Source organism: Elephas maximus, chromosome 2 (genome assembly GCF_024166365.1).
Source record: "Elephas maximus indicus isolate mEleMax1 chromosome 2, mEleMax1 primary haplotype, whole genome shotgun sequence".
In the NCBI taxonomy this organism is placed as follows: Eukaryota; Metazoa; Chordata; class Mammalia; order Proboscidea; family Elephantidae; genus Elephas; species Elephas maximus.
Genome location: NC_064820.1, coordinates 22531106 through 22819463, shown reverse-complemented (window position 1 = coordinate 22819463; position 288358 = coordinate 22531106).

Here is a 288358-nt window from a genome sequence, read left to right as displayed (position 1 = left end):
TATAGGATTTTTTTTAAATAATTACATGATTATTTACTCATCATTGAATTACAATTAACTTGTCCAAAATGGTGCATTGTACTAGAACACTTATGTCAGAATCTAATATAAAATCAAATAAATAAATAAATAATCTTTTTTTCTTATATGTTTATAATGTGACCTCTTAATTATCTCATGTACTGCCATGGTTTTAAATACATGTACTTGGTGATGATTCCTAAATTAAACATAAACCTGCAGAAATCTCTCACCTGCCACTTGACCTATGGATTTGGGACCTACCAACCCCCACAACTGGTGTGAGGCATATTCGTGAAGGAAAATCTCTCTATGTATATCATAAATAAATAAATATATGTGTATATATATGTATCTCACTGGTTTTGCCCCTCTAGAAAACCCAGACTAAGCCATTCTCTTTCACAGGAAGCCAGTCTTTTTCACATGAGTTTTTAAACCAATGTTATGTTAGATAATCCGTATTTACCCTTCCAGGGATTCTTTCTGTTTTTGTTTATCCTACTACATGTCCAATGCCCTAGTAGACTGACATGGGTAGATTGCATCACACAGGCAGCAGTGCCTTCTTGCTTCTTGTGGGCAAATCTGCTGCAAAAGGCCTCTTTAAAGTGTTGAAAGGCAATTATATTGCTTTGAGGGCTAAAGTGCACCTCATCCAAGCCATGATGTTTTCAATTGTGTCGTATGCATGAGAAAGCAGGACAATGTCTAAGGAAGACTGAAGAAAAATTTATGCATATGAATTATTATGCTGGTGAAGAGTATTGTATGTATCCTGTACTGCCAAAAGAACGAACAAGTCTGCCTTGGAAGAAGTATAGCCAGAGTGCTCCTTGGAAGTGAGAATAGCAAAACTTTGTCTCACATACTTTGGACACATTATCAGGAGCGACTAGGCCTTGCAGAGGGATATTATTTTTTGTAAGGTAGAAGGGTTAGTGAAAAAGGAGACCCTTGTCAAGTTGGATTGACACAGTGGCTGCAACAATGGGCTCAAACATAGCAAGAATTGTGAGGCTGGCCCACTACCAGGCAGTATTTCATTTTATTGTACATAAGGTCGTGATGAGTCACAACAGACTTGAAGGTACCCAACAACAACAACATAGCCATTTTTAATGACAATGTAATAAAAAAAAGTTTCTTATTTTTTTTTTTTTTTACACATAAATAAAGGTACATATAGTGGAAACCCTGGTGACGTAGTGGTTAAGTGCTACAGCTCTGAACCAAAGGGTTGGCAGTTCGAATCTGCCAGATGCTCCTTCGAAACTCTATGGGATATTTCTACTCTGTCCTATAGGGTTGCTATGAGTCAGAATCAACTCGACAGCACTGGTTTTTTTTTTTTTTCATAATATTGCTACATGCTTTGATGACTAAAAAATTTTTTGTTAACTCAAATCTGTAGTTTTTAAAAATACATATGCTAAGGAAATTTCCTACAAAAATACAGTCTATATGGATGTAATAAATGAAAAAAAAAGAAAACTAACATCTTTAAGAAAACTGAAGGACAAAAAAAGAAACATAGAAATAATGACAATAAAATTAAAAATATATATATATTTTTAACCTACCCCAAGACAAAAGATAGTTGAGTTGTTTATCTTCACATCACATGCACTTCACAGCTGCAACAGAAGCAAGAGAATGAGATCCCTCAGTAATTTTGCCTCATTACTTGTTCAAATTCATGTGACTTTTAAAACCAGGCTCATGCTTCTAATTGGTATGGGATCAAGTTCTCTGCAACAATTGCTAATTTATTTTCATTCTAAGGCTCACTGTGGGATTTTGTGCTCTTATAATTTTAGTAGAAATAAGAAAAATGAAATTCATAGAGCTTGCTTTATTAACCAAGGTGGCACATGGAAATTGATGTTATCTTCTTCACAGTTGTTTCATCCAAAAATTTTTTTCTCAGTTCTACCATAAATCAATTTTATACATTCAATAATGTGATACAAATGATTAGAAATATTAGACTGTTAAAAATAAGCAGAGAATGCATGTATTAATCCAAACATATCAGTCACTGTTATGGATTGAATTGTGTCCCCCAACAAGATATACTGATGTCCTAACCCGATCCTCCAGGTACCTGTGAATGTGACCTTACTTGGAATTAGGGTTTTTGAAGATGGTATCAATTAAGTTAACATGAGGTCATCCTAGAGTAGATAAGTCCAAATTAAATCTGAGTGGTACCCATGTAAAAGAGAAGGGACACAGAGACACGGACAGAGGAAAGACAGCCATGTGAAGCTGTGTCTACAAGACAAAAAATTCCTGAGGCTACTAGATGCTGAGAAAGACAAGAATATTCCACAGAGAGTTCAGAGAGAGCAAGGCTTGGTCAACACAGATTTGGACGTTAGTCTTCAGAACGCTGAGACAATTTCTGTTTTTATAAGCCACCCACTTTATGGTATTTTGTTACGGTTGACCTAGGAAACTAATGTATTCACTTTCTTTCATCACATCTGTAAAACATGACAGAAAAACTGAGAAAGAGAGAAAGAGACAGGAGAGAGAGATTACTTGGAGAACATTTTATTAAACCAACCTCTACAATGGACTTAAATTGATTTAAATCATAGTTAAACTGAGCACTATGTCATTGTATAACATGTAAAATGTGGATTCATTCTAGTACCCCCTAGAGTGTCTTTCAAATAAGATTTTCTCAAAAATTTGAAAAAACGAATGATACATATATTCTATATTCCATTTTCATTTTCTTGAACTGTCAGGCATGGGCACATAACTCTGTTTGATAGCTCATTAACTAGATGACCACAACCTTGTTTGCACAATATGAAGTAGGGGAAGAAGACTGGCGAGGGGGGAATACCTGAAAATATTTACCTTGCAATTGAATCTTAAGACAACTGCATAAAGAAAAATATACTCTCTTTCCTATGTGAACTGAATACCGGTGACTCTGTAGCAATAGTATAGCAAGTAGTAGTGTAGGAGTCTAAATGAATATTAAATACAAACGTTTAGAATTTGGATCCAGAGTAAAGAGATTGACTGTGGAATGACATATTTGCTATCTAGAGATATTTAGGAGCCCTGGTAGCAAAGTGGTTAAGAGCTTGGCTGCTGCACAAAAATGTCAACAGTTCTAAGCCACCAGCTGCCCTGATTGTTATAAATAGTTATGAAAACTTGAACTACAGTTTAAGTGACAATATGCTTTAACATTTTGTAAAAACATGGCACATAATCGCATTTACTGAAGCCATTGTATACTTTATAATTTGCAGTTGCTCAAGATTTTGGCATGGGAAAGCCCACTTTCTAGAAAATTACCTTTATGTTTGTAATAATAACCATTTGTGCTCTTAATTTTTCTATAGTTTACAAATAGGTTTAATACTGAAATATTCCAAGTAATTAACTTTCTCATACTCCAGGAATAAGCAATCTAGGAGTTGATTTATTCTAAACAGCATGCTGGGCTTTTTCAGTGGAAATTGCTACTGATATAATTTGCTGAGTATAATTACTTAATTCATATGGAATAGTGGGGAGAAAAAGTGGCAACCTTTGTTTGTAACCATTTAAACAATACAGGTTTCTCTCTTCAGTCTAGGGATTGAAAGAGATGGCTTTTTTACATATATTAAAACATCAGCAATACATAAAGCTACCACCACTCTTCTGTCAGTTTGTGGTGCTCTGGTAGATTGCATGCTGCTGTGTTGCTGGAAGTTGTTCCCCTGCTATTTTAAATACCAGTAGGTTCACTCATGGTGGATGTTTAAGAGGAACTTCCAGATTAAGACAGATTAGGAAAAAGAATCAGATGATCTACTTTTAAAAGAATTGCCCAGTGCAAACCTGATGAATAGCTGTAGAACATTGTCTGATATAGTGCCAGAAGATGAGCTCCTCAGTTTGGAAGGCACTCAAAATATGACTTTGAAAGAGCTGACCCCTCAAAGCCCAATTGACCTTAACAATGTAGATGGAGTAAAGCTTTCAGGACCTTCATTTGCTGATTGGGCAAGACTCAATATGAAATAAACAGCTGAAAACATCCATTAATAATTGGAATATGGAGTGTATGAAGTATGAAACAAGAAAAATTTGAACTTCTCAAAAATGAAACGGAACGCTTAAAGATAGATATCCTAGGCATTAGTGAATTGACATGGACTGGTATTGGCCATTTTGTTTGGACAATCATATGGTCTACTAAACAGGTAAAGACAAATTGAAAAGGAATGGTGTGACATTCATCATCAAAAAGAGTACTTCAATATCTATTCTGAAATGCCATACTGTCAGTGATAGGATAATATCCATACCCTTACAAGGAAGGCCAGTTTATATAACTATTATTCATATCTATGCACCACTCATTAATGCCAAAGATGAAGAAATTAAAGATATTTACCAACTTCTACAATCTGAAATTGATATGCAATCGAGAAACATTAATTATACTGGTGATTGGAATGAGAAATTTCAAAAAAAAACAAAGAATTGGTAGTTGGAAAATATAGCATTAGTGATAGAAAGGACACTGGAGATCACATGATAGAATTTTGCAAAACCAGTGAATTATTCATCAGAAGTACCTGTTTTTCAAAATATAAACAGTGACTATATAAGCTGTCCTACTCAGATATAAAACAGAGGAATCAAATCAACTACATCTGTTGAAAGGGACAAGGGAGAAGTTCAATATTATCAGTCAGAACAAGGCCAGGAGCAAAGTGTGGAACAGACCATCAACTGCTCATATGAAAGCTTAAGTTAAAGAGGAAGAAAATTAAACAAGTCCACCAGAGCCAATGTACAACCTTGAGTATAACACACCTGAATTTAGAGACCATCTCAAGAATAGATTTGACTCATTGAACACTAACGGCCAAAGACGAGACCAGTTGTGAAGTAACATCAAGGACATCATACAAGAAGAAAGCAAAAATTATTAAAAAGATAGGGAAGAAAGAAAAGACAAAAATGGATATAGCAGAGCCTCTGAAACTTGCTCTTGAACATACAGTAGCTAAAGTGAAAGTAAGAAATGACAAAGTAAAAGAGCTGAACAGAAGATTTAAAGAAGACCAAGTAAAATAGTATAATGAAATATGCAAACACCTAGAGTTAAATAACAAAAAGGTAGGAATACATCTGGCATTTTCAAACTATAAGAAATGAAGAAAAAAGTAAAGCTTCCATTTTCAATATTGAAGAATTCTATAGGTAAAACATTGAATGATGCACGAAGCATCAAATGAAGCTGGAAGGAATACATAAAGTCACTGTACAAAAAATAATTTGTTGATATTTTGACATTTCAGCAGGTAGCATATAATCAAGAACCCATGGTACTGAAGGAAGAAATCCAAGCTGCACTAAAGGTATTGGTGAAAAACAAGGCTCCAGAAATTGATGGAATACCAAATGAGATGTTTCAGCAAGTGGCTGCAACACTGGAAGCACTTACTTCACTACAGCAAGAAATTTGAAAGACAACTACCTGGCCAATCAACCAAAAGAGATCCATATTCATGCTTATTCCAAAGAAAGATGATCTAACTGAATGTGGAAATTATCGAAGAATATCATTAATATCATGTGCAAGTAAAATTATGTTGAAGATAATTCAAAAATGGTTGCAGCAGCATATCTACAGGGAACTGCCAGAGATTAAAGCCAAATTCAGAAGATGGCATGGAATGAGGGAAATCATTGCTGATGTCAGATAGATCTTGGCTGAAAACACTAGAAAGTTGTCTACCTGTGTTTTATTGACTATGCAAAGACATTCCACTGTGTGGATCATAAGAATTATGGATAACATTTTGAAGAATGGCAATTCCAGAACACTTAATAGCTCATGGGGACCTTGTAGATAGAGAAAGAGGCTGTCCTTTGAACAGTACAAGGGGATACTGTGTGGTTTTAAATCAGTAAATGTGTGCATCAATGTTGTATGATTTCACCATAATTATTCAATTTTTATGCTAAGCAAATAATCCGAGAAACTGGACTATATGAGGAGAAATGCGACATCAGGATTTCATTTTACTTGGATTCACAATCAAGGTCCATGTAAGCAGCTATCAAGAAATCAAACTATGTATTGCATTGCACAAATCTGGTACAAAATACCTATTTGAAGTGTTAAAAAGCATAATGTCACATTGAAGACTAAGGCTTGCCTGACGCAAGCCAAGGTATTTTCAATCATCACTTATGCACATGAAAGCTGGCCAATGAATAAGAAAGACCGAAGAGGAATTGATGACATTGAATGATGGTGTTGATGAAGAAAATCGAATGGACTTCCAGAAGAACTAACAAATATGTCTTGGAAGAAGTGCAACCAAGAGTGCCTCTTGGAAGGCAGGATGGTGAGACTTAGTCTCAGGTACTTCTGAAATGTTTTCAGGAGGGACCAATCCCTGGAGAAGGACATCATGTTTAGCAAAGTAATAGGTCAGTGATAAAGATGAAGACCCTCAAGGAGATGGATTTCACAGCAGCTGCAACAGTGGGCTCAAACATAGTGATGATTATGAGGAGTGGGAAGGACCAGGCAGTATTAGCTCTGTTGTTCTTAGTGTCATTATGAGTGGGAACCGACTTGACAGCACATAACAAAAACAAACAAAAAAAGCTATTACCACAAAGTGGATTTCCAACTTTAACTACGGCAGGTGAACTCAGAATAACACTCCAAACCAAGACAATAATGACAAAAAAAATAAAACAAAACAATGTTGATCTCGACTCGTGGTGAATGCATGTGTTTCAGAGTAGAACTGTGTTCCATGGGTATGTCGAAGTCTGATATTTTAGAAATAGATATTCAGATATTTCTTCCAAGGTGTCCCTAGGTAGATGCAAACCACCTATCTTTTGGTTAGCAGTGGAATACTTAACCATTTATGCCATCCAGGGAGTCCTGGGTGACATGATAATCATGATGAATTGTTATCAAAATATATGGAATATTTTGACTTACTAGTGATCACAGCAATCTTAAACTCTATGTTTCTCCACATTTGTTCAGTTTTGAGCCTTTCCAGAATTCTCAAGTGTTTACATTACTTCCTGTACAATATTTCTCTTCACATATTTTATATCGTGACCTTCATATTGTTCATTCACATTTCAATTATCTTTCAGCTTGATTAATCTTTGTATTAACATTTAAATCTTCTAAGCTGCTGTGTCCTCTCCTTCATCTTTGTTTTAGTATGTATTTTCTGTGGATTATATGCTTTATTAACTCAACAAATTTTAAAGGAAAGTCTTTAAATGAAATTCTCATAAATTTCCAGTTTTTTTTCCAGCACCCTTGACTATTTCTTTTATTTTTCTTCTATTTTTTTTAGTATGTCTTTTTTAAATTACTATTATTTTAGTAGGTGATCCAGTATTATTATAAGCATTTGTATCGAGACTTGTCCTTTTAACACAAAAGTCAGAAATATAAATTAAATTCTAGTTACAGAAAACATCGAATTAAAATGATCAAAAACATTTTAATGATAATTTGCTATTCAAAAAAATGTTCCTCTTCAATTCTTCCAAAAACTTCAGAGTACATATGTGAACTGAACAATAACATATTCATATAATTGTCCTTTCTTTATGAACCAAAAAACCCCAAACCCATTGCAGTCAAGCTGATTCCAACTCATAGCAACCCCATAAGACAGAGTAGAACTGCCCCATAGGGTTTCCAACACAGACTGCCACATCTTTCTCCTGTGAAGCAAGTGGTGGTTTTTTGAACCAAAAGTCTTTTGATTAGCAGCCGAGTGCTTAATCACTGTGTTATCAGAGCTCCTTTCCTTTTTTATAGGTCTTCCCAAATGCTACATCTGACTTAATCACGAAGTTAAGGTAGTGATCAATAAGAAGACCCTGAAACAAAATCATTTATTCTTTTTTAATATAAAAATATCATTTCACTTTTACAAAAGCTACCCAAAAAAAGCCAGAATCCTCTTATACAGCATGTACCATCTAGATAGCACTAGAATCAAACACTATAGATAGCTTTCATCATAGACATAACTTTAGTAAAATAGATCGACACCATAAATTAGACTAAAATCCACAAATGCTTTTGAAAAGACTTAAAAAAATACAAAACCCAACACATCTCTATCTCTTACGATTTCAAGAAAAAACAAAAGAGCTTATCTAGCATTTCTATCCTAGAAATCAGTTTCTTCTACGCAAAAAAAGTTAAAAATGGTTTTTCTTATGTTAGAACTATTAAACTACAACAAAAATAATTTAAAGGCTATATTTGCCCAAATACTTGACTTTTGTTAGTCAAGGAGGCCTATGCAAATAAGAGTTATTACTAGATCATACATGTATCAGATTAAATCCAGAAGTTGAATTTTCTGAACAGTAGTTCAGAAGGGTAGTGCTTTTCATATTTAAATTACAAAGGAAGAAAGAAGGAAGCTCCATTAATTTGGAGTAAATCAAAGATAAATTGGTTAAAGCATCAGGACTTTGAAAATTCTCACTGCCACAATTTCATTCTTTCAGTGAGACCTTTGATCCAATCCACCCTAGATAATTCTTTTTCTTTTACTGTAATAAAGAACTTCTATTATAATATTTAAATGTGCTTTTATGTCCCTGGGTATTAGTCTTAAGTATGTTATCAAGAGTTTTTCATTTCTCTCCATGAAATCTGTTAAGTATGTTGTATTCCTCTGGTAAGAAAATACTTGGTTAATCCAAGTTTCCAAGTACTAAAAATTCTAATCTCCAAAGCTCTTTGGATCAGTTTGTCCTTTTCTATTTGTAAGCTTGGGTCTTATATTAGTCAATAAATAATCAATTGATTAGTTGATCAGCTGTTGATGTGAAGTTAAACAATTTATGCATATTAAATATTTTAATTTAAATATTAAATAATTATGCATATTATGCTCCCTGGTAGCAAGAGGAGAAAAACACGAAATTTAGAACAACTCACTAACGGTAATCTTGAAAAGGTTTTGTTTGTTTGGTCCAGTCTTTATTGGCAGATACATAGTCTGTTAAACATTCTCTTCATTCACATTGTTTCTTCACTTTATCCTGTACATAAATGAGATATAAATGAGGTTTATATGAACTTCTGGTGGCAGGGGAAAGACAGGGTCCCCAGAAGCAAGGGGCATGCTCTTGATTTTCTTGGTCACTGATGATGACTAGACAACAATTCAACATTCAGAACCGTCACAGTACTTGTGATCTTGTAATCCTCTGTGCTTGGTGGACTTCTGTTCCTTCTTGGTCTGTGACTTTAGCTCTTCAGCTCAGGTATTTAAGTCTTTTCCCATGGAGGTTTCTTTCTGACCTCAAATTATTTCACAAGACACCAAAACTCTCAGCATTTGCCCATCTCATTGCAGTTATCTATTATAATCGTTCATTCTCCTCTACATTGAACTCCAGCCAGGTGAGGAAGAAACTCACTATCTGGCCAAAAGCCAACCATGCTGACACACTCTCACCCAAAGCTGATGGATGCGGCTGCCTCCCCAAGGAATCTACGGAACTGTATCCCTAACAATGGTATTCTCATTCTCTCTCATTCAGAACTGATGCTTCCAAAGTGTCTCCTGTCCCTGCACACATCTTTCCTCTGAATAGAAGCAACAAAAAGCTGATGTCGTTTATGTCTTTTCTCCTTTTCATGTTTATTTCTATGGAGCAGAGTCTACTCAGATACCCATGGGGTTGCCTTGAATAGGAATGGACTGAATGGCAATTTTTTTTTTTAATAATATACATATAATTCACCTGGCGTAGATGGAGTTTTTTTTTTTTTTTCTCTCTTTTTATTCATGCTTAGTAGGGAACTTTCATACACAACAGTAAATACCAGACCATGAGTTTACACTGCTTCTCTATATACTAAAAGGGTGATGGAAGCAAGAATTAAAAGAAAGAAACAGAACCATCCTATTCACTCTCAAGAATGCCTAGATATTATGTCTGTTTTATCACTAAAAAGTTCAGGGATGTGAGTTTCACTCTTGGTGCTAGAACGTGGGCAAGGCAAGAAAACATGATTTAAGTGGAAAATTAAATGTGAGTATTTAGTATTTGTAAAACGATTGTCTCATTGCATTTGATCCTTTATGATAGTTAATGATTATGTTCTTCCCTCCAATCCACAGTTTTTTTGTCACATGTCTGTTTTTGTCAGAGAACTGTGTGGACCTTTGTGGAAGAGGTGCTGTTAAATAAGCACAGTTCCTCTTCCCAATGAGCTCATCATTTTAAAATAAACATACCATCTAGAAAACGCATGTTTATTATCAGAAGGAAAAATGAAATACAAAAAAAAATTGTTTTTCATTAACTATTGTTTATGTGCTGTATGTTCTCACTTATATTTACAAAAAAATTTGTGATGGATTGGATTTGTGAATTCTCACTGCCATAATTATCACTTTCATAACTTCTCAATGATAAGAGATAGGCTAATAAGTAGCACTTTGCACATATTCTTGTACAAATAAAAAATTCATTTTAGAGCAGTTAATCAGAAGAGTGATTTGTTTTAGATCTGTACTTACAGTTCTTTTCAACAGTCTCTTTCACAAAATAAATAAACTTCCAAATGTGGCAGTGAGGTTCGAACACCCCCTTTGGAGTCAATCAGCACTTAGGACATTTATCTATGTATTTTTCCAGTTTTTTACTCCACTAAGTTTTAGTTACATTTAAATGAGGGCCAGTAAAGAGCCCCATGGGCAGGAATTCTTTGTACTATTTGGAGGGACAGTTTCTTTTTACACACCACAGTGAAAAGCTTGGATAAATTAGTACAAGAATGTGCTAATGAATTAAACTGCGTTGAGTCCTGTCTGAAAACCCTTCTACATTCAGTTCTTTCATATACCTGAAGCAATAACACAGTTGGGCCTTTTAAAGATTCTAGTGTCCTAATTTGAAGGCATTAACAAGTACATTAACTACATGTTTTTAATTAATTTTAAATGATCGTATAGATTGTCCATTTGAAAACAAAATTAAGGTAGTTTAGAAGTTTTAAAAATTCTCTATTTTGACTATAAATGTACTTTTTATATTCAGTATACTCTATAGTATTTAAAAGATGTCTGCCTTGTGCATTTATTTTCTTAAGAAACTAATAAAATCATTAATAAAACCATTAGCTATAGAAAAGCTATCTTTGATTAGGAATGTCTTCAGAAATAAATCTACTTTTGTGTAAAATCAAATTAAAAAATATGGCAAAAGTGTAAATTCAAACACCAGCAGTGAAACCTGTGAATATATTGTCCGTAATTAAATAATAAAGCCAAAAAATAAAAGGACAAATTATTTTTCTTGAATATGAAAAATAAAGCAATTTTTATGACTAAATTGCTTGGGAATTAAAATACAAATTTAACAAATATCTAGAAATAATGTCATTGCCATAAAAAACAAAAAAATTCCACATCCACAGTGTTTTTAACCTATTCTTTTGATCAGTATGAAACCTATGTAATAAAGAGATGAAATGTACTTACTTGGAGAAAATAGTTTTATTATTTTAATTTATTTAATATTCATTTTACTTATTCTCTAGAAATTGTTTCACTTGACGCTCATAGTATTCATATAGTATTGTTGCTTAGCAATTTTCTTTTCCTGAATTATCCCCTTAACTATTAAGGTTAGTCTAGTTTCCATGTTGCTCTCCAGCTTCTTCTCATTGATTGTCTTCTCCTGTTTCCTTATTACACAAACACATTCTTTACCCAGAAACGAACAATAATCTACATATAGAACACAACAAATACTGTTTAGAAAATGGAATTGGTTTTATTAAACCAATATTACAATTGCACATGCAGAAGGATGTGCCGGTTTCAATTTTGGCTGAATATCTTTGAAATGAAATAAAAGTTTGCTCTAAGCATGAGGGAGGTGTTTAAACAGACAGTCCTAGCGCCTTTCCTGCTAGGGATTTGAGTCGTAGTGGGAAAGAGGCAGACGTTTACTATTCTAATCCCTGTTGACCGTGAGTAATAATCTGGAGGAGAAAAGGGAAGATTGTGTTTCAGGCTACTTCAATCATATATGAAACCATTCAAAGCATACAATACGTTGACACCCTTGATTATTTTGTCACAGGATTGTTTTTATCTTCCATAACTGAACTACTTTGGACACCTAAATACTTTACCTTCTGACAAATACATAGCTCATAGGTATATGTGTATATAGTATGACTCAGTCAGTATTTATTGAATGCCATAATGTGTATGAGGCAATAAGAGCTCAAATGGAAGTTATTATTACCACCTCCCTACTGGAGTCAATTCCCATCACCAACATGTAGGATAATTTGTATAGACGTATATCATGTTTTGCAAATAGAAAGTGTTGAGTGATCATAAGGCCAGTTAGGATACCCATATTTAGATTTACTTGGAAGAATTTTTCTATTTCCTCTTGAAAATTGCTAATCTAAATAGTTTTTTTTTTTCTTTTCTTTCCAACTCATAATATAGTATTAAGAGGGCTATTGTTATTTTTTTAAAAAGGCATACATGCAACTCATCTCTCTTTAAGGAGCTGCTGTTTTTCTAATTGAGTCTAAAATAAGGTAATTAAAAAAAGAAAATGCGTGTCGAGTAAAGTAAGAATAAAACCATGTAGTTCAATGTTCAATAGAAAAAGTTAAATTCAAACCCAGGCACCTCAGCTCCAGAGTCCATCCTTGCAACCACCGAGCAGACTAAATTTGCTAAGGCTTATAAATCATCCATGGTTACCCATTATCTGAGGTTATTTATCACCTTAGGCTGGGCTCTCTAGAGAAGCAAAACCAATAAAGTGTATAAATACATAGAGAGAGATTTATTTGAGGGAAATAGCTCATGTGATTATAGGGGTTGGAACATCCCAAGTCCTTGCATCAGGATAGAGGCCTTTCCAAATTCATGGAGCTGCAGAAGCTGGAGAACATGATGAGCAGATCAGTGAGCAGGGCTCTGGCTCACAGGCTGTAAGAGTCGAGGAATCCCCAAGGTTGGCAGGCATGGGCACAAGGCTTCTCCTGAGTCACTTAGCTGCAGGGGCTGGTGAGCCCCAGATAGGCAGGTCAGGGAGCAGGATTCTTGCTCTCAGGGTGTGAAGATCGGCGAATCCCAAGATGAACAGGTAAGCTGCTAGCTCAAGTCCCAAGAACCAGAGGTCAGACAAGAGACAGCTGCTGGATCCAGAACAAGCCAACAACCTTTGCAACGCAAGCAGGAAGGAAGTAGGAGGCGGAAGGTGGAGGGATGAAGGCTGAGGGGGCAGTGAGCCACCACAGGCCCCAGTCCTGCTGGTACCACTCAGCAGATTTCTTCATGGGGGTGATCACATATCACATTTCAACAGGAAAGTGATCACAACATTATACAACTGCGAAAACACTGAGAATCATGGCACAGCCAAGCTGACACACAGTCTTAACCATCACATCTATCATGGTTTTAGTAGCAAAAGATTAGAAAAAAACATAAATATTACTTACAAGAGATTCATTAAATAAACCATAACACAGGTATTAGATGGAAAATTATGTAGAATGAAATAGCTCTACATATACTGATGATGACTAAGCTCTAAGATATACATGCAAAAAGAAAAAAAAAAAGGTTCACAACATTATGGATAACATTTTTTGGCAAAAATATGCATCTGCATATACTCCAGAATGGTTTGAAAGAGACTGCCACCCATGATTGTCTCTGAAGTGGGAAACTAGGAGTCTAGAGACTCCTAGAGAGACTCTAGAGAGACTGAGGATCATTTTTATAATTTTTCAATGGTAGACATGGGCAGTAGTGCCAATTTTTAAAAAGTAAAATCAACAAAACAGTTAAATTTATTTATAGTTCTTCTTTTCTGTTCATAATTTCTATGTTTACTGAACATTTGCATTTTTTTCTTCTTTTGTGAATTATGTTTTTTTTTTTTTTTTAATAACTTATTTGTTTTGCCTGTTATTTTTTCCCTGAAGGGAGCACTCCTGTTTTTACATGCCTACCCTCCCCCTGGTTGGGTGGACCCGCCCCATGGAAAAGTATTTGTTTTTCTGATACTATATGACACATGTAAGAAAAAATAAACTCAAAGACTCATTGTTTCAAGTAAAATTAATTGAGCATCAATTATATACCAGACACTGATATTCTGTTTTACATAAGCTCACTATGAGTTGGAACCGACTCGACAGCACCTAACAACAACCACAACTATTCTAAATGCTGTAAATATAGCAGTAAATAAAACTCCCACCCTCATGGAGCTTACATTCTATCAGGTAAACTGTCAATTAAAATAATAAATAAATGAGAGAGAAACAGAGAGAGAGGGAGGGAGGTAATGAGGGAGGAAGGGAAGGAGGGAAGAAAGAAGGAAGGGAGGGAGAAAGGGAGGGAGGGAGGGAGGAAGGAAGGAAGAAAGGCAGGCAGGCGGGAAGGAAGATTGTGTAAGAGGGGAAAAATACCTGGGGAAAATTAAATAGTTTAAGAGGAGTGGGAAGAAAACACAGGACAATCTTAGACTGAATAATTATAAGAGGCCTAACTGAGAAGGTAACATTTGAGCAAGAACTTGCAAGGAGAGAGAAAATGAACTATAGTAGCTTCTGGCAACCTATAGATTATAGGTGAAGCACGGTAAGAAAGAGTTTACTTGTGTTTACTTACTAATCTGTAGTAAACAATTTCACATGGGTGCTTATCTTGCTTACTGAGTTATACACCCCTGTCAGGGATTGTGAATTTGAATAGAGGCTTTAATTCTGTAGAAAGGTGCTGTGGGGCTGGGAGAGAGACAGATGCTGCCCATACCTAGAAGCAGAATCTTTGATGCGGAGTTGTTTTTAACTGCCAACAAGTCATCTCTGATTCATAGCCACTCTACGTACAACAGAATGAAACATCGTCTGGTCCTGTGTTCTGGTCACCATCTTGGCTATGTTTGAGACCATTGTTGAAACCACTGTGTCAATCCATCTCACTGATGATCTCCTTTTTTGTTGACTGTATACTTCACCAAGCATGATGTCCTTCTCCAGGGACTGATCCTTCTTGATAATATGCCCAAAGTATGTAAGATGAAGTTTTGCCATACTTGCTTCTAAGAAGCATTCTGATTATACTTCTTACTTCTTCCAAGACAGATTTGTTTGTTCTTCTGGCAGTCCATGGTATAATTAATATTTTTTGCCTAGACCATAATTTAAATGATACGGTGAAAAAAATGTGAAATTGTTCACTACAGATTAGTAAGCACAAGTAAGCCTGTGCTTACCCTCGCTTATTGGATAATTTGCCCATGATTACAGGCAGAAGGAAAATGGAATACTCACACATCACTGGCAGGAGTGTAAAAAGAAACTTTGGCAACTTATTGAAAAACTAAACATGCAATTATCATATCACCCAGCAATTGCACTTTGGGGCATGTATTCCAGAGGGTTGAGCACTTTTGTTAGCAGCAAAACTCACAAGATTGTTCATGGCAGCTATGCTTGTAGTAGCCAAAAACTGTAATCAGCCCAAATGTCCTCCAACAGTTGAGTGTTTAAACGCTGGTGCACAGATACAATGGGATAAAAATAAATAATAAAAAACAAAGCTATAGAAAGGAACAAACTATTGATACATGCAACAACTTGGATTAATCTCCTAGGAATTGAGATTAGTGGAAAATTATATATATAAAAATATCCCAAAGGTTACATAATGTATCAATGTACTTACATAATAATTTTGAATTAAAAGTTTTTTTTTTTTTTTTTTTTTTTTTTGAGAAGGAGGCCAGATGCATGGTTGCCAGGGTTTAGGGAAGAGAGGTGCAAAGGGAAGATGGGAGAGGTGGGAGTGTGGTTATAAAAGGCAACATGAGGGGTCCCTGTGGTGATGAAAATATTGAGTATCTTGACTTTAGCCAAGGCACAGAACCTACACATGTGATAAAATGATATCAAACCTAATATGCACAAAAACACAAAGAAGTATAAATCAAACTAGGAAAGCATGAATAAGGTGGGTGAATTGTATCAACCTCAGTATTTTGGTTGTAATATTCCACTGTAGCTTTTCAAAATGCTATCATTTGTGTAAACTGTGTAAAGTGTACATGGAATCTCTCTGTTTTACTTCTTATCACTTCATGTGAATCTTCAATTATCTCCATAAAATTTTAAATTAGAAACCAAGATGGAATATTACTTTATATTTATTTGGCAAAGTCTGAAAGCTGGTAATTCTAATGTTGGTAGGAAAATAAGGTAAGAGAACCCTCGTGTATTGCTGGTGAAAGTGTGAACGTTTCTCAGCAATAACGGAAAAACCCTTCCCCCCCCCCCCGAAAAACCTAACTGTTGCCGTGGAGTTGATTCTGACTCATAGCAACCCTATATGACAGAGTAGAACTGCCTCATAGGGTTTCCAAGGAGCGGCTGGTGGATTCGAACTGCCTACCTTTTGGTTAACCAGAAAAAAAAAAAAAAAAATCGTGATGTTGGGGAGGAATACTGAATACACCACGGACTGCCAAAAGAATGAGCAAATCTGTCTTAGAAGAAGTACAGCCAGAATGCTCCTTGGAGGCAAGGATGGAGAGACTGTGTCTTACATACTTTGCACATGTTGTCAGGAGGGATCGGTCTCTGGAGAAGGACATCATGCTTGGCAGAGTGCAAGGTCAGCGGAAAAGAGGAAGACCCTCGGCAAGGTGGATTGACACAGTGGCTGCAACAATGAGCTCAAGCATGGCAACAATTGTGAGGATGGCGCAGGACCGGGCAGTGTTTCGTTCTGTTGTGCATAGGGTCGCTATGAGTCGGAACTGACTCGACACACCTAACAACAACAACAACCTTTTGGTTAGCAGCTGAGCTCTTAGCTACCTGTTAATATTTAGGTTAAATTCACAAAAACCTATGTCATAGTCACCTTGCTCCTTGTTTTGTACACTACAGATATTTTCACATATGAACGTAAGGGGACGTGGGTGAGAATATTTATACTTATGTTGCTGAAGAGTTGGATGTAATGATGTTGTTCCCAGCAGGATTTGATCAATAAAAAGTGATTAATGTACAAAAATATTACTATTGATTTAAAATTAACTGATTGTGTATAGACACAGCACTGTGGATAGGTAATAAAAGTGCTTTAAAAAATAAAAATTAGGATGAATTCTGTGCTACAAATTCACATTACTTTATATTTACTTTATTTTAAAATGCCTGCACATAAAATGTTTTATATCTGCTTTTTTTTTTTTTTCAAAAGCATACATAAACAAGGTTTTCACTGGCTAATTCTTTTCAGAAGTAAATCACCAGGTCCTTCTTCAGAAGGGATCAATCCATGGAGAAGGACACCACCCTTGGTAAAGTAGAAGCTCAGCGAAAAAGAGGAAGACACTCAAAGAGATGGATTGATACAGTGGCTGCAACAATGGGCTCAAGCATAACAATGATTGTGAGGATGGCACAAGACCAGACAGTGTTTTGTTCTGTTGTACAGAGGGTGGCTACTTGTCAGAACCCACTGGACGGCACCTGACAACACCACCATATAAACAAGAGAATACACATCAAATGTATAAGAATTACTGTATAAGGCAGAAGAGATGAATGGGAGGAAAGGGTTGCGATAAAAAAGGATGAATAAATAAATTTATTAAACAAAAATGTATCCCTGTGTGGACCAATGAATGATGCCATGAACTGAAGAATATAATAAATACTCAGCTCCCTTCACCTTAGATAAAAGAAACACACTCACACCTCTGGTGGGGGGGGGGAATAAATGAAAAAAAACCTGCTTTTAATTTCATCTTGCAGAAGAAAATGCTTGATGTTCAAAGGTATTTATAGAACACACAATGATCTTAACACCTAAAAAGCACATAAAAACCAAAACACCTTTACAACTTTATAATTCAAATTCACATTTTTTGCATTCCATTATAACTCTTTTATTATAGTGTGTCTAGTGTCATTACATTTTCAATTACTTTTATTGTGTTTGTTCTACCACCATAAAGCATATTTAGAGTAACCTCCAAGAAAGGAAAAAAAAAAATAGTGTGTGATAAAGCAGAGCAAGTATTCAATGCCATCAGCCTTTGGTCAAGACTAGAAAACAAATGTAAGTTTATACTTAAATCATACAACAAAAAAATCCATTGCTATCAAGTGGATTTCAACTCATAGTGACCTATTGGAGTAGAACTGCTCCATGGGGTTTCCAAAGCTATAATCTTATAGAAGCAGACTGCCACATCTTTCTCCTGCACTTAGATGATAGCGGACAAAATACTAAATATTTTTGTGTAATAAAAATTATACCTTTATTATCATGTCTTTAAAATTTCCTTTCAAACTGAATGCTTTTCTCATTTGTTTGGATTGTGTTGGACAGCTGTTGTGGGGGAAAAAATAACTTACAAGGAATTACACTAAAGGACATTTGTTATTGTTGTAGTTGTTGTTAGGCACTGTCAAGTCAGTTCCTACTCATAGTGACTCTAAGTACACCAGAACAAAACACTGCCTGGTCCTGGGCACAATCATTGTTATGCTTGAGCCCATTGTTGCAGCTACTATGCCAATCCATATTGTTGAGGGTCTTCGTCTTTTTTGCTGACTCTTTACCAAGCATAATGTCCTTCTTTTTGTTGGTGTTGCTTTTTTTGTTTGTTTTTCAATTTGACAACAACCAGAGCTTTTGGCATCTGAGAGTAGAAACTCAATACATATTGTAGTATTATGTTAATGTATTAATAACCAGTTGCCCTCAAGTCGGTTCCCACTCATGGGGACCCCATGTGCGTCAGAGTAGAACTGTACTTTACAAGGCTGTGATCGTTGGGGAGTAGATACCAGGCTTTCTTCTGAGGTACCTTTGGATGGATTTGAAGCCCCAATCTTTTGGTTAGTAGCCAAGCACTTAACCGTTAGCGGATAGGCAAGCAAATAGGTAGAAATGGGACTTTGATAAAAAAGCAGCTGTGGTATGGATAAAATATAAATTTAGTGTGGTACTAGACTAGAAATTTCGAGTTTAGAGTAACCTGGGGAAAAAGCAACCTGTAAATGAGGAAAAGGAGAATTGAAGAAAAAAAAAAGAGAGATCTCAGATCATAGGGAATAAACTGACAAAAAAGTAGAGGGGTAAAAATCTGGAAAGCCTCTGCATATTTGCCTTTGGCTACATTGTCACCAATCACTGCAAATGCCTCTGACAGGTGTTCACAGTGCAGGTCAGACACTCCTGGAGGGCAGTTATACACATCTACCTCCTCTTTCACAGGGCAGTCTGACACTCCGTTATTTAGTCGCTATGATTGTAATTACTCCTGGAACTATGTAGAGCTGCTGAATATTAATGAAAATTGGTAGTACCCACATGATATCATAGGAGCCATGTTGGCACAACGGGTAAGGGCTCAGCTGATAAACGAACGGTCAGAGGTTTGAAGCTACTCAATGGCTTCACAGAGAAAAGACCTGGGGATCTATTCCAGTACAGATTACAGCCTAGGGGTTAATATGAGTAGAAATTGACTCCATGGCACAGAACAGCAACAACAAATCATATCCAAACTCTTATAATAACTGCAAAGTTTAAAACAAAGATTTACAAAATCATCCTGTGTATTTATTAGTCCTAGTAAGTTAAAAGGAACTTCCCCGGAAATTAACTATAGATAACTGAACATTTCTTGAAACAAAGTTTTTATTGAATGTTTTCTCTATTAATGTTAAACTTGCTTCATGAAATCAATCACTGTGCTCTTGAAAAAACAGTAAATTCCTTCCTAGATAATATTTGCTATTTCTTTGATTTGGTCTCATTATCATAAAAAAAAAAGTGTCGGGTAGGTGTGATGGTGTTGAGTTTGTACACAATAACATCCCACAGAGCTAGCTGGTTAATAGAAACATTGCTAAAAGTTACAGTGGTGCAGGATTTTCCCCCAGGATATAAATAATACATTACTTCAGTGTTTAATCTAATGCTGACAAGAAGAGGAATGAGTTGGCATCCGTACGTTGAATATTAACTACATTTCTAGCTATTGTTACGTTTAAATATTTAAGGCCTTATTTATAGATTGCAATAAGATGAAATGAGAAATTAATAAACTGAATCTGAAATTGTAAACAAGATGGTGTACAGTAAACACATTATATAATATTTCTTCTCTACAATATCTGCCTTGTCTGATTCATAGATAACCTATGAAAGCAGGGCTTGATTAAAAGAGTAGATTTATCTCTGCAAATAACTGGGATCCTGATGGAAGTACGGTTTAGGTGAAACTGCACAGCATGTTGCCAAAAGTTATTGTGTCAAAACAATATGTTGGTGTTGTCAGCTCAGTCGCTATCTGGGCAATCATAAGTGGGACCCAGTGTGTAAGAGTTTCAGTTTCTTGTATGTACGCATGTACATGCACGTATGTATGTACACATGTTACACATGTAACTATTCTGTATGGATGGTTCCACTGTTACAATTGAAATGGGTCTTTTTTCCTAAAGGAAAGTGTCGTTTGCAAAACATTTTAATTTTACATAGTTTTGCATTTATTTTTGTTTATTTATTTTTCCTTGCTGAGTTTCTAAGGACTGCAGTTCTTTAGAGAAAACAAGATATAAAACTTCATCTTTACATACCTTTATAGTGTCTTATATATGGAAAATTCTTGTTCAATATTTATTTAATGAAGAGATGCAAGAACGAATAAATAAATAAATGCACAGTGTTGATTTTTGTGCCATGTTTGCCAGCTTCTATGGTGGAAAACTTTGTTATTGCCTGCAAAGCTCATTGAAAATATCATTCTCCATCATTAAAATCATAACAATAATTCTAGTTTCCAAAAGAAACCTCTGCTTTATCCATGGGTGGAGTTTTTTGGGCATTTTGATTTGTGAGAAAGGCAAAGGGGTCTTTATAGTTTTATGTAGTTTCTTGCAGATATTCCACCTCAGTTCTTGGGATAGGTAAATACACACAGTGAGGCCCAGTAGAAAGTGTACTTTACTCTGCTTTAGATGAACTTTTTGTTATACCTGGGTCTGCAACATACTGGCTGTGAGGTCTATGCAATTCATTCTTCATGCATTAAGTTAGAACCCAAACACCTTTGCCTCTATGTTATACTAGGTAGAGAACTGCTATATGGGTAGTGAGTGATTAATTAATCTACAACAGGAACACAATTCTGTTATTATTATTATTGTTGTTTTTGTTAGCTGCTGTCGAGTCGGTTTCAACTCATAGCAACCCCATGTACAGCTGAATAAAACAATACACGTTCCTACGCCATTCTCACAATTGTTGCTCTGTTTGAGCTTGTTGCTGCAGCCGTTGCGTCAATCCATCTCCTTGAGAGTATTCTCCTTTTTCACAAACTCTCTACTTCATCAATATGATGTCCTTCTTTAGGAACTGGTACACCTGTCCCAAGTACGTGAGAGGAAGGTTCATCATCCTCATTTCTAAGGAGCATTCTGGCTGTATTACTTCCAAGACAGGTTTGTTCATTTTTCTGGCAGCCCATGGTATATTTGCTATTCTTTGCCAACACAATAATAAAGTTTTATATTGACTTTTCTTAAGCCTCCCTGCTTTGATACAGTTATATCAGATTTTGATTAATGTCTATTACTAAATCCTAGTAGATTACTGCCTTCTCAAAATATAATTTATTTTTTGTATAATACACCTTTGCTTCAAGCAACTTCATTCATCATTTTCTCTTATTTCTCTCTGTCTCTCCCACTCTATACCCGATTTTCTTAGACTATCCTAATATCTCTACCTTTAAAAGATGTTCATGATGTCTAAAATAAATAAGAAAGCAACCAAATAAATATTGACAAATACTAAAAATAAATTTGTTACCTGTGTGGATTGGAAATTCAAATTAAACACTGGATTGGTTTAACTGCCATGCAAGAGAACACATGGAAAAAAAAAATCATTCAAAAGATCAATAAGTAAAAAGTCAGGGATTGCATGTGTAGGAAGGTGAGGCTTATATTAGGTTAACTCGAGATTGAAAAGATTGCAGTCTGGATGGGACGGAACAATCCCTTGTCAGTTTGTTGCACTGTGGGAGCTTGTGTGTTGCTGTGATGCTGGAAGCTATGCCACCGGTATTCAGATACCAACAGGGACACCCATGGAGGACAAATTTCAGCTAAGCTTCCAGACTAAGATAGACTAGGAAGAAGGACCTGGCAGTCTACTTCTGAAAAGCATTAGCCAGTGAAAACCTTATGAATAGCAGCAGAATATTGTCTGATGATAGTGCTGGAAGATGGGCACTCCAGGTTGGAAGGCACTCAAAAGATGACTGGGGAAGAGCTGCCTCCTCAAAGTAGAGTCAACCTTAATGACATGGATGGAGTAAAGCTTTCAGGACCTTCATTTGCTGATGTGGCATGACTCAAAATGAGAAGAAATAGCTGCCAACATCCATTAATAATCAGAACCTGGAATGTACAAAGTATGAATCTAGGAAAATTGGAAATCATCTAAAATGAAACGGAACACATAAACATGGATATCCTAGGCATCAGTGAGCTGAAATGGGCTGGTAGGGGCCATTTTGAATTGGACAATCATATAGTCTACTATGCTGCAGATGACAACTTGAAGAGGAATGGTGTTGCATTCATTGTCAAAAAGAACGTTTCAGGATCTTTCCTGAAGTACAACACTGTCAGTGATAGGATAATATCCATACACCTACAAGGAAGACCAGTTAATACGACTATTACTCAAATTTAAGCACCAACCACTAGGGCCAAAGATGAAGAAATAAAAGACTTTTATCAGCTTCTACAGTCTGAAATTGATCAAACATGCAATCAAGATACACTGATAATTACTGGTGATTGGAATGCAAAAGTTGGAAACAAAGAAGAAGGATCAGTAGTTGGAAAACATGGCCTTGGTGATAGAAACAATGCTGCAGATCAAATGATAGAATTTTGCAAAACCAACGACTTCATTGCAAATACCTTCTTTCTCCAACATAAACAGCGACTATACACATGGACCTCGACACACGGTACACACAGAAATCAAATTGACTACATCTGTGGAAAGAGACGATGGAAAAGCTCAATATCATCAGTTAGAACAAGGCCAGGGGCCGACTGTGGAACACACCATCAATTGCTCCCATGCAAGTTCAAGCTGAAACTGAAGAAAATCAGAGAAAGTCCACAAGAGCCAAAATATGACCTTGAGTATATCCCACCTGAATTTAGAGACCATCTGAAGAATAGATTTGACACATTGAACACTAGTGACCGAAGACCAGACGAGTTGTGGAATGACATCAAGGACACCATCTATGAAGAAAGCAAGAGGTCACTGAAAAGATAGGAAAGAAAGAAAAGGCCAAGGTGGATGTCAGAGGAGACTCTGAAACTTGCTCTTGAGCATTTAGCAGCTAAAGCAAAAGGAAGAGTTGATGAAGTAAAAGAACTGAACAGAAGATTTCAAAGAGCCTCTCAAGAAGACAAAATAAAGTATCATAATGACATGTGCAAAGAGCTGGAGATGGAAAACCAAAAGGGAAGAACACACGTGGCGTTTCCCAAGCTGAAAGAACTGAAGAAAAAATTCAAGCCTCGAGGTGCAATAGTGAAGGATTCTATGGGGAAAATATTAAATGATGCAGGAAGCATCAAAAGAAGATGGAAGGAATACACACAGTCATTATACCAAAAAGAATTACTCGATATTCAACCATTTCAAGAGGTGGCATATGATCAGGAACTGATGGTACTGAAGGAAGAAGTCCAAGCTGCTCTGAAGGCATTGGTGAAAAACAAGGCTCCAGGAATTGATGGAATATCAGTTGAGATGTTTCAACAAACAGATGCAGTGCTGGCAGTGCTCACTCATCTATGCCAAGAAATATGGAAGACAGCTTCCTGGCCAACTGATTGGGAGAGATCTATATTTATGCCTATTCCCAAGAAAGGTGATCCAACCGAATGTGGAAATTATAGAACAAAAAAAAAAAAATCATTAATATCACACGCAAGCAAAATTCTGCTGAAGATCATTCAAAAATGGCTGCAGCAGTATATCAACAGGGAACTGCCAGAAATTCAGGCCGGTTTCACAAGAGGATGTGGAACCAGGGATATTATTGCTGATATCAGATGGATCCTGGCTGAAAGCAGAGAATACCAGAAGGATGTTTATCTGCGTTTTATTGATTATGCAAAGGCATTTGACTGTGTGGATCATAACAAACTATGGATAACACTGCAAAGAATGAGAATTCCAGAACACTTAAATGTGCTCATGAGGAACCTTTACATAGATCAAGAGGCAGTTGTTCAGACAGAACAAGGGGATACTGATTGGTTTAAATTCAGGAAAGGTGTGCGGCAGGGTTGTATTCTTTCACCATACCTATTCAATCTGTATGCTGAGCAAATAATATGAGAAGCTGGACTATGTGAAGAAGAACGGGGCATCAGGATTGGAGGAAGACTCATTAACAACCTGCGTTATGCAGATGACACAACCTTGCTTGCTGAAAGTGAAGAGGACTTGAAGCACTTACTAATGAAGATCAAAGACCATAGCCTTCAGTGTGGATTGCACCTCATCATAAAGAAAACAAAGTCCTCACAACTGAACCAATGAGCAACATCATGATAAACGGAGAAAAGATTGAAGTTGTCAAGGATTTCATTTTACTTGGATCCACAATCAACACCCATGGAAGCAGCAGTCAAGAAATCAAAAGACGCACTGCATTGGGCAAATCTGCTGCAAAGGACCTCTTCAAAGTGTTGAAGAGCAAAGATGTCACCCTGAAGACTAAGGTGCGCCTGACTCAAGCCACGGTATTTTCAATCGCATCATATGTATGTGAAAGCTGGACAATGAATAAGGAAGACCGAAGAAGAGTTGTCGCCTTTGAATTGTGGTGTTGGCAAAGAATACTGAATATACCATGGACTGCCAAAAGAACGAAGAAATCTGTCTTAGAAGAAGTACAACCAGAATGCTCCTTAGAAGCAAGGATGGTGGGGACCGTGTCTTACATACTTTGGACATGTTGTCATGAGGGATGAGTCCCTGGAGAAGGACGTCATGCTTGGCAGAGTATAGGGTCAGCGGAAGAGAGGAAGACCCTCAACGAAGTGGATTGACACAGTGCCTGCAATGATGGGCTCAAGCATAATGATTGTGAGGATGGTGCAGGACCGGGCAGTGTTTCGTTCGGTTGTGCATAGGGTCGTTATGATTCAGAACCAACTCGACGGCACCTAACAACAACAACAAGGTTAAAACAAATCCCATTGTTCATTGGTCATGTTTTTTAAGGGCCTAGTAATGGGGGGGGGGGGTCACTAAAAGTTCTTAGTTACTGTGTAGCATCATCTTACAAGTTGCTTAAAGTTCGTAGACATTTAACAACAGCATCAGTAGATTCAAACAGCATTTAGTTTTGTTATCACCTAAACGTATGCTGCTATAAGTGGAAATCATGTCTATTATAGGGCTTACCACTTCTCACTAACCACACTGCTGCTACTCTAAGCAGGATACAAAGGGTAGCATTATTTCTCCTTCAGGTAATTACAATAGATCCCTGGCTGCTCTCCAGCTTCCATCCTTACTCCATTAGAAAAAAGATTATCTTGAAACCTAACAGAGCACATCCATTCTGTGTCGAAATCCATTCAAAATAAAAGCTAAATTTCTTAAAATGGCTTCTGCCCCAAATATTCTGTCCTACTTTCCCTAACCTCTGCATTATTTCCTGTTATCTCCCATCGCTTCCTTGCCTCCAATTAGCCCAGCTACCGTGTAACATTCCCTCTTTAGTGCTTCCACTCTAGCTTGTTCCACTGCCTGCAGCTAATCCTCTGGGTGTCTGCTTGCTTCACCTCTTCACATCCTTCAAGTCCTTGCTCAGGTATCATATTCTCAGAGGGTTCACTTGATCACCCTATTTAAAACTGCAAATTTCCGTGAAGCACCCAATCTGCTTTTGCAAATAAATCATAGTAGTTATCACCTAATCTACGATATACGTAACTTATTTCTATGTCTATATTTTATGTATTATACATTTTTGTCTCTCCACAAAGGAATTTTCACTGCACAAAAAGTATACACGTACTTTTTCTGTTTTGTTCACATACATATCTCATGCATACTCTAGGTGCTCAAATATATGTCATGCATATAATAGGTGCTCTATGTTTCAAACAACCATTGATCACTTAACAAAACACCATATATTAAGTTACAAAGTAGATAAAAAATAAATGTCGTAAAGTCGGTTCTCTGAATCACATAAATACCAAGGGAGGCTTCTCCACTTATAAATTTATTAAGTAAAACAAATCTTACGAATATGAAAACAGACATAAATTAACTTACTAATATCAACTTACTACTTTTAGTAACCTCTTTTGCTTTAGAAACATTTTTATTCTGGATCGAAATCATTCGTGCTTATTTATTTCCCTGTGTAAGCTTTAGCTATATCACCGGTGCCATTGTGGTTAAGAGCTATGGCTGCTAATCAAAAGGTTGGCAGTTCCAGTCCACCAGATACTCTTGGAAATTCTATGGGGCAGCTCTACTCTGTTCAATAGGGTCATGATGAGTTAGAATTGACTGCATGACAGTGGGTTTTTTTTAGAAGTTCATTGATTTTTTCTAGATAATCTGCTATTTTGGAATTGCTTTTTTTTTTTGACCGAAGTGTTCCTTAATCAATTTTTTAAACTGCATTTTCAGCCTGAATCTTTTTTAATATTATAAATTTCAAGAAGTAATGTACCATGGTCCAATTATATAATCTCTACTCTATTTTTGATAAATATTAAGTTATTTACATGGCTCCTTTGAAAATAAATATTCTTTGTTAACTTGAGAAGAAATAGTAACTTCTCTGTAGTAGAAATTGGGGATGAGATAGGAAGACACATAAAATGTGCTGGTTTATTTAACATATTCTTATTTGATGTATTTGAAAAGAACATGCTACTTTTGTAATAAAACCAGTGTTTTTTTAAAAGTCTTTAGCATTTTTAATTAAAATCCAAAATAAATTAAATTAAGGGCTACAATTCTCAATATTAATCATAAAAGTGCATATTGCTATTAAGAACAAAAGGTCAAGTGTAATAAGGGCTTTAAGAACCAATGAGTCTGATTTATGGTAATAAGACTGAGAGATATTAAGCTTAGCCTTTGAAACCTGGTAGCTTTATGCACACCAAACAAGGATGTCATAATCTTGTCGCATTTCATAAAACATTGCAAATATAGTACAAATACAGTTAATAAGCTGAATGCAAGGTTCTTAGAGCTTTGGATGAATTTTACAAACCTCTTCTTTAATTACCTCATACCATTGCTTTGCTCCCAAGCTATAACAAATTTAAAATTTCACAGCATCCAAATGATAAATAGTTAATAAGTGAAAGTATAACCAATAAGAGTTACCTAAAGAGATTCCAGAAATAAACCTCAAGGCACAATTCTTTAATACTAATTGTCAATGTAAATATAAAATTACAACTTAAAATGCAATTAGTATGTACGTGGTCTTGGATTACATTGTATGCATTACTCCCAACACAAATAGTTGATAACCAATAATGTGCTTTATATATAGTATTAAAATTAAATTATCACCATATATCGCATACTGATTTGCAATGACAACATTGAATAATATTTTGTTCATATTGCTTTCTTTGCTACTGCTATTACCTTTGTTGGACAATCAAAGAAAGCAAATATTATTCAGCAGTAGATGAACAAAGTACTTGACAAGAAAAGTCTTGAGTTACTGAACTGAATGAGATATACCATGTGAACTCTAGGCCTGAGAACTAATTGGAAAGATATATAAAATGATTATGCATAAATTATAACAGCAATGAGAATAAGAATAATAAGGGTTATGATTCTCTGAACATTTACTATGGGCTGACATTTTCCTTAACAATTTCCCTGCATCATTTCATAACTGTCCAGTGAAATTTAAGTTCCATACTGTCTAAAATTTAGCCCATTTGATTTTGAACTAAGATATTTGCCTTCCATTTCTATAAGTCACCAAATTGCTAAGTAGTTCACTATTCAAGTAAACACTGCCCTTCATTTCAGTTTCCATTTATAACTTGAATGGGCATTAAATATGACCAGATCAAGTTAATGAGAGAATACATAGAAGGGAATCTCTTCTTACTTGAAGTTTTATTTCTCAATTTGACTCAAAGGTAAAAATCACATATAAATTGTCCTAAAAATGTCATCATAACATTCTAAAATAAAGATAATCAAAATGCCCAATCTATTCAGCTTTTTTCTAGTGTTTAAATAAGCTGATGTGTGTATGTGCATTCACCTAAGCGTAAGATGAAGTAATTCTCTTGTATTGGGAAGCCATCCATACTGAATGGAAGAAAAACAAACTCAATGGAGTCACACTACCACTATCATGATCATTTATCAAGCAAATAATATCTCCAAGGCTAAGACGGCTAAGGGAACCATTCACTCCTGATTCTGATATCCTGCTTACTCTCACACAAACCACCGTTGGAGTAAGTGGAAAGTGGAGTTATTTGCATACTTTACATCATGGTGTGTTTGTCCATTTTATCTTCCATCCTTTCACTGTCATTCTAAGATGACATTTTCTTCAACTAAAAATACGTTGAGAACTACCTTTGGGATTTATAGAACATTGCAATATGTTAACTTTTGGCCTTTGAACATCTGTGATACCCCTAATTCTGTATTACTCACACTGTTAAATGTACAGAGACTTAATTCATTTAGTAGAAGTCGATCTGTGATTTGGGAAAATGGAAAAGGAAAGAAGAAGGTTAGTTCATCAGTGACAGAATCTAAAGGGGAATTATACCAAGGGTCCAAGTAATTAGTGCTGTTATTTTGTCAGAGCATCCCAGGACTATAACTCCACAGATGGGCAAGAATTCTGAATATGCTGATTTCTCATGGGAGAATTTTGGAAGTGACAGAGAAATATTTTGTCATTAATAATATCACTAGAAGAGGTGGCAGGTGGAGAATATTAGAATAAAATCATAGTTGATTAGATCTGTAATTTCAAAAAAAAAATGTCCAGATTATAAACATTTTTTAGCCTTGGAAAAAATATTCCTTGAGATGCTACTCACAGGTTATGCCATATTCCACTGGCCGATCAAATCACTAAATTTAGCCAAGATTCAAAGACATGCAATTGGTCTCCATTTTTCAATAAGAAGGGGGCCTGGTGGCTCAGTAGTTAAAACACTTGGCTGCTAACCAAATGATTGGCAGTTTGAATCTACTAGCAGCTTGGTGGGAAAATACGTGGCAATCTGCTTCCATAAAGATTTACAGCCTTTGAAACCCAGTGGGAAAGCTCATCACTGTACAATGGGGTTTCTATGAGTCAGAATCTACCCCACACAGTGGATTTTGTCCCAAAGAAACATTATCAGGAATTTTGTGGAGAACCTTGAGAATAACATATTTTGGTTGGCACACACAGTTGCTTCAGTTGTCAGGTCTGGGTGGACCCCACATTCCAAAGAGTCTAGCCAATGTTCCAGACAAGGGAGTAAGACCATCCTGGACATTTCAGATGAGGCCAAGTATCACCACTTGTCTGTCAGTGGTGTCCTGTGTGTTGCTATGGTGCTGGAAGCTAAGCCATGGATATTTCAAAATCACCAGGGTCACACATGGCAGACAGTGGAAGTTTCAGACTAAGACAGGTTAAGAGAAGGATCAGGAGATCTAGTTCTAAAAAAAAATTGGACGGTGGAAACCTTATGAATAGCAGCAGACCATTGTCTGATATACTGCTGAAAGATGAGACCCTCAGGCTAGAAGGCACTCAAAATATACCTGAGCAAGAGCTTCCTCCTCAAAGTAGAGTCGACATTAATGGCATGGTTGGGGAAAACTTTCAGGACCTTCATTTGTTGATGTGGCAAGACTCAAAATGAGAAGAAACAGCTGCAAACATCCACTAATAATCAGAAAATGGAATGTAAAAAGCATGAACCAAGGAAAATTGGAAGTTGTAAAATATGAAATAGGACACATAAAGATCAGTATCCTAGGCCTTAGTGAGCTGAAATGAACTGGTATTGTCCATTTTGAATCAGACAATCATATGGTCTACTATGCTTGTAATAACAAATTGAAGTGGAATGGTGTTGCATTCATCATAAATATCTATCCTGAAGTACAATACTGTAATAGGATTATATCCACACACCCACAAGGAAGACCATGTATTCTGACTATGACTATTATTGAATTTTACACACCAATGAACAATGCCAAAAATTAAAAAAGAAAACGTTTACCAACTTCCCCAGTCCGAAATTTATCAAACGAGCTATTAAGATGCATTGATAATTACTGGTGATTAGAATTTGAAAGTTGGAAACAGAGAAAGATCAGTAGTTGGAAAATATAGCCTTGGTAATAGAAATGGTGTCGGAGATCACAAGACAGAATTTTGCAAGACCAAGAACTTATTCATTGCAAATACTTCTTTTCAACAAGGTAAACTACAACTATACGCATGGACCTCACTGGATGAAATGCACAGAAATCAAATTGACTACATTATGGGAGATGATGGAGAAGTTCAATATCATCAGTCAGATAAAGTTCAAGGGCTGACTTAGGAACAGAACATCAACTGATCATATGCAAGGTAAAGTTGAAGCTGAAGACAGTGAAAACAATTCCAAACTACAACCTTGGGTACATCCCATCTGAATTTAGAGACCATCTCAATAATACAGTGACACATCGAACATGAAAGACTGAAGCCCTGGCATGTTGTGTGATGACATGAAGGACATCATAAATGAAGAAAGCTAAAAACCAAAAACCAAGCCCATTGCCATCAAGTCTATTCTAACTCATAACTTCCCTATAAGACACAGCAGAACTGCTCCACAGGGTTCCCAAGGAGCAGCTGGTGGATTTGAACTGATGAACTTTTGGTTAGCAGCTGAGCTCTTAACCATTGTGCCACCAGGGTTCTGAAGAAAGCAAAAGGTCATTTAAAAGACAGGCAAGAAAGGCAAAACCAAAATGTATGTCAGAAGAAACTCTGAAACTTTTCTTGTAGGTAAAGCAGCTAATGTGAACAGAAGAAATGATGAAGGAAAAGAGCTGAACAGAAGATTTTGAAGGGCAGTATGAGATGGCAAAGTATTATAATGACATTTGCAAAGACCTGGAGTTAGAAAACCAAAAAGGAAGAACACACTCAGCATTTCTCAAGCTGAAAGAACTGAAGAAAAAATTCAAGCCTCGAGTTGCAATGTTGAAATATTCTATGGGCAAAATATTCAATGACACAGGAAGCATGAAAAGAAAATGGAAGGGATTCACAGAGTCACTGTACCAAAAAGAATTGGTGGATGATCAGCCATTTTAGGAAGTATCATATAACCAAGAGCCAATGTTACTGAAGGAAGAAGTCCAAGCTGCACTGAAGGCATGGTGAAAAACAAACCTCGAGGATTGATAGGATACCAATCAATATGTTTCTACAAATGGATGTAACTGGAAGTACTCATCTATGCCCAGATATTTGAAAGACAGCTGCCTGGCCAAGCAACTGAAAGACATCCATATTTGTGTCGATTTCAAAAAAAGACTGCCCAACAGAATTTGGGAATTATCAAACAATATCATTAATATCACAAACAAGTAAAATTTTGCTGAACATAAATCAAAAAACAATTGCAACAATGCATCAATTGGGAACTGACAGAAATTCAAACTGGATTCTCAAGAGAATGTGGAATGATGCATATCATTGCTGATGTCAGAAGGATCTTGGCTTAAAGCAGAGAATACCAGAAAGATGTTTACCTGTAATTTACTGACTATGCAATGGCATTTGACTATGTGGATCATAAGAGATTGTTGACAACATTGTGAAGAATGGGAATGCCAGAACATTTTATTGTGCTCCTGAGGAATATGTACGTAGAACAAGGACAGTCGTTTGGACAGAACAAGTGGATACTGTGTAGTTTAAAATCAGGACATTTGGGCATCAGGGTTTTATCCTTTTTCTATACTTATTCAATTTGTATGTTGAGCAAATTATCCAAGAAGCTGGACTATATGAAGAAGAACGGGATATCAGGATTGGAAGAAGACTCATTAACAACCTGCAATATGAAGATGACACAACCTTGCTTGCCGAAATTGAGGAGAACTTGAAGCACTTACTGATGAAGGTCAAAGACAATAACCTTCAGTTTGGATTACACTTCAACATAAAGAAAACAAAAATCCTCATACCTGGACCAGTAAGCAATATCATGGTAAACAGGGAAAAACTTTGAAGTTGTCAAGGATTCCATTTTACATGGATTCACAATCAATACCCATGGAAGCAGCAGTCAAAATAAAGGATGCATTGCATTGGGCAAATCTGATACAAAAGTCCTCTTTAATGTGTTAAAAAGTAAAGACATCACTTTGAGAGCTAAGCTGCTCCTGATCCAAGCCAAGGTGTTTTCAATGGCCTCATATGGATGGGAAACTGGGCAATGAATATGGAAGACAGAAGAAGAATTAATGCCTTTGAATTGTGGTGTTGGAGAAGAATATTGAATATACCATGGACTGCCAGAAAAACAAACTTGGAAGAAATACAGCCAGAATGTTCCTTAGTAGTGAGAATGGAGAGACTGTCTTACATTCTTTGGACATGTTATCAGAAGGAACCAGTCCCTAGAGAAGGACTTCATGTTTGGTAAAGAAGTTGTTGTTGCTGCCTTTGCCATCAGTTCAATTCTGACTCAAAGTGACCTTAAAGGACAGAGTATAACTGCCTCATAGACTTTCTAAGGAGTGGCTGGTGGATTTGAACTGTCGACCTTTTGGTTAGCAGCCAAGCTCTTTAACACTGTGCCGCCAGGGATCCTGGCTAAGTTGAGGGTAAGTGAAAAAGAGGAAGCCCCTCAACAAGATGGGCTGACACAATGGCTGCAACAATGGGCTCAAACAGCAAAGATTGTGAGGATGGAGGATGACCAGGTAGTGTTTCTTTCTATCATATATAGGGTCACTTTGAATCGAAACACACTTGGTGGTAGCTAACGACACCACTACAATGATGATTTAGTGAGCTTAGAGACTGAAATTAAAATGATATTATCCCCCTGAGACTATGACCCCTGGACACCTTGCTAACTCAGAACTGAAGTCACTCCCAAAGTCCACCTTTCCACCAAATATAAGAGAGGCCTATAAAACAAACCATAGCACACACGAGAAACGTGCTTCTTAGTTCAATCAAGTCTACCAGACCAAATGGGCAACACCTCCCCAAAAGCAAAGAGGAGAAGGTAGGAAGGGACAGAAATATTGGAGGAATGGACACGGGGACCCCAGGATGGAAAGGGAAACAGAGAGAGTGCTGACACAATGTGGGGATTTCAACCAATGTCCCAAAGCAATTTATGTATAAATTTCTGAATGAGAAACTAATTTGCACTGTACATTTTCACCTAAATCACAATAAAATTAAAAAAGAAAAAAGAAATGACATTCTCTGCTTGTACTAGCCACCTGTGGAAATGGTCTGTTTGGAGGAGTACTGTTCTGGACAGTCTGCATTGCTCTTCACACAAAGTCAAGCACTCAAAAGGGATACTGTCATCTGGAAAGGTCACCATTCTGACATCTCTTAATTAAGAAAATATGTGTACAAAAATGCTAGAAGCTCAGGAAAACCATTAGTAACTTCTACATTTAAATTTACGTTTAATATAAGAAAAGGTATAAATCAACCCCTCTATACTTCCAATGCACTTAGCATGGTAAAATGCTATTTACTGTTTAACAACAACTCTCTCTGACTTGTTCCTATGCTTATTAATCTATGTATTCACACACTTCTTTAAATATGATATCTTCTATGCAAAATATGAGTAATTTTTCACAAAGGAAGTTTTACTCACCTCCTTAACGAAAATGTAATCACACTATTCATATTACTTAGCATCTTCCTCTATTTTCCCTCAAAGTTATCATTGATTACTTTAGGTCAGTAAACATCATGTGTCTTATTTTTTTTTTTCAATGAGCACTTAGCCATCGATTGTGTAGATAGGACATGATCTGGGTAATTATTCCTGTACTGAAGAGCACATGACTTTCTTTTTATTTTAAGCTATGCTGTATTCACTATACTTGTTTAGTATATTTCATACTCATACTCTATTCTATGTAAAACAAATATTTCTAAGATGATTTGCTAAACGTGAATGTACATACACAATATTTTTAAAGGATACTAGTAAAGTAAGTTCTAAAATTTTGACCAATTTAGACTCTGCTCAGCAATGAATGGCACTTCTAATTCTGTCCCTAAAGTGTATTTTAACTACTTTTTAAGACTTTGTCAGAATTTTCACTATAAAACTTTTTTTTTTTTTAATGTGCTGATTTGCATTTTAATGGTTAGGATGACTGAGAATAATTTCAAATATTTACTGATCATTTATATATTTTCTTTGACAGATGGTCTCCTATTTTCTTTTAGCTTGTTCCTGATAGTTCAGGTACGGTATGTAAGGAATTGTCATTAGGTATTAACTTGCTTCTGAATAAAGGGCAAGAACTCAAGAGTGAGTGAATCAATTCATACACTCAAGGGAGACACTGATTGTAACTCCAGGTCAGCAATCTACATCAATGTTGAAATCTCTAATGCTCTCATGTTATGCACAACTGTCAAAAAATTGCAAAAACTCTGCAAAGAACAACAAAGGTTAACTGGAAATTAAGCAAGGATCAGACCAAGCAGTATTTTGTAAGGCACATTAAGTCATATTAAGGACTCAGGTTATATAGTATGAACAATGGGAAGCCATCGAAATATATTTAAGAAGAGACAGGTCAAGACTAGATAGTCATTTAAAAGCTCCTCTATGCTAAAACAAAGCAAAAAAAAAAAAAAAGAGAGAATGGATTGGAAATTATCAGGATAATTGGCCAAGAAGAAATTTGTACCTGTCAGTACAAATTCTGATTGTGTTAGTAGAAATGGAGACTGAGAGAATTGGACTGAGTTTGGGCAGACTTCAAAGAAAATTGGTCAGCAGATATTGATTAGATTTGGGATGCTAGGAAGTAAAATAATTACAAATGGTACCTAACTTTCTGTTTACATAGGGTGTTAGTTACTGAGCAAGGAAAACATACAGAAGGGTATGTGGCACAGGTTAAACAGGTAGATGTTTGGACATACGGATGTAAGTCAGTGACTGAATACTACTTTTTTCTATGGATAAAAGTTTAAATATGTCAATACAGCCTATTTCTTATCTTTTATAGGGTTATTGATGGTTGATTTATTTTTAATCATATAAAATAATCTTATTAGATAGTTGAGTCATACATACAGATTAAATTACATGAAGTTGAGTCTAAAAATGGGATTTTCCATTAAATAGATGATATTATTATATATTTTTTAAAGTCCCAAATTGACTTAGATATTTGAATATAAAGAACCTAAAAGTAAAAACCCACAGAATACCAAGTAAATTGTTATTTTTACAGAATCAATCAAAAATGTTGCATTTTCTCTGTAGGTTTTTCTTTTCTTATATAGTTTTTCAATTCAAATGGCCAAACTTGACTTTGTTAAATCAATTATATTCCCACAAAGGTATTATAAATATAATCAAAATGATTTTATTCTATAATTTCACTGGCTATAAAGCATGCATTACCATTTAGCCACCAAGTAAATATTGCAAGAGATAAGGAAACACTTAACATGCTTTCATATCTGGAAGATAGTGATAGCTCTTACTAAAGTATTTCAAAGGTAAAGAAGAAAGGATGGGAGAAAGAAAGGGAGGAATGAAGAGAGGTAAAGAAAGAGAGAGAGGGAAAGAACAAACACAATTGTCCTTTGATATTTCTTGAATAGAATGTGCTTCATTCTGACTCCTCTTGAACATCAGTTTTATATCCTGAGGGAAGCGACATATTTCATAAAGAGGAATATTAAAAAGATCAAAAAGTTTCTTTCTGAAATTAAAATGGAATAGATCAATGGGAAGGCTGGCTTCTTGCAAATCCCTTTCTTTATAGTTCATCATTTGATTACGCTGTAAAATTACAGTAGCCTTTGAGAATGTGATGCCATTTATGCCCAGTCTCTCATTTACCCTTGATTTTTAAATACCATTAATCCTGTTTTGCACTGCATTCTATGCAGTACATTTTAATTTTTTTCATTCTTGGTGAATTTTCTCTGTGTAAAGTGATTTCATGTTTCTTTGCCAATATCATTCAGTTTCCTTTTCTTTCAAGTGTGCTTATAAGTTTTGGTTCATTTTTATTTAAATAGTGAATGCTTTTAGTCATTAAAAGAGGCATTGAAGGACCAGTTTACTTTTAATTATTTATGTTTTTTTTGTACTGATTCACCTTTGGAATAATCTCGAACTGAAGCAACTAAATCAGTTCACAGTAGATTTTAGTCTGAATTCATTGCCATTTAACAGTATAAACCTTTTTTATATATCATTTTTAATATGCCATGGCCTCACTTCACTATTGAGTGTGATGTGACAATCAAGTCTCCTTTCCAAAAATGACCACAGAAATTTATCTGGGTTGCTAGGCAATAACCCAGGTGGTCCGCAGGGCACTTCAGTCTTTCTAGCAAAAAAAGGGCTACATCCAATTTCAGTTTCCCACATGCCTAGTTGCTTCTTCTTCCCATCAGGACATACTGACCTCAATCCAACTCTCCATAGGCTCCTAGGTCCACAGTAACAGAACAGCTGTCTTCTAAGTCAGTACTGCAAGGTACTTCATTAGTGTATTTGTTCGCACAAAGTTACTCTTGGTTTTGAACTAGGAGAAGAGAAAGAATCAAGGAGGCAGGGATCTCTTCTCTGGAAACTAAACCCATGCTACAGTTTCCTCAGAGCACCCTGGCCCTGGACTATGTGTTTATGAGTGTAACGGAAGTGAAAGACTTGAGTATTTTCTTCTTTGTTGCTACCTAACTTATAAGTTTCTTCAATAAAACTTTTATATTCTGAATCAAATGGTATAAATCATTAATATCATTAATATCACATTCAAGCAAAATTTTTATGACGATAATACAAAAACAACTAAAACTGTATATTGACAGGGAACTGCTAGAAATTCAATCCAGATTCAGAAGAGGATGTGGAACAAGAGGTATCACTGCTGATGTCCACTGGGTCCTAGCTGAAAACAGTGAATACTAGAAAGCTGTTTATTTGTGCTTTGTCTACAACGTAAAGACTTTCGACTTGTTCGTAACAAATTACGGATAACGTTGTGAAGAATGTGAATTCCAGAACATTAACTGGGCTTACAGGAATCCTGTACTTAGACCAAGAAGAATTTGTTCAAACAGAACAAGAGATTACTGAGTGGTTTAAAAATCAGAAAAGGTGTAGGGTTATTTCCTTACACCATATTTATTTAATTTGCATGCTGAGCAAATAATATAATATGAGAAACTGGACAATATGAAGAAGAACACAGCATCAGGATTGGAGGAAGACTCTAAAATCTGTGACATGAAGATGACACAACCTTGCTTGCTGAAAGAGAAGATGATTTGAAATATTTACTAATGAAAATCAAAGAACACAGCCTTCAGTATAGATCACTTCTCAACATACGGAAAACAAAAATCCTCAAAACTGGACCAATAAGCAACATCATGATAAACGGAGAAAAGTTTGAAGTTTTCAGGGATTTCTTCTTACTTGGATCCACAATCATTGCCCATGGAAGGAGCAGTCAAGAAATCAAAAGATGCATTTCATTGGATAAATCTGCTGCAAAAGACCTCTTTAAAGTGTTGAAAAGCAAAAATGTCACCTTGAAGACTAAGGTACACCTGACCTAAGCCATGATATTTTTAGTCACCTAAAAAAAAAAAAAAAAAAGTTGGACAGTGAGAAAGGAAGACCAAAGAAGAATTCACATATTTGAACTGTAGTGCTGGTGAGCAATATTAAATAAGCCATGGACTGCCAGAAGAATGAACAAATATGTCTCAGAGGAAGTATAGCCAGAATGTTTCTTAGAAGCAAGGATGGAGAGAATTTGTCTCACTTATTTTGAATGTGTTGTCAGGAGGGACCCATCCCTGGAGAAGGACATCATGATTCGTAGAGAGTCAGCAAAAAAGTAGAAGACCCTCAATGAGATGGATTGACACAGTGGCTGCAACGATGGGCTCAAACATACCTACTATTGTGAGGATGGCACAGGACCAGGAGATGTTTCATTCTGTTGTGCATAGCGTAACAATGAGGCTGAACCATCTTGACAGCAGCTAACAATAACAACTAACTACAGTGGAATTGCTCAGAAACACCTATCGTCTACCAGTTGGCAATTGCAAAGGTACCCATTTTGCTGGATATTCCCAGCCTCATATCAATGATCAGTTTTTTAAGTAAACCTTCCTTGCATAAACTTTCATTTCACTTACTTCCTGCTCCTTTGGTTGGAATCGCCCCCAAAAAAAAAACAAAACAAAACAAAACCCACCGCTATCAAGTAGATTCTGACTCCTAGTGACCCTACAGTATAGAGTAGAACTGCCCCATAGGGTTTTGAAGGCTGTCAGTCTTTATGGAAGCAGACCAACACATCTTTCTCCCACTGAGCTGCTGGTGGGTTTGAAATGCCAACCTTTTGGTTAGCAGCCTAATGCTTTAAAAACTGTGCCACCAGGAACTCCTTGGAATCTCTAAGGAAAGGCAAATTGGCAAAATTCCAATTCAAGTCAAATACAGCTTTCAGTCTTCCCCCTCAGTATAACTGAGTATGGTTGGTGGAAAACACACAATGAAAGTAACTAGTGTCACTTTAAATTTAAGATGATTTATCTCAAGTGAGTCCTGAATCATACTACTAGTCTATCACCTCACCTTACATATATCAACTCTTTCTCTCCATACTTAAAAAAAAAAAAAACCCAACCCAGTGCCATGGAGTCGATTTAGACCCTATTTTTTCCCCTTTAGATTACTGAATAAAGTGAAGCATCAGAAGAGAACTTCAAAAACTTCCCCTCATCCACCCATTCACAGATCTGTAGCACTGCCTTTTCTCCTATCACTGTAGGTGAAGAGTGCATGCCCTCCCTGGGGCCAACTCCTCTATGTGTCCTTACTCCTTCTGTTGATGACACCATGCATTTTTGTGGCTTTAAATGCCTTCTCCAAGCTGAAAACTCCCTTCTGTGCATTTCTACCTGAGATCTTTCCATTGAACTGCTTCTTGATATCCTTACAGGAACACAGACCTGGTATTTCCATTTAATTTTCCAAATGAAATTTTTATCTCTCCAGTCCCCAAAATCTAGTTCTCCCAAATTGTTAGAAAAACAGTACCTACATCTTTTAAGTAGTTTAACTCAAATATTTCATAATCATTTTCAAATCCTTTCTTTTTCTTTCATTGTACATAGAATCTGTCAGCAAAACTCTGTTGACCGTTTCTCAAGATAACCAGAATACAAGAGATTTCCCCCATGTGTCTGTCAGTGTGTCATACTGTGGGGGCTTGCGTGTTGCTGCCATGCTGGAAGCTATGACATCTATATTCAAATACGAATGGGGTCACCCATGGTGGACAAGTTTCTGCTGAGCTTCCAGACTAAGACAGACTGGGAAGAAGGACCCAGTGGTCTGCTTCTGAAAATAATTAACCAGTGAAAACCTCATGAATGGAAGTGGATTGACACAGTGGCTGCAATGATGGACTCAAGCATTAACAAGGATTGTGAGGATGGGGCAGGGAGAGGTAATATTTTGTTGTGTCATACATAGGATCATTATGAGTGGAAACTGACTGCACATCACCTAACAACAACAAAGAGATTTCTCAACAAACATCCTGTTTGAAAATGCCATAGTATCTTTCCATGATAATTTTGATAGCTTTTAAAGTGGCCCCCAACCCTCCACAGTATGTTCTACACAGAGTGGCCACAATGCTTCTTTAAAAAGTTAGTCATATCAATTCATTACTCTGATGGAAACCATTTAATGATTTCCAATTCTGCATGGTAAAAACGCCTGTGCTCAATAGCCTATAAAGCATGGGATCTGACTCCTATTGTACCTCTAAGACTTTATTTTTCACCAGTCTCCACTTGACTCAACAGACTCTGCGTAACTGCACTTGTCATTTTGTTGTTGTTATTAGGTGCTGTCAAGTCGGTTCTGACTCACAGCGACCCTATGCACAACAGAACAAAGCACTACCCGGTCCTGCGCCGTCCTTACAGTCATTTTTATGCTTGAGCTTATTGTTGCAGCCACTGTGTCAATCCACCACATTGAGGGTCTTCCTGTTTTCCGCTAACCCTGTACTTTGCTGAGCATGATGTCCTTCTCCAGGGACTGATTCCCCCTGGCAACATGTCCAAAGTATGTAAGATGCAGTCTCACCATCCTTGCTTCTAAGGAGCATTCTGGTTGTTCTTCTTCCAAGACAGATTTGTTCATTCTTTGTCAGTTCAGGGTATATTCAATATTCTTCGCCAACACACAATTCAAAGGTGTCAGTTCTTCTTTGGTCTTCCTTATTTATTGTCCAGCTCTCACATGCATATGTTGTGACCATGGCTTGGGTCAGGGGCACCTTAGTCTTCAGGGTGACATCTTTGCTCTTCAACACTTTGAAGAGGTCCTTTGCAGCAGATTTACCCATTGCAATGTGTCCTTTGATTTCTCGACTGCTGCTTCCATGGCTGTTGATTGTGGATCCAAGTAAAATGAAATCCTTGACTTCAACCTTTTCTCTGTTTATGATGATGTTGCTCATTGGTCCAGTTGTGAGGATTTTTGTTTTCTTTCTGTTGAGGTGCAATCCATACTGAAGGCTGTGGTCTTTGATCTTCATTAGTAAGTGCTTCAAGTCCTCTTCACTTTCAGCAAGCAAGGTTGTGTCACCTGCATAACACAGGTTGTTAATGAGTCTTCCTCCAATCCTGATGCCCCGTTCTTCTTCATATAGTCCAGCTTCTCATATTATTTGCTCAGCATACAGATTGAATAGGTATGGTGAAAGCATACAACCCTGCCGCACACCTTTCCTGACTTTAAACCAATCAGTATCCCCATTAAACCAATCAGAATCCCCGTGTTCTGTCCGATCTATGTTAAGGTTACTCATGAGCACAATTAAGCGTTTTGGCATTCCCATTCCTTGCAATGTTATCCACAATTTGTTATGATCCAGACAGTCGAATGCCTTTGCATAGTCAATAAAACACAGGTAAACATCCTTCTGGTATTCTCTGCTTTCAGCCAGGATCCACCTGATATCAGCAATGATATCCCTGGTTCCACGTCCTCTTCTGAAACTGGCCTGAATTTCTGGCAGTTCCCTGTTGATATACTGCTGCAGCCATTTTTGAATGATCTTCAGCAAAATTTTGCTTGCCTGTGATATTAATGATATTGTTCGATAATTTCCACATTCAGTTGGATCACGTTTCTTGGGAATAGGCATAAATATGAATCTCTTCCAGGTAGCTGGCCAGGAAGCTGTCTTCCATATTTCTTGGCATAGACGAGTGAGCACCTCCTGCACTGCATCTGTTTGTTGAAACATCTCAACTGATATTCCATCAATTCCTGAAGCCTTATTTTTCACCAATGCCTTCAGAGCAGCTTGGACTCCTTCCCTCATTACCATTGGTTTCTGATCATACGCTATCCTTTGAAATGGTTGAATATCAGCTAATTCTTTTTGGTATAATGACTCTGTTTATTCCTTCCATCTTCTTTTGATGCTTCCTGCATTGTTTAATATTTTCCCCATTTTAGAATGCTTCACTGTTGCAACTCGAGGCTTGAGTTTTTCTTCAGTTCTTTCAGCTTGAGAAAGGCCGAGCGTGTTCTTCCCTTTTGGTTTTCCATCTCCAGCTCTTTGCACATGTCATTATAATACTTTGTCTTCTTGAGAGGCCCTTTGAAATCTTCTGTTCACTTCCTTTACTTCATCAATTCTTCCTTTTGCTTTAGCTGCTCAACGCTCGCCATCAAGTTTCAGAGTTTCCTCTGACATCCATCTTGGTCTTTTCTTTCCTCTCTTTTCAATGACCTCTTGCTTTCTCCAAGGATGATGCCTTTGATGTCATTCCACAACTTGTCTGGTCTTCAGTCACTAGTGTTCAATGCGCCAAATCTATTCTCAGATGGTCTCTAAATTCAGGTGGAATATACTCAAGGTCATATTTTGGCTCTTGTGGACCTGCTCTGGTTTTCTTTGGTTTCAGCTTGAGCAATAAGAGCAATCGATGGTGTGTTCCACAGTCAGCCCCTGGCCTTGTTCTAACTGATGATATTGAGCTTTTACATCGTTTCTTTCCACAGATGTAGTCAATTTGATTTCCGTGTGTTCCATCTGGCAAAGTCCCTGTGTACAGTTGCCATTTATGTTGGTGAAAGAAGGTATCTGCAATGAAGAAGTCATTGGTCTTGCAAAATTCTATCATTTAATCTCTGTCATTGTTTCTATCACCAAGGCCATACTTTCTAACTACTGATCGTTCTCCTTTGTTTCCAACGTTCGCATTCCAAACACCAGTAATTCTCAATGCATCTTGATTGCATGTTTGATCAACTTCAGACTCCAGCAGCTAAGAAAAATCTTCTACTTCTTCATCTTTGGCCCTAATGTTTAGTGCATAAATTTTTGTAATAGTCGTATTAACTGGTCTTCCTTGTAAGTGTATGGACATTATCCTATTACTGACACCGTTGTACTTCAGGATAGATCTTGAAATGTTCTTTTTGACAATGAATGCAACACCATTTCTCTTCAAGTTGTCATTCCCAGCATAGTAGACTATATGATTGTCCGATTCAAAATTGCCTGTACCAGTCCATTTCAGCTCACTAATGCCTAAGGTATCGATGTTTATGTGTTCCATTTCATTTTTGATGATTTTCAATTTTCCTAGATTCATACTTCATACATTCCAGGTCCCAATTATTAATGGATGTTTTCAGCTGTTTCTTCTCATTTTGAATTGTGCCACATCAGCAAATGAAGGTCCCGAAATCTTTACTCCATCCACGTCATTAAGGTTGACTCTACTTTGGGGATGCAGTTCTTCCCCAGTCATCTTTTGAGTGCCTTCCAACATGGGGGACTCATCTTCCAGCACTATATCAGACAATGTTCTGCTGCTATTCATAACGTTTTCACTGGCTAATGCTTTGCAGAAGTAGGCTGCCGGGTCCTTCTCCCTAGTTATTCCTTGTTATTTTAATTACCTGGAATTCTCTTCACCAATTATCCATATGGCACACTCCATCATTTCCTTCAGGCCTTACTCAAATTTCACCTTCTCCATTAGGCCTTTTCTTCTTTTTTCATTGTACTTTAGTTGAAGGTTTACAGAAGAAACTAGTTTCTTATTAAACAGTTAGTGCACATATTGTTTTATGATACTGGTTAACAACCCCACGACATTTCAACACTCTCCCTTCTCAAACTTTGGTTCTCCATTAACAGCTTTCCTGTCCCCTCCTGCCTTCTAGTCCTTACCCCTGGGCTGGTGTGCCCCTTCAGTCTCGTTTTGTTTTATGGGCTTGTCTAATCTTTGTCTAAAGGGTGAGCCTCAGAAGTGATTTTCAATGAGGCCTTTTCTGACCTATCTATTGTAAATGACAGCCCCTGAGCCTTCTCTCTCCACACTTCTAACAATTTCTCCATTGAATTCAACACCTTCTGCAAAAACCCAATGTTGACACAATACTGAATCAGATATAGATACTTTCCTCAGAAATCTCGAAACTCTTCAACTATTTGAAAGACATATATTTTTCAAGAAGGAAGTATCAGCTGATAAGAGTGGCCAACAAGAAGCCTCACAAGATATCATTAAGCTTGGTAAATTTGACACTGTGTAGGATCTAAACTTCTTCAAAAATTGAGTACATGTTTTTTTAATGTCCTAGGGTTGATTGAATATGAGAATTTGATTCACATCTAGTATCTCACAAGAGATAACCTATGTAGTCTGTATATCACACTTATTATCTAAATTGTATCAGTCCAATATAGTTGTGGGAAATATTAAATGGCTTGAACAATATAATATCTTCCTGAAAACAATTTATTTTGGTGAAAAAAAAAAAAAGACCTTAACTTGATTTCTGCGTAATTCTGTTAACTAAGAGAAAGAGAGAGAGAGAGAGACATGAGTGTCTATCTGTCCAATTCACTATATACTGGGAAAAAATATGATGACAATGAAAGGAAATAATTATGATTCCTTGTGAAGCAAAGAAACTATATTCCAATATGACAATAAGAATTTAGCTTTGTACTGACTTGTATAGCAATTGAATTATTATAATTAAAATGGTGGAAAAATTAAAATGAAAATTCTGTATTCATTTTTTTATTGCTATATAACTTTTTATAAATTCTGTGACTTAAAATAAAACCCCACAGTCTCATTAGGTCAGAAGTCTGGTCATGGCTTAGTTGGGTTCTCTGCCCTAGTCTTAACAAAACTGCAATCCAAATGTTAGCTGTGCTGCAAGTTTCATCTGAGACTTGGGGTCCTCTCCCAAGGTCATTTACGTTATTCTCGGATTCCATTCCCTGAGTCTTTAGGACTGAGATCCCCATTTTCTTGCCGTCTGTCAGTGACTGCACTTGACCCATAGAGGCTACCTGCAGTTCCTTGCCATTTGCCAAAAATACGTAGTTTGCATCATGGTAGGTTGCTTCTTCAAGGCCAACCAGAGAGCATCTGTCTGAAGTCTTTTTCCTCTTACAGCCTTACATAGCACAGTCTTAAATAAAATATTATGGGAATGACTATTCCATCATGATTTTCTATGTAATATAACTTTAAAAAGAGTGAGTATTCCATTATTTTTACATATTCTGCCACACTCAAAGGGAGGGGATTACAGAAGGGGTCAGGAATCTTGGAGGCGATACTAGAATTCTGACTAAGCCAGTAGTTGACAGAAAGATGTATCTCTAACACCACTTATGGTAGGAGTACCTAGAGTTCTTGTTGAAACATTAATATTCTTGTGACCTCCTCCTAAATTTTTAATAAAATTGGTATTTTTTGGAGTCCCAGGATCTAAAATTTTAACACACTACTGAGATAAATTTTATGGTGATAAAAATTGAAATATAATTCTTTTAAGTAGGATAAAATGCTCCCAATCACACCTATCAAAGTATCAAAGTATATCACATTATAAATGAGGAGAAACATATTAGGGAAAGTGTTCTTACGATCAAAGAAACAAGTGATTGAATGGGAAGAAGTGGATACTCCTTGATTTGTGACATTAAGTTACACTTTGATTTTCTGTAAAGTAAAAATGTTAATACTTCTTTTGAAATAGTAATCATTTTTGTTATGATCATTATCATTATCTCCATTATTGTTAGTATTAATGGTAGCATTATTGTTGTGAATCAAAATAATATAACAAAGGACAGAAACCTGGAAAAGTATCTGTTCCATGTTCTTGGTTCTAGAACGTTTATTCAAAAGCTACTCTAGAAAATTAATATCTATATAATGAATTATATGTGGTATCATATAATATTTATATGTGATTTTATATGCAAGTGCCTCAGTACACATAAGGCAAAAAAAGCTTGGCTAACCATATGAAGAATCCATCCATGAAGGATTTTTTTGTTTATTTATGAATTAAAGTTGCTTAGCTGGAATTTGTTTTTTAGCATATGTTCTTTCAGTAAGTAAATATTACTGTGGAACAAAGAACATGGTTGGGACCTTTAACACTGTTTTTTAAAAATAACCCAAATAGTCAGGATGCCTTTGTTTTCCAAAACAGCCAAGCAAGCAGGAACTCTACAAAACCACTTGGGGGGAACTAACTTTAGGAAGGGAGGAGAGGCATAATACATCTATGAGTATTCATTGATTGGATTGATCATAACTATGCATTAAGGCACAAGTCATGTATGTTCACTGAGGTCCCAATGTTTAGGGGACCAGGGACCTTGGAATGCTCTCTTTGGGGCCTCCAGGATTAGTGAGGACATCTTTGCAAGGGAGAGGGAGCAGCACATCCCTGGGGACAATGTAGACTCCTATGCTGGGAAATCTCCCAGAACTTGCTCGATGCATCTCTATACTTGTGTCCCCTCTGGTTGCAATAAATGGTAACTGTAAGTATAGGTAATAGTTTCCATGAGTTCTGTGAGTCATTATGGTGAATTATCAAACTTGCTGGGGGCAGTGAGAACCGAGAGGCTGGCATTTGTCTATTTTGGCAGAGGCTGGAAGCAACAGGGTCCTAACTTTTGGAGACCCAACTCTGGGTGGTTAGAGTCAGAGAAAGCAAGTGACACTTGGTGGCTGATGTCAGAATGATAAGTGGCAAAGCGGGGAAATAAGTTATCTTCACGTTTTGGAAATTAGCTTAATGTTGGCTGTTATTTCTATAATTACATATTAGGATTTGGTGTCTTATAGTACGTGAGACAGAAATGGTTCTTATTCTCATGAGACAATATGTCCCATGCCCAAATAAAATAACCATGATTATCATAAGTTCATAAAAGGAAGTGAACAAGAACTGTAATAGAGAGTATGAGAGGCGGTAGTGGGGGAAGATTGGATACCACTGTGAAGGACAGATTTTCTAAGTAGGTCAACATTTCAAGTGAGACCTGACAGACAAAAAGGAAGCAGATATTTGAAGACTCAAGAAAAATATTCCAGGGAGCAGGAAAAGGGATTCAAAATCCCTGAGGGAGAAAAGGGTTTAAGGTGTTAAAATGAGAGAGAAAACAGAAAGACAGAGACAGAAACAGGGAAGGACCAGTACCTAGAGTGAAGGACATATGAATCATCAATTAAAATATATTTAATGTAATTGCATACATTACACATTTTACGTTTTTTTTAATAAAATAGTTGGTGATAACAAAATCAAATGTAATATCTATACTATCCATGCAGAATTTTCTAAAGCTAAAAAGAAAAATCCAGTTTCTCAAATGATATACCCATAGGTTGAAACTGACCTAGTAGCCTAAAACTAAAATAAAAATAAATCAAAGAAAAGCTTTTGCATGTATTTTATCCATTGCCTTGTGGATTTTATCAACTAAGAAGTGGGTAAACAAACCACAAGTCATCAAATATTACACCGAAGGAAGTAGAGTCTTGATACCCCAATTAATTTTATTGGAAAAGCTAAATACTTTAAAGGAACAATTGCACAAAACTTTGTGTGCAAATGATGACTTTTCACAACTCATTCATAAATACCTGCTGAAGAAGAGTCCATGTATCATTTGAAAGTATACGTCAACGCACTTTCATCTAAGCCAAATGGCATTCTCAAGAACTTTTATATCTTTATTTAATGGTTTCTTCCAGCACTCTAAGTATTAATAGATTATCAAATTGAAAGATGTTTGTTCTGACCTTCACATAGCACCATTTCTCTGGCAGTTTAATGTCTCTTACAAAGTACTAGAAAAGCACAGGTAATTTTTCATTTCTTTGTGATTCCATGATTCTTTTGACACAAGACAAATGGTGAATCAGTCAATGGATGAAAATCCAAATGAAAGGATACAGTAGCATATTTTCTGTTTTCTTCTGACACCTAAATTCATAATTCTTCAACAGAAAAGCATCTATATATCTTGAATCTATTGTCTCTCTTTCTAGGCATTTTATGTTTGTTTGTTTAGTAGTTATACATTTGGCAGAGAAGAATAAGCTCTATATATTATTTACGTCTATTTTGGGGAAATGAAAACAAGACAAAAACGAAGAGCAGGAAACAGAGATTTGGAAAACATGAAACACTACGTAAGAGATCTTAGAAATACATTTAAGAAAGTCAAGTTTATAAACCAAATCAATGGGTCATCAGCTTAGAGGCATTTTTCATTAAGGAAATCATGGAGGGTGCACTCTCACAAAATGAGGAAGATACAATGAAAGAGGTGGACACGTTAAGAGGAAAAGAATTCCAGCCAGTAGAGAAACAATGGGGAGTATTATGAAGATAGATTTGCACTCCATCCAGGAAGCCAAGAGTTGAGATACAATCAAGGAGTTTATTTATAAGAAAAAAGTGCTGAGAAAAAAAAAAAAAAATGGTAGGAAGATTTTTTATGAGCTCTGTGGGAATACAAAGGAGCCCTGGTGGCCCGGTGGTTAAAGCTCTCGGCTGCTAACCAAAAGGTCGGCGATTTGAACTCACCAGAAGCTCCCTGGAAGAAAGATGTGGCTGTCTGTTTCCATAAAAATTATAGCCTTGGACCCTATGGAGCAGTTCTACTCTGTCCTATAGGGTCGCTGTGAGTTGGAATTTACTCCACGGCAACGGGATTTTTTTGTGTTGGAGCACAAGATGAAAATTAATATACATATAGGCCTATAGAAAACTAAGAAAATGGAAAAGGCGAGGCACGTAGTAACAAAATAAAGAAGTATAAGAGAAACGTTTACATAGTCAGAGACAGCATATCATAGTGCATATGAGCTCAAGCTATGGAACTAGATTGCTCGGGGTTAAATTTCAGCTCTGCAATTTGCAGGCTGCGTGAACTTTGTCTTATCCTTACCTGCTCTCTGCCTTGTTTTCTTATCTGCACAATAAGAATACTCTTATTATTAAATGAACTCAGAGATATAACATGATTAGAAGAATGGCTGGTGTGTGATAAAGTAGTTGTGTCATTTTGGTAATGGTACATACTGAACTAACTAAATCTATGACGTGACTTGTACAGAGAAGATGAAATAAGAAAAGGTATGTTTGTAGAAAGAACTAAAGAGCTAAATTTTTAATCGTGCTTATAGAGAGTCAAAGGGTGATTTCTTGGAGCCTTGATGGTGCAGTGCTTAAGTGATATGGCTGCCAACCAAAAGGTTGGCAGTTCAGATCCATCGATAGCTCTTTGGAAACCCTGTGGGGCAGTTCTACTCTATGACGTAACTCATACAGAGAAGAAGAGGTACATTTGTAGAAGGAACTTAAGAGCTAAATTTTTAATCATGCTTACAGAAACAAAGGGTTATTTCTTAGGAGTCTCAAGATGATAATCAAAGAAATGATCAATATTTAAGAAAGAATATAAGCATATATAGGAATACTAGAAAGTTTTTGAAAGAGAGTTTAAATTAGTTTTTGTTTGTTTTTTAAGAGCAGATCTAGATGGTATGAAGTGTATATATATATACACATATATATATTCTCTTACAGGCCTTTAACTTCTTTTAAAATTCATTTTTATACATTTTTATAAACAATTAAAATACCATATTTTCACCCCAATAATGCTTGCCTTCTACGTTTGTTTTCCAACTGCTCCCTCCCCCTGCAAGGTATTTTCATAAGCGAGTTATGAATTTTTTTTTACTGCAACAAGTAAAAAAATTAGCATAGCATGCTTAAAAAAATACCTCCTGGGGGAGGGAGCAGTTGGCAAACAAAGTAGAAGGTGCACACTATTTGGGTAAATATATGGTACACTTTTTAAAATACGGTTTAGAATTATTAATTACAAATAACTTTAATATTTCATTGATTCCAAAATAAAGAATAAGTCTAAAGAGAAAAAAAAAAAAAACAGATGAAGGGTAATACTGAATAGTTAGTGTTGGTAGAAAATTGGACAATTCTTTATGGGGTTTCTGCTAATCTTGTAACAATATTTGTCCTGGAGTATCTTTCTGAGGATGTTTGTATAGCAGACAGCCATGGAAAACAGAGGCAGGGCCCACCTTCAAGGGAAGAGGATAACTTTTTTCTCTGACCAGGATAAAAGTTGGGCAGGTTAGTTAGCAGTTCTCTTACAATATTGGGAGTTCTCTAAGCTTGGGACTTCCCAAATGGGATATATACTTATCCTGTGTGCAGTATTTCCCTGGGTTGTTTCTGCACAGCCCCCATGGGACTTGGGGAACAAAGGGAGCCCTATCCAAACATGGGTCTTCTGCTGCTTGCTATGTAGACAGCAAGGAAGTTAATTACCTCTGATCCAAACATCCTAGGTCTTCTGCCAGACTGTATGAAATTGTGTCTAGTGAACCAGTTAGCTTGCCAGTAGGGTAAAATCTCTTTCTCCTCACAGTTCTTGACATTTTTATACCTGTAGAAAAGGAAAGATTGAAAGATTAGTGACATGTAGTTAAAGCAAAAGCTTTTTTTTTTCAGTGGCTTGAAGTCATTACAAGTTAGGCATAAACTATTTTAATTGTGATATATTTCATACTGTTCATGGTACAGAACATGAAATTTAGAGTAGATAAACAGCATGGGAAAATTTGGATGATACTATTAAAAGAAAAAGGGGAGAGGGAGATGGAAATGGAAATAGATTATTGAAGGGAAGTTTAAACATTCTTTTTTTAATAGAAGTATTCCACCTATAGAGAATAGTGTACTAAAAAGTTGCACCCTAAATGCACATAACAAGAATATGAAAATAAAATAAAACTGTGTACTACACGTTCCTAACATTGCAGAACCCTTTCATTTCACTCCCAATCACTGTCTCCACTGTCTAAGCCAAAGATAACGATTATCACTTCGGACAGCAGAGATATTTTGTTCACATAAAAGTATTTTTTTAAGTTTAAAGTTTTTGAACTTTGAATAAATTGGAGAATAGTATGTTTTTTGCTTGATTAGCTTCTTTGTCTAAACATGATGAGATTTATTTTTCATTTGAGTATAGTATTTTGTTGTGTGAATAAACCACAATTTATTTATGTTTAATGGTGTCGATCAACATTTTTTAAGGTTATATCTAGTATAGCGCCAGCCAAACAATTATGATCATTTCTTTAGACACATGTTTGACATTTTTGTTGTGTGTATACATTCAAAGAAAATTGCTGGGTCACAGGCTATGTATAAGTTTAACATTAGTAGATAACAGATTTCCAAAATGCTTTTAACAATTTACAGTCCTATCAGCAACCTTTTCATCTGACATGTTTTAAGATTTTTCTCTTTGGTTTACTGAAGCTTTACTATGATGAGTCTGGGTGGAACTTGCTTGTTAATGTAGTATGCTCCGTACTTGTAATTATCCTTGAATCTATGGTACAATGCATTTAACTTGCTTTGGGAAAATTGCTATCAATTATCTCTTGTAATTTTACTTTTTCCCTTTTTTGTTCTCCAAATGTTATGATAATCCAAAAACATTTTACATTTTATCTGCTGTACCTTATGGCATATTCAACAATTTAAAACATAGTTTTCTTATACTTCCTAATGGATATTTAACCTGATCTAATATATTTTTTAATTTTTAGTTCATGAAATCACTCTTTAACAGAATTTGTTCAGATATTGAACATATCCTTTATGTTGTTCCATCACTCATCTGTCAGATTGTCATAGTGTAGTAGCTTACGTATTGCTATTCTGCTGGAGGTTATGCCACCATATTTCAAATACCAGTAGTGTCACCTATGGTAGACAGTTTTCAGCAAATCTTCCAAACTAAGACAAACTAGGAAGAAAAGCTTGGGATCTACTTCAACGCCAATGAAAACCCTATGGATCACAACAAATAATGTCTGATACGGTGCTAGAAGATGAGCCCCATAGGTGGGAAGGTACTCAAAATGCACAGTGGCTACAACAATGGGCTTGAGCATACCAATGATAATGAGAGTGGCACAGGACTGGGCAATGTTCTGTTCTTTTACACATTTAATCACCATGAGTTAGAGCTGACTAAATGACCGCTAATTACAATATTGTATTTTTAATTAGATCATTGTGTTTTTAAATTTTAGTTATATTTTGCTTATCCTTTTATCTGAAGATATCTATTTTTGAGCACACAAGGCATTTTTTTAACATCTCTCATTCGTTTCATTATTTGAATCTGATTTGAGATTGATTCTAGTCATTACCCTTATTTTGTTTACCTGTCCTGGTATTTTGTATTATCATATGTCTATTTTCAATTAGCTAATGGACATTTTATAGGGGGAAAAAAAGGAAAAATTGGCCTAAGATTGCATTACATTTTTCTCCAGAGAAATTTTATGATTGCTTCAGGCAGCATATTGAAAGCTTTGTTGTTGTTGTGTGCCTTCCAGTTGATTCCAATTTATAGTGACTCATAGGACAGAGTAGAACTGCCCCATAGCGTTCCTTAGGCTGTAATCTTTCCTGGATTAGATTGACAGGTCTTTTCTCCTGCGGAGCTGCTGGTAAGGCTCAAATTACTGACCTTTAGGTTGGCATCACAGCAATTAACCGTTGTGCCACCAGAGCCCCTTACTGGATGTTTTAGGAAAACTCTATCACTTAATTGCAGTTGTAAGGATTAAAATATTTGAAGCTGAGTTTTAGTTCCTTCAAGGATTGTGCTGTTTCCAGTTAACCTTTGTCCTATAGGCTATCATTTGGAGTTTCAGCTTGAAAATGTGTGGTATCTACCAGGGATCCACTTCCTTGGCAATATTTGAACTCCAATGTTTGTGTACCTAGATTAATGATGCGTTTAAAAGCTCTGTTATATTCTTGGCCCCTCAGACACCTCTTCCTCTTGACAGATGTCACTTGAGATAAGTCACTCAAATTCTAGGCTCACGTCCCTGAACTTCCTTGTCCCAAGAAATCTTGATCATGTAATTCATTCCCACTATTCTATGATCTCAGAGGATTAGTTCTTCCGCATTTCCTAGCCCACCACTACTCGTAGTAAATATTTGTGGTCGATTTTCAATGAAGGAGAAGGTTATGAGAGACAACCAGAATGAAGAACTTTGTTTTTAATACGCTGAAGTATGTATTATTTTGAAGCAATCTCAGGGTACAAAAATATTTTGAGGTATCTGGTGTTTTTGGATTTAAACTGAAAACATGAAACTTAACCATAATACTGATAAAAGAATTTTCATTACATTATCCAAATATACAGTTTTTTTTTTTTTTTAAGAAATCGAAACACACACAAAATAAAAACCCATTGCCGTCGACATTTTGGTTAGCAGCTGTAGCTCTTAACCACTACACCACCAGAGTTTCCTGGGGTGGATAAACACACACACATACACAATAAATAAATATAGCTTTTTTTCTTCCTTCCTTTGGTTATCAACCAGTATTTATCTTTATAAATACATAAAAAGCAAATTATTCTCATGAATATAAGTAAAAATTTTAGCTATAACCAGCCCATAGTGAATAATATGCATACTTATAACTTCTTTTTCCTTTGTTCTTAATACTTTATTCTTTACCCAAAGTTATTTTTCTAGTATTTTTTTGTTTTGTTTTAAAATTTCAAAAGGAAAGTGATATTGCCCTATCATGAAAAAGCATTGTCCTATCAGTGATTCCTAAAAAATGTCTCATCTATTCTGCTGTAGAAGAGTTCCTTAAGAAAAGTTAGCATCCTACTGGCTCACTCCAGGCTCGCTATTTACCCTTATTTGACACATGTTAAAAATGAGATCTTAATAGGTGGCAATTTTGCTCTAGCTGTGTCTGTAAGCAGAAGAGTGGCTTCTATAAAGTCACACAACTAGTAATTCTTAAGCATATGCAAAATAAGTCCTGTAAAATGAAATTTAACAACATGACTTTATAAAGGACATTCACAAAAGCATATCAGTTATCTGAAGAAAAATACCAAATAGTCAAATCAGTTTAAAGGAAATTCTCTTAAATTTACATATCCAAACTTTATGTATTTATTTAAAATGAGCACATACTGTTTTATCAAAAACAAAAACAAAGAAACAAAAACCCTCTTCGGTCAAATTTGCATCCATTTATTTGCTTAATAATCCATTCAACAAACGTATATAGTATTTCCTCTTCTTTAAACCTGCCACTCTGCATGTCAGAAGCAATTTGAACTGTTTAGCATATTTCAAAGGTGGTATTTTGCTTGTCAGATATTTTTGAAGTGTCCATTTTGGAAGAGTTCCTTGACTTTCTTAGTCCTTCTCATGCAACATGTCTCTTGAAGTTCTTATCCATTTCCCCAGTCTCATGATTACCTTTTATAATCCATATATCTTTAATGTGTTCCATAGTCTTTTCAACCTAGATGTTCTGTAGGATTCTCTGATACTTAAACGATAACCAATTGACTCACATTTCCTTTCTGGACTCCCATTTCTGATTAATCATATCTTCCATCCAGTAAGTAAGCACGGATGTACAACTTAACTTTGGCTCCTTATTTTCCCCAGCCACAGAACCTGAATCCATTGTCAAAGACATAAGGGGACTACTCCAGAGTTCTCTCTTTCCCTCCCCAACTTCCACTTCTCCAATATTCTGACCCACAAAATGTTATCTTCGCAACTCAGTAACACTGTCTTGTTCTGATTGAATTTCCATCTCTGCATTGCCTCCTGGAAACTCTCCAGGCAGTGAGTGACCTGGGTACTTCTAGAATCTTCTCTTGTGTTTCTCTCCTCCCAGGAATCACTATTCTTCACTCTATGTTACTTAGAACCCAAAAATGGTATGTGTGCGTGTGTGTGTGTGTTTCAAGTTGTCCGTGTAGTATATTAAATTCAGCCCCTATTATTCCATAGTTAACAGAAATGTTTGATGAGAATTTCTGCTTAGATTTGACCACATGGAATCATTTACTATTTCTTTTTAGAAAAGCGATAAACATTTTAATGCAAAAGTCTATATTCTATTATGACAACAACTTTCACTCATTTATTATTTGCAACTAGCTAAGTGGAAAATGTGAGAAAGTAAGAAGAAAAAGTTGTGAAAGTTAGCTATTTAGGATATCTAACCAGGAATTGAATAGTCTCACATCTATTCAGAACATTTAATGGTCTCTGCTCATAAATGTGTGTGCTCTGACCTTTGGGAGGGGTAGGAATCACTCTGTGGTCAGTATTCTGCAGTCCTTAAGAAGCCTGGCATACTTTGGAGAGATGGAGGAAGTCAGTGTTCATCATGGTCTGGTGTTCTACTCCCATATGCTAACTAGGGAGCCTGGTTCCCTTGACATGCCTTGATTTCTATTCTTTTGCAGTTTTATCAGACTTATTTTTGATTAGTTAAACCCAATGTTACATTTCACTGTATCAAGGGTTATATAAATTGTTGTTGTTAGGTGCCATTCAGTTGGTTCTAACTCATATTGACCCCGTGTACAATGGAACGAAACACTGCCAGGTCCTTCATCATCCTCACAATCATTGCTATGTTTGAGCCCATTGTTGCAGCCACTGTGGCAATTCATCTCATTGAGAGTCTTCCTCTTTTTCACTGACCCTCTGCTTCACTGAGCATGATGTCCTTCTCCAGGGACTGGCCCCTCCTGATAACATGTCCAAAGTACATAAGATGAAGTCTCACTGTCCTTGCTTCTAAGAAGCATTCTGGCAGTACTTCTTCCACAATAGATTTGTTTGTTCTTCTGACAACCTGTGGTATATTCAATATTCTTCTCCAACACCGTTATTCAAAGGCATAAATTCTCCTTCAGTATTCCTTATTCACTGTACAGCTTTCACATGCATATGAGGCAAAGGAAAATGTCATGGCTTGGGTCAGGTACACCTTAGTCCTCAAAGTGACATCTTTCCTGTTTTAACACTTTAAAAAGCGATTTTGCAGCAGTTATGTCCAATGCAATATGTCATTGGATTTCTTTACTGCTGCTTCCATGGGCGTTGATAGTGGATCCAAATAAAATGAAATCCCTGACTACACAGCACTTCATCAATACGTTTTAGAACTTTTAAAATGATTTCCAGATCTTGATAACAACTTTTGGGTATGCAAATATTTACTTACATTCAGAGAGGTAGCTGTGTGATTATCTGTAGTGGGGTAATTATATTTATAATATTAACTACATATAAGAAAAACAAGTTTAAAACCAGTAAAACTTCATTGGTAGAGAAGTTGTTTACTTCTTTTAAGTAACACAGGAACAAAACTACATACTCACTCACTCATATGCAAAGGTGGGATGAGTCATCCTTTAAAAAATTTCATTTCAAACATCAGAGTAGCTGAAGACAAGAGATAGAACTGAACGGGAAAATAAATGCACAACTGTCATTCTCAGTAATTGATAGTACAAACAGACAGAAAGTCAGCAAGTATACAGAAAACTTGAGCACGATCAACTATGTCAACTTTATTGACTTTTATTAAATACTTTGACTAAGAATAGCAGGACATGTATATTGTTATACATGTACCTAAAACGTTTCACAAGGTAGCTCATGTTCTGAACAATCAAGTCTCAATAAATTCAAAAAGACTAAAATTATAAAAAGTGCATTGGGAATCGCTGAATATTATGAATTTAAACAACACATTTCTAAGTAACATATGGGTCAAAAAAAGTTACAAGGAAAATTAGACATATTTTAAACTGAATTAAAAAAAATTCATCAAAATTTCTGAGATGCAAGTAAAGCAGTGCTTGAAGAGAAAAATAACATTAAATGCTTATGTTAGAAAAGAAGACTGGTCTGCAATAAATACTTTAAATTTTTATCTTAAAAAAAAACTACAAAAGGAAATAGCATTTAAAAAAAATTAATAAAGATAATAGCAGGCACAATAAATTTAAAACAAAAACAATGGAGAAAATCAAATAAACCAAAACCTGATCTTTGAAAAGTTCAATACAATTGGTATAATTCTAGCTAGACTGGTCATTGAAAAAAAAAAAAGGAAGATAAAAGTTATTAATATTAGGACGGAGATAGAGAATATTATTTGTGTCTCATGCATTACAAAATAAAAATAAGGATATATTATGAACAATCTTATGTCAATAAATTGAAGAATTTAGACAAATTGGACAAGTGCCTAGCAAGGCATGAACTAGCATAGCTCATTATAACATGATTTACTCTCTCTACATTAAATTGGACTCAATTAAAAATCAACAACAACACAAAGTGAAGGCCCACATAACTTCACCAGTGAATCCTATCAAACCTTTGTAATTATATTCTTAGGTACCGTTGAGCTGATGACTTATAGTGATCCTATGTACAACACCTATGCCATCCTTATAGTCTTTGCTATGCTTGAGACTATTGTTGCAACCATTCTGTCAGTTCATCTCCGTGAGGGCCTTATTCTTTTTCACTGGCCCTCTACCTTACCAAACATGATGTCCTTCCCCAGTGACTGGTCCCTTTTGATAACATGTCCACAGTACTTGAGAAAAAGTCTCACCATCCTCACTTCCAAGGAACACCAGCTGTAATTCTTTCAAGACAGACTTGTTGGTTCTTCTGGCAGTTCCTGGCATATTCAATATTCTTCGCCAACATAATTCAAATGCATCAATTCTTCTTATTATTCATTGCCCAGTTTTCAAATGAATATGACGCAATTGAAAACACCATGGCTTGGATCAGGTGCACCTTAGTCTTCAAGGTGATATTTTTGCTTTTTAACACTTAAAAAGGTCTTTTGCAGTAGATTTTCCCAATGCAATGTGTTGTTTGATTTCTTAACTGCTGCTTCCATGGGTATTAATTGTGGATCCAAGTACAATGAAAACCTTTAAAACTTCGATCTTTTCTCCATTTACCATGATGTTGCTTATTGGTCCAGTTGTGAGGTTTATTTTATGTTGAGGTGTGGGATGATTAAGGTTGTGTGTCAGCTTGGCTGGGCCATGATTCTCAGTGGTTTGATAGTCCTGTGATGGTGCGATCACCTCCATGATGGAATTTGCTGTGAGTAGCCAATCAGTTGAAAGCAAATTTCCTTGGGTGTGCAGCCTGCATTGAATATAAGTGGAAATTCTGGCAAGGCTTGGGGGATTTTGTTCTTTCTGGATGATGCAGCTGGTTCCTGTTCACCTCATCTCTGGTTCTTGGGACCTGAGCCAGCAGCTTACCTGCTGATCTTTGAGATTCATCAATCTTCACAGCCTGTGAAAAAGAGCCCTGCTCTCCGACCTGCCAATCTTGGGTTTGCTGGCCCTGGTGGTTACGTGCAGTAGAAGAAGCTTCTATTGTAACCCACGGACTTGGGACATTTCAGCCTCTACAACCACATAAGCCATTTCCTTGATATAAAACTGTGTCTAAATATATATATATGTATATACATCTATACACTTTACTGGTTTTGCTTCTCTAGAGAACCCAGCCTAAGACAAGGTATAATCTATATTGAAGGCTGTAGTCTTTGATATTCTTCAGTAAGTTGCTTTACTATCATGAAGCCTTGTTTTTCTCTTCAGGGTAGCTTGGACTTCTTCCTTCAGTACCATCGGTTCTTCATCATATGCTACCTCTTGAAATGACTCTTTGTACTCCTTACATCTTCTTTTGATGCTTCTTGGGTAATTCAATATTTTGCCCACAAAAAAATAATTTTTTTTTTTCCTTGGGTCATTCAATATTTTGCCCACAAGGTCCTTCAAAATTGTAAATTGAGCCTTGAATTTTTTCTTCAGTTCTTTCAGCTTGAGAAATGCTGAGCATGTTCTTCCTTTTGGTTTTCTCACTCCAGATCTTTGCGCATTTTGTTACAATATTTCTCTTTTGTCTTCTCTAGCTGCCCTTTGAAATCTTCTGTTCTGTTTTTACCTCATCAACTCTTCCGTTAGCTTTAGCTACTCTAGGTTCAAGAGAAAGTTTCAGAAAATCTGACACCCATTTTGGTCTTTTCTTTCTTTCCTGCATTTCAATGATCTTTTGAATTCTTCATGTATATGATGTCATTGATTTCATTTCACAACTCATCTGATGTCTGGCCATTAGTGTTCAATGTGTCAAATCTATTCTTGAGATGGCTTCTAAATTCATGTGGGATATACTCAAGGTCATACTTTGGCTCTTGTGGACTTGTTTTAATTTTCTTCAGTATCAACTTAAACTTTCATATGAGCAATTGATGGTTTATTTTGCCTTCAGTCCTGACCTTGTTCTGAGGAATAATATTGAACTTCTGTATCATTTCTTTCCACAGATGCAGTTATTTGATTCCTGTGTTTTCCATACTGTCAGGTCCACATGTAGTCACCGTTCATGTTGTTGGGGAGAAGTAATTGCAGTGAAAAAGTCATTAGTTTTGCAAAATTCTATCAAGTGGTCTCCAGTCTCATTTCTATCACCTAGGTCATATTTTCCAACTACCAGTTCTTCTTCTTCATTTCTAACTTTCAAATTATAGTCACCAATAATTATCAGTGCATTTTGATTGGATGTTTGATCAATTTCAGATTGCAGAAGTCGGTAAAAATCTACAAGTTGACCAGAAAATAGAAGATTAGGAAACACTATGATGTCAGGATTATACTAACAGTAAGATTAGCCTCTATAAGGAATGAAAACTACAGACCATTATCCATGATAAAAATAGATTAAAAAAAAAAGAAAAACAGTTTCCAATGAGTCGAATTTGACTCATAGTGACCCTATAGGATAGAGTAGAACTACCCTATAGTGTTTTCAAGAAGCGGCTGGTGGCTTTGAACTGCCAACCTTTTGGTTAGCAGCCAAACTCTAGGAAAAATTTCCTTAATAAATTTTAGAATACAAAATGCAGCACTATATAGAAATGACAAAGCATTCTAACAACGTGGAGATTATTCTAGTGATGCAAAGTTGATTTAATAATGGAAAACCAAGCAATTTATTTATCCATGTTAAAACACAGCATTAAACACATAAAAGAAAAAAAATTGTTATCGTAAAATATTCAAAATCCATTCATTAGGAAATTTCTTAGCAAACATTAATATAAGGAGACCTTTTCTACCTCGTAAAAGGCAGCTACAAAATTCAGTGGCTAATGCCAAATTTTATGGTGATTACCGAATGCTTTCTCACTAAGACTTAAAGGTAGCTAGGATACTCACTCCCATCACTTCAACATTGTAATGAACTACTTATCCAGTGCAACAAGGCAGTAAAAAGAAAACCTACCATGATTTGAAGGTAATAATAAAACTTCCTTTAGTCTATTTAGAAAATTCTAAAGAAAATAAACACTAAGGTGAATTTTACAAGGTGGGAAGATACAAAGTCAATATACAAAATAAATAAAAAAGAAAGAAGAGAAAAGACAAAGTTTGATTTTCAATACTAGAATTGGAAAATCTAAAAATAAAATTAAGAAAAAGATGCATTTTACAAAAGTATCAAAATAAGTGAAATACTTAGGAATAAATATGACAAAAATGTACAAGACTTATACAATGAAAAATGCAAATATTATTGAAAAACAATAAAGATCTAAATAAATCAAGACACTGATGTTGTTGTAAAGATAAAAAAAAAAATTTTTTATTTTTATTTTTTTTTAAGAAAAGAGAGTCCCCACCTCAGCCCTGGAATTATGTTTTTCTTCAAGGAGTCCTGCATTCTTCATTTCTTAGAGAACAGTAATTAGAAAATAAGAGCTGAGCACATTTGTTGTGACATTGCTTACAGTTAAGGGGACACAGATAGAAAAAATGGATAGATAGATAGATGATAGACAGATAGATTAGACAGATGATGGATAGATAGGTAGATATAGATAGGTAGATAGATAGATAAAAATATAGAGATGAAGATAACATTAATTCCAATCGAACGCATGGTTCCTTTCTCTCACATTTCCCCATTTAATGTTTTATTTCCCTTCCCACATTGAAAACTTGACTTCCTTCCACATTATACATATACTAACTAATTTAGCTGTGTACAAAAACCTAAGAAATAATATTCAAGAATGTTCTCAGTTTTTAATTTTTTAATTTTTAAATGCATAACACTAACTCAGCATACTGTATTCAAATACATGATATATATAGTATATGCATATATGTACAGATGTATGTATAAGTGTATATATATATATACATACAGATATATACATATCTGTGTGTGTACAAAATATTATAATTTTCATGTTAGATTATATACAGTTAGGTTAATTTATTTCTGTACAGTTGGAGAAGGATTTTCAAGGTGAATTTTTAGAATTGTGACTGCTGGGTCAAAGGGCACAGACTGAAATATGTAGTTTTGTTAGATAATTGCTACATTCTCATTAACAAGGGTTGTAGGAGTTTGTGATTCCAGAAGCAATGGTCAAAAAGTGACCTTTCCCTACAACACTGCCACAGAACGCTGTTGAGATTTTACCAATTAGTGAGGGATGCTGTACCAGTATACTGTAATATATATTTGTAAATTTGTAATTTACATGTAAAGTTATATACCTTTCTTTATATTTAAGGGCTAATGGTAAATTTTTCTTAACAATTTATGACTATTGCTCATTTTCTGATAAGATATTGGATATTTTTGGTTTTTAGAATTTTGTGTTTTAAAATAACGTTTGTGTGGCATTATTCAGCATTGTTATTGTTGTTAGTTGCTCTCATGTTGATTCCACGTCATGGAGGCCTCAGATATCACAGTAGAACTGTTCCATAAGGTTTTCAAGGCTATAACTTTTTGGGAGCAAATTGACAGCCCTATCTTCTGAGCCACCCATGGGTGGGTTCAAACAGTCAACCTGTTGGCTAGTAGTTGAGCACTTAACTATTTCTGCCACTCAGAGACTTTTGGTCTTGATTTCTAAGAGTTCTTCACTTATTACCCTTTCTCTGTTTGCAAATATTCTCATCTGTCATCTGTCTTGAAATTAGCTTATAGTGATCATTTCTTTGTTGCTCCCATTTTATTTTTAATATATGTAGTCAAAATTATTAATCTTCATCTTTATTATACCTGGGTTTTGATTCACAGATGCAAAACTTTTCGTACACTCAGGTTATGAACAGATGTACTTATATTTTATTCTAATTTGTATTGTCTCACTTTTTACATACTCAGAGTACAGATTTAGTTAGGGTTTATTTTTGTGTATGGCATGAGGCTTAGATCCAATGTTATTTTTTATGGGCCTTCATTATCCCTAGGGTCTCCATACTCCACTCACTTTCCCTATTCTTTTTACAGTTGTTTTCTTTTTTTTTTTTTACTTTCTGCATATAGAGTCTCCACAATTGCGCCTGCTTGATCGGGAAGCTATTTTCCTACACAAGTTGAAGTTTTCAGCATTCTCAAATGCCTGCTTATCATGAACACTAGGATTATGCATGGTTTTATTTGCTGTCCTTGTTGATCTTCATTTTCTTTTTTGGAGGATGTGAGGAGATATTCAAATGTATGCAGCCATCATTAAGTTTTGGTTTTCAATTCCCGTTTATTTTATTCAGAGTGAATCCAAACTTTGGATCTCATTATAAGGAAGAAAAGAATTATTCCTAGAATTTCAAATAGTTCTTTTCCCATCTCCTTGTAAAACAACTTAAATAGTCCCTTTAATTTTCAATTTATATCTTTATTCCAAGTTTATTTAGTACCATAAGGCTATTTTTTTTTTCTGAATTACTATTCCTATTTTATTTAAAAATAAATATAATACCCAGAACTTTTATTTTTCATGAATACAAAATAACCATGCTGCATTACATTTGAGGGAAATCATGGGGGAATTTTAAAAAATAAATGAGGACCTATTTGAGGTACAAGATCGGGGATTCATTTTCACAATTTCTAATTTACAGGAAAAGAGGTTTTCATGCAGCCACAAAGAAGTATAAAAAAGTCACATATCCATTTGTGCATAAAGTCAACAGTGTTCTACAGTGATTACAATAACATCAGCGCATAGAATAGCCTGCAAGAAGTGATTTGTCTTCCCTGTCTTCTCTAGAATTGTTTTGCACTCACTCCCTGTACCTTCTCATCAAGGACTTCTTTTACCCTCTTGAAAGTACACCAAACCTTCCCCAAACTGTAGCTCTGCCCAGGCACTTTCCTTTACTTGAAATGTTTTTACCCTGCACTCTTCTTGTTTTCCTCCCACGTCCCAGAAATCTTAGGTCAATTATCACTTACTCATTAAAAACTTTCCTGACTTGATTATATGCTTTCTTACACAAATCCACATCTTTATTACACTTCTCTTAATGTAATAGTAAAGGTTTGTCATTAACTTTGATCTCCCCTACTTTGCTGTAATCTCCGAAAAGAGTATGACTGAGTTTCCTTAAAATTACATCTGTAATGCCTAGTTTAGTGTCTCGGACATATTAGTTCTCTTTCTTGTTCCTTACAGTTCCCAACTTAAAGCTCTAAATATAGATCTCTCTAGTATAGTAATTTAAGTGACCGATTCAAGTAAATACAAACTTAAAATTTACTAAATAGATTATTTATAAATAGGACAACAGATGAATAATTGACCATATTTGAGTTCAGTATTCTCCTTCCCTATTATGTGCTGTTTTGATGGACTGATGCAGTGGCTGAAACAATGAGCTCAAACATAGCAAGGATTGTGAGGATGGTGCAGAACCCAGTTTTTCTTTTTGTTGTACACGGGTCGCTACTGAGTCAGAGCCGAATTGATGGCACCTAACAACAACAACAACAACATGTACTAATGCACAAAGCTAAAAAAAAAAAAATCATTTTACTTTTCATGATTGAATGTGATGAACATAATTAATATCACTGAATTGCACACGTGAAGATTGTCAAAATGGCAAATGTTTTTTTACCCACTTATATGTTGCAATTGAAAAAAAAAAAAGACTTTTGTTTTCTTCTTCTGGGTGTATCCTTTCACCATACCTACTCAATCTGTATGTGGAGCAGATAATCTGAAAAGCTGGACTATATGAAGAACAGGGCATCAGGATTGGAGGAAGACTCAACTAACAACCTGCTTTATGCAGACAACACAACCTTCCTTGCTGAAAATGAAGACGACTTAAAGCATTTACGGATGAAGATCAAAGGCTTAAGCCTTTGGTATGGATTGTACCTAAACATAAAGAAAACAAAAATCCTCACAACTAGACAGAAAGCAAACCCATGATAAGTGGAGAAAAGATTGAAGTTCTCAAGAATTTCATTTAACTTGGATCCACAATCAGCACCTATGGAAGCAGCAGTCAAGAAATCAAACTATGCATTACATTGGGAAAATCTGCTGCAAAAGGCCTCTTTAAAATGTTGAAAAGCAAAGATGTCACCTTAAGAACCAAGGTGTGCCAGACCCAAGCCATGGTATTTTCAGTCTCCTCGTATGGGTGTGAAAGCTAGGCAATGAGTAAGGAAGACTGAAGAAGAATTGACACCTTTGAATTGTGGTGTTGGTGAAAAAAATTGAATATACCACAGACTTTCAAAAGAACAAACAAATCTGTCCTAGAAAAAGTATAACCAGAATGCCCCTTAGAAGCAGAGATGACGAGACTACATCTCACATACTATGGGGAAGGACATCAAGCTTGATAAAGTGGAGGGTCAGCAAAAAAGAGGAAAACTCTCAGTGAGGTGGATTGACACAGTGGCTGTAACAATGGGCTCAAGCATAGCAACGATTGTGAAGATGGTGCATGTTATAGATGGAATTGTGTCCCTCAAAAATATGTGTATCAGTTTGGCTAGGCCATGACTCCCAGTACTGTGTGACTGTCCACCATTTTGACATCTGATGTGATTTTTCTATGTGTTGTAAATCCTACTTCTATGATGTCAATGATGTGAGATAGGCGGCAGTTATGTTACTGAGGCAGGACTCGTTCTGCAAGATCAGATTTTGTCTTGAGCCAGTCTCTTTTGAGATATAAAAGACAGAAGCTAGCAGAGAGATCAGGGGACCTCATACAACCAAGAAAGCAGTGCCAGGAGCAAAGCACACTTCCTTTGGATCTGGGTTCCTGCGAGAAGCTACTAGTCCAGGGGAAGACTGATGACAAGGACCTTTCTCTAGAGCCAACAGAGAAAGCCTTCCCCTAGAGCTGACACCCTGAATTTGGACTTCTAACCTACAAGACTATAGAAGAACAACCTTCCATTTGTTAAAGCTATCCAATTGTGGTATTTCTGTTATAGCACCACTAGAAGACTAAGACAGCACAGGACTGGGCACTGTTCCCTTTTACTGTACATAGGGTTGCTATGAGTGGGAACCACCTTTAGGGCACTTAACAATAACAACAACAGGTGAGAAGGGATCATCTTTGTCAATCAATAAAAACTCATCCCTGTAAAGACATGAGGGAAAATCTTATTCTAGAGAAAGCTGACACACAACCTTAACCATTACACTGTATCATCTTAGCAATTGCCAGTATCTTCAAATCCCAAATCCATCACTGTAGCCATTGTGATCATCCATCTCATCAAGAATCTCCCTCATGCTCACTGGACCTCTGTTTCACCAAACATGATGTCCTTCTCCAGTGATTCATCCCTCATTACGACATGTCCAAAGCAAACAAGTTAGAGACTGTTCTGTTGTGAGCCATACGTTTTCATTGGCTACTTTTTTGAGAAATAGATAGCCAAGCCTTTCTTCTTAGTCTATCTTGCCTGGGAGCTCCCCTGAAACGTTTTCATTGGTAACCCTACTGGTATTTGAAATAGCAGTGGCATAGCTTCCAGCATCAAAGCAACACACAAGCCACCACAGTATAATAAACTGACAGACATGTGTTGTTCTCAAGGAGAAACTGTTCATAGCCTATCTAATGCATTCGTTCAACATGTACAGAGAAACGAATCTTCTCTTTCCTTTAAGCAGTGATGCCCTCCCTGATCAGCTGATATAAATTAGCAAACTTAAAACACAACTTATATCATCTCCTTGCTTTTCATTTATTAGTAAAACATTAAACAAATATGTTGTTGTTGTTGTTAAGTGCCTTCCAGTTGGTTCTGACTTATAGTGATCCTATATACAACAGAACGAAACACTGCCCAGTCCTGCACCCTCCACACAGTCGTTGCTATGCTTGAGCCCAGTGCTGCAGCCACTGCGTCAATCCATCTTATTGAGGGTCTTCCTCTTTTCACTGAACTTCTACTTTACAAGCATGATTCCTATTCCAGGGACTAATCCCTCCTGATAACATGTCCAAGGTATGTGAGGTGTAGTCTCGCCATCTTTGCTTCCAAGGAGCAATCTGGTTGTACTTCTTCTAAGACAGATTTTTTCGTTCTTTTGGAAGTCCATGATATATTCAATATTCTTCTCCAGCACCACAATTCAAAGGTAACAATTCTTCTTTGGTCTTCCTTATTCATCATCCAGCTTTCTCACGCATAAGCGGCAGTTGAAAACACCATGGCTTTGGTCTGGCACACAGTCTTCAAGGTGCCATCTTTGACTTTCAACACTTTAAAGAGGTCTTTTGCAGCAGATTTTCCCAATGCAATGAATAGTTGATTTCTCGACTGCTGCTTCCATGGGTGTTGACTGTGGATCCAAGTAAAATGAAATCCTTGATAACTTCTATCTTTTTTCTGTTTATCACGATGTGGCTTGTTAGTCCAGTTGTGAGGATTTTTGTTTTCTTTATGTTGAGCGTAATCCATACTGAAGGCTGTGGCCTTTGATCTTCATCTGTAAGTGCTTCAAGTCCTCTTCACTTTAAGCAAGCAAGGTTGTGTCATCTGCATATCACAGATTGTTAATGAGTCTTCCTCCAATCCTGATGCCCAGTTCGTCTCCAAATAGTCCAGCTTCTCAGATTATTTGCTCAGCATACAGATTTAATAAAAAGAATAGAACCCTGATGAACATGTTTCCTGAATTCAAACCACATGGTATCCTCTTGTTCTGTTTGAACACATTCCTCTTGATCTATTTACAGAATCCTCATGAACACAATTAAGTGTTCTAGAATTCTCTTTCTTCAAAATATTACCCATAATTTATTATGATCCACACAGTCATATGCCCTTGCACAGTCGATAAAACGCAGTTAAACATACTTCTGGTATTCTTTGCTTCGGGCCAGGATTCACCTGACATCAGCTATGATATCCCTCATTCCACATCCTCTTCTAAATTCAGCTTGGATTTCTGGCAGTTCCCTGTCAATGTACTGCTGCAGCTGCATTTGAATGATCTTCAGCAAAATTTTACTTATGTGTGATATTAATGATATTTTTTGATAATTTCCCCATTCAGTTGGATCGACTTTCTTGGGAATAGGCATAAATATGGATCTCTTCCAGTTGGTTGGCCAGGTAGCTATCTTCCAAATTTCTTGGCACAAACGAGTGAGCACTTCCAGCACTACATCTGTTTGTTGACACTTCTCAATTGGTATTCCGTCACTTCCTGGAGGCTTGTTTTTAGCTAATACCTTCAGTGCGGCTTGGACTTCTTCCTTCAGTACCATTAATTCCTACTCATATGCTACCTCCTGAAATGGATGAACGTTGACAAATTCTTTTTGGTATAGTGACACTGTGTATTGTTTCCATCTTCTTTTGATGCTTCCTGTTTCGTTTAATATTTTCCCCATAGAATCCCTCAATATTCTTTGCCAACATCATAATTTAGAGGCCTCATTTCTTCTTCAGTCTTTCTTATTTATTGTCCAGCTTTCACACGCAGATAATGAGGTTGAAAATATGATGGCTTAGGTCAGGCACTCCTTAGTCCCCAAAGTGACATCTTTCAAAGTGACACTTTGAAGTGGTCTTTTGCAGCAGATTTGCCCAATGAAAACATTGTTTGATTTCCTGACTGCTGCCTCCACGGCCACAGATTGTGGATCCAAGAAAATGAAATACTTGAGAACTTCAATCTTTTCTCAGCTTATCATGATGTTGCTTATTGGTCCAGTTGTGAGGATTTTTGTTTTCTTTATGTTGAAGTGTTATCAATACTGAAGGCTGTAGTTTTTGATCTTTATCAGTAAGTGGTTCAGATGTATACTAGTTTAGTCCTAATGTCTATTTTGAAACTATTTTTCAAATAACTCAATAATCAATTGAGTCATTAAACTAGAAAATCTTTAAGAGCAGTTTCCAACTTGAAGTTATTTTATTTTCAACATTACAATGTGATACCGAACTTCAGGCCTGGGGCAGTCAGTAATTTGCCCTCATTCCCGGACTAACATATACTTCTCGCAGATCAGATTGTACAGGCTTCCCTTTGAGATAATGAAACAACTGGCTTCTTGAACTCTTACTTAACTAAGGTACATATAGCACAATTTAAAAACACATAGACTAAATGAATGCCATCAAATGGTGTATAATAAATGTATCCAGTAGCATATTAAGTGGAAATAAAATGCAGGCATTAATTATTCTAGCCTAAAATAAGCAATTATAGTTAATATTTTAAAGGTTTATAAATGTTTGCTAACATATTCCAACTGTAAGGAAAGTGTAGGTGGAGAATGACCAACCTTGTTTCATGTACATCGAGTAAAACCGAATTAAGGAACAAGTAAAAAGAAAGACATCATTATTTGCTGAATTCTCATTTTCTCTTTTTCATAATCATTATTAAATATAATTATTTCATACTCGTTCATGAATATATTACTTGAGAGAGGAAAGCTGTGTAAACTTCAAGTTATGCCAGTGGTAGTCTCACAATATTTAATCTTTCTTAAGTGCTAGAGTCCTAAAGGAGCTTATCAAACATGAGAAGATTATCTTTTTCTACAGCTAACAAATACTTGGGAAAATGAACTTCCTGTTCTCAGATAATTTTAGCAAGTGAATATTTTAGCATGCATAGTTTTGTTTAAATACTAATTTACACTTTAGTGACATTTTCAGCTGAAGTTCAGTATCTCTCTCTTTACTTCTCAAAGTCTCCTGCATAAAAAATAAATAAATAAATTATAATCATGCTCAATGATTTTTAATATTTAACATTCTTATTTTCTACAACATGCTATTGACAATCTGCTTTCAAATACTGACAAGTTTTACAGTTCCATTGCCTTGAGTAAATTTCCATAATCAAAGAGCCTAAGTATGCTCATCTGTGAAATGGAACAAAAATGGAAAATAAATGTCATATGTTGCTGAAAATTAAGTAAGAATACAGATTGAAAAAAAAAAAAAGAATATTGTCATATATGGTGTTGGCAAATGAGTCCCCTAGGTTGGAAGGCACACAAAATACACAGTGGCTGCAACACCAGACTCAAGCATAACAACAATTATGAAGATGGCACAAGACATGAGCTCACCATGAGTCATAGCCCACTTGAGGGCAACTAACAACAACAATGGCAACAATAACAAGGGATATAGAGACTAACAAATCTGTGACAGAAGAAGTGCAGCCGAAATGCTCCTTAGAAGCAAGGATGGTGGCACTATGTCTCACATACTTTGGACATGTTATCAGGAGAGAGCAGTTCCTAGAGAAGGACATCATGCTTGGTGAAGTAGAGGGTCAACAAAAACGAGGAAGATCTTCAAGGAGAGGGATTAACACAGTGGCTGCAACAATGGACTCAAGCATAACAAGGATTGTGAGAATGGCTCAGGACAGGGCAGTATTTTGTTCTGTCGTTTTGAGTCGGAACCAACATAAGAACACCTAACAGCAACACAGAGACTAACAAGGTACTTGAACGATTGTGGCCATTTTATATTTTGTAAATTATTTTTTCCATCAGCTCCTCTCCCCCTACAGACTTTGTACATGATATAGACTAAGGTTCAGCAAGCTATGCCCAGAAGCCTAATCCAGCACACTGCTGCCTGTTTTGTAAATAAAGTTTACTACAGCACTGTCATTCTCATCCTTTTGCGTTTTTTCTATTAATGCTTTTGTGCAAAGTTGAGCAGTTGGCTCACAAAGCCTAAAATATTTACTATCCAGCTCTTCAATGTAAACATTTTTGATCCCTAATCAGGACGCTATGAGTCAGAATCTACTCAACAGCCAAAGGTTTGTTTTTTTGGTTTTTAGAATCAAGACAACTAGGGAAACCTGTGAATATGCTTTTATGTTATCCAATTTTCTGATCAATTCAAGCAGAGCTACTTTTAACATAACTTTATTTACTCTGTTCTAATATACCGTTGGAGCCCTGGTTGCACAGTGGTTAAGACCTCGGCTGCTAACCAAAATGTCAGCAGTTCAAGATCCACCAGCCACTCCTTGGAAACCCTATGAGGCAGTTCTACTCTGTTCTATAGTGTCACTATGAGTCAGAATTGACTCGAAGGCACCAGGTTTGGTTTTGTTTTTTTGTAATATATCAATGGGCTTTGAAAATAATTGTATTTATGAATATCAATTTATTATGATTATTAGATTTTAAAAAGTTTTGTCATCAAATATTGATTGTAGTTATATAATACACATTCAGGATTTACAAGATTTAAAGTGTACAGATACATTAACATTTTCACAGATTTCTAAGTTTTAAAAATCCATGAATCCCAGCTGTCGGCCAGTTAGCTATTACCCTACCTTCTCTTCTTTCCGCGTTGTTTTACATCCATTCTATGGCAATTCATCTGTTTCAGTTTTGGATCTCTTCCAGAGCTAGAATGAAGGCAGTAGCTCATGCTCCATTCTTCAGCAAATACAGAAAAAAAAAAAAAAAAAAAAACTTCCTTCCTTTGGAGTGTGGAACCATCCCAAGGCAATGAAGAAAAGTATTCACTTATAATTCTTTTCTTTTCTGTTATGTGTTGTTGTTTGTTACCAACCATGTGGCTCTGACACATGGCAATCTATTATTATAACTCCATTCTACTTTTGGATTTTGAATATTTTAAAATTTATACCCCTCTAAACACTCTTTTTCAAAAATAGATTTTATTTTTTAGAGTAGCTTTAGGCTTGCAGAAAAAAAAAAAATGTACCCAGAATGTCCATATATTGCGCTCCCCTTCACACTGTTTCTACTCTTAGTAACATCTCAAATTCATGTGTTACATCTGTTACAAATGATTAACCAATCTTGATACATAATTATTAACAGAAGTCCATAGTCTACTTTTGGGATCACAATTTGTGTTTTAAGTTCTGTAGGTTTTGAAGAATATATAACATTATGTGGTCACCATTACAGTATCATACGGAATACTTTCACTAGCCTAAAAATGCCCTGTGCTCCACCTCTCCTTCCCACGCTTCTTTCCCTGAACCCTTGGCAAACACTAATCTTTTCTCTGTCTCTATAGTTTTGCCTTTTCCAGAATGTCATAAAGCTGGAATGGCTTCTTTTATTTAGCACTTGGCATTTAAGGTTACTCCACATCTTTTCATGGTTTGATAACTCATTAATTTTTATCACTGAATAATACTCCATTTTATGAATGTGCCACAGTTTATTTATCCATTCCCCTAATGAAGGGTATTGTGGCCCCTTACAATTTTTGGCAAGCATTAATAAAGCTGCTAGAAACATCTGTGTACAGATTTTGGCATGGATACACATCTTTATCTCATTTGGGGAATACCTAGGAGCAAGGTTGCTGGGTCCTACGGAAAGACTATGTTTAGTTTCCTAAGAAACTGCCAGATTATTTTCCAAAGTGTCCATACCATTTTGCATTCCTCCTTCGCTGCAATGAATGAGAGCTACTGTTGGCCTACATCCTTGCCAGCATGTAGTATGGTCAGTTTTTGGATTTTAGCCATTCTGTTAAGTGTGTAGTGGTACCTCATTGTTGTAGTTTGGTATTCACTAGTGACGTATGTTCCTATTATTAATGGATGTTTGCAGCTGTTTCTTCTCATTTTGAGTTACAACGCAGCAATAAATGAAGGTCCCAACAGCTTGACTCCATTCATGTCATAAAGGTCAAGTCTACTTTGAGGAGGCGGCTCTTTCTCAGTCATATTTGCAGTGCCTTCCAACCTGAGGGTCTCGTCTTCTAACACTAAATCAGACAATGTTCCACTGCTATTCATAAGGTTTTCACTGGCCAACTTTTTCAGAAGTAGACTGCTAAATCCTTCCTTCTAGTCTGTCTTACTCTGAAACCAGTCCACCAGGGGTGACTCTGCTGGTATTTGAAATACTGATGGCAAAGCTTCCAGTACCACAGCAATACACAAATCATCACAGTACAACAACCTGACAAACATCCATTAACAATAGGAACATGGAATGTACAAAATATGAACCCAGGAATATTGGAAGTCATCAAAACTGAAATGGAATGCATAAAGATCAATATCCTAGGCATTAGTGTGCTGAAATGGACTGGTATTGGCCATTTTGAATTATATAACATATGGTCAACTATGCTGGTAATTATAAATTGAAGAGGAATGTCATTACATTCACCATCAAAAAGAACATCTCAAGATGTATCCTGAAGTACAATGCTCTCAGTGATAGGGTAATATCCATATTCCTACAAGGAAGTCCAGTTAATACGACAATTACATAGTTTTACTCAATAATCACTGAGGACAAAGATGAAGAAATTGAAGATTTTTGCCAGCTTCTGCAGTCTGAAATTGATCAAACATGCAATCAAGACCCATTAATAATAACTGGCAATTGGGATGCAAATGTTGGAAATAAAGAAGAAGGATAGGTAGTTGGAAAATATGGCCTTGGTGATACAAATGACGCTGGAGATCACATGACAGAATTTTGTAAGACCAACCGCTTCCTCATTGCAAATACCTTTTTTCGACAACATAAATGGCAACTATACATGTGGACCTCCCCACATGAAATACACAGGAATCAAATCAACTACTTATGTGGAAAGAGAAGATGGAAAAGCTCAATATCATCAGTCAGATCAAGGCCAGGGCACGACTGTGGAACAGAACATCAATTGCTCAAATGCAAGTTTGAGTTGAAACTGAAGAAAATTAGAACAAATTCACAAGAACGAAAGTACAAGCTTAAGAATATTCCACCTGAATTTAGAAACTACCTCAAAAATAGATTTGATGCATTGAACACTAATGACCGAAGACCAGACAAGTTGCAGAATAACATCAAGCACATCATGCTCTTCTTGCTGTTAGGTGCCATCGAGTCAGTTCTGACTCATAGCAACCCTGTGCACAACAGAATAAAACACTGCCCAGTCCTGCACCATCCTTACAATCGTTGTTATGCTTGAGCTCATTGTTGCAGCTACTGTATCAATCCACCTCGTTGAGGGTCTTCCTCTTTTCCGCTGACCCTGTACTCTGCCAAGCATGATGTCCTTCTCCAGGGACTGATCCCTCCTGACAACATGTCCAAAGTATGTAAGACACAGTTTCGCCATCCTTGCCTCTAAGGAGCATTCTGGCTGCACTTCTTCCAAAACAGATTTGTTCGTTCTTTTGGCAGTCCATGGTATATCCAATATTCTTTGCCAATGCCACAATTCAAAGGCGTCAATTCTTCTTCGGCCTTCCTTATTCATTTTCCAGCTCTCACATGTATATGATGCGATTGAAAATACCATGGCTTGGGTCAGGTGCACCTTAGTCTTCAAGGTGACATCCTTGCCTTTCAACACTTTGAAGAGGTCCTTTGCAGCAGATTTAGCCAATGCAATGCACCTTTTGATTTCCTGACTGCTGCTTCCATGGCTGTTGATTGTAGATCCAAGTAAAATGAAATCCTTGACAACTTCAATCTTTTCTCCGTTTATCATGCTGTTGCTCATTGGTCCAGTTGTGAGGATTTTTGTTTTCTTTATGTTGAGGTGCAATCCATACTGAAGGCTGTGGTCTTTGATCTTCATTAGCAAGTGCTTCAAGTCCTCTTCACTTTCAGCAAGCAAGGTTGTGTCCTCTGTATAACTCAGATTGTTAATGAGTCTTCCTCCAATCCCGATGCCCCTTTCTTCTTCATATAGTCCAGCATCTTGTATTATTTTCTCAGCATACAGATTGAATAGGTACGGTGAAAAAATACAACCCTGACGCACACCTTTCCTGACTTTAAACCAAGCAGTATCCCCTCGTTCTGTCCAAACAACCACTTCTTGATCACTGTACAGTCGCTCATGAGTACAATTAAGTGTTCTGGAATTCCCATTCTTCGCAATGTTATTCATAGTTTGTTATGATCCACACAGTCAAATGCCTTTGCATAGTCAATAAAACACAGGTAAACATCCTGGCATTCTCTGCTTTCAGCCAAGATCCATCTGACATCAGCAATGATATCCCTGGTTCCACATCCTCTTCTGAAACCGGCCTGAATTTTTGGCAGTTCCCTGTTGATATACTGCCACAGCCGTTTTTGAATGATCTTCAGCAAAATTTTGCTTGGGTGTGATATTAATGATATTGTTCTATAATTTCCACATTCGGTTGGATCACCTTTCTTGGGAATAGGCATACATTTGGATCTCTTCCAGTCAGTTGGCCAGGAAGCTGTCTTCCATATTTCTTGGCATAGACAAGTGAGCACCCCCAGTGCTGCATCTGTTTATTGAAACATCTCAATTGATATTCCATCAATTCCTGAAGCCTTGTTTTTCACTAATGCCTTCAGAGCAGCTTGGACTTATTCCTTCAGTACCATCGGTTACTGATCATATGCCACCTCTTGAAATGGTTCTTTTTGGTATAATGACTCTGTGTATTCCTTCCATCTTCTTTTGATTCTTGCTACATCATTTAATATTTTTCCCATGGAATTCTTCGCTATTGCAACTCGAGGCTTGAATTTTTTCTTCAGTTCTTTCAGCTTGAGAAACCCCGAGCGTGTTCTTCCCTTTTGGTTTTCAATCTCCAGCCATTATAATACTTTACTTTGTCTTCTCAATACATCCGTTGAAATTCTCTTCAATTCTTTTACTTCATCAATTCTTCCTTTCGCTTAGCTGCTCGACATTCGAGAGCAAGTTTCAGAGTCTCCTCTGACATCCATCTTGGTCTTTTCTTTCTTTCCTCTCTGTTCAATGACCTCTTGCTTTCTTCGTGGATGATGTCCTTGATGTCATTCCACAACTTGTCTGGTCTTCGGTCACTAGTGTTCAATGCTTCAAACCTATTCTTCAGATGGTCTCTAAATTCAGGTGGGATATACTCAAGGTCTTATTTTGACTCTCGTGGACTTGCTCTGATTTTCTTCGGTTGCAGCTTGAACTAGCATATGAGCAATCAATGGTCTGTTCCACAGTCGGCCCCTGGCCTTGTTCTGACTGATGATATTGAGCTTTTCCATCATCTCCTTCCACAGATGTAGTCAATTTGATTTCTTTGTGTTCCATCTGGGGAGGTCCATGTGTATTGTCACCGTTGATGTTGGTGAAAGAAGGTATTTGCAATGAAGAAGTCGTTGGTCTTGCAAAATTCTATCATTCAATCTCTGGCACTGTTTCTATCACAAAGGCCATATTTTCCAACTACTGATACTTCTTCTTTGTTTCCAATGTTCGCATTCCAATCACCAGTAATTATCAATGCACCTTGATTGCATGTTCAATCAATTTCAGACTGCAGCAGCTGATAAAAATCTTCTATTTCTTCATCTTTGCGCTAGTGGTTGGTGTGTAAATTTGAATAATATTCGTATTAACTGGTCTTCCTTGTAGGCGTATGGATATTATCCTATTACTGACAGCATTGTACTTCAGGATAGATCTTGAAACGTTCTTTTAGACGATAAATGCAACACCATTTGTCTTCGAGTTGTCATTCCCAGCATAGTAGGCTACATGATTGTCTGATTCAAAATGGCCAATACCAGTCCATTTCAGCTCACTAAACCCTAGGGTATCGATGTTTATGGGCTCCATTTCATTTCTGACGATTTCCAATTTTCCTAGATTCATACTTAGTACATTCCAGGTTGCAATTATTAATGGATGTTTGCAGCTGCTTCTTCTCATTTTCAGTCATGCCACATCAGTGAATGAAGGTCCCTAAAGGTTTACTCCAACCACGTCATTAAGGTTGACTCTACTTTGAGGATGCAGTTCTTCCCCAGTCATCTTTTGAGTGCCTTCCAATCTGGGGGGCTCATCTTCCAGCCCTATATCAGACAATGTTCCGCTGCTATTCATAAGGTTTTCACTGGCTAATGCTTTTCAGAAGTAAGGGACTGCCAGGTCCGTCTTCCTAGTTTGTCTTAGTCTAGAAGCTCAGCTGAAATTTATCCTCCATGGGTGACCCTGCTGGTATCTGAATACCAGTAGCATAGCTTCCAGCATCACAGTGACACGCAAGCCCTCACAGTACGACAAACTGGCAGACATGTTGGGGAAGCACATCATATGTTAGAAAATTAAATGTCATTAAAAAAATAGAAAGCAGGAAAAGAATAAAATGGATGTCAGAAGAGACTCTGAAACTTGCTCTTGAACCTAAGAGTGGCTATTGCAAATGGAAGAAATGAAGTAAAACTGCTGAACAAAAGATTTCAAAGGGTGGCTCCTAGGAAATAGTAAAGTATTATAATGAAATGTGCAAAGACCTAGAGATAGAAAACCAAAAGGGACAACATACTCAGCATTTCTCAAGCTGAGAGAACTGAAGAAAATATTCTAGCTTCAATTGACAATATTGAAGTATTCTGTGGTGAAAATTTTAAACCATGCAGGAAGCATCAAAGGATGGGAAGACTACAAAGTCACTGTACAAAAAATAATTGGTTGACTTCAACTATTTCAGGAGGTAGCATATTATCAAGAACTAATGGTACTGAGAGAAGGAATCCAAGCTGCATTGAAGGCATTTTCAAAAAACAAGGCGCCAAGAACTGACAGAATATTAATTGCGATGTTCTAACAAATGCATGCAGTGATGGAAGCACTCTCATGTCTATGCCAGGAAATTTGGAAGACAGCTATCTGCACACCTGACTAGAAGAGATCCATATTTGTACCCATTTCATAGGAAGATGATGCAACAGAATGCAGAAATTATTGAACAATGTCATTAACATAATACACTAGTAAAAATTTCCTGAAGATCATTCAAAGGCAGTTGGGGCAATACATCCATAGGGGACGGCTAGAAATTCAAGCCAGATTCAGAAGAGGACATAGAAGAAGGCCTATCATTGCTGATGTCAGATGCAACATGGCTGAAAGCAGAGAATACCAGAAAGATACCTGTGTTTTATTGACTATGCAAAGGTATTCGACTGTGTGGATCATAACAAATTAAAGATAACATTACAAAGAATGGGAATTCCAGAACACTTAATTCTGACTACAAGGAACCTGTATATAGACAGAGACAGTTGTTCATACAGAACAAGAGGATACTGCATGGTTTGAAATCAGGAAAGGTGCATGTTAGTGTTGTATCGTTTCACCATAATTATTCAATCTGTATGGTGAACAAATAATGGGAAAACCTGGACTATATAAAGAAGATTAAGTCATCAGGATTGAAGGAAGACTCATTAACACCTGCAATATTCATAGGACACAACCCTGCTTGCTGAAAGTGAAGGGGACTTGAAGCACTTACTTATGACGATCAAAATCTACAGCCTTCCAAAGGATTATAGCTTAACATAAAGAAAACAAAAAATCCTCATAACTAGGTGGATAAACAACATTGTAATAAACAGGAAATACCAAGCATAACAATTTTGAGGATGGCACAGGACTGGGCAGTGTTTCATTCTGCTGTACCTAGGGCCACTATGAGTTGGCATTGACTAGGCAGCACCTAACAATAACTGCATCTATTCGACTGTGTGGATCGTAACAAAATATGAATAACACTGTGAAAAATGGGAATTCCAGAACACTTAATTGAGGTCATGAGGAACCTCACATAGATCAATAGTCAGTCATTAACACAGAATAAGAGGATACACCGTGGTTTAAAGTCAGGTAAGGTGTGTGTCAGGGATGTATTTTTCACCATACTTATTCAGTCTGTGTGCTGAACAAATAATCTGAGAAGCTGCACTATTAGAAGAACAGGGCATTAGTATTGGAGGAAGACTCACTGACAACCTGCCATATGCAAATGACACAACCTTGCTTGCTGAATGTGAAGAGGACTTGAAGTGTTTACTGATGAAAATCCAAGACTACGGTCCTCAGTATGGATTACACCTCAAGATAAAGAAAACAAAAATCTTCACAACTGAACCAATAATCAACATCATAATAAACAGAGAAAATATTTAAGTTATCAAGGATTTCATTTTACTTGGATTCACAGTCCATGGCCATGGAAACAACAGTGAAGAAATCAAACAACATATTGCACTTGACATATCTGCTATAAAAGACCTCTTTAAAGCAAAAATGCCACTTTGGGGACTAAGGTGCCCTGACTCAAACTATGGTATTGTTATTTGCCTCATATGCATGAGAGAGCTGGACAATGAATAAGGAAGACCAAAGAAGAATTGAAAACTTTGAATTATGGTGTTGGCAAAGAATATTGAATATACTATGGACTGCCAGAAGAACAAGCAAATCTGTCTTGGAATAAGTACAGCCAGACTGCTCCTTAGAAGCAAGGATGTCTAGACTTCATCCCACATACTTTGGACTTGTTATCAGAAGGGACTAGTCCCTGGAGAAGAACATCACGCTTGATAAAGCAAAGGTTCATCGAAAAAGAGATAGGCTATCAATGAGATGGATTGACACAGAGGCTGCAAAAAATGGGCTCAAGCATAACAATGATTTTAAGAATGGCGCAGGGCTGGACGACATTTCATTCTGTTGTACAAAGGGTTGCTATGAGTGGAAACAGACTCAACGTTGCCTAACAACAACAAAGTCTATTTTGCAGTAGATATAGACTGTATAGGGTCGCTATGAGTCGGAATCGACTTGACTGCAGTGGGTTTGGTTTTTTTTTGGATAGGCTGTGTGTTTTAACTATTTATTCCCATTTGGCCATTTGGTTTATTTTCATTCATATTTTTTAAATGAATATGACCAATTTCCTATTTGTTTCCTGTTTAGCCACATAACACCACCAGTTTTCTCATATATTTTAATGGACACTCAGACTTAGTTATGACTAGCCATTTTAATAGCAAATTTCCCCGGTTTTCTTGTGGTCTTTTTGTTGATTGATGTCTTCCCTTAGGTTAGCAAATTCTTATCTACTGTATTTTGGTCTATGCTTTTGTTCCACTTCTTCTGTTCTGCTTACAGGAATACAAATTATGTTTATATATATTTTGTCTAAATCTATATTTACCAGTCTTCTATTTTGCTTGAAGTTATTTGCCCTACTTTTATTTTATTTACTTATTTTTTCACAAAGTTTTCCTTATGTGTGTCTGACAGTTTTCAGCTGTTTTTTTTGTCTTCTAATGCAATTTGCTTCAGATATTTCAACTGACAACTGCCATCTTTTTCTGTCATTTTAATGTCTTATTAGCTAATCTTTTATATTTATATTGTCTCTTTGAGCCCTTGTTTCCAGATATTTTCATGACTATTTTGCTTCATTACTTATAGTATATATATCTTGCATATATTCTATGAATTTTGTAATCTCTCTTTTGTCTGTGAATTTTCTTTTTCTCTCCCTTTGGGACTTGTCATTGGTTCTGTGAAGTTTCTATTTATTGTACGTATTGCAATTCAGGCCAAACATTCAGTTCCACTAGTTATATAAATAGCGTGTAGTAAAAAGTGGTAGAATGAAAGCAAAACCTAAAATCACCCCTTCTGCTGATCCTCTCTCAGATCTCAGCCTCTGGATCAAGTATCCCAACAAGGCATGATTTGTTCACACACACACACAGACACACACGCACAAACCTGGATTGTTTAAATTATTCATTTTCTTCAGTCCTTTCTGATAGTTTCTTGTTAGTTCCTTAGATCAGTGCTTCACTCCCCGTGTTTGAAATAAGCACCTTGTGCTAGTTGCTATCTTGACAAAAAACTAGAAGCCAAGCTTTTAAAAAATTTTCGCCCATTTATACTCAGCCTTCAGTAAACATAATTCAGTTTGAAAACATCATTTCTGTGAAATGTATTTCTTTTTTTCTTTGATTATTTCTTCTTCAAGTATTGTTCTGTTCCTTTCCGGAATTCCATTAATTTCAATACTAAAATTCCTTACTCTTCATCCTGTCTCTTTTGTTTATTAACGATAACTTCATTTCTGGTATTTTTGCTTTGCTCTGAGACCTGAGATAGTTCTCAAAGTTTGTACTTAGGTTACTAAAAATATGTTTTTTTACCAACATTTGTTCTATTTTATCATTACTTGTCAGATAACATTTTTTCTGAATTATTTTAAATGCTTTAATCCCATGAGCCTTTTCTTATTCACACTTGTTTTTTTTTTCTCAGCAAAAACTTCATATTTTAGTTTTAAAAAGCACATTCTCTTTGGTATCTACCCTTGATTCCATGGAAGATGCACCTACAGGCTATGATTCTTTTGTCTTTTCTTTCCTTCAAGTCCTTGAATCATTTTAAAAGTCAGGCAATACTTCAATACCAATACACATGACTTAGAATATACCCATGTCAACCACCCCCTTTTCCCTGAGCAGCAGCTGAGTATATCAGATGCTGGTGAGCTGGCAGACAAGGACAGAGGTCTAAGGCAGGAACACCAAGCATCTAGACATGATTTCTCTCCCTCCTCCAGGGATGTGCACTATGGGTCTACTTCTGAAAGTACTTCTCTGTACCATCTCTATGGAAACCTTAGCTTGTCAGTGCAGAAGGAGGCTGGAGCTGTATGTAAAGTTCTACCTTTGTAAACTGACTATTAGAAAAGATAAATTATACTAGCAGAAATATTGCAGCTATAAAGAGACTTCTATGGATAAGCCTAAGCTGTTATCTTCCCCACATATGCCATTGTTATTGTCGTTGCTAGGTGCCAACGAATCAGCTCCAACCCACAGTGACCCTATGCACAACAAAATGAAATACTGCCCAGTCCTGTGCCATCCTCCCAATCATTGTTGTGCCTGAGCCCATTGTTGTAGTCACTCTGTAAATCCATCTCGATGAAGGTCTTCCTCTTTTTTGCTAACCCTGTTCTTTACCATACATGACGTCCTTCTCTAGGGATGGATCTCCCCTGATAATATGTCCAAAGTATATGAGAAGGATTCTTGCCATCCTTGCTTCTGAGGAGATTCTGGTTGTACTTCTTTCAAGACAGATTTGTTCATTATTTTGGCAGTCCATGGTATATTCAATATTTTCTGCCAAAACTGCAATTCAAAGGCATCAATTCTTCTTCAGTCTTCCTTTTTCATCATCCAGCTTTCGCATGCATATGAGCTGACTGAAAACACCATGGCTTGAGTCAGGTGCAGGTTAGTCCTTAAAGTGATATCTTTGCTTTCTAACACTTGAAAGAAGTCTTTTGCAGCAGATTTGCCCAATGCAAAGCATTTTTTTTTTTAATTTCTTGACTGCTGCTTCCATGCGTGTTGATAGCGCATTCAAGTAAAATGAAATCCTTGAATTCAATCTTTTCTCCATTTATCATGATGTAACTTATTGGTCCAGTCATGAGGATTTTTGTTTTCTTCATGTTGAGGAATAATCAATATTGAAGGCTATGATCTTTGATCTTTATCAGTAAGTGCTTCAAGTCCTCTTCACTTTCAGCAAGCAAGGTATTTGCAATAAAGAAGTCATTATTGGCTTGGTGCCATTAGTGCCATTAATGGCTTTTGTTCAATAGGTTGTTCACTGGAACAATGTCAACATAGAAATTTAATAGGAAAAAGACTGGATCTATTACATCAGTAGACATGTAAACTAGAATCATATTAGCTGATACTAATCTGTATATTGATCTATCACTTTCCGGAATTCTCTTTATTTCAATATTAAAATTCCTGACTCTTACAATTTTAGTTTATCTTTTTGCAATAACAATTCTACTCTAAGATGTAAAATGTGGCTTGAATAACTGAAGAGACACAGTATTTCCCTAAACGAAAATGTTCATTATTAAGATATCATCCTCCTCCAACTTTAAAATTATTTAAGAGAACACCAAGCAAAGTTCTAATTGCACTTTTGCTAAGTTGAAGTTAAACTATGATTTCAAAATCTATTTGGAAAAATCACCAGGTAAAAATGCCATTTTTTAAATGGCTATTTTCACACTCCACAATAATAATGCATCAGAAAATCTCTATCATCTATCTACCTATCATCTATCTATATATCTATCATCTATCTCTCCATCATCTATCTACCTACCTACCTACCTATCTATCTGTCTGTCTAATCTATCTGCCTATCTATCCATCACGTATCTATCTGACCACTTTATTGTGAATGTGTTACTATCAGAAATTTATTAGGCCACATGGACTATTTATAAAGAAAAAAAAAATTATGCCCCTTACTCTTTGCTTAGTCCTAAGTCCACATGTGTCAAATATTTAAAGGTAAAAATCTCAAAAGACAGAAATTTTCTAAGAGGGAAGAGCTGATTTTTTTTTTTTTTAGAATATCAAAGAAGATGTGAACTTTCTAAGTATGAATTCCAAAGACATTTCCTCAGAAAGACAACATAATTAATTTACTGTTCAAGTCAACTGCAGTATTAACAAAAAAAATCCAATATGTTAATAATAATTAAACAAAACCATAAAACAAATTATAAAGTAATTAACCAAAAGAGATATGGCAGATAAATACTCTTTATACATGAAGAGCTACTTAACATTGATATTAAAAAAAAAAAAAAAGTATTTGAATTTGGAGGCATTTACATGGTGCCCCTTAAGTTTCATTTCAGCATATAGGTACAAGTTAGAGTCCATATTTCTGCTTGTCTTACTGCTGGATGGGACAATATACCTAATATCTGACCTATAGAATGCAAGTAAAAATCATATTTTTAGTTGTTGGTCCTTGATTTTATAAGCTAGTTGTTTAGCTTTTGCACTTCCTCTTTTCTTCCCTCTGTTGGCTGAGAAATGTGAGGAAATGGATTAAGTGCCTTGAGCTCAAGAAGAAGGCTACATATTGGGAATGGTGTTGTTGGTGGTGCTGTAGAGTCAGTTCCAGCTCATACGATGCTACGTACAATAGAACGAAACACTGCCTGGTCCTCCGCCATCCTCACAATCGTCGCTATGCCTGAGCCCATTCTTGCAGCCATTGTGTCAATCCATCTCATGGAGGGTCTTCCTGTTTTTCGCTGACCCTCTACTCTACCAAGCATAAGACTACTCAATCGACCTTGGACTATTTGCTCACCTTTAATATGAAAGGAACAAAACAAATAAATAAACGTCTATCTTTTTATAAGCCATGGCATTTTGAAACCTCTTTACTACATCATGTTAGACTGCACTCTGACAAATACAGATAATAAAACTTGGTGGGGGGGGGGCACGGTGCTCATTTTTTCCATAATTTCTGAAAGGGTTTTTGATAATATATACTAAAAGCCTTAAAAATGTTTAACTTGTAAATTCAACATTTAGAAATCTATCATAAAAAAAAAGCAAAAAATCCTAAGATGATTGTGTACAATAGGAAAAAAAAGAAAAGAAAAAGTATTTGTTCATCAGTAGAGAATTAACTAAACCAGTAGTGACTAAACACATTTTCGGTATTCATTAAGGTGTAGTGGACAGCTGCTGTTGTTTTTATTAGGTGCTGTTGAGTCGGTTCTCCAGTCTCTGTTTCTGCCTTGAAAGTCCCATTTCTTTTTTTGGTAGAAATCCTTTCCCTTGGGGATCCATATTTCCCTTATTGTGTTCCAAACCTCCTGTTTCTAGGGTATTTTGGGAATGCAAACTGTTGACAAATTCCTCACAAGCAATGTTAGAGAATTACTGCTCTAATTGGACTACAGAACACACATACCCTATTTTAGCCTCCAAAATGTATCTATTCTCTTGTTTGGCTTTTAAAAAAATAACTATAAAGCTATCATTCCTGTTACATTTCAGCATTATTGGTTCAGACTTTCCTCTTTAAGTAATTAAATATTTCAGTACAAACTATATAATTGTGGTTGCTTTTGACATGCCATCTTTCCAATGTTATCTGAATTACCAGGTTCATTGTAGCCCTTTTCTACATAATTGTTTCTTTTTTCCTATTCCAAAATGTGGTAATGACAAAGTAAAAGAGAAGTTTAATAAGGCTTGGTATGGACTAAAAATAGATATAATATTTTCCTTTGTGGGTACTTTTGTCTGAACTAATTTTCTAACTACAGAGAACTTAAAAAAAATATTAATAATCTCGGTATTGGTTTGCGATAATCTCAGAAGACTGTTTTTCTTTTAAAACTAGGCTTTGATTAGCTTCCAGAAGTTTAGTTTTCACAGAACTTGAATTCTTGTAAGTTATATAAACTGATGGAGTTCCTGGGCAGAACAAATGGTTAACCCCTTGACTACTAACTGAAAGGTTGGCAGTTTGAATCCTCCCAAAGGCACCTTGGAAGAGAGACTTGGTGATTTGCTTCCAAAAGTTCATAGCCATGAAAACCCTAAGGAGCACAATTCTACTCTGAAGTACATGAGGTCTCCATGAGTCAAAATCAACTGGATGGCAACTGGTTAGGTTTGGTTTTTGATAAATTAAATGATAGGCAACTAAGACAAATTACATTATGTAACTAGATGGAATTCTTGTACTAAACTCTTTGAAAGATATTTTCAAGAGAAATGCACACACAAAAAAAATCCTTATGTTGTAAGATGCCATCAAGTGGGTCCTGAAAAGGGCTTGAATTTTGGGCAGTTCTCTGTCAATGTACTGCTGCAACCCCTTTTGAATGATCTTCAACAAAATTTTACCTGTGCGTATTAATGATATCGTTGAATAATTTCCACATTCTGTAGGATAACCTTTCTTTGGAATGGGTACAAATATTGATCTCCTCAAGTGAGCTGGCCAAGTAGCTGTCTTCCAAATTTCATGGTATAGATGAGTGAGCGCTTCCAGTGTTGAGTCATTTGTTGAAATATCTCAACTGGTGTTCCATCAATTCCTAGAGGCTTGTTTTTCACCAATGCCTTCAGTGCAGCTTGGACTTCTTCCCTCTGTACCGTCAGTGCTTTATCATATACTGTGTCCTGAAATGTTCAAAGGAAATGCAGGAAAAAAAAAAATTCTTATAGGTACTGTATTTACCAAAGCACCATAATTGAACAAGGCTTAAAATATTTTTTTTAAGTCTTATTTGCATTTTAACATCTCTGAAGTGTGTATGTACCTTAGAATTTATTTCAATTTGTCAATGCTGTCAGCCATGAGTCAGTCATGACAGAGATGTCATTCCCTAAGTATATACAGATTTGGTCTGTATATAACAACTGTAGATGTTATCTTTACTGTTACTTGCATTGTTGACATGATACCTGTGGAAATGCCTTAAAATATTGCATTATAATTTGAAAATAAAACTAAACGTGACTTTTATGTTTAACAGGAACTCAGAGAGGAGGGACACGGATTGGAAACAAAGATAGTGGCATAATTTTGGCATTAACGGAGGAAATATCTCTTGCTGTTGTTGTTAGGTGTCTTCAAGTCAGTTCCAACTCACAGTGACCCTATATACAAAAAAACGAAAGCTGCCTGGTCCTGCTGTGCTTGAGCCCATTGTTGCAGCCACTGTGTCAATCCATCTTGTTGAGGGTCTTCCTATTTTTCACTGACCCTTTATTTTACCAAGCATAACGTTCTTCGCCTGGGGACTGGTCCCTCCTGAAGACATGTCCAAAGTACATAAGACAAAGTCTCTCCATCCTCCCTTCTAAGGAGCATTCTGGCTGTACTTCTTCCTAGACAGATTTGTTCATTCTTCTGGCAATCCGTGGCATGTTCAATGTTCTTCACCAACAACATAATTCAAAAGCATCAATTCTTCTTTACTCTTCTTATTCGCTGTCCCTTTTTTTCTTTTTTGGAAGAACCAAAGCACATTCTTTATAGCATCAATCTTTAACAAAGATGCCATGGGGCTTCTAGAAGTGGTGCCAGTTATGGATTTAGTAGACACCACATCTCCCCTGACAGGTTTTGTAAACCCTCAACATAGCTGGACAATTCAAAGCTGGTAGCCTCAAGAAATACATAATGTTGTTGTTGTTGTTAGGTGCCATTGAGTCAGTTCCAATTCATAAAACCCACTGCGGTCGAGTCAATTCCAATGCATAGAGACCCTAAAGGACAGAGTAGAACTGCCCCATAGAGTTTCCAAGGAGTGCCTGGTAGATTTGAACTGCCAACCTTTTGAATAGCAGCTGTAGCACTTAACCACTATGACACCAGGTTTTCCTCTGACTCATAGCAACCCTATATACAACAGAACAAAACACTGTCCGGTCCCGTGCCATTCTCACAATCGTTTTTATGCTTAAGCCCATTGTTGCAGCCACTGTGTCAATTCATCTCATTGAGGGTCTTCCTCTTTTTTGCAGACCCTCCACTTTACCAAGCATTATGTCCTTCTCCAGGGACTGATCCCTCCTGACAACACGTCCAAAACATTTTAGACATGGTCTCACCTTGCTTCTAAGGAGCATTCTGATTGTACTTCTTCCAAGACAGATTTGTTCATCCTTTCGTTAATCCATGGTATATTCATGGTGGATTTTGTTTTAAAGTCTATCTTATCTGAGATTAATATTGCCACTCTTGCTCATTTTTGGTAGTTATTTGCTCGAAATATTTTTTTGCATCCTTTGATTTTTAATAAATTTACATCTTTGTTTCTAAGGTGTGTCTCTTGTAGACAGCATATTGATGGATCCTGTTTTTTCATCCATTCTGTCACTCTGTGTCTATTTACGGGTGCATTTAGGCCATTTACATTCAGTGAAATTTATTGATAGGTGTGAGTTTATTGCTGTCATTTTGTAGTGCTTTTTTTTTTGTGTGTGGGTGTGGTGCTAACATATTCTTTGTTCCTCTTACTCTCCTGTGCTGAGTTCCTTTTGTTTGTGGATTTCTTTTTCATTTGTTTTTGTAGATTTTGTTTTTGTTGAGTCTTTAGGTTTTTCTTCATTTTGATAAGTTGGTTTGTTAACCTTCTTTGTAGTTACCTTGAAATTTACTCCTATCTTCCTAGGTTTGAACCAGTCTATTATTACTACGTATCTCGTTGCCTTCCTCTGTTTTAGAAAGTTCTATACCTATACCATTTATCTCCTCTTTTATTGTTCTGACTTTGTTGTCATTTACAGATTAACCTTTCTGGTTCCCTGTAACAATTGTTTTGGTTTTAGATAGTCCTTGAGGATTCATTTCCTAGGTTGGTATCTGGCTGGTACAATCTTGCCTCCTAGATTCAGGCTGTGGTCTGATGTTTGTTCTCAGACTGAAGGACTCCCTTTAATAATTTCTTGTAAGTTTGGTTTGGTTTTTATATATTCCCTTAACTTCTGTTTATATAGAAACGTCCTAATTTCACCATCACATTTAAACGAAAGTTTTGCAGGATGTTATTCTCAGTTGGCAATTTTTTTCTTTCAAGGTTTTATATATGTCATCCCATTGTCTTCCTGCCTGCATGGTTTCTGCTGAATGATCAGAGCTTAGTCTTATTGTTTCTCCTCTGTATGTGACTTTTTGTTTTTTTTTTTCTCGAGCTGCCCACAGGATTTTTTCTTTGTCTTTGGTTTCAGTGAGTGTGATTATGGTGTTTTTCTTTTGGGGTCTATCCCATATGTGGTTTGCTGAGCTTCTTGGATGGTCAGCTTTTCATCATTCATGATATTAGGGAAGTTTTCTGTCAGAAATTCTTCAATGAGCTTCACTGTGTTTTCTGTTTTCTCTTACTGTTCTGGAACTCCTATCACTAGCAAATTTTTGCTTTTGATTGTATCCCACATCATTCTCAGGGTTTCTTCATTTTTCTTTGTTCTTTTTTTTTTCTGATTTTTCCCCAAACAGAGTTGTATCCAAGTGTTTGTCTTCAATTTCACTGATTCTGTCTTCCATCATTTCAAACCTGCTCCTCAGCCCTTCTGTGACACTGTCCATTTCTGAAATCTTGTTATCTTTTGGATTTTTAATTGTTGTTTTTGTATGATTTCTAGTTTGAGTTTATTTTGGCTTTTTGTTCCTGCATTACTTTCCTGAATTGTTCCATTTTTTTTTGTCTATTTTCCATGGATTTGTCTGCCTTTTCCAAAAATTTGTCTATCTTTTCCTCATTTTTCTCTGCTTTTGCTTCAACTCTTGGATTGCTCTGAATATTAGAGATTTGAATTCCCTGTCAGGTAGTTCTAGTGCCTTTTCTCCTAATGGCAAGTCATCTGGTGTTTTATTTTGGATGCCTACTGGAACCATCCTGTCCTGTTTTTTTTTTTAAATGTTTTGGTATTGTCTGCTGTCTTTGGGACATTCAGTAGTTATTTTCTTCATTTCTTGATCGTAGATTTGTTTGTTTCATCCTGCCTTTTTTTTTTTTTTTTTTTGGTTATGCCTGAGCAGGTGGGCTGTGAAATCTTTGTTGTTTGCTTATCTGTAGTAACAATACTTTTCACCTCCTTGTCCAATGAGCTGGACCAGTAAATCAGCTACGCTGCAGCAGGGCAGGTCCAGCTTAAGGGGAGGGGCTGGGATGGGTTGTTTGTGGCACCTACTAGGGCTGACAGAGCAGGCCAGGAATCAGTGCTAGGCAGGTTCCAGTAGGCCGTGCCTGTGCTGCTTGGGGGTTTGATGCTCAGCACACAGTGCAGGTGGGCAGGAAAGAGCGGGGAGGTTGTGATGTGTGGAGCTAATAGGGGTAGGGGAAAGAGGACAGACAAACAGGAGCTAAAAACAATCAAAAAAGAAAGGAAAAAAAAAAGAGCGCTAAGGGAACTTGCCATTGGAGTGAAGGGAAAAGAAACCAAGAAATAGAGAAAAAGAAAAAGGAAAAAAAGAAAGAAAGAAAATAACTAGATAAAAACCGGAAAAAAAAAAAAAGCCTCTAGGAGTCCCAGAGTCCCACCAGTGGGGCTGCTAAGACTGGGGAAGTAGCTCCCAGGCTGCACTGTACAGCCTGGCTAGAGCGAGTATGGATGTCACACAGCACAAGTTGTTCAGGAGACAGGAAAAGAAGGTAAGTGTAGAGAGACAGGAACTGAGAAATGAGGAAGACAGGGAAAAAGAGAGAGGAAAAAAAAAAAAAAGGAAATGCCCCAGGGATCCCACCTACCCAGCTGCGCAGATTGGGGGAGTGGCTCCTAAGCTGTGCAGTGCAGCCTGGCTGGAAGGTGCTACCAAAGGTGTGAAAAGAAAAAGAAAACAAAACAGAACAAAGCAAAACAAGGCACACACCCAACCCCCCCCCTCCGAATCCCACCAAAGTGGTATCATGGGCCAGAGGAGTGGTTCCCAGTCTGTGGTGGCTTCACAGCCTTTCAAGAAGAAGCAAAGATGGCACACGGAGCCCAGTGTTCCAGAGAAAGGAGGAGGAGGTGGTAGGAGGCACGGAAGAAACCAAAAGAGACAGAAAGAACCAACACCAGCTCAGAGGCCCGGCCAGTGTGGGCAGTGCGATTCCAAGCAGCCTGAGGCCAAAGCAGTTGCCTCCCGGCCAAGAGGCTGCAGCTGGTGGGAAGCAGAGGAAGCTGAAGGGGAGAGGAAGAAGGGGAGGTTAGGAAAGCATTTGTCCCTCATTACCGGCTGCTGTGTCTCCTGGCGGGAACCTCGTGCAGCTGCTTTCCGGTATCCAGTACTCCCTGTCCGCCGCTCTCCGACATGGGTGGGGCGAATCCAAGCGGCACAGACGCTTCAATTCCCGGCTGGCTGAGCCACTGCAGCCAGAGAGCAAGCTCGGAGGTAGAGCAGCAGGGATAGAACGGTAGGTGGGAAAGCCTGTATCTTTGGTTACTGGGTGCTCTGTCTCCTGCTGCGAGTTCTGCAAAGCTGCTTTCTTGTGCTCCCTGTCTGCTGATGCCTGACGGGAGTCCAAGATGGCGGATCCTCTGTAGGTCTCTCTCCTCGCTCTCTGTCCTCTGTCAGTTTCTGATTCCATTTGGTGCTTGGCTGAGTTCTTTATCTCTTCATTTGACACTTCAGGTTCCAGGAATGATGTTTGTCTCTGTTTTACTTAGTTTTTTGGGTCTTTGCTGTGGAGGGTCGGCGTGGTGCTTCTATGGCGCCATGTTGGCTGGAAGTCCTCGTTGTCCAGTTGCTGAATGCATATGAGGTGTTAGAAAATGCCATGGCTTGGGTCAGGCTCAATTTTGTCTGGGTTGGTGGAATGACCACAATTCCTAACTCCTTGCAAAGCACAAACTAAGCACTTTATGGAATCTAAGAAAGGAAAACACTAACATGCAAATGAAGTTGTGTTATAAACTGTTTGCTTCTTATGTGCTGTGCAGTGCAGGGGAGGGCATAGGCAACTGCCAGGTCTTTCATATGAATGCATATCACCAAGGATGGGCTGGGAAGACAATTGGTGAGCAATACTGTGTCATAAATTAATTGGTGGCACTTTTTTTATTCATGATATAAGAAAAAGTGGTGCAACTTATAATTGGTGATACCTTAAAACTGGGTACATTTTTAGTGTTTAGAATAAATCCGTTGCCATCCAGTTGGTTCAGACTCATAGCGACCCTATAGGACCGAGTAGAACTGCCCCATAGGGTTTCCAAGGAACAGCTGGTGGATTCGAAATGCCAACCTTTTTGGTTAACAGCTGACCTCTTAACCACAGCACCACCAGGGCTCTAGTGTATGTTAGAGTGTGTAAAATATGACATCCAAACTAACAACAGCAACAACAATCAAAAAAATGTTTTTTAAGTATAGAGAAGAAAAATAAATAACTTCAAAACTGTCCCTTAAGCTTCTGCAATTTCAAGACTCTAGGAGCTCCGTCAACATTTAAAAATTAGAATTTTAAGTATATATATATATAGTTTTTTTTTTTAATATATAGTTAGTCGACATCTAGTTGATTCTGACTCATGATGGCCCCATGTGTGTATAGTATCAGAGCAGAACTGTGCTCCGTTGGTTTTCAAGTTTGTGACCTTTTGAAATTAGATAACCAGGCCTGTTTGCTGGGGCACCTCTGGGTGAGTTTCAGTTGCCATCCTTTCAGTTAGTTGCCCAGCACTTAACCATTTATGTCACCCAAAAATTACCGTAAATATACTCCCTATAATACATATGGAAACCCTGGTGGTGTAGTGGTTAAGAGCTATAGCTACTAACCAAAAGGTCAGCAGTTCAAATCTACCAGGCACTCCTTGGAAATTCTACGGGGTGTTTCTACTCTGTCCTATAGGGTCACTATGAGTTGAAATCAACTTGATGGCAGTGGGTTTTTATAATATATATATACATATATATATTGTGTTTATGAATATGTTTGTGAGTAGTTGCCCAGGTGACCGTCTTCTTGGTTTATTTAAAAATAAATTTCTTACCACTCTTGTTAATTGGCAATTTTTGAAGTATAAAATAAATATACTAAAATTTCAAAAATAGAGGTCTATAAGGTAAACCATTTTATTAATGGAAATTCATCAAAAGATAGTACATTGCACTGTACAATAACCTAAGCCTTGCATTTCCACATTTATGAGAGGAAAATGGGTTAAATTTAAGTTTGCTAAGTACATAAAGTAAAACAGAGGGGAAATGAACTTATTTCCTGCACATCACAAATATGTACACTTGGTGCTTCCAAGCTGAGTAGGACTCAGCTTAACATATCGGAAGTGATAGGTTCGTGGCAGGGTTAGTGCTTTCATGAGCTGATGAATACTATGCTGATGTGAAATAGACAAAGCTCAGCATTGGATCTGTTTCATGAACATAGACCCACCTTTTAGAATGAATATGTTATGGTCAGTCCATATTTTCTTTCTGATTTTTTTTTTAATTTTAAATATTATACCTATTTTATCATATTAATTTGAAAATCCTTCAAAAATCTTAAAGATGTTATTTTAATAGTATATATAGGATATGTTGTCATTATTCTTTTTAGCATATTATTTTTAAAATGGTTTTATATAATGGAAATGCTTTGTTTTCTATACCCATTAGAACAGAGAAATAAATCAAACCTAGTCCTTTTGACTTACTTTTTTGGAACAATCCCAAAGATGTGATTATAGACCCTACATTGTATTTTCCTTGATTTTTTTGTTTTTGTTTCATTTGAGGCTCTTTATTTAGAGCCCACAGCCCTCTTTGGATGCCTGTAAATAGAACTCAAGATTCTTTCAAACTATATTTCCTTATTTTACTGACCTCTAACTGAATGTAGCATTTTCATTTAACTGAAAACATAGGCAAAATCTTTAGTAGTATTAGTTGTACCTGTGACTTTGTCACCAGTAGGGATCACAATATTTTCATCATGTTATATTATTTATGGACATTATACATGAGAATTATAGTAGTAAGAGCTGTCATATCACATTATTCCATATATTAAGAAAGAAGCACATATGTTACAAATATGCATATTTTAATAATTATATATCAATATTAATTTATTATATATATTTTATTTTATACTTTACAAAACATTATGAGAAGGAGTTCATAGACTTCACCATGGACTTCATTTAACTCTTTATATGTGTGTTTGTATATATATATATATAGTGGAAACAGAGAGAGAGATTAAACACTACAGTGGAGATAAAATAATGACAGTGAAATGAAATAGTTAATACATTAACCAGTGTTTATTGCATCATAGGCTAGCCATGATGATATAACAAATGATTGTGCAATTGCCTCAGTACCAAGCTGATAAAATAGCTTCTATCTGCAACTCAGTCAGTATGGAAACAAAGGAAAAAAAGAACACAGGTGCATGCTATACTATACTCTTCTCTTAAAACCTCTGTTATAGTATGACCAGTACAACGGTTAAGCAATGATCTGTTAACTCAAAGGCACCCAACAGTTCCACAGGAAAAAGACCTGGTGATGTGCTCCCCTAAAGATTACAGCCTAGAAAATCCTGTGGGAAGTTTTGCTCTGTCACATGTGGTCACTATGAGTTGGAAATCAACTTGACAACACCTAACAACCACATAGGCGGACCATGTCTCTCACGTTGAATTTTGCTGAAAGTTACATGGCCATGGTAACTTCCCCAGGAAGGGATAGTGGACAGAAAGGACCACATAAACCAGAGACTACATCAGCCTGAGACCAGAAGAACTAGATGGTGCCTGGCTACAACCGATGACTGGCCTGACAGGGAAAACAACAGAGAATCCCTGAAGGAGCAGGAGAGCAGTGGGATGCAGATCTCGAATTCTCATAAAAGACCAGGTTTAATGGTCTCACTGAGACTATAGGGACTCTGGAGGCCATGGTCCTTCGACCCTTTGTTAGCCTAAGATTGGAACCATTCCAAAGGCCAACTCTCCAGACAGGAATTGGACTGGACTATAAGATAGATAATGATACTGGTGAGGAGTGAGCTTCTAGGCTCAAGTAGACACATGAGACTATGTGGGCAACTCCTGTCTGGAGGCGAGATGAGAAGGAAGAGGGGGACAAGAGCTGGTTGAATGGACATGGGGAATACAAGGTGGAGAGGAGGAATGTTCTGTCCCATTAGGGGGAGGGCAGCTAGGAGTACATAGCAAGGTGTGTAACTTTTTGTATGAGACACTGACTTATTTGCAAACTTTCACTTAAAGCACAATAAATAAGTAAATTAACTAAAAAAAAAAAAGTGCTCAAATGTGCTTTGCTAACTAACAGTACTAAATATCTTTTCTTGGGTGAAAAATACCTGGTTCCATCTTAGTAGGCAGTGGTGTGGAGGAGAAAAACTGTGAAGCAGGAGCCCTAGGTTCTAGTACAACTACAGCTGTATAGGGAGTTCCTGGATAGTGCTAATGGTTTAACCATGCTCAACTGCTGACCATAAGGGTAGAGATTCGAGCCCACCAAATGACACCTCAGAAGAAAGACCTGGCAGTCTATTTCTGGTAAATCAGCAACTGAAAATGTATGTAACATGGTTCTACTCTGACTCACTTGGAGTCGCCATGAGCCCGAATCAACTCAAAGTCAACTGGTTAGATTAGTTAGATTAGCTCTGTGGTCTTGAGCAAAAGCATTGCTTGCTTAATCTCTCTGCATCTTGGTTTCTTTAGCTGTAAAATAAGGTGTTAAAAAGTTTTCTAATTCTAATATTTTGAGAAAAATTACAGTGTTGATTTTCATTATTGAATAATTTGGGAGCTTTCATGGATAACCCTGACAGAAAGGTTGTTGGGAAAACCATTAAAAAAAAAAAAAAGGTGCTGTTGAGTCAACCCTATAGGACAGAGTAGAACTGCCCCATATGGTTTCCAAGAAGCACCTGGTGGATTCGAGTTGCCAACCTTTTGGTTAGAAGCTGTAGCTCTTAACCACTATGCCACCAGGGTTTCCTGAAATCCATTAGGAAATAGAATATTCATAGTGTATAAGAGGCCAAAATCCATAGCTAAACTAAATAATATACTCATGGATGTTTGTCTTATAAAATGTTCATGAGAATAGAGGCTATTTATTCAGCCTTAAGTACAAAGCAAAATGTGTGAAGAAAGGGCAACAGCTCCTCAGGAGCATGCAGAATACATAACTTTTCATTGCACAAAGAGTATGTAGCTACACATTCACAAGGTGAGAGAAACTTAGCCTCGTTTAGTTAATGCACTGTTATAAATGCACGCTTCACGTAAAATAATGTAAATGCCTTTTAAAAGAAAACAAGTTGGAAGTTAAAGAGTGCATATGCAAAATAAATAAATTGTAACACAGGTTACTTTAGGTGACCCAGAAAGGATTAAAATAGCAAGACAAAAACTCCATATCCAACATGCTGCTTGCTTATTTTAAATCTGATTGTATTTAAAATCTCATTGATTCAACATAACTCATTTTATGTTAGAAAATCAGCATTAGTATGCCCTCTGAAAAGACCATGGCTTGACCTTGTAAAGTGCCTGCATTTAATTAATTTTGATGAAATATTTCTAGTGATAGCTGTAGCTAAAAATATATATGTATTTTTAATTAAGTTACTTTTATATAGAATCACATCGGTGAAAACAAGCTTTACCACAGAATTTAAAAACTGACTGTACTACCTTATATAATAAAGTCCATTAACTCATTCCTGTCAAGTTAATTTTGACTCACAGTGACACTATAAGACGAAGTAGAAAAGACCCATAAGGTTTCCAAGGTTGTAATCATTACAGAGGCCGACTGCCACGTATCTATCCTGTGGAGTTGCTAGTGGGTTTGAACCACTGCACCACCAGGGCTCTTTATAGAATTAGGTAGATAAATTCAAATAAGCGTCTGTTCAAAACATTTTCCCTTTCAACTTCCCTTGGCATTATATGTCACATGTAAACGTGTTCAATTTTAAACTACCTCTCCAATACAGAATAAGAACATAACAGATCCTTTGAGTTGTCTGGCCAAGAAGTTACTGGATACTTTCCTGAAAAAGAGCACAAAGGAAAACGTTCTATAATCTCTGTAGCTTAGTTCAATACTTTTCTCCAGTAGAAACTACTGGAGAGCAGTGGCTCTCACATGTGTTTGCTGGAACTGCGGCATGAGTATCACTTGGGAACAGCCATAAACCCACGTTCTCAAGCCCCACCTCAGAAATACTGAATCAGGAGCTATGGGGGTCTCTAAGAAGCCTTCCAAGTGATTCAGATGCATGACAAAGTTTGAAAAACATGATTGTAGAGAGAAGATGAGGAGACCTTTCAGGGCCCTGGTGGCACAGTGGTTAAGCACTCGGCCACTTGAACCCACCAGTAACTCCACAGAAGAAAAGACCTGGCAGTCCGCATCTGTTAAGATTACTGCCTAGGAAACCCTGTGGGGTAGTTCTGTACCGTCATATAGGGTCACTAGGAGTCAGAATTGACTCAAGGGCACATAACAATAACAACAGAAAGATAACAAGCTTCACTGTGTTAAAAGCTAAGTAACTGATAGACTCAATTTTCCTTATGGTTTTCAGAGGAAGGATGTGGTTTGTTTATATATAGAGAGAAAGTATATAGATCATCTGATATTAATTGAGTTCCTAAAATCTGCCCCCCCAGGGAACTGACCTTTAAACACACCTTAAATATAATTCATTTACTTTGAAAATTATAGCTGGATAACTAGAAAAATGTTTTCCTAGGAAATGTGTCAGAAGAGGGCCTATTAACATGTGGAAGCCATTAGATCAAGCCTTTATTAAAAATATTGCAGCATGACAATTGTTCATGATGAAAGTTCTCTGGGAACCAGAAAGCCTAAATTTAATTGATGAAGGTCAGTTAAAGTTTAGTTTTAAGTGTTCAGATTTCAGAACATATAGAAAACTTGAGTTTCCTTAGTTGTGCAGGGTCTGCAAAAACTGAGCTGAAGTTTTAGCAGTTCTTAGTTGGTCATTTGGTCAACTTGGAATTAAAAAGGTAAGGAGGAAAAATTGAGGGCCAAGAATCTTGCTAGGCTCTGAGGAAGTATTGCAGTCTTTCAGCATCTTTAACACATGCATGGTATTTACAGTCCCCTGATATGCATGCAAAAGGTGGACAATGAAAAAGGAAAACCAAAGAAGGATTGATGGATTTGAATTGTGGTATTGACAAAGAATATTGAATATACAATGGATTGCCAGAAAAACAAACAAATCTGTCTTGGAGGAAGCACAGCTAGAATGCTTTTTAGAAGTGGGAATTGTGAGACTTCAACTCACTTACTTCGGAAATGTCACTTGGACTGGAATCAATCACTGGAGAAAGACAGGGTCAGGAAAAAAGAGGAAGACAGCTCAAGGAGAGGGATTGACACAGTGGCTTCAACAATGGGCTCAAACACAGTAATGATTGTGAGGATGGAGCAGGCCTGGGCAACATTTTATTCTGTTATACTTAAGGTCACTATGAGTCATAGTCTACTCAATGGCACCTACCAACAATACCAACACATACATAAACCATGATGTGAAACACAGAGTTGTAAGTATAAACCCCCTATTATTTCCAACACAGAGGAGTTAATTTTCAGATATTTTATACAATAATTATCTATTTATTTAAATCAAAATTAGGCTGTCACCACTTTATCCTGAATGTATATTATGTCATTTAATCTTCAAAGGATTGCAGAATGCTTTACAAATATGGCGTGGTTAGCTCAGAGATCACAGTTTCTAAACCTAAGTCCGAAGCCAAAGCATTTTGTTTTAGTCATCTGGTGCCGCTATAACAGAAATACCACAGGTGGATGGCTTTAACAAAGACAAATTTATTTTCTCACAGTCAAGGAGGTTACAAGTCCAAATTCAGGGCATTGGCTCCAGGGGAAGGATTTTTCTCTCTGTCGGCTCTGGAGGAAGGTCCTTGTCCTCAATCTTCCCCTGGTCGAGGAGCTTCTCAGGTGCAGGGACCCCTTGTTTAAAGGACGCGCTCTGCTCCTGGTGCTCCTTTCTTGGTGGTAAGACGTCCCTTGTCTCTCTGCTTGCTTCTGTCTTTTATATCTCAAGAGATTGCCTCAAAACACAATCTAATTCCATAGGTTGAGTCCTGCCTCACTAACAAAACTGCCACTCATTCTCTGTCATTAACATCATAAAGGTAGGATTTATAACATATAGGAAAATAACACAATACTAGGAATCATGGCCCAGCCCAACTGATACACATGTTTTTGGAGGGACATAATTCAATCCATGACATATTTCCTCTTAACAATTCACCTAAACTGCTTCTGATTGTCTTAAAAAGAATAAGTTAAACATGCTTAGAATGTTTTATCACTGAAGACAATTTTATAAATTTAGTTTTTTTTTATTTATGTCTTTATTTCTACTAAAGATTCATAATAAATTTAAATAAAATCTGTAAAATTGGATTAAAAGACTACAGCTGATTAAAACTACTCTTGATTATTATGTAAGTGAGAAAAAATGTTCTCTGGTTTTCTAAATCTGTAGGTTATCCAATAATCATGGTTTGTCCCCAGCCTTTCCATTCACACAGAATGTATAATATAGAAAATGAGCTACTACTTTATCTTTCTTTTCTTTACAAACACACACATGCATCTGCATACTAATTAAAACATTTTTCTCAGAAGACTTCTTAAACTGGGATATTAAATTAGATTACAGATGACTGGCAACTAGAATCAGATGCTTTAATTGCTATACTTAGTGTATCTAGTAAGAAAAGCTGTTTGTATCTAAGTCAAGCAAAAAGGCAATATTTATCATCATCATCATTATCATCATCATTTTTTATACAGAATGTAATCAGTATAGTCCATTGCTTCTCTGCCAGGTCAGTGTGGCTAATATCATCTATGTCGCTGTGGTAGTTAGGTGCCCTGGAGTTGGTTCCGACTCACGAGGACCCTATGCACAACAAAACACTGCCCGATTCTGTACCATCCTCACAATTGTTGCTATACTTGAGCCCATTGTTGCAGCCACTGTGTCAATCCATCTCATTGAGGGTCTTCCTCTTTTTCCCTGACCCTCTATTTTACCAAGGATGATAACATGTACGTGAGACATAGTCTCCATATTCATTTTTCTAAGCAGCATTCTGGTTGTACTTCTTCCAAGACAGATTTATTCGTTCTTTTAGCTGTCCATGGTATCTTCAATATTCTTTGCCAACACCACAGTTCAAAGCTGTTAATTCTTTTTCAGTCTTCCTTATTCATTGTGCAGCTTTTACATGCATATGAGGCAATTAAAAACACCATGGCTTGTGTCAGGTGCGCCTTAGTCTTCAAGGTGACATCTTTGCTTTTTAACACTTTAAAGAGATCTTTTGCAACAGATTTGTCAAATGCACTGTGTCTTTTGATTTCTTGACCGCTCTTTCCATGGGTAATGCCATCAGTAGTGTGTTGCTAATTCAAAAATGTCTGTAAATCAAGAAGCTCGGAGTATAGGGTCTCTTTGTCATATATCCCCTGGGGCAGCTAGAAGGCAAGTTTCATTAAAGTGATTTAACTTTAAAGCTCTCTCAATTCTCCCAGACCTTCCCCAGATCTTCATTACGCTAAATCCTAAACTAGCAGGTTGCAAACAAACACCTGTTGGAGTGCTGAAGTGAAGCTGTTTGCTGTCACCATTTTAAGACCAAAGAAGAGCGTATGATAAATGATTCATCTACAGGAAACACCCATGTTTAAATCAGTTTTAAACACACAAGCAGAAGCTTGTGTACCCTCAGAAATTCATTTTAACGTTATCTCCTGTTATCAACCTGCCTGAGATAATGTTTCCAGATTTCTTAACTATTTTAAGTCTTGTCTTTGCTGCACACCAATCTCCTAATAGTTAATGAAATTATAGAAGACAGATTAAAACAACGTCCCTTTTTTATTACTGGCCAGCCTTTTTTTACTTTTATTCATTTATTCATGTCTATGTTTTTTTCTTTTTATGTTAGATGAATCAATTCCTTCTATTCCGTTCCCCCTTCCTCTGACTTAGTCAAGGCACTTATACCCATCACATCAAAAGAATTTGTTCCATGATGTTTCTCATCCTCTGTTATGGGTCATAGTATGCCCCCCAAAAAAATATATGTTGAAATCATAATCCCTGGTACCTATGAATGTGACTTACGTGAAAACAGGATCTTTGTATATGTAATTATTTAAGTTAAATGAGGTCATGCTGGTTGATTCTAACCCAATATGACTGGTGTCCTTATAAGAAGAGGAGAAGAGACAGAGTTAGACAAATGCGGAGGGAAGAGAACCACATGAAGATGGTAGCAGAGTCAATATGATGCATCTACAAGCCAAGAAATGCAAATACTTTTTGGTCATCATCAGATGATAGGAGGGAGGCATAGAACAGACTCTCCCTCAGAGCCCTCGGAAGGAATTAACATTGCCAATACTCTCTGTTCTTCTAGCATCTAGTACTGTGAGAGGACAGAGTTCTGTTTTGTTAAGCCAGCCAGTTTGTGGTACTTTGTTATGGTAGCCCTAGGAAACTAATTCACCCCCCATCTGTCAGTTTGTTTTTCTGTGGTGTTATGTGTGCTGCGATGATGCTGGAAACTATGCCACCAGTATTTCAAATAGCAACAGGATCGCCCATGATGGACAGGTTTCAGTGGAACTTCCAGACTACTACAACCTGGGAAGAAAGGGTTGGTAATCTGCTTCCAAAAATTAGCCAGTGAAAACCATATGGATTATAGCAGGATACTGTACCATGATGGAAGATGAGCCGCCTAGGTTGGACGGCACTCCGCAATAGCAGAAACAATGAACTGAAACATACTGATGATCATGAAGATGGTGTAGGACCAGTCAACTTTTCATTCTGTTATACATAAGGTCGCCATGACCCATAGTCAACCTGACAGCAACTAACAACAGGAAACGAATACACTCTGCTAACATTCATTTTTGGAATAAAGCTCAATATCCTTAGTGTGGACTTTAAAATATTCCACAATCTGGCACCATCGTACACTTACGGGAACTGTGCTTTAAAAAATGCTTGTCTTTGCTTCTTTAATTGCACTACATCCTTCTTCACCCAGACTTGCTTGGGAATGTAAAGTTATTCTACTTGGGCTCCTTGATTTCAGGGTTGATATGCCCAAAGTTCTGCATACTCCATCAAACTGATTCCAGTCATTGTTCTTCTCTTCTTCCAGTTAGTGATAACAATTATTAACATCTTTTGAGCTCTTCCAAAGATATAGGCACTGCTCTAAATAATTATACGTACAATACAAAATAAAACGAGTTGTAAAATCTTTTCTTATGAAACTGTGAGATTCCTATTTATTCTTTGTTGACCAATTGGCTGAATTTCTTCTAGCATTAATAGAAAATTCCACAATTACTTTAAGCAATGGAAGTAATCATTAGTTTTTTTTTTTTTTTTTTACTTTCAGCATCAAATTAGACCAAATAAAATCTACAAAGAACTACAAAGAAAATTTAAAAATAAAAATAAACTCAATTAGTATAAAACTGTGATAATAACATTCTAAATTTCCAAGTATACTGCTTGTTTTGATATAAACAGCTACTTTGTGGGGAAGGTACTAAAACCAAAAACCAAACCGTTGCCATGGAGTCAATTCCAACTCATAGTGACCCTATAGGGCATTATTAAATTAGAAAGTTCATTTAACTGATATGAAAGGATCTGAAAATTGAAATCAAGTTTTCTGTATTCTGAGTCAGGGACTACTTTGTTCTGTAATTCAGCCTTCTTGGAAATAATGTGCAACTTAATTACTAAGTACAGACATGAACCCACAATAATATTTAGCCTTGAATACAACTTATCTCCAAATTACTGTAAAAAATTTAAAGTCCTTGTATTTCACTGAATGAAGTACACTATCAGGATAATAACAGGAAGGCAATGAATAGAACCAGTTCTTTCCTTAGTTCTGTGATTTGATACTCTTTATAACATTGAGTAAGCAACTGGGAAACCCTGGTGGCGTAGTGGTTAAGTACTACGGCTGATAACCAAAGGGTCAGCAGTATCAACACACCAGGTGCTCCTTGGAAACCCTATGGGGCAGTTCATCTCTGTCCTGTAGGTTCGCTATGAGTCGGAATGGCCTCGACAGCAAAGTTTTTTTTTTTTTTTTTTTAAGCAACTTAATTTCCCTAAACTGTAGCTATCCCATCTATGTAATAGAATAGTTCACAATTCTTAAGAAATGCAATTTTCAATATTCTACTTGGCTGGAGTGACATGGAATTACGATTTGGCAGATGGCAAAAGCAAGTGATGTGATTAAATCTTCATAAACTGAGAAAAGATTGAAGTTGTCGAGGATTTCATTTTACTTGGATCCACAATCAATGCCCATGGAAACAGCAGTCAAGAAATCAAACAACACAGTGCATTGGGGAAATCTACTGCAAAAGAGTGTTAAAAAGCAAAGATGTCATCTTGAGGACTAAGGTGTGCCTGACTCAAGCCATGGTGTTTTTAGTCGCCTCATAGGCATGTGAAAACTGGACAATGAATATGGAAAACTGAAGAATTGATGCCTTTTGAATTATGATGTTGACAAAGAAAATTGAATATACCATGGACTGCCCAAAGAAAGAACAAATCTGTCTTGGAAGAAGTACATCCAGAATATTATTCCTTAGAAGCAAGGATGGTAAGACTTTGTCACATACTTTGGGCATGATATAAAGAGGGACCAGTCCCTGGAGAAGGACATCATGCTTTGTGAAGTAGAGGGTCAGTGAAAAAGGGGAAGACCTTCAACAAGATGAGTTGACACAGTGGCTGCAACAATGGGCCCAAGAATGAGGATGGCATAAGACCAGGCAGTGTTTCATTCTGTTGTAGATGAGGTCACTATAAGTTGGAATTGACTGTATGGCACCTAACAACAACAACAATAACAATGCATAGTCCCAGTCCTTTTATTAATTCTGTAATTTGATATTCTTTATAATATTGAGTAAGCAACTTCAACCCTGTGCACTAAAGAAGAAAACACTTTCTGGTCCTGTACCATCCTCACAGTTGTTGTTATGCTTGAGCCCATTTTTGCAGTCACTGTGTTTGTTTTTTTTTTTTTTTTCCGGGTGTAAATTTACCTCATTGAGAGTCTTCCTCTTTTCACTGACCCTGTATTTTGCCAGGCATGAAATTCTTCTCCAGAGACTGATCCCTCCTGAAAATATGTCCAAAGTATGTGAGACGTAGTCTCACCATCATTGCTTCTAAGGAGATTCTGGTTGTATTTCTTTGGAGACAGATTTGTTCCTTCTTTTAGCAGTCCGTGGTATATTCAGTATCCTTCTCCAGAATTACAATTCAAAGGCGTTAATTTTTCTTTGGCTTTTCTTATTCATTGTCCAAATTTCACATGCTGTGAAACTGTTGAAAACACCATGACTTGGGTCAGGCGCAGCTTAGTCTTCAAGGTGACATCTTTACTTTTAACACTTTAAAGAAGTCTTTTGCAGCAGATTTGCCCAATTCAATATGTTGCTTGATTTCTGGACTGCTGCTTCCATGGGCGTTGATTGGGGATCCAAGTAAAATGAAATCCTTGACAATTTCAATCTTTTCTCCGTTTATCCATATGCTGCTTACTGGTCCAGTTGTGAGGATTTTTGTTTTCTTAATGTTGAGGTGTACTCCATACTGAAGGCTGTGGTCTTTGATCTTTATCAGTAAGCACTTCAAATCATCTTCTCTTTCAGCAAGAAGTGTTGTGCCATCTGCATGTCGCAGGTTGTTATTGGATCTTCTTCCAATCCTGATGAAAAATTTTCTTCATATAGTTCAACTTCTAGGATTATTTGTTCAGAATAGAGGTTGAATAATCATGGTGAAAAGATACAACCCTGACATACTTCTTTGCAGATTTTAAACCATGCAATATCCCCTGTTCTCTTCCAACAACTGCCTCTTTGGCTATGTACATGTTCCACATGAGCACAATGAAGTAATCTGAAATTCCCATTCTTTGAAATGTTACCCATAATTTGTTATAATCCACACAGTTGAATGTCTTTGCATAGTCAATAAAACACAGTACACATCTTCCTGGTATTCTCTGCTTTCAGCTATGATCCATCTGTCATCAGCAATTATATTCCTCATTCCATGTCCTCTTCTGAATCCACCTTGAATTTCTGGCAGTTCTCTGTCCATATTATGCTGCAAACATTTTTTAATTATCTTCAGCATAATCTTACTTCCATGTGTTATTAGTGATACAACAACAAAAAACAAAATAACAAGAGTTTGTTGCTATCAAGTTCATTTCAACTCACAGCGACCATATAGGACAAAATAGAACTGCCCCATAGGGCTTCCAAGGAGCGCTTGGGGATTTGAACTGCTGACCTTCTTGTTATCAGCCATATCTCTTAACCACTAAGCCACCAAGGTTTCCATATTAATGATAAAAAAAATAATTCCTGCATTCCATTGGATCATATTTCTTTGGAATATGTGCATATATGGATTTCTTCCAGGTGGTTGTCCAGGTAGCTATCTTCCAAATTTCTTGGCATAGACAAGTGTTGTATATCCAGAGACGCATTCATTTGTTGAAACATCTCAGTTGGTATTTTGTCAATTCCTGGAGCCTAGTTTTTCACCAATGCCTTCAGTGTAGTATAGCTTGGACTTCTTCCTTCATTACCGTTGGTTCTTGATCCTGTTCTGCTACCTCTTGAAATGGTTGACCATCAACCAATTCTTTTTGGTATAGTGACTGCATTTTTCTTTCATCTTCTTTTGATGCTTCCTGCTTTATTCAATTTTTTGCCCATAGAATCCTTCAAAATTGCAACTCGAGGTTTAAATTTTTTCTTCATTTTTATTTTCAGCTTCAGAAATACCAGGTATGTTTTTCCCTTTTGGTTTTCTAACTCCAGGTCTTTGCACATATCATTATATTACTTTACTTTGTCTTCTTGAACCACCCTTTGAAATTTTCTGTTCCGCTCTTTTACTGCATCATTTTTTTCTTTTTTTTTTTTGGCTACTCTATATTCAAGAGCAAGTTTCAGAGTCTCTTCTGACAACCGTTTTGGTCTTTTTTTTTTTTTTCTGTTTTTTAATGAACTTTTTATTTGCTTTATGTATGATGTCCCTGATGTCATCTTACAACTAATCTGGTCTTCAGTCATTAGTGTTCAATGCATCAAATCTGTTCTTGAGATGATCTCTAAATTCAGGTGGGGCATACTCAAACTCATGCTTTGGCTCTCGTGGACTTGTTTCAATTTTCTTCAGCATCAACTTGAACTTTCTTATGAGCAACGGATGGTCTGTTCTGCAGGTGGCCCCTGACCTTGTTCTGACTGATAATATTGAACTTCTCCATTGTCCCTTTACACAGATGTAGTCAATTTGATTCCTGTATATTCTGTCTGGGAAGCTCCATGTGTAGAGTTGCTGTTCATGCTATTGTAAAAAGTTATCTGCAGTGAAGAATCATTGGCCTTGCAAAATTCTATCATGCGATCTCTGGCATCATTTTTATCACCAAGGGCGTATTTTCCAACTACTGATTTTTCTTTCTTTCCAACTCTTGAATTAGAATTACCAGTAATTATCAATGCATCTTCATTGCATGTTTTATCAATTTCAGACTGAATAATGATAATTACAATTAGCATACAGTTACATGGCACTTCAAAGCAATGTGAAAAATAAATTAAAAAATAAGGAAGTAAGCCAGGAATAACTAAGAATATCCTAACCATTTCCTACCATTTTGTTTGATGCTTTCTAGGTCACAATTTTTTCTTTTTTGCATTTGGCAGTGATATAGCTTTCTTGTACATTCTTGCCAAAATATGTTGCATATACGGGGGGACTCCCTTAATATTAATTATTAAATTCCTGCCATTTTTTGTTTAAGTTTAGCAAAAGATAGATATGGAATCTCCTCTTTCTTTAGACATTTGTAGTGTTTTTACATTTTCAAAAAAATAAAGAAAATTATGTTGGTTTTCTTACACTGGTCTTAAAACATCCCAGAGGTCCACCTCCTTGTCATATTTAAATTAATTTCAATTTCTATAATAAATTATAGAAAAAATTAGCTCTTCTACTAGTACTCTGAGGTTCATCCTTCTCCTATAATGAAACATATCATCTTTACAGCTCCCATGATAATGATAATTTGAACAATGCACATCTGGAGAAGAATTTGATACTAAGCATTTAATCATTTTCTAAAATATTTTGCATGCTGAAAAAGCATATGACACTTTCTGAAATGTCTCATGGAATTTTTAAATGTAAAAGGCGTATGGTAACATAACCTCTTTTCTTTGTTCTTGCTTTCTAAGGGAAAGAATAAAAAGCAGCTGAACACAAACTTAAAAATTCTTGATATCCATATGGTTTAAAGTCAATTTGAATAAGAATGAAACTCACATGAAATGAACACCTTCAAACACAATAATCGAAATAGAATAGCGTAAATTGTCAATAGGTCTTGTCATCACTGATCATTTTATCTTCATAGCAACCCATTTTTGATGGTATTAGAAAATATAATTATATTTAAACTTATAGTACACATAAATTTTAAAAATGATCAGGCTGTTTATAGAATGAAAGCACAAAAGAAAAGAAGGAAGGAAGAAGGAAGAGAGAGAGAAAAACAAAGAAAAAGAGAGAAAAACATGACCGGGTTGAGATACAAAACAGCACATTCACGGGGATTGTAGTTTCTCACGATTTGATTCCGATGAACAGGAAACACGTTCTGAACAGAAAGATTCCATTCAGGCGAATTATGAAGAGGGAATGAGTAATCATTTCTTTTCCTTGACATTTAAATCCACCCAGTCCTCTTTATAATGAAAAGGATAAGTACTGAGAATAAGTCATTCAATTAACATAGTAACTTAAGGGAATTTTATAGCATTAGAATGGTGTAAGTTTTATAGATGAGGAAACACAGATGCATTTCACATAATTTTACAAGGTTGCACAGTGAACCTGCCAGTCAAAACTAGGATCCTGGTCTTCTTCATTTGTGACTAGTATTTTCCAACCAGTATTCTGCTCTTGGTTGCTAACTGAAAAGTTGGCAATTGGAGTCTACTCAGAGGCATGTCAGAAGAAAGGCCTGACATTCTACTTCCAAAAAATCAGCCGTTGAAAACTCTGTGGAGCATAGCTCCACTCTGACACACATAGGGTAGCTGTGAGTTGGAGCTGGCTAAACAGCAACGGCCCCCCCCCCCCCCCAGTATATGAGATTGTTTCTTACACAAGTTAACGTATAGAAATGTAAATCAGGACCTTTCAACTCTAATGACAACAGACCTTAGAGTAAAAAAATTTTTTTTTTTTATTCTGGTGTTGGGTTAACAATGGGAGTGTGATCTTTCACCAATGAGTTTCCACCCACTGTGGTTCTGATTTAAGAAATCTAGCATGCAGTGTAGGAATTTTAATCCTTAACATGTTTTCCAGGTTTTTGTTCTTAGGCATGATGGGTGGCCAGTGTTCTGAAAGACTGCTCAAAATTAACCATAATAAGAGTGAAAAAGAATAAGAAAATTTGTCTTGGATTCTCTCAGAAACAAACCCTAAAGTGAGGATTTGAATGCAAATAGTTTTTTGTCATTGTTGTTTTTAAGATCCCAGAGAACATCATTTTGGTAGGGGAGAAGGAGTAGACAAATTGGAAAGGAAAGGAAGGAAGACACAATACAGGATGCAGTGGACACTGAGCAGCTGGAGCAACAGCTCTAGGTTATTGATCTACCAACTTCCAGTCCAGTATTGATTAAGGGCTATTTCTAGGGCCATTAGTGCTCTCTCTGTCTTTTCCTTACACAGACACACAGGCACACACATACGAGTACATATGCACACATGTAAGTGTGTGCACACACACACACATATCCATATCTTTGGCTTCTAGTTTACCCAGTGCACTGACCAAGTGGCTACCTATGGAAATCTGTAAAAGCCCTTTGGCCCAGAGTCATAAGTGTTCAAATAAAGGCTTTTGCCATAGGAAGTGTATGCTGAGGGGATGTGGGTGGAATACTGACAGTGTTTGCTGCGTAGAATTAACAATGAGTAAACTGATGTGTCACATAAAAGAATGGTAAATATATGTAAATATGTACATATATATGTGTGTGTGTATACGTGTACATATTCTCTGGTTTTCTAAATCTGAAGGTTATTTACTAAGGATTGTGTATCCACAGTCTTTCTATTCATGTAGAGTCAACAGAAGAGTTGTCATCTATAATCTGGATACAATTTATTATATTATATATATATGATGATGTAGAGCTAAGAAAATAATTCTATAAAGAACAGGGGGCAAAAACAAGGGAGACAAAAAAAAAAAAAGAAATAAGTACATGTTGCCATCAAGTCAATTCGACCCCACGTGTTACAAAGTAGAACTTCTCCATAGAGTTTTCTTGGCTTTAATCTGTTCAGAAACACTTCACCAGGCCTTTCTTTCACAGAGCCACTGGGTAGGTTAGCAGCTGATCACAACTGCTTGTACTACCCAGGGTGTATCTATATAAAACCAAACCCATTGCTGTCGAGTCGATTCTGAATCACAGTGACCCCATAGGACAGAGTAGAACTGCCCCATAGGGTTTCCAAGGAGCGCCTGGTGGATTTGAAGTGCTGACTTTTTTGTCAGCAGCTGTAGCTCTTAACCACTACACCACCAGAGTTTCCATGTATATATATAAACATATACATACATATATGCATAGTTGTTGTGTGCCATCAAGTTGTTTCAACTCATAGTGACCATATATGACAGAGTAGAACTGCCACACAGGGTTTCCTACGCTGAAATTTAAAGGTCTTTTCTACTGCCAAACAGCTGGTGGATTCAAGCTGTCCACCTTTCGGTTCGCAACTGAGGGCTTAACCATTGTGCAACCAGGGCTCCTTGGAGTGTGTGGATATATACATATATAAATGTGTGGGTGTGTTGGTTGTCACTGAGCCAATTTCAACCCACAGCAACCCCATGTGACAGAGTAGAACTATACCATGGGGTTTTCTTGGCTGTAATTTTACAACAGCCAATATCTAGGTCTTTCTCTCATGGAGCTACTTGGTGGGGTCAAACTGTCAGCCTTTCTGTTAGCAGCTGAGCACTGAACCATTGGCACCACCAGGACTCCATAAGTATATTCACAGGGATCCAAATATAAATATTTATGTTATATATGGCTTTGGTCCACTGTTGAGAGATTTAGCAAAATAAAACATAGAGCACTCAGTTAAACCTGAATGTCAATAAACAGTGATCCGGTTTTGTGTAAGTATGGCCCGAATATTGTATGGAATATACTTATACTAAAAAAAAAAAAAAAAATTAAATTTGAAACTCATATTTAACTAGGCGTCCTCTTTTTTATCTGGTGTCATTACTTTGGTAACTAGCTTCTGTAAAGAACTGACTGTATGATTATTGGGTCTTACTTCGTTACTGTTATCATCAAGGAACTTCTGAAAGTTCCCTGTCCCACAATCTATTCATACCAAAAGAGTTTAAGTTAACTTTATAACAAGCTATCAACTATTTTTTTAAGAATAAATATATTTTTTTCAGTACTGACTACCTTATAAGTGGTTATGAATATAGAAATGTAATTATAAATTAAATATACATATATATTCACAGATATTTGCATTATAGCTACTTCTTCAACTGCTTTCTGTCATTGATCAGACAGACTTTTGCTAATTTGGAAGAGGATGATTGAGTTTTTATATGAGAGTGAAGAAAATTGACCAGCGAAGTTAAATTTAAAAACACAAAAACTTTTAAGTTTACATCCACTCACTCTGACAATGTCTGCTCATTCAGGGAACAGAAATAAGCATTTTACCAGAGGGGATAATCTGTAAATAACTCAATTCACAGAAATATCTATGTATGTATAGAATTATTTTTTCACAGAACAACTTTGATCAGCATTGTGCATGTTACAGCAAAAATGAAATTCTGTCACAGTTACCTAGACTGTCAGAATCTCCCCCTTCAAGTTGATATAGTTGCTAAGTACAGCAGTCAAAAATCAATGGGACAAAATAAGACCATTATTCATGGTGAACAATCTTAATTAAACCCCTGTTTCTGCTCTGTGGGCTTACTGAGTTTCTCCAGCTGGCTTACTTCCCTACTAGGCATAGGAATATCTTAGACTTTTCTGGAGATACCTCAGTACACCACTCTGCTCCATCCTCACCATGTCCCTTAACTAAGCAGATGAACTCAGCTCCCTACTTACAGAGAAAAACAGGTCAAACTCAAATGTCCCCAAGATTTCTGCCTCAAGATCTATATAAATCTATTTACATTCACACCCATGTCCCTTCCCAGAACCGCCACCTGCATTCTAAGTCTGATCTCATGCATCGCTTTCAAGAATGGTGCTAAAGAATTGCTCTCTTCACTGTGTCTTCAGCATCTCTCTTTGTACATGACCCATTATCTCCTTATTAATATCAAGAATACTAAAGTCACTCTATCTTTAAAATATATTTAAAAATAAATCTTTCTGTCTTTATTCCTCATTTCCAACCAACCAGCACAAAAATTCTATCATTTTCCCTGTCAGTATTCTCCTGACTAGTCTGTACTTGTGGTATACGTGTCCTAATACATCTCTCATTTAGACTCTCATTTAATTTGACTTCCTTCCTCACATGCCACAGGGTTTAGTTTTATTTTGTTGACTAAATCATTGGAGATCTCTATGTGATCATAAACAATGAATATCCCTCAATCTTCCTTTACCAACAAGTACATTGTTGATGGTTCTTTGAGTGTATGTTTGTTTGTGTGTTTTTTACTTTCAATGGTTGATTTCCATGATATCATGAAAACTTGGCTCTAACATACTTGTGCAAGAAAGTATAGAGAGTCAAGGACAGTTCCAAGTTCAGTTATTTATTGACTGAACAATTAGAAGAATTTATTTGCCATTTACTTGTACTGAACATGAGAGATTAAAATTATCTTCTAAAACCTCAATTTTATCTACTCTTCCTCTTCTCTGTCAATGATATTGATCAGGTACCCAATGTAGTAAATATGAAGTCATGCTTATGTAGAGGCATATTTCTAAATTTATTTAGTTTTGTTTTTTTCTTTTTTGAAATGCAAAAACCAAATATTGACACCATGAATCCAGTGCCTTATTATTCTCTCCAGTACAGTCTACTACATAAGTAACACAGTCAGATTCCCCACACTGATCTTTGCACAGTTTTTAAACTAGAGAAATAAAAATGTTTAAATACAATAACAGCTCCAATTCTTAGCTTATAATTTTATTGGCTTCAAGTTTCCTTTAAAGTCCTAACTTCCTAAATTGATCATCTGAACTCTGAAGTGTCTCACTGCTAGCTGTCTGTCCATCTTTGTCCTGCATAAAACTCTTCTTTAATCCGTATACTCTAGCCATGATAATGGTCTTTCAGTTCTTCAAATGCATTCACTCTTTTTTGTACCATAAAACTTTCACATATGCAGCTTTCTCAGACAGTTAACATCCTAGTTAATTTCTGTCCACTCTATAGTTCTCAAATTAGCGGACTTTCTTATATAAAGATTCAATTTCTCACTACATAGAACAAATTAGGTCCAACTTCCAAATGCTTTCATTAGATTTTATGCTTTGTCATTTCTATAACTTGCTTCCAGATAGAGTATAAACCCCATGAAAGCCAGAACTAAAAATGACTTGGTAAAATGTTTCTCCTACACCTACAAAGTAGAAATTATTTGTTAAGTGAATGAAGGTGTGGATCGTATGTTGGTTTTATCTCTTGAATTTATCAGGTATACCGTATTTTTATGCAAATAATGCACACCTTCTACTTTTGTTAGCCAATTGCTCCTCGCCTCCCCAGGAGGTGTTTTTGTAAGCACCTCTGTGCCAATTCATTTTACCTGTTGCTGTAAAAAAAAAAAAAAAATGGCATAGCACTTTTTGGAAAATACCTGCCAGGGGGAGAGAGCAGTTGGCAAACAAATGTAGAAGGCATGCGTTATTTACGTAAAAATATGGTAAATGCATTTATGTGGTTAAAAAAACAAATCCAAATCCATTGCCATCAAGTCGTTTCTGACTCATAGTGACCCCATAGTACAGAGTAGAACTGCTCCATAGGGTTTCCAGGAAGAGGCTGGTGGATTTAACTGCTGACCTTTTGGTTAGCAGTCTTAGCTCTTAACCACTCCTTTATGTGGTTAGAATATATTAATTTATGTCTATGTGTATTAATTTAATATAGAGTTTAATATATACATAATAAAGTATTAATTTATACATTTATGTATATTTTAATTTAGCGATTGTTTTCTTGAATGTATATACTTTTTTATTATTTGCAGTGTGGAGGCGTTACCCAAGTTGTGTTTGGAAAATTAGTTATGGCCTTTTTTTTTAAAAAAATTGAACTTTAGATGAAGGTTTACAGAACAAACTAGTTTCTCATCAAACAGTCAATACATGCATTGTTGTATGACATTGGTTAACAACCCCATGACATGTCAGCACTCCCCCTTCTCAACCCTAGGTTCCCTATTACCAGCTTTCCTCTTCCCTCCTGCCCTCCAGTCCCTACCCCAGGGCTGGTGCGCCCCTCCAGTCTTGCTTTGTTCCATGGGTATGGCCTAACTTTAATGTTTTCCATTGATGGAAAAAAAAAAAAAAAGGAAAACCCTGGGTTAAACAAGTTTAAAAAAGATATCTTTATCACAAATGTTCTCAGTGACTTAAGTGATAAAATGAAATATGAATTTCCAAGAGGGACCTAAAATATGAAACATTTACCAAATATGTGAACATGGTGTATATATATATATATAATTGTGCTTTAAGTGAAAGTTGACAGTTCAATTCCACGTACAAAAATTCATACACATATTTTTACATGACCCTAGTTTCTTTCCCTATAATGTGACAGCACACTCCTCATTTCCGTCCTGAATTTCCTGAGTCGATTCAACCAGTTCCTGTCCCTTTTTGCCTTCTCATCTCGCCTCCGGACAGGAGCTCATGTATCTACTCGAGCTAAGGAGTACTCTTCACAACTATCATTTTATGTCTTATAGTCCAGTCTAATCTTTGAAGAGTTGGCTTCGGGAATGGTTTCAGTTCTTTGTTAACAGAGAGTCCAGGGGCCATGTCTTCCAGGGTCCCTCCAGTCTCAGTCAGGCCATTTAGTCTAATCTTTTTACTAGAATTTAAGTTCTGCAACCCATGTTTCTCTGGCTCTGTCAGGGACTGTCTGTTACGTTCTCTGTCAGGGCAGTCATTGGTGGTAGACGGGCATTATCTAGTTCTTCTGGTCTCAGGCTAATGGAGTCTCTTCTCCTGTCTCTTTGGCTAATATTTTTCTTGTGTCTTTGGTGTTCTTCATTTTCCTTTGCCCGACCTGGGTTGGGGCCAACTGATGCATCTTAGATAGCTTCTTGCTAGCTTTTAAGACCCAGGTGCCACTCACCAAAATGGGATGCAGAATATTTTCTTAAATTTTGTTATGCCAGTTGACCTAGATGTCCCCTGAAACCATGGCCCCCAGACCCCTGCTCCTGCTACTCTGTCCCTCGAAGTGTTTGGTCGTATTCAGGAAACGTCAGCTTTTGGTTTAGTCCAGTTGTGCTGACTTCCCCTTTATTGTGTGTTCTACTTCCCTTCACCTAAGATAATTCTTTTCTACTATCTAGTTAGTGAATACCCGTCTCCCCTCCACCCTCATAACCATCAAAGAATGTTTTCCCCTGTGTTTAAACCTTTTCTTGAGTTCTTATAATTGTTGTCTCATATAATATTTGTCCTTTTTGCAACTGACTAATTTCATTCAGCATAATGCCTTTCAGATTCATCCATGTTATGAGATGTTCCGTAGATTTATTGTTGTTCCTTATGGTTGCATAGTATTCCATTATGTGAATATACCATAATTTGTTTATTCATTTGTCTGTTGATGGGCACCTAGGTTGTTTCCATCTTTTTACCATTGTAAACAGTGTTGCAATGAACATAGCTGTGTATATATCTATTCACATGATGGCTCTTATTTCTCTAGGATATATTCCAAGGAGTGGAATTGCTGGATCATATGGTACTTATGTTTCTAGCTTTTTAAAGAAGCACCAAATCTATTTCCAGGGTGGTTGTACCATTTTACTTTCCCACCAATGGTGTATAAGTGTCCCAGTCTCTCCACAACTTCTCCAACATTTATTATTTTGTGTATTTTGGATTAATGCTAGCCTTGTTGAGGTGACATAATATCTCATTGTAGTTTTGATTTGCATTTCTCCGATGACTAATGTATATGAGCATTTCTTCATTTATCTGTTAGCCTGCTGAGTGTCTTCTTTGGGGAAGTGCCTGATCATATCCTTTGCCCATTTTTTAAATTGTGTTTATTTGTCTTTCTGTTGTTAAGGCTTTGCAGTATCTTTTAGATTTAAGACATTAGACCCTAATCAGTTTTGTCATAGCTCAAAATTGTTTTCCCAGTTTGTAGGTTGTCTTTTTACTCCTTTGGTGAAACTTCTGATGAGCATAAGTGTTTGATTTTTAGGAGCTTCCAGTTATCTAGATTCTTTTCCGGTGTTTGTGAATTGTTAGTAATGTTTTGTATTCTATTTATGCCATGTAGAATCTTTTGTATTAAGATTGTACTGGGATGAACTTTCATTGAAACATAGACTGACAAATATGTGAATGTAGACTATCAAAACAGTCTGTTAATTCATTTACTCCAATTGATAATTCAAAACATTTGGCAGAATACATTAAGTCACAAGGGTTCACTCAATAGTACAAACATGGGTTGATATATTCTGGAAGGAAAATAAATACTGGAGAACGAGAGCCAAGAGATTTAGTGGCTAAGATATAAAGACCATAGCAATAATGAAATCAGTTTTCAATTATCTATACAAATAGTTCTGTAAAAATTTTCTTAATAACACATTTTTTTTAAGGCATGATGATTTTATCTAGTTTTAAAGAAGTTATACCCCTTTAGAAGAATTTAAACCAGAAAAGAACTGGAAGAGAATTTCAGATATTATGAATGTCATTAAAGAACAGATAATTTCAAGGGACAAATATATGTACTTTTTTTTTTTTTATTACAAACTGAATTGAAAAATAAGAAAATGCCCTGGGAATATGGCTGAATATCAATCCATTAAATTGTATATATGAGCAATTTTTTCCCAATGTACTTTGAGATACTCTTGCCATTAAAGGAGATATTTTATATTGTCATACCTGGGAGTGTGGAGAAACCTTAGATATTCATTAAGTGCTTGAAGAATGCATTCTATATGAATAATTCGTAAATCAGTAAAACTAAGTACTCCAGACTATAAAAACAAAAGCATGCTCAACATACCGTATTCAGCATATCACAAAGCATCTAACAAATTCAGCTTGCATCCTCATAGGTGTTTTAAAATAATGTGTCAACAGTCTTTGAAATTTACTCTGAAGTTAATCATTCCTAGAAGAACCAAGTTCAGAACCTTGAATGAGAACAGTAGGTGCTATAAAAATATCCATTAACAACACTGAGTCCAAATGTTATTTATTAAAAAGAAATAGAAATCATAGGGATTCCTACATTTTTAAAAATATTTTGTTTTTGTTGCTTCATCTTCGTACCACTTTGTGTTCGATGTAGAATTAATTTAGTTTTGTGAATTCCTAAATGTTTATGATTTGTAAATATAGTTTACATTCATTGTTGCTGTAGTTGTTGTTAGTTGCCTTCAAGTCGGTTCCGACTTATAGTGACTGACCCTTTGTACAATAGTGTGAAATGCTGCCCAGTCCTGCACCATCCTCACAACCCTTGCTATGTTTGAGCCCACTGTTGCAGCCACTGTGTCAATCCATCCCTTATTACTGGGATTTTCCTCTGTCATTACTGAGTGTGCCTTTCCTGAGGAACAAGGATATAATATTTTATGTTTCTTTTATTTCCTTAAGGTTATTCTAGAAATCAGCTTTTTCCTTTTTTTCTTTAGTGTTAAAAAGCAAAGATGTCACTTTGAGGACTAAGGTGTGCCTGACCGAAGCCGTGGTATTTTCAGTCACCTCACGTGCATGGGATAGCTGGACAAGAAATAAGGAAGACCAGGGAAGAATTGATACCATTGCCTTATGGTGCTGGAGAAGTATATTGAATATGCAGTGTGGACTACCAGAAGAAAGAACAAATCTTTCTTGGAAGAAGTGCAGCTAGAATGCTCCTTACAAGAGAAGATGGCGAGACTTAGGCTCATTGACTTTGGACATGTGATCAGGAGGGATCAGTCTCTGGAGAAGTACATCATGCTTGGTAAAGTACAGGGTCAGAAGAAGAGAAAGACTGAATGAGATGGATTGATACAGTGGCTGCAGCAGTGGACTCAAACATAGCCATGATTGTGAGGATGGTGCAAGACTGGGTAGTGTTTTGTTCTACTGTACATAGTGTCGCTATGAGTCAGAACCGACTTGCGGGCATCTAACAAAAACAACAAAGTGTCAGTGAGGATCAGTCATGAGTTTCCTGTTGACTGTTTTCCATTTCTATCTGCAGGGATTTTCCTGGAAGATCTTCTAATTTCAGAAGCTCTTCAGTCTCACTGTTCTATCTTATCCTTGATTTGCTTATCTTAGCAAAATGTACAAGACTCATCTTTTCTTTTTAGCTTTTCTTTAGAGGCTGTATTTTGTGGGATTTATTTTAAAGTGTGTTTTAAAATGTTGAAAACTTGATTCTAGAATGTTATTAATCCTTCTACACTATTTTTTGACTCAAAAGTTTTGTAATTGCCCTTGTTCCCCAAGGCAGTTATGGTTCAATGCCAAACATCGTAATTTTTTGTGATTGGTTTCCCCTTTTTCTTACATGCTCAAGACACTCAACAAGTATTTATATATTATTTGTTTGGGAAGAATAGGATTGTGGGCATGAAAAGTGACTCTAAATTTGAAGGAATTTAAAATATATAAAAGAGAGACAATAGAAGGCCCAAAGGTACAACATAATGGGGAGAAGTATAATAATTTGAATATTCGTATTCTACCAAGAACTAAAAAATCCCTGATGGTATTTCAGCAGATGACAGATAATTATCTGGTAGAAATATAGGGTGAACTCTGGCACTGAAAGAAAAGTTATTCTAATTAATTTTTGAGGACATTTTGACTCTATTTATTTCAATATTCTACTCTAAAAAATGAATATGGAAAATTCTAGTCCTGGAAGTCTAGGGCCCTGGAAAAAACACAAAAGCCTTGTTTGTAACATAGCTAAAAATTCATTTTAAAAATAATAAACGTTATGCAAATTATTCTCATTTTTAAAATAAGAGCAACCCCCAAGATCCATAAATAAATACATAAATAAAAATAAAGAGGAAGACGAGCTTCAGATTTGCAGGCTGAAATAGAAATGTGAGCTCCTCTAGAGAAATGTCCTTATTTTAATAGACTAGATGATAACTTTTTTAAAGTTTACCCCAGGAGAATGAGAGAAGGCTTTGAACTTTAAAAAAGCTAGTAGTTGTAAAGAAAAAGATCACCACATACAGCCATAGAGCTAACAGGACAATTCCGTTAAGAACTGGTGCCAAAAACAAGTGAGACAAATAGGAAATAAGTATTAGTTGGCCTGGGCTCTGTGTGGCAAAAAGGTATCCTGGGAAATTTTAATCCCAGAACTACTGTCTAAAACATCTAGTTTTTGAATTTTCAATACCTGTTATCCTAATACTCAGAAAAACATATTAATGGAAATTTACCCTGGGTATGATTTTTATGTAGGAAAACCCTGGTGGCGTAGTTTTAAAGAGCTATGGCTGCTAACCAACAAGGTTGGCAGTTCGAATCCACCAGGTGCTCCTTGGAAAACTCTATGGAGCCGTTCTACTGTGTCCTATAGGGTCTCTATGAGTCAGAATCAACTCGACGGCAGTGGGTTTGGTTTTGGTTTTGGTTTACGTAGTAATGCACTGTCATTAAAAAAAAAAAAAAAAACCTCTCTGAGGGAGAAATTGCTGATTCAAATTTTACAGATTTTGTAGCTAAAGCTCGACAGAATATGAGTTCACAATATAAGATTACAAGACAAGGGAAAGAAATCATCATATATGAGAGACAGTAGAAAAAATCAACAGCACAATTAAGTTCTAGGACTCCACAAAGCAGAATTATAAACTGTAGAATAAAAATGATAAATATTGTCTTAGCATCCTAAAAAAAAAAAAAAAAAGGCTCTCCTAAAAAAAAATACCATATGTGGATGTAAAAACAGAGTGGGGGCAGTGTCTGATCTCCTCTAACTTCACAAGAGGGAAGGGGAATCAAGACCAACAGTCCAAAGCTGATTCCTATGAGGCAGAGCTCAAACATGCCCTCTCTCTGCCATCTTTACCAATTCTAACATAAACTCTCCCTCCCACGGCACTCTCTACTTCTCTGCTCAGTTGAATAATTCATTCCAATGGCTACGCAGAACTCACAGACCATACTCATGATTATGGGGTTTATTAGGGAAGTAACAGGTTACAATTCAGCTTCATGAACACTCAAGATACAGTTCTTCCATCAGGATGGCATCTTTCCAGCCATGCTCCCAGTCACACCTACCCCTGGTCCTCGGCCTCTGCCCCAAGGCATAAACCTTCCTCTGTGGGCTGGGAAGCCCACCAAGGATTCTTCTGCTGCTGGGCCTCTGCTGCTACCACTTCTCACCGTCTCCAGCATTACAGCTCTCCCTCTCTCTCTCAGTCTCCAGCTTCCAGGAGCGTCTCAGTGCAGGGATCCTGGGTCCAAAGGACATGCTTGCTCTTGGCTGTTCTTCCTTGCTGGTGTTGGCATCTTTTCTTTCCTGCCTCTGGGGTTGCTCATTTCAAGCCCAGCAGGATGGCAAAATTGACCAATCCATTCAGCGGGCCACAATTACCCTATCACACAGTCCCACCTAATCACTTGGGTGGGAGTTATAAAACCATAGCTAGAAAGGCCACACAAAAGTGATCCATTGCACTCAGTGGGTGACCATAAGGAATTGAAATTTACTTTTTCACAGTTGGAATACTACAACTTAGAATTCAGAGCATCTCCAGGACTATGCTCTCTGTCTGTCTGTCTCTCTCTCTCTTCTAGTGGCTGCTTGGTGTTCCTTTGTTGCTTATGCATGCATCTGCATTTGTCATCACAGGCCATCTCTTATTCCCTGTGTTTCTGCATAAAATACCACACGCAGGGATGAGGAACCACCCTAATAGTATGATGTTAACTTATAATATCTGCGAAGAAGAACCCTATGTTCACAGGGGAAGTGGTTAAGACTTCTGCATATCTTTTTGGGGGGGATACAAATAAATTCATAACAAGTAGGTTTAACAGAGTAAAAGACTTTAAATAGGAATAAGAAATGGAATAATTTTATTAAAGACCAAAAGACTTGAAAGTGCCAGATGGAACTTGGCTATTATATGTCCACATGTGTTACAACAAACATACATATATAACATTTGTTCCAGGGGTAGGCAGTGGAGGTTAGAAAGATGGGAACTCATGGAGTAGTGAAACATTTGGAAAAATATCACTAGTTACAATATAAGGCAAACAATATACCTAATGAATTCTGGCTTTAGGCAACTCATAAAGATAACTGAATATTATTAGTGTGTCTAGGTTGCTATTGGCTGCTTTGGTACTACAAGAAATAGATAAGATCAGGGAAAAAGGAGCCAATATGCAATCAAGGGTAAAAGGAGATAAAGAAAAACCAAAAATACCAATAATTATAACTGTTTCTCATTTTCAACTGTTGAAGTTTTAAATCGAGAAAAAATTGAGTATAAGTGTTCATGTGTGTGTGTAGAATTATAAACACCTGCAGTAAAAAAAAAATGTGTTTTAAATACAAAAAAAAATTAAGGCTCTTTATTATCTAAAGTGGTGTGGGTATAATCATAAAAAAAAAGTTCATAGATGGGTACAAATAGGAATACAACTGTAATATGATATTTTATGTCCTTAGCTGTTTAAGGACTTATGTTGATTTCATATCCATTATGTATAATATAACTGGACTATATAAATATGAACATAGCAGGATTGGAGGAAGACTTATTGACAACCTTCGGTATGCAAATGAGCCAGCCTTGCTTGCTGAAATCGAAGAAGCTGGAGCTAGTGATACAGGTCAAACACTAACCCTTTGGTATGAATTACACTTCAACAAAAAGAGAAAAAGTCTCGCAACTGGACAAATAACAACATCATGATAAACAGAGAAAATATTGATGTCAAAGATTTTGTTTTTCTTGGATCCACAGTCAACCCCACGGAAGCAGTAGTCGAGAAATCAAATGATGTATTGCATTGGACAAATCTGCTGCAAAAGACCTCTTTAAAGTTTTAAAAAGCAAGGATGTCACTTTGAAGATTAAGAGGTCCCTGACCCAAGCCATTATATTTTCAGTTGCCTTCTATGCATGGTAAAGCTTGATAGTGAATAAGGAAAACTGAAGAAGAATTGATAGCTTTGAATTATGCTGTTGGAAAAGAATATTGAATATACTATGGACTGTCAGAAGAATGAACAAGCCTGTCTTGGAAGAAGTACAGCCGTAATGCTCTTTAGAAACAGGGATTGGAAGACTTCATCTCACATACTATACTTTGGACATGTTATCAGGAGGGACCAATCTGTGAAGGTGTACATCATGCTTGGTAAAGTAGAGGGTCAGTGAAAAAGAGGAAGACCCTCAACAAAATGGGTTGACACAGTGGCTGCAACTATGGGCTCAAACATAGCAAAGATTGGGAGGATGGGGCAGGACCGGCCAGTGTTTCCTTTTGTTGTACGTAGGGTGGCTATGAGTGGGAACCAACTCAAGGGCACCTACCAATAACATGCATGATATATTCATAACCTAAACTATTTTATAATTGTTTTTAACATGAAGAAAAATTTAAAAACCTTTCTAGAACAGAAAATGATAAAAATGGTCAGGATAATTGTTTCAAGATGATAATAAACAGATTCTTTAAGCAACTGTAATGCAGTTTCTAAAATTCCCTCCAAAATTTTGTGAGATAGCAAACAAACCTATATAGATTGGACTAAAGAAAGTTACATATGGAATATTAGACGATAAAGAGAACTAGAAAAATTGAGATTAAAAAGTCTATAAATACTGTTAAAGAATTTTAGTAGAAATAGCACTTTTTAAACAAATATAAGAAGGAAACTGAGGTAGAAGTAGAATAAATTAATTGTTTTCATTAGAAAGACTAGTTATTTGAATAAAGGCATTACGTAGGTATGTACTACGGCTGCTAACCAAAAGGTTGGCAGTTCGAATTCACCAGGTGCTTCTTAGAAATTCTATGGGGTAGTTCACTGTGTCCCATAGGGTCACTGTGAATCAGAATCAACTCGACAGCAATGGATTTGAGTTTTTTTTTTTTTTTTTGGTTTAGTCACCATTAGATTATTATAAAGCTTCTTTTTTGTTCATGAACTAGTATTGTTTAATCTATTATTATTCATTGAATTAATTTTTATTGAGAGCTTATGTCATACCAAATGCAATACTAAATATTGTGTTTTACAGTGATTAGGAAAAATGTCATGATCTTTGTTTTGATATATATTAAAATTAGGAAGAAAGTATAAACTCTCCCTCCCCCCACACACACGTAAATAAAATGAAACAGTAACTGCAACTGGAATATTTGCTATGAAATAACTTCTTAAGATACCGTGTTAAAGACTAACCAGTAGAGTTTGACTAATCAAAAGTGCTGCTCAAGGAAGGTCTCTCTGAGAAAGTGACCTTGAAGTCTAAATCTGAAAAGGCAAAGAAGTCAGCCGGGAAAGAGTTTGTGTGGCGGTAGGACAACAGCTTCCATAGCATATCAAGCAGGGAATGGCATAGACAGATGTAGTCATTATTGAAGAATTTGGCATTTTCAAAGAATTGAAAGAAGGCCCATGTAGCTAAAGCACAGCAGTGAGTAAGGAGAGTGCCTGAGGAGAGACTGCTGAGTTAGGGGAGCACCAGGTAATCAGAACCTCGTGGTGGAGCTGATGAGTGCCGGTTCATTCTCAGTAAAAGAAAGGCATTGGATATTTTAAGCATGAGAGCGAGACATTTTTTATTCTTCTGTTTTATAAGTCTCTGTGGTGCATGTTGTTGTTAGGTGCTGTCGAGTCCGTTCTGACTCATAGCGAGCCTACGCACAACAGAACGAAACACTGCCCGGTCCTGCGCCATCCTTGCAATTGTTGTTATGCTTGAGTCTATAGTTGCAGCCACTGTGTCAATCCACCTTGTTGAGGGTCTTCCTCTTTTCCGCTGACCGTGTACTCTTCAAGCATGATGTCCTTCTCCAGGGACTGATCCCTCCTGAAAACATGTCCAAAGTATGTAAGATGCAGTCTCCTCATCCTTGGTTCTAACGTGGTGCATGGAGATGAGAAAATAGGGGACTGAAATAGGGAAAGGGCCTTAGCAATTTGAGTGGTGGGCACATTTGAGATATATTTCAGAGTGAGGCATGACAGTCTTGCTGATAAAATGTTTGTGACAATAAGGAAAATAATCAAAAGACTGAAAAATGTTATGCCGGTAATGTTTTGGAGGATTGTTGTGCCATTTAGTGAAAAGAGAAAGAGTGAGAATATCAGGTTTGTGGAGAGGAATTCTGCATTTGCCGTTATTTGTTTGTTTGATCCTGAAAAGTATTTTAAGTGTGAAATTTTCATTACACCCAAATGAAGATTTAAAGTTATAAAGTGAAAATTAACTGTACTGGAAACTGGGTTACAAGAGGGAAAACTAGAATTAAAACAGAAATCACAATTTGTAAAATGCCTTTTGACTCAAAAGACCAGTGAACTCTTCCAGACAGGCCGTAATATGTGTCATGAACTACGCAAACTCAAATACTTTTAACACCCATTCTTTAACGCCTTTGTTTCCAAGATGAGATCAGAGATAAACAGAAGAATAGTACTGTATAAACCCATGCTTTCAAAAGATAAATTAAAAAATTTCAAAGATAAATTTCTGGCTATAGCTTAGGTTTCAAATACTTTCTGTATAGACCATTCAAAGGCAGTTGACTGGATCAAAACAAATTATAGATAACATTACAAAGAATGGGAATTTCAGAACACTTACTTATGCTCATGAGGAATCTCTATATGGGTCAAGAAGCACTAATTCAAACAGAACAAGGGAATACTGTGTAGTTCAGAATTTGAAAAGGTGTGCCACACGGTTGTATCCTTTAACCTTACTTATTCAGTATGCATGCTGAACAAATAATCTGAGAAACTGGACTGTCTGAAGAAGCATATGGCATCTGGAATGGAGGAAAACTCCTTAAAAAACTCTGATATACAGATGACACTCTCTTGGTTGCTGAAAATGAAGACAACTTGAAGCACTTACCCAAGAAGGTCAAAGATTTCTGCCTGCAGTGTGGATTACACCAGAACATGAAGAAAACAAAATGCTCACATATGCACTGACAAACAACATCATGATAAATGAAGGAAAAATTGAAGTTATCAACAATTTCATTTTATTTGGATCAACAATTAATGTCCATGAAAGCAGCAGTCAAGAAATTAAAAGACATTTTGCACTGGACAAATATGATGCAAAAGATTTTCTTAAAGTGTTAAAAAGCAAAGATGTCACTTTGATGACTAAGGTATGCCTGACCCAAGCCACAGTCTTTTTCATTGCCTTACATGCATGTGAAAGCTGGACAAGTAAAAAGAAAAGACCAAAGAAAAATAGATTAACTAAAACTGTGGTGTTAGCAAAGAATATTGAATATACCATGTTCTGCCAGAAGAACTAACAATTCAGTCCTAGAATAAATACAACATACAACCAGAATGCTTCTTAAAAGCAAGTATGGTTGAGACTTCACCGTACTTACTTTGGACGTGTAATCAGGAAAGACCGATAGCTATAAAAGGACACCATGTGTGGTGAAGTACAGGGTCAGGGAAAAGGAAGGAAACCTTAAATGGGATGAATTGACACAACAGCCACAACCATGACTCAACCATGTCAGTAATCATGAAGGTGGCACAGGACCAGGCAGTGTTTCACTCTGTCATACATGAAGTGGTTGTGAGTCATAGTTGACCCAATGGCAGCTAACAACAACAACAAAGGACAAAATCCACCAATTCCATTTCTGTAAGTACTTGTTATGAAAAGAATTGTGTCCTCTAAAAAGTAAATTAAACTTCTAATTCCTACTATTTGTTTGGAAATAAGATCTTTTAAGAGGGCGTCAGTTAAGTTAACATGAAGTCATTCTGGAGTAGGTTGGGTCCTAATCCAATGTAAGTGCTGTGCTTATACAAGAAAAAAGCAGAAAGAAACAGAGAAAGGATTCCACATAATGCTGAAGTTGTAAGCTAAGGAATGGCTGAAGATACCCAAAACTAAAGAACAACAACAAAAAAAAAAAACAAAAAAACAACAAACAACCAGAAACTAAGAGGAACACAGAGAAAATTCTTTCTCAAGGGCTCAGAAGGAATAAACATGACCAATTCCCTGAGGTCAGACTCCCAGACTCCAGAACTGTGACACAATAAATTTCTGTTGTTTAAAATCACCAGCTTTGCAGTACTTTTTTTTATAGCAACCCAAGGAAACTAATACAGCCCCCTTTTTGAGGCACTTTGTTTTCCTATGGTGTGTATTTTTTCTTTGTGCAGCAAGTTAATAAACCTGGCACTGTTTGATTTCAGATGTGTTTCTATAGGTCTTTAGACAGTGGGCTTTATGAAAAGGATGTAATCCAACTCACAAGCCTGGAACTTAGAAGAAGAATTTGACCTGATGTTGAATACAGTCTAACCATATGGATAGTATTTAAGGCCATGGACTGGAGGAAATCACTATGAGGGAGAACAAGAAGAGTTAATAATGCAGAATCATGGCAAATAAAGAGGAGAGTATTTCAGAAAGAAGAATATAATCAATGATGCAGTATGCTAATGAGAGTGACAAATATGGTTGAGTGCATGTGTGGGAAACAGACTGATGAGATACAGTGAATTGTTTTGAAGCACAGTAGATGGAATATGTAAACAGTATTTTCCAAGACGGCTTTTGAGAAATGTGAGAGTGGTATTAGGTGGATATAGGCATGTGAAATTTTAGGGATTTGAGTATATGTGTATGCTGATGGGGTATGGTTTAAGATTCAGGGAACTAAAAAGATTATACACTGAACTAAGTTTTATTAAAAAAAAAAGAAAAGTGACCTTTAATGCAATCTAGGACACAAAGCTGGTGGTATCTCTTTTTGACAGAAGGAATACTGCTTCAGTTGTAGAAGTTAAAGAAAAGACAAGTGCAATTACAGATAGCTTTTGAGATGGATATATAAGACCTTTCTTCCCTTCCTTCCTTCCTTCCTCCCTCCCTCCCTCCCTCTCTCCCTCCCCTTCTCCTCCCCTCCTCCCCTCCCTCCTCCCCTCCTCCCCTCCTCCCTCCTCCCCTCCTCCCCTCCTCCCTCCTCCCCTCCTCCCCTCCTCCCTCCTCCCCTCCTCCCCTCCTCCCCTCCCCCCTCCCTCCTCCCCTCCTCCCCTCCCTCCTCCCCTCCTCCCCTCCCTCCTCCCCTCCTCCCCTCCCTCCTCCCCTCCTCCCCTCCCTCCTCCCCTCCTCCCCTCCCTCCTCCCCTCCTCCCCTCCTCCCCTCCTCCCCTCCTCCCCTCCTCCCCTCCTCCCCTCCAGCATTGTGTGTTTATACATGTAGAAGTTAGTGGATATTAGAAGTTTGAAGAAATATGAGGTGTTATGAAATTGCTGTCTAAAGAATTTGTTGAGCTTCCTAGTGAAAATTAATAATATTTCCAAGCACTGTAAAGAGAATATTTGAGATTATACTATTAAAATGAAATCAATGCACTCAACTTATTTTCTTCCAGGATCATTCAACAATTTGTATGATAGCACAGAGAAGGAAGATGGGAAATAAATTCAAGAAGAGACTATCATAGATCCTATTGTAATAGTCCAAGTGAGACAGGGTGAACTGTGGTAATTGTAATACATATTTTTTTGTGGGAAAAGTGCATGATTTGAGAAATCAAGACAAATTAAATAAGACTTTATTATGGAAACCGTGGTGGTGTAGTAGTTAAGTGCTACCTCTGCTAACCAAAAGGTCGGCAGTGCAAATCCACCAGGTGCTCCTTCAAAACTCTTTGGGGAGGTTCTACTCTGTCCTGCAGGGTCACTACGAGTCATAGTCGACTCGATGGCAATGGCTTTTATTCATTAGATTTGTGCTGGAAGAAGGAGCAAAGTTAAGAACGTTACTAGATTATTTGCTGAGCCACCTTGCTTGAGGGACTGTGCTGTTTACATCAGTGTAGTATCCCTGTTGTTATTGTTGTGGTTGTTGTTAGGTACCATTGAGTCGCTCCAACTCATGGTAACTCTGTGTGTGCAGAGTAAAACTACTCCATCAAATTTTCAAAGCTGTGATCTTTTAGAAGATTGCCAGACTTGTCTTCCAAGCTACCTCTGGATGGGTTTGAACCACCACCCTTTAATCTAGTAGTTAAGTCCTTAACAGTTTGTGCTACCGAGGGACTCCACAGGTATCTCTAAAATCAAAAACCCATTGTGGTAGAGTTGATTCTGACTCGTAAAACTCTATCCTTTCAAAACTCATTTATTTTCTGCTTTGAATTTTTTGTTGATACCATGTTTTCATTAATGGCAGCATGATGAATCAGAGTGTTGTTGAATTTTTGGTAGGTAATATGGATTCATTTTTTTTTGCTCCCTCCAACAATCCTACTCTCCAACTTTTGAGGGACATATTTTGAAATCGACCTGATGGCAACTGATAATTCTACCCCAGAGACCTCCTAGGGTCCAGAGGAACATATTATGCCTCAAAATCTTTCAAAATTTGTTTCTTCTACCAAAATTGCACACACTTCATACAACACATTATAGAAACAATAATTTGTGACACATGCCTGTTTTTCAGTTTCAGTCATGAAGGCTCCTGCCTTGTGGCATCATGCACTATCAGTGGCAAAGCAGCTTCCCGATAAACCTGAGAGGCAGAAAAAGTGGGTGGGCAACGTTATATCCCAACAGTCATGAACGGGTTATAGGACAGAAGAGAACTGCCCCATTGGGTTTCCAAGCCTGTATCTTTATACGAGCAGACTGCCACATCTTTCTCCCATGGAGCAGCTAGTGGGTTTGAACCACCAGCCTTTCAGTTAGCAGCTGAGTGCTTAACCACTGTACCACCAGAGCACCTTACAGTATCTCTAGACACCATTATAAGTAACTATTAAGGAATGCTACTTAGGGAGCTCAAGTGATTACAAATTAAGTATATGAATTCCTATGGTGATCATTGATAATTCTTGTGAGAGCAAGTTTCCAGGAGTCATAGGAACATGTGTGAGATTGGGATGGCTTAAGAACTAATTTCATGGTGAATGAGTTTGAACTAAATGTAGAAGTAAGTGAAATAAACTGGAGTATATCTAAATGCCAGTGGTAGAGAACCGGCAGAAAAGAGACAATTGGGAAAAAAGAAAATAATTTCCTGTGAGGTGAAGAGTCCACAAAAAGTTTGAAAGAAATGAGATTCAGAGCAAAAAATTACCATGGTGAGAAAGACATGGACACGCTCCTTTCCTTTTAACAGGAGGCAATGAAGAAAAAATACGCACAGCTGTAGGCTGACATGAACACTGTGGAAAAAGGGCAGCGGAATTCACATCTAACAGTTTTGTAATTCTCAGAAGACTACATTGCAAGCTAATATTCTGAGAGTAAAGGAGAGGTGATGGACTTAGGTATTCGAGGGAAATGGAGATTTGAAATTAATTTTTCAGAAAATCTGGCAGTCCTCTCTAGTAAAGATTACTTTGGAGTAGTTTTGTCATATAGGGTCACTATGTGTAGGAATTGACGCAAGGGCACACAACAACAAACATTTAGAAAATGGTACCATGTACAACCTACAGATATGTGAGAATATAGTAATATACATACCAAATTAGCCATCAATTTATGGTTATAACACTTACCTGGAAGTGTGATTTCTTCATTTTAAGATATTTTCAAGACAGCGGTTGAAATGGTGATGATAGCACCTACAGAGATGAAAGTAGGATGTGAAGAAAAGATAAGGGGATATATAGTCAATTATTTCCTCATTTAAGATCCAAAAATCTTTGTAAAAAACCTATTTTACAGGATTTATCACATATATTTGTATTAGGATAAGACATGTTCTGCTTCAGTAATAAAAGCCAATAAAACCAGCAAAGAAACAAAATAAAACCTCCAAAATCTCAGCAGATAAGCAAATTAAGATTTGCAAGCCTAATTTGTTGCTTAATGAGTATCTAGTGCTGCTAGAACAGAAATACCACAAATGGATGATTTAACAAACAAATTTATTCTCTCACAGTCTAGTAGGCTACAAATTCAGGGTGTCATCTCCAGCAGAAGGCTTTCTGTCTCTGTCAGGTCTGGAGGAAGGTCCTTCTCATGGATCTTCCCATGATGTAGGAGCTTCTCTGTGCAGGGACCTCGGGTCCAAAGGATGCGCTCTGCTCCCAGTGCTTCTTTCTTAGTGGTATGAGGTCCCCATGTGTTTCTACTTCCTTTGCTCTTTTATATCTCAAAACAGATTTGTCTAAGACACAATCTAATCTTGTAGATACCCTCAACATAACTGCTGCTAACCCCATCTCATTAACATCATAGTGATAGGATTTACAACACAGAAGAAAATCACATCAGTTGACAAAATGGTGGACAGTGACACAATACTGGGAATCATGGCCTAGCCAAATTGATACACATATTTTTTGAGGACATAATTCAATCCACAACAAGTAACCATTGATATGGGAATTCAGGAAGCAGAGCTCTTTCCAATTTGTGATTCCACTGATCACCCCCCGCCCCCATCAAATGAAATATTAAGAGTCTTTCTCTGGATCATCTGTATTCAGCTGACCACTTTACAAAGGGACAGCAAGACAAGGATCTCTTGGGAGAATCTAGCAGAGAAAATGACATACATATCGTTTGTGTCCATATTACATTGGCCCGAAAAAAAATTTCATGCTGCTAACCTAAATGCAATCTTTCTGAATACCCAGGAGGAGCAAATGGAAAGACAGGTATCTAGCTAGCCCCCACCATGGTAGAGTATATTCACATTGTGCGTGTCTATCATCATCTTGGTATTGAACCTCTAAAAGTCAGGGACATTATTATTCACCTTTAAGGTGAGTACTATGTTAGAAGCAGTGCAGAGAAAGCTAAGTTTCCAACCATAATAAACAGTGATGTGTCATAACTAAGTTATAAATTGCTAAAGGAACTGAGAGGAAGAATTGATTTATAAATAAGCCAATCTTTCCCCCTTGCTATGTATCTTGAATGAGAAGGGAAATTTTGATAAAATGTGACTTCTGAGAAATAGAGTCCGTTAAGAAACGTGAGAACTCTTAATAAAAGATGAACACCAGTAGTTAATTTTTTAATTGAATTAATTTAAATAAATACATGCATAATAATAAAAATCTCAGTGTAATTTCACTTAGAGGGCACAGTGATTAGGTAAAGAGAATTTTGATTTTCATGGCTTTTTTAATTCACAAGAACTGTAAAATTTTTTAAAATCAAATTAACTCATAAAATTCACAAATTGGATACTACACATGAAACAGAATTTAATGTGAGTAGAAATAATCCTTGTCACAAAAGAAAATAGCACTTTGTATTTTTTATTAGCCATTCATCTGGTACTAGACTTCTTTGGTTTTAAACCTTTAGTTGCCTCACTTTGAAGACTGGAACTTAACACAAGTCACCATGGATCTTGAAGAATAATGGAATATATGCATGTACTAAAGACTAACAGGATCTATATATGTGCCCATTTCTCTATTTCTAAATGGATAGTTTTAGGACTTGTATATTTGCTTTAGGCATGCTGACTTTATTCATTATGGTAAAGCTAAATAATGTATGAAAAAATGTCATCATGCACCGCTTCACCCTCAGTCTTCAAAGTATTACTCTGACTTATGATGCTTATTAGAGTATCAAGGGAGGTCAATTTTCAAAAGCAACCACGTAAACATGTACACAAATCCTAAATTCATGTTTGTAATGGGCCATTAGGAGCACAAAATGGATAATCACACCATAGATGCCTATATACATATGTGAATAATTTGCAAAACACAGTTACCTTCTATTTTTAGATAGAGGTGTGTTACTGCTCAAATGCACTTAAAATTAATCCATTGTATAAAATATTTCAGACTGAATTGATAAAATTATTAATGCTTTTGATTCTTATTCAACCTTATAGATAGATATTGGATATAATATGACTTGTTGTTAGGTGCCCTCGAGAAAGTTCTGATCACAGCAACTCTATGGGCAACAAAACAAAACTCTGCCTGTCCTGCACCATCCTCACAATTGTTGCTGTTTGAACCCATTGTTGCAGCCACTGAGTCAACCCATTTCATTGAGGGTATTCCTATTTTTTGCTTGACTTTACCGAGAATGGTATCCTTCTCCAGGAACTGGTCTCTCCTGATAACATGTCCAAACTAAGTGAAACAACTCACACCATCCACACTTCTAAAGAGAATTCTAGCTGTTCTTTTCCCAAGACAGACTTGTTTGTTCTTCTGGAAGCCCTTGGAATGTATGTTCAATGTTCTTTATCAACTCAATAATTCAAATGCACCTATTTTTCTTAGATTTTCTGTATTGTCCAGTTTTCACATGTACATGAGGTGATTGAAAATACCATGATATAGGTCAGTCATAACTTAGTCCTCAAAGTGACATCTTTGCTTTTTAATACTTTAAAGAGGTTCTTTTGCAACAGGTTTGCCTAACTCAGTATGTCCTTTGATTTCTGACTGCTGCTTCCCTGGGTATTGATTATGGATCCAAGTAAAATGAAATCCTTGACAACTTCAGTATTTTCTCTGTTTTTGTAATATTGTTTATTGGTCCAATGGTTCGGTTGTAAGGATTTTTGTTTTCTTTATGTTGAGGTGCAATCCATAAAGAAGGCTGTGGTCTTTGATCTTCATCAGCAAGTATTTCAAGTTCCCTTCACTTTAAGCAAGTAAAGTAGTGTCTAAAGCATATCACACGTTGTTAGTTTTCCTCCAATCTTGATGCCTCTTTCTTCTTCATAAAGTCCGGTTTCTTGGATTATTGCCCATGAATGCAAAATGAATATGGTGAAAGGATACAAACTTGACATACACCTTTTCTGATTTTAAATCGACAAATCCCCTAATGGACGGTTAAGCTGCTAGCTCAAGTCCCAAGAACCAGAGGGTGGACAAGAGACAGCTGTTGGATCCACAAGCCAACACAATATTTTCAAAGAGAGCAGGAAGGAAGCAGGGGCAGAAGGTAAAGACATGAAGGCTGAGGGGATGGTGAGCCGCCACAGGCCCTGGCCCAGCTGGTACACTCAGTAGATTCCATCATGGGGGTGATTGCAGCTCAAATTTCAACAGGGAAGTGATCACAACATTATACAACTGCCAGAACACTGAGAATTATGGCCCAGCCAAGTTGACACACAACCTTAACCATCACACCAGTGTTTTTAATCACCTCTTGATTTCTTCATGTATGATATCCTTGACGTTATCCCACAACTCATCTGGTCTTCAATCACTAGTGTTCAACTCATCTGGTCTTCAGTCACTAGTGTTCAACGCATCAAATCTATTCTTGAGGTGGTCCCTAAATTCAGGTGGGATATGCTTGAGGTCATACGCAGGATGTCATTTTGAGGACTAAAGTGTTCTTGACCCAAGTCATTCAATTGCCCTATATGCACATGAAAGCCAGACAATGAATAAGGAAGACTAAAGAAGAATTGATTCTTTTGAATTATAGTGTTGGCAAAGAACATTAGAAATACCATGGTCTTCCAGAAGAATAAACCGATCTGTCTTGAAGAAGTATACCCAGAATGCTCCTTAGAAGTGAAGATGGTGAGAGTTTTTCTTCATGTACTTTGTACATATTTTCAGGATATATCAGTCCCTGGAGAAGGACATCACGTTTGGTAAAATAGAGGGTGAGTGAAAAAGAGGATCCTTTGGGTTTTTGGGTTGTATGTTAACTTGGTCGGGCCAAGTTGTTGGCAGTTATGTAGTTTCACAGTCGTATAATGATGTAATTTCTTTCATGATAAGATCGGATATAATGTGATCACCTCCATGATGGGATCTGGTGTGAGTATCCTGTCAGTGGAAAGGGAGTTTCCTTGGGGATGTGGCCTGCATTCAACACAGGTGCATTTTCTGGCAAGACTCTCAAGCTTTTGCTCACTCTGGACCCTGAAGCTGACTCCTTTTCATCTGATTTCCAATTTCTGGAACTTGAGCTAATATCTCAGCTGCCGATCTTGGGATTGGTCAGCCTCCGCAATCTGTGAGCCAGAGGCCTGTTGCCTGACCTGTTGCTTTTGGGTTCCCACGCCCCTTCAGCTACATGAGTCAGGAGAAACCTGTAGCCTTGTGACTTTGCTACCACCTACTTTTCTACAATGACATGAGCCATTTCCTTGATATAATCTCTCTATAGATAGACAGACAGACAGACAGACACTTCACTGGTATGGCTTCTCTAGAGAACCCAGCCTAAGACAACCCTCAAAAAGATACACAGTGGCTGTCACCAATGGGCTCAAAAATAGGAATGATTGTGAGGTTGGTGCAGAACTGACAATGTTTAGTTCCGTTGTACATAGGGCTATTATGAGGCAGAATTGACTCAATGGCACCTAATAACAACAACAAGTGATGTGTTAGCTTTTATGAAATAGGCTATACTCAATTTTCATCTTGCAGAAGGAGAGTGCAAGGATGTGATAAAGTTTAGCTTTGGGATTCCTGTTTTATCTTGTTTTTCTGTGTTTTAAGATAACTTCTATTTTGAAACTATCAAACAACTTCAAAACTGACATATTTAATGTATCATACAATGTTATGATTTTCAGTAAATCTAAGAACACAATGCGTTTTATAATCTATGGATAAGATAAAACTACACCTTATATTGGTATAAGAGCTAGAGAATTGTAGTTGAAAAATAGTAATTTCAAGATAGGCAACTTTTATTGTATGCTCAGAGGAGTAGAATTATCTTCGATGAATCTAAAATGTATTTCTTTTCATGAAACATTGGTTTATCTGTTATATCTCACAATATTCTCTCATGAATATCAACAAAAAATATCCTATGAAAAGCAAGAAAAAAAAAGTATAGTGTTTTGATGTTATTTTTAGTAATGATTTCCTCAAAAACACAGATTTTGAGTGAGATAGATACATCCACTATGACTACATTTTTAACCACAGTTGAATGATTACTAATTGACCAAAGATCTATAATTGAAATATATTATCGATACAAATAAATCTGTGCAGGTTCACATTATATACTACTAAGTGTTGTTTTCAATTAAAAAATGGGATAAATCAGGCTCCTTGATATTTAAAATTATATATATATATATATATATATATTTTTTTTCTTTTCAGTCTACATCACAGTGCTTCTCTTGGTTATATTGAGTTAATAGATAAAAAATCATTTAAACTCCAGGAAAAGGAAAATTATTTTTACTGTTTCAGCTCAGGTATTTCATGCACACCTACGATGTACGACTCTATCTGCTTAGTTCTTTTCTATGTATTATCTAAGTTTTTTTAAAACTACTGTTCATTCTTATCCCTATTTTACAGGTGCAACCTGAGACTCAGGCTCAGACAACTGCATAAGTTATTCATTACTAGAAAGCAAACAATAAGGTGATGTGAGGATTTTTCAAAATCCTATATTCCCAAGCCCAAGGCATTTTTTTCTCCACCGTGGTCACTTTAAACTCCTTTCACCAGTTCTGTAAATTCATCCCTCAAGTTCTGTGTTTTATTTCTAGTAACTTCCAGTACATCCTTACTAAGAAGGCTTCTCCCGTACTACTGTAGCTGCTTCATCAGAATGCACTGAGAGCAGAGAGTGTTGACTAGAGCTGAAGGGTTTTAAGAAAGCCGAGAGGGACTACTAGAAATGTCTAATTCACACTCTAGAGGCTTTCCCAGTGTTATGGGTTGAATTGTGCCCCATCTGCCCCTGAAGAAGCATTGGAGTCAAGGTCCTTATACCTATGGATGAAATTTCATTTGGAAATGGTGTTTTCTTTGTTATGTTAATGACATCATGCAAGTGTAGGGTGTGTTCTAAACCTAATCATTTCTGAGTTATAAAAAGAGCAGGTTAGACATAAACACAAGTACAAACAGGGAAAACAGATGCCATGTGAAGATGGACAAGGAACCAAGGAACTTCGGACTACAGAAGCTGAAAGAGACCAGAATCTTACCCAAGAGAAGACAGAGAGCATTCCAGTAAAGTTGGCGACCTAAATTCTTACTTCCAGCCTCCTGAAGTGTGAGAAAATGAGTTTCTCTTCTTTAAAGCCACCCACTGTGGTGTTCCTGGTACAGCAGAACTAGGAAACTCAGACACCCAGGATCAAGCTGAGACTTCACCCAAAATTTCACTCTTGCTTTGTATCTTTCCCTTACCTATCCTGTTTACTCATCTTTCTAACTGGTTTCTCCTGGCAGAACCTACTTAAAAAAATCCCTTGTACCTGGATCCATTTGCAAGGGTGTGCGCTCAGAGAATAATAACCACCTAGAGAGTTTTTTTTAGAGAGAGTTTGTTAAGCACAGGTTCCCAAGTGCCAGTCCTAGAGACTCTGATTAAGTAGGTCTGGAAGGAAACCTGAGAGTCTGCATTTCTTACAAGCTCTGAGTGGAGGTTGATTTTTTTTAATTGTGCTTTAAGTGAGAGTTTACAAATCAGGTCAGTCTCTAATACAAAAACATATATACACCTTGCTATGTACTCCCAGTTTTTCTTACCCTAATGAGACAGCACACTCCTCTCCACCTTGTATACCCTTTGCCCAATCAGCCAGCTCCTGTCCCCCTCTGCCTTCTCATTTCACCTCCAGACTGGAGCTGCCCACATAGTCTCATGTGTCTACTTGAACCAAGAAACTTGCTTCTCACCAGAATCATTTTCTGTTTTGTATTCCAGTCCAATCCCTGTCTGAAGAGTTGGCTTCGAGAATGGTTCCAGTCTTGGGCTAACAAAAGGTCCAGTGACCATGACTGCTGGGGTCCCTCCAGTCTCAGTCTGACCATTAAGTCTGTTCTTCTTACGAGAATTTGAGGTCTGCATCCCACTGTTCTCCTGCTCCATCAGGGATTCTGTTGTGTTCCCTGTAAGGGCAGTCATCAGTTGTAGATGGGCACCATCTAGTTCTGGTTTCAGGGTGATGGAGTCTCTAGTTATGGGGACTTTCTGTCTCTTGGGCTCATAATTACCTTGTGTCTTTGAAGTTCCTCATTCTCCTTTGCTCCAGGAGGGCTGAGACCAATTGATACATCTTAGATGGCTGCTTGCTAGCATTTAAGACTCCAGACGTTACTTAACGAAAGTGGGATGCAGAATGTTTTCTTAACACATTTTGTTATACCAATTGACCTAGATGTCCCCTGAAACCATGGTCCCTAGAGCCCCACCCCTGTTACTCTGGGCTTCGAATTATTTAGTTATATTCAGGAAACTTCTTTGCTTTTGGGTTAGTCTGTTTGTGCTGACCTCACCTGTATAGTGTGTTGTCTTTCCCTTCACCTAAAATAGTTCCTGTCTACCGTCTAGTTAGTAAATACTCCTCTCCCTCCCTCCCTACCCTGTAACCATCAAAGAAGAGTTCTTATAATAATGGTCTCATACAATATTTGTGCTTTTGCAACTGACTAATTTCACTCAGCATAATGCCTTCCAGATTCCTCCATGTTAGGAAATGTTTAACGGATTCATTGTTGTTCTTAATCATTGCATAGTATTCCACTGTGTGAATATACCATAATTTATCTACTCATCCCTTGATGATCACCTTGGTTGCATCCATCTTTTTGTTGTTGTAAACAGTGCTGCAATAAACATAGGTGTGCATAATCTGCTTGTGTGAAGGCTCATATTTTTCTAGGGTATATTCTGGAAAGCGGGATTGCTGGATCCTGTGGTAGTTCTATTTCTAGCTTTTTAAAGGAGTCACCAAATTGATTTCCAAAATGGTTGTACCATTTTTCATTCCCACCAACAGTATATAAGTGTTCCAGTCTCACCACAGGCTCTCCAACATTCACTATTTTGTATTTTTTGCATTAATGCCAGCCTTGTTGGAGTGAGATGGTATCTCATTGTAGTTTTCATTTTTTTTTTTTAATGGCTAATGATCATGAGCGTTTCCTCATGCATCTGTTACCTACCTGAATGTCTTCTTTGGTGAAGTATGTATTCATATCCTTTGCCCATTTTTTAATTGGGTTATTTATCTTTTGTTGTTCAGTTTTTGTAGTTTCATGTAGATTTTAGAGATCAGATGCTGACCAGAAATGTCAAACCTAAAAACTTTTTCCCAGTCTGTAGGTAGTCTTTTTATTCTTTTGGTGAAGTCTTTGGATGAGCATTGGTGTTTGATGTTTAGGAGCTCCCAGTTATCTAGTTCTATTCTGGTGTTTGTGCATCGTTAGTAATGTTCTGTACACTGTTTATGCCGTGTATTACAATTCCTAGCATTGTCCCTATTTTTTCTTCCATGATCTTTATTGTTTTAGATTTTATATTTAGGTCTTTGATCCATTTTGAGTTAGTTTTTGTGCATGGTGTAAGATATGGGTCTCGTTTCATTTTTTTTTTACAAATGTATATCCAGTTATGCCAGCACCATTTGTTAAAGAGACTCTCTTTTCCCCATTTAACTGATTTTGTGCCTTTGTCAAATATCAGCTGCTCATATGTGGATGGATTTGTATCTGGATTCTCAGTTCTGTTCCATTGGTCTATGTGCCTGTTGTTGTACCAGTACCAGGCTGTTTTGACTACTGTGGCTGTATAATAGGTTCTAAAATCAGGTAGTGTGAGTCCTCGCACTTTGTTCTTTTTCAGTAATGCTTTACTTATCTGGGGCCTCTTTCCCTTCCATATGAAGTTGGTGATTTGTTTCTCCATCACATTAAGAAATGTCATTGGAATTTGAATCAGAATTTCATTGTATCTGTAGATCACTTTCGGTAGAATGGACATTTTTACAATGTTGAGTCTTCCTATCTATGAGCAAAGTATGTTTTTCCACTTACGAGGTCTCTTTTGGTTTCTTGCAGTAATGTCTTGTAGTTTTCTTTGTAAAAGTCTTTTATGTCTCTGGTTAGATTTATTCCTAAGTATTTTATCTTCATGGGAGCTACTGTAAATGGCATTCATTTGGTGATTTCCTCTTCAACGTTCTTTTTGTTGGTGCAGAGGATTCCAACTAATTTTTGTATGTTTATCTTGTATCCTGATCCTCTGCTGAACTCTTCTATTAGTTTCAATAGTTCTCTTGAAGATTCTTTAGGGTTTTCTGTATATAAGATCATGTCATCTGCAAATAGAGATACATTTACTACTTTACCAATTTGGATGCCCTTTATTTCTTTATCTAGCCTAATTGCTCTGGCTAGGACCACCAGTGCAATGTTGAGTAAGACTGATAGTAAAGGGTATCCTTGTCTGGTTCCTGTTCTCAAGGGGAGTGTTTTCAGACTCTCTCCCTTGATGATGATGTTGGCTGTCAACTTTGTATAAATGCCTTTTATTATGTTGAGGAATTTTTCTTCTATTCCTATTTTACTCAGAATTTTTATCCTAAATTGATGTTGGACTTTGTCAAATGTCTTTTCAGCATGTATTGTTAAGATCGTGTGGTTCTTGTCTTTTGTTTTATTTATATGAAGAATTACATTGATTGTTTTTCTAATGATGAACCATTCTTGCATACCCGATATGAATCCCACTTGGTCATGGCAATTTTTTTTTTTTTTTGATACATTGTTGAATTCTATTGGCTAGAATTTTGTTGAGGATTTTTGCATCTAAGTTAATGAGAGATATAGGTCTGTAATTTTCTTTTTTTTGTGGTGTCTTTACCTTGTTTTGGTGTCAAGGATATGCTGGCTTCATAAAGTGAGGTCAGAAATATTTCATCCTTTTCTATGCTCTGAAATAATATATATAATATTAAATATATTATTAATTATTGTTATATTAAGAATAATATAATAGTAATTAATAATAGTGGCATTAACTGTTCTCTGAAAGTTTGGTAGAATTCTCCAGTGAAGCCATCAGGGCCAGGGCTTTTTGTTGTTGGGAGTTTTTAAATTACCTTTTCAATCTCTTTTGTTATGGGTTTATTTAGTTGTTCTACCTCTGTTTGTATTAGTTTAGGTAGCTAATGTCTTTCCAGAAGTTCATCCATTTCTCCTTGGTTTTCAAATTTGTTAGAGCACAATTTTTCATAGTAATCTCATATGATTCTTTTAATTTTAGTTGGATTTTTTGTGATATTGCCTATCTCATTTCTTTATTCTGGTTATATGCTTCCTCTCCTGTTTTTCTTTTGACAATTTGGCCAATGGTTTATTGATTTTTTAATTTTTTCAAAGAGCCAGATTTTGGTCTTGTTAACTCTTTCAGTTGTTTTTCTGATTTCTATTTCATTTAATTCAGGTCTAATTTTTATTATTTGTTCTATTCTGGTGACTGAGGGCTCCTTTGTTGCTCTCTTTCTGTTTGTTCAAGTTGTAGGGATAATTATTTGATTTTGGCCCTTTCTTCCTTTTGGATGTGTGCATTTATTGCTATAAATTGACTTCTGAGCACTCCTTTAGCTTTGTCCCAAAGGCTCTGATAGGAAGTGTTTTCATTCTCATTGGATTCTATGAATTTCTTTATTTAATCCTTAATTTCTTCCATAACCCAGTCATTTTTCAGCAAGGTGTTGTTCAGTTTTTAAGTGTTTGATTTGTTTTCCCTGCTTTTTCTGTTACTGATTTCTACTTTTATTGAGCTTCTTCCTGATTGTTCTGTCTTTCACCGAAAGTGGTGTGTTGAAGTCTTCTACTATTGTTGTGGAATGTCTTAGTTATCTAGTGCCACTGTAACAGAAATACCACAAATAGTTGACCTTAACAAAGAGAAATTTATTTTCTCATGGTCTAGTTGGCTACAAGTCCAAATTTAGGGTGTTGGCTCTGGGGGAAATCCTTCTCTCTCTCTCGGCTCCAGAGGAAGGGCTTTCTTGTCAATCTTCCCCTGACTAGGAGCTTCTCTGTGCAGGAACCACAGGTCTAAAGGACATGCTCTGCTCCCTGTGGTTCTTTCTTGGTGGTATGAGGTTCCCAACTCTCTGCTTGCTTCCCTTTCCTTTTATCTCTTGAGAGATAAACTCCCTTCACATTGGGACTGAGTACGGGTGGTGTTACAATTCCACCCTTATCCTGTCAACATAAAATTACAATCACAAAATGGAGGATAGCCACAGAATACTGGGAATCATGACCTTACCAAGTTAATACACACATTTTTGAGGGGGACATAATTCAGTCCATGACAGGGAGCTATCTCACTCTTCAATGCTTTTAGAGTTTGTTTTATATATCTTGAAGCCCTGTCGTTGGGTGCATAAATACTTAATATGGTTATATCCTCCTGGTATATTGCCCCTTTAGTCATTACATAGTGTTCTTCCTTACCTTTTGTGGTAGAATTTAGTTTAAAGTCTATTTTGTCCGAAATTAATATTACCACTCCTGTTCTTTTTTTGATTGCCATTTGCTTGATATATTTTTTTCATCCTTTGAATTTTATTTTGTTAGTGTCTTTAAGTCCAGGGCATGTCTCTTGTAGGCAACATATAGAAGGACCTTTTTTTTTTTTTTAATCCATTCTGCCACTCTCTGTCTCTTTATTGGTGAATTTAGTCCATTTACATTCAGCGTAATTATGGGTAGGTTCTTTATGAGTTTAGTGCTGTCATTTGGATGTCTTTTTTTTGTGTGTTGTTGATAGTTTCTTTTCCCCGCTTAATTGTTTGTGCTGAGTAGTTTGTATGTTGTCTTTTCCTCTTATTTGTTATTGTTGATTTTGTTTCTGCTGAGTCTCTATTTTTTCTTGTATTTTATTTTGATGCGTAGGATTGTTAGTCTCCTTTGTAGTGACCTTAGTATTTACCCCTATTTTTCTAAGTTTAAAACAAACTTTTCTTTCTTTATATCACTGTGACTTCCTCTCCATATGAAAGATCTGTGACTACACTTTTTAATCCCTCTTTATTGATTTAATGTTGTTGTCTTTTACATTATGACATCACTGGTTCCCTGTTTTGAGTGTTTTTTATCTTGATTTATTTTTGTGATTTCCCTATCTGGATTGATATCAGGTTGCACTGTCTTGTGTTCTAGTCTTGAATTGATATCTGATGTTATTGATTTTCTAACCAGAGAGCTGTGTTTAGTATTTCTTGTACTTTTGGTTTGGTTTTTGCAAGTTCCATAAACTTCTGTTTATCTGGAAATTTCTTAATTTTGCCTTCATATCTGAGAGACAGTTTTGCTGGATATATGATTCTTGGCTAGCATTTTTTTTCCTTCAGTGCTTTATGTCTGTCATCCCATTGCCCTCTTGCCTGCATGCTTTCTGTCGAGTAGCCTGAGCTTATTCTTATTGACTTTCTTTTGTAGGTAACTTTTTATTTATCTGTAGCTGCTCTTAAAACTCTATTTTGGTTTTGGCAAGTGTGATTATAATATGTCTTCGTGTGACTTTCTTTTGGGATCTACTTTATGTGTGGTTCGATAAGCATCTTAAATAGATATCTTCTCATCTTTCACAATATCAGGGAAGTTTTCTGCTAACAATTCTTTCTGTATTTTCTGTTAATCCTCCCTGTTCTTGTATTCCAATCACTCGTAGCTTATTTCTCTTAGTAGAATTCCACATGATTCTTGGGGTTTCTTCATTTTTTTTAATTCTTTTATCTGATTTTTCTTCTAATAAATTGGTGCCACGTGTTTTATTTTCAATCTCACTAATTCTACTTCCAGTTCCTCAGTTCTGCTCCTGTGACTTTCTATTGAGTTGTCTAATTCTGAAATTTTATTGTTTATCTTCTGAATTTCTGATTGCTGTCTCTCTATGGATTCATGCAGCCTATTAAATGTTTCATTATGATCTTGAATAACCTTCTTAATTTCCTGCACAGCTTTATCTGTGTGTTCTTTGGCTTGTTCTGTGTTTTGCCTGATCTCCTTCCTGTTCTTTTGAAGAGTCTGTAAATTAATCTTTTGTATCCTTCCTCAGGTAATTCCAGGAATACATCTTCATCTGGGAGATTCTTTGAATCTTTGTTTGGAAAGCTTGTTGAAACTTTCATTGTCTGCTCGTTTATGTGATTTGATATTCACTGTTGTCTCTGAGCCATCTCTAAGTTTTATATTAATTTATTTTATGTTTGTTTACTATATCCTTGCTCTTGCTTCGTTTTTGTTTTGATATACCCAGATAGGCAGCTTGAGAGAGCTAGCTTGATTATTTGCATCTTTGAAGCTCTAACATTCTGTCACCAGAATGCTAGAGCTGTTACCAGCTATATGAGCCTAGGAGGCCATTCACTTTTCTTGTATGGATTCAGCTCAGGTGTCCAGGTAGTCAGTCACCAAATGTGTGTTGCAGGCTCTATCCTACAGTCTTAGAGGGACAGGGGTGATTGGTGTGAGGCACAGGTATCTGGTTGCAGCAGGAGGTCACAGTCTGAGCTAGGCAGGGGGCTGACAACTGTCCCTCGACTGTCAGTGAGGAAAGCACATCCCTGTTCCCTGGATTGCACAGGTGGGAGGGTTCTGCAGCTGGACCATGGGCACCCAATGCTTTTGGTGTAGGGACCGGAAGGCACCACTTATCTTTGGAGGCTTGTCGCGGGTGGCTAAGTGGTATGGGTGAAGCCACCAGTCCTCAGTCCCCTAATGTGTGTAGGTGAGGACCCTGTTTGATATTCAGATCATTGTCAAACGTCAAAAACCCACCTCTGCATTGCACATTTGAAACAGTTGAAGTCAGATCTGAGGCATGTACGCTGTTGCAGTCTGCCAACAAGGGCCTAAGCTCCTGAAATGGGCCCACAATCCATGGAGGGGTGAAAGGCATTCAAAGTCCGTTGACCATTTGTGCCTGGACAGGAGCTGCTTCTGCCCTGAGTTTCTATCTTAGGGGAGCTGGTAGATTATCTTTTCCCCCGATTGTTAATTTATTTCTGCTCCAAGGCTGGGAGAATGGGTCAGAGCTTGAAGCAGGACCTACCTCAGGCCCAGGGAAACCGACTGCCACTGAAGGTGGCTTTGTTGTTGGGGGAGCAGTAAATTAGATGCAAACACTTAGCTTTTGCCTAGAGTGCTATTCTCTGATTCTGGAAGCATGAGTAGACTATGGGACTCACTCCTTCTCCCTGAGAAACTCGTGTCCTGAAAACCACCAGCCCCCACTGTGGTCACACCAGTAGATTGTTCCTGAGGGGCTCTGGATCCCACTGAGTCAAGTTCAGCAATCTCGTGCTGCTTCTGAATCATCTCTCCCTCCCTTTGCTGCTGAGTCCTATTTCCTAACTTTACCTTTGATGTTCAGAGCTCCTAACTTGTCATGTATATAGTTGCCTCACTTGATTTTTCAGGTCTTTTTTGTAAGCGGGATCACTGGAAACATCTGACTAATCTGCCATCTTGGCCCCGCCTTCAAGATTGATCTTGAAATTTCATGATCCACACTTTGATATCTTCTTTCTACAGAACTTAACCTGAGATAATGTCAAAAAGGAGTAGTTTTCTAACTTTTTCATGGATCAAAATCTCCTAGAGGTCTTGTGAAAACACAATGTTGGGCCCTTTCCTTATAGTTTTCTGTAAGTGACCAAATGGATTGTATCCTGAAGTCTGCCATGTTTTCAAAATTTATCTCGGTACTTGAAATCCTTCATTTAAGCTTTTAAATGTGACAATGACATTTTATGTCAGGAAATGATTTTATAAATTTTAAAATTTTAAATATTTTTGTATTAAAATCTCATCATGTTAATGATTTTTCTATTCCAATTTTAGTTACTAAATCATTTGGAAGATTGGTACTTTATTTTTCACTCAAAATGTATTATCATATGTTAGTGGATGGTATTTTGCTGAGATTATGTAAAGATGAGGAGGGGGAGAGAAGAACTTTTGAATTGGGCCAATTTACAACCATATGATTGTCAGCGTATTTTTATATATGCACAGCTGTCTATAAATAATGGTAGCATCCTGATCACGTTATTTCTGTTGATGTTTTTCCAAATTGCTTTGAAAACTGATAGTGATTATTTTTCATGTGTTACCCATTACATTCCCAAAAAAGGGTCGGCAGTTCGAATCCACCAGGCACTCCTTGGAAACTCTGTGGGGCAGTTCAACTCTGTCCTATAGGGTCGCTATGAGTCGGAATTGACTCGACGCCACTGGGCACTGGGTACCCATTACATTAGGTTAGTCTTTTATTCATTTATTCCTAAAATGGTAGAGATTTTGAAAGGTGTATGTTGCTGTTGTTGTTAGTTGTCATAGAATTGATTCTGATTCATGGCAACCCATTTGCATTAATAGAGAACAAAACACTATACATGCACACACACAAACACACTAAAACCCAAACAAAAATAAAAATTAATGACTTCCGTAAAGAAACAGACTGCCTTTAATACATTAATAGTTAGAATGTATAATTAAATCTATTGAAACAAAAATATTCTCTAAAATTTCTAAGACAGGTAATTATTAATTTTTTTCAATAGAATAACACCATTCTGTAAATATTATTTTATAAAAAGCTGTAGAATTTGCATGATTATTTATTTTCAACATAATTTTTAATACATAAAAAGTCAATATGAAAAAATGTTATGATAGCATAATAGCTTTTCTAAAAGAAATAGCCATTATATATGAAAATTCCTGGAAGAAGCCTACTAGCTAAAGGATTGTTTAATGTATCCAGTAATTTTTTCTTTGACATTCAGACTTTTCTAAATCTAGGGATTATAAATTTAACATCTGATAGCTTAATATATTTAGAACTGTCAAAGTCAATTATCAAATAAATGTTATCATTTGTTTTAGATAAGTAGAATCAGTGAATGTATTAGTTTTCTTTTTATGCATCTGCTATCTTGTTTCTTCATGTGACACATTAGTACAGTTTATTAAAGGGTTCTATATATGCCCAAATAACTTACAACACAAGAAATGAAGCCGATAAAAAAAGAACAACAGTAAAAACTTTGCCCCCAAATTTCAAAGTCCCATATGACTCCTTTTTTGCTTCATTTAGGCATTCAAAAATGACATTAACATTTTATATTATTAAAAGCAATATTTCATTTTTAGGACAGGTCAAGGGACAGTAATGATAGATTTATGACTGTGCCAAGATCATCATAGAGATAAAAATACAGCAGAATCTCAAGAAATACTTAGTCAGCTCTTTTTATAGCCTGCACCTCATGTCTTTGGAGGTGACTTTGATCTTTATTCCTCTCTAGAGCATCTCACCTCTTTGTCATGTTTTTTATAGAAAACTTCAGCATTGGGGAATTTTGAAAAAGCTTTTTTGAAAAGGAATTGCCATTAACTCTTGCACCAGGGACAGACAAATGAGGTATTTGTTCCCATGTCCCATTTAAAGGCAAAGAACATATTGAAAATACACCTAGGAAGACATAAGAGGCCAGAATGCACTGAGCTGGAAGTACAATGCCATGAGGCAGCAGGTGAAACACAGTTTTTTCTGAAAGAACTTACTGTTAGTCATCTTGCAATTACCAACTAGTATTTGTTAGCTAATTCTATTTTATTTTCAATAATATATAGGTGTAATTTCTAAATGATTCCTAATTACTAAATAACGAATTCACATTTCAAAATATGTGCATTAAAAGAATAGGTATATTTTGCCAAAAATATGTGAATGTATTGATTTTGGTAACATGAAATAGAATAGTTTACCAATTCTATTAATACTGACAAAAATTCACAGCCAAAACACACTTGCTTATTTATATATTGCTTGTTATTTACTTTTTGTCACTGTAAAATGTTCCAAATTTATGAATGCAACATATATTCATTCACCTTTTTCAACATATACAGTAGGAATGTGTTTATTTTTATCCATGCCATGTGCTAATAGTGGCATATGTCGCATAAGCTGAAAATGGATCTCGTACTCAAGTAGCTTATCACCTAGCAAGCGTAATCTTGTTATGGGGTGCCATCGAGTCAATTTTGACTCATAGAGAACTTATGTGACAGAGTTGAACTGCCCCATACGGTTTCCAGCCTGTAATCTTTATGAAAACAGCTTGGCAGGTCTTTCTCCCACAAACCTACTGGGTAAATTCCAATCACCAACCTTTCATTTACCAGCCGAGAGCTTAACCATTGCTCCACCAGGCCTCTCCAAGTTTTATAGGGAATGTAACTAAAAACATATAATCAAATGCAAGGGTGATAATTATCCTAATATTCTGAAAAGAAATATTGGTACAAATTCTATTCCTTAACATCATTAGTATTGATTTTTTTCTTCTTTGTCTTTGATATTGTGATACATAGTGAACATTTTATATCTGTGGTAGTAAAATCATTTGTATAAATAATTTGTATTAGTTAGAATGCATTTGGTTGCAAGCAAAAAAATAATGTGGAACTTTTACGCAGGAGGACATTAGCTGCCCTCAGACTAGCAGATGTCTTAACACCTAAGAGTTGGGTAGGATCTTGGCCCTGTAAAAAGCTGCATGCTAGGACTGAAACGCTTACAGCAGAGATGCTGTTACTCACTGTTCTCTTTTTCCTCTCTGTGAATCTACTTTATATCTCCTTTTTTTTTTTTTCTTTAGTCTTCTGGAATAAATACTGTAGTCTTCTGGAATAAATATTCGGAAACTTAGCTTCCGAAACATTTTGCAAGATCACTGTGTAAGTCCGAGTCGACTTGGCTTAGCTTGGATCAGGGGCCTACATTAAGTCTGATCACCAGTACCTGTGCTGATCAGGAATTTAGGATGCTAGTTTATATAATGATTCCATTTATGAACTTCCAGTAGTGTGTCTTCTTGGTTTGATCCTGCTTTTTAATTTAGGCCATTTTGAACTTCATTTATTATTATTGCTATCAGTAGTAATATTATTTCAAATAGTGATGTGGTGGTTAAGAGCTCAGCTGCTAACCAGAAAGGTCAGCAATTCAAATCCACCAACTGCTCCTTGGAAATTCTATGGGGCAGCTCTACTCTGTCCTATAGGATCACTATGAGTTGGAATCGACTCATGGGCAATGGGTTTAATGGCATACATATGGTACACACTTCAAACAATCCAGAATGACATGTAATGAACTGAGCCTCTCCCTTCTATGCCCAGTACCAACTACCAAGTTTCCTTGACAGGAAGCAACACTAATTAAGTTTCTTGTATACCTATCAAGTGTATTATAGGCTATAAAACCATACTTGTTCTTTTTAATTTTTGCCTATAGAGTAGTATACCAGATATATTATCTTTCCCTTGCTTGTTATTTTCCATTTACAGTAAGAGTTGAAAATTATTCCTTATGGATGCATAATACACTGTTTTATTCTTTTTTTAATGACTGCTGTGTTTCATGGTATAGATCTAAGATCATTTTAAAGAAAACTGCTCATCAACTCACCTTTAGCTTTCAACCAATATTGTTATTGTTAACAATGCTAATATGAATGCTCTAAAAAAAAAAAAATTTTTTTTTTTTATACTTAAGGAATCCTTCACACACCTGAATATATCTGTGGCATAATTCCTATAGCTTCAAATGTTGTATTTAAGGGTAGGTGCAATTTAAACTGACACCAACTGTCAAATTGGCCTTGAGGGATGTTTTACACTTTCATGAGGGCTGTATGGGAATTATACATTTGCATAGATCTTCGCTTTTTTTCTTCTTTCACGAGGAGAGAGTGCTAGTTTTTATTATCTTTGTCAAGAAGTAAAAATATTCATTATCATAATTCCATTATGACCATGATTGAGAACGTTTTCATATGTTTGAAGAGATAGTGCATTTATTTTTCTGAATATCCTTGGAACATTTTTCTATTGTTAGCTTTTTTTTTTTAATTGTTTTTACACTACTTAGATTTTAAGGAAATTAATCCTTTTTTTTTTTTTTTTTTATTCTGTGATGTGTGATGCGCACAATTCTAGCCCTAATTTGTCATCGTTCCTTTGGAATGTTGGTGGTGAGTTTGATTCTTGCTGTGCAGAATATTTTCTACTATATGGCAAGATATGTAAATCTTTGTTTATAGGACTTCTGAATTATTTATTTATTTATTTTTAATACACAGAAAGTCTGTCCGAACTTTGGGAATCTCTTAAAAAGGCAGTAATACATTTATTGTAAGTGTAGCAGCAATTTATTATATTCAGTCTCTGAAGCAATCAGTTCACATGTTATTTCATATTCTTAAACTGTTGTGTAGAGAAAACGTTTTAAACTGCATTTTGTAGTTGAGAGCTGATGTAAAAGAAATGACCAAGTGGCAACATCAGATTTTCAAATAAGCTTTTGTGATTCTGAGCTTGTGCTTTTTATACTTTATTACACATAAATTCATTGAGTTAAGAAAAAATATAAACTTTTTGGGGGACTGGAAAATGGAAAAAAAAAAATCCAAATCATGGCATAGTAGATGTACATTTCACATTTCCTACCGTGAAAAAAAAAAAGAAATGAAAAAATTAGAATTAGGAAGAATAGGGAATACGGAAATAGTGTTAGCCCTTATATATGAACCATTTATTTTTGTGTTCATTGCAGTTCTTAAGGAAGTAATGTAGCTTTGCCAAAGGCAAGACCACAGCTCAATGGCATTTCTGCAAGTGCCTTGGTTTGTGTTCCTCAAAAGTAGAACATGAGTCAAAGGTTCAATTGCAAATATTTAGAATTAATTTCAGAAATAATCATAAGAATCAGTAGTATCAAAGCGGGAAAATAACAGAGAGAAGGGAAGAAAGTCAATAAAGGGCTTGATAGATATTCTTCAAAGAACATCCTATTTCTTCCCTCCCCCTGAACAAGTTGTACTGGCTTCCCTAGTGTTGTGTACTGTGTAACCCTTCACCAATGTTACCACTTACCTATTGTCCATTTAGTAGTTTTCCACCCCCATTCTTCCCTTCTCTCATAACTACCAAAGATGGTTTCATTTTGTGTGTAAACCTTTTCATGAGTTTTTATAGTAGTGGTCTCATACAATATTTGTCCTTTTGTTATTGACTTATTTCACTCAGTATTGTATACTTCAGATGCACCCATGTTGTGAGATGCTTCACAGATTCATAATTGTTCTTTATCGTTGCATAGAATTCCAGTGTGTATGTGCCATAGTTTGTTTAGCCATTCATCTGTTGATGGGCATCTAGGTTGTTTCCATTTCTTTTGCTATTGTGAACAATGCTGCAATGAACATGGGTGTGCATATGCTATTTGTGTGACGGCTTTTATTTCTCTAGGATATATTTCTAGGAGTGGGATTGATGGCCATATGGTATTTCTATTTCTAGCTTTTTAAGGAAGCACCATATGGTTTTTCAAAATGGTTGTGCAATTTTTCATTCCCACCAGCAGTGCATAAGAGTTCCAGCCTCCCCACAGCCTCTCCAGCATTTGTTATTTTTTGGTATTTGATTTGTGTCAGTAATGCCAGGTGAGATGGTATCTCATTGTGGTTTTGATTTTCATTTCTCTAATGGCTAGTGATCGCATTTCCTCATGTGTTTCTTATCTTCTTGAAGGTCTTCCTTGGTGAAGTGTCTGTTCTTTTCCTTTGCCCATTTTTTAACTGGATTATTTGTCTTTTTGTTGTAGAGGTGTTAGATTTTTCTGTAGATTTTAGAGATTAGAACTTTGTTGAATTTGTAATATTCAAAATTTCCTTCCCAGTCTGTAGGTTCTCTTGTTACTTTTTTCGTGAAGTTTTTTGATGAGCGTGTTTAATTTTTAGAAGATCTCAGTTGTCTAGCTTATCTTCTGAAGTTTGTATGTTGTTATGGTTTATATCCTGTTAATGCTGTGCATTAGGGTCTCAGTGTGTATTAGCATTGATCCTATCTTTTCTTCTATGATCTTTATAGTTTTAAGTTTTATATTTAGGTCTTTGATCCATTTTGAATTAGTTTTTGTGTATAGTGTGAAGTATGGGTCCTGTTTCATTTTTTGCAGATTGACGTCCAGTTTTGCCAACACCATTTGTTAAAAAGACTATCTTTTCCTCATTTGATGGACTTTGGGCCCTTGTCGAAGATCAGGTGCCCATAGGTGGATGGATTTACATCTGGATTCTCAATTTTGTTCCATTGGTCAGTGTATCTGTCGTTGTACCAGTACCAGACTGTTTTGACTACCGCAGCTGTGTACAGGCTCAGAGGTCAGGTAGTGTGAGTCCTCCTACTTTATTATTCTTCTTCAATAATGCTTTACTTATCCTGGGCCTCTTCCCTTACCATGTAAGTTAATGATTGTTTTTCTCAATCTCTTTAAAGAACGTTGTTTGTGTTTGGATCAGGATCGCATTTTATCTGTAGATTGCTTTGGGTAGAATTATCATTTTCACAATGTTGAGTCTATCTATCCATGAGCATGGTATGTTTTTCCATTTATGTAGATCTCTTTTGGTTTCTTGCAGTAGTGTTCTGTAGTTTGTATAGTTCTTTTACATCCCTGGTTAGATTTATTCCTAAGTAATTTATTTTTTAGGGGCTGTTATAAATGGTATTGTTTTCCTAATTTCATTCTCATCATTCTCTTTATTGGTGTATAGGAAGCCAACTCATTTTTGTGTATTTATCTTATATCCTGATACTCTGCTGAATCTTTCTATTAGTTCCAGTAGTTGTCTAGTGTAGTCTTTTGGGTTTCCTATATATAGTATCATATCATCTGCAAATAGGGACAGTTTACCTTCTTCATTACCAATTTGGATGCCCTTTGTTTCTTTTTCTTGTCATGTTGCTCTGTCTAGGACTTCCAGCACAATGTTAAGTAGAAGTGGTGATAAAGGACATCCTTGTCTTGTTCCTGTTCTCAAGGGAAATGTTTCCATCTTCTCTCCATTAAGAAAAATGTTGGCTGTTTGTTTTGTATAGATGTCCTTTATTATGTTGAGGAATTTCCATTCTATACCTATTTTATTGAGAGTTTTCATTGGGAGTGGGTGTTGGACTTTGTTGAATGCCTTTCCTGTGTAGATTGAGATGCTCATGTGATTATTTTATTTATGTGGTTTATTACATTGATCAATTTTTTAATGCTGAACCATCCTTGCATAGGTGGTATGAATCCTAATTAACTGTGGTGTATTATTATTTTTTTGGTATGATGCTGAATTCTACTGGCTAGAATTTATTGAGAATTTTTGCATTTATCTTCATGAGAGATATTGGTCTGTAATTTTCTTTTTTTGTGGTGTGTTTGCCAGGTTTTGCTGTCAGGGTTATGCTGCCTTCATAGAATGAATTTGGAAGTATCCCTTCCTTTTCTGTGTTCTGAAATAGTTTGAGTAGTACTGATATGAACTCTTCTCTAACTATTTGATAGAATTCTCCAGAAAAGCCATCGGGGCCAGGGGTTTTTGTTGTTGTTGTTGGGAGTTTCTTTTTATTATATTTTCAACCCCTTTTCTTGTTTTCGGTCTGTTCAGGTTTTCAACATCAATTTGTGATAGTTTGGGTGGGTAGTGTGTTTCTAGAAATTTATCCATTTCCTCTAGGTTTTTAAATTTGTTAGAGTATATGTTTTCATAGTAATCTCTTATCATTCTTTTTATTTCAGTTGGGTCCATTGTAATGTCCCCCATTTCATTTCTTATTTGAGTTATTCGCATCCTCGCATGTTTTTCATTTGTCAGTTTGGCTAGTGTTTTGTCGATTTTGTTGATACTTTCAAAGAGCCAACTTTTGGTTTTGTTGATTCTTTCTATTGTTTTACTGTTCTCTATTTCATTTATTTCTGCTCTGGTCTTTATTATTTCCTTTCTTCTGGTGGCAGTAGGCTCCTTTTGCTGTTCTCTTTCTGTTTGTTTGAGTTCTATAGCAAATGTTTTGATTCTGTCCCTTTTTTTCCTTTTTTGATGCATGCTGGAACCATCCAGTCCTTTTTTTTTTTTTTTTTAATATATTTTGATATTGTATTCTGCCTTTGGGACATTCAGTAGTTATTTTCTTCACTTACTGATTGTATAGTTGTTTGTCCCATCGTGCTTTTTTGTTTTATTTGGTTATGTGTGAGCAGACAGGCCATGCATTCTTCATTGTTTGCTCATTTGTGGACAGGATACTTTTCACATCCTTGTCCCCTGGTCAGGGCTAGTGACTCAGCTATTGTGTAGCAAGGCAGGTCCAGCTGAAGGGGGGCCTGGGATGGGTTGTTTGAGGTATGTAATGGGGTTGACAAGGTGAGGCGAGGGTCGTCGCGTGGCAGGTTCCAGTAGGCTATGCCTGTGCTGCTCGTGAGTGCAATGTTCTTCACAGAGTGTGAATAGGCAGGAGTGGGGGGGGGTTATGATGTGTGGTTCTAGGTTGGGTATCGAAAAGAGAGAGGAGAGAGAAACAGAAGCAAAAAAAAAGTACTGATGGAGGCTGACATTGGAGTGGAGAGACAAGAAACTGAGAAATGAAGAAAAAATAAAATAAAGTAAAAATTTGAAGAATTAAAAAATGCTCCCAAGGATCCCATGGGTGCCGCTGCACAGACAGGGGAATTGGCTCCCAAGCCTTACAGTATAGTCTGGCTAGAAGGGGTGGAGATGATACACAACTCCAGGTATTCAGGAGACAGGAAGTGAAGGTAAGTAAAAAGAGAAGTGATACTGAGAAATGAAGAGAAATAGAAAGGAAAAAAAAGGAGAAAACAAACAAGCCCCCGAGGTTCCCAGAAGTGTGGTGGCTCGGACTGGGCAAGCTGTTCCCCAGCTGAGCGGCACTTTACTGCCTGTCAAGAAGAAGCAAAGATGGCATATGGAGTCAGGTGTTTGAGACAAAGGCGGGGAAGGCTGTGAGGGGCAGGGAAGAAACCAAAAGGCCAAAAAAAGCAACAACAAAATGGCAGTGAAGAAGCTGGCCAGTATGTGTGGGGTGAATCTGTGCAGCAAAGAACCGGTCCCTCCTGTGCTGCAGTTGCAGCCTGCTGGGAAGTAGTGGATCAGCCTACCAGGAAGAAGCAAATTGGCCCGCTGAGAAGCAGTGAATTGGCCTGCCTGGAAGCCTAGAATTTGCCTACCTGGAAGCTTGGAATTGGCCCACTGGGATGCAGTGAATCCTCCCAGTGGGAACTGGGAATTGGTCCACAGAGAAGCAGTGAATCAGTGAATCAGCCTGCCAGGAAGTCTAAGATCAACCAATTGGGAAGTGGCGAGCAGGGGGAGGTTTGGTGGGGGTTTGGTAGGGGTTGGGAAAGCATGTCTTGCTGGTTACCGGATGCTCTGTCTCCTGGTGGGAGCTCCTTGAATATACTTTCCTGGACTCCCTGTCCACCGATCTCTGACAGGAGTCCAAGATGGTGGATCCATGCTGCATTACCTGATAAGGGATCTCAGCTCATAACTCTCCTTGCTCCTTGTTCTCTGCCAGTTTTTTATTCCATTTGGTGCTTGGTTGAGTTCTTTATCTCTTCATTTGATGCTTAGGGTTCCAGGATTGATGTTTGTCTCTGTCTTAGTTTTTCAGGTCTTGGCTGTGGAAGGATGGTGTGATACTTCTGTCTATAGTGCCCAGTTGGCTCCATCTCCTCAGGAGTAAGAAATCTGAGAGAAGAAACTGGGTACAAAGCAGTAAAAAACCCACTCTGGAAAATTCCATTATATCTAAATAGCTAAGGTGGCCTAAAGAGGACAGGTATCCCTTTGAAAGCAAATAATTCAGTTGACGTCATTGATATCTTATTATCTGTAAAAAACAAACAAAAAAAAACTATTGATCCTAGAGAACAAACTCTTGAAAATAGGCCTCTGTTCTCCAGTATCAAAACAGTATCCTAGGAGGCGGGGCCAAGATGGCGGACTAGGTGGACGCTACTGCGAATCCCTCTTGCAACAAAGACTTGGAAAAACAAGTGAATCGATCACATACATAACAATCTACGAAACCTGACCAACAAATACAGATTTAGAGACGGAGACTGAACAAATACGGGGAGGCAGCGATTGTTTTCAGAGCCTGGAGCCAGCGTACCAGTCAGTGAGTTTTCTGGAAAAACTAGTTTCCCAGTGATGGCTCGGAGACAGCAGTCCATATCAAACCACATAAAGAAGCAGACCATGACAGCTTCTCCAACCCCCCAAACAAAAGAATAAAAATCTTTCACAAATGAAGATACAATCCTGGAATTATCAGATACAGAATATAAAAAACTAATTTACAGAATGCTTCAAGACATCACAAACGAAATAAGGCAAACTGCAGAAAAAGCCAAGGAACACACCGATAAAACCGTTGAAGAACTCAAAAAGATTATTCAAGAACATAGTGGAAAAATTAATAAGTTGCAAGAATCCATAGAGAGACAGCATGTAGAAATCCAAAAGATTAACAATAAAACTACAGAATTAGACAACGCAATAGGAAGTCATAGGAGCAGACTCGAGCAATTAGAATGCAGACTGGGACATCTGGAGGACTAGGGAATCAACACCAACATAGCTGAAAAAAAATCAGATAAAAGAATTAAAAAAAATGAAGAAACCCTAAGAATCATGTGGGACTCTATGAAGAAGGATAACTTGCAGGTGATTGGAGTCCCAGAACAGGGAGGGGGGACAGAAAACACAGAGAAAATAGTTGAAGAACTCCTGACACAAAACTTCCCTGACATCATGAAAGACGAAAGGATATCTATCCAAGATACTCATCGAACCCCATTTAAGATTGATCCAAAAAGAAAAACACCAAGACGTATTATCATCAAACTCACCAAAACCAAAGATAAAGAGAAAATTTTAAAAGCAGCCAGGGAGAAAAGAAAGGTTTCCTTCAAGGGAGAATCAATAAGAATAAGTTCAGACTACTCAGCAGAAACCATGCAGGCAAGAAGGGAATGGGACGACATATACAGAACACTGAAGGAGAAAAATGCCAGCCAAGGATCATATATCCAGCAAAACTCTCTCTGAAATATGAAGGCGAAATTAAGATATTTACAGACAAACACAAGTTTAGAGAATTTGCAAAAACCAAACCAAAGCTACAAGAAATACTAAAGGATATTGTTTGGTCAGAAAACCAATAATATCAGATACCAGCACAATACAAGGTCACAAACAGATCGTCCTGATATCAACTCAAATAGGGAAATCACAAAAACAAACAAATTAAGATTAATTAAAATAATAATAATAATACACATAACAGGGAATCATGGAAGTCAATAGGTAAAAGATCACAATAATCAAAAAGAGGGACTAAATACAGGAGGCATTGAACTGCCATATGGAGAGTGATACAAGGCGATATAGAACGATACCAGTTAGGTTTTTACTTAGAAAAATAGGGGTAAATAATAAGGTAACCACAAAAAGGTATAACAACTCCATAACTCAAGATAAAAGCCAAGAAAAACGTAACGACTCAACTAACATGAAGTCAAACACTATGAAAATGAGGATCTCACAATTTACTAAGAAAAACTTCTCAGCACAAAAAAGTATGTGGAAAAATGAAATTGCCAACAACACACATGAAAAGGCATCAAAACGACAACACTAAAAACTTATTTATCTATAATTACCCTGAATGTAAATGGACTAAATGCACCAATAAAGAGACAGAGAGTCACGGACTGGATAAAGAAACACGATCCATCTATATGCTGCCTACAAGAGACACACCTTAGACTTAGAGACACAAACAAACTAAAACTCAAAGGATGGAAAAAAGTATATCAAGCAAACAATAAGCAAAAAAGAAGAGGAGTAGCAATATTAATTTCTGACAAAATAGACTTTAGACTTAAATCCACCACAAAGGATAAAGAAGGACACCACTATATAATGATAAAAGGGACAATTGATCAGGAAGGCATAACCATATTAAATATTTATGCACCCAATGACAGGGCTGCAAGATACATAAATCAAATTTTAACAGAATTGAAAAGTGAGATAGACACCTCCACAATTACAGTAGGAGACTTCAACACACCACTCTCGGAGAAGGACAGGACATCCAGTAAGAAGCTCAATAGAGACACGGAAGACCTACTTACAACAATCAACCAACTTGACCTCATTGACTTATACAGAACTCTCCACCCAACTGCTGCAAAATATACTTTTTTTTCTAGCGCACATGGAACATTCTCTAGAATAGACCACATATTAGGTCAAAAAACAAACCTCTGCAGAGTCCAAAACATCGAAGTATTACAAAGCATCTTCTCAGACCACAAGGCAATAAAACTAGAAATCAATAACAGAAAAACTAGGGAAAAGAAATCAAATACTTGGAAAATGAACAATACCCTCCTGAAAAAAGACTGGGTTATAGAAGACATCAAGGAGGGAATAAGGAAATTCATAGAATGCAACGAGAATGAAAATACTTCCTATCAAAACCTCTGGGACACAGCAAAAGCAGTGCTCAGAGGCCAATTTATGTCAATGAATGCACACATACAAAAAGAAGAAAGAGCCAAAAGCAGAGAACTGTCCCTACAACTTGAACAAATAGAAAGTGAGCAACAAAAGAATCCATCAGGCACCAGAAGAAAACAAATAATAAAAATTAGAGCTGAACTAAATGAATTAGAGAACAGAAAAACAATGGAAAGAATTAACAAAGCCAAAAGCTGGTTCTTCGAAAAAATTAAGAAAATTGATAAACCATTGGCTAGACTGACTAAAGAAATACAGGAAAGGAAACAAATAACCCGAATAAGAAACGAGAAGGACCACATCACAACAGAACCAAATGAAATTAAAAGAATCATTTTAGATTATTATGAAAAACTGTACTCTAACAAATTTGAAAACCTAGAAGAAATGGATGAATTCTTGGAAAAACACTACCTACCTAAACTAACACATTCAGAAGTAGAACAACTAAATAGACCCATAACAAAAAAAGAGATTGAAACGGTAATCAGAAAACTTCCAACAAAAAAAAGCCCTGGCCCGGATGGCTTCACTGCAGAGTTCTACCAAACATTCAGAAAAGAGTTAACACCACTACTACTGAAGGTATTTCAAAGCATAGAAAATGAAGGAATACTACCCAACTCATTCTATGAAGCCACCATCTCCCTGATACCAAAACCAGGTAAAGACATTACAAAACAAGAAAATTATAGACCTATATCCCTCATGAACATAGATGCAAAAATCCTCAACAAAATTCTAGCCAGTAGAATCCAACAACCCATCAAAAAAATAATTCACCGTGATCAAGTGAGATTTATACCAGGTATGCAAGGCTGGTTTAATCTCAGAAAAACCATTAATGTAATCCATCACATAAATAAAACAAAAGATAAAAACCGCATGATCTTATCAATTGATGCAGAAAAGGCATTTGACAAAGTCCAACACCCATTTATGATAAAAACTCTTACCAAAAAAGGAATTGAAGGAAAATTCCTCAACATAATAAAGGGCATCTATGCAAAGCCAACAGCCAATATCACTCTAAATGGAGAGAACCTGAAAGTATTTCCCTTGAGAACGGGAACCAGACAAGGATACCCTTTATCACTGCTCTTATTCAACATCGTACTTGAAGTCCTAGCCAGGGCAATTAGGCTAGACAAAGAAATAAAAGGTATCCGGATTGGCAAGGAGGAAGTAAAGTTATCACTATTTGCAGATGACATGATCTTATACACAGAAAACCTTAAGGAATCCTCCAGAAAACTATTGAAACTAATAGAAGAGTTTGGCAGAGTCTCAGGTTATAAAATAAACATGCAAAAATCACTTGGATTCCTCTACATCAACAAAAAGAACACCGAAGAGGAAATAACCAAATCAATACCATTCACAGTAGCCCCCAAGAAGATAAAATACTTAGGAATAAATCTTACCAAGGATGTAAAAGACCTATACAAAGAAAACTACAAAGCTCTACTACAAGAAATTCAAAAGGACATTCTTAAGTGGAAAAACATACCTTGCTCATGGACAGGAAGACTTAACATAGTAAAAATGTCTATTCCACCAAAAGCCATCTATACATATAATGAAAGTCCGATCCAAATTCCAATGTCATATTTTAAGGGGATAGAGAAACAAATCACCAATTTCATATGGAAGGGAAAGAAGCCCCGGATAAGCAAAGCATTACTGAAAAAGAAGAAGAAAGTGGGAGGCCTCACTCTACCTGATTTCAGAACCTATTCTACAGCCACAGTAGTCAAAACAGCCTGGTACTGGTACAACAGGCACATAGACCAATGGAACAGAATTGAGAACCCAGATATAAATCCATCCACGTATGAGCAGCTGATATTTGACAAAGGACCAGTGTCAGTCAATTGGGGAAATGATAGTCTTTTTAACAAATGGTGCTGGCATAACTGGATATCCATTTGCAAAAGAATGAAACAGGACCCATACCTCACACCATGCACAAAAACTAACTCCAAGTGGATCAAAGACCTAAACATAAAGACTAAAACGATAAAGATCATGGAAGAAAAAATAGGGACAACCCCAGGAGCCCTAATACAAGGCATAAACAGAATACAAAACATTACCAAAAATGACGAGGAGAAACCCGATAACTGGGAGCTCCTAAAAATGAAACCCCTATGCTCATCTAAAGACTTCACCAAAAGAGTAAAAAGACCACCTACAGACTGGGAAAGAATTTTCAGCTATGACATCTCCGACCAGCACCTGATCTCTAAAATCTACATGATTCTGTCAAAACTCAACCACAAAAAGACAAACAACCCAATCAAGAAGTGGGCAAAGGATATGAACACACATTTCACTAAAGAAGGTATTCAGGCAGCCAACAGATACATGAGAAAATGCTCTCGATCATTAGCCATTAGAGAAATGCAAATTAAAACTATGATGAGATTCCATCTCACACCAACAAGGCTGGCATTAATGAAAAAACACAAAATAATAAATGTTGGAGAGGCTGCGGAGAGATTGGAACTCTTATACACTGCTGGTGGGAATGTAAAATGGTACAACCACTTTGGAAATCTATGTGGCGTTATCTTAAACAGTTAGAAATAGAACTACCATACAACCCAGAAATCCCACTCCTCGGAATATACCCTAGAGATACAAGAGCCTTCACACAAACAGATATATGCACACCCATGTTTATTGCAGCTCTGTTTACAATAACAAAAAGCTGGAAGCAACCAAGGTGTCCATCAACGGATGAATGGGTAAATAAATTGTGGTATATTCACACAATGGAATACTATGCATCGATAAAGAACAGTGACGAATCTGTGAAACATTTCATAACATGGAGGAACCTGGAAGGCATTATGCTGAGCGAAATTAGTCAGAGGCAAAAGGACAAATATTGTATAAGACCACTATTACAAGATCTTGAGAAATAGTAAAAACTGAGAAGAACACATAGTTTTGTGGTTACAAAGGGGGGAGGGAGGGAGGGAGGGAGAGGGTTTTTTATTGATTAATCAGTAGATAAGAACTGCTTTGGGTGAAGGGAAAGACAACACTCAATACATGGAAGGTCAGCTCAATTGCACTGGACCAAAAGCAAAGAAGTTTCTGAGATAAAATGAATGCTTCAAAGGTCAGCAGAGCAGGGGCGGGGGTCTGGGGAACATGGTTTGAGGGGACTTCTAAGTCAATTGGCAAAATAATTCTATTATGAAAACATTCTGCATCCCACTTTGAAATGTGGCATCTGGGGTCTTAAATGCTAACAAGCGGCCATCTAAGATGCATCAGTTGGTCTCAACCCACCTGGAGCAAAGGAAAATGAAGAACACCAAGGTCACATGACAACTAGGAGCCCAAGAGACAGAAGGGGCCACATGAACCAGAGACCTACATCATCCTGAGACCAAAAGAACTAGTTGGTGGCCAGCCACAATCGATGACTGCCCTGACAGGGAGCACAACAGAGAACTCCTGAGGAAACAGGAGATCAGTGGGATGCAGACCCCAAATTCTCATAAAAAGACCATACTTAATGGTCTGACTGAGACTAGAGGAATCCCGGCGGCCATGCTCCCCAGACCTTCTGTTGGCACAGGACAGTAACCATCCCCGAAGACATCTCATCAGACATGAAAGGGACTGGTCAGCGGGTGGGAGAGAGATGCTGATGAAGAGTGAGCTAATTATATCAGGTGGACACTTGAGAATGTGTTGGCAGCTCTTGTCTGGAGGGGGGATGGGAGGATAGAGAGAGAGGGAAGCTGGCAAAATTGTCACGAAAGCAGAGACTGAAAGGGTTGACTCAATAGGGGAAGAGCAGGTGGGAGTACGGAGTAAGATGTATGTAAACTTATATGTGACAGACTGATTGGATTTGTAAACATTCACTTGAAGCTTAATAAAAGTTAATTTAAAAAAAAAAAAAAAAAACAGTATCCTAACTCTGGGTGGTGGTCCTGCCCACCTGCTTCTAGGCAACAGACTCACCATTCAGATTCTGTGTGGTGGCCCTTTGTTCCTGGGCATTGAAACTGCCCCCACAGGCCTGGCTGTTGGCCCACTTTCCAGGCCCACCGAGATATGTGCCTGGCACCTCAGCCCTGGGTAGTCCTATCTATGCCCTCATTTTTTGGCAATGATCAGGTTCTCCTAGCCCACAGTTTGGTGTGCCCACCCCCTGAAACCAAGGTGATGATCATACCCTTTGAAACTAGGGAGTGACTCCACCCTCTGAAACTAAAGAACAGGTGGCACAGACCCCTAGACATATGCTGACTGTCCTGCTGGTCTCTGAACTACTTCCGAGATCATCTTTTTCTTCTCTTGAAGGACAATAGACATTCTCATCCATGTCTGTTCTCTAAGATGAAGAGTTAGGATTAGGACCCACCCTATTTCAGTATGATTGTAAATTTAACTGATAACATCTGCAGAGGAAATCCCTATTTTCCCAAGGAAAGTCACATCCCCAAGTTCTAATCTAGGTATTAGAACTTCATTTATCTTTCTGGGGGACACAATCCAATCTCCAACAGTAATTTTTTAACTCTTCTAGTTTTGAGAGGGCTCAGAGAAAGATTTTGCTCTGTAGAAGTTCAAACTGCTGTGTAAACTGACTGATACATTAACAATTACTACCAGAAAACCCAAATATATTGGAAGTTCCTGTGGAAGATAGGAATGCATTTTGGAGATACGGAAAGTCCCAAAATGAGACCTACAGCCCAGACTCACAAATTCTGCAGTTTGGTAGGAAGGTCGTACTATCTCTTGATATATTTGAAAGGGAGATAGATGCTGGCTGCAACTGAATGTTTTGGAGTCTAAAGAGTGAGCATGAAACAGAAAATCACTCTGAAACTTAAAATGCCCATCATTACCTGGCTGTTACTTTATATACCATATAATTGACCCAGAAATAGTCATTATTTTTACTGGGCACAAGTAAATCATGAAAGCACATAAAAGTACGTGAGTAGATGTCTTAGTTTCTTAGTGCGCCTATAAAAGGAATACCACAGTGGGTGGGCATTGGGTAAATCTGCTGCAAAGGACCTCTTTAAAGTGCTAAAGAGGAGGCAGGGCCAAGATAGCTAACTAGGTAGAAGCTACTGCAGATCCCTCTTGCAACAAACACTTGGAAAAACAAGTGAATCGATCACATACGTGACAATCTACGAACCCTGACCATCAAACACAGATCTAAAGAGTTGACCTGAGTGACAGGGGAGCGAAAAGCCGTGCTCTGAAGCAGCGACCACTTTTGGAACCAGAGTCCCGCTCCACAGCCTTAAGCCCTCGCGGTTCCCTGGTGCTGAGTGGTGGGGCTGATTGCGGCTTGCTGAGGCGGGGCAGGCATGGGACACAGCCCTAACCCCTAACCCCCTGGGGTAACCTTGGTAGAGACTCAGCCAGCGCAAGCAGACTGCACACTGACGCGGCTAACTAGAGAATGAGCAACCACGGGGAAGCAGCGACTGTTTTCAAAGCCTGGAGCCAGCGTCCCAGTCAGAAAACCTTGGCACCGGGCTTTGGACTGGGCACAGGGGAGCTGAGCACAGCTTCCTGAGATGGCGCAAGCACAGGACACAGCCCCAGCCTCCTGAAGTGACCTTGGGGGAAGCCCAGCCAGGGCATGCAGGCAGCTCAACGATGCGGCTGACAGAAGGAGAAGTCACTGGGAGGCAGCAACTGGTTTTGGAGCCTGCAGTGCGGCATCCCAGCTGGGGAACTTTGGCACTGGGCTTTGGACTGGGAGCAGAGAAGCTGACCAGGGCTTCTGAGACAGCAAAAGTACGGGATGCGGGCCTGACCCTCGGGGGCAATCTGGACCCAGCCAGTGCACACAGGCTACATGCCCCTCAGGAATCTCAGATAAAACAGTCATCACCAAGCAAGATAAGTAACTTTGTCTATATTGCTGGGTGCTACTCTCTCCTATTTATCTGATCCCTCCCCTCCCTGCCCCAGGCAGCTTCATTAACATTGGAACTTCCTGGACCAGGGAGTGAAGTGCTCTGCAGTTTTTTTTTTTTTTCCCTAACCCATTCTCCTGGCCTGAGAGAAGCAGCTACTAACAACCCAGGGACGAAAAGTCCTTCCCTGATTTTCCTAAACTGGAATAAAAATACAGAACCAGCTCCAGCCAAGCATATGAGATCCACAGTCTTTGGCTGTCATCCCTACAGGGAACAAGGTGGCTATTATAATGCAAAGGGAATTCTGATAGAGCTCTGTCTGTAATTGTTTTAGGGGATCACTGGAAAGACAAGTTTTCCAGGTCTGATATCTCTACCCATTAAACAGAGCCCTCACTGATCCGCAATGGGGAACCGAGGGCTGAAGCTCCACCCAAACCACCTAGCCACCTGCCAAAGGTGTCTGAGGATACTGATGCCTACCAATCTTTAGAGGTACAAGCATTGGGAGCCTAAGGTACAGCTGCAGAGCCCACCCACCAAAGTGCTTTAGGAATAGAGATACACCTACCTCACTGGCACACAGGGGAGGGCTGTCAGCATTCTGCCCCCCTGGAGTGTGACCCCCTGCCACTACTAGAATCTGGTGCACACAACTATCACCACTACTCCTCTAAGTTAATAGGTGATAGTCTACACCACACACTTGGTGACCCAAAATCAGAACACCTAAGCGGGTTGTATTCTAGAATAGTGAATAAACTCTTAGGATTATATATCTGGTAATAGCCCAAACCAGCTGGTAATAGGACATAAGTGATTCAAAGACTACAACAATCAAGACAGTGCAATCTAGTAGCCCATCTGGTTATATTGAAAGAAAACAAAACAAGATAAGACTCAGTGAGCAAATATAAATCATTACAATATCTTATAGATGGCTCGGAGACAGCAGTTGATATCAAACCACATAAAGAAGCAGACGATGATTGCTTCTACAACTCCCCAAATTAAAGAATCAAAATATTTCCCAAATGAAGATACAATCCTGGAATTGCCAGATGCAGAATATAAAAAACTAATTTACAGAATGCTTCAAGACATCAGGGATGACCTCATAAATGAAATAAGGCAATCTACAGAAAAAGCCAAGGAACACACTGATAAAGCAGTTGAAGAAATCAAAAAGATTATTCAAGAACATAGTGGAAACATTAGTAAGCTGCAAGAATCCATAGAGAGACAGCATTCAGGAATCCAAAAGATCAACAGTAAAATTACAGAATTAGACAACTTAATAGGAAGTCAGAGGCGCAGAATCGAGCAATTGGAATGCAGAGTGGGGGAGATGGAGGATAAGGCAATTGACACCAATGTACTTGAAGAAAAATCAGATTAAAAAGTTAGAAAAAAATGAAGAAACCCTAAGAATCATGTGGGACTCTATCAAGAAGAATAACTTGCGTGTGATTGGAGTTCCAGAACAGGGAGGGATATCAGAAAACACAGAGAGAATAGTTGAAGATCTGCCGGCAGAAAACTTCCCTGGCATCATGAAAGACGAAAGGATATCCATCCAAGATGCTCATCGAACCCCATATAAGATTGATCCAAAAAGAAAATCACCAAGGCATATTATCATCAAACTTGCCAAAACCAAAGATAAAGAGAAAATTTTAAAAGCAGCCAGGGATAAGAGAAAGGTCTCCTACAAAGGAGAATCAATAAGAATAAGTTCAGACTACTCAGCAGAAAGCATGGAGTCAAGAAGGCAATGGGATGACATATACAGAGCACTGAAGGAGAAAAACTGCCAGCCAAGGATCGTATATCCAGCAAACTCTCTCTCAAATATGAAGGTGAAATTAAAACATTTACAGATAGACACAAGCTTAGAGAATTTGCAAAAACCAAACCAAAGCTAAACTATTAAAGATCAAAGACGTCACCTTGAATACTAAGATGAGCCTGACCCAAGCCATGATAGTTTCAATCATATGCTTGTGAAAGCTGGACAATGAATAAGGAAGACCGCAGAAGAATTGATGCCTTTGAATTGTGGTGTTGACAAAGAATATTAAATATACCATGGACTACCAAAAGAACGAACAAATCTGTCTTAGAAGTATAACCAGAATGCTCCTTAGAAGCAAGGATGGCGAGACTGCATCTTACATACTTTGGACATGTTGTGAGGTGGGATCAGTTCCTGGAGAAGGACATCATGCTAGGCAAAGTACAGGGTCAGCGGAAAAGAGGAAGACCCTCAACGAGGTGGATTGGCACAGTGGCTGAAACAATGGGCTCAAGCATAGCAACGATTGTGAGGATGGCACAGGACCGGGCAGTGTTTTGTTCTATTGTGTGTAGTGTTGCTGTGAGTCAGAACTGACTCGACAGCTCCTAACAACAACAACAGTGGGTGCCTTTAATGAACAGAAATTTATTTTCTCTCATTTCAGGAGGCTAGAAGTCCAAATTGACAGTGAAGTTTCTCTCTGGGGGAAAATCCTTGTGTCAGGTTCTTTAGCCAACAATCCATGGAGTTCCTGGTTTTATAGATTGGTCTGCCTGCATTGTCTTCAGATAGTGTTGGTCTTCCTATTGTGCCAGGCTTCTTCTGTGTGTAATGTGCTCTTTTGTATCTCAGAAGTGATTGGTTTAAAACTCACCCTTTGCTGATATGACATCGCTAACAAAACAATGGAAACCCTCTTCTCAAATAGGATTACATCCACAAGTATAGAGGTTAGGATTTACAAAACATTTTTGGAGGACACAATTTAATCCAGAACAGTAGGTATTAAAATTTCCATATTATCTGCTCTTATTTCTTTATTTTCTTTCCCTCAACCTCCATATATGAACTAATGGTGAGTTTCTATGACCAATTAAGAAAGCAGAAAATTTTTGAGCCAGATTTATACTTTGATCTACATCATATACTGGGAAAAACCATAAGTGAGCACTCTCTCATTAAAACCCTACACTGTAATGTCTCTGAAAACACCTCTGAGGGATAATCCTACAAGTAGGCAGAATTGTGGATTGTGCATCTAGTTACCTGCTTTACATGGAAAGAAAAATTCTTTGAGTTACAGATCTTAGCAGTTCAATTGCAATGTCTAGTAGTTTGGCCAGCTAGTCAGAGAATGTTAAAGAAATATATTCTTCACAAGAAAGTTTGAGGCCTAGTGGAAAGACATAAGCGTGAAGACATACATGTCCTAGGTCATGTCCACTGAGATTGTTGAACAGACATGATATTTGTTCTGTGGCTACTAGTGAATCTCATTTTAAATCTATCCTAGTTCTTACTCAATGGACTCATGTACAAATTAATCAGGGAGGCAGGGAAGGAGTCTATTCATGTGCTCAACAATATGGACTTATTCTCACAGGGCTTATCTGTCTGTGGCACTGGCTGACTGACAACTAGCCAATAACAAAAGACACCTGTATTATAATATATGAGGTAAACACATGATTTACTACCTAGTCCAACACACCTTGAAAATAAAAGGAGTTGCTATTAATAATTTTAACTGGACAACAAGAATAAACTAGATCCATTCTGGAAAACCAGATCATATGTTCTCCAGCTTAACAAGACACTGTTATTTAGGGAGTCCAATGAGCCAGCAGACAGCATATTGATTATATTGAACTCTTTTCATTGTGACTGTGTCAGCAGTCCATCCTTACAGGAGTGCATATGTGCTTCGATATGAAACTTTGTTCCATGCCCTCAAAGTTTCTGTGACACTAATATTTGTGAACTTATAAAATACCTTAGTCACAGACATAGCACCCCACAAAACATCACCTCTGAATAAGAAATCCAATGAAAGAAATGTAGCAATGGACTTACGTCCATGGAGTTGACTTGTCATAGCGTGTGTTCGAAAGCCAAGATGTAATTGGCTCTAATAAGATAAAGGTTTAGGGATGACACTAACTTGGATAGAGCACCTTAATTTTTTTTTCCTTGCAGGTTGAAGCTGATTTCTTAAGGCAGAAGTCAATATATGTTACCATTTTTTCCCATAGCCAAAATACGTCTAAGGAACAAGGATGAAGGGGAAAAAATGGTGTTGATTATTATTACACTAAATAAATTAGAGAATTTTTGTTCCCAAGCTTCATAATTTCCAGCTTACCGAATTTCGTGATCCTAGATGCAAAGTTGCACAATTTATATTTGGAACACAGCTAGGATTCCATTAAGATTAAACTTTAATCCACGCTCTAGCCATTTTGGGTTTCATGTTCCACCAAATCATCAGGCAGGTAAAGGGGTTACAATATTGGTCGGGATGATTGATCCTGCTTATCAAGTGGAAATTTGGTTACTACACAATGAGGGCAAAGAAGATGGGATCTGTAATCTGGTACATATGCTAGGATGTTCCTTGGTACCACCATACGAAAAATGGTTAACATGCTTGGTTGCTAACTGAAAGGCTGGCAGATTAAGTCCACCCAGCGGCATTTCGAAATAAAGCCCTGGTTTAACCAGCCATTGAAAAGTCCTGTGGAGCACAATTCAATTCTGATACACGTGGGGTCATCATGAATTGCAATCTTCTTAATGACAACTTTTTGGGGGGAAAATGAAAACAAAAAGTAAAGACAGGATTAATAAACCTTAGAATGCTTAACGTAGGAAGGTAAAACTTCAGTAGATAAAGTACTGGCAGAAAATAAAGGAAAACATGAATTAGGTGGTTAATGAAGGAAGCTATAATTACCCACTTAGGCTTGTGGCTAGTTACAGAGGCACAAACTGTAACGGCTTTATTTTATCAATTAATGCTCTCTTTTCTGTCTCTTTTTGTGCTAACTTACATGTTCACTTTGGAGCACTTGAGTAGCGCAAACAATTAGGTACTTGACTATTAGCCAAAAGGTTGGCTGTTTAAACCCATCCAGAAACACCTTAGAAGACTATCCGCCTGGCAGTCTTCTCCCAAAAGGTTACAACCTTGAAAACCCTGTGAGGCAATTCTACTCTTGTCACATGTAGTCAATATGAGTCAGAATTGACTTGGTGACAACTAACAACAACAACATATGTACAGTTTTGGTGGTGGTGAACATCACAATTACGTTTTTACATGGGAATAAAACTGAACTAAAATATTTTACAATAGTATGGTAGTTGTGATACTTTTTTTGTTTGTTTTTCCTTTGATGGAGACACGTTTTTTTCACTTAAGATTAAGAAAGATGCTGGATAGTGTCGCTATGAGTCAGAATTGACTCAACGGCAACAAGCTTGCTTTTTTTGGTTGATTAGAAAAAGGTTGAATTGTCCTCTGTCTGCTTTCCCTACTTCGTTCTCTGACCACTGCTCTGTTTGGAGCTATTAGAGGTTGACTTGTTTCTACTGACTCACCCTAGCTCTCCCTCATATTATGGCGTCTGTTTGGGGTTGGATAATAGGAATTACTAGCAGGAACTTACAGGTGAAAAGTGAGAGAGGCTGGGATTATTAATGACCCTGATTATTTCCCTGCCTTCTCTTGATCCTCTATGATTCCGCCCTTTGGGAGGCCTTTTACAGCCTCGAAAAACCCTGTTCCCTCCCTTTTCCCATGCATGCAAAGGGTAGCAATGACTCCTTTCTATTACTAGTCTCTCGTGCTTCCCCAGAGAATTCACTTAGGACGTCTCTCTCATCTTGTTGTACCTCCCTAAGCCAGGCCAACCCTCTTCATTAAATACTCTATTAAAGCATTTTAGTTAAAACTTTGGCGTAAAGTTATGTGTTTCCTCCTAGGATCTTTACTGAAACACCCACTGAAGTATAAACTGTATGAGATCAAGATACAATAATCTTGCTCCCCATGTATAGGGAGTCTAACACAATCCTTTGTAGTGTGTCTGATGCATGATAAATATTTGTGTAATGATTGAATCAGTGGTAGATGGTTTTCATGAAGAAATAGGTAAAGTAAAAGAGGTAAAAGGGCTTAAGTGATAAAGTGAATTGAACATGATATCAAGCTAAGCGTATCAGTTAAACAGGATACAGCATGTGGAAAACAGGCCTGAATTCTTTATGCATAAATAATGTCTTCTATTCATTATTTGTGTTACAGACAAATTTTATAGTTAGGTATGGGAATTCAAGAACTATTTTAATGATTTCTTTTTAACAATCAGCGGGGATGACTATGGCCAGTAGATGATGTAGAAAATTAAAATCTTTGCAGAATACAGGCAAGAAAATGCATAGGCATTATTGAGCATTCTGTACAAGGAAAGTCAGTAAATTGATACCTGATGGGAAACAGACCTGCAGAAAAAAGGCAACTTAGTAAATGAGAGGATCTTCACTTTATTATCTGTAAAAAAAAAAAAAAAATTGCCATTTTTTTTTTCCCAGCTGAAAAACATGGAGAATCTATATGATGATTCAGCTATTACAGAAACTAGAGTAGGACTCTTTTTAGGAGAAAAAGTATGTCCGTGTGATCAGTCCATAGTCAAGAAAAAAATCAGTGGAGATTATCCCAGTAGGATGTCCTTTCTAGATAAGAGCCCAAAGTTTATCTCCTTTGCTCTCCACCTGCACTCACATTTTGAATTTGATGGAGTAATGAAAATTTAATGGATCCAAGTGGAAAAAGATGGGACTTCTGATGTGACAAGGGAAGAAACTGAATATTTTTGAGCTAATATGCCATGCTCTTTTGGCATTTTTCTTCTTTTGGATTTTTGGGATTGAGGGTGTGCATCCTTTCAACAGTTCAGCTGGTGCAGTTATAAGCAGGCTTGAGATGCCTTGCATTAGGGAGGTATCTTGAGAGTCCTATAATGGCCTTGAGCTGCCAACTCAGCTCACCTCTCATCTAGGCCTTAGGGAGATGTTTGCCTCTGTATGTATGTGTGTATGTGTATGTAACAAAGCACAGTTTTCTGGGCTTCCCTTTTCTTGAAATAATGTCTAGTTGCTTAAGGCTCCAATATGAGATTAAGAGAATGGGCCAGGCCCACAGGAATCTGGACTCTATTGCATATCATGTCTTTAGGCCTCAGAAATGCCCAAAACTTTCCAAAACTTATCGGTAATGTACACCTTTATTTGACTTTGACCTTTGTCTAGATATCTTTCTTGAGACACTAATGGGAAAATAATGGGAAGTGGTTATTTCTGGACCAGAGCTTGGAATATTAGGCCTTAGTCCCATACTTCTTCAAAGGACTCTCAGATTTGTCTTCCTTTAACTCCTCACTTTACAGCACCTAATTTTCCTCAGACCTTATCTGCATGGCTCTGAGGGAAAAAAAATAAAATCCATAGACTCTACTGACATCTACTCTGTTGTGTTCTCTGTTCCTCAGTATCTTTGATACAGGCAAATCCACACAGAATAAAACAAAACAAAACAAAATTCTCTTAATGCTCAGCAATGGGGAATGTTTTTGTCTTGGTTATCTAATGCTGCTCTAACAGAAATACCACAAGTGGATGGCTTCAACAAAGAGAAATTTATTCTCTCACGGTCTAGTAGGCTACAAGTCCAAATTCAGGGTTTCACCTTCAGGGAACAGCTTTCTCTCTCTGGGCTCTGGAGGAAGATTCCTTGTCATCAATCTTCCCCTGGTCGAGGAGTTCCTCAGGCGCAGGGACTCCAGGTCTAAAGGACACGCTCTGCTCCTGGTACTGCTTTCTTGGTGGTATGAGGTCCCCAACTCTCTGCTAGCTTCTCTTTCCTTTTATCTCTTGAGAGATAAAAGGTGGTGCAGGCTAACACCAAGGAAACTCCCTTTATGTTGGCTCAGGAAGGTGATCTGGGTAAGGGTGTTGTTGTAATCCCAGCCTAATACTTTTAACCAGGCAAAGATTATGATTTATAACACATAGGAAAAGTAAAAAATGGAGGACAACCACACATGGCCTAACCAAGCTGATGTATTTTGGGGGGGACATAATTCAATCCATAGACAATTTTATACCTGGCATTTCAAACATTTATTCAGATAGAAGCATTACCGACCAGAGAGGTTAGTTTCTGCTCACCTATTAAAATTTTATACCGATTACAGTGCCTATGCATGCAGCTATAAACATTTTTGCTTAGATGGGCCTTTATAGTTAAAATGTCCTTGTATAAATTGCTTCTTTTGCTGGTATGTTGTTTGGAGTTTTGAATGATTTTTTTTCCAGGAAATAAAATACGTTAATTCACAGTCTAGCATAACTTTATTTTACTCATGGATAAAATAAGCTAACCGTTAAAACCATATAGTTCCAAAATGGTACTGATTAATTGTTACTCCTTCCCAAGATAATATGCTGAGAAGTATGTAGTACTGGTGATATGAACCATATGAGGAGGGGGTTTTGAATACAGTGAACATCACTAAGCGTTTCTCGACTTGAGGCATTTCTGATTTGTACTTGAAGTTTGGGGTAAAATGTTAATATCTGGAAGCTAATGAATACTGAAAATGAACAAACTTATCTGTATCTATTCACTAATGAAATTAAATCACAAATAATAGACACTAGTGGATGAAAGCAGAATGTTATCTTTTTACTTAGAGAATAATAAAATTCTCTCTGGTAGATGAAGTTTTGCCATCTGTATATTATATAGCAAGAAAAGTAATATATACACATCAAGTCGATTCCAACTCATAGTGACCCTACAGGACAGAACAGAACTGTCCCGTAGAGCTGCCAAGGATTGCCTGGTGGATTTGAACTGCCAAACTTTTGGTTAGCAACCTTAGCACTTAACCATTATGCCACCAGGGTTTCTATACATCACACGTACACACAGAATATTTTATATATCGGTAACATTCTTCATTACTCGTTATTTTTCTTTTGCTTATAGCAAAAACAAAAAAAAAAGGAAAACTAAAACCTAAAAAAAATTAGTTTATGTATAGTAATAATTTATATTTGGAAGTATTTTAAATGGCATTTTAAAATAAATTCATTTAAATAAAAAATGTAGTGTTCCTGTAAACATAATTTTTTTCATGTAATATGAATTGACAGGTTGATGGCTGACAGAATACACATCTAATTTAACTGGGTGGCAATATGTAACAGTAAGTTATAGCCTATCGATGGGGATCAGAACATGTGAATAAATTATATTTCTGACAAGTTTTCACAAGGATGAAAACATATGAAGCACACTCAAGAGAATAACACACCTTTAGAGTAGATAACTACATTTGGAAAATGAGGGCAGAAATTCAATTATGGTCTAGTTTATGTATTTTTTATTAAAGTTGGTATTGATTCAAAATTTTAAATTATTTTGTTACATTTTAAATCAACATAAGTGTTCTGAAATAATTTAACTGTGTCATTGTGAAATTTGCTCTGAAAACTCATTTTAAAATTAGAAAACAGTCAATTCTGGGATTAGGTTGCATGAAGTGTTAACACTCAGTATTTAATGAGATGAACGACACAAAGAAAAATATACTAAAAATGATGGAAAGGATAAAAAAAGCTCATGAAGAAAACCAAGCAAGAAAAATGGCATGAGTCAGTATTCAAAATGTGAGCAGGAGAGAGGTGTTGAGTTATATAACTTTATCACCTTTTATGAAAAATGAACAAAATCTTTTGAAAAGTCTTTCAGAATTCTCACTAATATTCCTGAATATTAGTAAAGAGTTGTAAGGGGAAATAAAATAATTGTGTTTAGCTTTTCCACTTCTGACATTGAAATAGTAAAAAAAAAAATATTTTGCTGAGAATTGATAGAAACAAGGTATGTAAGTATGTATGAGTCTGGAAATTTTATCCTCAGTGCTATGAAGAACTATACGCCATGAGTGTTCTCCTTAGTGAAAACAAAACAAAACACACACAAACACACACACACACACAAAAAAAAAACTAAAAAAAAGTGAATAAGGATCTTTAAAAGATGTTGTGTATAGCATGGTAGTAAGCAACCAATATAGCCTCAGATATCCTATTGCTTGGTATGAAAATACAGCTCCACCATTTTCTTTTCTTTTCTCATTTACCTTTATAACTTTTATTTTGTTTTCCTCTGTAAAATGAGAACCATAAAGGCATGTAATGTTCTTTTTAGAAATTAATGATAGTGTAGATAAAGGACTTAGGACACTCCCTGTTTTTTTTTTCTCCTTCCTCCTTAATCCTCCTCCTTCTCCTCCACTTCATGTCTGTCTTCTTCGTCTCCCTCTCCCTCTGCCTCTTCCTATCCCTCACCTCCTCGTCCTCCTTCTTCTTCAACTTCTTCTCCTCATCTTTACCTTCCCATTTCCTCCTTCTTCCTATTACAATTACTATTATTGAATTAATATTGCTGTCTTAAATGTACAATAGCTTTCATAGTAATACGAAATGCAATCCATGTTTTGTTGTACGTGTAATCCTATAACAAAAAAAAGGTAATTTTACTAAGTGTTTTTTTGTTAATAAAACCAACAAAATATGATGGTAGATTTTTAAAAATGATATTTGTGTTTCCAAACATGCAGAAGGAATTTTAAGACAGATTCAAAGTCTGATCACATCCCCATAGGAAAGTTTCACAAAGCCCAACCAGTTTGGAAATAAATCACAGAAATGAGGGCAGAGCCTGGGGTTTGTAAAGAAGATGGATCAAAGTCACAGGGAAGTTCTTCTTCTTTTCATATTGTCATCACAGGAAGCTCTAACGTACGTAATGTGAGTCAAACATTACCTTATTAATTAAGTAAGCAGATCTCCAATACATCAAGGAGTCATCAACACAGTATCAAAACTGTAACACAACTGGAAAATGGGAAAATTGAAATTAAAAGAAAGGGCTGAATATACTGTGCAAAAGGCAGCCAAAAATAATCCAGCTTTGGAGGAAATATTACCGAAGAGCAGGAGGAAATTTCTCACAGCAGCACCAAGATACGGAACAAGTTAGTAAGAGCAGGATTCAGTGAAACAAAAGATGAAACATAATAATAAAGATTCATGATTCAATTGGTAAACTGGAGACCTCAGAAAACATGTTCAGTAACCATAGAACAATTGTTTCAGAAATCATAAATAAATTAGGAATTTTAAGGAACAGAATACATACAGTGGGAAACCATGTTTCAGAGACAGAAATGAAATTTGATAGAAATACACTTAATTTAATTTTGTTAAAAAAGACAAAATATGAAGGTATGTAGAGAAAAAAATACTTGAACAAAAGGCTAGGTATCCATGATAGGAAAAGCGAACCTTGGCTACATGGTAATGAAAGAAGTAAAATATGCTGTTTTTAGGAGTGTTTGGTTAGAAATGCTCTTCTTTCCCAACATAACTGGTCAAATGTGGAAATTCAGTGTTAACGGAAAAGAAAGTAAGTATCCAATAAGGCGAAAGAAAAAACAAGTCATCTACAAGTGAAGAACGGGCACATATCAGAACCTTCTCTGCAACACAGAACAAAATAGTGTAACAACAAAAAAATTTTAACAGAAAAAATGTTAAATGCTGACATTATATACTCTCAGACATTAGGAATTCCCTGAGTGGCACAAATAGTTAAGTGCTTGATTACTAGCTGAAAAGTTGACAGTTTGAACACATACACAGGTGCGTTGTAAGACAAGTCTGGAGATCTGCGTTCAAAAGGCCACAGCCTTGAAAATCCTGTAGTCTGCACATGTGGGTTATCTTGAGATAAAATTGACTCAATGGCAACTAAGAACAACAAACAGATTATGTATACACACACACACACACACACACATATGTATGTATGTATACAAATGTATGGGTGTTTACCTGTGTTTTATTAACTATGCAAAGGCATTCAGCTGTGTAGATCATAACAAATTATGGATAACATTGGGAAGAATGGGAATTCCCGAACACTTAGTTGTGCTCGTGCAGAACGTGTGCATAGACTAAGAGTCAGTTCTTAGAACAGAACAAGGGGATACTGCCTAGTTCAAAATCAGAGAAGGTGTGTGTCAGGGTTGTATCCTTTCACCATACTTATTCAATCTGTATGCTGAGCAAATAATTCAAGAAGCTGGACTGGATGAAGAAGATTGCCGCATCATTAACAACCTGTGATATGCAGAAAACACAACCTTCCTTGCTGAAAGCCAAGAGGATTTGAAACACTTATTGACAAAGCTCAAAGACTACTGCCTCAAGGATGGATTACACCTCAATATAAAGAAAACAAAAATCCTCACAACTGGACCAATAAGCAACATCATGAAAAACAGAGAAAAGATTGAAGTTGTCAATCAAACAACATATTGCATTGGGCAAATCTGCTGCAAAAGACCTCTCTAAAGTGTCGAAAAGCAAAGATATTACTTTGAGGACTAATGTACACCTGGCCCAAACTGTATTGTTTTCAATCGCTTCATATGAATGCAGAAGGTGGATAACAAAGAAAGAAGACCAAGAAGAAATGATGCCTTTGAATTTTGGTGTTGGTGAGGAATATTGAATATACTATGGATTGCCAAAAGAACGAACAAGTCTGTCTTGGAAGAAGTACAGCCAGTATGCTCGTGTCACGCACTTTGGACACATTAACAGGAGGTACCAGACCCTGGAGAAGAACATCATGCTTTGTAAGGTAGAAGGTCAGTGAAAAAGAGGAAGACCCTTGACAAGATGGATTGACATAGTGGCTACAACAATGGGCTCAGACATAGCAACAACTGTGAGGATAGTGCAGGACCAGGCAGTGTTTCCTTCTGTTGTGCATAGGGCCACTGTGACTTGCAACCAACTCAAAGTCACCTAACGACAACAACATATTTTCACACATACATGTATATCTGTGGGTGGTATGTGTATGTAATACATACACTCACATACACAAAAGCATATATATACATACATGTATATGAAATGAGCAGTGAGATAAATCTTTCATGTCAGGGTGTTAAAGAGAATCAAGGTGTAAAACCTGCAGTTAATAATGGATGCGTAATGCTCTGCTGACATTCTGAACTCTGTCCTTTAAGGCCTAGTGGCAAAATTACATGCTATATGAAAAAAATAATGTGTTTCATGTATTGAATGAATTGTGACTAAATGATGTTATTTGTGACAGCTATGTGTTAAAATATTGAGAATAACATTACATATAAATTTAACTTATTTCTTAGGACCTTGTTCTATAATACATGCTGAAAAGACTACCTGCCAGACTTTCAGTTTAGAAAGGGCATTACAACGTTTGATGGATGTGTGGGACATTTAGAACGCACATTTTCCTGCAGTGGCTAAGTCAAGAAAAAAAGATGTGTTCAAAAGGGCCATGCCCTCTGACTTGAACCTTTTCTTCCTTGTCTGACAGCATGTTATGCTTCTTCACATTTTTGGCAGTTACTTTTTCTCTACCTTCTGAAACCATAGACTCCTGGGGAATTATATTCTTGTCTATTTTTCTACTGTTTCAATCCTTGTGGGAATGAAATAGATCTTATATGTGATTCTTTAGGATTTTAAAATCTCTTACTTTGTGTTGTTGTTAGGTGCCATTAAGTCAGTTCCAACTCATAGCGACCCTATGTACCACAGAACAAAACACTGCCCAGTCCTGCTTCATCCTTACGATCCTTATTATGCTTGAGCTCACTGTTGCATCCACTTTGTCAATACGTCTCTTTGAGGGTCTTCCTCCTTTTCGCTGACACTCTACTTTACCAAGCATGATGTCCTTCTCCAGGGACTCATTCCTCCTGACAACACATCCAAAGTATATAAGACAGTCTCGCCATCCTTGCTTCTAAGGAGCATTCTGGTTATACTTCCAAGACAGATTTGTTCGTTCTTTCAGCACTACGTGGTATATTCAGTATTCTTCACCAACAACACAATTCAAAGGCATCAATTCTTTGGTCTTCCTTATTTATTGTCCAGCTTTCACATGCATATGAGACAATTGAAAATACCCTGGCTTGAATCAGGTGCACCTTACTCTTCAAGGTGATGTTTGCTTTTCAACACTTTAAAGAGGTCCTTTGCAGCAGATTTGCCCAATGCAATGAGTGTTTTGATTTCTTGACTGCTACTTCCATGGGTGTTGATGTTGATTGTGGATCCAAGTAAAATGAAATTCTTGACAACTTCAATCTTTTCTCCATTTATCATGATGTGCCTTATTGGTCCAGTTGTGAGAATTTTTGTTTTCTTTCTGTTGAGGTGTAATGCATACTGAAGGCTGTGGTCTTTAGTCTTCATCAGTAAGTGCTTCAAGTCCTCTTCACCTGCAGCAAGTAAGATTATGTCATCCGCATAATGCAGGTTGTTAATGAGCCTTCCTCCAATGCTGATGCCCCGTTCTTCTTCATATAGTCCAGTCTTTCTCAGATTATTTGCTCAGCATACAGATTGAATAGGTATGGTGAAAGGATACAACCCTGACACACACCTTTCCTGACTTTAAACCACTCAGTATCCCCTTGTTCTGTGCAAACAAGTGCTTCTTGATCTGTGTACAGGTTCTTCATGAGCACAATCAATTATGCTTACATTGCAATTGATTATTATATATATATATTTTTTTGAGCCTAAACAAAAAAAACTTCATTTATTACAGCTAGAATTTTTTTTCTTTTTTTGGCATAAGACTGGCCAGGATAATGTATGGAAACATTGTACAAGAAGTGCTTCCAAAAATTTTTACACAGATACCACATGATGATTTTGCCATGTCCACACTCAACCAAAATTTACCTGAGTGCAGTTACAAAAAAAAAAAAAAACACATATCACAAATTACTGACAAATATTATTTTATAAACAAATTAACTCTCCAAAGTTATCAAAATTATACTCAGTTCCTTACCCCTAAACCACCTAAAATTATCTCATAAACAGAATAGAAAACTAGGTTTAAGAAATTGATGTAGAGTTGACGTAAGAGACACCTGATAGCTCCTTCCAATGACCTGAAGAGGGATTTATTTGTGTAGCATTCCATGTTATATTTCCTTTTAAGAAAAGGCATAAAGTGAATGGTTAAAGATGGTAGAATGATATTTTAGCTCACTGTAAAAGTTGTAAGAGACAGGAAGGAGGGATTCCTCATTTTTTCCACGTACACTGCCTAAGAACCACAAAGAGCAAATTGAAGCTGTTGTTTGGTGCCCTCCAGTCTGTTCCGAATCATAATGACCCTATGTACAACAGAACAAAACCAAGCCTGTCCTAAACCATCCTGACAATTGTTGTTATGCTTGAGCCCATTAATGTAGCCACTGTGTCAATGCATTTCCTTGAGGATCGTCCTCTTTTTTGTTCATCTTCTACTTTACTAAGCATGTTGTCTTTCTCCTCGGACTAGTCCCTCCTGATAACATGTTCAAAGTATGTGAGATGAAGTCTCACCATCCTTATTTCTAGTGAGCATTTTGGGTATACTTCTTCCAGGTCACATTTGTATATTCACCTGGCAGTCTATGATACATCCAATAGTCTTTGCCAACACCATAATTCAAAGACATCAATTCTACTTCAGCCTTCCTTATTTATTGTCCAGTTTTCACATACATATGCAGCGATTAAAAACACCATCGCTTGAATCAGGAGCTCTCTAGTCCTTAAGGTGACATCTTTGCTTTTTAACACTTTAAAGAAGTCTTTTGTTAACACATCTGCCCAATGAAATGCATCCTTTGAAATCTTGATTGCTGCTTCCATGGGTGTTGATTGTGGATCCAAGTAAAAAGAAATCATTGACAATTTCAGTATTTTCTCCATTTATCATGATGTTGCTTACTGGTTCACTTGTGAGGATATTTTTTTTCACTTTATGTTGAAGTGTAACACGTACTGAAGGCTGTGGTCTTTGATCTTTATCAGTAAGTGCTTCAAGTCCTATTCACTTTCAGCAAGTAAGGTTGTATCATCTGCATATCACAGGTTGTTGATGAGTCTTCCTCCAATCCAAATGCTGTATTCTTCTTTACATAGTCCAACTTTTTGGATTATTTGCTCAACATACAGATTGAATAAATATGGTGAAAGGATACAACCCTGATGCACATCTTTCCTGATTTTAAACCACACGGTATAGCCTTTTTTTGTTTGGACAACTGCCTCTTGGTCTATGTAAAGGTTCCTCATGAGCACAATTAAGTGTTCTGGAATTCACATTCTTTGAAATGCTATCTATAATTTGCTATGACCCACACAGTTGAGTGTCTTTGCATAGTGAATGAAACACAGGTAAACATCTTTCTGGTATTCTCATCTTTCAGCCATGATCCATCTGACATCAGCAATGATATTCCTTTTCTGAATCTGGCTTGAATTTCTGGCATTTCCCTGTCAATGTACTGCTGCAATCTCTTTTGAATGATCTTCACAAAATTTTACTTGTGTGTGATATTATTGATATTGTTCTGGAATTTCTGAATTCTGTTGTATCAGCTTTCTGTGGAATGGGTACAAATATGGATCTCTTCCAGGCAATTGCACAGGTAGCAGTCTTCTAAATTTCTTGGCATAGATGAGTGAGCACTTCCAGTGCTGCATGTTTTTTGAAACATATCAATTGGTATCCTGTCGACTCCTGGAGTCTTATTTTTTGCCAATGCCTTCAGCGCAGCTTTGACCTCATCCTTCAGTATCAGCAGCTCTTGATCATATGCTGCCTCCTGAAATGGCTGAATGTCAACCAATCCTTTTTGGTATAGTGACTGTATGTATTCCTTACATCTTCTTTCGATGCTTACTGCATCATTTAATATTTTCCCCATAGAATCCTTCAATATTGCAACTTAAGGCTTGAATTTTTTCTTCAGTTCCTTCAGCTTGAGAAATGGTGAGAGTGTTCTTACCTTTTGGTTTTCTACCCCCAGGTTTTTGCACACTTCATTATAACACTTCACTTTGTCTTCTCGAACTGCCCTTTGAAATCTTCTGTTCAGTTCTTTTACTTCATCCTTTCTTCCTTTTGCTTTAGCTACATGACATTCAAGAGCAAGTTTCAGAGTTTTTCCTGACATTCATCTTGGTCTTTTATTTTTAATGACCTCTTGCTTTCTTCATGTATGATGTCCTTGATATCATTCCACAACTCATCTGGTCTTCAGTCATTAGTGTTCAATGCATCAAATTTATTCTTGAGATGGTCTCTTAATTCAGGTAGGATATGTTGTTGTTGTTAGGTGCCGTTGGGTTGGTTCCAACTCATAGTGACCCTATGCACAACAGAATGAAACACTGCCCAGTCCTGAGACATCTTTACCGTCATTGTTATGCTTGAGCTCGTTGTTGCAGCCACTGTGTCAGTCCACCTTGTTGGTGGATTGACAGGTATGATGTACTCGTGGTCATACTTTGGCTCTTGTGGACTGATTCTGATTTTCTTCATCTTCAACTTGAACTTGAATATGAGCAAATGATGATCTGTTCCAAAGTCAGGCTCTGGTCTTGTTCTGAAAGAAGAAGTCCAAGCTGCTTTGAAGGCATTGGTGAAAAACAAGGCTCCAGGAATTGATGGAATATCAATTGAGATGTTTCAACAAACAGATGCAGTGCTGGAGGCACTCACTTGTCTATGCCAAGAAATATGGAAGAGAGCTTCCTAGCCAACTGACTGGAAGAGATCCATATTTATGCCTTTTCCCAAGGAAGGTGATCCAACCAAATGTGGAAATTATAGAACATATCATTAATATCACACGCAAGCAAAATTTTGCTGAAGATCATTCAAAAACGGCTGCAGCAGTATATCGACAGGGAACTGCCAGATGCAGAGATAGATCTTGAAACGTTCTTTTTGATGATGAATGCAACACCACTCCTCTTCGAGTTGTCATTCCCAGCATAGTAGACTATATGATTGTCCGATTCAAAATGGCCAATACCAGTCCATTTCAGCTCACTAATGCCTAGGATATCGATGTTTATACATTCCATTTCATTTTTGACGATTTCCAATTTTCCTAGATTCATACTTCGTACATTCCATGTTCCGATTATTCATGGATGTTTGCAGCTTTTTCTTCTCATTTTGAGTCATGCCACATCAGCGAATGAAGGTCCCTAAAATTTTACTCCAGCTATGTTATTAAAGTCGACTCTACTTTGAGGAAGCAGTTCTTCCCCAGTAATCTTTTGAGTGCCTTCCAACCTGGAGGGCTCATCTTCCAACACTATATCAGACAATGTTCCGCTGCTATTTATAAGGTTTTCACTGGCTAATGCTTTTCAGAAGTAGACTGCCGGGTCCTTCTTCCTAGCCTGTCTTAGTCTGAAAGCTCAGCTGAAACCTGTCCTCCATAAGAGACCCTGTTGGTATGTGAATACCAGTGGCATAGCTTCCAGCGTCACAGCAACACGGAAGCCCCCACAGTACGACAAACTGACAGACATATGGGGGAAAACATTATTGGTCTTGCAAAATTCTATCATAAGAGCTTTGTCATCATTTCTATCACCAAGCCCATATTTTCCAAGTACCAATCCTCCTTTTTTTTGGATTCCAATCCCCAGTAATTATCAATTCATCTTGATTGCATGTTTGATCAATTTCAGACTGCAGGAGTTGGGAAAAATCTTCAATTTCTTCATCATTGGCCTTAGTGTTCGGTGCTTTAATTTACTTTATAAATAGCAGCAGAATACTCTCTGGTATAGTGCTAGAAAATGAGCCCCTCAGGTTAGAAGAGATTCATAATACGGCTGGGGAAGAGCTGCCTCCTCAAAGTTGAGTCGGCCTTAGTGATGTGGAGGGAGTCAAGCTTTTGGGACCTTTATTTATTTATGTGGCAGGACTCAAAATGAGAAGAAACAGCTGCAAACGTGCTTTGATAATCAGAACATGGAATGTATGAAGTTTGAATCTAGGAAAATTAGAAGTTGTCAAAAATGAAATGGTATGCATAAACATCAATACCCTAGGCATTAGTGAGCAGAAATGAACTGGTATTGGCGTTTTTGAATCCAACAATCATATGGTCTACTATGCCAGGAATGACAGCTTGAAGAGGAATGGTGTTGCATTCATCATCAAAAAAAAAAAAAAAAGGCATTTCAAGATCTATCCTGAAGTACAACACTGTCGGTGATAGAATAATATCCATATGCCTATAAGGAATACCAGTTAATATGACTGTTATTCAGAATTGAAGCTAGCAATGATGGTTTGTCATGAGTTGCAAGGCTGTTAAATTGATTAAAGCTCATACACAGAGCCTAGTTGGCACTGATAACAAAGCCTAGGTTTTTTTTTTTCTTCTTTTACCAGAGCTGATCTATAACATTGTGGGAACTTCAGGAGTACGGATGGACTCGTTCAGATAGGAGACTGGATAAAATGGGCTTTACGTGTACCTTTCAAACTGAACATACTGTGGAATAGTTATAGATCAGAATCAACACTACAAGGTGTTGTGAAAGAGAGCCAAAAGATTGAAAACTAAAAGCAAAAAATGGCTGTAGGTGGTAGAAATATCACTTTAGTTAACACATATATAAGGTGCACATTATGGTGACTATTGAATTGCTTTGCTGCATAGCCTGGCTTTAGACTTGGTGTTCCTCATGGCCACCCGGGTGACTCTTCCCATTATGACTTTGTGGTTATTGAAGGGAATGTTATGAGCAACAGTAGCATATTTCTCGCACTTGACCAAAACTTCCATTTCCTTCATGCTGAAATTCCTGAAACTGTTGGGTGACATTTACTTTGTTATCTTCTTGTTCCCATAATTAATGTTGGGCATCAATACCTGGCCCTTGAACTGTCTCTGCATCTGTTATCAGTGCCTCTCCTTCTCTGCCAGCTGTATTTAATTTTGATGCAATTGTATGACTGATTAACTGGGTTAACTTCTTGTCTCTTAAAATTTGAGTTGTCCCATGATAATCATGGTACCTCCTCTGTAGGCAGTGCCAGGCAGGATGTGAATATAGAATTGATTTCTGAGAAGTCCCCTCCCATTGCATGTAATCACTTCTAGGATCAGAATTTACTATATTTGTTATCTTTGAACATTTATAACTATACTTTTATTTATCTATTTTTTTTAAGATGTCATTTTGTACATGAATCTGGGATGCAAATATCAGGAGTGAGAGTAAGCTATGAAGCAAGGTCACTAGCCATAGTCTTGTACATTTTTAGAAATAAATCTGTTAAGTGACTTGATTCAGAAGTGAATTTAAAACAAATAAGTAAATATATTTGATTAGATAAAAAAATGCAGTCAAATAATGAATTCCACCATTATTTTTCCAGTACCTGATCTAATATGTTTGTGCTAATCAATGGCCAAGGATGCACTGAGTATGGACTGAATATATACCACGTGTTCACCACTGTATAAGGAGCCCTGGTGGCACAGTGATTAAAGTACTGGGCCACTAACCAAAGATTGGCATTTGGAACCCACCAGCCACTCCGTGGAAGAAAAGAGGTGGCAGTCTGCTTCCATGAAGACTTAGTTTTACTCTGTCCTGTAGGATGGCTATGAGTGGGAATCAACTTAACCGCAATGGATTTTTTAGTTTCACCTCTGTGTAAGTATGCCTCACCATTATTACAACGCAAAGGAAGTAAAGACTAAGTGAAAATAATTGAATACCTTTAAATAATAGCAAGACCAGGCTGATTCTACCATACTATATTTGTAACATTTAAGACATATATTCTTTAAAAAAAGAAAAAAAAAAGTGTTTAAAACATATTATGATGATGATAACATTTGACCAAAAAGGTGAATAAGATGGTGAACTTAGCAAGTGTTTTAGTATTACGTCATTACGTTATCTTTCTTGAATATTACTTATTATCTTACAACTAGAAATTTATGAGGCTGCCTGTTGTAAAAAAACTTCTTGGTAAAGCCCCACTAATATTTATATCTATATATGCAACTATAGTTGTATTGTTTATTTAAAAACAAAACTGAAGTCTTTACAGTTGATGAAAGTTAGATGGGGTCAGAATAAAACGTCTGTCTACACATATTTGATTAATGTCAGTTCTAGTTATTCTTCACTTTTATACTTTTTCAACCTCTTTTCCACTTAGAAGAGCCTCATTATTATGTTTTCCTGACAGTTAAAGTAGGATATGTAACACCAGATTCTGAGCAAGGGTAGCATCCACTATCCTCTGTCACTCTCACATGGAAATTGTACGGCATTATTGCATCATTAACCATGATTTGATCGCTTCTACCCAAGAACATGAAATGTCCTTCTACTCAATTGCCTTCTTTCATGTCTTTCACTAAAGCTTTATGATTTTGTGCCATAAAGGACTGAAAAATTTTTATTATATTCCTGGCTACTGTATATTTTCTATTGCTGACTTACAGAAATGAAATTGACTTTCATATATTGATCTTATTTATATCTAAAAATGTAAACATTTTTAAGTATTTAAATATTTCTTTTGGTAATTGTAAAATGTCTCCTTTTTTTTGTTTGCCATGTAGGCATTCATCAATCTAATTGTCTTCAATTAATAAAAGTTTTGTTTCTTCATAGTATTTATATTCCTAATATTTCAAGATTATATTCCTAATATTTCAAGATTATATTCCTAATATTAGAAATATATTACCAATATTTCAATTTACTTACACCTGAAATACTTTGGACACGTTATCAAGAGGGATCAATCCCTGGAGAGGGACATCATGGCTGGTAGGTTAGAGGATCAATGAAAGAGAGGAAGACCCTCAGTGAGATGAATTGACACAGTGGCTGCAACAATGGGCTCAAGCATGGCAAGGATTGTGAGGATGGCTAGGGCCAGACAGTGTTTCATTCTGTTGTACATGTGGTTTCTATGAGTGTGAATTGACTCAATGGCACCTAACAAGAACAACAACATTTCAAGACTTAATTTTTTTGTGTTGTGAATTTTTTGTTCATGACATGTGTTTTCATTAGTGGAATGTGTCAGATTAGTGGATTATTTACATTTTTGGTTGGTAATATGGATTATATTTATGGAGCCTGGTTGCACCTTCATTAAGCATTAGGCTGCTAAAATAAGGGTCAGCAGTTCGAACTTACAGCCATTCATCAGAAACCCTGTGGGACAGTTCTATTTTGTCCTACAGGGTCACTATGAGTTTGAATCAACTTGATGGCAACAGGATTGGTTTGGTTTTAGTATGGATTATGAGAAATATTATTTGGGATTACACGTTCCCATGTATCATCGGTGGTTCTCCGGCACCATAATTGTGGGACACCCTTGTCGTAAGGATCATGGGAGGCACGATTCATTGTGGGTTCCTTTCATTTGGTTCCGTTGGGCATCCTTGGCTTTCTAAATATCACACACACACACATACATACACACACACATACACACACACACCCAAAACACAAACCTACTAGAGCTCTCTAACTATCACACAGGAAACCATAAACATTGCTTACAAGGCTTACCTAGCTATACAAAAGCCAAAAGAAACTAAAGTTTAACGCAATCATACTTCCTGGATGCACTGATTCATATATAGCCCTTCCACTTTAGTAAATTTTCATGAAAGAACATTTCTTTCATTATTCAACACTACGTAAGCCCCTAGTGGAGGGAAACGTACTTTACTGGGACAAGTAGCCGCCTGAGAAACCTGAAAACGGAAAAGTGGTTGTGGGTGCATCCTGTCCTAAGATTCAATAAACAAAAAACAAAAAGAGAAAAAAGACCCATTGCCATCGAGTTGGTTAAAAAAAATTGCTCTGGAATATATTTCCATTGAAACGTTGTATACAAGTACTAATAGCAGTCTCCCTTAATATGTTCTGCATCTTAAAAAGTGCACTTTTAATATTTCCGATATACAGATTATTTTTGCACAGATTATTATAAATTCTTATAAATATGATTTACCAAGTTGTGAATTTCCCTACTTCAAGCTTGTTAAGAGTTAATTTTATGATTGTTGAATTTCATTCATATCTTTTTTTTTTTTCTGAATTTCTGGAAATCGCAATTTTTTTCTCCTTTAATATATCAAAATATATTTAAAGATTTTCTATTGATGAACAAACTTCCATGTCTGCAATATCTAAGTTAATTATGGTGTGCTAGCTTCTTTATCTGCTTAAGTTTATTGTATCTATGTTTATGAGACTATTGTATTTGAATAGGTCTGACTGGCATCAGAAGTTAGTGCTGCTAATCGGTGCCTCATGATACCTCTTCATGACCAAAGGATTACCCTGGAATGGGTATATGAGAAGATACACCCTGTTGTTTATTATAGTATTGTCTGAAATACAAATGATTGAAATTGATGTAACTGTACATTAAGAGGCTAAAGAATAAGAAATATGTATATCATAATATTGGCAACATTAAAGTAACCACATCTCTATACAACTACTTAGATTCTTACACACACACACACACATTCACACACATATATATCTACTACTAGCTGAAAGGTTGGTGAATCAAAACTACCGAGAGGTACCTCGGAAGAGAGGCCTGGCAACCTTCTTCTGAAAGGTCATGGCCTTGAAAATCCAATGGAGCAGTTCTACTCTGAACATGACTAGGGGTCACCCACCCACCCACCCAGTGCCGTCAAGTCGATTCCGACTCATAGCCACCCTATAGGGCAGAGTAGAACTGCCCCATAAAGTTTCCAAGGAGCGCCTAGCGGATTCGAACTGCTGACCATTTGGTTAGCAGCTGTAGCACTTAACCACCAGGAGATCTAATCAATCCGGTGGCAACTAACAACAATTATGCATACACCACCACGTATCTGTCAGTTTGTCATACCGTGGTAGCTTGTCTGTCACTGTGATACTAGAAGGTTTGCCACTGGTATTTCAAATACCAGCATGGTCACCCTTGGTGGACAGCTTTTAAAGGAGCTTCCAGACTAAAACAGGCTAGAAGAAGGACCTGGCAGTCTACTTCTGAAAAATTGGCCAGTGGAAATCTTATGAATAGAAGCAGAACATTGCTGATGGAGTGCCAGAAGATGAGCCTCTCAGGTTGGAATGTATTCAAAATATGACTTGGGAAGAGCTGCCTCCTCAAAGTAGAGTTAACCATAATGACGTGGATGGAGTCTAGCCCGATGGCAATGGGTCTTTTTTCTCTTTTTATTTTTCGTTTATTGAATCTTAGGACAGAAGGAACCCACAAACACTTTTCCCTGCTCAGGTTTCTCAGGAGGCTACTTGTCCCGGTAAAGTACATGTTTCCCTCTACTAGGGGCTTATGTAGTGTTGAATAATGAAGGAAATGTTCTTTCATGAAAATTTACTAAAGTAGAAGGACTATATATGAATCAGTGCTAGTTGCCATTGGATTGATTAGATCTCCTGGTGACCCCTAGTCATGTTCAGAGTGGAACTGCTCCATTGGATTTTCAAGGCCATGACCTTTCAGAAGCAGGTTGCCAGGCCTCTCTTCCGAGGCACCTCTGGGTAGTTTTGATGCACCAACCTTTCAGCTAGTAGTAGATATATGTGTGTGTGTGTGTGTGAGTGTGTGTGTAAGAATCTAAGTAGTTGTATAGAGATGTGGTTACTTTCATTTGCTGATGTGGCATGACTCAAAATGAGATGAAATTGTTGCAACATCCAATAATAATTGGAACATGAAGTGTACAAAATATGAATCTAGAAAATTGAAAGTTGTCAAAAATGAAATGGAATGTAAAACATAAATATCCTAGGCATTAGTGAGCTGAAATGGACTGGTATTGACTACTTTGGATCAGAAAATCAAGTGGTCTACTATGCTGAGAATGACAAATTGGAAAGGAATGGCATTGCATTCATCATCAAAAAGAACATTTCAAGATCTATCCTGAAGTACAACACTGTCATTGATAAGATAATATCCATATGCCTACAAGGAAGGCCACTTAACATAAATATTATTAAAATTTACCTACTCATCACTTAAGGCAAAGATGAAGAATTTGAAAATTTTTACCAACATCTGCAGTATGAAATTGATGAAACATGCAATCAAAATTCATTGATAATTACTGGTGATTGGAATTCAAAAGTTGGAAACGAAGACAGATTGGTAGAAATTATGGCCCTGGTGATAGAATAGACATCGGAGAGCATATGATAGAATTTTGTAAGATCAACAAATTTTCACTGCAAATACCCTTTTACACCAACTAAAATGGTGACTATACAAGCAGAACTCGTCAGATGGGATACACAGGAATCAAATCGACTACACCTGTGAAAAGAGACAATGGAAAAGATGAATACTATCAGCCGGAAAAAAAAGCCAGGGACCAACTATCGAATAGACCATTAATTGATTCTATTCAAGTTCAAGTTGAAGAAAATTTGGACAAGTCTGTGAGAGCCAAAGTGGGACCTTGAGTATAATTCACTTGAATTTAGAGACAACCTCGAAAATAAAATTAACCCATGAAACACTAATGAAGGAAGTCCACAAAAAAACAAGGATCCAGGAATTAACAGAATACAGATTGAGTCGTTTCAACAAATAGATGAAATGCTGGTAGCACTCAATCATCTATGACAAGAAATTTGGAATACAGCTACTGGTCAGCTGAATGGAAGAGATCCATATTTTACCTGTTCTAAAGAAAGGTGATCCAACAGAATGTGGAAATTATCAAACAATATCATTAATATCAAGCACAAGTAAAAATTTGCTGAAGATCATTCAAAAGAAGTTGCAGCAGTACATCAGGAAAGATGTGCATCAGAGTTGTATCCTTTCACCATATTTATTCAATCTATATGCTGAGCAAATAATCCCTGAAGTTTGATCATATGAAAAAAAACATGGCATCGGTATTGGAGGAAGACCCATTAACAAACTCCATATGCAGATGACACAACCTTGCTTGCTGAAAGTGAAGAATACTTGAGGCACTTACTGAGGAAGATCAAAGACTACAGCCTTCAGTATGGATTACACATCAACACAGAGGAAACAAAAACCCTCACAGTTGGACCAGTGAGCAACATCATGATAAAGGGAGAAAAGATTGAAGTAAAAGGTTTAATTTTACTTGGATCTACAATCAATTTACAGGGATGCAGCAGTTAAGAAATCAAACAACGCATTGCATTAGGCAAATCTGCTGCAAAAGACCTGTTTAAAGTGTTAAAAAGCAAAGATGTGACTTTGAGGGCTAAGGTGTGACTGACCCAAACCATGGTGATTTCAATTGCCTTATATGCATGAGTAGGCTGGACAGTGAATAGGGAAGACTAAAGAAGAATTAATGCCTTTGAATTAAAGTTTTGATGAGGAATATTGAAGGATATTGAGTTTACCATGGACTGTCAGCATTTCTCAAGCTGAAAAACCTGAAGAAAAACTCATGCCTTGAGTTGCAGTATTGAAAGATTCTACAGGGAAAATATTAAATGACACAGGAAGAATCAAAAGAAGATGGAAGGGATACGCATAGTCACAGAGTCACTATACCAAAAAGAATTGGTTGAAGTTCAGCCATTTCAGGTAACAGCATATGATCGAGAACCAGTGGTACTGAAGGATGAAGTACAAGCTGAATTGAAAGCATTGGTGAAAAACAAGGCTCCAGGAATTGGCAAAATACCAGTTGAGATATTTCAACAAACGGATGAAGCACTGGAAGTGCACACTCGGCTATGCCAAGAAATATGGAAGACAGCTACCTGGCCGATGGACTGGAAGAGATCCATATTTATGCCTATTCCCAAAAAAGGTCATCCAACCAAATGTGGAAATTATCAAACAATATCATTAATATCACACACAATTAAAATTTGCTGATATCTGATAGATCTTGGCTAAAAGCAGAGAATACCAGAATACCAGAAAGATGTTTACCTGTGCTTTCTTTGACTATGCAAAGTCATTCAACTGTGTGGATCATAAAAAACTATGGATAACATTGTGAAGAATGGGAATTCCAGAACACTTAACCATGCTCATGAGGAAATTGTGCATAGACTAAGAGACAGTTGTTTGAACAGAAGAAGAGGATATTGTGTGGTTTAAAATCAGGAAAGGTGTGCATCAGGGATGCATCCTTTCACCATACCTATTCAATCTGTATGCTAAGTAAATAGAGAGGCTGGACTGTATGAAGAAGAATGGGGCATCAGGATTGGAGGAAGACTCATTAAAAACCGTCTTTATGCAAATGACACACCTTGGCTGCTGAAAGTGAAAGGGACTTGAAGCACTTATTGATGAAGATTGAAGACTACAGTCTTCAGTATGGATTACACTTCAACATAAAGAAATAAAAAATCCTTACAACTGGACCAATAAACAACATTGTGATAAATGGAGAAAAGATTAAAGTTATCAAGGGTTTCAATTTACTTGGTTCTACAGTCAATGCCAACGGAAGCAACAGTGAAGAAATCAAAAGACTCATCACATTGGGCAAATCAGCTATAAAAGATCTCTTTAAAGTGTTAAAAAAGCAAAGACATCACTTTGGAGACTAAGGTGTGCCCGACTGAAGGCAGGGTATTTTCAATTTCCTCATATGCCTGTGAAAGCTGGATAATGAATAAGGAAGACCAAAGAAGAATTGATGCCTTTGAATTATGGTGTTGGCGAAGAATATTGAATATACCACGGACTGCCAAAAAAACAAAAAAATCTGTCTCGGAAGAAGTACAACCAGAATGTTCCTTAGAAGCAAGGATGGCAAGACTACGTCTTACATACTTTGGACATGTTATCAGGAGGGATCAGTCTCTGGAGAAGGACATCATTCTTGGTAAAATAGTGACAAAAAAAAAGAAAACCCTCAGTGAGATGTATTGACACATTGGCTGCAATTATGTGGTCAAACATAGTAACAATTTTGAGGTTGGCTCAGGATCAGTGTCTTGTTTTGTTGTACACAGAGTTCCTATGAGTGGGAACTGACTTGACGGCACCTAACAGCAACAGTTTTTTTCAAGTGAACTCCATGTAAATTATCAGAATTGGTCCCAGTTTGAGTTTAACCCATTTTATTTTTCCCATCTACTTGTACAATACTTTAAACCTTGAAAACAATTGTCAAATTAATTTAATCATACATTCTTCCTTGCGTCAACCCCACTTACCTTCTCGTGGATGTAACATAAAGTTCTCTCAGATTAAATTTATACCCATGAATGAATTAAAAATTTTTGAACTGCCTAAAAGACAGTTAAAAAAAAAATTTTTTTTTGATATGTGCAGCCATTCTCATTCTTAGATTCATTCCAAGTTCTATGGCAAAAATTAAAAGAGCCTGTTAGAAGCTAGATGTATTGACTGTCTTTTTTTTTTTTTTTCCTCTCTTTCTTTGTTACAACAAAGGAGAACTGAGAAGAAATATTTATAGGAAACAGAAAAAAAAAAAAGTGTGGGGGGCACTGCAGGTGAGTAGCAGGATAAATGGCTGAGTCACTGACACTGAAATAAACAATGAATTCTTTGCCTCACATCATTTCCGTTTTAATCTGCCTGAATACAAATAAAACACTGGGAATGTACATTTAGATACTTTACATGTAGTCAGTTGAATGTAGTGCTGTTTATGGCTTAAAAATTCCAACTGAAATATGAAGAGTGGTGATAATAGCAAAGTGGTTGCTAACTTGCTGAGGTACATTCTTACATTCTTCTGCCTCATTTGCAAACTCTGTAGAATGAGTTCTATTCTCTGACAGGTCACTTGTCATTCTTTCCCATTTTACTAACACCAACAACTCAGCACCAGGAATGAATACACCCATCTTATTGTATGTTGCCTTTTTGAATTTGGTATTTTATATGACAAGGATCTAATCTATCATACATTTTAATATGTCACTTTTATTTTTTAATGAAAATGGGCTACCTCAATAGCAGTTATATAATTGCAGCTAGTGAATGTGGAGGGGCCCTGGTGGCACACTGGTTAAGAGCTCAGCTGGTAACCAAAATGTTGGCTGTTCAGATTCACCAGCTGTAGTTTGGAAACCCTATGGGACAGTTCTACTCTGTCCTATAGGGTTACTATGAGTAGGAGTTGACTCAATGGCAATGGTCAGTAAATGCAGAGCGCTAGAGTTAGGGAGGAGGCAAGAGATATAAAATGAAACCATTATATCACCATAGATTGATAATCATATATGGTGTACACCACTCATTCTTAAGAAGCACTAGTGTCTCAGTGGTTAAGAGCTCAGGTGGTAAGTGAAAGATTGATGGTTCAGAGATGTGGCAATCTGTTCCCATAGAGATTTACAGCCTTGGAAACCCTATGGGGCAGTTCTACTATGTCCTACAGGGTCACTGTGAGTCAGAATTTGTTCCATGCCAACAGAGTAGGGGTACCCATTCTTAGATTTAATTTAAATCAGCAAGAGTGGAGCTTCATAACATCACGCTTTAGCGATAGGTAAGTTTTTATTATCACAGAATTTACCCCCCTAACTTGATAAATGGGGACATGAAGATGGCTGGAAAGGGTTATGAAGGTCATTCACATGCAACCCACGGCAGTATTTATAATAAAAAAAAATAGATACCATATTTTATAATATCAATATTTATATAGAAGTATTTTTTTTTTTATACAGTTGATCCTCATTATTCCAACATTGCATATTTGCCAATTCAGCAACTCACTAACATTTATTTATAACCTTAAAATCAATACAGTGCTTTCAGGTTGTTCACAGTCGTGCAGTGCAGTGAAACATATGAGTTGCCTTATGCACCTGTTTCCAGGCAAGGTCAAACAAGGTGACAGCCTGCCTTCTTGTTTCAGCTCTCATACTTCCAACAAACGTCTTTTTTGTAGTATACTTAGTGCCACTTTTTCGCATTTCTGTGCTATTTGTTGGTGATGTTGCTGTTTAAAAATGGCTCCCAAGTGCAGCCTGAAGTGTTGTCTAGTATTTTTAAGGGTAAGAGGGCTGTGATGTGTCTTATAGAGAAAATATGTATGCTAGGGAAGCTTCTTTTAGGCATGAGCTAGGACTGTTGGGTATGAGTGCAATGTTAACGAATCAACAATATATATCAAATAAAGTGTCTTTAAACAGAAACACACATAAAACAAAGCTATGTATTATCAGATGCAAAGACTGTGGCTAGAGAATTGAAAGAACTTAATCCTTTATTTTCCCTGGGAAGAATGGTCCAGTATTTGCTAACTCAATGTTTATGGTGACTTTATAAAATGTAAAATAAAACAAAACAAACCTGTTGCTGTTGAGTCGATTCCGACTCATAGCAACCCTAAAGGACAGAGTAGAACTGCACCATAGATTTTCCAAGGAGTGCTTGGTGGATTCAAACTGCCAACCTTTTGGTTAGCAGCTGAGCTCTTAACCACTACACCACTACACTAGGGTTTCCTATAGAATATAACTACTGCAAATAAAGTTTACAGTACATAATTGCCAGAAAAAAAAAAAAAAAAGGGCAGTTTATTTGCTTAATGCACTAGTTTTCTTAGGCCTTGAGAGATTCTTTTTTGGGAGGGCTATGTTATTCTCAATACATACAATAAAATTAAAAAAAATCATGGTTGGTATAATGCAAACTTAAATCCCTGCCAATTATATTTTATTATATCCTTAAAAAAAATGGACTTTCCTATTTGTATTACTTTTAAAAGTTGGATTCTGTTAAATAGCTTTATTTTTTATGTAAATGTTTTATTTGAGTCTAATAGGTACTCTTTTTTTTTTTTTTAAATTGACCTGGCTATTAACATTGTCTGTCTGTATATCAATCTATCAATAGAAAGAAAGAAAGCAAAATAGCCTATGTCATTCAGATATTTAAAAGTCCATAGATGCAAAAAAGTGGATATTATATGAAGCTCTTTATAATTTCAAAAATATGTGTACGTCAATCTGAATGATTACTGCTTCTATTTTAATTATTTGACCTAAAGCCCACTGCTGTTGCCTCCTTTCCCATCTCCCTGCTTCTTTCCTTGTTCTACCAAGTTTGTTTCAATACTTCAGCTGCAGGAAGTCTTTTAAATCTTAAGTCAAATTTGTACCATCCCTCTGCTCAAGACTCTTCAGAGTCCACATGTCATACAGGAAATAATGGACCAGAAGTGATTGCATGAGTTACCCTCCCCACTGTGCACAAACCCTGTTGTCTCTCTGAAATTGTACAGCATTCCCCCTCACCCATCTCTGCTGCAGCCACACTGACTGTTGTTTCTTGGACACACTAGGCACATGCCTTAGCTGTTCCCTCTGCCTGAAATGAGATTTTCCAGATGTAGCCTTTGGTTACCCCTTCACATTCTTTAATAATTTGCTCAAACATCACCTTTTCTTAAAGGCTTACTATCATAACCTAAAAATGCTACAAACTGGCCCCTCAAACCCAATGCTCTCTTTTTCTCAATTACTTAACTGTTCTTTGTTTTTCCAAACACTCATAACCTTTTAAATTTATTTAAATTATTAATTTATTATTTGTCAAAGTAAAAATTAACTGGACTGCAAAAATCTACATGTTCAAAAACATGGATAAATCCAGCTACAAAGTTAACAAGAAACAACTTTGTCCCAAAGACATGTGACCACTGTGATGTGACGAGCAACTTTCTTTGAATGACTACTACTTCCTTATACACTAAGAATCTGAAAAGTGGCTCTCTAAAATCGTAAACTATCATCAACTTTGTCTTTTGGAATTATATCCATAAGAATAAATTGCCCCACTCTTGTCTGTATGATCCAAATCATTTTGATACAGAGAACCAGTTCTGACTCATAGCGACAGTATGGAACAGAACAGAGCTGCCCCATAGGGCATTAGGGTTCCAAGAAGACTCATAGTGACAGTGTAGAACAGAACAGAACTGCCCCATAGGGCGTTAGGACTCCAAGAGGACTCATTAATGATCTGCAATATGCGGACAATACAACCTCGTTTTCTGAAAGTGAAGAGGACTTGAAGCACTTACTGATGAAGATCAAAGACTGCAGCCTTCAGTATGGATTACACCTTAACATAAAGAAAGCAACAATCCTCACAACCGGACCAGTAAGTTACATCATGATAAATGGAGAAAATATTGAAGATGTAAAATATTTCATTTTACTTAGATCCACAATCAGTGCCCATGGAAGCAACAGTCAAGGAATCAAATGACGTATTGCATTGGGTAATTCTGCATCAAAAGACCTCTTTAAAGTGTTAAAAAGCAAAGATGTCACTTTGAGGACTAAAGTGTGCCCCTCTCAAGCCATGGTATTTTCAGTCACCTCATATGCATGCGAAAGCTAGACAGTGACTAAGGAAGACCAAAGAAGAATTGACGCCTTTGAATTACAGTGTTGCTGTAGAATATTGACTATACTATAGACTACCAGAAGAACAAACAAATCTGTCTTTGAACAAGTACAGCCAGAATGCTCCTTAGAAGCAGGGATGGCAAGAGTTCATCTCATATACTTTGGATATGTTATCAGGAGGTACCAGTCCCTGGAGAAGAACATCATGCTTGGTAAAGTAGAGGGTCAGAGACAAAAAGGAAGACCCTCAATGAGATTGATTAACACAGTGGCTGCAAAAACGGGCTCAAACAATAACTCTTGTGAGGATAGTGTAGTGTTTCATTCTGTTGTACATAGGGTTGCTATGAACCTAATAACAACAACGGAAATGCCCCATAGAGTTTCCAAGGCTGTTATCTTTACAGAAGCTGACAGCCACACCTTTCTCCTGGGGAGCCATTGGATAGGTTAGAACCACTGCCCTTTCAGTTAGCAGTGCAGCATTAACCAGTGCACCACCACGCTCGCCTGACACAAAGAAAACAAAAAACTAAACCCATTGCTGTTGAGTTGATTTTGACTCCTAGCAACCGTACAGTACGGAGTAGAACTGCCCCATAGAAAGCAACCACTGTATTGAATCTAAATGCAAAGCTTCTGATACAAGTTTCTGGACAGAATATTTCATGTATTTTTTAACTTTATAGTTCCTGAAATACAAGACTGAGACCACTTTGCAGCATGGAAAACAGTCAAATAACCCAGAAATTTTTCTTTAGGATATGTACTCTAAAGAAATAGTCTCATGTGGACTCAAGGCTTATGAATAATTATGTCCACCAGCATAGTGTATACAATAACTAGAAAAAAAAATAACTAGAAGCTAGACACTAAATACATTTCATCAATGGGAATGGAACACATTTTTAAATAACTATTTGATAAAGTGGATATAATATATATATTAACAGAAAACTCTTGGAAAACTTATCTTAGCAAATTTCATTATGTATAAATTATGGAAATAACACTTATGAATAATGTGAGGGCATATTCATGTACAGTGAATGTACAAAAATATAGATGGAAAGCATTCAGAACAGCAGTTGCCTCTGGGGATGTTGTACAATGGGTATTCCAATATCTTTGTGTTTCTTAAAAAATGAATCTGTACAAAAATGGCAAAATGTTCATTATCTTTTATAAACCTAATATCAGTTATATGTGTCTTTATTATTGTTGTTGTTGTTGTTGTTAAGTCGATTCTTACTTGTAGCGACCCTACATACAACACAACAAAACATTGACCGGTCCTGCACCATTCTCATAAACATTGTTAAGCTTGAGCCCTGTATTGCAGCTACTGTGTTAATCCATCTCGCTGAGGGTCTTCTTTTTCACTGACCCTCTACTTTACCAAGCATGATGTCCACCTCCAGGAACTGATCCGTCCTGACAAAATGTCCAAAGTATGTGAGAACTAGTCTCGCCATTCTTACTTTTAAGGAGGATTCTGGCTGTACTTCTCCAAAGAAAGATTTGTTCATTGTTTTGGCAGTCTATGGTATATTCGATATTCTTTGCCAATGCCATAATTCAAAGTCATCAATTCTTCTTCAGTGTCCTTATTCATTGTCCAGTTTTCTTATGTAGATGAGGCTACTGAAAACATCATGGCTTGGGTCAGGTGCAGCTTCGTCTTCAAGGTGACATTTTTGCTTTTTAACACTATAAAGAGGTCTTTTAGAGCAGATTTGCCCAACACAATGCATCCTTTTATTTCTTGCCTGCTGCTTCCATGGGTGTTCATTGTGGTTCCAAGTATAATGAAATCCTTTACAATTTCAGTCTTTTCTTCATTTATCATTGTATTGCTTATTGGTCCAGTTGTGAGGATTTTTGTTTTCTTTATGTTGAGATGTAATCCATACTGAAGGCTGTGCTTTGATCTTCATCAGTAAGCGCTTCAAGTCCTCTTCACTTTCAGCAAGCAAGGTTGTGTCCTCTGCATAGTACAGTTTGTTAATGAGTCTTCCTCCAATCCTGATGTCTTGTTCTTCATGTAGTCCAGTTTCTTGGGTTATTTGCTCAGCATACAGATTGTATAAGTCTGGGGAAAGGATACAACCCTGACGCACACCTTTCCTGACTTTAAACCATGCAGTATCCGCTTGTTCTGTTCAAATGACTGCAGCTCGGTTTATGTACATGTTCCTCATGAGCACAATTTTATTATTATCTGATCTTTTTTGAACATACAATACATAAACAAAAAGCATAAATTTATAAAATAATTAGGTCTTAACTAAGAAAAATAAAAATGAAGAACAGCTTAGTCCATGGAAGCGATTCTGGTTTATGAATGGATTTAGTTATTCCATCATAAAAGACATGTTGCTTTTCTTGTTCTGCTTAGTATGATAGGTACTATGAACTGGTAGCCGCATTATTTCACATTCATCCTTTTTACCAAATAGAAGCCTGTTTCTGGGTTTCTTTCCTTTTTTTTTTGTAATTATTCTATTTTGCCTTCTTCAATGCATAATGAGCCTATTGTGGACTGGTCTGAGTAATATTTATTTTGTTCTTGATCTCTGGAAAATACAAAAGTAAATATATCTCTTATGAAATGTCATACATTTCCTAAAGATTCTGTACTTCCAAATGAACATAATAAGAGGAAAAAAATAGGTTACAGCTAATAGTTTCTTAACTGTTAAAGAAGTAGTTGAGTACCCATTTTACTGGTTACCCAGGGCTGCCTCTCGTTTCCCTCTGGTAGCTTATCATTTGGCCATTTCACAGTTCATTATTTTCCTTCTCTGAGGGTAGGAGAAGAAAATAAAGTCAAGTGGAGTAATCCATTCAGCTGCTTCAAAATTTAAATAAGCCTGCCAGAATCCCTTTAAAGAAAAAAAAAAAAAGACATATGATCTATTTAACAACTAGCTAACAGAAAAATAATAATTGTAATCATAATAAAATACTTCACTTTTTAAAAATGAGACAAGGGAAGTATAAAGTAAACCTGCCATATAACTATGAAATCTGGAAAGAAAAAAAAAAAAAAGAAGCGCCAGGAGAGAATGCTGAGAGCCATCAGATTATCTCCCATGAACTAAAGCAGGCTGTAGTTTTTCCTAAAATTAAGTGTCACAGTCTTAAAACATCTTTGCAATAATCCTTCTTTTAGAGTACTGTGATTTAGAAACCTGGGTAGGCTTTAGGAGAATTAGGAAAGATCCCTGTAGAGACTAAGTTGAACACCAACACTCAGGACATTAGTGAGAGTGTTGTTAAAGCAGAAATCTTGCTATGATTCCATTTCAAATTTCTAATATCTATCCACCCAACCAAGGAGTCCTGCTGGTGGTGAAGCACAGTGGATGTAGGAGAGAAAGCATTGTTCACTGTGTAATAGCCTAGAGGTCTTGTGAATTAAGGGGATTTACCGAGCTGGATTAACTATGTGAAAACTTAAAATTAAGTGTGTGTGGGGGGGTGGTTAACCCAGGGCAAAGTAATAATAATGAAGAGGAGGGAAACAAATAAAAGTAGTTAACAGGCATTCACCACAAGCAATAATAGAAAAGCTCAAGCAAAGTGTCCAGGGTGAGAACTGGGTGGCCCACAGGCTGACTTCTACCTCATTATGGACATAGCAATGAATAAGAACAGCCCAGATTCAAGGGATGGAGAGATAAATTCCATTTTATTGGTAGGAGTTGTACATATTAATATTGCAAAGAGCATGGCTATAGTTCGGGCAAGGTATTTTTGCAAGAAATCTTCCATAATTCCTAAAGATAGTCTTAAAATCTTTTTTTTTTTTTTTTTTTGGTTTACAGTACTCAGTTGTTTTCATATTTAATTTACTACTAATAATTCGTCTTTGATCTATCACGATTTTTTTTACTCTTGTCCCAAATGTTTTATCCTCTTTTTTCTCTTCTTTCTTGTCTTCTACATTTGTAAAATATTTATTTTATAACTTTTTAATCTTTGAGATTATGAGTTATATATTATTTTACTATTTTTAGTGGTTAAAACATGAATTGTTGACTTATTAGAGTCAAATAAAATTAGTATTTTTAATACTTCCAGGGCAAAGTTAAGATCTTGAGACACCTTAATCCCACTCAACCTTCTCTAACCTTTGGTATGATTTTGTAATATACTTTAATGCTACACATTCTAAATCCCACAGATCATTATTATCATCATTTCATATTGTCAATATTCACTTATATTTACTCACCAAATTGCCCACTTTGTTAACTTTATTCCTTTCTGCATTCTAATTTTCCTCTAGGATCATCTTCTAATTTAAGGAGTGTTTTCTGTATTAATTTTAGTGTTGGCCTAATGATGAAGAATTCTCTTACTTCTTACCTGGAAATATCTTTACTTACCTTCATTTTTGTAGGTTGCGTTTAGTGGATAATGTATTCTATCTTGGAAGTATATATTTTTGTACTTTAGAGATATCATTCAATTTTCTTCTGATTTTTGTTTCTCGTGAGAACACAGGTGTCAGATAGATTATACCCTCTGCCTTTCCCCTCACAATTAGATTTGGCAAGTAAAACATAGGGCATCTAGTTAAATTTGAATTTAAGGTAAGCAAGGAAATTTTTCAGTGTGAGTAAGCCCATGCAACATTTGAGAAAATAAATAAAATAAATCATTTACCTGAAATTCAAATTTAACTGAGTGTTCTCTATTTCTATTTCCTAAATCTAATAATAGCAAATAGTGTTAGTATCATTAGCAAATAATATTAATATCATTAACATCTCATACAAGCAAAATTCTGCTAAACGTAATTCAAAAATGGCTGCAGCAGTATATCAACAGAAAACTGCCAGAAATTCAAGCAAGATCCAGAAGAGAAAGGATATCATTACTAAAGTCAGGTGGATCTTCGCTGAGAGCAGAGAATACCAGAAAGATGTTTACCTGTATTTTATTGACTACATAAAGGCATTCCACTATGTGGATCATAAAAAATTATGGGTAACATTGTGAAAAATGGGAATTCTGGAGCACTGAATTATGTTCATGTGGAACCTGTCCATAGATCAAGAAGCAAACATTGAAAAAGAGCAAGGAGGTACTACATGGGTTAAAATCAGAAAAGTTTTACATCAGGGTTGTATACTTTCACCATACTTATTTAATATGTATGCTGAGCAGATGATCTGGGGAGCTAGACAATATGAGGAAGAACACAGCATCAGGACTGGAGGAAGACTCATTAACAGCCTGCAATATGCAGATGACATAGCCTTGCTTGCTAAAAGTGAAAAGGATTTGAAGTACCTACTCATGGAGATCAAAGACGACTGCCTTCAGTATGAATTACACCTCAACATAAAGAAAACAAAAATCCTCATAACTGGACCAAAAACTAAATCATGATAAACAAAACAGATATTGAAGTTGTTAAGGATTTCATTTTACTTAGATCCATAATCAACACCTTGGAAGCAGCAGGACTTACTGCATTGGGAAAACCTGTCGAAAAAGATCTCTTTAAAGTGTTAAAAGCAAAGATGTAACTTTGAGTAACTAAGTTGTGCCTGACACAAGCCATGGTGTTCCCAGTCGGCTCATCTGCATGCAAAAGCTGGACAGTGAATAAGAAAGACTGAAGAAGAATTGATGCATTTGAATTACGGTGTTGGTGAAGAATATTGAATATACCATGGACTGCCAGAAGGACAACCAAATCTGTCTTGGAAAATGTACAGCCAGAAAGTTCCTTAGAAGCGAAGATGGCAAGACCTCTTCTCACTTACTTTTAATATGTTATCAGGAGGGACCAGTCCCTGGAGAAGGACATCACGCTTGGTAAAATAGAGGGTCAGTGTAAAAGAGAAAGGCCCTCACTGAGATGTATTGACGTATTGGTTACAACAATTGGCTCAACCATAGCAATGATTATGGGAATGGCGCAGGACTGTGCAATGTTTTATTTTGCTACACATAGTGTCACTATGAGTTGAAGCTGACTGGAGGGCACGTAACAACAACATATCTAACGACCCTGCCTCCCATCCCCCAGCTACCTTCAGAGTGTCAGATCAACCAAGGTCTTGGCATCTAGACTACTAAAAAAGATGAATTCAGATAACTAAACATTTATTTTCACATTTCCAGGGAAACAGAAAGTGAAAGTATAAGTAATTTGTTTCTCCTCATTAAGATATACTGGTTCCAGCCAAACTAAAGAAACAGGAATTGACTTTATCCTTCCATCACGAGATTGAATGTGGATGTATGATTCCTATGGTGAATATCTGACATTAGTGGGGGCAGCTTTTGTACACAACGGTTTCTGAAGTATGCTGGCTTCCTGTGACAAAATTCCTCACTGCAGAATTGGGATACAAAATGTAAAAACAAAAAACTGCAGTAAATTGGAAATACAAGGATTGGGATTTTTAAACAGTAAGGTAGAGTTCAACAGTCTAAAGAATTTTTTTTTTTCTTTTCCATTTCAGGAAATCAGCAATTATAAAAGCCAGATCATAAAATATTAATAACTTAGAGGTTTTTTTTTTTTTTTACGATTAATTATCTTTAAAAATGCTATATTTTAAGACATTAAAAAAATCATTTGATGAATGGGCTTTAGCACACCAACATTTACCAAAGATAGACATAGCAGGAGGTAGGAATTATTTCATTACACATTGTAGTAAGTGTGTTGGGCTCTGGCTGAAGACACAAGAAGAAGATCAGAAAATATCTAATGAAGTTGCTACTTTATTTTATTTTTTTAATCTCAGTATTTGTTCATGTTATTAATAATGATGGATAGCTGATGTGCCCATAAACACTGAATATACTCAAATTTGGGTGAAGAGATGCCATTTTAAGGGAAAAACTACATAATGCATGATGCTCTCATTTGGAGGAAGAGTCAGAGCACAGTATAACTATTCAAACAGCCAAGTCCAAGAGACCAGCATGAGGGTAAATTCTAGAACATCATAAGAAGGAATAGATGATTGATATGTCTGTGGAAAAGGTATTCACTGAAAAAAAAAAAAAAAGAAAAGTTCCACCTTCCATAATTTAGTCTATATGCCCTGCATTTTCAGCAGATAAAAGGTGTGGTGTCTGGGAGCAGCAAATTTCTTATCTTCTTATTCTGTAATAACCCACAGATGAAGATGCATTTGAGCAACTTTTATGACAAATTAGTGATATTGGAGGAGAGGACCACTGTGCTGACCTTTCTTATCAAACAAGATTGAGAATGCAATTCATGTCATGTTCCTTAACAAATAAATTAGAATACACTAAATAGTAACATTTACAGATAAAGGAAGCAGAGATACTAATAATGTGATCTAGTTGTGGTATATGAAAGGATATTAACTGTCATAATGGACAGAATACTTGAAGAAGCAAATAACTGCTAACTTCTGGTAGAACAAGCCCACAAATAATTTATTGTCTGGTTGCTGTCATGGCGTGGTTGCAGGAGATTGGATCAGTTGGCCTTGGACGGAGTGAATTACCTTTCATTATGTAATCTAATGCATTATAGTGCTATCATTTCTGTAATGCATTCTAATATTATGTAGTCAATCAATCAGTTGAGCTCATACCAGTGTAGAGTAGATCCCAAAACTCATCGCTTCTGAGTTATATGAAAAGTGGATCTGAGTCACGTGTCTTGGGAGGACAGTCTATAAGCCAAGGAACAAAGGAACCCTGGACTACCTACAAGGAAGGAATCCATATGCTGAGACTGTGACTGGTGCTTTTAGCCTCCCAAATCGTGATAAAATTAATTTCTATTCTTTAAAGCTGTTACAGCAGTGCTAGGAAACTAAGACAATTTCATTTATATGAAATACCCAGACTAGGAAAATATATAGGTAGAGAAAGTAGATTAGTGGTGACATATTGTTGGGGGTATTGAGAAGTGAAGAGGAAGTGACTGTTAACAGGTACAAGTTTTTTGGGGGGGGGCATAGGGTGGAAATATTCTAAAATTGATTGTGGTGCTGGTTGCACAACTCTGAATATACTAAAAACAATTGAATTTTACATTTTAAATGAGTAGGTTCTATGAAATGAGAATTAAAGCTCAATAACACATGTATACAAAAAAAAAAAAAAAAGCCAATATGAACCCAGCAACAGTGACCAAAGGGTTGGCAGAGACCTCTGGACTTAACTTCAGTGGGGAGATGAACATTCTCAGATTATCATACCCAATTACAGCGGGTAAGTCTGGGCTGGAATCACTTTGAGTACTTGCATCATTATTTCAGGCAATGCCTTTTAGCATGAAAAACACATATTCAAAAGTTCTTGAAGGACAAACTGAAGTGCAGAGTGTCCATCTGGAGTGGGTGTGGGAAGGTAGTGAAAACTGGGTTTTGGGTTGTCTGGTCCATGGGGTCACTATAAGTAGAAAATTGACAGCACCTAGCATGTGAAAGCTGAACAATGAAATGAGGAAGACCTAGGAAGAATTGATGCCTTTAAATTGTAGTGTTGCAAGAGACAGAAAGGGCCACATGAACCAGAGACTTACATCATCCTGAGACCAGAAGAACTAGATGGTGCCCGGCCACAACCGATGACTGCCCTGACAGGGAGCATAACAGAGAACCCCTGAGGGAGCAGGAGATCAGTGGGATGCAGACCCCAAATTCTCATAAAAAGACCAGACTTAATGGTCTGACTGAGACTAGAGGAATCCCGGCGGCCATGGTCCCCAAACCTTCTGTTGGCCCAGGACAGGAACCATTCCCGAAGACAACTCATCAGACATGGAAGGGATTCGACAATGGGTAGGAGAGAGATGCTGATGAAGAGTGATCTACTTGTATCAGGTGGACACTTGAGACTGTGTTGGCATCTCCTGTCTGGAGGGGAGATAGGAGGATAGAGAGGTTTAGAAACTGGCAAAATTGTCACGAAAGGAGAGACTGGAAGGGTTGACTCATTAGGGGGAGAGTAAGTGGGAGTATGGAGTAAGGTGTATATAAGCTTACATGTGACAGACTGACTTGATTTGTAAACGTTCACCTAAAGCTAAATAAAAATTATTAAAAAAAAAATTGTAGTGTTGGCTAAGAATATTGACTATACCATGGACTGCCAAAAGGCTGAACAAATCTGTCTTGGAAGAAGTACAACCAGAATGCTCCTTAGAAGCAAGGATGGTGAGACTGCGTCTTACATACTTTGGACATGTTGTCAGAAAGGATCAGTCCCTGGAGAAGGACATCATGCTTGGTAATGTAGAGAGTCAGCGAAAGAGAGGAAGACCTTTAACGAGATGGATTGACACAGTGACTGCAACAATGGGCTTAAGTATAACAATGATTGTGAGCATAGCACAGGACCAGACAGTATTTCGTTTTGTGGTACATAGGGTTGCTAGGAGTCGGAACCAATTCGACGGCACCTGACAACAATAACAAAAATAATAACAACAATAATAACAGAGCCCTGGTGGTGTAGTGGTTAAGAGCTCAGCTGCTAGCCAAAAGGTCAGCAGTTCGAATCCACCAGTTGCTCCTTGGAAACCTTATGGAGCAGTTCTATTCTGTCCTGTAGGGGCGATACGAGTCAGAATCAACTTGAGAGCAGTGGGATTTGGTTTTTTGGTTTAACAGTGATAACAAGAGTATGGAGAAATATGGGAATGATAATTACCCAAGATGAAAAGTAAAATAATTTCAAAGTAAAACAAGTAGTCCATATAAAGAATCTCTTCAAGGCGCCAATCAGGCTGAAACTAGGCAGCTGTCACCAAGTATGACTATAGGAGAAATATCCAGCCAAGAAGTTCAACAGGAAGGGGATAGTAAAAACAAAGATCCACCAGAGATAGGGAATTTTGCCCGCAGGAATGATGCATGGGATATATGTGGCACTTTGAATTGGGAGAAAACTGGTTAAATAAGATACTGAAAAGCCCAAAGTCAATGAAATAAAATCACCAGTTCCTGCTGAGTAGGTTCCAACTCATGGTAACGCCATGGATACTAGAGTGGAACTGTACTCCATAGGGTTTTCAATGGATTATTTTTTGGAAGTAGATTGCCAGGCCTTTCTTTTGAGGTGCCTCTGGATGGAGTCAACCCTACAACCTTTCGGTTTGTTCCACCCAAGGACTCTGGGAATGTAGATCTAGATACTAAAAAGACAATACACAGTCTGGAAATCCATAGGAATTGCAGGACAAGCATATTTGTCCAGGATTGAGATAAAGAATTAACAAGTAAAAGATCTGCAGAGAAGAATGAAGCAAAACTAAATCAGGTTTAAAAAAAAAAAAAAAAACAAGTAAAAACAATGCACTTTTACCAGCAGCAGAGACAGAGCCCTGAGACTCTGGCAGCTTGTCCCAGGCAGAGATACAAACCAGAGAAACTAACCTGAGCAGCCTGACCTGGATGCCTGCAGCTGCTGATAAGTGCAACATGCAGGCTTGGTTATTAGTGTGGGCTTGAGAAACAGCGGCAATTCTGTTATCAGGCAGCAGCATTTCTGTGACCACAGTCAATAAAAATTTCCATAGTTAACTCTGTTTTCAGATGTTTTTCTTCTATTCAATACTTGGCGGTAACAAATGTGCTTTATTGTGGCAAAACAAATGCAGTTTTTTGCTTCTTGGGCAAAAAAAAAAAAAATTCATTTACTGCAGGTTTACTACTTCAAATGTGTTTATCCTGCCAGTTTAATAGTAATTTTCACAAGATCTGTAGGAACACAAACTGGTTTTGCCTGAGTTTATTGATTAATTCATTTTTTAAGAAATAGATGTGGGGCAGAATGTTTTATTTCTGACATATTCCATACATTGTTAAAAAATTTATCTTCCTAGTTTACAATGCTTATTGATAGATTGAATTATTCTTAGAAAGGTTGTATAAACCGAAATGTCGTAGCTTAACTATTTATAAATAATTTACAGAATCAGAAACAAAAGAAATACAAGACTTTAAATGAATAAATATGTATATGTATATGTATATGTATATGTATATGTATATGTATATGTATATGTATATGTATATGTATATGTATATGTATATGTATATGTATATGTATATGTATATGTATATGTATATGTATATGTATATGTATATGTATATGTATATGTATATGTATATGTATATGTATATGTATATGTATATGTATATGTATATGTATATGTATACCTGTTTGGGGGCATCTCAAAGTTTATGAACATTTGTGAAACAAAACTTTAGTAAAAAGCCCACTTCTTTTTTCCTTTAATAGCAACAAAATAAGATCTTTATTCTCCTTGCTATAGCTAAGTGCCACTAGATATCAGGAGGATAAAGGATAAAGGACTCCACGGCAAAAGTTTTTGTTTTTTTAATTTTTGTTTGTTTATAGTCCAGTCCAATCTTTGTCTGATGAGTGGGCTTCAGGGACAGTTTTCGTTCTGGGTTAACAGAGTTTCCAGAGGACGTTGGCATTGGGGGTTCCTCTTGTTTCAGTCAGACCATTAAGTCTGGTCTTTTCATGTGAATTTGAGTTCTGCTCCACACTTTACTCCCACTCCATCATGGACTCTCTGTTGTGTTCCCTGTCAGGGCAATCATTGGTGGTAACTGGGCACCATCTAGTTCTTCTGGTCTCAGGATGATGGAGTCTCTGGCTTATGTGGCCCTTTTGTCCTTGGGCTAATATTTTCCTTGTGTCTTTAGTGTTCTTCATTGTTTGCTCCAAGTGGGTTGGAACCAATTGATGCATCTTAATGGCTGCTCATAAACTTTTAAGACCCCAGATGCCACTCACCAAACTGGGATGCAAAATATTTTCTTAATAAACTTTATTATGCCAATTGACCTAGAAGTTCACTGAAACCATAGTCCCCAGATCCCAGCCCCTGCTACTCTGTCCCTGGAAGTGTAGTGTTGTTTGTGTGTAGGAAATTTCTTAGCTTTTGTTTAGTCCAGTTGTGCAGACTTCCCCTGTATTGTGTGTTGTCCTTCCCTTCACCTAAGATAATTCCTGTCTACTACCTAGTTAGTGAATTTTCTTTTCCCTCCCTTTCCACCCTTGTAACCATCAAAGAATGTTTTCTTCAGTGTTTAAACCTTGTCTTGAATTCTTATAACTATGGTCTCAAATAATATTTTTCCTTTTGCAACAGACTAATTTCACACAGCATAATGCCTTCCAGATTCATCCATGTTATGAGATATTTCACAGATACATCATTGTTCTTTTTGTTGCATACTATTCCATCATATGTATATACCATAATTTGTTTATTCATTTGTCATGGGTTGAATATGTCCCCCCCAAACTGTGTATATCAACTTGGATAGGCCATGTGTGGTTGTCCTCCATTTTGTGATTTCAATTTTATGTTAAGAGGATTAGAGTGGGATTTTAAAACCATACTTACTCAGGTCACTTCCCGGATCCAATGTAAAGGGAGTTTCCCTAGGGCATGGCCTACACCACCTTTTATCTCTCAAGAGATAAAAGGAAAGGAAGGCAGCACAGGAAGCAGAACACTTCCTTTGGAGCTGGGGTCCCTGTGCCTGAGAAGCTTCTCAACCAGGGGAAGATTGATGACAAGGAATCTTCTTCCTCCACAGCCAACAGAGAAAGAAAGCTGTCGCCTGGAGCTGGCACACCGAATTTGGACTTGTAACCTACTAGACTGTGAGAGAATAAATTTCTCTTTGTTAAAGCCATCCATTTGTGGTATTTCTGCTATAGCAGTACTAGATAACTAAGACAACTAAGATAACAAAGTGTTCCAGTTTCTCCACAACTTCTCCAACATTTATTATTTTGTGTGTTTTTGGATTAGCACCAGCCTTGTTGGGGTGAGATGGTATCTCACTGTAGTTTTGATTTTCATTTCTCTAAATGGCTAATGATTGTGAGCATTTCCTCATGTGTCTATTAGCCACCTGAAAGTCTTCTTTGGTGAGATGTCTGTTTATAGCCTTTGCCCATTTTTTAATTGGGTTATTTGTCTTTTTGTTGTTGAGGTGTTACAGTGTCTTATAGATTTTAAAGATTAAACCCTTATCAGATATGTCATAGCCAAAATTTGTTTTTCCAGCCTATAGGTTCTTTTTTTACTTTTTTGTTGAAGTCTTTGAATGAGCATAAGTCTTTGATTCTTAGGAGATCCCAGTTATCCAGTTTCTCTTCTGGTGTTTGTGCATTGTTAGTTATGGTTTGTTTTTTGTTTATGCCACGTATTAGGGGTCCTAGTGTTTTTTCAGTCTTTATGAAAGCAGGTCACAGGAGTCACTGGATGGCCAGTGGGTAGGTTCAAACTGTTAACCTTTAGATTAGCAGCTGAGTTCTTAACTGTTATGCCACCAAGGCCCCTTTTATAAGGGATTAAAGGCACTCAGACACTTCTTGCCATTCTGTCTCTCAGACTTTTTTTCCTGTGACTCTTTAAACATGAGGAGCCATATTGAAACTAAATTCAACTGGAATACAAATTTCCCACCTTATTCCAGTTCTCTTTCAGCTTACAAATGTTGTAAATAAGCAGAAAATCTTCTATATAACTAAATAAAAGGTTCTGATATTTCCTAAATACAATTAGAAGCATTTTAAACCCCAAAAAAACTCATTGCCATTAAGTCAATTCCAACTCGTAGTGACCCTGTAAGACAGGATAGAACTGCCCAATCAGGTTTCCAAGGCTGTAAATCTTTTCTAGAGTAGACTGTCACATTTTTCTACCAAGGAGCAGCTGGTGAATTCAAACCCACAAGATTTTGGTTAGTAGACAAGTACTTTAACTACTGTACCACCAGGTTTCACAAGCATTTTAGAAGCCTCCATAAATCAGGTCACTGTTGAAGAGCAGGGCTATTTTTAGGGATTCATAGGATAGAGAGAAGCCCTGGTGGCATAGTAGTTAAGAGGTGGGCTGCTAAACAAAAGGTTGGCAGTTTGAATCTACCAGCTGCTCCTTGTAAATCCTATGAGGCAGTTCTACTGTGTCCTATAAGGTTGAGATGAGTTGGAATCAACTTGATGGCAATAGGTTTGTTTGTTTATATAGCATAGAGGAACTATGCATTTACAAGCTTCCAGTGAAAGTGCTCATATAATATTTTAAAGAGTGTACACAAATTAAACTTCAAAAAATAACATTTTATTAACAGTGAATGTCAAATATTTGTGTATGCTTAAAATAATTTAAAACAACACACTCTTGTTTAATTCAAAACTTGTCAATATCTGCAATATACTGTTAAAAGAAGATTTTTCAGATTTCTTTGTGAATCAATAATTTATCCTTCTTGACTTCATATCAATACTGTATCATTTGGGTCCTGGGATACAAGCTCTGAGGGGAAATATTGGGAAAAATTTGCAATAATTATTTTAATGAAAAGGTGTACTTCTTTATTGGGCAAAATGCTTCAGTGATGCTCTGATGAGCATAGCATAATTCGGAGAGGGTTAAACCAAGAGAAGTTACATTTCCTTTTTTAAAAAAAAAATAATGGAAGAGAATATTTGGAGTTGGAAACTAATACCACCCACAAGAAGGTAGGTGGAAGCATCTAGGAAGCTTAAAGCCGGGGATAGCCAAAAAACAAAACAAAACTACAACAGTATGGCAGTTTGGAATGTTATAATTTGCAGTAGGCAGCAAGCAGTCACTGGTTGTGTATTTCTAGAAATGGGTTTCTAGAACAATATGATATAATCACCATCTGCTAACCTACAATTTTCGGTCAATAAATTTTACACGCAAAAATCTTGTGATAGAAGGCTAATACAGAGCTCAGGATGAAAATTGAGTGCCTATGGCAGTTACGATACAGCAGGAGCCGTGGCACTTGGATAGGAGGTCTTTAAAAACATCAGTCATTGAGACCCATTCTTTCATAATGTCTTCATGTCTAAGGTGAGGTCAAGCATAGATTCAAGAGGCTACAGATTAAATGACAAAGCCTACTCGATCATCCCTTTGTTTCCAGAAGCTTACTTCCAGGTTTTGTCCTTTTTTTTTCGGGCATGTATAGTCTACTATGGAAACCCTGGTGGTATAGTGGTTAAGTGCTACGGCTCCTAACCAAAAGGTCAGCAGTTCGAATCCGCCAGGTGCTCCTTGGAAACCCTATGGGGCAGTTCTACTCTGGCCTATAGGGTCACTATGAGTCAGAATCGACTCGACGGTGCTGGATTTGGTTTTTTGGTTTATAGTCTACTATGCCGGGAATGACAAGTTGAAGAGAAATGGCGTTGCATTCATCGTCAAAAAGAACATTTCAAGATCTGTCCTGAAGTACAATGCTGTCTGTGATAGGATAGTATCCATATGCCTACAAAGAATACCAGTTAAAATGACTATTGTTCAAATTTACACACCAACCACTAAGGCCAAAGATGAAGAAATTGAAGATTTCTTCTCAGCTTCTGCAGCCTGAAATTGATCCAACATGCAATCAAGATGCATAGATAATTAACTGGTGATTGGAATGCGAATGTTAGAAACCAAGAAGGATCAGTAGTCAGAAAATTTTGCCTTGGTGATAGAAACAATGCTGGAGATCGAATGACAGAATTTTGCAAGATCAAAGACTTCTTCATTCAAAATACCTTTTCTCACCAACACAAAGAAGAACTATACACATGGACCTCACCAGAAGGAATATACAGGAATCAAATCAAATACATCTGTGGAAAGAGACAAAGGAAAAGCTCAATATCATCAGTCAGAACAAGGCCAGGGGCCAAAAGTGGAACAGACTGTCAGTTGCTCATATGCAAGTTCAATTCGAAACTGAGGAAAATCAGGGCAAGTCCACAAAAGCCAAAGTATAACCTTGAGTATATCCCACCTGAATTTAGAGACGATGTCAACAATAGATTTGATGCATTGAACACTAACGACCGAAGACGAGATGAATTGTGGAATGACATCAAGGACATGATACATGAAGTTAGAAAGAGGCCATTGAAAGAACAGAAAAGAAAGAAAAGACCAACATGGATGTCAGAGGAGGCTCTGAAACTTACTCTCTCTTGAACGTTGAGTAGCTGAAGCAAAGGGAAGAAATAATGAAGTAAAAGGACTGAACAGAAGATTTCAAAGGGTGGCTCGAGAAGACAAAGTAAAGTATTATACTGACGTGCAAAAAGCTGGAGATAGAAAACCAAAAGGGAAGAACACACTCAGAGTTTCTCAAGATGAAAGAACTGAAGAAAAAATTCAAGCCTCAAGTTGCAAAAATGAAGAATTCTGTGGGGATAATATTAAATGATGCAGGAAGCATCAAAAGAAGATGGAAGAAATACACAGTCATTACACCAAAAAGAATTAGAAGACTTTCAACCATTTCAAGAGGTAGCATATGATCACAGTCCAGTGGAGGAAGAAGTACAAGCTATACTGAAGGCTTTGGTGGGAAACAAAGCTCCAGGAATTGACGGAATATCAATTGAGATGTTTCCAACAAACAGATGAAGTGCTGGAAGTGCTCACTCACCTATGCCAAGAAATTTGGAAGACAGCTACCTGGCCAATCAACTGGAAGGGATCCATATTTATGCCTCTTCCCAGGAAAGTTGATCCAACTGAATGTGGAAATTATCAAACAATATCATTGATATCAAACGCAAGCAAAATTTTGCTGAAGGTCTTTCAAAAGCAGCTTGCAGCAGTATATCAACAGGGAACTGCCAGAAATTCAGGCCATATTCAGAAGAGGACCAGGAACCAGGGATATCATTGCTGATGTCAGATGGATCCTGGCTGAAAGCAGATAATACCAGAAGGATGTTTACCTGTGTTTTATTGACTATGCAAAGACATTCGGCTGTGTGGATCATAGCAAATTATGGATAATGTGAGAATTCCAGAACACTTAATTGTGCTCATGAGGAACCTGTACATAGATTAAGAGTCAGTTGTTAGGGCAGAACAAGGGGATATTGAGTGGTTTAAACTCAGGAAAGACATGCATCAGTGTTGTATCCTTTTACCATACCAGTTCAATCTGTATGTTGAACAAATAATCTGAAAAGCTGACTTATTAACAACCTGTTTTATGCAGATGACACAACCTTGCTTGCTGAAAGTGAAGAGGGCTTGAAGCAATTACTGATGAAGATCAAAGACCACAGCCTTCAGTGTGGATTACACTTCAACATAGAGAAAAAAAAAAAAATCCTCACAACTAGGCCAATAAGCAAGATCACGATGAATGGAGAAAAGATTGAAGTTGTCAACGATTTCATTTTATTTGGATCCACAGTCAACACTCCTGGAAGCAGCAATCAAGAAATCAAGACACATTGCATTGGGCAAAAGTGGTGCAAAGGACCTCTTTAAAGTGTTGAAAAGCAAAGATGTCACCTTTAAGACTAAGGTGCACTTGACCCAAGCCATGGTATCCTCAATCACATCATATGCATGTGAAAGCTGGACAATGAATAAGAAGATCAAAGAAGAATTGATGCCTTTGAATTGTAGTGTTGGTGAAAAGTATTGAATACACCATGGACTGCCAAAAGAATGAACAAATCTGTCTTGAAAGAAGTACAACCAGAATGCTCCTTAAAAGCAAGGATGGCAAGACTGCGTCTTACATACTTCAAACATGTTGTCAGGAGGGATCAGTCCCTGGAGAAGGATATCATGCTTGCTAAAGTACAGGATCAACAGAAAAGAGGAAGACCCTCAATGAGATGGATTGACACATTGGCTGGAACAACGGGCTCAAGCATAACAAGGATTTTAAGGATGGCTCAGGACCGAGCAGTGTTTCCTTCTGTGGTACATAGGGTTGCTATGGGTCAGAATGGATTTCACAGCACCTAACAACAACAACAACAAATGTATGCAATGTAAAGATTGAGTTTGTGATAAAGTCACAGTATTTGCTTCCATAGCAGATTGTTTCATATGTGGGTGCTTTAATGTTCCTGTATTGGTGGGACAATAAATTTACAATAAAATTATGTTATTAGCAACATCAGAAGAGCCTAAGATGAATATCAGTCAAAAAATGCACCCCTCCAGTTTTTAAATATATTCTCTAGAATTCTCCTTAAATTTATTCAACAAGGCTGCCCTCCAAACATGCTCCATATCCACAATAAATTTAGTAAACAAGAAAATAAAGTCGAAAAAGACTTACCAATCAAATATTTCCATTTAAGAAGTGGTCAATGATTTCCTGTCGATAGAGGATTTTCTCTGATATCCTACATTTCTACCTGTCTGTTGTGGGCCTCAGTTGTGCACCATCTTTTATACATTTGTATGGCAAGCAGCCTTGGAGGATAGATATAATGTCTCTCTCCAGAATAAAGACAGGCATCCTTACTGTCCAGTGTAATAAAGATAATGCCTCCCTCCAGAGTATGACAGACAAGTATACCGTCTAATATAAAATATTACGGCCCCTCAAGCTCAGGGTAAGGACTCCTGGTGGCACAGTGGTTAAGTGCTCAAAAACTAACTGAAGGGTCAGTTGTTTGAACCCACCAGCAGTTCCTTGGGAGAAAGATGTGGCAGTCAATTTTGTAAAGATTACAGCTTAGGAAACCCTGTGGGGCAGTTGTACTAAGTCCTCTAGGATTGCTATGAGTCAGAATCAGCATGACAGCATATACAACAACCAGCACCTCAGGTTTCCTCTCCCGTAATGTAACACATTTCATGAGCAGATGTCACCTGGCCCTCTTCATGTTGCATGTGGGAATTTAGTCTTAGGGAACCAGCACAGAAATGTTGATTACTCTGTCTATTGCTATTGCTGTGAGTACTGCACTGTCATTTATTTCTGTTCCAGAAACCTTGTGTTTTCTATCAGCATCCATGGAACTATAGCGTCCATGAAACTGGATAGTTTACAAGAGGGTAATATCTTAGATCTTTTAAAGTTCTTGATATTTCATAGAGTTTAGAGTCCAGGCTCCTAAGACCTTGCATGATGTGGTTTCTGCTTACTTGTCCAGCCTCATTTGTTGTCTTTATTATTCTCTCCCAATCTCCTTAATCATGACTAAAATCTTATGCATCTGTATTCCTGCCAGTCTGACCTTCTTTTACTTCTTTCATCTTCTGTATTATCCCTTTGGCCTTGTATACTCTGTTTTATATTCCCACTTATATATGGCTGACATTTTCATAGGGTAGAACCATCTTACAGTCACTTCCAAATGCCAGTTAGATTTTTCATCATCCTGGCTAGTTAGCATGCTCTTTGATCAATGAGCATTTTTTAACATCTACCCCATACTGAGAAATTTCCAGATTTTGAGGGCATCATTTTCCAAGACTTGGACCAAAAACTCATTTTTCCAGTTCCTCTGATGACAAAGCCAATCGGACAGATCTAATTGAGAAGTTAGTGAACATGAAAAATTAGGTCACATAGAGATTCCTAGGTGATGGATTAGCACAGTGGCTGCAACAATGGGCTCAAGCATAGCAACAATTGTGAGGATTGGGCAGAACTGGGCAGTGTTTCGTTATGTTGTGCATAGGAGTACTATGAGTCAGAACTGACTTGAGGGCACCTAACAACAATGCAACAACAGAGATTCTATCATAATGGGGTAACAGCAGGGATATTTAGCTCTCGGATTCAGCAAAGGAAGCAGTGTTAGTGGCTGAGTCTAGAGCACAGAGTCAGTAATGGAGTTTTTATTTCTATGCTCCTTGATGGTAGAAACGTGTCACCAAGAGAACAGCCCATGGTGCAATTTGGGATTTTTTATATATATATATATATATATATACTAAAAATATATATATATATATATATTTGAGTGTGTATGTATGTGTACATAAACTTTCTAGTTTACAATTTTGATTTTCTAGACTACCTAGAAATGTGGTAAAACATTTAAAAAAATTCTGTTTTCTACTTAATTTTGATAGAGTTATTAATACTGTTTGCAGTAAAGAACAGTGACCAATAAATAAATTGGTACCAGTACTGTTGCATGGGAGAAACCCTCAAGGAAAAAGAAATGGAGAATTGATTGTTGGACCTTGTCTTAGTTTCTTAGTGTTGCTGTGATGAAAATACCACTAGTGGGTGACTTTAGTGTACAGAAATGTATTTTCTTACAGTTTGTTGTTATTGTGTGCAGTCCAGTTGATTCTGACTCATAGCATCGCTATATAACAGAGTAGAATTGCTTCACAGGGTTTCCTAGGCTGTAATCTCCACAGGAGCACATTACCAGGTCTTTTCTCCCAAGGAGCTGATTGTGAGTTAACCACTTACCCATTGCACCACCAGGTCTCCTTCTCTCACAGTCTAGGAAGTTGTTGTCATTAGGTGCCATTGAGTTGGTTCCTACTCGTAATGACCCTATGTACAACAAAATGAAACACTGCCTGGTCCTGTGCCATCCTCACAATCATTCTTATAATTGAGTGCATTGTTGCAGCCACTGTGTCAATCCATCTCGTCGAGGGTTTTCCTCTTTTTTGCTGACTCTCAGCTTTGGAAACCCAGGTGGTGTGGAGGTTAAGAGCTATAGCTGCTAACCAAAAGATCAGTAGTTCAAATCTACCAGGTGCTCCTTGGAACCTCTATGGGGTAGTTCTACTCTGTCCTATAGGATCGCTATGAGTCGGAATTGACTTGGAAGGCAACTTTTTTTTTTTTTTTTTCCTGCTTTACCAAGCGTGTTGTTTTTCTTCAAGGACTGATCCTGTCTTATGATATGCCTGAAGCGATTGAGACCAAGTCTTGCCATTTTCACTTCCAAGGAGCATCCTGGCTGCACTCCTTCCAAAACAGGTTTGTTTGATCTTCTGGCAGTTGATGGTGTAGTCAATATTCTTTTCCAACACCATAATTCAAAGGCATCAATTCTTCTTTGATCTTCCTTATTCATTGTCCAGTTTTTGCGTGCATATGAGGTGATTGAAAATACCATGTCTTGGGCCCTCAGTCCTCAAAGTGGCATCTTTGCTTTTTAACACTTAAAAGAGGTCTTTTGCAGCAGATTTGCCCAGTGCAAAGTGTCCTTTGATTTCTTGACTTCTACTTCCATGCTCATTGATTGTGGATCCAATCACAACTTCTATGAGGCTAGAAGTCCAAATTCAGGGTATGGCTCTAGAGGAAGTTCCTTCTCTGTGACCTCTGGGGAAAGAACATTGTCCCTTTCAGCTTCTGTAACCCCTGCTTTCCTGGGTTCCCTGGCGATCCTCACAATTATTTCTATTTTCCCCAGTTTGTGCCTGCTTATCTCTGTGTCTGTCCTGTTCCTTATTACTCAGAGGCTTAGGACAGGCCCTACACTGATATGGCCTCCTTAACATAACAAAAGAAAACCCTCTTCCCAAACAGGATTATATTCAGAGGTATACCCCTTGCCCTGGAGTCAGTTCCCACTCATAGTGACCCTATAGGACAGAGTCAAACTGCTCCAGAGGATTTACAAGGGCTCACTGGTGGATTCAAACTGCAGACTGCCGACCTTTTGATTAGCAGCCGTAGCTCACCGTAGCTCTTAACCATTGCACCACCAGGGCTCCATTTCACAGGTATAGATAAAAGTTAGAATTCCAACACATATTTTGGGGGAGGGGAGGCATGATTCAATCCACAACAGTCCTACTTGTGTGGGATGGCAATGAAAATCATGTTTTTATTGTGGAAGGGAATATTATCAACCCATATCATGCAGGGTTAAGCAGTTAAATTATCACATATGTCTTTTGCCAAAATGTGCAAAAGGAAGGCAAGACTTTAAGAACTAGATATCAACTGATAAACAATATTATTGAGTCCATGAAGAAGCCCACAACTTAAAGAGTTGGACTAGCTGTTTCTAACTGCACGGGAGACATTAAAGAAAGAGAATCAAAAGACAAATGCTAAATTCTCAACTCAAAATACTTTCAAAGGCAAAGGGACTACCTCTCTGCTAAAAGGATTTTATGTCTTTCAGATAGTGTTTCTACAGCCAAAACTCACAGTAAGGATTTGCCCCTTTGGGCTGCCAAATTATATTAGTTTTATTCACAGCCTCATTGGGTTTCTTACACAAAAGTTAGGTCATTTATCAGTGAAGATGAGTCTTGAAAGTTGTAAAGGGGCCATAAGAAAAGATTCATGGGCCTCAGAGTACCTCAAGTCCAGAAACCCCACTGATCATGTTTCGCCAGCCAAAGCAGTTCTGAGTGTTGGTCCTTTTAACTGTTTGACGGAGCTGTTTCTGCATTGCTTTAGAATGCTGAAACCATCTCACCTAAGGCAGGCCTTTTGCAGGGGGAAGCTGAAAATTTTATTTTGCCTTCTCCTAATTTCTCATTTTCCCTGGACCTATAATAATAGTGAGTTTATTCGGGAAAATAATTGGATATATATATATACATATTTTATATATATATATATATAGGAAACCCTGGTGGTGTAGCGGTTAAGTGCTACGGCTGCTAACCAAAGGGTTGGCAGTTCAAATCCGCCAGGCGCTCTACAGGGCAGTTCTACTCTGTCCTGTAGGGTCGCTATGAGTCGGAATCGACTCGATGGCACTGGGTTTGGTTTTTGATTGTATAGGTTTTTATATATATATATATATATATATATATATATATATATATATATATATATATATATATACACACATATACATATACTTGGAATATATTCTTAGAAATCAGAAATCTATAGCTATATATATATCTAAAAACAAACAAACAAATTTGAACAGAATGTGTGGAAACTATGAATCTAAATAAGCTTCATCAGGTAAGGAAAATCTTAATTTTAGATAACCCTAAATATTGCTTTTAATGCTGCAACAGACACCCTTAGCTGATGGCTAAAACCTGAAAACGTCTCAGAAAACTTTCTCTTTGGAAATATAAGCTGTGTTTTCCATAGTCTCTGGAAGTTACAAATCCTCATCCCTTGGGCTTTAGCCAAAGACCTACTGTGGACTGGGTAGAAAAACTCTGATCCTTTATCTCAAGTTAGAACAGAATATGGTATAATTTTCACTTCAGAACTTGCTTCAACATCAACCTAAAGTTAGATCTCACCCAAAATTCTACCCTTGCTTATGCCACCACCCAACACACCCCCACCCCAAGTCTGCTTTCTTCAACCTGATTGCTTTCTCCATTAGCATCCTCTCAATAAATCCCTAACTCAGGCTCTGCTTCTAAGGGACTCAATCTAAACCTGTTAGTATCAAGAGTGGCCCTTAGAGCACCCAGAACGGGATTACAGGCTTGATAATGAGGATACCATCACTGATAGTAGATGAAGCACCGAGAGCCTGTGGAATGCTGTTGTGGTGCAATTGCTAAGGCTTTAAAGTGTGGTGACCAGGAAGGGGATGCAAGTGAAAAGGCTACACTGCCTAATTTCATGGTTCTGCCATTTGAAATGTTCACTGGAATTCCATGGCTGTTGCAGATCACTACTGATGCTTTGAAAAGAGAAAATAGCAAACTGTGCTTAATTAATTATCAATAAAAGGCAAAGTGTTATAGACAGAGATGCTTTTTGGTAGTGCTTAAAGTGACCTTCAGCTCTTGCAAACAGAAGACTGATGGTGCTAAAAAATCAGGATCAAGACATAACCATAACAGTAATATGATCTCAGAGGGGTTTGGATTTTAGCATAGAAAAACTTTTTATTCCAAATTTCTGGTCCTGAAAGGAAAGGATTGGCACTTGGATACCGGGATGGAAAGATTCGGGTAGAAGCACTTAGAACTTTGAACCTTGAAGCCTCTGGAATTGCAGAAATGGTCTGCTTCCTTCCCCATGCATCATCGTTCTCCCATGCTTGAAGATCATGCAGAGGCTTCAGATCAGACAAATGACTCAGATGTCAATGCTTGTTGCCACCTTTCCTCCTGCCAACTCTAATTTAAAATAGCTATATTACTGAGCCTTGGTAAAGACTGAGCATCAAGTGAACTTGAAGACCTGAGCTGCCTGTCGGTCTGCTTTCAGACTCACTACATCATTAAATTGTTGAGCAAGTCCAGCAGCAATTCATCATGACGTGAAAGAAGTACCCTTGGTACTGGGCACGTATAAGTTATATAAACAGGTGTCCAGACAGTCCCATTAATTATAACTAATATACAGACACTTCTGCCACGCTTGTGGCTTTATGGAATATTCCTTATAAGAGCTGAAGGTGAAAGAAAAAGCTAGACTTGGTTCATGGATGAAATAGATTGGTTTGATGGTGAAGACTGAAAATGGATTGCTGCTCTATTACACAGACAGGTACAGTCTTAAAAGTCACTGGAGAGGGGAAGATACTATCCAGTGAACGTATGTTTTGGCATTTCGCCTTGTCATCCACTTGATGTACAGAGAAAATGGCTTAAGGTAAAGGTAGACATCAATTTATGTGTATTTACAAATGGCTTGACTGGTTTTTCAGGGCCCTGGAAGAAGCAAAATTCTTCCAAAATTGTGGACATGGGTGTCTGGGGAAGAAGCATACAGACAGATCTATGGGACAAGATGCAAACTGTGGGTGCCTTTGCAATGCATGTTAACAGGCTCCAGAAGACATCCACTAAAGAAAAGATACTAAAAACAGAATGAGTTGGCCAAGAGTCTCAAGATATATGAAGCTGTTTCCTCAGCCACCTCACAGAATGTGCAATGGGCTCATGAATAGAATAGACAGGTAGAAGAAAGATCAAGACTATTCCCATATCCATCAGTGTGGACTCCTTCTTACCAAAAGCTGATCTAGCTATTGCTTCTCTAGAATGTCCCGTATACATAAAAAGTGTCTATCAAAATACCTGAAAAAATAATAAGCAATCCATAAATGGATATGATTTTAACAATTTAAAAATATATCCACTATAGCATATTTTGGATATTAATTTCAGTTATCATGTAATTTATACATTATTTTATAATATCGATAGGTAGTTGAAAACATATATGTAAACATGTATACACCTACTCCTCACTTATCAACAGGCTAAGGGCCCAAAGACCAGGTTGTTATATAAAAATCAGTTTTATGTGAGAATGGATGATGACCATGTCAGATCACAAAATGGAGGATGACTACATCATTACATGCCTACCAAATTACATCATTGCATAACTGCCAACCACTGAGAATTATGGCCCAGCCAAGCTGACACATAACCTTAACCATCATAGACTCATGCCTTGCACCTTGGTTTTCATTATGCCAGATGTACATTGTTAATTAGCAAAATAGTTCAGTATAGTTTTTTTACTGCTGTCATAAATGCAAAATGTCAGATAATGTGGTAGTCAATAAGAAGTAGGTGTATATATACACACATAGATACATGTCTGATTTGCCAGTAAGTAAGACAGTAACGGACCACACAATACCCAGTAATCGCTTGAGGAGAATGACAAGCCACTTGGTAGCAAGTTGATTGCATCGTAATTCCTTTAAATTTTCCCAGAAAATGTATTTTTTATAGCTTTTTCCCATTTCTTATCCTTCTCCTCTCCCTCCATTACCAATTTTTCCCAAGAACACTCCCTTAATAAATCAAATATCTAAAAGTCCCCACCTGCTTCAAAGGCATCTGACCCAAGACAAGTGTACATACCAGAGATTATGATCACAATCTGCTAGTTCAGCACACAGGCAGATGTTCTAATTGTTTGGTTCGTTGGCTAACTGAAATCTGTACTGAAATGTGGCCTTCTGTAAATGAAGTTGAAAATACAGAATTTCCTTGCTGAGAGGAAAAGAAGAAATCATTAAAATAGACATAGTAATGCTACCTAATCTCTAAATATACCCCTTAAGCAGGTCTTTTAACTTCAAGATTGATAAATTTATTTGTGAGAGAAGTAACAGCATCTTTGAAATGTGTCAGTTGGTTGCTTTCTGCAGGTAAACTATATTGCAGTTGAAACAGGCTTTCTGATTTCAGTAGGGATATCAGATTTTGGAGCTGCTGAGGTCAAACTTCAATGACAAGGCAAGAATGGTGTCAAGCACCAGGAACAAAATGAGGTTGAAATTTGTGTTGACCACTGCTGAAATCTTTGGTTTTGGATAATACATTATTAGGTTTGCCGTTTGGAAATGGATGAGCAACTCACAGAATTAACACCTGATCTGTTTAGCAAGGAAAATATCTCTAGCACAAATTTGAGTCCCCCTGATAAAGGGATAGAGTCCATGGAGTAACTGAAAGGTGGAAGTTCAAGTCCCCTTGGAGGAACCTAGGAAGAAGGACCTAACAATTTACTTCTGGAAAATCAACCATCGAAAGCCTTACAGAACACAGTTATACCTGACACACATGGTGTTGTCATGAGTCAGAGTCTACTTAATGGCAACTGGTAACTTGTGATGAAGGACAATGACTTCTCATTCATTTTTCAGGCCCAGTTCAATTCTCAGACTCAGAGTTGCTTGAATAAAGGAGAGCTGGCCATCTCTGAGGAAATACCATCCAATAAAATTAAAATTATGCACTGTCTTCTTCACAGATGATATACATTCAGGATATTCATGAGGGTAACAATTCATTGTGGAAGGGAAATACCAGATACTGTGGAGATTACTGCATAGAAACCACAAGATAGAGTTAATTCTCTGAGACATGAAACACCACAGTAGTTGACTTGATTAGAATGGGCTTCAAGTGAAAAGCATAGTTTTGACCTCAATATGGGACATATTGGGCCCATTGGAAACCAAAACCTATATCAAGATTATTTCCTCATTTTCTGAGCATGTGCTTAGAATAGATGTACCACTTACCGTGTGGAATTCCTACATTTACTTACTGAACAGAGGAGATAGGATATATTCAAAATTAATTCTTACTATCAGTCGTATTGGCCTTGTAGCATTTGCCTCTGCTTATATAATCTAGGGCAAATGAATACCTAGGGAGGATATTCAGAAGTGGATTGACCGTACCCTCTTAAAATTCTGTAGGCATTTTGCATCTTTCTTTGTCGTACAGGAACTGGATGTAAAGTGTTCTCAACAGCTATTCTGATATTGAAGTATTCCTCTCAAGAAATTACAGATCATAATGGAGAATTCTAATATTTTAGAGCAAGGCAACATCCTCTACTAAAATTAACTATTCTATTTTTTGAGAAACTTCCCTTGACTTGTGACTGGGCCACAGAAAGGAAAAAATGACCAACATAAGAAATCAGGTTACAGTTTAAACCAGTGTTATCTTATCCATCAAGCTATAAAGTAGTGCATTCTATTGCCAAGTTGAAGTGATATATCTATTTCATGATCTATGGACCATACAGCAGCCACCTACTTTTTCTGCCTCTGGGAGTCTCATAGGAAGCTACTTTCCCACTGGAAGTACATGCTGCCACTTGGCGGAGGCCCGTATAACTGTTTGAAATGGAAGAAATGGGTGTGTGCTGCAAATTACTGTTTTTACAGGGTATTGTATGAGGGGGTGCATCCTGGTGCATCCTATACAGACATAGGTGTCCCACCAACCTGCACCAGAGTCCACAGGGACATAAGTGTCCAAGAGGTGGGAGGAACTTATGCATCCCACCAATCTTACCCACCAGAGTCCAGAAAGACATATGTATCCCACCAATCCTATCCCGAATCCAGAAGGACATATGTATCCCACCAATCCTATCCCGAGTCCAGAAGGACACATATGTGCCACGAATTTTACCCCTCCCAGCACTCAATTCAGACACAGTCAATGATTCAGCATGCATTCCAATAATGAAAACATATTTTATCAACACAAAAATTTAAAGTGAAAAATAATTCTGTCATGAAAGATTTTATATTTTATATTTATTTGCTGTCAGGGGACTATATAATGGCAAAGCCAGGCCCCTGACAGCAAATAAATTTATCACATGGCCACGTAGTTAATATTTCTTGTATGTTTCCTCCTAAAAATGTGACACTACTTCCAACCCTACCCCTTTAGCTTCTTAGGCATCTAACTATGACCATTTAACTGAGAAGGAACATTCTCTGAATCTGGTTACAAGTAAAAGATGGCTTCATAGTATTTGCTGACATCAGCTGAAGTTGGCCATAACAAATACACTGGGATTTAGGGTGGGTAAACACATTGGAGGAGCCCTGGTGGTGCAGTGGTTAAATGTCCACATGCTAACTGAAAGCTCAGTTGTTTGAACTCATCAGCCACTTCATGAAGAAAGATATGGCAGTCTGCTTTTGGAAAGATTACAGTCTTGGAAACTCTACGAAGCAGTTCTCCTCTATCCTAGAGGGTCTCTATGAGTTGGAATTGACAGAAAGGTGTTCAGCTTGGTTTGATTTGAACGGTACTGGGGGAAGAAAATTTCAGTTTTGATTGAATAAAATTTAGTTGTCCTCATTATCTGGGAAGAAAAATAAGTTGAGATAAAGATCTACAGCAGATAATGGGGGAAGGCTAATGGTTTTGTAAATAGCTAGGGATTTTCTTTGAGAGCAAATGGGCAACACCCGCCCAAAAGCAAAGATGAAAAGTAAGGAAGGGACAAGAAACCTGGACAAATGGACATAGGAGATCATGGCTGTAAAGGAAAAGGAGAAGAGTGTTGACACATTACAGGGATTACCATCAATATCACAAAGCAATTTGTGTGTACATTTTTGAATGAGAAACTAATTTGTACTGTAAACTTTCACCTAAAACACAGTAAGATTTTAAAAAAAAAATACTTAGGAATTTTGAACAAATACTTTTAGTGAGTTAGTGAAAAGGACATTTTTAAGAAAAAGACGGGGGTGAATCACTTTTGAAAATAGTTTTGAATGGGTGTTTTTCCTTGCACAAAATTTACCGTTTTCACACGATTTTGAAAAACCAGTGGGCAAGATAGTCAATTCAGTAAATGTCAGTCAGCCTTTTTCTCTAGCCCCCCCTAATATTTTTGAAATGGATGTGTAAAAAGAGTGACCTTTCTGTCATAGGCTCCACAACATAATTTTCCTTTTAACAAGATTGATCTAGCCACCAGTCTTGTTGAGTGCCCAGTGTTACCAACAGGTACAGCAAAACAAACCATGACCTTAGTACCCCACATCCAGTGAATTAAACATTGATCTCTGCATCACTGGCCTATTCTAAATATTTTTATTAGTGGAATCATACAGCGAGATTAACTTGCTTCACTCAGCATAAATTGTTCAAGGTTCATTCATATTTTGGCTTGTATTAGGACTTCATTTCTCTTTATGACTAATATTCCATTGTGCTTCGGTGTGTTTGTGTGTGTGTGTATTGTTGTTGTTTCATTCCTTGGGTCAATTTTCCACTCATAGTGACCCCATGTGACAGAGTAGAACTGCTTCATAGAGCTTTCCAGGCTGTAGTCTTTATGGGAGCTGATTGCTAGGTCTTTCTCCTGTGTTGCCGCTGGGTAGATTCAAGCCACCATCCTTTAGGTTAGCAGCTGAGGGCGTAAGTGTTGCACCATTAGGGCTGTCTTTCCCTGTCTGATGTCAGATGGATCCTGGCTAAAAGCAGAGAATACCAGAAAGATGTTTAACTGTGTTTCATCGACTATGCAAAGGCATTTGAGTATATGGATCATAACAAATTATGGATAACATGAGAATTTCAGAACACTTAATTGTGCTCATGAGGAACCTGTACATAGATCAAGAGGCAGTCATTCGAAAAGAACAAGGAAGTATTGCGTGGTTTAAAGTCAGGAAAGGTGTGCATTGGGGTTGTATCCTTTCACCGTGTCTATTCAATCTGTATGATGACAAATAATACAAATAATACACAAACTTCCTCAGGATTTGAGGAAGTTTCATAAACAACATGAGTTACGTACATGGCACTTGAGGAGGACTTGAAGCAATTACTGATGAAAATCACAGATCACAGCCTTCAGTATGGATTGCATCTCAACATAAGGAAAACAAAAATCCTCACAACGGGGTCAATAAGCAACATCGTGATAAATGAAGGAAAGATTTAGGCTGTCAAGGACTTCATTTTACGTTGGTCCACAATCAACGCTCATGGAAGCAGCAGTCAAGAAATCAGAAGACCCGTTGCACTGAGCAAATCTGCTGCAAAAGACCTCTTAAAATTGTTGAAAAACTAAGATATCACCTTGAAGACTAAGGTGCACCTGACCCAAGCCATGATATTTTCAATTGCCTCATATGGATGTGAAAACTGGACAATGAATAAGGAAGACTGAAGAAGAATGGACACCTTTGAATTGTGGCATTGGAGAATGATATTGAATATACCCTGGACTGCCAAAAGAACGAACAAATCTGTCTTGGAAGAAGTATGACCAGAATGCTCCTTAGAAGCAAGGATGGTGAGGTTACATCTCACATATTGTGGACATGTTATCAGGAGGGATCAGTCCCTGGAGAAGGACATCACGCTTCGTAGAGGGTCAGCAGAAAAAAGGAAGACACTCAATGAGATAGGCTGATACAGCGGCTACAATAATGGGCTTAAGCATGGCAACAACTGTGAGGATGGCACAGGACTGGGCAGTGTTTTTTTCTGTCACTCATAGGGTCACTATGAGTTAGAATTGGCTCAATGGCACCTAAAAACAACAACAACATAATTTTGTTAATCCATTAATCTGTTGATGGACATTTGTGTTGTTTCTATTTTTTGACTATTGTGAATAGTGCTGCAGTGAACATTGGTGTACATTTGCGTGTTTGCATGGCTGCTTTCAAGTCTCTTGGGTATATACTAAGAGTAGTATTACTGAGTCATATGGAAATTCTTTAGATTTTTGAGGAACCACCAAACTCATTTCCACAGAAGCTGTACCATTTCGCATTCTCACCAGCAGTGGATGAGGGTTACGACTTTTCCACACCCTTGCCAACATTTGTTATTTCCTTCTATCTTTTATTCTTAGCCATCTAAATCTACCTTAAAAAAAAAAAATCTTAGCACTTACTACAGAGACTGACACAAATTAGGGTTTGAAGAAAAATTTATCATGTGAATCAGATGATTTACAATATTGAAATCTTTCATGTAAATGTTCAATGTTCACATATGTTGGTTGTAATTTCCTTCATAATAGAGGAGCAATGTGGTTTCTGATACAAAATAATCCGATCCAACATAGCAAAGGAAATAAGTAGAGCTTTTTTCTGCTGTAATGCAACACATATATTTCAAGTAATGTTACATTCAGTGCAATTTAGACTAAAAAGAATTTATGAAGAAAAATTGATTTAGGGGCAGACCGCTAAGAATAAATGCACATTTGTAACCAGAGCGCTAACAAAAACAAAACAACCCTAATAAAATTACTAAGCTATTTTAAAAGACATGTTAAATGGTTAAAGGCATTTACCTTTAAAAACAGGTGAAACTCACTGATGAAACGGGGCATTAGGAAAGGATTAAGATTGCTGTATTATGGGGGAACAAAAACACAAAATGTATCAACATTAGGGAGACTCATGCAATAAGCACATCAAAGACAAATGCGAAGCTAAAATGAGCACGATAGGAGGAACACAGGGTGACTGGGTATATTCATGACTGTGTTCTGCTGCTGCTGTTGTATTTAGCTGTTTAATGTACTCTATATCCACCTGGTGTTACTTAATGGTGCAAAACATAATGGCTTTGGGAAAAATAACATATGAGTCAATGCAAAGTTTGTATTTATAACAACATCCTGTTTATATGGCTTCCCACATATAAGCTTCTTAATGAAATGAGTCAATAAAATATTCAAATATGCCTCAATACTATACAACAATGTATAAAGTATATGATAACTGAAATTTACATTACAAATTCTTAAATATCCTGAAAAGATAAAATTTCAAATCATCAAAATGATTTCCATTCATGAAGTGCCTACTATGACCCAGGTGTTTTGCTATACAAGTTTCATGTAGCATTTGTAGTCCTTAAAACAAACATGCACTTTTACCCTTTTTATCAGGAGAAGCCTATTTCTTACTCTGTGTATCTCTTACACTGCAAATTCCTTAGCATCAGATTCTCAGGCATCAGAAACAAAAAGATGTGGTATACTGGGGATGTCACCTAAGTATTTTACTCCAGACTCAGGTAACTCGAACTTGCAATATTCTTATATGTCTGTTATTCTGACAAAGCAAACGTTAAGAATTTGCTCTTTTGCAAAGATTCCATAGAAGAATACTGATCAAAAGTGGCTGGGATGCAGAACAGAATTTTAAATTCTTAATGGATTCCAGACATTCTAGAGCCATTGTGGCTGGATGAACTTCTGAAATTATTGCCCTGAGATAATCTTTAAACTTTAAACCTTTAACTCCTAAAGTCTTTTATGGAAACCCTGGTGGCGCAGTGGTTAAGTGCTATGGCTGCCAACCAAAGGGTAGGCAGTTCGAATCTGCCAGGTGCTCCTTGGAAACTCTGTGGGGCAGTTCTACTGTGTCCTATAGGGTTACTGTGAGTCAGAATTGACTCGATGGCACTGGGCTTTTTTTGAATGTATATTACATATACATATATACATATTTGTAGGTAAAACACAATCTTAAGAAAGGATTTGTTTAGAGCATAATGATCCACAGGCTTGGCAACAGTAAAAATCTTAGTTTGAACACCCGCTCTATGATTTATCAGTTGTGGGATCCAAACAATATGTTGAATCTCCCAGAATTCCAGTGTCCACTTTTGAAAAAGCAAGTAATTATTAATTATTTTGATTGTACCTTAGGTCATATATGGATGTGCTCAATATGTTTTAAATTATTTTCCGTCCTTCTCTCTATCTTATTTACCCTCTTGTATCTAGATACTTTGCACTTATACACCAATACACCAGTTTACTATATTATCCAATTTACAAGGATTGTAAATTGGATGATATAGTAAATTGGATAATATATCTTCTCCATTTGTACAACAAATGTATAGTTAATTATTAAAATGTGCTAGGCTTTGTGCTAATCACCATGCTGCTTTGGTGGTGCAAACAGTTACATGTGTAGCTATTAACCAAAAGATTGGAGGTTCAAGTCCACTCAAAAGCTCCTCAGAAGAATGGCCTGGTGATCTACCTCTGAAAGGTCACATCCTTTGATACGTTACAGAGCACAGCTCTACTCTGATACGTATGAGGTTGCTGTGAGTTGGAATTGACTTGTTAACAACAGGTTTGGTATGGTTTGCTGGTAATATCCTATCAAATTGAATAATATGTTTCACATAAAGGTATGTTGAAATTTGAGGTAAGCAGACAATAAAAGAAAATGCAAGGTTCACAGGAACTTATAAGTTACATTTATCATCAGCAGGACAAGGACAGGGACCAACTCTGGAACAGACCATCAATTGCTCTTATGCAAGTTGAAGCTGAAGAAAATTTTAAAAAGTCCATGAGAGTCAAAGTAGGATGAGTATATTCAATCTGTCTTATGTATCTACTGCTGCTATAACAGAAACACCACAAGCAATGACTTTAACAAACAGAATTTTTTTCTCTCACAGTCTAATAAACTCAAAGACCAAATTCAGGGCACCAACCTCAGGAGAAGTCTTTCTCTTTCTGTCAGCTCTGGGGGAAGGTACTTGTCATCAATCTTCCCTGGGAATAGAAGATTCTCTGCACAGGGACCCCAGCTCCAAAGGACACACCATGCTCCTGGTGCTTCTTTCTTGATGGTATGAGGTCCCTGTGTCTCTCTGCTTGCTTCTCTCTTTTATATCTCAGAAGAGATTGGCTCAAGACACAAGCCAATCTCATGGGTTGATTCCTGCTTCTTTAATATAACTTTCACTAATTCTATTTCATCAACATCATAGAGATAGGATTTACAACATATAGAAAAATCACATTAGATGACAAAATGGTGGGCAATCATACAATGCTGGAAATCATGGCCCAGCCAAGTTCACAGATATTTTGGGGGGTCACAATTTGGTCCATGATACCACCTAAATTTGCAGACCATCTAAAAACAGACTTGAGGCATTATACACTAATGACAAAGACGAGTTGTGAATGACATCATACAAGAAAAAACCAAAAGGACAATGAAAAGACAGGAAAGAAAGAAAATACAAAATGAATGCCAGAAGAGACTCTACTCTTAGAGTAGCTAAAGTAAAAAGGAAATGATGAAGTAAAAGAGTTGAATGGAAGATTTCAAAGGGCGGCTTGAGACGACAAAGTAAAGTGTCATGAAATATGCAAAGACCTGGAGTTAGAACGCCAAAAGAAAACATGCTTGGCATTTCTCAAGCTTAAAGAACTAAAGAAAAACTCAAGCCTCAAGTTGCAATAGTGAAGGATTCTGTAGGAAAATATTGAATGATGCAGGAAGAATTGAAAGAAGATGGAAAGAATACACAGAGTCACTGTACCAAAAAGAATTGGTTGATATTCAACCATTTCAAGAGATAGCATATGATCAAGAACTGATGATACTAAAAGGAAGAGATCCAAAATGCACTGAAGGCATTGGCGAAAAACAAAGCTCCAGGCATTGATGGAATACCAATTGAGCTGTTTCAACAAATGGATGCAAAGCTGAATGTGCTCACTCATCTATGTCAAGAAATTTGGAAGACAGTTACCTGGCCTTCTGACTGGAAAAGACCCATATTTGTACCCATTCCAAAGACAGGTGATTGAATAGGATGTAGAGATTGCCTAACAATTTCATTAATATTGCACACAAGTAAAATGTTGCTGAAGAACATTCAAAAGTGGTTGTACCAGTACATAGACAGAGAACTTCCAGAAGTTCAATCTGGATTCGGAAGAGACATGAAAAAAGGGATATCATTGTTGATGTCAGATGCATCTTGGCTGAAAGCAGAGAATAACAGAAAGATGCTTACCTGTGTTTCATTGACTATGCAAAGACACTTGACTGAGTGAATCATAACAAATCATGATAATGTGAAGAATGGGAATTTCAGAACAATTAATTGTGCTCATGAGAAACCTGTAAGTAAGAACAAGAGGCAGTCGTTCAGATAGAACGAGGGGATACTGTGTGATTTAAAGTCAAGAAAGTTATGCTCAAGGTTGTATCCTTTCACCATACTTTTTCATTCTGTATGCTGAGCAAATAATCTCAGAAGCTGGACTATATGAAGAAAAATGGGGCATCAGAATTGGAGGAAGACTCATTAAGAACTTGCTTTATGCAGATGACACAGCTTTCTTGCTGAAAGCAAAGAGGACTTGAAGCACTTACTAATGAAGATCAAAGACCACAGCCTTCAGTGTGGATTGCACTTCAAAATAAAGAAAACAGAAATCCTCATGACTTGTCCAATAAGCAACATCATGATAAAAGGAGAAAATATTGAGATTGTCAAGGATTTCATTTTACTTGGATCTGCAATCAATGCTTATTGAAGCAGCAGCAGGAAAGCAAATGACATACTGCACTGAGCAAATCTGTTGCAAAAGAAATCTTTAAAGTGTTAAAAACAAAGATGTCACTTTGAGGACTATGGTGCACCTGGCCCAAGCCATGGTATTTTCAATTCCCTCCTATGCATGCAAAAGCTGGAGAATGAATAAGGAAGACTGAAGAAGAATTGATGCCTTTGAATTATGGTGTTGGTGAAGATTATTGAATATACTATGGACTGCTGGAAGAACAAACAAATCTGTCTGGGAAGAAGTACAGCTGAAATGCCCCTTAGAAGCAAGGATGGTTGGACTTCATCTTGCATACTTTGTATATGTTATCAGGAGTGACCAGTCCCTGGAGAAGGACATTATGCTTGGTAAAATAGAGGGTCAGTGAAGAAGAGGAAAACCCTCAGCAAGATGGATTGATACAGTGCCTGCAACAATGGGCTCAAGCATAACAATTGTGAGGATGGCACCAGACTAGGCAGTGTTTCATTCTGTTGCCTGTGGCATTGCAATGAGTTGGAACAGATTGGATAGCACCTACTAACAATAAAAAACACCTACTAACAATACCACTGGCAAATTATTAAACGATGCAGGAAACATCTAAAGAAGATGGAAGGAATAGACAGAGTCATTGTACAATTTGGTTGACATCCGATGATTTCAAGAGGTAGCATATGAGCAAGAGCCAGTGGTATTTAAGATACCTGTTATAAATTGAATTTCATGTGAAAAATGTGTGTCAACTTGGCTAGGCCACGATTAACAGTTTTGTGTAGTTGTCCTACATTTTGTGATCTAATGTAATTTTCCTATATATTGTAAATCCTAACCTGTGATGTTAATGGGACAGGATCAGAGGCAGGTATGTTAATGAGTCAGGGCACACTACAGAATTAGATTATATCTTGAGTCAATCTCTTTTGAGATATAAAAGAGAGAAAGGAGCAGAAAGGAGAGGGACATCATTATCACCAAGCAAGAAGAGTGTGGGATATTCTTTGGAGTAGGATCCCTGTGCTTAAAAGCTCCTAGACCAGGGGACGATTGATGACAGGAATCTTCCTTCAGAGTCAACAGAGAGAGAAAATAATCCCCTGAAGCTGGTGCCCTGAATTTGGACTTCCAGCCTCCTAGACTATTAGAGAAAATATTTCTGTTTGTTACAGTCATCCACTTGTGGTATTTTTGTTATAGCAGCACTAGATAACTAAGACAAAATTTGGCACCAGAAATGGGATGCTGCTCTAACAGATACCTACAAAATCATGGAAGCATTTTGGAATTTTTTAATGGGTACAAGCTGGAAGAATTTTCAAGCAGGAGCCTTAGTGGCAAAGTGGTTAAAGTGATCCACTGCTAATCAAAAGTTTGGCAGTTCAAAACTACCAGTAGCTCCAAGAGAGAAAGACATGACATTCTTAGCTTAGAGATTTACAGCCTTGGAATCCCTACGGGGTTGCTATGAGTTGGAATCAACTCAATGGCAGTGAGTTTGGTATTCTTTGATCTTTATTAATAAAATCCTAGATTGCCTTGAAGACACTGTTGGTGGAATTATAGACAACTAAGGCAATTCTAATGAGAGCAGAGAAGGAAATCAGGAGATCTGTAACACTGGAAATGGTGCAGACAGTGAGAAGCAGTCACAGACAAATGGAGGCAGCAGAATCAGATCAGCACGAGACCCACAGAAGAAGAGAGCTAAGTGACTTCAGGCAGAGCACTTGCTGGAGGAGTGGGGTGCCTCTGGATGCATCATCAGAGCTAGGATTTCTGACTCATGGAGTAAAAGACCTCAGCATCTTCAGGCTTAGAGGCCAAGGAACCAGGAAGCAGAATCTGAAAAGACAAGGAGCATAGGAAGCAGAACTGCCTCAGTCTCAAAGGGTGGGGCAAATCTGCTGCAAAAGACCTCTTTAAAGTGTTATAAAGCAAAGATGTCACCCTGAGGATTAAGATGGCCCTGTTCCAAGTCAAGGTATTTTCAATTGCCTCATATGCATGTGAAAGCTGGACAATGAATAAGGAAGATTGAAAAAGAATTGATACCTTTGAATTACAGTGTTGGAGAAGACTTGAATATACCATGGACTGCCAGAGGAATGAACAAATCTGTCTTGGAAGAAGTACTGCCAGAATGCTCATTAGAAGTGAGGATGGCAATGCTTCATATCATGTACTTTGGACATATTATCAGGAGGAACCTATCCTGGGATAAGGACATCATGCTTTATAGAGAGTCAGAGAAAAAAAGGGAGACCCTCAAGGAGATGCATTGACACAGTGATTGCAACAATGGGCTCAAACATAACAATGATTGTAAGGATGACACAGGACAGGGCTGTGTTTTTGTTTTGTTTTGTTTTGTTTCTGTTGTACATGGGGTCACTATGATCCAGAAACAATTCAAGGGCACCTAATGACAACAACAACAAAAAATTCATCTTGCAATTCCAGGTAAGCCAACAATCAATAAAAGAAAATATAAGATTCACCGGAACTTTCTGTTTATATTACGCGAATCTTCTTGTTCTTCTTCTAAGCTTCTCAATTGATTCAAATCGACACCAAGTGTGAGAATATTTTACTAAGACAATTAACTGTGTATCAATACAGTTCTCCATTTCTGAGGGATGGCTGGTGTTCAGAAATATTGCTGAATTATGGTATGCAGTCTTCAAAGGTGGTATCAGAAGTAAGGTCTGGTGTTCTGCTTCTGAAAGTTCACAGCCTTAAAAATCCGAAGGTGTGCAGTTCTACTCAGCACATTTGGAATCACCATAAGTAGGAATCAACCTAACGGTGACTAACAACAATGTGGTCTCCAAGATGCCTGCATCCTGGTGTGCACGCCTGTATGCTCTCCTCCCCTTGATTATGGGCACAACCTGGGAGTGTGATGGATATGAAAATCTTAATTAAGTTACATTATATGAGACTCCATTTTACCAGATTGGTAGGAAGGATTTGAAGCAAAAGAGATTGTCCTGCTGTCCCTGAAGTATCAAGCTTCCACGCTGTAAGAAGGGCATGTGGCTAAGACCTGAGGATAAGTTTAAGAACTGAAGAAAACTGTAGCTGACAGATAACAAGTAAATGCAGACTTTAGTTCTATAGCTTCAAGGAACTGAAATTCAGCTAACAACTTTAATGAGCATGAAAGAGTACCCCAAGCTGCAGATGGGATCACAGGCCCATTAACAAAATTGATTTTCACCTGGGAAGACCCTAAGCCGAGAGCTCAGTTAATCCATGCCTGGATTCTTATTTCCTGGCAGTGTGAGATAATATAGTTGTAGTTTTTAAGCTGCTATATGTGTGGTAAGTTGTTATACAGCAATAGAAAACTAATGCATAAACCAACAAATATATATGTACATATATATATATTAATTTTGATGACATTTAAGTGGCTTGACTGTGGTCATTTTATTCAGACTAAGGCCATTATCCTACAAATCCTTTATTTTTTTTGTGCAAATCCTTAATCATCTCATAGTTATTAGTCAAGATATGAAAGAAAATGTGATGAGTAAACTTATTATGAGTGAATCAGTGGGTAGTTTTCAGCTCAACTATAATGAAGACATACAAAAGATGTAGACTTGGTCTCATCTGGTGTACATACAAAAGACTTTGTGTATTAAAAAGGAGAAGGGGAGTAGCTATTAAGAACTTTAGTCCTACATAGACACTTTTTTTCTGAACAATCTCTGTTTGCACTAGAATCTTGTAATAAGATGATTACATGGAAACAAATCCACGATATCATTGCTTAGCAACAGTTATCTCAAGACTGTGGGTTTGACATATGCTTAACGTGTTGTATTGAAACAACCAGAAATATTTGAAGACAGAGCTTTGGATTCCTGTTTTCCAATAATCTTGGTGAATTTGAATATGTGTGATTTTGAATATTCCTTAAAACATCAAATCACTGCACTGTATTCGATTACTAGTATGCGGTCAACCTGGTGCTATTATGGCTTTAGGCTGAAGTCTCCTTGGACTTTAACAGTCTAATCCATTTCAAGAAACTAAGATAGCACTAACAACTGCTATAAGTGATGTATACACATACACACATATGTATGTACATAAAACATATATGTATGCATTTGTTCTATATACTAAAGTTATAGATACATAATTACATAAAATATATAAAAAATGAAATAAACATGATTTTTTAAAAAAAATTAGAAGAGAAGTTAAATATAGTTCTAATGTCACAGAGATTTAGCAAATTTCTTGATCAAGAAATCCCACCCTTACGCACATGTTGGGATTTTCCCCATCTTGTATTTAATTTATAGCAACCTTATAGGACAGAGTAGAACTGCTCCATAGCATTTCCAAGGAGCACCTGGTGGATTCTAACTGCCAGCGTTTTGGTTAGGAGCCATAGCAGTTAACCACTACAGCAGCAGAGTTTCCATTTAATTTCTACTCATGTTTCATTGATAAATTTATTTATAAAAATCTTTTATTGTATTAAGCAGATACACTTGAGTATCTGCAATTATTACAACGCTGACTACAGCTTTGGAAATACTTTAGAGAAGACATAACACCCCCCACGTTATGTACACACATTTACTTGAAATATGCTCAATTTCATTCTTTGAAATTATGGATAATTTGTCATCTATGTGTTCTTTAGTTATAGAATAAAATTTAGACTTATTTCAATAAGAGATCTGAGAATGTCATGGTAAGATATATGCTGTCAGTTAAGAACTTCTTGACTTCAGAAAATTTAAGTCTGACAATTTAGCAAAATGTGTAAATTATAGAATTGATGAACCTCTAACGCTTATATAGGTGACTGAGTGGGCTTAAGTATTTTCAGAATCCTCTGACACACTTTGCAAAATTTTCGTATACGTGTACTGTGTTTATTTGCTTGTATTTATATGAAAGGGAAACCCTGGTGGCGTAAGGTCGGCAGTTCAAATCCACCAGGCGCTCCTTGGAAACCCTAGGGGCAGTTCTACTCTGTCCTATAGGGTCGCTATGAGTCGGAATCGACTCGATGGCAATGGGTTGTTTTTTATATGAAAGAAAAAAGAAGAAGTTAATTAGTTTTACTTTTAAAATCTACCAGTATAGAGAAAATTTTGGTAACAAATTCTGTGGCAGTACAGTTTTAACTAGATTTTTTTTTAATTCAAGTTTAGTGTTTACTTCTATTAAAACTACCATAAAGATTCATTGCATGATATACTTAATTTTCGATCACCTTTACTTTGGACACATTTCGAATCATAGAGGATTGTTTTACAACTTACACATAAAATAATTCTTATTTACATTCAGCCTATTAATTAATAGAATTTTCATTGCTCTGATTTTGTTTATCTCTAAGTGGTACAATGGTCATTTACCAAATATAATCAGTGGTACACTAGAAATCCTTAACACAATTAACTTTAGTCTGACAATATAATTGATTGTGGTTAAGTAATGAGGATGATGATATAACAATATAGTTACCATTTACTGAGGTCTTAACTCTAAAGTATCTAAAAATCACAGATTCGATATTGCCTACTTCTCTTACTGGTTAATTAAAGGTGGTAAATATTTACTTTGTGCTACAAATATGCCAGGAATTTCCACGTAAAGATAAAGCGAGTTTGGGCCTTTTCCAGAAATAGTACAAAATGCAATAGAATGAGAGCACAAGGATCTATAGGAAAGAAATGGAAAGATAAAGAGGAATTTTAAAACTATCTTGCAGAAGATTTTAAGCGGCAGGAGTGGCAGGATAAGAAATCTGGGTTTAGTTGCGTCAGTGGTGAAAGACCATCAAGAATTTGTTAGCAGGGCAATAATAGGATTAGAACTGTGCTTTAAAAAGATAAAACTAAGAGCTGGGCAAGGGATGAATCAGAGCAGGGAGAGATTAAAAGAATTAACCACTCAGGAAAATTCCAATAGACCAAGGGAGTGTTAGAATGTTAGAGAAAATGACACCTCGTAATTGCATAAGGCTTCATAATTTGACTTCTTTCTCATTTATATCATTTGTTTTACACAGCAACCTCATGAGGCAGGAAAGACTAGATTAAAAAAAAAAAACCGTTGTATTTCTGCTGTCTGAGAGAATAAGTAAGGCCTTTCCTTTAAAATCTAGATGCATTTTCCACAAAAGCAGCAACATGTAAGCAAATATTTAATAAATGACAGTGAGCTCTGGTGTTTCAGTGGGTAAATATTCAGGGCTGCTAGCCCAAAAATTAAGCAGTTCAAATCCACCAGCCTCTCCTTGGAAACCCTATGGGGCAGTTCTGCTCTGTCATATAGGGTTGGTTGGAGTCAGAATCAATGTGAAGGCAACTGTTTTTACAGGATGGATTAAATGAAAATGAGGGGGAGATTTATCAACATTGATATAAAAAAAAGAAAAAAAAGCATACGTGATTTGAGAGAATGCCTTATTCTGAAACAGCAAATCGTCAGAAGCATGTCTGTTTTGGCTAGAGGGATTGCTTTTTGTTTTTCTATAGTGAGAGCAAAATATATAAATGTGTGATATTTGTCACACTTGAGTCTCTACTTCAGATAAGTCAGTCCTGGATTGCTGTATCAAACAATTACATGACTACATACAAGCAACCATGGGCAAAGTGATCAACTACTCACAACAAAAGTTAAATGTCACCAAAACAATGTAACGCCACTTTTAAAATGTCAGCATTTTTATCACCTTATATGTTCATGCTCTCTCTCTCTTTATATGTGTATGTGTGTGTGGTGAGAAAGAGACTGTGTGTGTGTGTGTGGTGTTGTGAGAAAGAGAGAGAGAGATTGTGGCCCATGATTTCTGAAAAGTTACATAAAATCAAACCAAGGAAGTCTGAATACACTTAAAAAGAATACACTTAGAATGCAGAAATTCATAAGAATTTCACTCCCACCTTAATTGCCATGTCTTTCTCCCAAGGAATGGCTAGGAAAAAGAAAGGAGATGCCTTACAAGCATAAGCTAAATCAGATAGAATTCTACTAAATCATTGAAGGTTAAATGTGAACTAAATGTTAGGAGTCCCAGAGACGAGGACGGTTTGCACTCTCTTGCTAAATTTTTCATGGACCTTTAATGGGTATTCCAAAGAAATACTGTGGGCAGTGCATGAGACAAAATAATGCAACCCCTGTTAGGTGTCACGGAGTGGATTTTCAACTCACAGGGACCCCATGTTGCAGAGTAGAACTGTCCCATAGTGTTTCTAGACTGTAATCTTTACAGAAACATATCACCAGTTTTATTTTTTCCCACAGAGCCACTGGGTGGATTTTAATTGTCAACCCTCAGGTTAGCAGCTGAGCCCTGACCCATTGAACCAACATGTCTCCTCCAGTGACAGAGAACTGCAAGAGGTAGTGGACAGCAATGATGGATGGTCACCAAGCCCCACCCACTTCCTGGAACCTTCTTTCTAAGAAATGAAAGTCTTAAACTCCTGGGGAAGGGACAGCAAGCCCTCTTACTCTCTCATCCAGACAAAAATTATTTGCTTCTGGGGAAGGGATATAAGGAAATTCCATTTGCCTCCTGGAAAGGAGTAGAAATCACTCTCTCCCTTTACACATAAGCAAAGGTCTACTGCTTGGTGAGGAAAAAAAAAAAAAAAAAGGAATAAAATAAAACAAGACTCTATTTCAGAACAGACAGAAGAAAACCACAATAGGCTCAGGATACTGTACCTGGAAGAGGTGTAGAAAATACTCTCCTTCCCAGAACAACCCAAAAGAATTTAGCATGGGACACAAAGTTTATAAATACCAATTGTATTTCTATATGTTAAGAATTAATAGTTGGATATTGAAATAAAAATACTTTTTACAATTGCATCAAGAACATAAAATCACTTTGAATAAATCTAAAAATAAGTTCAATATTTCTTTAAAAACACAAAATATGATAACAAGGCAGATATGAACAAATTTGATACACACTGCCCATGAATTAGAAGACTCAAAATTACTGATGTGCCAATTCTTCACAAATGGATATTGACACAATATAATCCCAAACAAAATCCATTCCAACTTTTTTGTAGAAATTTCTAATCTTATTCTATAATTTGTAAATGCAAGTGATCTAGAACACTAAAAACAATTTTAGAAAAAGAAAAATACATTTAAAGTACTCACATATTCCCTAATTTCAATATATATTTTAAAGCTATGAAAATTAATATTGTGTGGCATGGGCATAACATTTAAAACATAGATCAATAGAACAGAATAGTGAATCTGAAAACAGATGGAAAATGATATTGCAATTGATTTTTGGAAAGGTGCCAAGAAAATTCAATTTTGAAAGGACTGTATTTCAACAGGTAATATTGGAAAATTTGGACATGTATTAACATTTAACTATTTTCCATAGAGTTGATTCTGCCCATGGCAACCCCAGGTATTACAGAGTAGAATCGCTACGTAGGGTTTTCTTGGCTGTTATCTCTGTGGAAGCAGATTGCCAGGGTTCCAACACCCAACCTTTAGGTTAGAAGTCAAGGGTAAACTATGCCACCAGGGACCATGGATATCCATAAACCAATGGAAATAAACCTTGATTCTTACCTCACAAAGTGTACAAAAACTAATATCAAATAGACCTTAGTGTATAACCAAAAACTGTAAATTTTGGGGAAGGAAACGTAGCAGAAAATCTTGTTCAGGCCTGAGGTTTCCAGTCCAACATGTGAGAAGCTTGAGAGTCATCACTTCCTTCCTCACAGTAAGAATAAACTGAATATCAAAAACTTTTTTGTTGGTTCAGAGATTGAAGTCACAGAGAAAGCTGATGCCCCAAAAACTGCAAAGATGGACAGAGTGTTAAAGAGAATCACCATTTACTGGGAGCAGAAACTTCAGCTGTTGCTCCCACCCCTGCTGCCATATTAAGTAGGAATATTTAAAATGTAATTGATTAATTCCTGTAGACTAAGCTACAAGTTTGCCCCACAAGTCTGTCAGTTTGTCCTACTGTGGGCTTGCGTGTTGCTGTGATGCTGGAAGCCATTTCACTGGTATTCAAATACCAGCGAGGTCACCCATGGCAGACAGGTTTCAGCTGAGATTCCAGGCTAAGACAGACAAGGAAGAAGGACCCAGCAGTTTACTTACTTCTGAAAAGACTTAGCCAGAGAAAACCTTATGATTAGCAGTGGAACATTGTCTGATATAGTGCTGGAAGATGAGCCGCTCAGTCTGGAAGGCATTCAAAAGACAACTGGGAAGAGCTGCCTCCTCGAAGTAGAGTTGACCTTAATGATGTGGATGGAGTCAAGCTTTCAGGACCTTCATTTGCTGATGTGGCATGATTCAAATTGAGAAGAAATAGCTGTAAATATCCATTAATAATTGAAACCTGGAATGTAGGAAGTATGAATCTAGACAAATTGGAAATCATCAAAGATGAAATGGAATCTGTAAAGATTGATATCCTAGGCATTAGTGAGCTGAAATGGACTGGTACTGGACATTTCAAATTGGATAATCATATAGTCTACTATGCCACAAATGACAACTTGAAGAGGAATTGCAATGCATTCATGGTAAAAAGAAGAACATTTTGACACTGTCAGTTATAATATCCATACACCTACATGGAAGACCAGTTAATATGACTACTATTCAAATTTATGCACCAACCACTAAGGCCAAAGATGAAGAAATTGAAGAATTTTATCAACTTCTGCAGCCTGCAGTTGATTGAACATGCAATCAGGATGCACTGATAATTACTGGTGATTGGAATGTGAAGGCTGGAAACAAAGAAGAAGGATCAGTAATTGGAAAATATGGCCATGGTGATAGAAACAGTGCTGAAGATTGCATGATTGAATTTTGCAAGAACAATGACTTCTTCAATGCAAATACCTTTTTTTTGCCAACATAGAACGGTGACTATACACATGGACCTCACCAGGAGGAATACATAGAAATCAAATTGACTACATCTGTGGGAAGACACGATGGAAAAGCTCACTATCATCAGTCAGAATAAGGCCAAGGGCCGACTGCAGATCAGACCATCAATTACTCATATGCAAGTTCAAGTTGACACTGAAGAAAATTAGAACAAATCCACAAGAGCCAAAGTATGAACTTGACTATACCCCACCTGAATTCAGAGATCATCTCAAGAATAGGTTCGAAGCATTGAACACTAATGACCTAAGACCAGATGAGTTGTGGAGTGATATCAAGGACATCATACATGAAGAAAGCAAGAGGTCATTAAAAAAACAGGAGAGAAAGAAAAGACCTAACCAGATGTCAGAAGAGACTCTGAAACTTGCTTTTGAGACTCAGGTAGCTAAAGCAAAAGGAAAAAAAAATGATGAAGTAAAAGAGCTGAACAGAAGATTTCAAAGAGAGGCTCAAGAAGGCACAGTAAAGTATTATGATGACATGCGCAAAGATCTGGAGATAGAAAACCAAAGAGGAAGAGCACATTCAGCATTTCTCAAGCTGAAAGAACTGAGGAAAATATTCAATCCTCGAGTTGCAATACTGAAGGATTCAGGGAAGATAATAAATGACACAGGAATCATCAAAAGAAGATGGAAGGAATACACAGAGTCACTATAACAAAAAGAATTGGTCAACATTCAACCATTTCAGGAGGTAATATATGATCAGGAACTGATGGTACTGAAGGAAGAAGTCCAAGCTGTGCTGAAGGCATTGGTGAAAAACAAGGCTTTGGGAATTGACAGAATACCAATTGAGATGTTTCAACAAATGTATACAGCACTAAAAATGCTCACTAGTCTATGCCTAGAAATTTGGAAGACAGCTACCTGGCCAACTGACTGGAAAAGATTCATATTTATTCCTATTCCCAAGAAAGGTGAGCCCATCAAATGTGTAAATTGTCAAACATCATTAATATCACATGCAAACAAAATTTTGCAGAAGATCGTTCAAAAGTGGCTGCAGCAGTATATTGACAGGGAACTGCCAGAAATTCAAGCTGGATTTCAAAGAGGACTTGGAACCAGGGATATCATTGCTGATGTTGGATGGATCCTGGCGGAAAGCAGAATATACCAGAAAGATGTTTACCGGGGTGTTATTGACTATACAAAGGCATTCACTATGTGGATCATAACAAATCATAGACAACATTTCAGAGAATGAGAATTCCAGAACAATTGTGCTCATGAAGAATCTATACATGGATCAAGAGGCATTCATTTGAACAGAACAAGGGGATACTGCGTGGTTTAAAGTCAGGAAAGGTGCGCATCCGGATTGTATCCTTTCACCATGTCTATTCAGTCTCTATGCTGAGAAAATAATCTGAGAAGCTGGACTATATGAAGAAGAACAGGGCATCAGGATTGGAGGAAGGCTCATTAACATCCTGTGTTATGCAGATGACACAGCCTTTCTTGCTGAAAGTGAAGATATGTTGAAGCGCTTACAGATGAAGACCAAAGACCATGCCCTTCTGTATGGATTGCACCTCACCATAAAGAAAACAAAAATCCTCACAACTAGAAGGAACATCGTGATAAACAAAGATCGAAGTCATCAAGGATTTCATTTTACTTGGATTCACAATCATCACCCATGGAAGCAGCAGTCAAGAAATCAAAAGACACATTGCATCGAGTAAATCTGCTGCAAAGGACCTCTTTAAAGTGTTAAAAAGCAAAGATGTCACCTTGAGGACTAAGGTGCGCCTGACCCAAACCATAGTGTTTTCAATCATCTCATATACATGCAAAATCTGGACAATGAATAAGGAAGACCGAAGAAGAATTGATGCCTTTAAATTGTGGTTTATGGAGAAGAATGTTGAATATACCATGGACTGCCAAAAGAGTGAAAAAATCTATCTTGGAAGAAGTACAACCAGAATGCTCCTTAGGAGCAAGGATGGGAGACTATGTCTCAGATACTTGGCCATGTTATCAGGAGGGATCAGTCCTTGGAGAAAGACATCATGCTTGGTAAAGTAGAGGTTTGGTGAAAAAGAGGAAGATCCTTAATGGGATGGATTGGCACAGTGGGTGCAACAATGGGCTCTAACACAGCAACAATTGTGAGGATAGCACAGGACCAGGCAGTGTTTCATTCTGTTGTGCACAGAGTCTCTCTGAGTCAGAACCAACTCGATGGCACCTAAAAGCAACAAAAATAAGCTGCTAGCATAAGCATAACAACTTGTAAAGGTCCACCCTTTGAGGAACCTCTAGACTGTCATGGGTTTTACTTCCAGGAACCTCACCAGGTTTTCACTAAAAAGCTCAGAGAAAAATCCTCTGTGCTTTTGGCAGGGGGAGGGAAAAAGTAACCAATTTGAAATAGTGCCCTGCTCTCCTTGACACTTGTCACTTTAAGGACTAAGAAGTGCCTGACCCAAGCCATGATATTTTCAATGTCTGTCAACTTGGCTAGGCCTTGATTCCCAGTATTGTGTGATTGTCCACCATTTTGTCATCTGATATGATTTTCCTATGAGTCGTAAGTCTGATCTCTATGATGTTGATGTGGTGGGATAAGTGACAGTTATGTTAATGAGGCAGGACTCAATCTACAAGATTAGGTTAAGTTTTAAGCCAATTTTTTTTTTGAGATACAGAAGAGAGAAGCAAGCAGAGAGACATGGGGACCTCGTACCATCAAGGAAGCAGTGCTAGGAGCAGAGTGAATCCTTTGGACCTGGGGTCCCTGCACCTGAGAAGCTGCTAGACCAGGGGAAGATTTGTTGACAAAGAACTTCTCCCAGAACTGATAGAGAGAGAAAGCTTTTCCCTAGAGCTGACACCCTGAATTAGAACTTCTATCCTACTAGACTATGAGAGAATAAATTTCTCTTTGTTAAAACCATTCACTTGTGGTATCTCTGTTATAGCAGCACTAGATGACTAAGACAACCATGGACTGCCAGACGAATCAATAAATCTGCCTTTGAAGAAGTGCGGCTTGAATGCTTCTTAGAAGAGAACATGATGAGGCTGTCGCACATGCTTCAGACATGTTATTGGGGGGACCAGTCCCTGGAGAAGGACATCATGCTTGGTAAAGTCTAGTGTCAGTGAAAAAGAGAAAGAACTTCAATGAGATGGATTGACTTAATGGAAGCAGTAATGGGCTCAAACATAGCAATCATTGTGATAATGGTGCAGGAACAGGCAGTGTTTAGTTCTGTTGTTCATAGGGTAGCTATGAGTTGGAACCGACTAGATGGCACCTAAGAAAAACAGCAATACCATGGAAGTTGCTATTATTACACTGTAGCAAATCCTACTGTGTTATTTACGCTTCAACACCTTCCTATTTTACAAACATTTAGGATTTGATTAGTGAGAATTCATATTCTTATTGACAGGTATTTTAATCATATCCACAGCCATAATCAAGAGAGTAGGATATAAATATTCTTGTTCTCCTCCTGGGAACGTGATAAAATTGTACTTTCCTATCCTCTTTGAAATTAAGCCCTCCAGCTGACTTGCATGGACAATAAATTGGGATTGGGAGTAATGGGTGTATTGTTAAGGTGGTGATTTTAATAGTCAGAAAACAAATCACCCAATTTTCATTATCCTGCTGCATAGATCCTATAAGACATATTCCAACCAACGGGGTCCTTGAGGCTCCCAAGTGACCTATTTGAGCAAAGTCCCTTGATACTCCACACTGCATTTTCAGCTTGAAAAAGAGACTACCTTTATTTTCCTATGTCCCTGAGATTTCTGGATTGTTACCACAACCTATCATAACACAATGAAGAATATTCTATTTCCATAGTTAAAATAATAGCTACCTCATCTGTCTGTCTGTCTGTCTAACTATCTCTCTCTGTCTTGGTCTATCTATCTAGGTAGCTAGTTATTATACCAATCACTGTGCTTCACTACTTATATCCCTCTGCTCATTAATGTTAACCAACATTAGCAAAAGTATCCAGATTGTAAGCACCTTTTTAATAACCGTGTGCAGTGCCTGAATAATTACACCAATTTTACAGTTGTGGAAACTAAAGCTCCTGAAAGTTCTGAATATTGCCCATGGGTCTGCAACTAACTTCAAAGCCTATGCTCTTTTACACCACCACTTGGCCCCTGGCTCACCTCACACATTTTAAAAGCATTCTTGTGCCCTTTGCCTTCAACTGTGGCAAGCTTTTGGCTTTCTTTAGAGTGGAATTTTCAAAGGAAAATAAATTGCTTGCACAGTGCCTCTAGGAAGGGACAAAATGTTTCCCTGAGAAGAGTATCAGATATGGAGAAGTTAGAGGCAGTTCACTCAGGCAGGAACAATGGCTCAATAAGTAGAGAGAATTACTGCTGAAGGTGGTAAAACAGAAGTAGATGAGGATTTTTTTTAGAGTGTAGGGGAAAAAAGAATGGATTTCATAATGAAGTCAGTAATTAAATATTTGTTCCCAAAACTGATGAGAAAAGATTATTTAGGAATAATTTTGATTAATCAATAGCTAGTAAACCACTGTATTATAATTAGATTTTATGTAACATTATTGTTGTTGTTAGGTGCCATCAAGTTGGTTTTGACTCACAGCAACCCTATAGGACAGGGTAGAACTATCCCGTAGGGTTTCCAAGGAGTGGCTGGTGGATTTGAACTGTGGCCATTTTGGTTAACAGCTGAACTCTTAACCACTACGCCACCAGAGCTGGGTAATATTATTATATGGTATGTAATTTTTTTTTTAATATTATTAGATATTATGATGAACATAAATTGATTGTTTAAACTTAACTTGCAGTGGAAGGAAGTAAAGTGTAAAGAGAAGAAAAATAAATTCAGAATTGTAGATTCATTCCAAAAAGCTAATTTTATTTATTAGTTTACATTTGCTGTTGTATAAATAAATACATAGTGTGGTACACTGAGTAGTGATCCCAAAGATATGTGTTCATGTCCTAATCCCCAGAACTGTAGATTTATTACCTTAAATATCAAGACAGTGTATATTATCTTACTTGGCCGTGGTGGCGGAGTGATTGAGTGCTCAGCTCTTAACCAAAAGGTCAGTAGTTCAAATCTACCAGCTGCTCCTTGGAAACACTATGGGACAGGTCTACTCTGTCCTATAGGGTCGTTATGAGTCATCTCATCGACTCCACGGCAACACTTTTTTTTTTTTGCAGTATGTCATATCAGTGGAATCTTACAATATACAATCTTTTGAACCTGACTTCCTCAGTTCAGAAAATGCATTTAAGATTCATCCTTGTCGTGTGCATCAGTTGTTCACATGGTGAAAGAGTGTTCTACTGCATGACTGTACTGTGGTTCATCCGTTCCCGTCTTGAATATTATCTTGACCGCCTCCAGATTTTAACAATCATGAATAAAGCACTGTCAACATCCATGTTCAGGTTTTTGCATGAGTTTAAGTTTTTTAATTCACTTGATAAATACCTAGGAGTAAGATTACTGAGCTGTAATTTTAAGCTAAGTCTCTGTTTAACTTTATCCAAAAAAAAAAAAAAATCTTCCAAAGTGGCCTTACCATTTTGAATTTCCATCCACAATGCATATGAATTCCTCTTGCTCCAAATCCTCTGTTTTCTGAATTTTAGCTGTTCTGATTGGTGAGTTGTCTCTCGTTATGTTTTGAATTTGCGTTTCCCTGATGACAAATGCTGTTGAACATTTTTTCATGTCTTTATTGATTATCCATGTTATAGATTAGACTGTGTCCTGCAAAATTGTGTGTCAATTTGGCCAGGTCACAATTCCCAGTATTGTATGGTTGTCCGCCATATTGATCTGAAGTGATTATCCTATGTATTGTAAATCCTAACCTCTATAATTTTTATAATGAAGCCCTCATGGTGTAGTGGTTAAGAACTGGGTACTAGCTGTTCCTTGGAAGCTCTATGGGGCAGTTCTACTCTCTCCTATGGGGTAACTATTAAGTCCCTTATCAGTGGAGCTAAGTTTGTGGACCCATGGATCTAGAGTTGTGTGCCTTCTGGCCAAGATTTACTGTCGGGGTGAAGTACCCCCATGCGTATATCCGTTGAGCTAAATAGTTTGGAATACTTGCCCAAACATGGCAGACACCAAGCAGACTCAAAAGGCCCAAGAGGCCCAAGATGCCAAAGACCCAAGGAGCAGAGAGGCCAAAGTACCACAGAGCAGAAGCTGAAGTGACAAGTAACACAGGAAGTAGAGCTGCCTCAGTGTCAAAGGGTAGGGCCCAAACCTCTGGTGTCTCAAAGAGTGGAGCCATGGCCTCTGGGGTTCCAAGGGGTGGGGCCACAGCCCCCTAGGTTTCAAAGTGTCAGATCTCCATATGCTTGATTCTGGAGTATGGGGCTGCCTTTTACAAGTGCCAGCAGGATGGGGCCAAATCTGCATCCCAAAGCTGAGGGGGCTGGGCTGCCATGGCCAATGGGCAGAAGAACAGGGCCTGCCAGGGCCAAGGTGGTTGAGTTGCCACTCAGAGGGACTAGGAGAATAGGGCCGCCCAAATGCTAGGGAGTACAGTTGCCATTACAGTAGGCCTGAAAAGCAGAGCTGAAGTCCAGCTGAGGGGCCTCCACCCAAAATCCAGAGAGTGTAGCCAACATTCAGAGTCTAGGGGGCAGGGCCATTGCCTAAATGGTCTCAGAGAACAGAGGATTATTTTCAAGACTTGAAAGCTAATGTAATGTGTTCTGCTGACTTATTTGATACCTATTATTCCTTCTTTCCCTCCAATTTCTCCATTTGTAATGGAAATGTCTGCCTTGGGCCTGTTCCACTATTGTATCTTTGGAAACAGAAACCTTGTATTCTACGTTTATCAAATGAAGAGGCATTTTGCAGAAAATGAGATTTTGTACTTGGAGTTGATATAAGACTTTTGGAATGATATGATGTGGTGAATGTGTTTTACATTTGGCAAGGACATGAATTTTGAGGGGTCAGAGGGTGGAATGTTAGGGATTGAATCGTGTTGCCCCAAAATGTGTATCAACTGGGCTAGGCCATGATTTCCAGTATTGTGTGATTGTCCACTATTCTGTGATCTGATGTGATTATCCGTTGTTTGTAAATCCTAACCCCTATGATGTTAACGAGGCAGGAATTGAAGCAATTATGTTAATGAGACAGGATTCAACCTAAAAGACTTTTGAGATATTAAACAGAGAATCAAGCAGAGAGGAGAGGGACCTCACACTGTCAAGAAAGAAGTTCTGGGAGCAGAGCATGTCCTTTGGATCTGGGGGCCCTATGCTGAGAAGCTCCTAGACCACAGAAAGACTGATGATGAAGCCCTTCCCCCAGGACTAACAGAGAGAAAAGGGCTCATCCTGGAGCTGGCACCCTGATTTTGGAGTTCTAGACTTCTAGACTGTGAGAGAATAAATTTCACTTTGTTAAAGCCATCCACTTGTGGTATTTCTGTTATAGCAACACTAGATAACTAAGATACCATATATCTTCTTTGGTGAAGTTTCTTTTCAGACCTTTTGCACATTTTATTTTGAGTTTCTTTTTTCTTGTTGAGTTTTAAGATATATATTCTTATTGCAAGTCCTTTATCAGGTATTATTGCCGAATTATTTTTATTAATCTGTGATTTCCTTTCATTCTCTTAACTGTCTTTCTTAACAATGTAAAAGTTTTGAATTTTGATCAAGTCTTCCTTATTTATTTATTTATTTATTTTGCCTGTTTGTTTTAATTTCATGGACCATGCTTTTGGTTTTTATTTCAAAACTCATTGCTAAAAGCCAGGATCATATCGATTTTCTCCTGTATATTTTTATATATTTTATGGCTTTACATTTTGCATATAATTCTATGACACATTTGAGTTAAAAAAATTCTGTAAGATGTGTTGTATGTGTCAAGGTTCACATTTTTACATATGTACATCCATTGTCCCGGTACCATTTGTTGAGAAGACAATACTTTGGCCATTGAATTACCTTTGCAATTTTGTCAAAAATCCATTGATTATATTTGTGTGAATCTATTTCTGTGTTCTCTTAATTAAGTCTTAAACTAACGCTATGTGAGTACTCCAAGTTTGTTCTTTTTCAGTGTTGTTTTGGCTGTTCTAGTTTCTTTGCCTTTCCATATAAATTTTAGAATCTGTTTGTTGCCATCTTAAAAAAAAGAAAAAAAATATTCTGTGATTTTGATGAGAAGATAATATATTTTTCTAGTATTGGTATCTCTTTTTTATTTCTTTTGTCAGAGTTTTGCATTTTTATGCATACAGAAACTGCATATACATTGCTAGCTTTGTATCTAAGTGCTTCATTTTTGGGAAGAAGGTCTGTTTCTATCGTCCATGGCGTTGTGATGATTTGTTTAATTTTCTTCTTGTTTGCTTGTTTTTTGGGGCATTTCCAATTCCAATTGTTCATTGCCAGTTTATATGAATATAACTGACTTTGGTATCCTTTCTAAACTCACTTTTAATTCTAGGAGTTTTTTTTGATTGCTTTGTTTTGTGTCTTGTTTTGGTAGATTTTTAGGATTTTTCTGTAGAATTAATCATGTTTTTTATTAATAAAGACAATTTTATTTTTTCCTTTGCAATCTGTGTTTTATTACGTTTTCTTGCTTTATGACTTATATAATATTTCCAGTATGATTTTGAATATAAATTGTAAGAAAGATAATTTTTGCTTTGTTTCTGATCTTAGGAGAAATGAATCTAGTTTCTTTTCATTAAGTATGATGTTAACTGTAGATTCTTCACAGATGTCATTAGATGAAGATCTCTTCTTTTCCTAAGTTGCTTACTGTTCATATAGAAATGTCGATATTTATCAAATTTTTCTGTATCTATTGATATGATCATTTTTTCTCTAATTCAATATATTAACAAGAATAAGTACATTGTTGTTGTTAGCTACCATCCAGTTGAGTCTGACTCATGGTGACCCATGTGTGCACAGCAGAACTTCTCCTTAGGGAAGTTCTGCTGTGAGCTTTTGGAAGCAGATTTCCAGGCCTATCTTTCAAGGCACTTATGAGTGGGTTTGAACTGACAACGTTTAGGCTAGTAGTCGAGCACTCAAATGTTTGTACCACCAGGCTTCTATTTTTATGATAAATTCCACCTGGTTGATATTTTTTATCTATTCAATTTTTTTTATTATTATTTAATATATTACTAGATCCAAATTACTATTTTTTGTTAAGGATTTTTGTGTCTATGTCATTAGATTTACCCTTCTGTGGTTTTCATTTCATGCAATGTCTTTTGGTATTAGGGTAATGCTGGTCCCATAAAATGAATTGGGAAATGATCCATTCTTTTCTATTTTCTGGATGAGATTGTGTATGACCTGTGCTGTCTCTTCCTTAAATGTCTGCTAGAATTCACCAGTGAAACCTCCTGTGCCTGAAGTTTAATTTTAGGAATGTTTTTAACTACAGGTTCATTCTCTTTTAATATAGATTAGGGCTATTTATCCTAGTTATTTCTTTTGGTGAGTTGTGGTAGTTTGTATCTTTGAAGGAATTGATCCATTTCATCTAAGTTATAGAAAAACAGCATTTCAGAGCATTTCTCTATTATCCTTTTGATGTCTGTGTAATCAGTAGTGATGTCCCTCTGTTTTGTTAATCTATTCAAAGAAACAGCTCTTACTTTCAATTGTTCTTTCTATTGTTTTCATGTTTTCTACTTTATTGAATTCTGCTGTAATATTAATCCCTTTAATCTATTGAATTAGGTTGACTTTAGTCTTCTTCTCCTGGTTTCCTAGGTGGAAATTAGGTCTGTAATTTTGGATTTTTTTTCAAAAATATGCATTAAGTGCTACAAATTTCACTCTAACACTACTTTAGCCACCCCTTACAAAGCTTTATGTATTATATTTTCATTTTGTTTATGAATTTAATTTTATTTCCTTTGAGACTTCCACTTTGACACATGCACAATTTAGACATGTATTGTTTAATTTTCAGATTTTTTCAAATATCTTTCTTTTCTTGATTTATAGTGCCATTTTGTTAATACCTAATAATTGATACTTGTTTTACTTCTATTACTTAAATTTGTTATGTTAGTTAGTAGCCTAGAAAAATTTTTAACCTAAGTTTAAGAGCAATTCTAGTAAAATTCTTTTTAAGAATAAAAAGTTTAACAAAGCCTAAATATATATTAATAAATAGTTAAATACCTATGGAAATATTAAGTTAAAAACCAAACCTGTTGCCACTGAGTCAATTCCAACTCATAGCAACCCCACAGAGATACACAGCCTTTAAAAAGTGTTCACTCTGTATGTGCTGATACATATGAACTTTGACCTTGGAGTTATCTGTATTTTAATTACAAAATGTAAATGTAATAAACTTAGAAGTTCCACCTCAAACTGATCTAAAAAACCTATTCTGAACTTTTAAGAGCTTTAAGAAATCATTTTCTACCTGCCGATCTAATGAAATTTTAGAATTTGTTATAGCTGTCTGTGTAATCCTTAGGAATGTAGAAATTTTTACCAGCAGTGGTTACTACTAAACACAGCAGGAAGTGAGAAAATATGTGTCAGATTCTCCATCTTGGAAGCTGGAGAACATGGTTGTACATTTGGTAAAACTCTTTCTTGGAATATTTTAAAAGACATCTAGAACACATAATGGAGCCCTGGTGGCACAGTGGTTAAGAGACTGGCTGCCAACTGAAAGGTCAGCAATTAGATTCCACCGGCTGCTTCTTAGAAACCCTATGGGGCAGTTCTACTCTGTCTTATAGGGTCACTATGAATCGAAATCGACTTGATAGCAAAGGGTAGAACACATAATGTCTATAGCTAGAGAAAGCATTGAGCACACAATGTTAATAGACTGCTAATAGTTTCTTGCTGGGTTTTGGAAGGTTTTGCACTCTGTTCTACTACAACAAGTGTCTCTGGTATGCAGATTATCTCATGCGTAAATAGTGAACTGGGAAGTGACGTCAGTGTATTGCAGAAAATATGTGGTGTAATAATTGTTATTTCCCAGCATGTTAATACTTTGAACTACCTTGAATTACAAAGTGGTAGATGCTACCCCTTAATCCACTTTCTTCCTCTCCTTTCAGTTTGGCCACGTGATCCGTATTGAAAATGTTTCTTGTATGGAACACACTGATTTTCATATATATTCTTCACATTCAGTTATTTCAACCCTCTCTGCATCCTTTTACACAATGATACAATTACCAACATATTTAAAAAAGTTTCTAAATGTACCAAATGAAATGCTTTAAAAAAAAAAAGTTAGGCGATGTTTGTTTTGTTGGTGGTTTTCTCTTGGCATTTCTTTTGTATTATAGCTGTTTTGATTACAAAACCACATAGATTTTGATTGGCCTAATTTGTTTTTTTCTATCAAACCTCATCTGTCACTTAATTTTGCAAAGCATGAGGTTTTTCAGGGACATAAATTCTGCATTATAGCAGGAATGTCTATACAAGTAAGAGGGTAACTAAGAAAAGAATCAGTAGATTCAAGAGCAGCAATGATAAAGGAAGTGAAAAATTCTCAAAGCTTGAGAAAAATCAAAGGATTATAAAAGCGAAAGTCTTGTCCCAAAGTCTTGTAGATCCCAAATAATCTGAAATGAGATTTTAAAATAACTTTTAGCAGCACAGGTCTATTCAGAATTATTAGTCAAATAAAAGAACTCATTTCTGTTCACCATTCAGGCTAAGGCTCCTATCTTTTCATCTAATCTTATTCTTTAGGATCTTAATTAGTTTTCTTTAAGAGGATGAAGCAAAGTGGCAAGTAAAGAAGGCTTAGTAATTATGCCAAGGAACAAAGTTTGAGCATGGTTACAGACATATAGAACTAACTGGAAGCCATTAGATAAGAGGTCTACTAGTATGTGAATAAATGATATATTGCCAAATAAATATCTGTCTTAACACTGCCACTTTCTGTGGGATCACCGAATTAACTTATGGGACCTTAGTCAGTAGGAATTGGGCTCTGAAAGCTTACAGTTGTGATTTGAACTTGAGATGTGATTATCAGAAATAATCAAGTACTTGGCTTTTCTCCTGGGATCCACGGTCCATGGACAACAGTGGACATGATAGCTCATCTCAGAAAGCAGCGTCATTGTCTGCTTAAGATCCTTTCCTCTGCCAAGAAAGAGAATTCTCACAAGGCCTGATCCATAGGATTCTAGCCATTCTAAGCATAAGTAAGTTATGCATGTCTTCCATGCTTCTATTATTGATTGAAAAATTTTATTGCATTTATCCTTCATCTACTTCACCTTCTTCTGTGGATGTATTTTAGTTCAGGATTTTCTGTATCACAGAAAAGCCCGTGAGAAATTGACGAAGGTTTCCCTGGAGATGCTGGAATACATGCCTGGTGTGTGGGATTTGGGGTTGTTTCTTTGAGAGAGCTTAAATGTGTTCCAGGTGCAGGAAGACAGGCATGCTAGGACATTTGAAGGATAGAAGGAAGATTGTGGCAGAAGCTGTTAACCGCCCACCAAAAGTTGATTTCTCCTTTAAGTAGAATATATTCAGTGCTTGGTGATGGCCAATCAATCTGGAACTAGTTTTTCCAGTCTCCACGTTTTCTTACACCCCTGCGTCTATGTAGAGTTAGATGATTGGCTTATTGCAGTGGAATATACACTGAAATAATATGTTTCACTTTTAAACTGAAGCAGATGAGAAGTATTCTTACCTCCTGAACCCTCATTGTATTGCTTCCTCAGCTGAGTGTTTGTGCATATAACACTCAGCATTGAAGATGGAAAGTTTTTGTCTATCAGGGACCCTGAATATAGCAGATATCAAATGCCCTCCCCACTTCTGACAACCTAGAGAAACTCACAAGGCTGTAATGCAGGCAATAATTCAACTACTAGTGTATTAAACTTTTAAATTTGGAAGTTTCTTTGTTACAGCAGGTAGAATTACTAAAATAATACAATGTTGTTGTTGTTGTTGTGTGCTGTCTAGTCGATTCTGACTCATAGCAACCACATAGGACAGACTAGAACTGTCCCATAGGGTTTCCAAGGAGTGGCTGGTAGATTTGAACTGCCGAACTTTTCTGGGTTAGCAGCCAGACTTTTAACCACTGTGCCACCAGGGCTCCAAATAATACAAAAATGGCACTTAGTATGTTCCTTTCATTTTTTACTTTATTAATGGTAATAATCCATGTTACAATTTTATTCTAATCCCAAGAGGAAGCAGGTATTCAAATAAGCATAATTTGAAAAAAAATCATGCTCTGGAATTGTGCATACATGTGTATATGTCAGAGCTCTCATTAATCTGCACTGCATGTCACAGTTAGCATCCATGCAACAGTTTTCATTATTTGTACTAAACAAGAGTTTTTTGGGTGATAGCTGAGATGAATTAAGAATGACATTGTGCTATTTTCAGCACTAAACTTGGCAAAAATACAATTATACACATCTGAAGCGACCTTGTAATTGGTAGTATCTCTCAAAATTGCATCCGGTCCCAAAGAGTTAGAATGTTATTAAATTAGTGGATATTTAGCAATTATTAAAAAAAAATTGAAATAATCAGTTGAGGGAACACAAATGATTTGGCAATGACATTTTGAATATTTATAATCAGAATTCATGTATGTAAAATAGCAAGACAAAATGGGATTGACTATAACAGTAATAAAATTGTTTTCTTTCCTTTCTAGCTACGACTTTACAACGCAAGTAAAAGAATGCCCTGATCTGTGTGTATGTGTGTATTCTCAAAACTGATAGAAAATCAATTCACATTAGATATTATCAAGATAATTTTTATTTCATAGATTTATGTGTAAATATAAGGAACAAATTTTACATATTTACCTTTAGTTTACACTGAAACAGATCTAAAATAACTTTAAATTGGTTTTATTGGTTAGCTGGCATTGAAAAGACAAAAAATTGAAAGGTTCAATTTTCAGCTCTCACCCTGCTGTTATATAAACAAAACTGAGACAAACCCTTAAATTTTATTTTATTTTCTTGCCTCACAATTTTTGCTTGGTCTTTGATAGCACAGTTTTTCTTCTTCATCTTCTTTTCATTTATGTAGATTAATAGCCTTCAAAATGTGTTTATTTTGAATAGGATTTCACTTTGAACACCTTAAGGAAAGAGGAGGACAAAAGATTTACAGGCACAGTGGATAAGAGCTCAGCTACTAACCAAAAGGTGGAAAGTTTGAAATCACCAACTGCTCCTTGGAAACCCTATGGGGCAGATCTACTCTGTCCTATAGGGTCACTATGCGTGGGAATCCACTCAACAGCAATGGGTTTGGTTGTATGCATATAACATATTATGTATATTATATTTTGTTATTGTTGTTTCACTTAGGTTGGGTGCCAGCCAGCAAGTGAGTTATCACTCATAGTGATCCTATGTACAATAGAGACTCCATGTATGTCCAGTCCTAATGCTGCATCCTTCTTCATACAGTCCAGCTTCTCAGATTATTTGCTGAGCATACAGATTGAATAAGTTTGGTGAAAGGATAAAACAAACGGATGCAACACTGGAAGCACTCATGTGCCTATACTAAGAAATTTCAAAGACTACTCTCTGGCCAACAGACTGGAAGAGATCCATATTTGTACCCATTCCAAAGAAAGATGATCCAATCAAATGTGGAAATTATCTAACCATATTATTAATGTCACACATAAGTAAAATTTTGCTGAAGATCATTCAAAGCAGCTGCAGTAGTACATTGACAGGGAATTGCCAGAAATTCAAGTGGGATTCAGAAGACATGGAAGGAGGGATATCATTGCTGATGTCAGACGGATCTTGGCTGAAAGCAGAGAATACCAGAAAGATGTTTACCTGTGTTTTATTGACTATGCAAAGGCATTCCACTGTGATCATAACAAATTATGGACATTTCGAAGAACGTGAATTCCAAAACACTTCATTGTGCTTATGAGGAACCTGTACATAGACCAAGAGGCAGTCATTCAAACAGAAAAAAAGGGATACTGAATGGTTTAAAATCAGGAAAGGTGTGCATCAGGATTGTATCTTTTCATCATGTTGCTGTTAAGAAAAAAATAATAATAAAAATAAACCCATTGCCGTTGAGTTGATTCTGACTCATAGCAACCCTATAGAACAGAGTAGATCTGTCTCACAGGGTTTCCAAGCAACGACTGATGGATTCAAACTGCTGACCACTTGATTAGCAGCCGAGTGCTTAACCACTGCTGTCAATTAGGTTCCGGCTCATAGGGCCCCTGTGTACAGCAGAACAAAACACTGCCTGGTCCTGAGCCATCCTCACAACTGTTGTTATGTTTGAGCCCCTTATTTCAGCCATTCTGTCAATCCATCTCATTATGGACCTTCCTCTTTTTTGCTGACCTTCTACTTTACCAAGCATGGTGTCTTTCTCTGGAGATGGGTCCCTCCTGATAACATGCCCAAAGTACATGTAACAGCATCTCGCCTTCCGCATTTCTGAGGAGAATTCTGGCTATACTTCTTCCAAGACACGTTTATTTGTTCATCTGGCAGTCCACGCTAAATTCAATATTGTTTGCCAACACCATAATTCAAAGGCATCAATTCTTCAGTCTTCCTTATGCATTGTCCAACTTTTGGATGCATATAAGGCAATTGAATTACAATGGCTTGGGTCAGGCACACCTTTATCTTCAAGGTGAAATATTCACTTTTTAACACTTTAAAACCCCAAAAAAGCCCACTTTAAAAAGGCCTTTATTTGCCCAGTAAAATACATTATTTGATTTCTTGTCTGCTGCTTCCATGGGTATTAGTTGTGGATCCAAGTAAAATTAAATTCTTGACATCATAAAGCTTTTCTACATTTATCATGATGTTTCTTACTGGTTCATTTGTGGGAATTTTGTTTCTTCATGTTAAGGTGTATTTTTTACTGAAGGCTGCAGTAGACCATTTGATTGTCAGATTCAAAATGGCTAATACCAGTCCATTTCAGCTCACTAATACATAGGATACCAATGTTTTTGCGTTTCATTTCATTTTTTGACAACTCCCAATTTTCCTTGATTCATACTTTGTACATTCCATGTTGCAGTTATTAATGGTTGTTTGCAGCTTTTTCTCTTCATTTTAAATCATGCCGCATCAGCAAATGAAGGTCTCAAAAGCTTTAGTACATCAAAATCATTAAGGTCGACTCTACTTTGAGGAGGCAGCTGTTTCCAGGTCATATTTTGAGTGTGTCCAACCTGAGGGGCTCATTTTCTGACACTATATCAAACAGTGTTCTGCTGTTATTCATAAAGTTTTCACTGGCCATTTTTTTCAAAAGTAGATCACCAGGTCCTTCTTCCCAGTCTGTCTTTGTCTGGAAGCCCCACTGAAACCTGTGTACTATGGGTGACCCTGCTGGTATTTTAAATGCTGGTGGCATAGCTTCCAGCATCACTGCAACATGGAAGCCATCACAGTACAACAAACTGACAATTGGTGGATATAGCTATAGCTTATTTTTTTTATAGGTATTATAGGTATAGGTATAGGTATAGGTACAGGTACAGGTACAGGTATAGGTATAGCTATAGGTATAGATAGATTAATCTCTTCAATTTGAAACTGTCATGGACATGCTCTTTATTAGCTAGTATAGCATGGCAAAAATAATAAATACATAAATAAGTGCATGTATTTGTACATGGTTATATAAATAAATAACTTGAGGGCAATTTTCAGAGTAGAAACATTTACATTTATTTATTTATCTACAATCCTAATAGAATGAGCCCGTTAGAAATATAGTGTGTTTGTCCAAGGGGAGATAAACCTGTTGCCATCCAGTTGATTCCAACTCATACCGACCCTATAGGATAGAATAGAGCTGCCTCATAGAGTTTCGAAGGACTGCCTGGTGGATTTGAACTGCTGACCTTTAGGTTAGCAGCCATAGCTCTTAACCACTAAGCCACCAGGGTTTCCAAAAGAGGAGACAGAATACCTAATTACTGGAAACAGCTGTCAAAGATCATGCTGTCTATTGTGGAAAATGTTAATGATTATTTGTTTAACCGAGTGGATGGTATCTTACAGCACACTACCGTTCTAGTGAATGGCTTCACTTATTTCTGTGCCTTGGTCCATGGCAATGCCTGCTTTCCTTTCCTCATTATCCATTTCTCCCTTTCTCAAGCAGAGTCATTGCACAGTGCATGGGCAGTAAACATAACACTTCAACGTAGAGGATCCAAAATTCCACATATCCACCAGGAGAGTACCCAAAACACACAGTTTCTTTGAAAACCAATAAAAACGATGGCTTGGGATATGTTTGAATCTTTTTAAATGCACTAATAAACTGTAAATAAACTGAGAATTGCATCCAGGCCAAAAGTTAAAGGAGATCAATAACACTGTGAAGTAGGAAGAGCGTTAAAATCGGTTTTCAATACAGGAGAATTTGTTTTGGATTACATGGCTTTGCACGAAACAATGGAACTGAAACAAAGTCCATACAAGTTCTGGAGTCAAGGAGAAACCACTTCCTACAGAAATAGGGCTAGTATGTTCTTCATTATCAGTGTAAGTATGAATTAAAAAATATATAATTGCCCTGCCAAACTTCCTGGAAAATTTTGTTTTTGAAGTATTTGAGAGGACACTGAAAATAAAAAAACATGAAACAAAATAGATAGAAGACAGAGAGAGAGATAATGAAGATATCAAACAAATTCGGAAAATTTTTTTTTAAAGTTCAGATTTTGAGGTGCAAATTTCTTAGAAATTTGCTTGTTCATTTGCTCATTTTGAGGCAATATCTATATGAAGTATACTGCAGAAATCTTACATGTACAGCTTCACTAATTTTTATATAGTTATGCATTTGACATTCAACACCCACAATAACATAAAGAATATTTTCAACACCCAAAGGCTCCCTGCTGGCCTTTCCTAATCAATACCAGATTACCAAAAGGTAACCAGTGTTTTGAGTTGTATTACCATTAATTAGTTTTTCCTCTTTTTATACTTCAAATCAGGGCCAGGATTGTTGTTTTTGTGAGGTGCCGTCGAGTCAGTTCCGACCCATACTGACCCTATGCACAACAGAATGAAACACTGCCCAATCCTGTTATGCTTGAGCTCATTGTTGCAGCGACAGTGTCAATCCACCTCATTGAGGTCTTCCTCTTTTCCGCTGACACTGTACTCTGCCAAGCGTGATGTCCTTCCCAGGGACTGATCCCTCCTGACAATATGTCCAAAGTAGGTAAGAAGCAGTCTCGCCATCCTTGCTTCTAAGAGAATTCTGGTTGTAATTCTTCTCAGACAGATTTGTTCATTCTTTTGGCAGTCCATGGTATCTTCAATATTCCTCGCCAACACCACAATTCAAAGGCATCAATTCTTTTTCGGTCTTCCTTATTCATCGTCCAGCTTTCACATGCATATGATGTGATCGAAAATACCATGGCTTGGATCAGTTTCACCTTAGTCTTCAAGGTGACATCTTTGCTCTTCAACACTTTGAAGAGGTCCTTTGCAGCAGATTTGCCCAATGCAATGCATCATTTGATTTCTTGACTGCTGCTTCCATGGTTGTTGATTGTGGATGCAAGGAAAATGAAATCCTTGACAACTTCAATCTTTTCTCCATTTATCATGATATTGCTCATTGGTCCAGTTGTGAGGATTTTTGTTTTCTTTATGCTGAGGTATAATCCATACTGAAGGCTGTGGTCTTTGATCTTCATTAGTAAGTGCTTCAAGTCCTCTTCACTTTCAGCAAGCAAGGTTGTGCCATCTGCATAATGCAGGTTGTTAATGAATCTTCCTCCAATCCTGAAGCCCCATTGTTCATATAGTCCAGATTCTCATATTATTTGCTTAGCATACAGATTGAATAGGTATGGTGAAAGAATACAACCCTGATGCACACCTTTCCTGACATTAAACAAATCAGTATCCCCTTGTTCTGTCCAAACAACTGCTTCTTGATCTATGTAAAGGTTCCTCATGAGCACAATTAAGTGTTCTGGAATTCCCATTCTTCATAGTGTTATCCATAGTTTGTTATGATCCACACAGTCAAATACCTTTGCATAATCAATAAAACACAGATAAACATCCTTCTAGTATTCTCTGCTTTCAGCCAGGATCTGTCTGATATCAGCAATGATATTCCTGGTTCCACATCCTCTTCTGAAACTGGCCTGAATTTCCGGCAATTCCCTGTGGATATACTGCTGCAAGCTGCTTTTGAAAGACCTTCAGCAAAATTTTGCTTGGATGTGATATTAATGATATTGTTCAATAATTTCCAAATTCAATTGGATCACCTTCCTTGGGAATGGGCATAAATATGGATCTCTTCCAGTCAGTTGGCCAGGAAGCTGTCTTCCATATTTCTTGGCATAGATGAGTGAGCACTGCCAGCACTGCTTCTGTTTGTTGAAACATCTCAATTGATATTCCATCAATTCCTGGAGCCTTGTTTTTCACCAATGCCTTGAGAGCAGCTTGGACTTCTTCCTTCAGTACCACTGGTTCCTGATCATATGCCACCTCTTGAAATAGTTGAAAATTGACTAATTTTTTTTGGTATAATGACTCTGTGTATTCCTTCCATCTTGTTTTGATGCTTCCTTCATCGTTTAATATTTTCCCCATAGAATCCTTCACTATTGCAACTCGAGGCTTGAATTTTTTCTTCTGTTCTTTCAGCTTGAGAAATGCTGAGTGTGTTCTTCCCTTTTCATTTTCCATCTCCAGCTCTTTGCACATGTCATTTTAATACTTTGTCTGCTCAAGATGCCCTTTGAAACCTTCTGTTCAGCTCTTTTACTTCATCAATTCTTCCTTTTGCTTTAGCTGCTCAAGAGCAAGTTTCAGAGTCTCCTCTGACATCCATCATTGTCTTTTCTTTCATTCCTGTCTTTTCAATGACCTCTTGCTTTCATCATGGATGATGTTCTTGATCTCATTCCACAACTCATTTGGTCTTCCATCGCTAGTGTTCAATGTGTCGAATCTATTCTTCAGATGGTCTCTAAATTCAGGTGTGATATACTCAAGGTCATATTTTGGCTTTTGTGGGCTTGCTCTGATTTTCTTCAGTTTCAACTTGGACTTGCATATGGGCAATTGATGGTCTGTTCCACAGTTGGCCCCTGGCCTTGTTTGGCTGATGATATTGAGCTTTTCCATCATCTCATTCCACAGATGTAGTCAATTTGATTTCTTTGTGTTCCATCTGGCAAGGTCCATGTGTATAGTCACCATTTATGTTGATGAAAGAAGGTATTTGCAATGAAGAAATTGTTGGTCTTGCAAAATTCTATCATTTGATCTCTGGCATCATTTCTATCACCAAGGCCGTGTTTTCCAACTACTGATCTTTCTTCTTCGTTTCCAACTTTTGCATTCCAATCACCAGTAATTATCAATGCATCTGGATTGCACATTCGATCAATTTCAGACTGCAGCAGCTGATAAAAATCTTCTATTTCTTCATCTTTGACCCTAGTAGTTAGTGCATAAATTTGAATAATAGTCGTATTAACTGTTCTTCCTTGTAGGCATATGGATATTATCCTATCACTGACAGCGTTGTGCTTCAGAATACATCTTGAAATGTTCTTTTCGATAATGAATGCAACACTATTCCTCTTCAAGTTGTCATTCCCAACATAGTAGGCTATATGATTGTCCGATTCAAAATGTCCAATACCAGTCCCTTTTAGCTCACTAATGCCTAGGATATCGATGTTTATGCATTCCATTTCATTTTTGATGATTTCCAATTTTCCTAGATTCATACTTTGTACATTCCAGATTCTGATTATTAATGGATGTTTGCAGCTCTTTCTTTTCATTTTGAGTCATGCCACATCAGCAAATGAAGGTCCCAAAAGCTTTACTCCATCCACGTCATTAAGGTCAACTCTACTTTGAGAAGGCAGCTCTTTGAGTGCCTTCCAACCTGGGAGGCTCATCTTCCAGCACTGCATCAGACAATGTTCTGCTGCTATTCATAAGGTTTTCACTGGCTAATGTTTTTCATAAGTAGACTGCCAGGTCCTTCTTCCTAGTCTGTCTTAGTCTGGAAGCTCAGCTGAAATCTGTGCTCCATGGGTGACCGACCCTGCTGGTATCTGAATACTGGTGGCATAGCTTCCAGCATCACAGCAACATGCAAGCCCCAAAGTACGACAAACTGACAGATATGTTGGGGGGCCTGGATTAGGGTGAGATAAATGAGTGTTTGGAGGGCTCCAAAAACCTCAGTGATTAAGATACCGAATATTTTAATTCAATATTTTTTTATAAAAAAATCAACACTAATAAAGAGTATGATTAATAAAATTTCAAAGTGTATAAGTTCCAGATTTTGTATTGAGTTTTGAACCATTGAATTTTAGCCAGACTGGTGGGGATATAATCATATTTTAATGTGGAATTTTCATTTCTCTGATTGCTAATGATTTTCAGTAATGTTTATGTAGTTATTTATAACTTGAAAACACTCTTTTGTAAAAGATATATCTATGACTTCCTGTATTTTTTTTCTTAAATCTGTGTGAATTACTTATGTATTCTAGATATGAGTCCTTTATTGGGTGTGTGTATTGAACATATGTTCTCCATGTTTGGGATGATATTTTTATACTCTATGGTATCTTTGAACTAATAGAAGGTCTTGATTTTAATGAAATTGAAATTATCTATCCTCTTTTTTACTCAAAATTATTTACCATCAGTGTGATAGTCAAAATAATGCTCCCCCACCCCCACCAAAGATGTCCACATCCTTGTCTTTGGCATCAGTAAATACTGTAACTATTGTCTTTCCATGGCAGAAGAACACTGGAGATGTGATTACGGGAAAGACCTTGAGATGGGGGGATAATCTTAGGTTACCAGGGGGAGCCCAATGTATTCACAACGTCCTTGTAAGAAGTACATAGGGATGTCAGAGGCTGAGAAGAAGATGTGATCACAGAAGCAGAGCTCAGAGAGATTTGAAGATGTTACACTACAGGCTTTGCTCAGCAATAGGAAACGAATGCAGATTCCGGTACCTGGAAGTGAGGTGCTGTTGTAACAAGTATCTAAAATTTAGAATTTGCTATGGGTTGGAGTAGTAGGTAGAGGCTGGAAGAATTTTTAGAAGCATAGTATAAAAAGCCTATATTGCCTTAAACAGAAGTAGTAAAAATATGGAGGTTAGTGATTTTGCTAGTGAGGACTCATAAGGAAGCGAGGTGAATGATAGAAAAAACCTACATTATCTTAGACAATACTAAAAATCATAGTGATTGTTACTGAAAATATGAATACTAAAAGAAATGCTGGTAAGAGCTCAGAAGGAAATGAGGAACATATTTTTGGAAACTGGATAAAGGGGATGGTTTTTATATAATAGCAGAGTCCTACTTAGCTGAAATGTACCCTGCAGTTGTGTACAAGGCAGAGCTTTTAAGTAATGAACTCAGATGTTCAGATGGGAATATTTCTAAGCAAAGTGTTAAATATGTAGCCTGATTTATTCTCTTGCTATAATAAAATGTGAGGAAAGGAATAAACTGAGGGAAGAACTATTAGCCAAAAATTTACCTGAACAAGTTGACTTGGGGCATTTTTAGCCTAGAAAAACTGCAAAAGATGCTAAAATAGGGTGATTTACTTACTATCAGGAGGGTTTACTCTGAAGAGAAAGCCAGGAATGTAACTGGACAAGCTTTGGCTGCTGCCTTGGAAGCATCAAAAAATCAAGAGTATTTGCAGAGATTAAACATAGGACTTATGGATAGCCTCAACCATATCAGTACAAGCCAGAAACAGAAAACACATTCTCCAGGAAAAATCTATGGACGAATGGATTGCCTAATTATGCTTGGATTCTTTTTTATTTTTTTTAAACTCTGGCATTTTTGAAATTTCAATAGAATAAACTAAGTTTTAATATAGATAATATTATAGCATTTTGGTTACTAAATTCAAAATTTACAACAGATTACAAGGTGTAAATTTTATGGCTATATATAGACAAACAACATTGAAATGTAGTTTCTATGGATTATGTCAATTGACTGAATGCAATATAAATTTTAATCTGCAACGTCTTTGAAGACAGAGGCCATGTTTTTGAAGCTCTAGCTCAGTTCCCGGAATAAAATGAGTTATAAATATATACCTGTTGAGTACACAAATGCCTCTGATCACAGACACAAAGGATTGATTTCAAATCAGATTTCCAATCATGATACACAGAAAGATGGTTTTCACACAGTGTTTTTTATTTTTTGTTTTTTACATAAACAAACACAGTGCTGTAATCTTAATCAATGAAACGGTTTTCAATTTGTAACCAGGTTTTAATTTTGCAAAATGGCTCAAAAAATTTGGATAATGAAAAACAAATTTCTATAGGTATGACATTACCACATTTCTTGAGATCAATTAAATGATTCGACAATGTTAAAATATTAGTCATTTAGTTATTGACTATTCACTTTTTTTTTTTTTTTTAGCAACAGACTTTGGTAGGGAAGAAATCAACTATGTGAGAAGTGTCAAACCAAGGCTAATGTAAAACTCAGCTGACCATAAGGAGATGAAGACCTAGTTGTGAGTCTCAATTTACGACCTTCTTGATACCTACATTTTGTTTTACCATTAAGGGAAATATTCTGTGCTTGCATGTGCAAAACACCGACAAATGTTTAATGTCAAAAAATTAATTTTGGTCCCAGTCATCAGAAAGTCCCACTTGGGTTTTTCTACAGAGAAAACAATGTATGCTGGAGCACTGTTTTCTTTGATTAGCCTGGCTTCTATCATGCTTTAGTTTCCATTTTTAACATACTTGTGGCTCCTTCTGAAATATTCTGTGGAGTTATTCAAAGCCCTACTAGAGCAAAGTGTATATATTTTAAATGTATTTCCATAGAAGTGCTTACGGTGGAGATAGCCTACTTTTCTCTAAGGCTTGATCATCAACAATTCTTTTTTTTTTTTCCCCAATAGAATTTCCAGGGATGTGTTTTTAACAGTGACTTACTGATGTGTCTTTATTACTCTGGGAATGAATTACATTTGGTTATATTCTTCATTGTCATTAATCCTTGAATTATCACTATGAAAATGTAATAAAAAGTTAACATTTATATTTCAAATACAATATAGGCACAGATGAACCTCAAAATGACACAGAATGTTTGTAAATATTTGCCTACACCCAAATTTTCATAAACTACAGTGGAAAAAAACAAATGAAAAATAAAGTACACATCTATCTTCACTACCAAATAGGCTCGAGGGACAGTAATTGGCCATCTGGAATGTACTGGGTTTAATAGTTTCCACCTAAAATCCACGTCCCTCCCAGAAACTCAGAACATGGCCATATTTGAAACTAGAGTCTTCACAGATGTAATTAACTAAGACGAACTCATACTGGAGTAGGGCAGGCCCTAAGACACGCACAAGGAGAACACCACGTGAAGACAGACGCAGAGACTGGAGTGATGCACCTACAAGCCAAAGAATGCTAAGGATTGCTCTTCAGGAGCTAAGAGAAAGTCATGGAACGGATTCTCCCCTCTGATTATCCAGTAGGAATCAACCCTGCTGACACCTTGATTGAGACTTCTAGCCTACTATACCATGATAGAATAAACTTTTATTTTTTTAAGCTACGCAGTTTAAGGTTGTTACTGCAGTCCTAGGAAACTAATATATGAGATAAGCCAGTTGACGATAGTTCACTTATTTTCCAAGGTACTTGGCTTTAAGAGTTCAGGCTGCCGTTCTCAAAAAATATACTAATTATTAAGCACATAAGAACACTGAGCATCATGAAAGTTAAGGGAAAATGTATACAATTATATTTATTTATTTATTTTAATCTTGGGCACATTCATTTTGTTTGTGATATGTAGGCTTAGAGGGATAGAGAATAAGGAAAGGAATGATAAAATACCAGATACATTGAATAAAGTATTTCCCTTACAATCACCCCTTCACAGCTTGGGATTCCCCATTTAACATTAATATATGTTCAGATTTGTATAGTAGGAGAAAATCCAGGAATTTATAACATAAAACTAACAAAACAAAAGGAAAATACAGTTAAAAAACAGAAACAACAATAATGAACAATAACTTATATGATCCTTCTAAAAGAGAAAAAAGAAAATAAACACAAGAGAGCTTAAGAAAAACCTCAGTGACTTCCCGAATTTAGGAAATTGTTCTTACTGTGATTTAAGAAGAGCAACTAGCTAGTAATAGTGAATGTTGAAATCAAACCAAATAGAACTGAAGATTAAAAGTTATAAATAACTCTCTTTTCAAAGACAAATTTAAAAATAGAACCAAAACTCATTGCCATCGCATGCATTAAACTTGGTCACCTCAGCTTGATGTCTCTTGGATAGTGCAAATGGTGAATGTCCTCAGCTTTTAATAGAGAGATTGGAGGTTTGTGGCTCCCCAAAGGTACCTTGGAAGAAAGGCCTGGTGACCTACTTCCAAAAAATCAGTCATTGAAAACTCTTGTGGAGGACAGGTCTACTTTGACACACATGGGGTTGCCGTAAGTCAGAATTGACACAACGCCAACTTTGGGGGAGGATGGGCACTCAGGCAGACGACATTCCCCTTTATTCCTGGTAATAGAATATGGCCTTGTAACTGAGTTCTAGCCATCGGGAGATGCATCAAAATAGTTTAATGAGTTTAATACTTGGCCCACAGTAACATCCTAAGCACAACCCTCTTTCCCCATCAATCAGCTGAGATCGAGAATGGAGGCCAGCTACAAGAAGGAAGAAGCCTGGATCCCTGAAAGTAAATTCTTCAAAGGTATTCCGCAAGGATGTGGAAGGTATTCCTTACTATGTTAATTCTTTTACCTGTCTTTGTTCCCCCAAAATAAACCAATTCCATGTACACAGAATTGTTGTTGAGCCAGGTAATCCTCTTTGTCTTCAACTGCCTCCTTGATAATATCTACCTACGTTGTTGGGGATGCTTCGACAATCATGGCATTCATATTGACCACCAAGACACGCAAAAACTGTGCAAATTATAACAAATTTTATGCCCACAGAACCATCTGGAGCATTTTTGCTGTGGTCAATGTTTTCTGTTGTTTTGTTTTGTTTTCTAAATGTCGAGCCATATAGTATTTATTTTTCTTGTTTTAGCTCTTTGTTTTATCTTGTGTTTCTCATGATAATCATTGTCAATGACATACCTCACCTTCTACGTTCTGTATTACTTATCCCTTGTCCTTCAGGATTCTCCCCTCTGAATAATTTGTTTCACTTGCATGGGAACATTTAATCATTTTCCCGTCAGTTTAATTTACTTTACTCTCAATACAATCATAGCCATAGACTTCAGAATAGTGCCTTCATTCCGTCATTGCACCTGCACCTCTTAGAAATGATGGAGTAAATAATTTGTGTAAAACATCTCAGAACTAAGCAAAACACAGCAAGCATGCCCAGGAATAACAAACTAGATGGCTGAGACATAAATAACAATGAAACATCACTAATATTTGTCAGTGGTGGATGGAGTTGGCAAGATTTTGCTCTGAAAGTTAGCTCGGTTTGAATGTACAAGTCAGTGAAGCAGATACTTAGAAACTGTGCAATATTTACCCTGATATTTAGGCTTCTATTTATATTCTGTAATCTCAATTTTCCTCCCTCCTTCTGATCATTCATTAAATTACCTATCTACCTGCCTATCTAACTAGAATGCATTATGTTGCCAAATTTGGATACAAAACTAGGTTGTATTTTAATTAATGGTCAGATTATACTAACCCTGACTTAATGTCGTTTGTAACAGCATGAGTTTCATGCCTTTACCTCTCTCTAGCTTAGCATTTCTGAGGTTTCCCAGGAGTAAATTCACATCAACCCTGTTTGTTTTTCATCATTATTCCATCTAGCCCAACACTGTAGGCTAATAACTGTGATACTTGAACTGCTTGTCCATAGTGCCACATCTCTGCCTCAAGTTTGCTTTGTCAAAATTAAAACATAGATCTTCTTCCTAAAATTCACAACACGTAACAAACAGGACACTTCAGTGTTATTGTAAAAAAATGAAGGTTTAGCAGCACATGAAATGCTAAATATTACTTTTAGTATGTTGTTGTTAGGTACCATCGAGTCGGGTCTGGCTTATAGAGGCCCTATGCACAACAGAATGAAACATTGCCTGGTCCTGAGCCATCCTCATAATTGTTGTTATGCTTGAGCCCATTGTTGCAGCCACTGTGTAAATCCATCTTCTTGAAGGTCTTCCTCTTTTTCTCTCACCCCCTACTTTATTTATAGTATCTCCATTCTTATCCCTTCACAGGACTCTCCCAGTGGTGGTCTCTCCTCTTGGTCTTCAGAGGACTCTTCCCCTGCGTAAGACAGCTTCTTATACCTGAATTGCAGGCTCCCATTTGCAAGCCCTATTTTTCTCAGGAAAAACAGGAGCCCTTGGTGACACAGTGGTTAAAACGCTCAGCTGCTGACTGAAAGAAATGTCAGTGGTTCAAACCCACCAGCCACACCTCAGGAGAAAGATGTGGCAGTCTACTTCCAGTAAACATTTACAGGCTTGGAAACACTATGAGGCAGTTCTAATGTCTGTCCTACAGGGTCTCTATGTGTCAGAAATGATCAAGGACAGCAATGGGTTTGGTTTCTTTGGTTTTTATTTTTCTAAGAGTCTATGTTTAGCTCTCTCTTTTTTCACTTACTAATTAAAGCCATTTAACATCACGGTATTTCATGGTGATAATGTTCTCTACCAATAATGATCAATTTTTTACATATGCATATGTGTAGGTACAGATGGGTGGGTAGGTAGGTAAATAGGTAGGTAAATACCTAGATATGTGGTGTAGGGGGGAAGCCATAAACATACAATTGGTAAGTAGGCTTATTCTTTTTGTATAACCAAAAACCAAACCAAACCCAGTGCTGTCGAGTCAATTCCAACTCATGGCGACCATGTAGCAACTCTATAGGACAGAGTAGAACTGCCCCATACAGTTTCCAAGGAGCGCCTGGCGGATTTGAACTGCCAACCCTTTGGCTTGCAGCCGTAGCACTTAACCAGTATGTCACCAGGGTTTCCTGTTTTGTATAGTAAGAACCAAACCAATTGCCATCAAGTTGATCCCAACTCATGGCCACCTCTTGTGTGCCAAAATAGAACTGTGCTCCATAGGGTATTCAATGGCTAATTTTTTAGAAGTAGATTGCCAGGTCTTTCTTCCCAGGCACCCCTGGGTGGTCTTGAACCTATATTCTTTCTGTTAGCTGCATAGAATGTTAACTGTTTGTCCCACTTGGACTCTCTATAAGAGTAAGGACCATGTAATTGTTTTGGTAAAATTGGAGCATTTTTGAAAATAAAAGTTGAATGTTATTATTAATTACCCTGGGACTACAGATGAGCCTAGCCTGACCCTGGCACATGTGAACATATGGCCATCTTAGCCATTGATGTACATTTATTTATTTTTAATCAGCTTTAACAACCTCTTTTTTTTTTTTTTTTAACAACCTCATGAGATATGTCCCTCTAAAACAAAGAGGCTGTTTCTATGAGAAAACATTTTTTACTCTAAAATAAACATGCCATGTTTTTAGTGTCACTATTTTGAACTCCAGCTTCAACCTCTAATAATAGGAAAAAAAATAATTCTTGCCATATGTAAACCAGAATTTTTTTCTCAAAATTTGGATATCGTATCTCAGGACACTATTTTATAAAATATATTAGGAAATACAGACATGGGTAATTGGAATTACATTATGTATGCTATTATTGTACTGTTTTCATTTACATTATGATTCCAAGGCAACACAAACTACAAATTATCTATTGATATTCTAGTGTTTCTTAATAATTCTCATTTTCATGGGCAAATTATATTGCATTTTCCCCCTATAAATAACTAGCAACCTTAATTACATCTTCGAAGTCCCTTTTGCCACGTAAGATGTTGTTGTTAGGTGCAGTCTGGTAGGTTCCAACTCATAGCGACCCTAAGCACAACAGAATGGAACACTGCAGAGTCCTGCACCATCCTCACAATTGTTGCTATATTTGAGCCCATTGTTGCAGCCACTGTGCCAGACCATCTCATTGAGGATCTTCCTCTTTTTCGCTGACTCTGTACATCACCAAGCATGATGTCCTTCTCCAGGGACTGATCCCTCCTGATAAATGTCCAAAGTATGTGAGATGCAGTCTCACCATCCTTGCTTCTAAGGAGCATTCTGGTTGTACTTCTTGCAAGACATATTCATTCTTTTAGCAGTCCATGGTATATTTATTAAATATTCTTCACCAACACCACAATTCAAAGGCATCAATTCTTCTTCTGACTTCCTTATTTATTGTCCAGCTTTCACATGCATATGAGGCGATTGAAAACACCGTGGCTCAGATCAGGTGCACCTTAGTCCTCAAGGTGACGTCTTTGCTTTTCAATGCTTTAAAGAGGTCTTTTGCAGCTGATTTGACCAATATGTGTCTTTTGATTTCTTGACTGCTGATTCTGTGGGCATTGATTGTCGATCCAAATAAAATGGAATCCTTGGCAACCTCAATCTTTTCCAATAAAACACAAAACCCAGTGCCGTCGAGTCGATTTGGACTCATAGCGACCCTGTTGTCCTGATGTGGCTTATTGGTCCAGTTGTGGGGATTTGTGTTTTCTTTATCTTGAGGTTCAGTCCATACTGAAGGCTGTGGTCTTTGATCTTCATCAGTGAGTGTTTTAAGTCCTCTTCACTTTGAGCAAGCAAGGTTGTGTCATCTGCATAATGCAGGTTGTTAATTAGTCTTCCTCCAATTCTGATGCCTTGTTCTTCTTAATGTAGTTCAGCTTCTCGGATTATTTGCTCAGCATACAGATGGAATATGTATGGTGAAAGGATACAACCCCGATGCACACCTTTCCTGACTTTAAAGCATACAGCATCCCCTTGTTCTAGTCAAAAGAATACCTCTTGATCCATGTACAAATTCCTCATAAGCACAATTAATCATTCTGGAATTCCCATTCTTCTCAATGTTATCCATAATTTGCTATGATGCACACAGTCGAATGGCTTAGAATAGTTGATAATTAACACAGGTAAACATCTTTCTAGTTTTCTCTGCTTTCAGCCAGGAATCATCTGACATCAGCAATTATACCCCTTGGCCTAACGTCCTCATCTAAACCCAGCTGGAATGTCTGGCAGTTCCCTGTCAATATACTGCTGAAGCTGCTTTTGAATGATCTTCAGCAAAATTTCACATCCATGTGGTATTAATGATACTATTCAATTATTTCCCCATTTAGTGGGATGACCTTTCTTGAGAATAGGCATAAATATGGATCTCTTCCAGTCAGTTGGCCACAGTACAACAAAATGACAGATGCGTGGGGGACCATGAAAGAAAATATGTTCAAATGTCCAGAATTAGGGCATAAAATAATTTTGTTGTTATTGTTAGTTCCTGTCAAGTGAATTTCAACTTATGGTGACCCAACTTGTGAAGAGTAGAATTGCTCCATAGGATTTTCAAGACTGTGACCTTTTGGAAGCAGATCTCCATGCCTGTCTTCCAAGGTGCCTCTGGGTGGATTCTAACGCCAATCTTTCAGCTAACAGTTCGGTGCTTAGCCATTTGTGCCACCTAGGGGTCATATAAGTGGGGCATTTTAGGGCCATAATTATCTGAAGCCATAATTCTGCCTACCACAGTATATATTTAAGGTATAGGTCAGGCTCTACAACAAATAGCAAAGCACAAATAGTATTGAGATATGGTAGAAATTCATTTATTATTCATAAAATAGCCAGAGCATAAAATAATCTAAGCAAGTTATGGTGGCTTCCCAGTGTCAAGAATTCGGTGCTCTTCCTCTCTTCTTTTCTGCATTCCCTAAGACGTTGCACTCTTCTGCAGTCTGCAGTTCCCAGGATGTATTGCCCAAGATGATTCAGCGCTATGTCTGCATTCCAGTTAGCAAAAAAGGAAAAGGTAAGAGGAGTAAAAAGTCTTCTTTGATAGACTGGGTCTAGAAATTATACACATTGTTTTTTGTATTGATCAAATGTCCAGAACAAACTATAAGCGATGCCAGGAAATAATCTCATTTTGAAAATTCATAAGCACAACTAAAACTGCTACACTATGGAAAAGGAAAAGACAAAATGGAGGGACAAGTAGCAGCTTCTGCCCTAGCTGATAACAGTGGAGATAAAGAGGAGTAAGTAGATTAAAGAAATATTTTGGTGTTAAGTTCATTAGGCACTAGAAAGAATGGATATGGGGTAAGGAAGAATATCTTCGTATTCTGGGTTGAGCAACTGGGTGAATGGTAGCACTATATAAACAAGTGAAACCTTTCAGAGAAATAGTTCTGTGAATTAAGTTTGAGCAATACTATTTAGATAAAGGCACGAAAGGGCCTTAAAAAGAATTAGAAAAACCATGATATTGTGAAGTTAAAGAATATAATTTTTTTTTACAAGTATGAAATATAAGCCAATAATATTGAAAACTGAAGAGATATAATCAAGTAAGTGGCACTTGTTAGAGCTGAAATTATAAGAAAACAGTTGCACTAAAATGATCATAATCATTTTAACAAGTAGAATTTTAAGTTGATTTTGTGGCTAAGAATGATGGCTACAGTACATGTAAATATTAAGAGTAAATTTTTCCATTACTAAACAGTAGAGTTTGGAACATAAAAAGATAATCTCTTGGAATCTACTCAGAAAATACGCTAAACTTGCTCCATTTTGAATCATTAATAACAGAGTATTCATAGCAATCTGTGTTGTTGTTGATGTTTAGGTGCCGTTCAGTTGGTTTCAACTCATAGCAACCCTATGCACAACAGGATGAAACACTGCCCGGTCCCGTGCCATCTTTACAATCCATGTTATGCTTGAGCCCATTGTTTGTAGCCATTGTGTCAATCCATCTTGTTGAGGGTCTTCCCCTTTTTCTTTGACTCTGTACCTCACCAAGCATGATATCCTTCTCCAGGGACGAATCCCTCCTAATAACATGTCCAAAGTATGTGACATGTAGTCTCACCATCCTTGCCTCTAAGGAGCACTCTGGCTGTACTTCTTCTAAGATAGGTTTGTTCATTTTTTTGGCAGTCTATGGTATATTCAGTATTCTTCCCAAACACCACAATTTAAAGACATCAATTCTTCTTTGGTCTTCCTTATTCATTGTCCAGCTTTCACATGCATATGAGGCGATTCAAAATTCCATGGTTTGGGTCAGGTGCACCTTAGTCTTCAAGGTGACACCTTTGCTTTTCAACACTTTAAAGAGGTCTTTTGCAGCAAATTTGCCCAATGCAATGAGTCTAACAATCTATGGATGCAATTTTAGAGTTCTTCCTCATTTGTCTTAAATCAGTCAAACAGTAAAAACAAACAAACAAAATCTGAGAAGCATAGAAATGTTCTTTTAAGGCAGATGTTTTTCTATTCATCCTAAGAAAGCAAAGGATTGACTTTAGGGGAGCCATGAACTTGTATGAGAAAAATTATATCTTTCTTTCAATTAAAATATGGCTGAGCTTTAGTATTACCTTCATGTATGATACAGAAAATTATAGCAGAATTAGTCTAACCCTCAATTTTTAACCTACAGAAATCCCAGATATTTCCTATCGTATGTCATAGATAATGGTATTATATCTTATATGATCATCCCTACTTGGAAGTTATGCTATTTTAGGTGTCCCACTAGATCTTGATTTTAATGCATTTATAATGAAACACATATTACTGTATTATATCTAAACATTTGGATATTTATATTTTAATATAATTAGTTTTCTTTATAATTATCCATGTTTTGTTTTATGAATTTACAATGCATTTATGTACTCTGAGAAGGAGCCTATTCTGTTTTACAAGGCTAACTAAGGAATCTGTGGGAAACAAATAGTTAAGGGCCCCTGATTTAAGGGAATCCACTAAAAATATCCTAAGATATGCAATTAACTCAATCTTCCTTGCTGAAAGTAAAGATGACTTGAAGCACTTACTGATGAACGTAAAAGACTATAGCGTTCGATATGGATTACACCTCAAGATAAAGAAAATGAAAACCCTTACAAATTGGACCAATAACAAACGTCATGATAAATGACGAAGAAATTGAAGTTGTCAAAGTTTTCATTCTTCTTGAATCAACAATCAGTACCTATGGAATCAGCAGTCAAAAAATCAAATGACTTCTTGCATTTGGCAAATTTTCCATAAAAGACCTCTTTAAAGTATTAAAAGTCAAAGGTGTCACTTTGAGAACTAAAGTGTGCCTGACCCAAACTGTGATCTCTTCATTGTTTCATATGGTTGGGAAAAATGGACAATAATAAAGGAAGACCTGGAAAAATTGATGCATTCTAATCGTGGTATTGGCGATGAACATTGACTATACCATGGACTGCCAGAAGGAACAAATCTGTCTTGGAGGAAGTGCAGCCAGAATGATCCTTCGAGGTGCACATAGCAAAACTCTGTCTCACTTTGCATCAGGAAGGGCTAATTACTGGAGAAGGACGTCATGCTTGATAAAGTGCAGAGTTAGTGAAAAAGAAAGAGAAATGGGGTAGACTGACAAAGTAGTTACAACAATGGGCTCAAACAGAGCCATGATTGTATGGAGGTCCAGAACCTGGCAGCGTTTTGTCCTGCTGCACATAGATAGCGTCATTATATGAGTTGTAGACAACTCAAGGGTACCTAACAACAACTGAAAATAACCCAATGAGCAAAAAAAAAAAAAAAAAAAGCAAATACCTCACAATCTTCAAAAATACATTTTCTTAAATAACCTTTTTAATTATAGTATATGTAATTATTTTTTGATAAAAGATAAAGCATTTGACAAAATCTATTGTGACTATCTTGTGGAAATCATCACTTGTAAATGTTAGTATACCTACTCATTCTGAACTTGTATTTCTTCCAAAGTACTATAAAGGCTACAATCTTCTTTCCCCTAAATTACACTGGATGGTCTCATTTCCTTAGGTAATATTAAATTCCGTACGATGGGCACCTTTTACCATCGCATTTTTCCTAAGGCTCTATATATAACTCAACCACTAACCTCTGAGTTAGGCTCCTCAGAGGACAAATGTAGTTTCCACTTTATAACTTTAAAATGTTTTAAAGTGAGTTGCAAATTGTTAATAAATATAAAGTACCATGCTAACTTGCAAAAATATTTCATCTTATTAGAGTGTAAATTTTAAAACATTCCCAGATGAAATATATACTAAAGTGTGTCTTTCTTGCTCATTTAGAGACCTATTAAAATAAAAGCAATGTACACTCACAGCTGCATTTTAAAGATAGAAAATATTGTTTTTTAGAGTTCTTTTTAAATTTATTCTGCTGCTTGGATCAGTGCTTCACAACGGGCGTTTGAATGTCACGTACAAGGCTCACGGTTGTTTGCATGCCAAGTTTATTTAAAACTTGCATTTTTTATTTTATATATAATAAAATGAAAAATTATAGGCATCTAACTTAGTTACTTTTTGAATAAACATATTTATTTTAGAAATGTTTGATATATACAGAAAAATTTACAAGATAGTACACAATCCCCACATAGCCAACACCTAGTATTCCCTATGATTAACAACTTACATTAGAGCAGTGTATTTATTACAATTGATAAACTGATATTGATAAATTATTTACTAAAGCTCACACTTCAATCAGAGCTCTTTAGTTTTTATATATTGTCCATTTTTCTGTTCCAAGACCCATCCAGGTCAGTACATTATATTTAGTTCTTTTCGTGTCTGCTGACTCTTCTTTGGCTTTGACAGTTTCTCCAAATTTCCTTGTTTGTGATGGCCTTGAGAGTTTTGGAGACTATTAATCAGATAATTTGCACAACATTCTCAGTCAGGATTTGTCTGATATTGTTCTCATGATTACACTGGGGTTGTAGTTTTGGGGAGCTAGACTACAAAGATAGGATTCCATTTTCATCACAAGCATAAATATTATCAATGTGCTTTATCACTGTTGATGTCGACCTTGATTGCCTGACTTGAGGTTCTGTTTCTGAGATATTTCCAAGTTAAAGCTACTCTATTATCCCCTTTTGCATACTATACTCTTTGGAAGAATGTTACTATATGCAGTCTGCTGTTACGGAGTGGGAATGATTATCTCCTTGAGGGTTGAGTATGTACATAAATTATTTGAAAATTTCTGCTCAGGAGTTTTATCTCTACTTCCCCATTTATTCACACTATCATTTAAAGTAGTATGGCCTCACAGATATTCAATGCATAATTTGGATTATAATCTAATACCACTTTATTTATTTTGTTACGTTGTAAAATTAAAATCCAATACTCAGGAGTAAAAGCAAAAAGTTTATTGAATAATAGAGCAGTTTGAACTGGGTAGTCCAGTGGTAAAAATACAATGTCCTCTGATGAGTTAGAGTCAGAGGGCAGCTTAAATACAAAAATATTAGGGTGTAACAGGTAATTTTCTGATTAGCCAACATTTACAAGACTTTGTGTAATCGGTCAAAAAGTTATCATGAGACCCCAGAAGTTTCAGTTGAAAAATCTCAAACATTTCAAAATAACTTGTTTTTCTAAACTTTAGACATCTTAGGACCAGCATGGATAAGCATTTTACCAAGTTCATTTTGCAGGGGGCCTGGAGTAAACATTCTTTTTGAGAACCAGTTGTACAAGGAAGGGAGTGGGTGGCAAGTTTCCTGGAACAATTGATTGCAACCTTAACCACATTCCTCACCCCTGCCCTTATTTGCTAGGGGCAGTTAAAGTTTTACAAGAGTCCAGCTGTGGGAAGAAAGCAGAAGTAAGGCTAAAGAAAAATGGAGTCTGAAGTAAAATGGAGTCTGATCAGGATGTGGGTCAGCCAGTTTAGTTATGCCAAAAGCCTCAGGTTTTGAGGTTCGCTTGTCCATTGCTCAGATTTTTCCAGATTTTGCATTTAGTAACTCTTTAGATTGCCACATGTGTACCTTTTTTTATTATTATTTTTTGAGCACTATAAGTACCATAAGATGCTCTAAGCTCATCTTGTATATTTTTTGCCCTGGTTGCGGCATCAGCAATTTCCACATGAATCCCTTGTTCTTTTTTTTTTGGAGAATGATATTAGAAACCAAGATCAAGGTGTTGGGTGTACCTATCATCACTGGGCTGTTGTTCGTTTTAGGTCTCTCGATAAACAAAGGAAAAATATGTTTATTTTTATGAACCTATGCATATACACACACACACACATATAAGTACATGGAAACCCTGGTGGCGTAGTGGTTAAGTCCTACGGCTGCTAACCAAAGGGTCGGCAGTTTGAATCTGCCAGGTGCTCCTTGGAAACTCTATGGGGCAGTTCCACTCTGTCCTATAGGGTCGCTATGAGTCAGAATCAACTTGATGGGACTGGGTTTGGTTTTTTTGGTTTATATATATATATATTTATGTATGTATGTATGTAACTGTCATGGAATGAATTACGTCCCCCCAAAAATGCGTGTAACAACTTGGTTGGACCATGATTCCCAGTATTGTGCGGTTGTCCTCCATTTCATGATTGTAATTTTATATTGAGAGGATTAGGTTGGGATTGTAACACCATCCTTACTCAGGTCACCTCCCTGATCTAATGTAAAGGGAGTTTCCCTGGGGTGTGGCCTGAATCACCTTTTATCTCTTAAGAGATAAAAGGAAAGGGATGCAAGCAGAGATTTGGGGCCCTCATACCACCAAAAAACCAGTGCCGGGAGCAGAGCGCATTCTTTGGACCTGAGGTTCCTGTGCTGAGGTGCTTCCATACCAAGGGAAGACTGATGATGAGGACCTTCCTCCAGAGCCAACAGAGAGACAAAGCCTTCCCTGCAGTCAGCACCCTGAGTTTGGAGTTTTAGCGTACTGGACTGTGAGACAATAAACTTCGTTAAAGCCATCCACCTGTGGTATTTCTTTTATAGCAGCACTAGATGACTAAGACAGTAACTGTCTTAGGCTGGGTTCTCTAGAAAAAGAAAACCAGTGAATTGTCTATATGTAGAGAAAAAGAGAGAGAGGGAGAAAGAGAGATTTATATCAAGGAAACGGCTTATGCAGTTATACAGACTAGAAAGTCCCAAGTCCGTGGGTCAGGTTGGAGGCTTCTCCTGGCTCACATAGCTCCAAGGGCTGGTAAACCCAGGATCAACAGGTTAGACAACAGGCCTCTGGCTCACAGACTGCAGAGGCTGATGAATGCCAAGACAGGAAGGTAAGCTGGCAGCTGAAGGCCCGAGAACCAGAGGTCAGATGAACAGGAGCCAGCTGCAGAATTCAGAGTGAACAAAAGCCCAAGAGCCTTGCCAGAAAGTCCACCTATATTGGATGCAGGCCACACCCTCAACGAAACTCCCTTTCAACTGATTGCCTACTACTCACAGCAGATCCCATCATAGAAGTGATCACATTATATCAGATCTCATCATGGAGATGATGACATCATTATACCACTGCCAGACTATATCATAACTGTCAAATCACTGAGCATCATGACCCTGTGTGTCTATATTAAGCTAAACACCTGTTCATACTGATGTCTGCAGCTGTAACCATTACCATAGGAATGATTATAACTTCTACCCCTTGTTTGTAACCTCCCCTGCAACTATGGGAAACTGAGTTCCCATCATCCATCATTCATTTACTTGTTTCATTCCATTTACATTTATAGCAGTAAGCTTGTTAGTCCGTATCACCATGGGGAATAACTTAATTGAGAGCTCAGTGCTATGTACAGTTTCTTTTGCCTATAGTCTTAAAAACTCCACTCATTCTGAGAGGTTGGCACCTTTTCCCCCTTCCCACTTCAGTGCAGTTGTTACTTAATCTTGTAATACAGTTGCTTCTCTGTATCCGCAATTCTGCATCCCTGGATTCAATCAATTGCTGATCGAAAATATTCAGAAAAAAAAAATTCCAAAAAGCAAATCTTGAATTTGCTGTGCAAAGCACTACGCTGAACCCATGAACTAAAATGATGTGTAGGCATACCCTGCTGTAGCCTCCCACCATTTCACAGATCCTCAGTCTCTCTCCAGCTCTGAGCATTCTTCGCCTGGAGTCTTGTATTATTCCCTAAACAATAAAAAAAAAAAAATTAAAAAAAACAATACAGTACTGTAAAACAACTTTCTGCAGAACATTTACAATGTATTAGGTATTATAAGTAATCTAGACGTGATTTAAAGTATATGGTAGGATGTGTGTAGGCTATATGCTAATATTACACCTTTTTATATAAGGGACTTGAAACCCTGGTGGCGTAGTGGTTAAGTGCTACGGCTGCTAGCCAAAGGGTCGGCAGTTCGAATCTGCCAGGCGCTCCTTGGAAACTCTGTGGGGCAGTTCTACTCTGTCCTGTAGGGTCACTATGAGTTGGAATCGACTTGACAGCAGTGAGTTTGGTTTTTTTTGGTTTGATCATCTGCAGATTTTGATATCCCTGGGGGTCCTGGAGCCAAAGCCCTGAGGATACTGAGGGATGACTGTACAATTTGATTGTTTTAGGACATTCTGCATCCCACGGTAGAGTGTCTCAGCCTCACGTATATATATTTTTTAATTGGCATATATTTAGATCCACTGTTATAAATTTCTATGGATTTTTATAAATGCATAGTGGCGTGTTTCACCGTTACAGTATCATATAGGAAAGTTTTACTGCCCTACAGATATACCCAGTGCTTCGCAATGCTTCACTTATTCAGCCTCCCTCCCTCCCCACAAACCTCAGGCAACCACAATTTTTTTTTTCATTGTCTATATACTTTTGCATTTTCCAGAATATCGTATACTTGAAATCACCATACATAGCCTTTCAATGGCTTCTTTTTCTTAGCAATATGCATTAGGATCAATCCATGTCTTTTTGTGGCTTGATAACTCATTTACTTGTTTATCACTGAATATATTCTGTCGTACAGATGTACAGAACCATTCATATATTGAAGGACATCTCGCCTGATTCCAGTTTTTGATCATTATGATTAAAGCTTTTGTATCAGTTGCATTCAGATTTTTGCATGAATATAAGCATTGCTCAGGTTTCAAATCAGTTGGGCAAATATCTGGGAGCACAATTGTTGAATTATATGGTAAGGCTATGTTAACCTTTGTAAAAAAAAAAAAGCCAGGCAATTTTCCAAAGTGACCATATCTTTTCTCAACCCTGCCCACAATAAATAAAAGTTCCTGCTGTATATTCATCAGCAATTTGAATTGTCTTTTTTTTTTTTGAGTTGGGTGGTTTGTTATCCATTCTCACAGATGTGACATGGTATCTTATGACTATTTTAATTTTCAATTCCCTAGTGACAAATGAAATGATACTAAGCAGATTTTCATTGCTTTTTTTTTTTCCATCTCTAGCTCTTCTTTCGTGAGGTGTCCATTCAATTCTTTTGCCCATTTTTAAAAAATTAGTTGTTTGTTTTATTATTGTTGAATTATAACTGTTCTTTGTATATTTTGGATGCATGTCCTTTATCAGATTTTTAAAAAAATTTTTTTTTCAAACAAGAAGTTTGTCTTTCATTCTCTGATCAGCACCTTACAGAGAGCAACAGTGTTTAAACTTAATAAAGTCTAACTTATGAATGGTAGGGTTCTGTAGGTAAAGCTTGTGAAAGCAAAAGCCCCTTCCTAAACCTGTAGTCTCCATGAATTTCTTACTTCATGCCAGTCCACGCTCCGCCTCCATCAGTTCGTTAGCCCTGCCATCTAAGTGCTCATATCAGTTCATACTTCCTTCGCTTCTACTCCAGGAAGACAGTTTTTGTCTCTGTGTCTCTGTATTTGTCTGTCTTTTCAGATTTGAGGGATTGGATTTTCCTGCATCCTACATTGTCTGAAAGGTTCGGGTAAAGTCATTGATTTTCTGTGTTCAGCTTTTCCTTTTTGTAAAGTGTGAGTGTTGACTTCCAAGTTCTTTATCGTAGCACAGAAACTGTAAGTGCTTAGTCTGTCAATATGTTCTACATGTGCACACGTCCATTCATTCACCACCCAAATCAATATATAGAACTTTTCTACCACTGTAGCTTTTCTCTTGCATCTTCCCAGTCAAAGCCACTTTTGACTGAAGATGCAGTATAGCTGATACAGTTCTTATTTTTTCATATTGATTGTACATTGGACTTAATAGTGTTTTTGTAGTTTTCTGAGGCTATTGTATAGAAACTGATGTCACAGATGGATAAAAAGTATGTTAATATCGCCTTTACAGTCTTACCATTTTGCTTGTCTTTTGCACTGGCTAGGTTCTCCAGAAGAAGCCCCAGTGGCTCTGTGGTTAAGAGCTCAGCTGCTAACCAAAAGGTCAGCAGTTCAAATCCACAAGCTGCTCCTTGGAAACCCTACGGGGCAGTTCTACTCTGTCCTATAGGGTCACTGTGAGTCAGAATCCATTCAGTGACAATGAGTTTAGTTTTTGGTTCTCTAGATAATGTTGGTTAACATGTTGAGAGCTAATATTCTTATTTTGTTTCTCGTCTTAGTAGAAGTGTGTTCAATATGTAATTACTAGGTATGATGCTTACTATAGTTTTACCATCTTTAAAAAAAAAAAAAAATGGCCACTGCATCCTAGGATTTCTAAGGCAGTGATCTTATGGAAGCAGACTGCCACGACTTTCTCCTGCAAAGCAGCTGGTGGATTCCAACTGCTGACCACTGGTTAGCAGCCACGGGCTTAACCGCCTAGACACCAGGGCTCCTCAGCTTTATCATAGATAGCCTTTGTCTGGCTCCTAGTCATATCTAATTTAATGAGATAATTTATCATTAATGAGCATTTACATTTTAAAAATTATTTTTCTGCAACTATGAAGAAGATCATATGATTTAAGGTAACTTTCATTGATTTACTTCTGAATGTTCGATAAAGTGTACATTCCTGAGATGAACGTCAGTAGGTCATGATTTGTTATCCTATTTTATTCATTGCTCCATTTATCTGCTAATATTTTATATTGGATGCTTTACATCAAGTCTCGTTAGTTGAGTTCTATAGTTTTTTTTTTGGTTTTTTTAAATATATTTGTCAGATTTTGTAGCAGGTTAGTGGCATCTTCTTGCTCTATTTTCCAAAATAATTTGTCTAAGAATTGGATTATTTTTCCCTTAAATCTGTTATAATGTCTATGAAGCTATTTGAGCCTGGGGCTCTTATTGTAGGCATTTTATTTTAAATATGGATTTAATTTCTTCATTAGAGTTGGTTTGAATTTATTTTGTACAAAGTGTACCATCAGTATAAAGGCAGAAAAATATTCAAAAATAGGACAGGTTAGTATGATTGTTTGTAATAGCAAAAAATATGGATAGATACTTCTGTTTTGGGGGGTTCTTGTTTTTTGTTTTTTTGTTTTCAACTTGGCATGAGGTGCTTAACACTTATTTTATCCTCTCCTATTATTCCCATTTCCATTCCTTGTCATTCAAGTCAAGATAACATTTAAGATTGCTGGAATTATTTGTTACCATGCTCAAATATTTATTCCTGGAGGAATGTAAATCTAGAGAGTCTTGTGTAGGTTTGTAGTCATCTTTCATTACACATGATTCATCATAACTTAATAAGTTCTCACAGACACTCCCCTAAAAATGCCCAGTAATATCTCCTGTCACGATGGGTAGAAGAAACACAGTTTTTCTTCTTCTCAGGGTCAAAAACCATAAATTTGTTAAAGTAGACTTGCCCAGTCACAAGAAGATCCAAAATAGCTATTTAGCAGGCTTGGTTTCCAATTTCTGGAAAATAATGTTCCTCTTATTAGAATTCTACTCTATGAAACTAAATAATAGAATTCAGAGTTTTATAGATGAAAAAAGTATTCATGAGAGGTGTAATTATGAAAGATGACAAACTAATTCTATTGCTTGTTTCATGATTTCTTTTTTTTTTTTTAAGGCTACAGGAAAAAATAAAAGTTCTATGTTGTGATTTTTGATGTAGACCATATGCTACATTTTTGAAGGAAAACTCTGAACAGTTATCAAGGTAACGTCATTTCTAAGAGTGTATTTTAATATTCTAGTTTTCTAAACAACCAGGTACCTCTATAATGTAGATACATAGTAATTCAGATAACTCTATATGCAATTGTCTATAATTATTCATCTTTATTATTATTATTGCTATAAAGAGAGTTCATAATTCAGGAAAATTGCAAAGATTATTGTCGTTGGCCACGACAATTTATAACACATTCTCCCAGTCCACAGATACTGATGTTTGCAATGACAGGCAGGAAAAGCAAGTCTAAATCCATAATGAGTGTTTCCTCCAGTTTAAAAAAAAAAATAATTAATCCTTTATTGATGGAAACAGTCCAATAAATTCAAAATTCTTTCAGTGCCTTACCTGATCCCTCGGTGTATGTTACTATCACGCTTGGTCTTTTTTTTTTTTTTTTTTTCTGTTAAGTTAGGGGCTTGTCATGAGTGATAACTAACTTAGCCTTGATGAAGGGAAGCACATGCTGTCAAGCACATGTATCATACAGCCATATTTCTGTCATCATGGCTGATTTTCTCATGAGCCTATTGAGTAAGCGTTAGGCTGACTATAGAGGGAGGTTTTCCACAAGGACAAAAGCTTCGTGGATGAGAATCAGCATAAAGCCCATTCCTAGAAGTTAGAAATTAATTATATCTCTGCTTTTCTACTTCTTCATTATTTCTGACACCAGCTGCCCACATGCAAACTTGCTCTCTGACCCTAGCCATTTAGTATTGGGCACATCTCACAAGTTAAGAAGGCACTGATTGTCCTTGGGTTTGTTAATTCATTGGAACCACTCACAAATCTCATAGAAGATATTACACTCAGGACTACCAGTTTTATTATAGTAAAAGGGTATAAATCAGGATCATTATAAGGAAAAGATACACAGGTGAGTTCTGGGAATTTTTCCGTGGTGGAGCTGCTGTATTTCAGGGAGGGCACCTCGTGTTCCCTTTACTGACCAGGAAGCTCTCTGAGCTTTATGTTCTGGACTTTTATTGGCCAGTCCTGCATGATAGGCTGAATCATGCTTCCTGAGGATGATTGATATCATCCTCCAATGTGAGTGTGTTTTGGTCTGGCCAGTTCCCACTCAGCATAAATCACTCAGTGTGGCCTGAAAGTTCCAGATCAAAGCAACCCGATTGCTTCAAGGGTTATTTCCCAAAAGCCAAGGACAAAGGCCACCTTACTTAGGTTAAAACTAAGTCCTTTATTCCACATCCACTTAATTTATTAAAGCTTTGTCCACAATGAGAGCATTTTGGTGAAATAATTTGTGAAATAAACCAGAGCACAGCATACGTTAGGTTCATTCGAAGCAGTTGCTAGTCAACAACATCCCCTAATTTTTTGTATCATCATGTCCTCAATCTTGCTCTTTGTTAGACAAATATAAAACTAAACTTCCAGTAAATCAACCTAAATCTTTATATCAAGGCATCACTTATTCCTAGTAAAAATGGAAAATAAATATTCAAGCTTAAGTTCTTCTCTTTGGAAAGATTCTGTCTTCCACTTTTCCCCAATCCCAGGATCAGCTGAAAGGATATGACAGTTTCCTGCCAGCTTGAACTGCCTTATCTTACAGAACCATGTGTTAATCAGCCTCAACTTAGTCAACTTGTCATAGGAGCATGGAGATGTTGATTAAGAGAGAAGTAACAGCATAGCCATATGGGTTTTCTGGTAGAGTAAGCAAGTTATTCATGCAAATAATGTCTTCGGAATTTTCCTTGGCATACTCCCATATATGCCAGCTAGGTATATCAGATAATGTCTCTTTCACAATAGGTAGCAAAGATCACATGACCACCTGTTTCCCAATGCTTAGATATTCATTATCCACTAAGGGTAGCAGTTCATGTGTTATGTCACAAAAGATAAATCATTTATCAAAGAGCATAACTTCATAATAAAGCCTTAGGGGACTATTGCTACCAGCCTAGTGTCAGAATTTCTACAGACTCTACACAGCATTCTATTTTGCTTGACACCCTATGCAACATTGGATCTACTAAGTCAAGGAAAAGACTACTGAAGCTTAATGCTTTGTTGTGGAAAAAAGAAAACACCTCTCTTTTGGAACCCAGTCAAGGCAAAAATCTCTTCAGTTAATTCAGTAAATTGATGGGAGCAGCATACTCAATTTTTGGGTGTATTGTTTCCGAAATCTAGAGTATCCTCAAGCATTGAATTTCTAAGTTAGTGATGTTGTTGTTATAGCTACTTGCCATAGAATTGGCTTCAACTCATTTTGAGCTCTTAGTGACCTTGTGTATAACAGTCCTGTGCCATTTTCATGATTGTTGGTAAGTTTGAGTCGATTGCGATACATATAATGATAAAAAAAAAAAAAAAAGGGGGCCTAAAATTTAGAAATCCGTGCTACCCTTTGAGGACCCCAATGGACCTAATAGAATTTGACCTCCAGAAGAGTCAGTATGGGATCGTACCTTTATATTATGTTGATTTTTTCCCCCCATCCTAGAGTCCTTTAAGAGCAACTAAGTGCCAGGAATTTTTTGTTCTCCCTGAAAGTGTTGTCTTCTGGAATGCTGAGCCACGAAGTTCCCTATGATCTGGTCATTATAATAGGCAGAACAATGTCACCCTACTCAAATATGTCAATGCCCTAAACCCTGGAACTTGTGAGTATTCTATATGAACTTCTAAAAGCAGAGAACGTTTTTTTCCAAATGAAGGCAGAAGAAATGTAATAGAAGAAGTCAGTGAGACTAAAGCATGAGCAGAACTTGACACAATTATTGCTGGCCTGAAGATGGAACAGGAAAAATGATGAGGGATGCAAGCAGTCAAAGAGCTGAGACAGGCTCCCATTAACAGTCAACAAACAAAACCAGGACCTCAGCTCTACATTAAAACCAACTGAATTTTACCAGCAATCTGAAAGAGCGTGAAAGCAGATTCTTCGCTAGGGCCTCCAGATAGGAGTCCAGGCCAGATGACAACCTTGATTTCGGCCTTGTGAGACTTAAAACAGAGAAGCCAGTTAAGCCAAATGAGCTTCTCAACTACAATACTGAGATATAAAACTTTCCGTTCTTCAAAGTCACTCTGCTGGTGGTAATTTATGACAGCAATAGTAATCTAACAGTCACATAACCCCGTGATGAGATAGGAAAAGTGCCCTTCTTTGTAAGACACAAGAAATAAAACAATTCTGTGTATACTTGCTTATTTTAGAAGATATGAATAAGCATTCACCAGTTTTAAAGCTACATGTCATACAATAATAGCTAGGCTAGTTTGAACCAGAAAAAGAATTTACTTCTGGGAAATAGCTGCATTTTATATTAACTACCTGAATTAACTTATAATAACCTGTTTAAAAATTTACTTATGCTAAAAAAATTCTTCGGAGTTCAAAGTGAATGTTCATTTTAAGCCAAGAACAATGAAGACTAGAAAGCTAGTCTTAGAGGATAGAACTTATGTCTTTAGATCCTTTGATTTGGGTTTATTGTTTTAGAAAGGAGGAAGATTTAAAAGATTTAATATTATCATTCCTACCAAAGTAGCCCTTAATTTTGCAGTCCAGGGAGATTATAAAAGGATTTAGTTACTCTTACAGCTATTCAAACTCTACTCAAAAACTAAAGATACAATCAAAGATTACAAAAGGAACATAAGCAATTTGTTCTTTGTCAAAAGTCCACTTATAAGCTGAACCCTACATAACTTCAAGTCTGGTTGGTAAAACATCTTCAAATGTCCTGTGCCCAGAAATAAGTGTTAGATCAAAGTCACTGTCCAAAAATTCTGAATGTTCATTTTTCTTATAAAATTGCCACAATTCTTTTGGGGAACCTAGTAGTGATATGAAGAATAATTATATGCAATATTAATATTATAATTCTCTGTAAAGTTACTTGGACCTCCATTATTCATGAATTTATAGGTGTGAAGATCCAGGTCTAGGGATTATGTGATTATTATGTTGACTCGAAATATCAGTGGAATTGACATAGTTATGTACTTCAGGAAAGACCTCAGTTTATTGTCCCATAATTTGTTACCAGAAGCCCAGTAATGTATTAGCTAACACTAATCTTGTACATCAGACCATTCTGAATGTGTTCTATGACAACTTTCCCCAGCTTGTTCCTTGCAACTTTGTCTCTCCACTATCCCAGAACAAACAGATGCAGCACTAAAAGTGCTCACTCGTCTATGCCATGAAATTTGGAAGACACCTACCTGGCCAAACGACTGGAAGAGGCCTCTATTTGTGCCCATTCCAAAGAAAGGTGATTCAACCCAGTCTGGAAATTATTAAACAATATCATTCATATCACATACCAGCAAAATTTTGCTGAAGATCATTCAAATGTGGCTGCAGCAGTATATCAACAGGGAAATGGCAGATATTCTAGCCGGTTTTAGAAGAGGATGTGGAACCAGGGATATCATTGCTGATGTCAGATGGATCCTGGTTGAAAGTAAAGAATACCAAAAAGATGTTTGCCTGTATGTTATTGATTATGCAAAGAAATTTGAGTGTGTGGATCATAGCAAATTATGGATAACATTGCCAAAATTGGGAATTTCAGAAAAGTTAATCATGCTCATGAGGAACCTGTACATAGATCAAGAGGCAATTGTTCAAACAGAACAAGGATATACTGTGTGATTTAAAGGCAGGAAAGGTGTGGTTCAAGGTTGTATTCTGTCACCATATCTTTTCAAGAATGGAGCATAAGGATTGGAGGAAGACTCAGTATGGATTATACTTCCACATAAAGAAAACAGAAAGCCTCACAACTGGACCAGTAAGCAAAATCATGACAAATGCAGAAAACTTTGAAGTTGTAAGAATTTCATTTTACTTGGGTCCACAATCAACGCCCATGGAAGAAGCAGTCAAGAAATCAAAAGACATATTGCATTAGGCAAATCTGCTGGAAAAGACCTCTTTAAAGTGTTAAAAAGCAGATGTATCACCTTGAAGACTAAGGTATATTTGTCCCAAGGTATGGTGTTTTCAATCACCTCATATGCACACAAAAGCTTAATGTTGAATAAGGAAGACCAAAGAAGACTTGACACCTTTGAATTGTTGTGTTGACGAAGAATATTGAATGCCAAAAGAACAAACAAGTCCATCTTGGAAGAAGTACAACCAGAATGGTCCTTAGAAGCAAGAATGGCAAGACTACATCTTGCATACTCTGGATATGTTATTAGGAGGGATCAGTCCCCGGAGAAGGACATCATGCTTGGTAAAGTAAACGGTCAGCCAAAAAGAGGAAGATCCTCAATGAGATAGATTGACACAGTGGCTGCAAAAATGGGCTCAAGCAGGGCAACAATTATAAGGATGGCTCGGGACCAGATGTTGTTTTGTTTACATAGGGTCGCTAATAATCAGAACCGACTAGAAGGAACCTAACAAAACAACAACACCCCAGAACCAGAGAGTCAAACTCTAATACAATGCTTTCCACAGTAATTCCAGACCATTGAAGTACAACCCAATTATGTGTATATAAAACCTTTACCAACAAATTCCTCAAGGTTTCATGAAGACACTTTCTACTAGGCTCTTTTAGGAGACACAGTTCCTGGCTGGGTGGAAGTGTTCCCAAGAATAATCTACTCCAGCCCTCTTACGGAATTCAAGAAGTAATTGCCAATGTAATTTCATTAAACACTCTTGATCCTAGATTTGGTTTGAAAAAAAAAAAGGGAGAGGTTATAAAAATATTAGAACCAAACCCAGCAGATAGAGAATAATACATGGTTTTGGCAATCGTGTAAAAAAGTGTCAGCCTATTAAAATTTTAGTTTGTATTTATTTAATCTAGTGTGCTCAGAACCCAGTCTTGTATATAAAATTGTTTCAAAGAAGAAATTAGTGAAGCCTTCCAATTGCAGGTTGCCTATGCCTTCTTCAGTGTTTAACTCTGAGGAACCGTAGATATCTGGCTTGTATTTTTGGATATCTCTGAAATATCTGACAAGCTGTATCTTGGGTGCCTATAGGGTAAAAGAAAAAGGACTTCCCTTTCAAAGACAATGTGGGAACAGCCTCATTAGATAGGGCAAAAGGGAGGCTTTGATCATCAACAATAGTTCAGTGGGGTCTGGAGACTCAAAGTAACCTTGTTATTCCGAGGTGTCCACATCCTCATGATTGTTTTTGTAACTTTCTCTGTTGTGCCTTATTTTTACACAACTACCTTGGCAAGAATGTGACTTCAAAAGTTTTTATGTTTTAATCCTTGAAATTAGACATGAAATCGAAAACAAGTTTTATTTCCAGCTATCTCAGGTCCGTGGCTGCAACAACTCATACATTCTTTTAGAACAGTTCTGGAAAGTCCCTAGGCCTTAGACAGCATTCATCAAAAAATATGAGGATTTCAGTCTGTCATTCTCTCCTAACTTATTCAGTGTCTTTCAAAAATGCCATTTCATATTACAGTTTCTGGTTTCCAAGATCTTTTCTATGACTGTTTTCTCACCATTCCCCCAAAATCTTGACTTCAAGGAACACTTGATTCTAGCTGACCACAGAGAATAATTTAATTCACTGCCTTGTGTTTTCAGTCCAGTTCTTCAGCTAGGGTTGATAACAAATATTAGACTTTCACAACTCTTCAAACGATCCAGCACTGCATCTTTCTCAGGATTTTCTTTTTTTTAATACTAGTATATTCCCTTGATTAACAAAACAGGCATTGAATTTTAAGCTATTAGAAAGAGATTATACCAAGTATATCACAGAGATTAAACTTCTCAGTATTACAGTGAAGTTTGAAGGAAGAGAGGGTTAAAAAATAGGCAAAGTGCGGGCAAGATATAGAAAATGCGTATATTAGGCCATTGGGAAGAAAGAATAGTGACAAGAAGGGTTTAAATCAATCAAAGAAGTTTTCTTAAAAGAAAAAGAAAAAGAAAAAATACCGAAAAAAGTCAAATCACTGGAAACAGTGGAGTAAGAATCCCTGAACATCCCTTTCTTCCTAAAAGCAAGAAATACTAACAAATTGTCAAAATAAAAAACACTCCTGAGGAGCCTCACAATTTGTCCATTCATGTATCTGTTAAAACAAAGCAAGCCAGTGGGTGTCCAGTCAGTTCCTATACGTGGTGATCTCGTGTGTATCAGAGGGAAACTGTGCCTCATTGGGATTTCACTGGCTGATTATTTGGAAGTAGATCACCAAGCCTTTCTTCTGAGGTGCCTCTGGTCAGATTGAACAGCCGAACTTTGAGTTAGTAGACAGACATTTGTACCACCTACGTTGTTGTTGGGTGCCCTCCAGTAGATTCAGACTCGACGTGACCCTAGGTGAAATAGATGGAAACACTGCCTGGTCCTACACCATCCTCATGGCCTTTGTTATGCTTGAGCCCATTGTTGCAGCCACTGTGTCAACCCATCTCACTGAGGGTCTTCCTCTTTTTCGCTGACTCTCCTATTTACCAAGGATAATGTCCTTCTCCAGGGACTGGTCCCTTCTGACAACATGTCCAAAGTACGTAAGATCAAGTCTTGCTTTTAAGGAGCATTCTGGCTGTACTTCTTCTAAGATAGATTTGTTCATTTTTCTGTCAGTCCATGGTATATTCAGTATTCTTCATCAACATCGTAATTCAAAGGCATCAATTCTTCTTTAGTCTTCCTTAATCATTGTTAAGCTTTGACATGCATATGAGATGATTGAAAATACCATGGCTTGTGTCAGGTGCACCTTAGTTCTCAGAGTGACATTTTTGCTTTTAACA